We start from the raw sequence: 288,358 nt of genomic DNA, 5'->3' as shown, positions 1-288,358 counted from the left end.
CTTTCACAAATAGAGCTCCAAGAATGAAGGAAGTAGTGACAAATCAAGAAAGTCTCAACCCGTGACAATAGAATGTCATGATATCCTCTAGCCAAGCTTTCTTTAAGGTCAAGGGCATTCGTGCCTTTTTTTTTTTCTCCTTTCCCCCCCACCTAAATGTTCTCTGGTACCAGGAATACAAACTCTGTTTCTGCCCGCACAGGGAACCCTGCCTTGTTTAGCTTTGATTACCTCTCAGGCTGGCTGCCTGACTTGGCCTGAGTGTGGCTCTGATTCGACTGTCTCTCATGCCTGCTGCCCACTCTGGCTGTGTGTGCCCTTGGATCACCAGCTTGGAGTTCTGGCCTGACTCAGAATAATCACTTGGGCATGAGGACAACCTGGATGTGACATCTGTCAGCCCAATGATGGCCAAGATAATCTGGCAACACCTACTTTGTCTGATTCCCAAAAGGTTCCAAAATCTATTTAGCAATCTCACATGACTAGTGGCCATAGAAAGTTTTCTTTCTATAACCTAAGTGCATATGCTGTTTTAGGGAGAAGTAAACAAAGGGCAAGAGGTTTTCCCCTATATTGGAGCCAGAAAGATATAATGGATGAGAATGTCCTAAAGTAATGCCACCCCACTATAACTATTTTAAAGAACAAAATTCCCTTCCTAGATAGTACTGAGCCTGGAGATGTCATTGTTCTGGGAGTGAACCAATAGCTCTTCAAATTCCCTCTTTTCTCCAAAGTTCAATAAAGAGTAGACCTAGGAACTCACATCGCTTCCTAGGAGCTGGAAGGGCAGACTGATATTAACAAGAGTTTTGGTGGATCCTGGAGGTGTGGGCTGCAAGCCAGCTGGCTCCCTCAGTTAGAACACCACAGCAAGCAGACCAAGTTCACATGGCCAGATGGCCGAGCCAGCATCCTTCCCATCTGTGGCTACACTCGTCACCCCTAGTTTTATGTATGGTCACAGTGGGATGATGAGCGTGTGTTTATGTCATTCCTCCTTTAATTCAATAAGTCTGCACTGAGCACAATGCCCCGTATTCTTCAAGATATAAAAGCGTAAGTTTACAAACTAGCTGAGGATTGCCTCAGATTTATCTTTTCCTTTTCATTGTCAGGCTCTCTCAGCTGATTTATCCTTAACCTGGAAACTCAGCTCCAAGTTTCTCAGCCAGATATTAGCAATTATACACTCTCCGTCTTCATGATTGTGCTATTATTACCTTTGTTTTTTAATTTACACCCGGGGTTCCCTGCTGAGTGTGAAATTTTTCTTTAAATATGAAGCCACTTCTCTGAGGTTTGGAGACATCACCTCACTTTTGCCGGAGCCTATTCTTGAGGGAAGAACATCATCTCTTAGTAGTCACCATTGCTGAGTGGAGTCCTGTCCCACATTTGGGACTTGGGCATGGTCACCCCTTGACTTGCCTACTCTCTGCTGCCTTATGCCACTTAGCACATCAGGAGCCCTTGGCTACAGATGCCATTTGGTCAAGACTGAGAGCACCATTGGTCGTTTGGACGACTGGCCAACAGTCCTTCTTGTCCACCCGTGGTTCTCTCATGCCCTGGCCTCCTGTCTCTGCCTGGCTCATATTGAGATTCCTACATGAATAGAACTGAAACTTCTGAGATATAAAAATCTATGATAGACAAACTCTACCATCCTTTTTATGCTAGTTTTTTCCCCATATGGATGGCACCCAGTATCACAGTCTCTCAAAGCACCTCCTAAATCATTTCACTCTCTAACTTGTTTTCCCCCAGCTCTTTTAAACCTAACCATCCTATCTGTTTCAAGAAAAGAATTTTAAACTCCTAATTTCCATACAACTTTGTCCTCCTCAATTATATACCTCTAGGTTGAAAATCCAGAAGTTTAGAAAAGAAGTTGAGTGAGAAGCCTATGTAAACAGTATGTGTTAGCTGTACTACAGCTTACTTAGTGGTAAAACATACTTAGCTGTAAAGTAGTAAGAGTCACAGTGTGAGATCTGGAAAGCATGCAGAGATGTTGAAAGTAACACAGTACTTGTCCTTCCTATTTTTCAAGTTCTCAAATCACCCTGCGGTAGATGCCTGTTGTCTTTTCTTGCTAAGTATGTTCTTTTATGGTGATTAAATCCCTCTTCTTTATTTCATTCACTTTTCATGCTCTGCACATGCAGTAGCCCTGGTGGCAAGGCTGGCACGTGGGCCGGGCCTTGCTAATCAGAACACTCCGCTCCTCTAGACATGGGGTTAGTTCGGGGGTGAGTCCGTGTCTTAAGACAGACAAATCAAAAGCAACCCATCTGGGGGCAGTAAATGCTAACATGAAAGACTATGGAAACCTTTAATTTTTGCAGAGAACCATTTTGTCCACCATGCAGACAAATCCTGTTACTGCAGAGGAGAGCACAGCCTTAAAATGTAATGAAACAGATTTCTGATGATACCACTGACCCAGCCTGAAGCCAAGCAGATCTTCTGTCCATGGACTATTCAGTGGCATAGACAAGTCAGTGATGCCTTAGTTAAATTAAATTAAGTTTCTCTCTCATTTTAAATCAAAACATTTTTGACAAATATCTGCATTATCTTTAGGATAATGAGGGTTTAGCCTGGGATGCAGAGAAAATCATGAGAACATCAGTTATAGGTTTCAATAGCCAATAAATGGAGAGAACATGGTTGTAGTTAAGATACACATATGGCGATCTCACAGCAACAAATAGAGTCCAGTTTTTAAAAGTATTTCTTCTCTTTCATAGGGAGTTTGAGATTTGAAAATAGATTTATTTTAGTGCCCTGACTGGTGTGGCTTGGTTGGTTGGGTGTTGTTCTGCAAAGTCAAAGGTCACCAGTTCAATTCCTGGTCTGGGCACATTCCTGGGTTGTAAGCTTGGTCCCTTGTTGGGGCTTGTACCAGAGGCAACTGATTGATGTTTCTCTCCCTCTTTTTCTCCCTCCCTTCCCCTCTCTCTAAAAATAAGTAAATAAAATCTTTTTTTTCTTAAAAAAGATTTATTTAATTATAGAGGTCTAGATAGTTATGACATGAAAACCACAGGTTTCAAACATGCTGGCTAAAGTCATTGGAAATCACTGCATGATAAAGTAAACTTGAGGGAAACTAACTGTTTTTCAAGCATTTGAAACTAGGGTGGAATGAATCAAATGACAAATCTCTCTGCCCTTCTATTTTGTCATGAAAATACGAATTGCTGAGCTTTATCGTAAAAATGAACGGGCCGTGATACATAATTTATTTTAGCAATGGAATAATTTGCAGGCTATAAATTGGTTACACCAAAAGGAGCAGTGGTTTGAACAGGACAGGTTGTGTGTGTCTCAGATGAAAGAAGCCTGAAAGCCATCAGATGAGATCGGCTCCGGGGGTTCTATTGAGCCCTCAGGGGCCCGGAGCACTCCCAGCTCTCCGCATGTCCTCCCTCGTGCTCTGAGATAGCTTCTAGAGCTCCAGCCATCATATATCCTTGCTTCAGGGAGCTAGATGGACATAGGGACAAAGAGCATACCCCTCCCTTTAAGAGGATTGTGCAAAAGTCACATGAAAATCTATGGCCAAAACTTGGTCACATGGTCTCTCTTCACTCATTTTTATGGCCTGGCGAAAAGTCTTTCAATTTCATTGGGTGGCAATATGCCCCGCTGAAGATCAGGGATTATATTACTAAGAAAAGGGAGAGAATGAATATTTGGGGGGAATGTGACTGAGTAGGGCAGGAATTCAGGGATCCTGCCACTTTGAAGGCTGCAAAATATCAGTGCTTCTTAAACTCAATGTGTCTGAAAGGAAGCTATTGAATTGTTTATGACGATGAATACTTGGGCTCTTCTTTCAGCTTCTCTGCCTTGTCTCTCATAACAATCAAGTCCCCAGAATGCACACACACGAAATAGGCATTCCCATCACCTATGGTTTTTTATTCATTGCATAAGCTAGGCTATTCATATGTTTGCTGCTAATGGGGATAAGTCAAGATTTTAATGATAAAAATAAAATGTGAATATGTTACTTCCTCTCTTACTATGCATATTTTCTAGTTCATCCCTCTCTGCCAAGTGAAAATAAGACAATCATAGCTCTTAGATTTAATGAAATTTCATTTGGTTTAAGTAGTTGGATGATGGTGGAAAAAGGACAAATGCCATTTGGAGGAATTAGATGTAAGGTTCTTCAACCATTCATTGTTTATCAGCCTCTCACCACGACCTCCCTCCCTCTCTGTTGCTTTCCAAAATACACTTCAGTGGGGGAAAAGTCTCTTCGTGGACTCATGTGTGGATTCTGATATTAAATGTTTGACTGGCTGCCTGAGTGGTGAAGGAAAGCAGGATCAAGGAGTCAATAAAAATCTCAGTCAAGATGTCACAAGAGATGCATGCTTTAATGTACCATGTGTGAAACCTACCAAGAATGGATCTATGAAGATGAACCATATAAAACTGCCAATATTTGGTAACTTTTGCCAACAAACTGTCAATTTCATATAGCGCAGTGTAATGATGGTGTGAGAGAGAGTGGGAGAGATCCAAAATGATACACCTGGGATCAGAAATAAGAGAAACACAGCTTAAGACAGATTTGGAAAACCACTGGACTATACAGGCTCTTGGGCTCAGACGGTGACATGTAGGAATCTGGCTCTTGTGAAGTGGCGAGGACTCAGAGTGCTGCATGCGTGACTCCTAAAACTCACGGCTTAAATTAGCAGAGCTACCCTGACCCTGGAAGGAGTCTGAAAAAAGCTGCTTTTGGCTGCTGCTGGCAGCAGTATCTCTTGATAAGCTGCTGGTCTAGGAAGATAGGAAGACTCAGAGACAGTCTCCTAACCTGGAGCCAGACTAAGCTACTGGCTCTCTAGGTAAACGGGCATATTGCTGTTATCACATCAGGCCAGAAAAACTGAATTGTTATTATATGACCAGATCTGGGAGCTGAGGAATAACATCCACAAAACTACTGCACAAGGAAAATTGAGCACAGAAGGAGAAAGAAAGTCACTGAAAATTGACCTGCAAGGCTAAATTTCAAAATACATGAAGAACTTTAATGCTAACAAAGGTAGCCAACTATTAAAACTTTAACATGGATTTATTCTAGAGAAAATAACTTTTTAATAAAAGTTTGACCAGAGACTTTAAACCGTGAAACAAAACCAAGGATAAATTAAACAAAAATGGGAAAGTAAATAATTTGAAATTTTCAAAATCAAAAAATAGTCATGGAGGTAAAAATTTAATAGGTGATGTTCACTCTAGAATGGAATGAATGAACAGACAATAAATTGGTAATTCATCCAGATCACAACACAGAAAGAGAGAGCTTAAAATTGTGAACAAATAGTTAAAGGATGTCAACCTCTCTGAGCTCCCTTTTCATCTGTAAGTTAGGGATAATAGTAAAACTTACCACATAGGGCTGTTGTGAGGATTGAAAAAGTTAACGCATATAAAGTGCACAAACCTGTCTCAAATATAGTAAATTTCTCCTTATTTAAGCAAAGCATTAAATAAGTAAGTAAACAGAATAGGAAAAAAAAAGTTTTGCTATCATGTAGTCCCCGAATGTATTTATTCCTTTGAGCTATTTGCCTCATAAATAAATGAATGAATGTAAAAAAAAAAAAAATCACATGATGATCTATTATCCAAAATTATTTTTAATGATATATCAGGCCACAGTTTCTCATTCATTTCTATTAAAAGCAAAGAATGGAAACCACTTGACTAGAGGAAGGAATTTGTACCCAGTCATTAGAATCACTTACTTTTTCAGTGCCCCACTAATGTCTCTAACTTTCCTTAGCTCGTGACCCCAAGATTTTTATACCCCTGGAGCATCATAGTAAAATGGTAAATAGAAGAGTGATAAGGTCTTTCTTTTTTATAGTGGCAAAAGCAGACTGTAAAATGAATCATTTGTTGAAGACAAGATTACAAGAAAGTCAGTTATAGGTAAGAGTGCACCTGAAAGCTGAACGGCTTCACACGGGCTTCCCCAGGCCTGCCTGTGGCAGCACGCCTTGGGCAGGCTGCTGGCTTCCCAGTGGCACGCTGCCCTTTGGAGGTCTACTGAGAGGCAGACCTGGGAGCGGCAGCGGCAGCCTGGGGCCCAGGCTACCCCAAGGAGAGCGCTAGGAAAAACCCAGTTTCTCAGTGGCCTGGAGAGTTAAGATGTCAACAGGCTGACCTACAGTTTGGAGCAGGAGGAACCAAAACAAGAAGCCACTAGGGAGATGAGTGTACAAAGAGATCCAAAAGCAGGGACTTGATTCCCAAGTTAGGTACAGTCAAAGGCCCTCACCAGTGCCTCTTACGGGGATTGTTTTCATGACTCCTCCTCTTACCTGCAGGAAATCGGCTTTTGTTTCTTAGCAAAAACTCTGTTTACTGTAGGACTGGGGGTTGGGCCAAATCCTAGGCTCATAGAATAGAGGGCCTGGTAGTCAGCAAACTTGGGAACGCAGGGAGAACAAAGAGGGGAACCTGACCTTGGCCTGTGCTCTCCTGCTGGAGCAGTGGGGTTCCCGTGTCGCCTCCCAGCACCGCATGGCCCGGAAGGAAAATTCCCATTGTGGTGGGGCATTCGTTGGTTTTTAACGGATCGGTGGGTTTGCATCAGAGACATGGCTTTCCCCCATTTATCTATTGATAAAAAATTCTCAGATACATGAAGCTCCTTCTTGTATTGCTTGGAAATAGGATTTTTAGCTGTATCTCTATTCCTGGTTTTTACACCTACAAGTGAGTGCGGTCAAATTGCCAGTTATTTTTAAAATTACAGGTTATTTAAACAGTTTCAGATAATAGTTGGCTAGGAAATGTCATATGCTTTGATGAGGTGGGGGTGGTGGGTGGTATGTGGGCACACACAACCCTTGCAGTGAGATACTTGCGTGAGGATTTATTGCCCCAATAACATATCTAACCTCAACACCACCAGCCCACACCTAACCCCAATTATATGTCACCTGATTCCAGCTGCCCTTGGGTTATTAGTTATATTTTGTTGCACTGTTTTTAGGGGAGGTGGTAAAACAAGGAGTACAGAAAGATTCAAGAAATTTGTTAAAATTCCATGTGGTTGTGAGAGAATTTGCTAAGCACCTAATGCCTTATGCAATTTTATAAAGGCATCCTATAATCAAAAGCCACGATTTAGAGACAAGATAGAACATTTCCATAGAAAGAAGAATGAGAAAAACCCTAGCTGAGTAGCTCAGTTGGATAGAGCATTGGCCTGATAAGCCAGGGTTGTGGGTTTGATCCCCAGTCAGGGCACATACAAGAAGCAACAATGAATGCAGAAATAAGTGGAACAACGAATTGATGCTTGTCTTTCTCTCTCTCTCTCTCCCTCTCCCTCCCTTCTTCCATCCTTCCTTTCCTTGCCTCTCTCTAAAATCAATAAATAAAGTTTAAAAAAAGAAAGAAGAATGAGAAAGAATTAAAAAAGAGATAAAAAGTTAGACTTCAAAAGGCCCTAGGAGATTATATATAGAAACAGTATCAGACAATGAGAAGTGACAAAATTATTTTCCAATGTTAGATGGCCTGGTATCACTGAGGGAACTTTCCATCTGATTAAAAATAATTATTGCTGGCATTAAATCCAGTTGGACTCGCCCAGCACAATTTATCTTCTAGTTCATGCTGCTACCATATGCCTGACATCGTGGAACAGAAACATTCTCTTTCATTCTGATAAATAGTACTTTGTAAATATTTAGAAATGAAAGCTCTGGATCGCTGAACAGTTCTGATGGGGAACATGTGCAAATGGGTCCGTTACTCATGTTCCTGACAGACTGTTTGAGGGGTAGGAACCAAAAGCATTCATGAAGCCAGGTAGGCCTCTTCCAGAAACCTTGTTCAGAATAAACAGCAATTGGAGGAGCGTAGCTGGGCTCTCCTGCCTGAGCTGTGCTGCATAAAAATGCACATATTCCTTGGAGTAAGACATTTTGCTGTCTTGCTAGTGCTGTGTAAGATGACAAACTGCCGTATTTATTAAGCTAGCTTTCTCTGGAACACCTGATTCAAGAAAGAAACCATAGTGAATGTGGTCTTATTTGGAGAGAGGGTCTCTTAGAGGTAATGGAGTTAAAATGAAGTAGTTGGTGTGGGCGCTAATCCAGTATGACTGCTGTCCTTATAACAAGGGGAAATTTGGGTACAGACACATGTATAGAGGGAAAGCAATGTGAAGAGACATAAGAGAAAACGATCATCTACAACCCAAAGAAAAGGCCTGGAATAGCTCCCTCCCTCACAGCCCCCTGCTGATACCTTGCTATGAGATTTCAGGTCTCCAGTGCTGTGAGATAAATTTCTGTTGTGTAAGCCAGCCAGTTTGTGACACTTTGCTACAGAAGCCGTGCGAAACTAATACAGAAAGAAACCATACTCAATGGTCTTCGGGAGCTTCTATTTGGGGAATTTGAGTCCCCTAAAAGAGAGGGACTTCTACCTCACTCTCCAGGCCAGAGCTGCTTAGAGGAGTCCCCATTCCTCTCTCCCCTCCCGTAAGGAGTGTCTCATCGGATCACTGACGTGCGGACCGGTAACCACGTGTGGCCTGGCCTATCGTGCCTTGCTCTCTCTGGGACTGCCAGGACTTCAACTCGTTCTCCTCTTTTCTCCAACTGCTTCCTTGTGGCAAACTGTTCAGTCAGACTGCACACTCTCTGTGGTGGGACGACCACCTTTCTCTGGGCCTCTTCTTGGGCTCCATTCAAAGAAAGGAATAAGTTCCGAGTGAGCCTTATGCTCAAGCTGGCTCTCTGTCCAGCATGTGCAGGGAAAGTTAGTAGTTTGGTATCTGTTGTCTCGGTTATTTATGAGAATACTCCATTTTCTGGGACTCTAGTACCCTGAATAAACCCCTTAGAGTTTATTTGACATAGATATTAGTTTGTGGTGGTCCCTGACTGTTATGGGAACTAGAATTGGGTTATAGAGCTCATCCTGGTTTTATAGATACGGGTATGCCTCTCCCATTGGAAATTTTAGAGGGATATAAATAGTAGTAATAGGAGCAGTCAGTTATTACTGGATTCAGGCTGGAATTTTCTATTCGTGTTGTTCATGGACATCTGACATCTTCCTCAAAAAGAGGAAACTTGCTAGATTATCATTGTCTTTGTAATTTTTGATGATGTTTCAAGAAGTCTAGAAAAGCATTCTCTAACTATTTCTAAATCATTTCCAATTCACTTATTTTTGTTAAGGAACATCTCATCTGTCCCTTGGATATTTTAAAGTCTGTAGCTTTAAACTTATCATCTGTCAGGAGCAAAGATGAATATCATAGGACACTAATTTATATCTTCCTGTTCATTGTTAAAAATCATTTGCCATCTTGAATATATATTCCAAAATATTTGCCATGTGTAATTTATCAGAGTGAAAGAGTTTTTTGACTCCGAAAAGTCAAGGACTGGTAGTTCTGTGATACAGAAAATGAATTACACAGAAAATAATGTAGATTGTCATTAGAAACAAAGAGCAAGATGAAGAAATAGGAAGAAAATGTAGGGCAAAGGAGCAAAGTCATTGTTATTAAAATACACGGAAAAGATGCTCTAAGGAATTAGAGATCCTGCTTTTCCTGTTCTCCTGAAACTATTGACCAGAGCCCAGCCAGGCACTCAGACAGAGGGAGGTAGAGTGAGGGAGAGGAAGGGAGAGATGAAGAGTGGATATTAGCAAAATTTGGAGACACAGAGAGAAAGAAGTAGAGGACATATGTCTGCATATATTTTCTCCTGATTGCATGTGCACAGATAAAATTAAATACCAGGGCTTATCTAAATAGTCACCAATGCCTACAGCTAAATACTAGAGTAAATGGTATTTTAAAATAGCATGTATATGGAATACAGATCTACGGTTCTTTATCCATTATCAAATAAAAGATACTTTACATGGAAACATTTGAGTTTTTCAGGTTATGTACCAAACTGATACAGGTTAACAGCTTGCTAATAGAAACAATGCTAAAAGAGACATTTCAGCATTTTTCACTAACTGGTGAGAAGGAAAAGTTGTTTGAGTAGCAAAAAAAAAAAAAAAAAAAAAAAAAAAAATGCACAAGGGCTGCTGTCCAGAGTTATTATTAAAGGATGGGTGCACAATTCACTTCAGACACAGTGTGCATTTTCTATTTTCAACCATATTGGACTCTGAGTGGGCCAGAGGAATTTTGGAGGTGCTGGGTTCACCCTGATTCCTTCTGGAGAATATGGCAAAGTAAGATGTGGAAATGGAGGAGGCGCAGCTACTCTTCCCATCACTGACGCCAGAGCAGGCATCTCAGGGGGATGCGGGGTTGATGCATGATGACAAATGAACCTGTGGCTCGAACTTAAGTAAGAAGCTAGTGTGTATTGAGAGGTGTTAGAGACTCTTTAGAAACAGATGTGGACAGTTCTTGCTTAGAGCTTCAGCACCATCTCAAAGATGTTGCTGTTAACATTGTGCCATTAGTAGTGCTTGAGAAGCATCTAAACTATACTGTCTCCTAGGAAGAGTACATCCCATCTTTATGTTTTCACACATGCCATTGGAATGTTGCCCACTGCCTCCTTCACTCTTCTCAATTTTATTCACTCCTCAAGGGTTCTATTATATCTCAATTTTTTCCCTTGTAATTTCTTGACATGCTCAGGCAGTGGTGATTTTGATGTAATCCCATAAGACTTAATGCTTATATTGCCCATAGCTGGTATGAATTTTGCTGAACTACAATACTCGGTTGACCCCCCCCCCAAAAAAAAAGAAGGACTGAGTAATGAATTCATTCTAGTACCAGGTTGCCTGCCATCATTGTATTTTTTAATATTAAATTAAATTACTTGGAATTCCATTGGCCAGAATGACCAAAAAAAAAAAAAAATCATTCTTGGTTCTTATTGGGATTCACTACTCCACCCCTTCACTCAAAGCCCCCCGGGGTCTTAAACAATCTAGCATACTGTCTTTTATCCTCTTGGGCACTTCTGAGATACCCCTTAACCAAGCCCACCTGGTCTTTTGATAGCAGTCAATTCTGCCACTTGGGGCTTGGGGGTTTCTGAAAAGTCTGGGGGCTCTAGAGCACAGAACGTAGCCTGCCCTTAAGGATATCCCTCTGCCAATTCCCCATAGGTATGTTCACCTCCACAGGAAGCTATAAAGTTTAAGTCTTGAAAAACCTGGGGAGGAGATCCAAGATGGCAGAGGAATAAGTGGAAGCTGTACAAACCTCCTCCTGGGACCAAACTGGAATTACAACTAAATCGTAGAGAAATTATCCTGAATAACCAACTGAACAGTAGCTGGAGAGAAGCCGTATAACCAAGAACAGACAGGAGAAACCATTCCACCACAACATGACTGGTAGGGAGCAGAAGCAGTCTGAGAGGGCTGGCTGGGCTCCCGAGGGCGGCGGCTGAAGTCCTGGAGGGATATTTCAGCGGCTGGGGCATTCCCCCTGAGAAGTGTGGGGTCTAAATGCCGAGCTGAGCTCCCCAGCCTAGAGCACCAGAACTAGGAAAGGAACCCAAATAACATCTGGCTGGTGAAAAGCAGCAGGGTTTCTGTCCACCAGGGAGCGACAGCTAGAGATGCAGAGAGCCTCTTAAAGGGCCAAAGCACGCAATTTGATTTGCAGCCACTTAGCCTGGGCTTCAGCACAGGGAGGGCAGAGCGGACTAGAGACCCGCGAGGAGAGTCTGGGGCTGGTGGCTCTGGGCAGAGAGCTGAAGGGTCAGCTGCCAGGATCCCTGTGCTGAGTCGTCCCCCATACTGCAGACGCCGTCTTTCTCAGGCAGAGCACTCCTCTCCAAGTGGCATCAGCCTGAGGGGAAGCAATAGTCCCACCAGCAGGAATTATTCTGACCCATGTTGTGGAGCTTAAGCCAGGCTACTGAGCACAGCTTGAGGCTGTGTCAGTGATTAAGTTTAACAACTAAGGCAGATCTCTGGGAGCCCTGACACTTTAGCTGACCCTTCCCTGGCCTGGTGCTGCTAAAAGCCAGACTTGGTGCACAGTCTGGTTCTTTCAAGGAAGGAAATAATAAAGATCAGAGCAGAAATAAATGAAATAGAGCCTAGAAAATGATACAAAAGACTAATGAATTCCAGAGCTGGTTCTTTGAAAAGATAAACAAGATTGATAAACCTTTCACCAGACTCATCAAGAAAAAAAGACAGAGGACTCAAATAAATAAAGTTAGAAATCAAAGACAAGAAATAACAACTGACACCAAAGAAATACAAAGGATTGTAAGAAAATATTATAAATAAATATATTCCAAAAAATTGGACAAACTGGACAGAATGGATAAATTCCTAATGTACAATCTTGTAAAACTATATCAGGAAGAATCAGAGATTCTGAATAGACAGATTGCACCTAGTGTAACTAAAGCAGTAATCAAAAAACTCCCAACTAACAAAAGCCCTGGACTGGATGGCTTCACAGGTGGACTTTACCAAACATTCGAGGAAGAACTAAGACCTTTCCTCAAACTATTTCAAAAAATTCAAGAGGAGAGAAAGACGTCAAGCTCATTGTATGAGGCCAGCATTATCCTAATTCTAAAACCAGATAAAGACACTACAAAAAAAAGAATATTACAGGCCAATATCCCTGATGGACATAGATGCTAAAATCCTCAACAAAATATTAGCAAAATGAATACAGCAACACATCAAAAAGATCATATACTATGATCAAGTGGAATTTATTCCAGGAATGTAAGGTTGGTACAATATTCACAAATCAATAAATGTGATTCACCACATAAACAAATTGAAGGTTAAAAAACACATAATCATATCATAGATGCACAAAAAGCATTTGATAAAATCCAACACCCATTTATGATAAAAAAAAAAACTCTCAGCAAAGTGGGAGTAGAGGGAACATGCCTAAACATAATAAAGGCTATATATGACATACCCACTGCCAACATCATCCTCAATGGGCAAAAACTTCAAGCGTTCCCCTTAAGATTCGGAATAAGACAGGGATGTTCTCTTTCACCTATCATTCAGCATAATACTGGAAGTCCTAGTCATAGAAATCAAACAAGAAGAAATAAAAGACATCCAAATTGGAAAGGAGGAAGTAAAACTGTCTTTATTTGCAGATGATATGATACTGTACACAGAGAACCCCAAAGGTTCCACCAAGAAACTACTGGAACTGATAAATGACCAGCGAAGTAGCAGGATATAAAATTAATATCCAGGAATCAGTTGCATTTTTATATGCCAATAATGAACTAACAGGGAAATTAAGAAAACAATCCCAAAATTCACAATTGCTTCAAAAAGAAAAAAATCCCTAGGAATAACTAACAAGGGCATAAAAGACCTGTACTCAGAAAATTATAAGACACTGAAGAAAGAAAGTGAAGAAGATACAACTAAGTGGAAGCACATGCTGTGTCTACGGATAGGAAGAAATAACATCGTTAAATATCCATGCTATCTATAGCCAATCTATAGATTCAATGCAATTCTTATCAAGATTCTAATGTCGTATTTCACAGAACTAGGACAAATATTTCGAAAATTTATATGGAACCACAAAATGCCCTGCATAGCAACAGCAATCCTGAGAAAGAAGAACTAAGTTGGAAGAATCATGCTACCTAACATCAAACTATCCCATAAGGCAAGAATAATCAAAACAGCATGGTACTGGCATAAAAACAGACACATAGATCAATGAAACAAAAAGGGAGCCCAGAAAAAAAATCCACACCTTTATAGTCAATTAATATTTGACAGAGGAAGCAAGCACATACAATAGGCTAAGATCATTTATTCAATAAATGGTGTTGGAAAAAATGGACAGATGTGCAGAAAAATGAAACTAGACCACCTTTTATACTGTACACAAGAATAAATTCGAAATGCATCAAAGACTTAAATGTTAGACCCAAAATCATAAAAACCATAGAAGAAAACATAGGTACCAAAATCTTGGACATTGCTTGTAGCAATATTTTATTGGATGTATCTCCCCAGGCAAGGGAAACAAAAGAAAAAAAAATACACAAATGGGGCTACATCAAACTAAAAAGTTTTTGCTGAGCAAAAGAAATCATCAACAAAATAAAAAAGACAACTTACAGAATGGGAGAACATATTTGCCAATACATCTGGTAAGGGGTTAATAGCCAAAATTTATAAAGTACTTACAAAACTCAACACCGAAAAAACAAACAACCCAATTAAAAAATGGGCAAAGGACCTGAATAGACACTTCCCCAAAGAGGACATACACATGGCCAATAGACATATGAAAAGATAATGTTACTAGTTATCAGAGATATACAAATTAAAACCACAATGAGATATCACCTCACACCTGTCAGAATGGCTATCATCAATAAATCAACAAACAAATGCTGGTGAGGACGTGGGGAAAGGGGAACACTTTTGCATTGTTGGTGGGACTGCAGACTGATGCAACCACTGTGGAAAGCAATATGGAGATACCTCAAAAAATTAAAAATGGATCTGTCTTTTGACCCAACAATACCACTTCTAGAAATATATCTGAAGAAACCCAACACTAATGCAAAAGAACGTAAGTGCCCCTTTGTTCATTGCAGTGTTATTTACAATTGCCAAGATATGGAAGCAGCCCAAGTGTCCATCAGTAGATGAGTTGGATATTTACACAACAAACTATCAGATATTTACACAATGGAATACTACTTGGCAGTAAAAAAGAAGAGAATCTTACCCTTTTTGACAGTATGGATGGACCTGGATAATATTATGCTAAGTGAAATAAGCCAGTCAGAGAAAGATAAATACCATATGATTTCACTTATACATGGAATCTAATGAGCAAACTGAACTAACAAGGAAAATAGAGACAGACTCAGAGAGAGCAGGATGACAGCTATTGGCGGGGGGGGGGGGGGGGGGTGTTAAGGGGTGGAGGGACCGAGCAAAAAAGAAAAGGAGTCATGGACATGGACAATAGTGTGGTGATTGCAGGGAAGAGGGGAGCACAAGGGGGCTACACTGTACAAATCAAACAGGCTCCCAAGCCCTTGTGATTTTTTTCCTTTAGGGCCAAAAGAACAACTCATCCATCCCTCGCCTATTGAGTTCACCTTGATCCTCATGGGCAAGAAAGGGGGAGAGGTGTCAATTTGACTATTATGTGAACAATGAAATCCATAGGATAGTCTTTCTCACCATCAGATCTATACTGAAAATGAGAGAATGGAAGGATTCTGCCTTTGTTCTGGGAAGTTGTGCACATCCTATTCCCTCAAGGTGTCATAATACATCACATTTGTTTTGAATCTGATTAAAATCTAGGAGTACACAATGCATATTAATTGATCCATGCGTGTTGGTGAACAATATATTTGAGTCCCTGTATTGATTTTTCTGAGCTAGCCAATAAAATGAGTAAACCTTGCATTATTTATTACTGGCCATCCAATGTAATGTTTAAGTCAACAGAACTGGTGTGTTTTCTGTGTCTCCTCAGGAGAAGTAGCAGGCTGATTTGGAAGAGATCAAGATACAGCATCAGATTTTCCCTCTGAACCTTTCAGAACTCAACAGAAGGGACATCCACAGCTTTCTGTCTTCTTTCTCATCAGGTGAGTACACATGTGTACGAGGAAAGATAGTACATCTGTAACCTTTGAAAAGAGACAATAGACCAAAATGAAATCAAGTGTATTTTTACCAGTCGGATGAGTCATTTCCCCCATGAGGTTAATTATCATTAATGGCTTTAATTAAGGAGTCACACGAGGTATTTATCTTGGAAAATGTGGATCCATGTGGTTTGCACTATTGGATTTTAGCTCTCTGCTGTGATTGCACTCTTTCAAAACACCCTATTAATGTTAAATTTCTTTGGTGCTATGTGCTAATGTTGTGATGCCTAAGGGCATATATTACAGTGACATTGGCCAGGTTTAGCCTGACACTTAACTAACTGTAGAGCTAGAATTATTCTTGTGCATTTGAGGCTTACAAGTTGGAATTTCTAAGATAAATGAGTCAGTTGCATCTATTCTCTAGCAATTAACTGGTAATTGGGGTATTTAATCAAAATACTGACTTGAAGGACTTAAGTCTGATTAGATGCCGTTGGCATGAAAAAAAGATTCAACTCCTAGTTCATCTCATTCATTTGTTATGTTCCCACCCTACGTCTCACCCTAAGTCAAACACAAATCTAGCTTGTTGCTGAATATTTTACAAATAAATGTATACAAATAAATGAATAAAAATACTTTATGGCAATTTAATGTATTTAGAAGCCAATCTTCTATAGAATACTTAGGTCAACAATATTCATTCTACAATTATTTATTATACATCTATGTGGTGCAAGAAAGTTGCTCATTATTATATAACCATGGGTAAAAGAGCTGTTGAATTCCAGGAAGCCTCTGTTGGTCTAAGTTTACTTCAATCAGAGTATAAATCAAGGTAAATAACTGTACTTCAATTTCTTCTCTGTAAACCAGATAACCACCGCACTTCATGATCCATGCACAAAAATGCAACAGACAAATTTTTATGGTTTGCACAAAATAATCAAGATTAAACACATATCAACAGAAGTCAGTAGTTTAAGTTTAAGTAGCCACATATTAGAATCACCTGGAATGTTTTCAAATACACAATGATTTGTGAACTACATCCTAGACTTGTTAGATTAGAATATATGGGCCTAAGACCTTAGTATCCATTTCTCAAGTAGCTTGGTGACCAATAAGGAATGTTACCATAGGCCAATAAAAAAAATTTTAAATTTAACTTAAAGGATATGGATACAGAGTTGTAGCAAGAAGATGGAGGATCCTAACAGTCTATGACGCCGGAGGAAAAACAGGTGTGGGTATGAAGGGGTGGGGCGGAGATTGGGACACAGGAACCACCCCCTGGCCATCAGAGTTTGGCCCTGTAGTTGCCTCTCCACTCATGAGTATGTGACCCTGCTCCCAACAGGAAGAACTCAAAGAGAATGGCCCCTCCTTCACATCTGCCTCTAAAGCTCAGAAAAATGTCATGTGAGGCCTTTTCACTTTTGCAGACTAGGAAGACACTGTAAAAGAAAGGAGAAATGTGGGATGAGTTAGACAACCTCAGTATTCCTCACAGCCATTAGTAGGAGACCAATCACATCCATTCTCTTGGTTTCAATGACTGTATTTTGCCATGTAAAATGCATGCCTTTTGCCCAAATTTTTGAGAGAAAAATAGGGATGCACACTATATGTGGGTAGTGCTAATTCAGTATCTAATTTTTTTTATTCCTTTATTTATGCTTAAGCGTTAAAAGTGTAACTCTAGAAAGCAATGACAATATCTGTATGCAAAATAATATGGTACCCTGGAATATGGTAATCAGTTTTGTTTCTAAATATAAATATATTAAAAATTGAATTAAAAAATTAAAATGAAAAAATTTTTTCCCCAAGTTTGGGCCAAAAACATGGGTGTGTATGATACACAGCAAAAGGATGTACTATATAAATGATGATGCCACTCAAATTAGTATCTGTAGCTAACACTTCTTCCCTGAGCTTCAGGTTTATACATCCTCCCCAGTCCAAGTAATGCAACGTCAACATATTGTCAAATGAACTCATTTCACTTATTACAACTTACCTCTTTTTTTATGCCTCTAATAATGTCACCATTATTCACCCTGGCACCTATATAGCTCTGCAACTATACGCTGGGTTCCTTCCTTTGCATCATCTCCCATATCCAAGCTCCTAGAACTATCTGTTTGTCTTCTGAAACTTTATCAATTACCCTGTCCTCTCCAGCCCTGCTCTCACTGTTCTACTTTACACCACCATCGTTTCTCAGCTGGATTTCTGCAACAAATTCCTAACCGATTTTTCCTAGGGCCAGTCTTCAACCCCTGAAATCTATCCTTCATACCGTTGACAAAAATTGTATTTAACACAGACGTGATCATATCAGCTCCCTGCTTAAACCTGGTCCATGGTTTTTCATTACATATTACAGTGGCCTTAAACTCTGCAGCACATTAAACTCTATATAGAGCCTATTATAAAACATATCTTGGGGGCTTTTAAAACTATCAATACCCGAGCCCCATGTTAGACCAAGTAAATCAGAATCTCTGGGAATAGGGTTTGGCAATCAATATTTTTAGAAAGCTCCCCAATTGATTTTAATATACAGCCAGTGCATATTAGACCAAATTCTGTTATGGTTAACTCTTTGCTCCACAACACAACTTAGCTGCTCAAAAACTCAGTGGCTTAAAACAACCACCATTTTATTATATCTGACAGTTTCATGGATTGTGAATTCGGAGAGGGCTTTCTTGGGCAATCTCCGGTTTCACATCAACTCGGGTCACTTGTTGGTATTTAGATGACAGGTGGGCTGATCTGAAGGGTTCAAGATGGCTGGCTGAAGTTGCAAGGGTGGGCCTCCACTGGCACCGTCAACTGGAATGCCTCCAGGTGGCCTCTTCAGCACACACATCCCAGATTAATCGGTCTTGCTTCATGATGGACTACTTATGTGGCCCTGCTGCCCAAAATACGGTCCACAGGCCAGCAGTAGAGGCATCATCCCCTGGAAACTTGTTAGAGAATGCAGTCATGAGGAACATTATCCCTTGACAAAAGGCAGCTCTGAGCCTGACCATGTCTTGGGAAGATAAAACTGTTTCCAATTAACTGTGTCCCAGAACAAGTTCAAAAATAGTTATAAGAATACGAAAATGTGGCACTCGAAGTAAAATTCATGATGCTTTAGGACCCAATAAAAAAATTATCAGGCATGCAAAGAAACACAAAAAAATGACCTATAATGTGAAGAAAAATCACCCAATCAAAACTGACCCAGAAATGACACAGATAACTAGAAGTAGTAGGTAAGAACATTAAAATAGTTATTTTTAACTATATACGTATGATAGAGAATGTTGAGGAAAGAGGGAGATTTCTTTTAGAAAAAGACCTAAATAGAACTTCTAGAGATTACAACTGTAATGTTTAAGATGAAAACTACATGGAGTAAAATAATTGCAGATTAGACACTAACAAAGAAAAATTAGTAAATTTAAAGATGTAGCAATTAAAACCAACTGAAACAGAAAAAAACCTAAAAAATAAAAAAATACAGCATCGGTGAACTGTCACCTAATATACATGCTAAGTACAAGGAGTGAATTAAAAAATGCATCTATATTTAAAGAAAAGGACCAAAATTTTTCCAAATTTGGTACAAATTATAATCCTACAGTTTCAAGAAGCCCAATAAAGCCCAAACACAAACACATAAAAATGAAGAAAGCTACACAGAGAGCATCATAATCAACTTGTTTAAAAATAGTTATAAAGAGAAAATCTTAAAGCAGCAAGAGCAAAAAGACCCACTATTTTCAGAAAACCAGACACAAAAAATTACAGCAGATTGAATCACCAGAAACAGTGAAAGCCAGGGAACAGCAGAGCAACATTGTTAAAGTTCTAAAGGTAAAAACACACAATCTAGAATTCTATAGCCAGCACAAATATTTATCCAAACAATGGTTAAGATAGACACTTTCAAACATGGTAAAGCTGAGGCTGCCTTACCAGCAAGCCAGCGTTTCTGGGGACTTTAAAGGAAGTTCTGGCAGAAGAAAACCAACACCAGACAGAAATCTGAATCTGTACAAAAGTATGAGGTACACCTGTAAATACAACAATTATTTTCCTTTTTTAAAATCAAGCAATGTGCTGTGAGGTACATAATGTATGTAGAAATACAATGTATGAAAGTAAGAAATATGCAAAGGCCTGGAGGAAAGCAGTGCAAGTATTTTGGTATAAGGTTCTTATGCTACATGTGGAGAGGTATAATGTCACTCAGCACTAGACCGGGGTATGGAGAGCAGCAGGAGAGAGGCTTGGGGAAGACACGAGAAAATTTGGGCAGGGGCGGTGACAGACACGTTCATTATCTTGACTATGGTGATAGTCTTATGGGAGTATAAATGCTGAAACATCAGATTATATCCTTTATGCACAACTTGATGTATGTCAATTATACAGCTGTAAAAAAAAAAAGAAGAAAACATGAGATACAGAGCTGGGCAAAAGTAGGTTTACTTTTGTATGTGGAACACAGAGCTTATTCTTGTATTATTATTTATTAATTATTGTATTATTTTTGCATGTGAACAACTGTAACCCTACTTTTGCCCACCCCTGCCTAATTTCACCATCATCAGACTTGCAGAATTTAAAGTTCTTAACAATATCGAGTGTTGTCAAGAATATGATTGTACACTGTGAAAGAAAGTATAAAATTTGTACAACTTCATTGGAAAGAAATTTAGCAATATAAAGTCGGTGATGAACAGATCAACATGCCTTCGACTTTGTATTTCTACTTTCAGGTAATTACCCTAAAAAACTCTTCCATGTGTGCATTTTCTTCAAACATGTATAAAATATATTAATTGCAGTATTGTTTCTAGTAGCAAAAAATTAGAAACAACTTGCATGCCCATCAATAGAAGAACAATAAATATATTTACATGCTCCTTATAATGGATCTGTGTATTACAGAGCACAGGTTAATTGTGATGTCATGATATAATGAAATGCAGCACAGCATTTTCTTTCTGACTTTCACATGAAAAGGAACCACCTGTGGATCTGGGATGGGGCTTGAGGTTCTGCCTTTTAAAGAAACCCCTGGTGATGCTGGTACTTCTGGTCTATGGCAATTTTGAATAGCAAAACAATACTGCATGAGTGAAGAACTGGATATATATGTATTAACATGGACGGGTCTAAAAAATAGAGGAAAAAAGCAAGTTGCAAAAAGATTCGTACAGTATGACGGCTTTGGTGTCAAAGTTTAAAAATACAAAACACTACCATATCTTGTCCATGGATATGAACGGAAATCAGGTTTTTTTATAGAGGTTAAAAACATGGTCATGGAGAAGGCGATTTTAGGCAGGGAGGAAAGGGGACAGTGCTGCAGAGGGAAACAAAATCCTCCGCTTTAACCAAAATATTTTATTTTGTTTATATTTAAGAAAATTGTAAGTAAAATCTAAATAGTTTTTCCTTGCTGGATGTATGCACAAGTGCTTTATAGGAGTCTTAGAACTTTGACATTTTAAGCTTATAAAAACAAATATAAAAGATTCATACCCAAATATAATCTATTATACAGTTTGACTTCCATAATAATAATAGTGCTGGGAATCTACACACCTAATGCTGAAATGGCTATGTTGCCACTGGATTCTGAACCCAGGGAGCCTCGCTAAAGTCTCACAAAATGAGGCAGAGCCTCCTTCGGTTATGCGGAACGTCTTGGTAGAGACCCTAGCACCCCCCTCTTCCTTTTTTGTGAACTTAGTCTCCCTAAGCAAATGTTACTTCGTAATGAGATTTTCTTTTTTGGGCATCAGATTTTACCTTCATGCAGTTGAAGTTTGTGGGATTGTTGTATATGGCTGATGCAACTTGATGATAATATAATATTCTGAATGTCGGTGGTAATGCTGTGCTTAAAGTGTAAACGTGGGTGTGGCGGCAGCCATGGTTTCTCAGGGTGAGTTATTTTCCTCTGGTTGCCAACGATGTGACAAGACAGCTCAGCCTTCATGACTGGCCACTGTCTTTCAGAGACAGGTCCACCCTAGCTGGTCTCTGAAAGGAAGGGCCCCAGGGCAGTGTGAGGACTTAGGACAGTCACCTACTCTATGCTACTGCTATTGCAGCTGCCGAGACCTTAAAACACTCTGGTTATTTCTCTCCAAGTGAACGAAGAAGAGCCCAGCTTCCCAGGAACCCACAGACCATCAGAACAACCCCTTCTTTACTGTCAGATTGCACCAAGCCCTGCCTGAATCGATGAGAAACTTTAGCCCTTTTATTTTGTATGAATCCACCCCTTTTCTCCTCACTCGGTCAAGGGAGGACAGCAGGTCGCATGAAAGTGTGCTTGTGTTTGGTGTGTGCTTGGAAGCTCTGCTTTTGTGTAGGGGAAAACGATGATACTTCGTTTCCAGGACTAAAGCACAGACCTCACCCATCCCAAGAGATCCAGATGGGAGCAGGGGCCCGGCAGCAATGACAAGTGAGCCTCCAGATGTGATCCAGCCTGTCACTCACTCACAGGGCCGCTGTGCTCAGTGTCAGGCGGAGCCAAAAATCTGCCATCTAGGGCCCTTGGCAGGTCCACAGAGTCGCCCCTTTAGGGGTGGAACTTGGCTCCTGTCCCTCTGGCCACCTGCGGAGGTGGGCATCCACTGCACCCATTGTTTAGGGAATTGGAATAATGCCACTGTACCTGGAGGCCAGAGATCTTGTCACCATTTTGGCAAAGAGAGAAGAATGCTCTTCTGTATTTAGCCCAGGTCGGGGGTGGGAAAGAGAAGGAAGGCTGTCGGTAAGGTTTACTGAGCCCCAAAGTGCTTTGGTGCTTAATATACAGTTCATTCCTTTTCACACAACTAAGCCCTTTTTCTACAATGGCAAATGCTGTCTACCTGGACTAGGTCAGGAAGATTCTGGTATCAGCTGTTAGGTCATTCCTGCAATCACCTCCCTATTCCGGCTCCCGGGGCCAGGCTCCTCCTCTGCTGTGCTAACTTCTCTCTAAAGACTCTGTTGTGCTCTGGCTCCTGTTGGGGCCAACCCAGTCCAACAGGCGTGGCTGTGTGGTGTGATTTCTGGTAGCGTTCAGCATGCAAGTCCTTTGTTTTCCCCAGGAGGCTTTCAGTCCCTGTGCAAATGAGCGGCTATAAAAGGAAATGTTAAGGGGAAGGGGCAGAGTCCAAACTGCTTACCAGGGGCTTCAAAGGCTCAGTTCCTGTCTAGTAGAGACTTTGTATTGTAAGCATATTTACTTTGTTTGTCATGTGTTTCCACTTGATTTTCACATGACCTCCGTGACCTGGATGATATTATCCAGATACGTCAAATTAGACTAGTGAATTATAAGTGAAGCAGTAGCTTAGGGAAGAGAGGATTTAGTTGGAGAACGGAAGATGAGCTAAGTTTGGAAACTGAAGGATTTAGAAAGTGGTTGTGAAAAGTGGCATTTTAGGTTGTAAGTCTTTGGAGGGGGTCAATAGGTCAAGTGAAGGACTCCAAGATGAATGAGCTCGGTACACTTGGGACAGAGCTCCTGGACGGAAATAACTCAGGTAGAGTGAGTCTCCAGGAGCCTTCAAAGTCAGGTAGGGGGGTGGGCCAGAGAAATCCAGTGTAGATTATTGAGCAAATACAGACAAATCTGCCTAGTATAAAAATAAGGTGGGGTCAAAGACAGGGTCAAAGGAGCAGGAGGAGAAATAGAACGTAGGGAAAATAGAAACTGCTGCACGAACTCTCTGGTCGAAGGTTGAAATGCCTAAGATATGCCTCCTGTCTCTCTCACTCCTCTGCCCACCCCGTCTTTTCCTTTCCTTTTCATCTTCCTCTTATTTTCCACTCATTAATAACTTTTCTATCTTCATATATGTAAAGCATTTCTCCCCTTGGTAAAAGGGCCATTAACTATGCAAGAATAAAACTTAATTAAGACTGCTTTTACAACATTAAGTATTTTTAGGTAATTCAAAGGAATAGCTCATAGGAACAGACAGAAGATAATAAGACCGTAAGAGTCCAATGTGATTTGAACCCTGCTATGGATGGGACAGTTGAAAGGGAGAGCCATTTTGGAGGGAAAGACAAATGCTCTTAAGGACATGTTGAACTTGAGGTGACAGAACAGATTGAACTTCAACAAAAGATAAATTGTTAAAGAATCTATCAATTATACATGTGAACTTCAACTCCTGAGAAAAACAATTTAAGATTGAGTCCCTATATTATTAAGTAACCCTGCAGTGCTTAGGAATTTCCATAGGTAGACATGGGTGAAATGGCCTCAGGAATTAGAGATAAGAGAACAGTCAGCCAGATAACAGTCTGGACTGTGAGATAATCCTGTTGAACGCCATTAAGACCAGAAGACAAAGTTGTTATCTTGGCAAGAGGTGGCTTATTCATTTCTCCTTCAGCTACATCACATCAGACTCAGAAGTATGCACACAGTGGGTAAAGGAGGGCAAGTGTCTGATGATGTCTCCACGTGTTGAGGGCTTTGCCTATTATTTCAGTAAAAGACAAAGCTTAGCTAAAGATCCCAAAATTTCGATGGGAAACTTGGGCCAAAAGTTGAGCTGATTCAATAATGTAAAGAGGAAAATTGCTATGATAGTTACAATTGTGTTCTGGAAAACCATTTTAACTTGCTGGCCAGTGTATAAGTTTTCGTATTGCAAAGCTAATCCTGGAGCTTCAGAAGTTTGAATGGCTCTGTATTAGAAGGAGAATTTGGTATTTGGGGCTTGGAGTGGGGACCATCTAGGGTGTGTGGAAGGGAGAGGCCAGAGGTGGTGTTTGGAACTTCTCTGCATGGAGTTGTCAGTGTTAAGTCTTAATGGAGGGGGGCCAGCCAGGATGTCTTACGTTCAATTTTAAATTGCTTGAAATTTCATACTATTAAAAACATCTCTTCTTTGGAGTAGACAAAGATTTGTCAGATAGGACTTAAAATGTATGAACCACACACACACACACACACATACACACACACACACACACACACACACACACACACACAACTGATAAATTTGACTTTAAAATGAAAAACTCCTGCTTATCAAAAGCAGTATTAAGAAAATGACTAGAAGAGCCACAGAATGGGTCCAGAGATGTGGACCTTCAGGAGCTATCAAATACGAGTTCAAGCCATACTTGTCTAGATCTTGAGGAGCAGAGATATCCCAACTACCATGTGGGTTATATTATGAATAACCTTCACCCAGGCCACTCTGATATGGCTTGCTGGGTTTGGATAAGCATTTAAAAACTCTGTATTAGAGCTTGAAAGTTTGTTTTGTATTAACTCCCACTGTCAGTGATGCTGTACTCAATAATGAGATCCAGTTATGACATAAGTTCAGCCATTAAATTCCTTTCCCCCCTGCTCTTTGTAAAGGCTCACACAATCAATATCCCCCCTCACTCTCTCTCCTTCCTCTGCCAACCTCTCTTCCCCTTTCTTTTTTATCTTCCTCCTAGTTTCCTCTTATTTGTTACTTTTCTACCTTTACTGACTTCAGTATTATTTTAGGAAAAGTATTTCTCTCTGTAAAAGGGCCACTAACTGTGCAAGAATAAAAACTTAATGAAGACTGCTTTTACAACATTAGGCATTTTTTACCTCCTAAGAAGTGAAATTCAAACTTCAAACAATTGGTTTAAATGGTAGCACTAATCAGACTGGATTGAATCCAGGCTTTACTGAGTTATCACCTAAAAAAATAAAAGAAACAACCAACCAAAGATCTAGCTAATTTATGAATGAGAGCCTTGATTCTATTCATACAAGAAACACAGCTGTCCTCATAGTGTCCTCCTGTTGTTACTTTTAAGTTTGTAGTGTTTTGTAGTAAATACTAAAAGTGATGTTACTCCAAGCAGGCACAAGTGCTGCGCAAACTCGCTGACATGTGCAGAAAAAGATGTGTTATTTTTGTGTTTCTTTTGTTCGAATTTTTCTGAAGTCTGAACTTGGTAAAACTAAAAACACATAATCAATTTTGAGACAGACATAAAAATCTTCTGAAATGCTCTCCCTAGGGAGAACAAAAATAGGCAGTTTCCAATGTAAGAAATTACTGTGGTTACATGGAAACCTTTGACTCTCAGATTTTTTCCTCTCCATCCACTCTAGGGCTCCAAGAGCAGCTTACAATCATGGAGAGAAAACCTCTGAGAACTTGTTCTAAAGGGGGTTATTTTGGGGAAAGTGTAATTGAAAAAAAAAAAAATCATGGCTGGCTGGTTTAGAATTTGCCTTCCACAATGCACAAAGAATCCCTGTTATAAACCTCCCTTATACCAGGGAGGAGAACTGGCCTACTGGCAAATTTATCGAGGGATTTCTCAGCTTAAGTACTATTTGTCTGTGAAATCTTTTGCAGATGGTGAAATTATTTTAGTCTACTCTGATATCCTCCAGATTTGTTTAAAAAAGAAGACAAAAATTGGACCGATGAGTTGTTAATAATGCCAGGATCTAATTAGATACACTATCTAGATATTTTGCAAGAATCCATACTATTCAGATGATGTCAACAACTCTTATTTAAAAATAAAAACAAAGATGTCCCAAATAATCTAATGGTTTCTGGCAGTAAAAATGAAGAGAGAAGAGAAGGAAAGAGGGAGGGAGGAAGGAAGGGAGGAAGGGAGGAAGGAAGGAAAGGAATGGAACTTCCACTCAGTTTGAAAAGAGGAATTTTACTGGAGAATGAAATTCATCCAGCTGCTACCAGAAGCATCAGTTTTCAGCACACGGGTCACTGCTTCTGAGCAGGGTGCCAGCTGTGTGCCATACATGCTGTTGACAAGGAAAGATTCTGCTTTGAAACCTCTAGTTGGTGTCTTATCACCAAAATCAACCAACCTGGAAGCCCAAGGGTGTCATTTGTCTTTTGAAACCAGATGAACCAAGGAGCGAAAGGTGAGCTCCTTAACCCACAATGCTAATCATGTTAAGGAAAGCACTTGACCCACTATCTCACATTCTCACCGGGGGCTTGATGGCCATGGCATCCACAGTTGCTAAAACGCTGGGGTAACAGTGATGTAGAACATGTGGCTTGAAACTCACTGCATTTTACTGCAAGCTCCTACAGGCTGGAGCACATACCTTTGCTCCCGCAGGGGAACAACACAGTAGTAACTAGAGTACAACCAAGGATATTTGGGAGGTTAAGTAATGTGTTTTGATCTGATAAGTAGATAGAAGTGGAGCAGGACTTAAACCCAAGTCATCTGACTACAGGTTATTAACTCCTATTCTACATTGCTTCCCACTGGATGAGGGGAGGGCAGCATTATGGATACTTATTATTGACTATTTCCAATTTTCAAAGTTTTTTGCCACGACCCATTAGTCAACTTCTCTTTACCCCCATCCTCAAACGGTAGTGCAGGGAAAGGCAAAGATGTCCCTGTGAATTAAACAAAGAAAAAAATAAATAAATGTCAACCTCCCTAATACCAGCAGCTTTTCACTTCAACAAAAGTCCGAAGGCATGAAAAACCATGTGAGGATGGAGTGGGAGCAATAGGTGGAAGGAGCGGAAATGGGGTCACCAAGATGCAGGCTTCAGGATGCATTTTTCTGTTTACCGAGGCGCTTCTGGTTTGGTTTTATTCTGCAGCTCTTCCATACTCTTTTAATGTGGAGAAAGGAAGCCGTGAAGCAAAGAGCTGCAGAAAACTCCAAAGTGATCAGAAATAACCATAAGCCTAAGAGCTTTTGGCCAATAGGAGGAAGGGAGAGAAAGTCATTATTAGTGTTCTTCCGAGCTCTTGGGAGAGACTCCGGTCTGTGTAACTGAATCTGTATGGCTAGCTCTTTAGGCTACAGAGGTGGATGAATACAACGATGTGTTGGAATACGAATCACTGTGGAATTAACTGTGAAAAAAAAATTTTCTTCCTTATATCAGTATGTCATTCTAACCTCAAGGAAGCATATCTACTATCTATTAAATATTCATAGAGGTAAACAGATTGTTATAATGATTGCAAAGCACAAAGGGTGCAGGCCAACACATCAAAACTTGGTGGGAGGGAGTGGTGAGCTGGGAAAGGGCCGCAGCTGGTGAGAGGATGCCCCTGGGGCAGGAGCTTGGATGTGCCACTAGCAGCCCTGAGCCATAATCCTTTGTCAGTTTCCACCTAACTCTCTTTCTAGACTCCAACCTCCATCCTGAGTCCCATTCTCATCTCTCTAATCAACGTTTGGATTTCGATAAAGAGCTATTTGCAGTTTTCACAGCTCTGTTCAAACACTTCGTGCCCTTGTAGCCTTGACTTTTTCTAATCCTTCTACTAATCTTAATCTACCTCATTCATTTGAAAAACAACATCAGCAATAATTTGTTACACACCTATTTGGTTAGAGTTTCTGTAGAGAAATATTCTGCATCATAGTAGGGGAGCCAGTACCCTAAACTTTGAACCAAAGCAGGACTTTTTTTCCAAGAGACCAACTCTGGGGAAAAAAAGGCTATGTTAGTGTAGGAATCAAGCTGTTCTTCCACAGTAATATGAAAAATCAAAAGTTTAGAAAGGAAAAATTTTTGGTAATTGATTTAAATATGTGTTCAAATATTATTCAGTAGTCCTGAGAATTACAGTGTATGTTTCATAGAGCTTCTTCTTCATGATGTCATTTTTGTATATTTTTTTTTGGCAAGATTTGTATAAATATAAGAAACCTTAATAGGAAAAATGGGATTAACTGAAGGTTTTGAGTTAATTCGTTTATAGACTTCCTGCCCATGTCCTGTACTGGTGACAGTGTGGGTGGCTGAAAAGCACAAGTAGAGGCTAGATCTGTGTTTTATGAATCAATTTGATGAGTGTCAACCAGCAATTTTTAAAACTGAAGAAAAAGGAGAAAGATTGAAATAGAAAATATCAGAATTTATCACATACAGTATTTTTTTTTAATAAAGTGATTGCTTAAGTTGTGTGTGTGTATTGGTTCTTAATTTTACTTCACTAAAAAAATAACTTGAAAACTGTCAGCTAGACAGACAGCAGAGATAAGGGCAGTTTCCTTTATAGTGAGAGAGGCTGGATTACTCAGAATGCTGAAAATCAAGCTTAGGACCTTGATTTCATGTAGAATCCACCATACCTTCTTAAGCACATATTTAAAAATGATTTGATAAAAGAAAAGTTTTCATAAGAGTTTGGCAGTGGTATGGGTAATAGCTTAGGGGCAGGGGCAGATATAGAGATTAGACTATTATTGAAAATTCTCAGGGCTGAAACCAATTCTTGCTATCTTAAGCATGAAAGGAATTTTTCAAATGGATTATTGTACAACTCGCAGAAGTGCTGGGAAGTTTAGAGAGCCAGACTGAGGAAATGAGCAGAACTGAAGGGGGCTGCACAGCTAAAGCCACAGTTGAAATCACACTGCCAGCAGGGTGGCTGAGCCCTGGGCACTGTAGCTGTAGCTATAGCTGACCCTGCGTGCTAAGGTCACCATGCAGCACTGACAACAGCCACTGAAATTGCCGCCCCTGCCACTGCAGTAAAAGAATTCTTAACTGTTTCCACCCCCCACATCATAGCACCAGGCACAGTCTCTGGGATGGGTGCTTCTGATTGGACAAGCCCTGGTGCAGGTGCCTGAGCTACAGCTGCAAGAGAGGCTGAGAGACAAGTCATCTGCTGTTTTGGCTTCTACAGAAGGAAGCAGTCTCTAACTCTAATGAGTGAACCCAATTCCAACAGATAGTGCTGGGGGATGAGTTCTCATACACCACCAAGCAGTGCTCTAATACAACGTGGGTATGCTACAATTCAACTAATTCTGAAACTATCTACTCAGAGTTAGCATCAGATTCCATAGGTTAAGGACTCAGTACCACAAGTCTGCCCTCCATTTCAGATACCAATGGAAAATTCAGGTTATCCCTCTACTTCTGACCAACTGACTATAAATCAGAGGTTTCCAGGAACCCCTTCTTCCTTGAATCAGATTAATTTGCCACAGCAGCTCATAGAACTAAAAAAAAAAAAAGTTTGCTTACTAAATTACTAGTTTATCATAAAAGGATACAGCTCAAGAATAGCCAGATGGAAGGGAGACAGGGGACAAATCCCAGGCAAAGGGTGTGGAGTTTCCATGCCCTCTCTGAGCACGCCTCTCTCACCAAATCTCCATGTGTTCACCAAATCAGCAGCTCTTCGAACACGCATCCGTGTGTGTGTGTGTGTGTGTGTGTGTGTGTGTGTGTGTTTAATGGAGGCTTCATTCCATAGGCATGATTGATTAGATCATTAACCACTGGCAATTCATTCAACTTCCAACCCCTCTCCCCTCCTTGGAGGTTGATGGTATAGCAGAGGGTGGGGGGCTTGGGGTGATTGAATGGCTTAATTCTCTAAATCGCTCGTGGTTGGGTTCTCTGGCAACCAACTCCCATCTTTTGGTTACCCAAGGGGCTTTCCAAAAGTTACTTCATTAACATAAAAAAGACACCCTTATTGCTTTCAATCATCATATATCACAGCCTCCCAGCCAGATTCACACCATGGAGAGTTTTTTAAACATAGGAATTGGTTAATCATGGACTAGCTAGATTGCAGAATTTCAGCTGAGGTGGCATGGAGTGATGGTGGCAAAGAAAAAGAATCTCAAAGAACTAACCCAAGAGATCAGTGAAGGAAGAATCAGCCATGGTGGTGATGGATTGTGTGCAGACAATTGACAGTGGGGAATGGAAAAAGCTAACCTCAGGCTTCTGCCCTGGAGTAGATGAGAAGTTGGTGCTGCTGACAGATAAGAACTGAGAAAGGAGGAAACTGACGAATGATTATGAAGCCATATTAAGGGTCTTACAGCTTAATAATTCTTGAAGTTAGTGGTCATAATGAAAAAAACTGCTTCGGCTATACCTGTTGTTTGAAGTATGTGAAAAGACAAATTACCCAATTGTATTATTATCTTGTGTGGTTCTTTTATATATTGTCACTGGTAGTTTAACATTTTTTGTGAGTTCAGAACTTCCTAGGCCAATGTTCCCATGTAGACTTGTGGCCTGAATCCCACGTCTTCTCAATAATTATTGTTATGTGCGTTTGGAAGACGCAAGCTAGAAACTTAAAGAATGCTTTATTTCTCTTAAAACTGTAACACTTAACACCCATGTGAATTATAGGTTCCCATGAGATTTAGCATGTTAACTCAAGAGCATATACATACAATGCAAACACAGAAGCACAAACACTAGATAATAAATCTACATGGTTACTGACTGTTCGTGGTCCCCATCCCTAGCCTCCAGCTACTGACTGTTCATGGTCCCCATCTCTAGCCTCCATACCCCCACCCACAGATGAGTGGTGTTCGCTATCTTTCACAGATCCAATGCCCTTATTCTCTCTATTTGAGATCAGGGCAAAAATTCCATATCTATGCAGACTTGCTCATTTGCATCTTGTGTCTCATCACAACTTTTAACTACTCTAGACCTTGCAATTTAGAAAGTGTGGAGGGTTGGGTTGTTAAGAAAAGATAAAAAGACCACACAAGAGAGGTGCTCAAACCAATTTGTAGTAGTTCACATCTAGAAGAGTGGACTGAAAAAACCACTAAAAGCCCTACTGCATTACTTACGCTGTGGTGTCTCCTTTCCTAATTACTCTTCTTTCACCTCCTTCTATAAGCTGAGCTCACTTATGTGTTTCAAATTTCCTTGCTTTTAAGATGAAAGCAAGATATTGAAGTCTCCCTCGTAATTCTAAATCTCTTATTTTCCATCTAGCATCATGATCTCTGTGGTTCTGAACTTAGGCACATTTCCTTGTATTTTAAGAAAAGTGGGAAAAATATGAATGGGATTGAGTTTAATGGGAATTAGGTGAAAATCAAGATACTTGTGTTGAGGCAAATCTTTTCCAGTCCTGGAATAATATGAAAGGTGAAAAACCAATGCTTTGATGAATCTACAATGAGTTCCAATCAATTCTTTATTTTCATAATTTTTAACATCACACCAAAGATGTCATTGGTTTTTACCTTCCTCCTAAGCACAGCCAGCGCTTGCCGAGTCATGCCACCAACAGGACTGGCGACTGCACATTACATCCTTCAATTTCACCGACCTAAGTCAAAGGAAAGATAAAAACAAGGTGGCTGGAAAAAACTGCATTTTGTGTGATTCAACAGTCAAGAGTAGTGAAATATACTGGAAAGCACGTAGGATCTTGGCACATGTGGCCCCCTTCAATCTGGAATCTTCTCCTGTTTCCCCAGGCCACACCCCTTCATCTGGGTAACTACCCATCCATCTAGCAGTTTTCAGCTCAAATGCCAGGTCATCAGAGAAATTGTTCCCTTACCCCCCAGATCAGGCCAAATCTGTTTCTTCTCATAATATTTGAGTTTGTACTTGTGGATCTGGTTTCCCATTACACATGAGGGCAGGAGTGTGTCTTTTTTATTTTTTTGTTCTAGTATCTTGCACAGGGTTTGGCATGTAGTAATTGCTCAATAACTATTGCATGTATATATGAATATATAACAGTTATTGCATGTATATATGTATGTATGCATTTATAATCAATCATGAGGTCCTGGTTTTTAATTCTAACCCTGGTTCTAACCTTGGAAGAATTTTCTTGTGACCTTAAAATGATTGTCTTCATGTTGTTGATCTTGATTTCTTCATCTCTAAAGTGGAGACTTTGGACTGGCTCACAGCTTAGGAACTTCTGCTCCAAATTTCATGGTCCTGAAATGTTATGTGCAAATATTTTTCTTGGTAAACTAAATAACGTTAAAGTTTGCCTCTAAGAAAAATTCTGTAGTAAATTATTAATGATAGGTCAAGGTAAGATACCATCTAACCAGTTCCAGCATATACGATCAGGATAGGTAAATTGATTATTCAGAGTAAGAGAGGATGCTTATTTTGAGATGTTTGTAGATTGCCTGACTTCCTTAGGTTAGCAGATTTGGGGATATTCAAACTTGGATAAATAACTGAGAACAGGGGCAGGATGGGGTCATCTATTAAGGAGTATTGAAAAGACTGTTACAAAGCCAACTGGTGAGGAAAGTAAGAAAAGAAAATATTTATATATACACGATAGTGAATCCTTTTTAAAAGTGAATCATTGTATCCTTAATTACTTTGGAAATTCATGCTTTCAACTAATAAGATTCTGAAAGCTTTGTCCAATCACATTTTGATCTCTCTATATGCATCTTTGTACCAACTTCCTCATTTTATAACCTTAAAGCCAGTTTCAGACAGATGCTCTAGTGGAGGGAAAGGCTGAGATCCACAGAGGGCCTAAGTGGGAATGGATGTCTGCTCCTGCTAGTGGCCAGAAGGAAATGTCCTGTGCTGATATTTGAAACTCAGACGGGGGCTTTTGACACTTTTGTCAATGTTTTTCATAAAATATTTGTTTAAAAGACCAACTGCATCCCAACCATCTCTGAACTGTATCTCATTTTGCTTTAGGACATTTATCATCCTCTGTCCCTCCCTCAGCTGTGCTGTAATCTCATGGGAGTTTTCATTAAAAACTGGTCTGCAGAGCAGAGGGCATGTCGGTGTTCGGAACAAGGACAGGTTTCTGATGGCATCTCTTCTGGGTGTGGGAGGAGTCATGTGTTACGCTGGGACGCCGCTGGGTGAGAAACTAACGAGTGTGAGAAGCGAACGAGTGTGAGACAGCCCTGGGTAGAGCAGGAGTTAGTAAATGGTGGCTGAGCTGCTGTTGAACCATCATTTCTCAGGTCTGGCAGCTCTGTCCTGTGGACCAGAGCCCAGTTAGAGGGTCAAGAGAGAACAGGAGGATGAATGGGGCTTTTGCCCCCCGAGAATCAATGCCTACTGTGCAGCATGGTGACTATAATTAATAGGGCTGTATTGTATATTTAAAAGTGGCTATGAAAGTATATTTTAAAAGTTTTCATTTCAAGAAAAAATATAACTGTGCAGTGATGGATGTGATGATGAATCACTTTCCAATATATATAAAATAAAATTACTAAGTTGCATATCCAAAACTAATATGATGTTATATGTCAATTATATCAATTAAAAGAAAAGTAATACAGATAATACTACTGTTCCCGAAAGGTTTTCTATAGATCACATTTTTACAAGCTGACATTTTTTTTAATGATCAACTATGCTAGAATTATGTCTTTTTTTAAAAAAAGTAATTTAGTGCTAATGAAATAATTCCTTTAAAAAAAAACAACATGTAAAGAATCGATGACATTTGCTGAGGGAAGGAGAAAAGGAGTGCCCAGAGTCCATTGCTCCAGGCCTTGTTTTGCGTGTTGCCCTTGGAAGTGCAGTGTACCTTCCTCTTAGCTACCAGTGACCCTCAAGGCCAAGCAGAGATTCCAGTTCAAGATGTTCCAAGGCTGCTACTTCCTGGCCCCTAGCACTCTTCAATCACTCTTCTCCTAGCAGGATTCAAGCTCGGAGACAGATAGGCTGATCCGACAATACAGTAATACCTTGTATTTGTTGAGTGGTTCTAGACCAGGCAATGTTGCTAAATGCTCTATATACATTACCTCTTTAATCCACATGGCAACTTTAAGAATGCTCTAGTTCTTTTAAACTGAACCACAGAGTCAAAATAATGGTAATCTCTGGGTGGGTGAGCGAGGGTGGGGTTGACTGGGTAGAATTATGAACACCTCCTGCGATTTGGGAAATGTTCTATTTCTCTATCTGGTGTATACATATGCAACAATTCATCAAGCTGTGTATAAGCTATACCACAATTTTCAAAAGATTAGAAAAAGAACATACGCTCCACGGGGTGGGGTTTCATATGTTTTGTTCATCACAGTGTCCCTATTACCTGCAGTACCTAATTAGGAGCTCAACAGATATTTGCTGAATGAGCACAGGCATGAAATCTGGGTTTGTATCCTATTTACTCATATTTATTTCTATTCATGTTTTGCTTAAAGCTCTTGGTTAGGAGTATGTGAAAATAGGCTGAGAAGTTAAGTATCTGTCTCAAGATAACCCAGCTAATTAGGGGAGGGAAGCTTCCAAGGTCTGTGCTCTTAAACCACTGCTTTAATGCTCCACATAATGCTTTGTTAAGAGACAGGTGAGAAATATGGGAATGAGGGTGTGACTGGGGAAGAGGAAGACTGTATTCCTGACCCTGTACACATGCAATGAGGGGCTCTTTCCTGAGGGCCCAGAGCTTAGTATCTAAGCATTCCTTGGAAATCAAACAAACTGGTTATTATAATAGTAGAGGTCAGCCTAGCATACAATTCACTTTGTGCCAAGTGGGGCTGTAATGCAGATGACGAAAAGCAGACAGGTTCCAAGAAAGCGAGAGGAATTCAGATCCCTATTGACTGGGCTCTTCTTTCTCTTCCCTTTGCCCAGTTTCTTTTTCCAGTACAACTTGAGTAAAATGAAGATATCTATGTTTGGTAAAATAAAGCAAAGGCTGTTGGGACCTTTGGGTCTTGTGGCCCCAGAGACATGTGATTGGTGGTCCTAAGGGTGGGGTCTTATGCCCCTGCAGTGTTTTTCCTCACTAGTAGGAAAGAGAAAATGGATGCACAAACAACTACAACAAAAGAAAAAGTAACATGTAGCAATTTCACTTTTGCGTATTTAGATGAAGGAAACAAATCACTATCTTAAAGAGATACCTGCACTCGCATGTTCAACGAAGCATTATTTACAATAGCCAAGACATGGAAACAACCTAAGTATCCATAAACAGATGAAGGGATTTTAATATGTTCTGTATATACACAATGGAATATTACTCAGCTGTGAAAATGAAAATCTGCCATTTATGAAACATGGGTGGACCTTGAAGATCTTATGCTAAATGACATAAATCAGACAGAGAAAGATAAATACTGTATGATGTCACTTGTATGTGGAATCTAAAAAATCTGAACTCATAGAAACAGAGAACAGATTAGTGGTTGCCAGAGTCAGGGAATGGGGGGAGAGGGGTGGAGGGGAAATGGGTAAAAGTGATCAAAAGGTACATACATCCAGTTATAAGATAGATAAATTCTTGGAATGTAATGTATGGCATGGGACTATAGTTAGCAATACTATATTGTATGTTAGAAAGTTGTGAAGGGAGTAGATCTTAAAAGTTCTTGTCATACGAAAATACATTTGTAACTATGTGAAGTGATAAATGCTAACTAAATTTATGATTGTTTCACAAAATATGCATATACCAAATTATTATGCTGTACCCCTTAAGTGAATACAACATTATATGTCAGCAATTATCAACCTTTTTCATCTGATAGCACACATAAACTAATTACTAAAATTCTACAGCACACCAAAAAGTAGGCATAATTTTGATTCATTCCTACCAGACAGCCATTGTTGTGTTGGCTGTTGTCATGTTTTTTTAATTTGACAATCTAAGCGGAAAGAGGCCAGTGACCCTGAATAGTCAGGTATTGCATATTTCAGACATTCTTGTGGCACCAGTGTGCTGCAGCACGCAGGTTGAGAGTGGCTGTTATATGGCAATTCTCTCTCAAAAGTAGGAAAAAGAGAAAGTAAAAAATTGTAAGAGAGGTCTTGGTAAACATTTCAGGGGGTGGATGAGAGAGATGTTAAGAGATCAAGTGGCTAATATCTCACCTAAACAGCACACACTCACACATACACACTCACCAGATTAGCTGATTCTCTGGCCAGGAGCAGAATACAGCTTGGCTGAATGGCTGCATCTTTTCTCCTTCATGTCTTTACCACAGTCTGAAAGCTAATTCTCCAAACGCTACTCAGAAACAGAAAGCTTCATTTGTGACCCCCGCCATCCTAGCGTGGGCTCTGGCAATCCCAAAGCAACCTGATCTGCAGCAAACTCTCCAGTTCAGAGCTGTGCCTGCTTCGCTAATCCAAGTGTGGTGCATGGGCGGGAAGACTGGGGCAGAGGCAAGTGGAAGGAGCAGAGGGAGGTGGAGTGGAGGAAGAAAAACAAGAGAAGTCCCGAGAAGAGGGCATCAGGTGCTCCTGCTCGGTCTCGAGCCTGCAGAAGAGGCATCTGTTTTGCCTATGTCTTGTGCTCTCATAGAATAAAGAGGTCAGAAAATGCAGGCAGTGACTCCCTTCTTGGTCTCTTCATCCATTCTGCTTCTGAGAACAGAGGTGAGGTAACCGTCACTCTTGTCCCAACTTAGACCGCAAGGATGAGGCCACACACTCGAGAGGGAGGGGTTGCAGGGAAACAGCACTGCCAAATTAGCCCTGAACTGTCCTCCTCCAAAGAGATACAGTCCTCACCTTTCTGAGACACAGTTATTTTGTGTATCTGCTACTCACAAATAGACCTCATCCCACCTGAGACAGATGGTTTTCAGATACAGCATGGTTTTCTTAACAAATTAAAATTTGAAAATCGATGACCAGATGATTGCCAGCACACTTGATGAGAGCTGATGTGATCTTTCTTTCAATTATATTTTAAACCTCAAAAGCAATTTTGTAGTTCAAACTATATGGAGATGTTTTATTAAAGAGTAAACATTTTTCTTTGAAACTCTTATCTTCCTCCTCCCCTAAATTCCACCCTCAGCCTCCAAAATAGGACTACTAATCTTTTAGAATTTCACATGAACTCTTTTTAAAAAATTCTGAATTTTTTTCACTTACCAATGTAGTATGAATAACTGTATACCAGTATAGACATACTGGTATGTCCTGCTCAATCACTTCGATGAACCATAACTAATTAACCAGTTGCTCCTTGGTAGACTTTTAGGTTGTTTCCAATGTTCAGCATCATAAACAACATTCAGTCAACACCTTATGCACGTGAGTGGTATTTTGATAGGACAGATTTGTAGAAGTGAATTTTTTACGATTTTGATCTTCTAAAATGGACTTTTATGTTTTCGAAGGGTTGAAAGTCAATAGCAGCTTTCCTTGTTTTGCCTTCCAGCAGCAGCTACAAGATACAGAGCTAAAGGAAAGAGAGAGGGTTAGTGTGAAGGCAGGGCCCATTTCAACTACTTGTCCTTTCCAGCCTTAGCAGGCTGGAAAAGAGAAAGCTCCAGTAACAGAGAGCGGGCCTGTGACTCCAGGGAAAGGACAAAGCCTGCGGTCACATTGCCTTGGGGCCAGCTGAGTTGATCATCCCCAAATACTTTCTGTACCCGACTGTACATATTGTTCTTTATGGCTTCTTGAACATTAGGATCGGGATTCAGGAAAGGAAAAGACCTTCCCAGGGACAATTACGCAGTTCTGTCATTTGCTTTACATTCTTCTCATCAGAACTGATTTTTACAAACAGTTCAAACTTGCTGTTGAGTGATGTTCATTTTCAGAGAGCCCAGGGATCTGTCGACACCATCACCTTGGCTCATGGTTCTCATCTGCACCATTTCCCCAAGAGCGATAAATGAAACCAGCCCAGAGCACATTTTGACTGAGAGACTGGATCTATAAAGGCCAACTATTTTGGGAAGGAGGCCAGAGGCTTCCTAACCAAACAAGTACAAACCTCGTTTTCTTTTGCAGTCAAGCATTTCCTTTCGGTCCCAGTCTATTTATGGAGATCCCCGGAATAGGTCACATCCTTCTCAGCATATTGTTGCTCAGCAGACCAGTCCTGAAACCTTCAGATGCTGGACCAGATATTCTTGACCTTTCTTTGGTCCATGGATATCATTTGGCAGCCTGCTGAAGCCCTTGAACTCCTTCCTTAAAGTTTTTGAATCCTTATAAAATGAAGGGGATTACAGATAAAACAAGCTGTGTTGAAATACAATTGTTTAAATATTAAAAAGTGTATTATATAATGTGTATGCTATTTTGTTACTGTTAAATAATAATAATTAGCAGCAGGTCTAATAACTAGTATCATTTTGAGGAAGTGATAACCATAAACAATATTTAAAGATATCTTCAGTAACTAAAAAAATGATATGAATAAATCTGTTATTCTACTAGCGACAAAGTCAGAGGTACTGCTAATACCATTGTGTCTGCTGCCGACACACATAAAGGAAATACCAAATTTTAGTTAGAGGTTAGTGAAAACAAAGATGCATTTTTTCCCCCACCCACGTTCACAGACTCTAAACTCTTTCATTTAAAAACCTCTGCTCTAAACCCATAATCCTCTTTCCTGCTGGGCCTCTCACCCTGATGCCCCACAGGCAACCCCCAGTCCTTCGCCACTCCCCGCTCACTCCCTGTCTCCATGGACACACCACCCATCACCCAAGTTCAAAATTCTCTTCACCCTCTCAGTCACTCTCCTCCTTGGTGTTCCTCCGCTGAGTCTGCCCTTATCCCCCTCCATTCCTTTCGTCTTAGTGGAGTGTCCCCTGGACAGACCCTTGAAATAATCTGCCTGCTCTTTTGCCTGACTCAGCTTCCTGCCCTCCAGCCTGTCCATCTATTCTCCACCCCGTGGCAGGAGTGGCTGGTTCAGAACACTGCTACGTTCCCAGTCTTACAATGCTTAAACCCTTCTGTGGCTACAGGATAGAATCCCACCTTCCCAAAGTAGCAGAGGAGGCCTTCTGAAATCTGACCCCAACAGTTGTTTGGCCCCTATCGTTTAATTTCCTCCACGCTTCAAGTCCCTATTGTAAGGAAAGGCTCACACTCCTCTGTCACATTCCAGGATGTTTCGCCTGTCCAGGGACTCCTCCCTGAAATGCCCTTCTCCAACCAGGTCTCCTGGTTGGTGCTAACGCAGGTTGACTCATCAGCTTACACCTCAGCCCCTGCCTGTGTGTGTGCGTGCACACGCACCCACACACACAGTTGATTCACCATTTTCTCCCTAGTTTTTTTTTACCACATCCATCAATAGCGACTGTAAGGTTCTACTTGGCTTATTATGTATATTTTTATCTATCTTTTTTTTGCCACTAGGAATAATCTGAGGGCAGGTCCCATGTTTTTGTTTTTATTTTCTCTTTGATTTGTTAACATCTAGCACAGTATCTAGCATGTAGACTAGCTTAATAAATTTATGGGCTTTTTACAAAAGATAAATAACTAGAGAATAAGTGAATTAATAGAAGAAAAAAATGCACCTATAATTTCTTGCATTTAAACAAAGTGTCAATTGTAGCACTGACTCATAGTAAAGACTGTTGTAAAGCTAAAAACAGAACCTCTGTAGTCTCATTTATTTTACTTCCATGATCTCATTTATTTTTCAGCCATTCTATTGAGTGTGTGCCCCAGAGATGAAGGGACTAAGGGCCGGAGGGTCCTGCTTTGTATCTGAAGTTTGAGAGACAGACTCCAGGACGCCATCTTTGGTCTAGCTGCGTACTTGTTATGAAATATGTTCTGAGAAGTATAGGCATTGCTGGCCTCAGAAACTCATGTTTTCCTGCCAGTGAGTGGAAATTCCAACTCCTATTGGAAATAAATTCCAGGTTTGGAGGTCACTGAGTAAAAGCTTCATAATGTCTAACAGAACAAAACCAGAATTTTGGCTTTCCAATTTACTAGGTCTATGTTTTCTATCTTCTGATATCAAATACCTGACATTGTTCCTATATGACCTAGTCCCTCACTCTTGAAATCTATATTTTTTCTTAAAATTGTGTTATTATTCTCATTCACTCCATTACTTTGCAAAGAGGCACTAAACAAGTACTAATGTAGCCATGTAATTATCTACTTGTTCTGCACAATTTTTCCCCAAATGTATGTGACAGTTGGTTTGGAGTGGGAGCAATTTCAATTTTGTAGCATTCTTTCAAATGAGGGGGCAAATTTGACCCTTTTGCACTGTTCAGCTCTATGGTCAGTATTGTATTATTCTACAGGTTGATAAAGAATATAAGATGTTTGTATGTTTTTATGATCACTATTTAGGGATTGCTATCTTTGGAAACATTATTACATTCATAGTCTATTACTGTGTGTCACTGGCCAGTAGGATTCTCCTCAGGTTGTAAACTGGATAGGTGGACAGAAGCAGTGGCCTTCAACAAATTCACTGGAGCATTTGACTTCCTTCTTAGGAAGACCCTCATTATCACTAACTTGAGAATTGCTGCCAGTTACAAGACAAATGTGGTGGTGCCACAGTCATTCATCAAAGGGAGGGAGAGAGCAACCTTTGCCACCCATTAGAATGAGAGGAAAAGCTTCCGTGTTAGCTCAGTTAAAATGGTATAGGGGCCCATGTCTACCCTTTCAAAGTGAGAGCCAGAGCATTGCTCTGCGTCATTTGAGCTTTCTGCTCCTGCACAGAGGAATATTTTACATAACCTAGTCTCCAGTTCCAAAAGTCCGAAGCCCTCCATTGTCACCTGCCTTGTGAGACACTTCTCATTCAGTGCCTTCCATACTTTTAAGGAGAGGAGATAGCTTTGCTAAATGTTGTTGGAATGCACAGGCAGTTCGTTGCAGCTTCTTAAATTAAAGAAAAAAAAAATCTCCCACCAGAGTGAGCTATCTTTAGCAAGGTCTCCTCTCTTCTCTTTTTTCTTTTGGCAATACAAAGCACCTATTTCTTTGGTTGGTTTGTACTTCAAAAGCAAGCTCAGAGACAAGGCAAGGAATCTAAAATGTTTTTAATTTGTAGAAATTTTTTTTTAAATATATAGCTGAGGCAGTTTAAACACATACTTTACTGGAAGGAGGCTGGGAAATGGATCTGTGGTCTTAGGAATTCTTGAGCAGGAGCCATCAGAGGGCATAGAACGCCTGGTATGGGCATGGTCCATTGGGCTAAGGATGCAGTTTCAGCGAGGGAGTGGGCCCTGTCAGCTGCACTGCCCAGACCTCCACCTTCACACATTTATCTACTTTGCTCCCCTTTGCCAACCTCCCCGCACTCAACCCCACCACAGGGGCTGGTTGCCTTAGAGACAAAACTAAAGCAAGAGGCAGGAAAAGAGACATTGGCCTGGAGTGTTGTATGCTCCAAAGGAAGGAGAAAAAGGTGTTGGGCCATTGGCTGAGGCTCCATGGAGCAAAGTCACTGCTACAACCTTATGCCAGGGAGAAAGTCAGGGAGCACCAGGTTTCCGGGGCCAGAGCCCAGCACACAGAGCTGTGTCCAGAAGTGCCAGGCTGCAGGAAAAAAAGAGAGGATATCCCAGTCACTAATGCCAAAGCTCAGGGAGGCAAAGCCAAGAGAGACCCAGAGCATACCATATGGGTATGCTCTAAGATAAAAATTGGGTAGCTTGCTGTTTTTGAGCTGCACCTTGTATGTATTAAAGTAGCAAGGGCTTTCATGAGTAGGCACCAATCCTCTTTTCTGTATCAGAAAGAGGCCTTTCTCCATTCTCTATTCCAAAGCTAAGGCCTCCATGGATATGCTGGGTTCCACGTCCCTCCACTGTCTCTTCAAGCATGCAAATCATCCTATCTCTGGTTCCTCATTCTTTCTCCAGTGGCTCTTTCCTATCAACTTATAAACCAATTCCAATTTTCCCCACATCAGAAAAACAATGCTTTCCTAAATTCTGGCTTTGCCCTAAGTGATACAGTAAGAAAGAATGAAAGAAGGAATAAAAGAAGGGAAGGAAGGAAGACAGTTTTGTGTTTAAGAATGTGTACATACATCATAAAACTTTTGCAAAGTTAAGAAATGATTATTATAAAGGTCAAGATAGAGGGGAAGGAGATACCATACAGTAACCTTCTGGGGGAATTGATAATATTCTATGTGTTTATTGAGATGTTCATTTTCCTATTATTTGTTAACTGAACCCATATATTATATGGAATTTTCTACAAGAGTATTACATCTTAACATTTTGAGAAATTTTTTAAATTGAAAAAATAAAACAGCAACAAATTCTGAGCTTGGGGTCTATCTCTTTTTCATCTCTTGTCCTTCCCTCCAGTTTCTGCACACAGTAAGAAGGTTTGGCATCACCTCACAGTTTGTGATCCAGGATTAAAAAGAACACCTTTCCTCTGGGACCTGTAAATCAAATCTCAGGGGCGATGTTTGTTGTTCTGTGTTGGGTTCCCGCTCATGTCAAGCAGCGTGCTGGTAAGCTGACTTTTGGTGGAGGGTGGGGCAGGGGCTGCTTGATAGTGTCTGCTAACTTCTGCGGTGTAAATACCTTCATCATTGCTGATTTTAACCTACCAACACGATGCCACTGGTGAGCTGGAAGGAGCCAGCCCTAGCACATCGCTGCCACATTGCTGATAACGTCAGTGTGACCAGGATGATGAGGTGCTCACACTTCCCTTCCTGGGGCAGAGGGCAAGCGGAGTTTTAATAGGACTCCATGAAGATTTTCTTTACCAGAATTGCACAAAGTGGGGAGGGTAAATGAAGAAAGGATAAATGAAGAAAGAGAACCAGAAAAAAGGAATGAATGCTGCACAGTTGAAAACAAAACATGCCCATTAGACTCCGTTTTTTATATCCTTTTCCCTTCTCCTTTTCCTCTTCACATTCTGTGTATGCTCTGTGTGATCTCATCCATCCCTATCGCATTGATGTTGATGAAACAATGATTTCCAAAATCTACATCTTCCACCCAGACTTGGCTTCTGAGTTCTAGCCTCATATTTCATCTGTCAACTGACTATCTCCATCTGGATGGCTCCAGCAACCACAAACAGTGCATATCCATAATTGAATTCATTCTCTCTCCCACAAGCATATTCCTCTGGTTCACTAGTTATAAACTTCAAAATCATCTCTGACTCATTTCACTCTCCCTCCCTCCCCACGCCCCAGCCCCCACAATCTGGTCAGCAAGACCAAGTTTTATTGATTTGTGCGTCTGTGAGATGCATCCATTGTCTTTCCCGTCCAGTCCCATTGCCCTAATTCAAACCCACATTATCTTTTGCCTTGACTCTTATAGTGATCTCCTACCTGGTTTCCAAGTGTCCTCCAATCCATTCACATTTCAAATAATATGACCTTTCAAAAAAATACAGATGTGGCCCTGGTCAGTATGGCTCAGCTGATTGGAGCATTGTGCTGTACACTGAAAGGTTGCATGATCGATTTCCGGTCAAGGGACATACATAGGTTGTGGGTTTGATCCCTGGTCAGGGTGCTTAGAGGAGGCAATCAATTGATGTTTCTCCCTCTTTCCCTCCCTTCCCCTCTCTCTCTAAAAGCAGTGGGGGAAAAAATGTCCTTGGGTGAAGACTAAAAAAAAACACACAAAAACCAAAAAACCAAATGTGATTATGGTCTTTCCCTGGGTCAAACTCATTTAAAGGCCCTGTGACAGTCCAGACTCCTTAGCATGGTGCACGGGACCTTTGACTGTCCGCCCAGTCCTCATTCCCCGGTCACATCAGGCACCTCATACTCCTGGGCTTCACACGTGCTGTTCTTTCTGCCTAGAATTCCTTCTTCACCCACGTGTCTGACTGGTGAGCTGTCTAAGATAAGTGTGAGTCTGCCCCACTACCCACCCCCCAGTTCTAGAACTAACTGCTGCATTATCTGTGCTCCCACAACTTGCACAAACCTTAATAATAATTCTTAAACTGCATTATAGTTAGATGTATGTTAATAAGTGTTTTTGAATGAATGAATTCTAGATGTTTAGTGAATGGGAAAGGCATATGGATCGTATCCACCAAGCTCTACAGTCCTGGTGTTTATTTCAGTGATCCAAACACTTATTCTGCCTTAGAGACAATAAAAGTTCTGTTTCAGTGTTAAAAATAATAATAAGAAGAATAAATCATTTGGGCCGAGCCTTGACAGTTCATCAAACTGTCTTATCAAACCATAAGCTCATCAAACAATTGGCTGAAAGATGCTGACAGTTCAAGAACACATTACCTTTTATTAAAAAAAAAATCTGTATTTACATCTCATGTCCAGATGAATACATTTCCTCTTATTTCACTTATAGTCAGGTTTATTTTAATACTAAAGAATCATTTTTGTGACGATCTTCTGTCTGTTAGAAGGCACAGTGCTATCCGATGCAACGAAATCTTTTTGTAGGGAATCCAGCACAATGATGAACCCTGAGGCACTGTGAGCTTTCATATGACTCAGTCTATTAAAGTGCAGCGGCATTAACTCTCATTATCTCTCATTTTGCCAAAAGAGAAATTTAGGCACACAAAAGAAAAATGTAGGGTCAAGTTTGACTTAAAGGAAAATAATTTGATCAGCGTGATTCTGTTCCTTGCTCCAGCTTCTAAGACATTCTTCTTGCTTTCTTAAGGATGCTAAATAACTTCAAGTGGGAAATTAAGAGAACTGATTACTAGAGATATAAGGACCTTGTTATAGAAATGGGAAGACTTAAAGAGAAAAAGTAAAAGAGAACCAAGAATAGACTATGGAACAAAAATGAAGTCAAACTGGAGTGTTTTCCCAAAATCTCATCTGTCCATTGTAAATTCTATAGAACAATATAGTTTTAGAGTTTAAAATGTCATCCTCGTTATAAATAATCCCCTTTCTTGATATTGGCATTAACATCTGAATAACTGCAATATGAAAATGAAAACCATCCGCAAGCCTCAACTAAAGTATAAGATCAAAGACTTGACTCTAGGATGAAGTTGCTTATGGCTCAGTCTTTACCCACTATGATAAAGATCTAAGACAGGCGTAAGCAATATATGGAATTCTTGCTGTTTTCTCCCCTTGCTCCCATGCCCAAGGTCAACACCAGCAGAGAATTACAGCACTGGTTATTGTGATCTGTTTGCCAGTCTTCAAATCTTCAGTACAACATTATTGGGGGAGCCACTAATAATCCATCATGGTTGGCCCACATTTCAGTCAGGGATGTAACAGGAAGCAGATGGTACACTCAATGTGGTAACTTTAGGGGTGTTTACTGCAAGGACTCTTGCTAACCCTTGCCACTCCTAGGCCTGAAGGGACCAGAGATTTGGAGAATTCAGAAGGAAAGGCTGTGTAAAGAGAGTATTTGGCAGGAGCTTGGTTTTTGATGGTAAAGCAGCCAACCCATTGGCAGGGAGTGAGCTGGGGAAACAAATACCCAAGCTCTTCTCTTACCCTTCAGTCTCCTGCCAGTAAGTTCTACTAATCAGGCCCAGTTTGTACAATCTGTATCTGTCAGCCCTCTGTTTCATGGAGTGGAATGGAGCAGGTTAGAGAGTAGATCTGGATAGGTAATAGAATATATCTATTTATATATCTTTTGCAACCAGATTGAAGGCATGTTTCCATGCAGAGCTACCTTATCATACCGTCTTCTGCATGTGTGTGCAAAGACAAAAGACAGGCTGGGCTGCTGATGCTAGGATGTCATTGAACTTTTATGTCTTCATTTCCCACTAGTTAGGCAGGAGTGAGCCTGTATCCTGTGAGATGGATGATGCAATTCTCCAAGTTTAACATAGTTCTAAACCAATTGAATTGTTGGCAGGAGAACAGCAGCCGACGTTGTTAGAAAGATGTGATAGACTATCTTGTTTCTAACACGACTCAAGCAAAGCACCCAAAGAAAATTTCCTCCTTCTTTTCATCTGTCTGCAGATGGGATCCTTATTTCTCTGGAATCATCTGCAAGTGTTACTGATCCCCCATCTGAATCCCCAGCCAGTAGAGAAGTGTGAGCTTTGGGGAGGGTTTATTCATATCCAGTCTATATATTTTTGTTTGAAACCCGACACCTTGACTTTAGAGCCAAATGTCTTGTGATCTACCATCACCCAAATGTGTTTTTAAGGCGTCATCCCAATGGTGTTCTCTTCTGCTGGAAATAGGATGTTGTTGATATTTTTCTGTTGTAGAAAATGTTTTGTATGCCAGTTTTCAAAAATAAAAATTCTAAAACTGTCCATGGAACATTCTAGGAGGGCTCCCAAGGGTGGAGAAAGTCTTGTCCAAGCAGGGTGTGCTTTGCATCGGGCCTGTGTTTACATGATCACATTAGGAGAGCAGCCTGAGGGATTTCAGCTTAATTGAAATATATACTGTTAATGCAAAGAAGAATGGGGGGAAAAGAGAAAAACTGATATTAAAAATGAATTTAATGTATTGCTTTTCCCTTCCCTTTGGGTACAAGGATAAGTAAAACAAAGAGGTGTAAACATGAATTCTATATATAATTTACCACTATTTCTCATTTGGTCATTTAAAAATTTATTCATTTTTTTAATGAATATTCCACTCACTGCGGGAGTGAGTGGAAACTCTAAGGGAAAGAACGCAGAGGTAAAAAGGAAAAAGCAGAAGGCAGAAGCTTGGAGACTGCCTAAATTTAAGGAAGAGAGGAGGAAGAGAGATCAGTGAACCACTCTCATGGTTTTATGATCCCTCTGTCCCCCCAACATAGTTCCTCCTTTGAGTTTTTTTAACACTCACATTTCCTGCCTTTCCTGAGCCATCCCATCTCTTGAAGTCTAGTTTGAGAGGTGCTGAGGTATCTGAATACTCAGCCTACTTGCCCTTCCTATCACTTCCCATGGGTGCAGCCTACCATGAGAAATACCCGATACTCAGCATGTAGGAGTAAAAGGGTGATTAAAATATGGTTCCTGACCTACTGAGTTTACAATCTAATGAGGAAGTTAGAAATACACATGCCCAGTAATAGTTCAAAGTAGTAATACACATAATAATAAGTGCAGAAATGGGAATCTTTATAAAGCAAGGCCTCCTAAGATAGAGCTGAATTCTAACTAAAGATGGATGAGACTAGAAGGCTTCCTGAAGGGGGTCGTACTGAGGACCGGTCTCTGCCAGAGGAGAGGAGCACAAAAACCTCCAACCAATCAGAGCAGTCATTGCAGGGGGTGGGGCTAGAGATGTCTCTGCTCACACTGGGGAGAGGGAGGGCTGCAGGCGTGAGTGGAAGCTCTAAGGGAAAGAACGCAGAGGTAAAAAGGAAAAAGCAGAAGGCAGAAGCTTGGAGAATGCCTAAATTTAAGGAAGAGAGGAGGAAGAGAGATCAGTGAAGGGGCTTAGAGAAAGCCTTGGAGATTGGAGGAGAAGAAAGAGCTAAGTGGTACGGATGTGAAGGGAGGAAAGAATTTCCAAAAGAGGGGATGGCTAATAATAGTTATGAGGAGAATAACAACTAACATTTGTGGACTACTTAGTCTGTGCCAGGCTCCTAACAAAGTTAAGAAGGGACGAAGTTAAGACTTCTATGCAGGCCTGGATGCTGCCAACACTCTTAACTCTGCCAATGCTAAACAGGACAAGGACCCAGCCACACCATTGACCACTGCCGACACCCCAAGTGAGAGATTTCAGGAGAATGGCCAGCACAGCTTGCAATAAAAGGAAGTTCAGCGAGTTTGGAATCTCTTCAAATAGTTTAGCCGTGAAACTGAAGAAATGGGGCAGTAGCTTAAGGAAACAGGAAGATTTTTTTTTTTTTTTAAAGGGGAGCTACTTAGACATTTGGTTGAACAGGAGCTCCAAGATGTAAGAGGAGATTCCTAAGGCCAGGGGAGGAAGTAGGATCAAGGACACACAGAAAAAGATTATCTCGAGAATGCTGCGGGACACTGCTTCCTGCCTCTAAGCTAAGAGAGAGGAGGACAGAATGAGCAAGAAGCAAATCTGCTACAAAGATGGAAGAGTTGAGAAGTTCATCTAGGATGGCCTCCATCTCCTCACTGAAGATTGCTACTGAAAGGGGCTGGGAATGCTGAAAATAGTAAATGGAGTGGCCGCTGCAGAGCATGTGCTTGGAAAAGCTGATCTGTACAAAGTGGTAAATGTCTCCTTGGAATGCTTAAGAAGCCTATTTGGGATGCAGAATGCAGAGCATGAAAACAACACCACCGTAGGGCAAGATGAAAGTTGTTTTTGAAAGTAAGGAATCCCAAAGACAAAAAAAAAGAAAGAAAGAAAGAAAAAAAAAAAAAAAAAAAGAAAGAAAGAAAGAAAGAAAAAAGAAAAGCAGATCCACATTCTAGCTGAGTGCCTCTTCCCTTCCTGGGTTTTTGGCTAAGAAAACAGTAACCAAATAGTTTGGGCATCTATCTACCAGAAAGACCTCTGCTACATTAAAAGTCACCTTGGCAGAAAGCAACGTTCCCAATGCCCGTGGTGTAACAAAAGGTTCTTTGTAGCATAAACCCCATAGAACAAGGGCTTGAAGGAAGAGTTTCTGAAGTACCTGGAGAGCCAGCTTAGGGACAGGGCAGGAAAATCTTTTATCACCTGTTGACATAGCATTTGCCTTTCTGAATTGATCACAGGGCAAAGAACATGACCCTGAGCTCTGAGAGTTCAGAGTTCAAGTCTGGGTCCTCTACTTCCCAGTGTGGAGCTTTGGGCAAGTTACTCTCTCTGAACCTCACCTATAAAATGGAGATAATAATACTTTCCACCCGGAGATGTCAGAACTAAATGAGGTACACATTCTGATTCCTATGCTTTCCCTACCTGCCTGGACATGGGAAATCTCAAATTCTAAGTTGTGGAAGCATGTATTTATTACATCCATCATCGTTCTCTACAGTCCCCTCTCAGAGATTTAAGCAGATTTTTTTTAATGACAGAAATTATTTTATATTTCTTAAGCAGAGAAAGAAATGAGCAAGGACAAGTCCAGTGTAAATATGGAAAAACCACCAAGATTCAGGCACCTGTGTAGAATTCCCCTGGGGTGTCTTTTGGCCCACTGTTCACTGCTACTGTCCATAGTATACTTTCCTGAACATCTGAAAAAAAGACAATGGAGAAGGGGAACGTTGTGGAAGAGAGGAAAGGCCGGCACTTGTGAAGCTGAGATAATGGAAGGTTTGGTGTCCCTTCCTCATGAGTGACAGAATTGGGTATGTGAGACTTCCCCCAGAACCACCTAATCTGGGTGTCAGGAATTTGTTTCTTGAAAGACAGGCCTCAGGCTGGTAGAGTCGAGTCCTGTACTCTTCAGATTATGATAAATTAGGTGTAAAACTAAGAATAGCAGCACAACTCTTAGGTTTCCCAGTTACAAATTTCTTGACATTGGCATTCCTTAGCTTTGCAAAAATCTTGGGAAGTAACCTCTGTGAGAAGTGCGTACTGCTTCAGCAAGAAAATGGGAGTGATCCAAGAACTCTCACAGGTTCTACCTTATCTCTGCTGGTCCACCCGCTTCTCTGGTCTAGTCTCTGCCTTTGCTCCTGTCATGATGATGACTTGACTTTGCTCCTGCCCATGACCAATGTCTCCCCCTGGGCACTATCCCATCCCTCGATCCTACTCCAGAACATTTGGTCTAGCAATTGTCTCCCTTCTCCTGCATCTCCAAGTTCTCCCTCTCTACAGGATCATTCTCATCACTATACAAACATACTGTTTTTCCTGTCATCTTAAAAATAACCCTCTCTGACCCACTTCCTCTTCTAGTTATTCCCCATATTTCTTCTTCTCTTTAGAGAAAAGCCCCTTGAAAGAGGTGTGCAACCTCAAGCTGCTTCTCTCTCCCTTTTTCCTGAACCCACTCAAGGCAGGTTTGGGCCCCCACCCCACCGCTGACATTGCTCAAGGTCACCAAATGAGTTACTGTATTGCTAAATCAACTGTAACTTCTCAAGCCTCATCTTACTTGACCTACAAGCAGCATTTAACCAGGTCAGTGACCCTTTCCTCTTTGAAATACTTTCTTTTCTTGGTCTTCAGGTTCTCCTGGTTTTCTTCTTACTTCACAGGACAGGATCTTCTTCATCTCTTCAAACCATAAATGTTGGGCTTCCCCAGAGCTCAGCCCTTGGGTGTTTTACTTTTCTAATTACATTTACTCTCTTGGTCAGTGTTGCAACCTTGTAACTTTAAGTGCCACCTCTGTGATGATGACTCTCATAATTGTACCTTTACTCTAGACCTTTCTTTAAACTCATAAAACCACCTGTCCTCTTCACATCTCCAATTGGATGTCCACTTAGCACCTCAAACTTAACAGGCCCAAAACTGAGCTCCTAGAGTTCTCCCTGAAATCAGCTTCTCCTGTCATCTCCAGTTACTAGAGTAGAAGGGCTGTTCCATTCTACCAGCCCTTTCAGCTAAAAGATCTTAAGGGCATCTTTGATTCTGTCCTCCCACTCATACCCAACAGATCTCGCAGCAAATGCAACAGCATTCACAGTCTTCACTTCACCTTCCTGTCATCGTCCTAGCCCAACTCTCCATCATCTCTTCCTACTGCTGTCCTCTCCTTGCTTCCACACTTGCCCCCTTCGTTTCTTCTCAAACCAGCAGCCAGAGATATCCTGTTAATACAAAATCCAGTCATGACACTCCTTACTCAAAACTTTTTGAGGACTTTTTTCCATCTCATTCAGCATAAAAGCCAAAGGCACACAATGATGCCCTGTTATCTCTTGACTCCATTTCCTACTCATCTCCCTCTCAAGTACCTTAATGAAGCCACACTGGCCTCCTTGCTGTTTCTCAAATACACCTGAGGCATGCTTCTGCCCCAGGGCATTTGCATTTGCCGTCCTTCCACCTGGATCACTCCTCTCCCAGATATACATACGGCCACATCCCTGACTTCCCTTATTTACTCAAATAAAATCACCTCAGGAAAGCCTATTCTATTCTATTTTTAAAAGCCTATTCTGCTTCGGTTTTTTTTCTCCTTAACACTTATTTCTACCTAACTATATATTTTACTTACCTTGATTACTGTATTCCTCTCTAGAATGTCTATCCCACAGGATTAGAGATATTTTTTTCTCTAGTTTGTTCACAACTTTATTCCAGCACCTGGAACAGTGCCTGGCACATAGTATCTACTGAAAGATTGAATGAATGGATTTTATTAATTTAGTCTATTTGAATAGCCAAAGAGATCGTCATCAAATTTTTAGAAAGGTATTTGGGAGGAGGTGGCAAAAACCTAGTGATCTGGAGTATTTAAATTCATGCCAGAGATATCAGCCAGGAGTAACCTTACCCGTGGTAATCAAGGGTGAGATTATCAGGGATAGCATGTTCTTAGTTGCACACGGATGGCAGGCCTCCAGCCAGAAAGCTTCCTGCTGCCAGTGAAGAAACCACTTTGTGGCTTAACATTGAGAATAAAACTCTGATGGTCACATATCCCAAGTGTGGAATCCTGGGCAGAGTGGAATCGCTCCTTAATGATTTATAACATGAAAGTGATAGGATGACACCTCAGAGCTGTAAGGAAAGGCACAGTGTTATGGTCTTGGTCATGGTTATGGATATGGATGGGAAAGTTTGTTCTGTCAAGTCTGTGACCCAGTCACATTTCCAGGGCTCAGAAACATGAACTGAATTAGATTTAATGTTTCTTGTGTAGGAGTGAAATATGGTCTCTTCTTTTGAGGAAGGAAGCTTTGCTTTAAGCACCCATGTATAATAGATTTATGGATAATAAATACAATGTAGCAGCTGAACTCACAAAGGAATTCAAAAAAGTTTGTCCCCCCCCCAAAATATTTATGAAACAATTACCTGTGTGATGTTAGGTAAGTCTCTTAGCTTTTTGAAACTAGAGTTTGCACCTACAGTATGATAGGGTAGGCTATATGACCACCAAGGTCAATTTTCTACTCATATTCTTTTAACATGACATCATCTCACCCCTTTTCCTATAAAACAGATAATAAAATTTGTCCTGTGTAGCTCATATTTTGCTTGTGGGAGTCAAATGAGATAATGTTTTTGCAAGCTCTTGGTAAACTAAAACACTTTGCCCACACAAAACATTTATTATTACCATTCTGTATTAGTTTGATGAGACGTGTTTATAATGTTATTGTCCCCAAAATATTTTTAGGAAAAGATACAGCTCTAGTGAAGGGCAAATTTGATTATGTTAATACATAAAATACTTGAGAGATTATCTTTTGAATTTTTTTATAGTGAAGTAATTTTTAAAGCAGTATCAGTTATGATTGTCTTGGTGGTATGTGACAGATAGTGCAAGTCATCTACTATAAAAACCTGAATAAAAACTGGGGCGCCCAAGGAAAATCACTTTCAGGTGTGGGCTGATTGAGCTTAAGTGATAGCAACATAAACTGATTACTCTCCTTTTTTTCACACCAGCTTTCTTCATAGCAGGTCTAATCTCAGGCCTTATGTAATCATGAAGTGTCTTCCAGTAGTTCCTGGGGCTACATCCTTCCAAGTTTGAAAACAACAGGAAATAGAAAAGCCTTTGTACATTTAGCATGAGTAAACATCCGGCAATTCACATACAAACCTCCTGAACCAATTTATGTGACCAGGAGAAATACAGTATGCTGTTTGGTTTAGGGCTGGATGTAAATTCTCTTCTTAGGCCAGGAGTGAAGCCCTGTGCAGCTCTCTTGGATTAGCAGTGAGTAAGAACATCCCCCAACCAAAATTGGTCTGTTGACCCAAGACAACAGAACCATTGCTGAGGAAGCAGGCCACGTGTGCACATTTCATAAGAAAAACATAGGCCTGTACTCTTGCCATCTCTGCTGTACATGCTCTCCAGTTGCCAAGGAAGTAGCATGTGCTCTTACTTGATGAACGAGTATGCTGTTGGGAGACCTTACTAACTTTTGTTAATAGAAAGCTCTGCGTCTGCAGAGTAGAGCCACATCTCCCTGTGAGCCTGTGCAGTCAGCTGTGTTTTTCCTGCCCTTGCTTTCAGGTAGAGCTGCCTGGAGCAGATCAGCCATGCCACTAACGTCCCTGGAAAGTGCTGTGTCCTTCACAGCATTGGGACGAATGCTTTCCCGGCGCCGCAGTGAAGCATCGCTCTCACGCAGTTCAGCGGGGAGAACTCGGTCTATCCTCCAAGAGCAAATCAAACACAACTTTGTGGGTTTGGTGGTTCGCTGCCAACAAGAAGACTGATCTCTGAATTAATAGGTCATGACAGGATGACTTTGGAGCTCTTGGCAGAAAGCAGTATTTCCAATACTAATGCTCCTTATGGCAAGAAAAGGCTAAGTGTGCTAAGTGGCCCGTATTCCCTGGTAGCCTTTGCATAAAGGATCAACTCTATTATTTCATTTAATGCCAAGATTTCCTAATATGAAGGAGATGGTGGCTACTCAGCACAAGGATGGTAATGTAGCTGAGCCACTACTAACACCGTAAACAGTTTAACTATGGAGGACGTACCATCAACATGACAGGTTTTCACATGAAATTACACTCTCTATGAATATTAATTTCCCTCTGTGGCATCTGAGAACGGAATCTTATCATGGGAGCCTTGCTACAGGGAGATTTGGTTAAGCTGTCAGACTGTTAAATAAATGGTCTTTTACAATTTGTTTATACTTCTACTGAGCACAACATTTCAATAAAGAAGGAAAATTTTAACTGCCTGAAGGGAGATGGAAAACAGATTACACCATCTACTTTGGTGGCTGACCTTTATCTCATTTCAGGGACTTTATTTTCCTGAGCACAGAGGAGAAAACAGTAAAAAGGTTACTTCTAAAAATTCCAGGGGAGACCCTGAATGCATTAAAATACGCGAGCACTTTGGAGCAAGGCAGGGTCTTTCTCATCATAATTTGTATTGGAATAGAAATCAAAATCTGTAGTTCAAAGCAATATTGTCTTTTTCCTACCTTCATTATGATGCATCTTAATTTAATATGACAGTATTATCCCTCCTATGAAGGCAAGATTAAAAAGCAGGAAAGAATAAAAACCTCCTAAGTTTCAAGGTTCATGTTATTTTCCTTGCAAACTGTTTATGTGCCTTTTTTTTTTAAATTTGTGTGATTGCTAAATTTTGTCCCTGGATATTTGTCACTAGAACCATGAGACAGTTTGGCTAACAAGTCTCAAAAGCAACTGCTCCAGCTAATTTCAATGTTTCTAACAGCCAGAACCAGCTGCTCTCCGCAAGAGACTCGTCTCTGGCCATGTCTGTGCTCCTGTATGCAAAACATGTGGGATGGATGGGCTGGAGCACGCCAGTGAAGCCGTATTCATAATGGGATTGGCAAACACAGCCAGACAAGCTTTTCCTCACACATTTCTAGGGAGATAATCATTTGCCATTTGTCAAGTGCAGGCAGGTGAATGTTGTGGTTAAGTGTTCACATGCCGGGATCAGGTAGACCTACTGGCTGCATAACGTCTGCTAGTCTCTCTAGTCTCCAGTTTTATCATTTCTAACATGAGAATAATATTAGTACCTGAGGCAGTATTGTCTCAAGAATTAATATAATCAGCATGAAGTTCTTAGCACAGTTTCACACTCATTTTAAGTACTTGCTAAGTTAACACTAAGTTAAGCACTATTATCATTAACTGATTTATCTTACATGCTTGCGTTTGCTCCTATGAGTTAAAAACTATGGAGACAGGAAAAAGTATAGTAATGTTGAAAGATGCTCATTTCCATGTTTTCAGAAATGAAGATAGCCAACCTATTCTTCTTCAAAATATAAAATATTAGAGAGTCAAGGCGTTAATCTCAGGAGCCAATTAGAGGCAGTGAGGGATTTTAACTTGGGAGATAACATTATGCCTGTTCCAGGATTGCCTTAATGAAACACCTAGTTATTTACTTTTACCTTTAATATACTGTTGCAGAAAAAACTTCCACAAAGTGCTGGGCACTGCTGTAAAGGTACGTGTCAGTGTAAATTTTTCCCATTGTGCACACACACACACACACACACACACACACACTCTGAAGGGAATAGATTTTTCTCTTCAACCAGAACAGCCACCTCTTGATGCTACTTCTGGATTTGATGAAATGTTTCTCTTAACAGTGGTACATCTGAAAAAGGAATTTAAAAACAAAAGTTTTGTCTTCCTGGGCTTGACAGGCCCAGTAATATCCTGGGGACACAGGGAGTGGCTGGGGGCTGAAACGAAACCCTGAAAGCCCATGTTCCTATTGACCCATCAGTCAGTGCCAGCAGCCAGCACAGACGGCAAGGCAAGCAGCAGTAAGTGCCAGGCAGCTGGCGCTGGCCGTGCACGCTCGGTTGGCCTGGCAGAGGGTTAACCAGTTAGCCTCTTGCTTTAATGATGTGAGATAAATTACGAATAATACATATACGCACTCTTGAAAATTATCATGTGGGCACAGAAGGAAAATAAAAGGTTTTTCTTGCCCTTATTTTAAAAGAAAAACATTTTTCACATTGACTTTCTGTGAAGAAGAGGCATAAGGAATATTAAATAGGGAAAATAGGTGGCAAGACAAAAAATATTTTTATTTCCTTGGCCAATGACCTTTGATAAACTGGAATTTTCTTTGGAGGTGTCAAAATAGAAAAATAATAAGTAAAAACTAAAGCCTCGCCTGACTCTCTTTGTTACTCACACATTCACAGCAAATGAGTGGCCACTGGAGGACGATTTATAGATGGTGATGGTTGAACCACGGTCTCAGGTGGTGACTTGCAGGTCACCGAGGCTTTGGCCTGTAAATGGAAGGAGAAGGTCATTTACCAGAGTGGCACGTTAATTAGTGGCAAATGTGGCTGGCGTCTGTGCATGAGGAAGCTTGAGGTGACTCTGGCCCCATCTGCTGCAAAAATAATGATGACCAACATTTTTTATGCCAAGGCTTTTCTTTCATACGGAACTCCTATTGGGTCTTTCCCAGGAAAACGAACTACAGAGATTTTTATTCTTGTCACAGTTTTTTTTGCTGCTGTTGTTGTTGACTGCACAAGGGTTGCTCTTCCATGATGTTTCCGCCGTGGGGGCAGTTAAAGAGCTCCCGGATTTGAGGCGCTCTCTGTTTCCTTTGTTAAGTTGATTCTCCTCCAACCCTGAACCCTGCAGGTAGTCCTTTAGAAAATGAGATCTAAACTTAGCTCCACAGGGTAAAGAATCTTCTCCTTAGTCCCTCCACTTCTGTCCTTTTCCTGCTGTACTGGAGCTGGGCCTCCAAAAGCTGATTTATTGGGGTTTGACTTTTCTTAGAGAAACTGTCAGGAGACCCTCCCTGTCCTCGTCATGGTTTCCGAACTGGGAACTTATTTCCTCTTGTTTCTACGTGTGTTTTGTTTATGTTTTTATTCAGGCAGCATTGCTCATGTTGAATCATATGCACCTGAGATTAAAAGCTGGAAGAAAGGAATAAACAAAAAACATATACAAGAAAACAAAAGCCGTGTGTGGCTTTGCTCAGAAATCATGTATGGATTTCAAAAATAAGTGAGTCAGCAAAGGTATGGGCCTGTCCGACTGTTTTCATTTTCTGTCCCTTTTCCCAGTGACTGAGCAGGGAAGCTGCCACTCCTTTTTTGTTGTTATTATTGTTTCATCCCCTAGTCTATTCCTGGCTTTTCTTGGAGCTTTCATGCATAACCCCCATTAGCTGGATGCTTCTAACCCCTCCCAGCAACTCATTTTCAACAACATTTATTTAAAAAGTCCAGTAAGAATGCAAGAGTCCTGTACAGCTTGCAGCAGATAACCATTTCTCTGTTAATTAAGTCATTTTGACCTTATTTCTAGAAGAATAAGAATTTTGCCTCTATGTCCATCTCATCTGTAGCCCCAAATAATGAAAACTCTGCAAGAACGTTTGCTGATGGGTGCGCCTTTGAGTTTACAAAGATTAATGATTTTAAAATTGACTCTACAGACCACTAGTAATGAAATTGACCATATCCAATTTTGAAAGCCCTAAGACCGGAGAGAAACTGCAAATTAGCAGTGAAAAGGTAGTGTGTTCCTGGTGATGTGAAGCCCACGCTGATATCGGTCCAGTGAAGTGTTGCAGAAAGCAGCAGCGCTAGTTTACATGAAGCAACCCGGACACGAAATGTGTGGACTGGTTGAGGAGACATTCCCTTGGAATTCCTGAAGAACTTGAAGGAGGAACAGGCCAGTGACCATATGAGTATACTAGTGATAGTTATTAGTTATTATATCCTCCAGCCGTGAGATATGAATGAAAAGAAGGAAGTAGTTTAGACTATTGTCTTGCTGCTGTTGAAATAGTAATGATGGTAGCAATAATACCAGCTAATATTTTTTGAACATTTGCTATGTTCCAGATGCAAGGCTTAGCATTTTACGGCACGTCACTTCACTTAGTTCTCCCGAGAGCCCTCAACGGTATGCAGTAGTATTATTGTCCCTCTTTTACAATTGAAGAAACTACAGCTTAGCAAGGTCAAATAACTTGCTCAGCTCAATCAGTTATTAAGCAGTAGATATGAGTTGAACCTCCATCTATTTGATTTCAGAGTAAAAGTGTTTAGTCACTATCTTTCACTGCCTCTGTGAAGAATACTGTTGGTCTATTTTTATGAATCTCATGGTTAGAAAGAGATAGCTAAGTTGGACACTATGGCCAAGACTGTAGTCAGTCATTTGAAGGTCTTTTAAATAACATCTCTAGCTTCCTATGAGAAACATTCTCTTTTGTTTAGTAATCAACTGAAATTATTCATACTGTCCTTGCAAACTCTTAGCTGTTGCATACATCCCCCTGTGCAATTAGAAGCTCAATCAATGTGATCCTCTTCCTCCTTCAAAGAAATAAAAGCAAAGGTAAGTGTTATGGCCTCTATACTCCTTAGTTAACATCTCCAAGTTCCTATCCAATTCTCAAAGAGACTTCATATTCAGGCACCTTCATAAGATAAGGAATGTGACCTGTCGTACTCAAGAGCCTGGACCCATCAACCAAGTGACTTCAAATGCTGACAAGTGACATTCACTGAGGATGAGGAGTAATGTGTGTAAGCCCTCTCTTACTGTTCTTATGTAAATCAATTTTCCTTTCAAATATTGTAACATAGGATTTGTAATTCAACTGACGAAGGGTTTATTCAAGTGAGTGTTTTTTCAAGTATAGGTTTTCCTAGCGATCGTGGATTAAAGGGAGAATACTATTTTAAAGGCTTATTTCCATCACATCGAAAGCATTTCATGCTCTCCTGTTTCTCTTCCCTTTTCTCCATCCCATTTAGCGCTTCTCAATGGCTTTATTCTCCACAATACAACTTTTAAATTAAACACATGCTTTACAGTAACAAAGGCTAAAGAATGGTGTGTGTACCAGATTGATTTTCAATTTCTTTTCAAGAAAAACTAAGAAAGCTTGGCTCAAAAAGAAGGGCAATCAGTCATGGGGCATTCTGCCTATTTCTCAACACTCAGTGCTTGGTTTTTGTCCTTATTTTATTTTTGAATCTTAGTACACATTTTGGACTACAACCTCACCTGTACTACCACTTAGGCCTAGCAGTCAGTCTTGGCCAGTTTCCTAGTGAATTCTATTTCTGTGATATAATACTTGAAAAACAAAAGTAGTTTCTTTCTCAAGCACTAGTAAAGTATGCCATATCATTCTGCTGTAATCCTCTCTCTTTGATATTCCTCCCCTATTCCATTAAGTTTCAGGGTGGTTAGAATACCCAAGTCTAAATTTTCACTATCAATGAAGCTAGCCGAAGCCTAAAGAAAATAAAATGGAACAGATAAATGATTTATTCTGTCTTTACATCATGGCTTTATTAATTTAAAGGGCCAAATGAAACAGCAAGTTTGCATTTCTATCTCATGGAAGATAGCATTTTTTTTGTAACCACGTCACAGTTCATCTAAATTTGAATATGTGAAACATAAGAATCCAGAGTTAGATTTTCTAGCTTATTTCTATAGCAACTGGAGTACAGAATTATATACGAGGAACCATTTGATAAATATATGCCAGCTTCAGCACCCTTCTGCTTCATAAAGATGCTGGCACGTTTGAACAGCTCCAAGGAGAGGTAGATGAAAATGATGAGCACAAGAAGGCAAAAGTGATGGGCTGGTTGTTGTTGATATCCAAGCTGCCTGCTTCCTCTGTTAAGTTATGAGGTTATAGGCTGATACCGGCTACTGATTGCTATGGAAAACTTAAGGGGGATTCCAGTGACTCCACCAGAAAGAAAACATTTCTGAAGCATATTGAAAGGTATAACTAGAAACATAATTGCTATTGAAAATTAGAGAGTGGGGATTTGTTACCCAAGTTTGATAATATCATTCAACTCAAAATCATGCTTAAGCGCAGATGACAATGATAGAATTAACCGCACCTTTAAAGTGTTCATTCACAAATTAGAGGGAGGCTAGGTTTGTGGTATTGGTTGAACCTGGACAAAGGAGCCTAGAAAGAGAAATTTACAAACTGCAAAACATTATGTTTTTATATTTAATGGCACATCAGGCAGCCTCGCCCCTTTCTCTTCCCTCTCTGAGTCAGCCATGGTGTGAGAATGGGGACTGAGGGGACCTGAGTGCTGGAGACAAAGTGCAGAATGGGGAGCAAGGAGGAACTAGGGAACAGTTTTTACCAATCAAATATGCATTTGGAACCATGCACTTCTCTTTAAAACTCAAACCAACAGCCATCATTCCTTAGGGAAACTGGCAGAATGGAAAGGCCCCAAACTGTCTGAGTCCTAACTTTGTAACAGGAGCAAGCTACGGAAGCTTCCTAAACTTCAGGTGCTCAGTAGGCCCCTGGGATTGCAGTGCCTGGGTTCCTGAATGCATTCACCTCCTGGGGCTGCTGTAAGAGATGAGCACAAACGAGGTGGCTTCAAACAACAGAAATTTATTCTTTCTCAGTTTCGGAGGCCAGAAGTCCCAAATCTAGAGGGTAACAGGCCGCAGTCCATCCAAAGGCGCTAAGCAGAGAATCCTTCCTGCCTCTTCCAGCTTCTGGTGGCTTCGGGCATTTTTTGGCTTGTGGTCCGCTTTGCTCCAATCTCTGCCTCTGCCTTCACGGGTCTTTTTCTGCTGTGTCCCTAGGGGGCTTTACCTCATCTTTTAAGGACACTTATGATTAAATTTAGGGCCCACTCAGTTAATCCAGGATGATCCCATCTTAAGATCCCTTACTTAATTACATCTGTAAAGACCCTTTGTCCGAATAAGGTCACATGCACAACTGCAGGTGGTTAAATGACATACATTTTGGGGGGTCATTATTCAACCTACTGCACTGGATTTCCAAGTCCCAAAATTTGGTGGTCATTCATAGCTCACTGTGAATAGTCTAACCAGATAACATGTGTATGTAAAGATTAATGAGAGAGTTGCTCCACTGAGAACTGAAGAGGAGCCACCTTGGAGCTTGGGATATTTTGTGGGAGGGAAGATGAGAGTAAGTACCACGGGTGATATGTCGGGGATCCTGGCAGAGGCTGGGACTCCCTGTCCTGGCATTGAGAGGAGGGTGCCTGGAGAGGAAAGGGGAACGGGGAGTTAAAGGCAAATGTTACCTTCCTCACGTTCATTCCTGGGGCCCTGGTGATTGCTGCTACGTGTGGCACAGAAAATCACTTCGGTCAGTGCTCCTTTGGCACCCGTGCCACCTGGATCTTAGGTCTAACCTGTTACATGGGCATGAAGTGAGGTACACTGGTCTCCCTAAAGAACAAGTGTACATTTGAATTAAGTAGCCAGCCCCTGGGGCAGGCAGGAGTATATGTGCATGTACACAATACACTGTTCCTCACTGTGATGAACAGAAAGCAAGGCCGGACCTGGGGTCTCAAGCCTGGAGGAGGATGCTCTCTCGTGGCCCCTCTCTTTGTGTCTAATCCTGCCAGAATCTGCAGCTAACACACAGCACTTTTGAAACCAGTTAATGCATGACCTCATTAGGAGCCTCTTCTTGGCAAAGTCCATCAGCAGGGCTATAGGTGATCTCTGGGGGCATTTTTATTGACTTCAACAGCTCTGCCTATTCCTAGCGCTCCTGGAATAGCTTTGAAAGTTAAAGCGCATCTTAGGAAGAAGGATCTGGATTCTAAAGCTCTTTCTTGCTAATATCTGCTATATACATTGATTTATTCTTAAGAATAACTAATATGCAGTGAACATTCAGTTATAGGGTAAGCACTGTTCTAGATGGTTATAATGCATTATTTCTTTCATTCTCACAACAGCCTTGCAAGTTAGGCATATTATTGTCTCTGCTCTTAAGATTAAGAAACTAATGACCAGAGAATTTAAGTAACTTGCCCAAAGTCACACAGCTAGTAGGTAGAGGAGCGGATTCAGAAATCAAATCCAGGTGTCTGTAACTGCAAAGCCCTTACCATGAACCACAGCTGCTCCCAGCAGGGATGGGGAGGTTTACTGGGGCAAACAGTTTGCACAGTGGAAGGAATTAGGGAGGGATCCACTCAAAAAGAAGCTTCTTACAAGGAACAAGGACTGAGAGACATAACAAGGGCGCCCAGGGTATTTTTCAGACCTCGTGACAGGTACAGCCTGGGGAAAACAAAACAAAACAAAACAAAACAAAAACACACAACAAAACCCCCAAACAGGACAGATGGTTGTTCTCAGGAAAGCTTCCTTTAAGAAATGGGATTCCACGTGCTTATTTAACACAGAGCAAACTCTATCTTCAGGTGTCTTGCACCTCCACCTAGCTAAAAGTATTCCAACTTTTTAAATGAAAGACTGGCCTCTCCACAGTGTTGCTATGCAGAGAATGGCACAGCTGGCTAACAGGAGTTCAAACACACATATAAACACTAGTTGATAGAGACCCTTTCACCATTTTAACAAGTTGCTGTGAATAATTCTGAATCTGAGACTACTAACTATTTAAAATGCTCAATGATAATTAAGTACAGCTGTTGGAATACTTTTAAATGATTTCTATTTCAGAGTTAGGAAACACCAGAGAGACTTTCGTTGCTCCAGTTATAAAAAATAAAAATTATTCTTGGGAACTCTAGTTCTAGAAAAATAATTGTGCACGTGTTGGAGGAGGAAAACCATGCAGACCTTTTTGACATGTAATATATAAACACCAGTTCCAGGCCCTGCCCATCAACTCGTAAAAGAAAAATATGATTTAAAATGTCTATTTTTCAAGTTACTCCCATGAATTATTATGAAGAGAGCCATATTTTCTGTTCAGCAAAAAATAATTTTTTTCACATGTTAACCCCAGGAAAGTTTAAAATAATGGAACTTTCTCCCTGAAAGAAAGTGTTCCAGTTACTGTTGGTGCAAAACAAACTACCTCAAAATATAGCAGCTTAAAACAACAACCATTTTAAAGAGGCTCATGGAGTCTATGGGTCAGGAGTCTGGGTCTGCATAAGGCACAAAAGGGAAGCATTGATTTTGCTCCATGACACCTGAGATCTTGGCTGGGCGGGCTTGCTTAAACGCTAAGGGGGATTCAATGACTGCGGCTGCAATCCTGTCCAGGCTGCTTAACTCCCCTTTCTGGCACCTGGGCTAAGATGTAGACCTGGTGATCAGAGCACCTACAAGCGGCCGCTTCATGTAGTTTGGCTTCCTTGTAGCATGGCACTCTCAGGTTCAAAATGCAAGGGTTCCAGAGAACAAGGCAGGGACCGACTCACTTGTTGTGGCCCACAGCATCACTCTCACCATACTCTATGGGTCAAAGCAGTAAAAAACCCACCCAGATTCAAGGGGACATGCCACCTGCCTATAGAGAAACAACAGGTCACTTGGCAGAAGGGCATGTGAGGTGGGAATTATTGTTGTAGTTATCTCTGGAAAAAGACAATCTGCCATAAAAATTAAAAGTGCCAAAGTGGTTCAAGATGCACATTAGCCAAGACATGAGTTGACAACTAGAGGGAAAAACTTAATTGGAATAAGTTCCTTAAAGGGATATATATATTTTATTCAGGATACAGTTAAAAGTAATAATAATAATAATTAATAATAATAATAATAATAATAGTAACTAAATCTTATAGTGTTCACTATGTGCCAGACACTGTTCCAAGTGTTTGTATTAGTTCATCCTCAGTGGAAACCAAGTTGCAGAGAGATTATATAGCAAGCCCAAAATTACACAACCAGAAATCAATAAAATCAGGCTTTGAGCCCGGGTAATTCAACTCCATTTGCTGTGTGCTTTAATCATTCTGCTATATTGTTTCTCCAATCCAATGGGAGAAATAGGTAAAGTATAATGAAAAGCAAACTATAAACTGACATTTATTATTCTAGGCCATGCTAGGGAATGGGGGCTGATCTTTCTTGATTGCCTACCACATGCCAGGTATTATGATCCTCATGTTACAATAACCTTATGAGGTAGGTACTATTACTGCCATTTACTGAAGAGAGAGTTGAGGTTCAGTGTTGGTAAGTAACTTCCCCAAAGTCACAGGGCCGGCAAGTGATGGCCCTGGGATTCAAAACCAGATTTACTTAGATATTCATTTAACTTATCTGCTCATCTTCCCATAGCTACAGTCTACCTACTTTCCAGGGTTTTGGTCAGGGTCCATTTGAAATCAGTCACTCCGGCATCTTTTGCTTCTTTTTTTTTTTAAAGGATGTTCATTTTAATAATGTTCATAAGGTTTAAAACTACAAAGAACACGATCTTCATCAATAGGAGAGTTGCTAAATAAAATATATGTCCATACAGTGAAATAATATGCAGTAATAAAATACAACTATAATACTGTCACGAAAGGAGCTACAAGATGTAGTGAGTGACTTGCACAAGACATATGCACACCTAGAATTCCATTTATATGTTTATAAAGCACCCACAAAATAATACTGCATACGGTTGGTTCTGCTATCATATTTGTTTTTAAAACAACTTGTTATGGCACAACTGATAATTAGGAAATTATTTGGCCATAACACAAATGTCATGATTGTTTTAATGCAATTTCACCCATGAGAGACTAGGTGAAAACAGCAACCCCGCCACATGGGAATCCACAAATCACACACACAGGCACGTCTCAGACTCACCAAGCTACCTTATCCCTTGTGTGTGCCAGCAGCCACGACTTTCTGTTCCCCTTCAGACAAGCCTCCTTCAGCCCATGTACATAAGCCAACATCAGGGCTTTTTCAAGGTAAATGCTCTATTTATTCCAGAATTTACATATTTCTTAACAGTTTAATGTGTTTAAAACTGTGCCACAACTTCTATTAAGTTGCTGTACATCTTTTACTTAACAGCACTGACAAGGTTTTGGAGTGTGATGCGGCCTTCATTCTACTTTTTGTCAGGCGTCCTATGGTTTTCACTCTGATTTCAGCACAGTGAATTTTTGGGGAACACAAATATTCTGTTTTAGCAGAACTAACTGTATTTCAATAGATACACATATAAGTAACTTGTTTCATTAAAATTGTTGGCACAGTGGTTAGTTCAGTTTCTCATCATGCAAAGCAACAGAACATGTCCTGCAAGGAAAATGGGACTAAGACTTAGGAGACCTCGTCCTAGCTTTGCTGTAAACTTGCTATGGCTAGTAAACTTGGGACAAGTGATTTGACTTTGCTGAGTTTCCCACCATTGAAAGTGGGATAACAATTTTCCACTAACCAAATACAGGTCTGCCGATAAATGAGATAATTGGCTTTCAAGGCACTGTCCTGAATATGCATGGCATTCAAATGAAGTGTGCTGGCATTACTGTTGAGAGAAAAGAGTAATCGAGTGCCCATGCTTCTTGAAAGAGCATCTGACAATTGAATAGCATTCCTTTCTTCATGGTAAGTGTCCTCAAGCTCCCTGTCATATATCCAGCGATAAAGGAAGCTCAGGACAGGACACCACACTGAGCTGAGAATGTGCTGCCCCAAGGACCTCATGTACGGGTCTCCTGTTTTCCTGCAGACGTGGACGGCTGAGGCCAGCTCCTCTCCTTTCCTTCCTTGGCAGTGGTCCACTACAGCTGCAAGAGTCTTTGGTCGTATCCTGAGATGATATGTCCAAACCAGGAGGTGCCAGAGTTAAACTAATCTCAAGGCCCAAATTCACACCCTGATTATCCTCTAACTAGGTAGAGGGAATGTGAAATAGAGAGTAATCCATAGTTTTCTTTGAGTTCTTGGTGCAAGGCAGCACAAAAGCTCTGACCTGCAAGTCCAATGAATAGTCCAGACTCCCCTGGTCTATTTTCTGATTTTATTGGGTAACTATTCCAGTTCAGCAAGTCATCTTGAGCAGTTTGAGCATGCCCCTCAAAGATTTATTTAGATGTGCCTTTCCCTCCTCTTTGTAACAATTTTCAGTGTTGCTCATCTTGATGACTTCGCCATCTATGCCCTGGAATACGTACAAGATGTCTCTGACAAAGGCGTCCTCACTTATTGCCACATCTCTCCTTGGCCTTGACATGTTGAGAGAAACAGTGTTGGGGATACCTTTTGAGGTAGGATACCATTTTGTGAAGAAGGCTGTTTGCAGGTAAATTCCACACAAGACGTGACCCGAACTGCTGTAAGGAGACAGTGTCCTGCTCCTGGAGCTCACTGGGACTGTCTGCTCACACTGCTGAAGCCGCTGCTGCCCACGCTGCTCCAGCTCTGACGACTGAGCGCTGTGACCCTGGGCGCTCAACGGGAGAGTCTGAGGCCTGGCATCCTCCTAGTAGGGAGCTGAGTGGGTATCTCTTGGTAAACTTGGGCAGATAACAGGGCGTAGCTAGAAGCCTTGTTCGGCTGCTGTCATGGATCTTCACTGAGGCTTAGCGAGAGGTAGAGAATTTTCCATTTATTTTTCAAAACTCCCTGTAAATGACGTTTTCTATGGAGTTCTGAAAACAATGTACCATCTGCTTCTCTTCTTTGTCAAGTAAGTTCTTTCTCGAATTTTTTCAGCTTCTAGAAGAGTCATCTCTTTAACATTTGGGGAAAAGCAGCTGCCAGTAACTCGCACAGCATACTGGAACTGTTAGGCTACATCCACTTCGCTCTTGCCCTGAATCCAGCAGCACAGGTTCTGCAGCAAGGTGTTCAGTGGCTTCTGGTCAGTGGTCGCCATCCTCGCATCCTCCCCAGAGATGGGGAACCGCGGAGCTGCCTGCCTCAGCTGCTTACGCCCCGAGCCTGGTGAGCTCAGGAGGCCCAGCCCTGTGCCCCGGGAGCTCCAGCTCCTGGCGTCCCCAAAAGTCTAGGGTCTCTCTGGGGACTTTTGCTTCTAGACAGCATGGCATTTGGGATACATAGCTGAATAAGTCAGAGCAGCTAAAACCCCGTGGTTTGATAATGGAGCTCTGGGGACTGACTAATGTTGCAATATTTGTGTTTGTCTTTGCAAGTTCCTGCTGGACATGACCCATCACTTTTATCTTAGGTAATGAGCCTGAATTCTGGAGGATTTTTTCCTTTCTTTCTAAGAATATGACTTATTGGATACCTGACATTTTCAAGAATTTATCCTTTGCCCTATCAGACCATTAAGTGAGCAGTAACTGCTCTGAAAATGACTGTGTTTTGCTTGATCTTCAGCTGTAATTTGACAGGCACTCAACCATAACATTATGATTATGAAGCACTTAGGGAGGACGGTATCTACAAGATGCTTTCTAAATATTTTCTTATTTTGTGCTTTTCCCTCTAAGTCTCTAATTCCAACTGTGATGTGGCCCTTCGCTGATTCTAAGAGAGTTCCGTGAACTGTCATGGAAGAAAGAGGCAATTAGATTTTGGAATTCAAAGATGCTTTTATACTCTTTTTAATTCCATTAATGTGCCAGACAGCTTCAGCTCTTGTGCCAGATTGCTCTCTTTCGGCTTGCTCTCTGCGCTGACAACTGATGTGTTAACTCACTCATGATCTGTGGATTCAGAGGGTTATACTGTTTGCCCTTTTCTTTGAGAGCAAAAATGACACAAAATATATCATTGCTTAAAGACCAGCATTATGTTTTCCACGGCTAGGACTTAGTGGACTTTATCCACAAAGCAAGTAGAGGGTTTTCAATGGTCAGTGCTCTTACCTTGTTATAATAACATTATTTGGGATCCTATCTGTTTTTAATGGGGTAGAATTTAAACTAATGACAGGAGATCAAGAAGAAGTCACAGAGATTTAGACAGTTACAGAATTTACCAACACACCATTCAGGCATCAATACAGACAGGAATCTAGTGAGTTAAGTGATATTTCGTGTCAGGATATAATAGCCATTTGGACGTGTCTTTTTTAGTTTGTCTTCTAGTCCATAAAGCTCCTTGTCAAGGAGCCGGGCTGTTTTCACATTAGAGTACATTTAGTACATTTAGTACATAGTACCTTTTTAATAGATGTTCATTGTTCAGAATTATCTCAGAAATTTGCTCACAGGGCTGTGTTTAAACATGGAATCCCTTGTCAGAGAAACTGAAGCAAGAAAGGGCTGAATTTTTTACATGTGGCTTAAACCTCCCAACTCTCCAGCCCAGTGCTCTCCATTTGAAATCATCGTAGCATTCAGTGGTCTAAGGCACATTATATAATAACTGCGATGTACTCGTAGTCCCACTGGAAATTTTACTTATAACTTGCCTAATCTCCTTAAGGGCTCCAGAGCTGTTCACAGGACTTAGCACATGTAGTGGATACTCAATATAATTTGCTGAATGATTGCAATGACTGAATGACCCATCACATTAGGAAAAGCTTTTCTAAAGTTCCATCTCAGTCACAGGAGTTACTTATCAAATCCCTTTCTGAATAAAACTGCTGTTCTTTGCAAGTATTTAAGATATGCACGCTTTGGTTTTTGCCTTCAATTTTCTTCAGGGAGCACCCAAGGAGTGGAGCCACCCCCTTCTGGCTTCTGAGGCAAACTAAGTTCAGTCTTCATCCAGACTAAAAATATGGACATAAAATACATACTTATCTTAATCTCATTACAGAAAAAAACTCCCCACACTCAAGCTAGTCGAAATAAGGAGGAATTAGTGTAAGGGTCTGAAGGAATCCTATGACTAATGATACAGCCAGGACCCTGTGGGAACTCATCTGCAGGCAGACCATTTCTCTTGGTCTTTCTCAGAATATTCTCTTTATTTTTCCTTGCATGTTGGCTCCATCTTTCCTGGGGAAGTCAGCGTCTTCCACAGGCTTTTTAGGGTCTGCTTTCCCACAACTTCAGCTGCATTTAACTACATTTTAAAATTTAGCCATGAAGCCAATTCTGTTTACTATTCAATTAGATATGACCTTATGGCTCTGGAGTCTAAAATGTTGATTGATTCAGTCTCTATGTTTCAATTCCCCAATCTTCTAGCAGATTTTGAATGGCTTAGCTTGACTCTCATGCCTATTCTTGGTCCAGTTACCAAGGGGCTGAGTCATACCCCTTCAGGGATGTTAGCAGGAAAAGTTTTCCAAAGATGGGTGCGGGCAAGAGGAAATGATGGATGGATCTAGAACAAGAAGCTTCAAAAAATTACCATGGAACTATGTTTTTGGAAGAAGGAGATACTTTTGATTAGATTGTGGCAAGAACATTTAAAATAACAATGAAAATTCATTCTCATTCTTTGTAGTTAATGTTACTTCACTTTTTCTGGCTAAAATGCACCTTCATCTCTTAATTTTCTATTTCTGTCCCACAAATTATCCTTAGAGTATAGTGTTTTTGAACCCTGGCCTTGCAGGCCCTAAGTTAGAAGCCAAATAACAAGGATAAATCCTTCGAACATTTTTTTTGTTGCTTCTGGCAGTGTTATTTTATAATGATCACTTGGACTAAATTAAAGTGAAGTTTATAGTGGAACTCAAACTCCAGGGAAAAGATTGAAAAGGCTGGGGATACTTTTGAAGCTTAAGAAGATGAAAGAGATTGTAAGTAGTCTTGAACTTTTCTTTGATAATTTACTCATTTAAAAATCTGCTTTCTTCAAAAATAGTACATGATTTTATTGAATAATTAACTTTGGAAAATATGGATAATCTTACATTTTAAATATTAAAAAAAAGCTGACTAGAAATGACTGTAAATTTGAACATTAAACTTAAAAAAATGGTATAATTTTAATTTAATTGTAGAAAATTTATAATGTTAATACCCTGTTACCAAAGGCTGGCTCAATTCAGCCTCAAATATCCCATCTACATCAGGCATGTTTAGCATACCTGCCAGACCATAGTCGCTTCTAGTGAGGCCATCTCTATGAGAGAGAGAGAATGAACCAGAACCAGGAGACATGACCCTGCCTAAGATTGACATGTAACCTTTGATGTTCACAAGATGTATATCCCATCTCTCTGAAATGTGAGGTAAGAAATGCCAAGAGAAAGAACTCAGGAAGTATTATTGGGAGCAGAAGCAACCCATTATGACTCAGATAGATTTGATTTCCAATGTGCTCTGCAAAAGTCAAAGAGGAAAGAAAATGATAGAAAAAGAAACCCTCCTAGAGATAGAAAGAGAAAAGCAGCAACACGTTAGAAATCAGGCATCTTCTGAGGGATTGACAGCCCACTGGTCCCTAGTTCGTTTTGAATCTGTGTGAAGAAATAGAGCAAAACCTTCCTTTTCTTAAAGGATCATGAGTGGCTCGCTGGTTCTTGAAACTGAAAAGGCCTAACTTCAACACCGCTTTATCCAGGGTTCATGTAAAAAGGCCAAACGCTGCCAACTTAGATTAGATGATGAAACTTGATACTTTGATAGTCACAATACTGATATTGATCCTTTGGAAACTGAAATTTGAAGAAATTTGGGGTTTGCAGAGAGGCAAAGCGTTTGCAGGATGGACTGCTTTCCCAGAGCCATGAGCTTGGACCTTCCCCCCCGGCCCGTGCTGTTGTAAGCAAACTTAGCACCTGGCTAAGGACTCAGCTACCGCAGCCCCAGCACCAACAAAGGCCTGACAGAACTCGTGTTGCTCGGAGGTGAGTGGGCCACTCCAGTCCAGGGTTGAGATGCCTTCCCGGTTCCTGAACAAGCAGGTGGTTCCTTGGCAAAGCCGTGAACTCCTGTCCTCAGTGTGAGGAGCTGAAGTAGAAGGAAGTCTTCGTCACCCTCTGAACTGCTGTCACTCTGGTAGCTGGGGCAGAAGTGGTCTGGGGGAGAGCTGGATGTGCCGGTCCCGCTGTAACAATGACGAGGCTGACGAGCCTGGCTTACCTTGAATGGGGGCGGGGGCGTGTGTGTGTGTGTGTGTGTGTGTGTGTGTGTGTGTTGCCAAGGCAGAGATGAGCCTGGCATCCTCTGAGAGTGAAAAGGCTGTCCTGCATCTCAGGGAGGGAGTAGGATCCCTTAAATGGCCTCAAGAGCTTTGAGCTCTTATTGAAGGATCAACCAGGACAGGGTGTGATGTCACCCGCATAACGTATTGAGAACAGGAATCTTGGGCCCTGTGCTTTTAGTCCCTTTGGGAGAGGGAGGTACATCCAGTTATTTAAGTGGTCCTACATGCTGGAAGTGCTGACAATGACAGACATATAAAAAGACAGTGAGCCAACATTGCCAATAGGTGTAAATTAAAAATTTAAGAAGCAATTAAGAGGCACTGTAACGTACTGCATGGATTCTGGAGTCAAATATTCTGGGTCTAAAGCTCAGTTCCACTGACTACTGCCTGTATGACCTTGGTCAAGGCACTTAAATTCTCTGTGCCTCAATATTTTTCCATCCACATAATGGGGATGATGATCACAGTATGTACCTCATATGGTTACTGTGAGGATTAAATGTGTGAATTTGTGTAAGGCCTGTACAACAGTGCCAGGCACATAAATAAACATTCCATCAGTGTTTTTGATTATTATTTTCTACTGCACTTGATTTAGAAGGCATAGAGAGGTAGAGGCTAATTGGAGGCCATGTGATGATCAAGTACAAAGTTTCTGTTTGACACTGGTTCTCTCTTAACATTCTAAAATAAAACTAAACTTTGCATTTCTCATTCCTCTATGAAGGAAGAAAAATGTTACCTCTATTTTATCCTTAATTGTAAATGGAGAAAACTAAAGAACGAAGAGTAAAATTTTACCCTAAGGGTGACGTCATTCTCTAGTTTGCCTTTTTTTTTCTTTTTTTTTTTTTTATGGTCACTGAGCTGTTCTGACTTTGCTGTCATTCTCCCTGCACTAACATGCAGGAGTAGCATCCCTGGCCGCCCTCCAGGCAGCGCATGCCCTTCAGAAGCCCTAGGACCGCACCGTTAAATCAATCCCAGGGCTCAGCACAGAGTCTGGCACAGAGTGAACACTCACTGTCCGTTCACTTATTCTCAGTGATTGAATGTGAGTTTCTCTCCTGCTATTTTGACCTCATCACCTCCTGTCTCAAAATCTTCAACAAGACCTGTCTTTTTCAAGTTTAAATTATTTATCCTATATTTCAAATCTTTCAGTGATCTCACCTGGGATGAACTTTCTTATCTCCTTATATCTAGTTGATTCCTTTCCTGTTCTTCACTTACTTCAGTTAGTGTATCTTTGGCTGTGCTCTTCTTACTCATTTTTATCCCACTCACAGTATACTAAATATAACTCCTTCTATACTTTAACATTTTGTTTACACTCAGATTTTCCTGCTTTCTCTCCATTGAAATTATAGTTGTAGTAGACAATTTAGAAGGGTTTCAGAGCCCATATTCCATCTCATCCAAAATTTGCTCCAAAGCAGCTGTGCTTGAACTTCGTGACCCTGACCCTTAACACAAGCTGATGAGACCCAGGGTGTTTTTGTTTTGTTTTGTTTTGTTTTAAGCCACTAGTTTTGAGATGTTTTCTTTTGCAGAAATAGGTGATTTTATCATTATCCTAAAAAAATGCTTAATAAAATCTCTAATTGTGCATGAAAAAATATACTTAGAGCTAGAGACATTTCAACTCTACATATCATTGTATTACAAAAAATAAAGGAATGCAAGAGACTTCCCTATTGACTATGATGTGTAATACCTAACATATGGTAAGCCTATGGTAAATGCCAGGAGAGTATGAATTTTAAAATGCCTAAAGGAGGAGGGAGAGGACAAGTGATTTGATTTTTTAAAGATTTTTTTTACTAGGTTTTAGCATCTGCTGGTCTGAACATAGAAGAAGACACAGTTAATAAAATGCTTAACATTGAATAAAATGTTCATAATTTCACAGAAGAAGTAAATTTGGCTCATTCAGTTAAGATCCTTTACTTCCCTGGTGTATTTGTGGCTTGTTTTTTGTCAACTGCAAGTTCTTTCTGGCATACTGACTTTAGCCAATCACATCATAAGGACTGAACACAAGAAGGGAAAGACTCTAATATAATTCATCAGTCACCAGCAAAGAGAAAGGTTAGTAAGAATATAATTTACCAGGCAGGTGAACATTTTGTGCATTAACAGTTTTGACTTTTGTGGGCCTTCATGTGTTTCATCCTCGCATTACTGTGATGAAGCTACAACCTTGGTTTAAGGTCTTTCCAAAGGAATGAAAAATGTCATTTTGTCTTATTATTTCACTTAGGGGAGTAGTTATAATTCCTACCTATCTGGCATTTGTTCCTACTTTAATTGTTGACCAGGGTGGTGGTGGAGGGTCAATTCCATCTATACTGAGCTGTGAGTATCAGGGCGCCCTTGAATCTTATGTGAACTGGCATGTAGTAATGGAGATTAGGTCACTCTGCAGCATGTGTTGATTTTGCAGCTAAACACATCCAATCACTTCACATGTGTAGTTGCAATGACTGAATATAAAAGATTATGAAAAAGCAAGAATAAAACAAGTGCATTCAGCATCATTTAAGTCAAATGGACACTCATAAGCAAGTTGGAGATGGATGAAACATTAGATCAAAATTTGAGACCTAGCTTTCTGATATCAGCTCATCTTCTAGTACTCCCCTCATAGAACCATGCTATTTTATAGCACTTGACAGTTTTTTAGAAAGCACTTTCATTTGGGTTCGCTTCTTATTTAGATTCTAAGGTCCCTTTAGCTATAACTGGAACATTTCACCACTAGCAGGAAAGCTACAGATTGCGCAGGCTCTGCAGCCGAGTCCCACACCCTCCCTCCCTCTCCCTCATTCTCCGATCAGGATTTTACCTCCCCAGTGGGAGCCTCTGGGACTCCTGGTCTCCTGCTGCCTTACTTGCAGCTGTGCCACTTGCTATATCTATCACCGTGCCTTAACATAATAGGTCCTAAATAAATATTTATCAAGTTGACGTATTATCACAGGGCTGCACAAAACAAGTACAGGAAGTTTTCAACACATTTATTAATTCATTATTATTTGATATTTGCATCTATTCCCTTCCATGATATTATTCCTGTTGTTTTATTCCAAAATAATACTACTATATGTGTTTTAGTACTTCATAGTATACAAGTTACTGTCACATGGATTATCTCATTTAATTTTCTCAAAAACCTTGTGGAATATATGAGCAGGGAATCATTCCTGTTTCACAGATGGGATAACTGAGGCAGGCATAAAGAGACTGCAATGTAGAACTGAGGCCTCTTTCTCCTGAACTAGCCTTTTCTCCGCTCCTTTCATGCCATTCTCCGGCCTGTTTGACCTCTCCCCAGCAGTCGCTGTCTCAGTGTGAATGGGAGGACGGAGACCCTCTCCAGGACGGTCTCAGTGCTACAGGTTCCCTTCACGGTGTGCAGTAACTCTGCCCTTGGGCTAAGAATGTAAAAATATATTCTTTTATTCAAAAGTCATTTATCATGTAGCTTCTAAAATGTGTATCTTGATTTTAGCAAAGCATTCAATGATCTCATGATATCTATGCAGGTTAAATTGCTAGACGATTTTAAGTTTTTATTGTTTCAACAACTATGCCTCCACTCTCCAGTGACTTCCAATGTCAAAGAGAAGAAAATCAAATGTTTGCATCATTACCCTGATGCTCTGTATGATGTCGCTCCTACCTACCTCTCCAACTTTATCTTATCCCCCTTTCCTGCTCATTCCATAAGCTCTAGCAACACAGAGTTCTCTTGATTCCTAACATATGCTAAGTTTTTTGCTACCTTAGGGCATTTGTTCTTGTTATACCCTCGGTGGGGAATATCATCAAATCTCTCAAATCTTGCATAGGTGATTTTGTTTTGTCATTCAGTCACCTGATGAAGGGCCTTCTTGAAGTGGTTTTTCCTGGGCTCCTTATTAAGAGAAAAAAAAAGCAAAGTGTAGTGTGTTGCCATCTCTCTTAAAGATTATTAAGACAAAGAAAATATACATACAGAATGGTACTGAAAAAATACACAAAAAATTGATAACAGTGGTTTCCACTAGGGAGAACTGCAGGATGAATGTTGGATTAAGAGAACTATCATTCTTTTGTATTATTTGAATTGCTTACCATTTGTATTAATAACTATTAAAATAATTACAGCCTCTTTAAAAAATGGAAAAATAATGAGGAAAAAGAACTCATTGAATTGTTCAAACTTTACAAATTGAAAATGTAACAAATAAATATTTAATATTTTATTAGATTCAATAATTCAATTGTACAGATCCTGGTGAAATGGACCCTACTTAAAAGCAGTTCATCTGAGAAAAATCTAAGATTTTATTGACCACAAACTCAATATGATTCAACCATGTGGGTGTTAAAAAAAGTAAATGCATCCACCCAACAGCATCAGAATACACACCCTCCTCAAGTGCACAGGTAACATTCTCTGGGATAGATCACATGTTTGGTCATAAAGCAAGTCTTAACAAATGTAAGAAGATTAAAATCATACCAAGTGCCTTTTCTGATCACAATTAAATGAAACTAGAAATCAATAGCAAAGAATATTAGAAACTTGAAAAAGGCTGTATGCAGAAATTACACTTACACTCTTGAACAATCATGGGTCAAAGAAGAAATCAAAATGGAAATTGGAAGCTATCTGGAGACCAATGAAACTATAATATACCAAAACTTATGGGATGTGGCAAAAGCAGGGCTAAGAGGGAACTTTGCAGTGGTTAAGTGCCTACATTAAAGAAAAAGTAGGATCTCAACTAAATAACCTAACTCTACACCTCAAGGAACTAGAAAAAGAACAACAAAGAACACCCAAAGTTAGCAGAAGGAAGGAAATAAAGATTAGAGCAAAAATAAACAAAATAGAAAAATAGAAAGAGACTAGAAAAAAATCAACAAAACAGGGTTGGATAAAAGATGTGGCATATACATGCAGTGAAACGTTAGTGAAAAGAACAAAATCCTGTCATGTCCTACAATCTGGAAGATCCTTGAGAGCAATTTGCTAAAGAAGACAGAAGGACAAATACTGCATGATTCCACTTATATGAGGTATGGAAAGCAGTCAACCCATGGCAGTAGAGTTGGCAATGGTAGTTGCTAGGGGCTGGGGAAAGGGAGAAATGGGGAGTTACTGTTCAACGGGTATAAAGTTTCAGTCACGCAGGATGGAACAGCGCTAGAGATCTGCTGTACAATAGTACGCTTAGAGTTAACAGTACTGTGTTGTGCTCTTAAAACTTTGTTGAGGGTTGATTTCATGTTATGTGTTCTTTTTTTCTACAATTAAAAAAAAGTGAGTGAACCTCACAATAACAATCAAAGAAATGGCAATAAAAAATTACCACCTGTCAAATTAGTAAAGATTTAAAGATGCTAGTGAGAGTTCCCTGAGGCAGGCTTTCCCATCTCCTGCTACAGTATAAACTGGCAGGCACAACCACTTTAAAAAATGCTTTGGAAATATGCATCAAAGTGCCTTAAAAATGTTGGTACTCTTTGATGTAATAATGTCGCTTGTAGGAGTCCATTCTCATGCAGTAATAACAAGTGTAAATATGTTTATTTATAAGAGCAAAAAATAGATATCTTCCAAACATTCTGTAAGCAGGGAATGGTTAATAAACATTCATACATATGATAAAATAACAAAAATGTTTAGGAAGTTTTAGTGACAAGAGAAAGCTGCTCACAATATAATATCAAGTGAAAAAAGGCAAGATTTAACAAACTGTAAAGTGTGATTATAGACAGTATTATTACTACTATGTCAAAAAATTAAAAGTAAAAACGATGAAGAAAATACACAAAAATGTTACATGGGGTTACTTCTGGGTAGTGAGACTGTGAATATTTAAAATAAGATTTTTAAAAATCCTTTTTTTTTCATGTGTTCCAAACTTCTGACAAAGAGCTCCTACTCCTTTTTCAATCAGGAAAAATAGGTATAATGTAAAAATGAAATATGATCTAGGTTTCATGAAAAAAGGTGATCAGTTTTTCTAAACATGTATTTTTAAATATACTGCAAGACTAAATTACTCTTTAGTCTTTGCAAACACAAACCTGTAAGGTAGAATCCAGAGTAACCAAAAATTAGGCTTTTTATCCTAGAAATACTGGAAGATATTTGGTTGCTTTTATTTAAGGTATGTTTAAGACAAACATAAACTTTTTCACAATGTCTTAATTCTAATTTAATAATGGTAGACATAACAAGGAGAGAAGTGAAGAGAAAACCTTACATTATTTATTCGTGTGGTAAACATACGGCCTCTCGTTGTCCCAGTAACAGCGTCCACTCCCTCTGGGGCGCTGTGGGTGGGTCATCCCCTTCAGGAGGGTGGTTTAGGGGAGACAGAAATGGAATGGCAAGCAGGGAGGGAAAGGGAGGGTTTGTCCTGGCAGCCAGGTCGGCCAAACCCACTCTGGCTTTCAGTGGGCTGGCAGATGGCACAGCCAGATTGTCCCACCAGCCTGGAGCTACTAACTAAAACAATTACATTCAAGAAGAGATAAATTCATGCTACAATCAGATTCCAAATATTAGCTGGGGATAGGAGCGTGATATTCTAATTGGCTTAAGTTGTGAGCAGAAAACTCTAAATAAGGGATGGGCAGAGAAAGGTACAAGCTGGCTTCCATAGGGACACAAACAGGGACTCTTTGAGAAAATCATGTTTACGTCTCACTGCTCAGCTTCCCTTCCTGCCTTGCCATTTATTCTCACGTGAGATGTGTTCTATTTTTTAAATCATTTTTAATTGTTATTGTATTACAGATTGTCCCAATTTTTTCCCCTTTGCCCTCCTCCACCCATCCCACGCCCCCCACAGTCAATCCCCCTACTGTTGTCCACGTCTACGGGTCATTCATACATGTTCTTTGTCTAGTCTCTTCCCTTTCTTTGCACCATTATCCCCTCCCCCCTCCCCTCTGGTCACTTTCAGCCTGTTCCATGTTTCCATGCCTGTGGTTCTATTTTGTACGCTAGTTAATTTGTGTTCTATTAACTTCACTTACATATGTTTCCTTGAAATCCGAGAAAGCAAATTTGGTGATCTTGGGCTAGAAAATAGACATGATTTTGGTGGGCCATGCTGTGTTAAAAAAAAAACCCCAAAAAACCCCAAAAAGCTTGAATGAGTTGATGATAGTTAAATATTGAGAGATTTGGCACAAAAATCAGGATTTGGGGCTTAAAAAAATTAAATTTAGCAACAGTGAGCTGATATTGTCAAATGGCAATAATCAGCTGGAGATGAGTGACAGATGCCATTTTAGGTGGCATAGGCTCACCAATTTGCCACAGTCCTCACTCAGTCCATTTGTCCATTTGCATTTCCATTCCTGGCCCCTGCACACATTCCTGAGGTTTTCACATCTCAGAGCGATTTACAAAACTGGTGTGTCAGCCCTGAGCTGTATAGGATAAAAAGCCTCCATTGATACAAAACTCATTCAAAGCAACACTTCCTGTAAGCAATTCTGATAAAGACAGTCCTCATTAAGCACTACAAACATGCTCAAAAGCATGCTGGGGAAGTAGGAAGAGATCCCTCCCCTCCCCTGGAAGTCAGGGGTGCCATGGGCAGATAGAACAGAGGGCCTTAAAAGGGACGTCTTAAGGGAAACTCACAGCCTAGTGTTTGGAACTTAGTAGGAGGTTAATAAATATTTGTTTCCATCCTCCTAAGAGCAGATGCAGAGCACAGTGAGGAAGAAATGGAGCCAGAACAGTGTAATGCAATGCACAAAAGCACAGCATGCCAAGAGAGGAGGAGGAGGAAGTAATTGTAGCCTGGAGAGCAGTAGCAGCAACAGACCAAGGGTAGAGAAGTTAGAATGACAGAGCCAGGTACTACCACAGTGGGGACTGCAGAATTGTGACATGATTCTGACAGATGTTTGCTAGCCACACATCTGTATGGTAAGCAGAAGCGTAAGCAGATAGAAGAAGACAACATTAATCAAGCAGAAATTCAGACAGAAATTCACCCCAGCATACTAGTCATGGGAAAGAATTTGACCCTTTAATGAAGTATTGTTGATTAAAACTATAACAGAATATATATATGTATTAATATATACATATATATGGAATAGGTAAAGTTTGCAGAATAGCTGTATTCAGTTGAAGGATAGAATTTCTATCCTTAGCTGAAATAAGTTAATTGTTTAAAATTATGTTTTGCTTTGTTTTGGGCTTACCATCAGTGTAGTTTTAGTTACTTTGAAATAATTTATCTCTAAAGCCTCAATTTTCCTGAGGCATCATGTCACTACAGTAATAACCTGTCAGAGAAGGTTAGACAAAGGCTGTCGATCGTGGCATGGAAGGTTACAGATGCAATTGTTTTCTTCCCAGCCCTTTCTTAGGGTCATAGCCAACCAGCCACTGTTTATACATAGGGCAGCTTTTGCAGTATTTATTTCTTTAAATATTTAATAGTCTTGAGAGGCAGTGACTGGCAATAATATGTAGAGTTTCTAGCATGTTGTGAATGCTTAATAAATGGTAACAATAAAATCCTGCATGATGAAAACAGCAGTCAGTAAACCTATTATACGCTAAAATATTTTGAAGCAGTAGCAGTAACTATTTAGAAAAGTATAAAAAGCAAACATAGTGCATTGACTAAATTATGGTGATGATAATGGAACATTTATATTCACTAAAAAGTTCACCCAGGTAATTTCCTCTTAAATTCCTTAAGGAATTGAGAAAAAGTATGGGAAAAGTGGATAGAGCATGGATTAAAAAACAACAACAAAAACTTTTGCTTTAAAAAAAAAAATCATGTAGAAACCTGCTGACGACGAACCCGGTAGCTACATCCTGTAGGGTGGCGGGGTGCTCCAAGTACCTTCAAAACTCCCTCTAACCCAGAACCAATTTCTAGACGTGTTCAAGCTTTGAAGGACTTGGTTTTGTTAGAGGAGACATGCAGGTGCGGGTGTGCGACACCTTCAGATGTATGCCGCGACATAGCGACACCGGGAAAACAAATGCCTTTATACTCGCGAAAGAAAGTTCTTTATTTACATTTAAACCTGGGAAATTGGCTACCTAAGAACCTGGACGATCGCGCTTTGGGGATTCTGCGCAGCCCTCAGGGATTGGAAAACTCGGGAGCGAGGGCTGAGGACGCAGTGCTGTAAGTTTAGGAAAGGAAGCGAGGGGGGGAAAAATAGAGCTGCTCCTTTAAGAACTTCCTTTCCCTTTACTCTATGTTTACATAACATGGGGGCTGATCCACCGCGGGGCCCGGCGGGGGAAGGCGGGGAGTGGGCGCGGGAGGCCCCACGCACAGTGGGAGGGAGTACCGCGGGTCCGGGGCTGCGGGCTCTCTGCTGGGGGCGGGGCTGCTCCCACCTGCCTGCGCGCGGCGGGGCGGCTCCACGGTCCTGCCCCCGCCCCTCCCCCGCGCGCTGCCCCCGCTCCTCCTTCCTTATCCTGTTCCTTTCCTCCCTCCCGCGGGGCGTCAGCAGCGGCGGCGGCGGCGGCGGCGCTCGGCGCGGGCAGGTCCCCCGCTGCCCAGTCCCATTTGTTGTCTAGTCTGGCTCGGGGCGGCCGCGGCTCGCGGAGCTCCGGGGAGCCCGGCGGGGCAGCCGCGCAGCCACGACGGAGCAGCCTCGGGACTGGCCGCCCCGCGCCCCTTTCGCCGCCGTGCCCTTTCCCGGCGCACTCACCCCCTTCTCGGGATGGGATTGTAGCGGCGGCGCGGACTCAGCGGGGATCGCAGCGGAGGCGGCGGCGGCGGCGGCGGCGGCGGCCGAGCGGGGCTCCATGTTTTCCCCCGACCAGGAGGAACACTGCGCCCCCAATAAGGAGCCGGTGAAATACGGGGAGCTGGTGGTATTGGGGTGAGTCCGGGCATCCCCGACCTCGGGGAGCTTGGGGCGGGCGGCGTTCACTCCGGACTGGTAGTCGCCGCGCGCCCGCATCCCGAAGCGGTGCCAGCGGGGTGGCTCGGGCGCCCTTTGGGGACCACCAGGGCGCTGGGAACAGCTGGAGCGGCTCGGAAGGCTGGGACGGCGGGCGCTGAGGCGGGAGCTGGGATGCGCTATCCGCACGGAGGACGGCGGCGGAGGAGGAAGTGGAGGAGCGGGCCCGGCCCCCGGGAGGCGGCGGCGGGGACTGGGGCGACCCCACGCCCCGCGGCGTTCAGTGCTCGGGGACAAAGTCCGTGATAGTACCGTAGGGACAGGGGCTCTACTTCCCCAAGCGCGCCGGTCCCCGGAGGGTCGGTAGGGGCCGGGGCTGAGGCGTCACCGTTGCAGACACTTCGCTGTGTCGCAGGAGACCCCCCGATTGGAGGAGCTGAGAGGCTCCCGAGGCCCGGCGCCGGGGCGCCCTCTCTCCCCGCGCACTGTGGGCCCGGGGCCGCGAACTCCGAGCGAGGAGCAGCCGGCTCGGCCGCGGAGGCGGGCTGAGGGAGCTGCGCGGTGGGCGTCCGCGGGCAGCCCTTAGCATATTGTTACGGTGACCGCGGCGGGCAGCCGCTGCCCGCGGGCCGTGAACTGTCTCTGACCCGGGCGGGCTAGCAGGCCCTCGGCTCTCGGCGCCCGGCGCCGTGAGCGTCCTGGAGGGACAGGGACGCGGCCGCTGCTGGCCGCACCCCCTCGGTCCTTCCACCCCGGGCTGCGGCCTCGCAGATGTCCTCCCGGCGGCGGGGAGCTCGCTAGCCTCGCCTGCCTCGCTCCCTCTCCGCTTGTGAAAACCACATTTTGAAGCTAGTAATTATCCACGATCGTTAAACAGAAGCAGTTAGAGACTTCATCTACTTCCCGAGTTTCCTTGTGACATTTCTATTGTTTCCCCTTAATAAGCCGGGAGGGGTGCTTCGCCGGATGAAAGCTGGAAAGTGGGCAGCGAAAGGGGAGAGGAGTGGGGAGGGGGAAGCGCAGGAAACTCAGGAGAAAGCAGCTTGGGTTTAGTACTGGAGGAGAAAGGATTATTTTTTTTCCTTAGTACGTGTCACTCCCGGGGACCCGCGCTTTTGTCCTCCCTGTACTCACAACATCATGGGTGCTGATAAGTGGGCTTAGCACACAGGTGGGGCATCATGAGAATGGGAACACTCACAGCTCCGAAGAAAGTGTTTTGATAACTGAATACCTTGAAGTGTCTGGCGACTTAAAAATAGTTTTAGAGAAAAGATTTTTTAAGAGAAACTTCCAGACACAGGACAGCTCAAAGTTGTCTAGTCCTCCTCACTTTGTTGCTACAGGGTTAAGTGCAGTGTTACTGGAAATCTCATTGCCTAGTTTGAAGCTATGTGCAAATAAGCGTTTTTTCTCACCTGCATCTAATTGCACTTAAAAGACAGATGTTAAGGTTCACTGGAAGGAGGGAGAGATGACAGGAAAAAAGCCAGAGTTTAGCTTCTCTTCTGTAACCTCAGCCCAACCTGATTTTGTGGAGTTTGGTTTTGTTTGTGTGGCTACCTTCAAGGTAGGTTTAACATGGTGAACCTGACAGGAAAGATTAACTTACGCCAGAACTTTATTTCATTATTTCCTTTAGAGGAAATCATCGTTGAGATGTTTTAGAAAAGCAATGTGTGAGTGGCCTGAGAGGTTTTGGGTTCATAGCTGGAAGTGCAGGGCGCTCAACGCCCTGGAAAGGATTTATGCCCTGGATTGTCCTGGTGTCATAGGCTTACTCTAAAGTCGGCTCCGTCGGTGCACGGCCAATGGCATGTTCCCTAATGCTTTTCCAGGAGAGCCCGAGTATGACACTCAGCAACTCCATGTGCACCTGCTATGTGCCAGCACTGTGTAGGCACTGAGGATCAGCAGGGAACAAGGAGCTTTCATTATAGTGTGGGGTGGCAGGCATAAACAGAAAGAAACATGTAAACAAATGAATAGTAAATGAGTTTCAGGTGTTCCAAGTATTCAGCAACAGAAGTGGGTTAACCTAGGGAATGTCTGCTCTAGGCAGGTATTTTCTTTAGGAGGTCAGGGCAAGTCTCTGAGGAAGTGAAATGTGAGTTGAGACCAGAATGCTAAGGAGATGCTAGTTTGGTTTTTGAATACTTGAGAAGAATTGTAGTCTTTTTCTTTTCTTTTTTGAGAGTAGGTTTCTGACTCTCTAGCAATATTGAATACATCAAAGAATGCCGGGGGAATAGTGAGAAGATAGGTAAACTTTAAAAAGACCCTTAATTCATATCCTACCCTTAGGACTTGAGACTGTGTCCTCCTTCTTAAGACAGCAATAACAGTCAAATAAAAAATAATATCAACTTTGCATGCCTCGTCATCTAGGACATAAAGAGAATTTGTGTTTGATTTTCTTATTGATGAAATTAATCTTGAGATCTAAAAATGCTCAATATTGAGCAAAAAGGAAAAAGGACTCATGGATGTGGACAACAGTGTGGTGATTGCTGGGGGAGGTGGGTACAAGAGGACTAAGTGATAATGGAAAAAATACAATAAAAATTAAAAAAAAGCCTCGGTATTGACAAGATTTTATAAAGTACAAGGAAGGCTCTCTTCTTTTTTGAAACTGTCATCTGACTGTTCTTACTGGTTCTCTTTTAAATTTTATAGTAAAATGTCACTGAGAAATCCTGGAGCACAGACAGGAACAGTGTGTGTAAATGTATATGTCCGTGTGTGTGTGTCTATATATGTATGTGTATGTGTCCATATAGAAATGCTTATGCATCTTTTCATGTGTTACATAATATTAAGGGAATTTCCAGGTATTTAGGATTTTAGTAGGGTCATCACTTTCTTGGCAGGTAAGTGGAATTTAATTATTTCATGACTCTAACCAGTGAACGTATCACAGCTGCAACTTTTTGTTTTGCCCATGATGTAATTGAAGGTAGGGAAAATGATTGGTCTGTTAGGTCTTTTTCACTGTCTATTTTAAATCTGGCTACACTGTTGAAGTTGGGGAAGTGTGTCAGGGTTTGAGAGGCAGTCCAGTGTAGCGGGGAGAACCTGAAGACAGTCAGGAGACCTTGATTTTATTCCTGCTTTCTTGTAGGCTGGCTTTGTGATTTTGGCTTAGTCCCACACTCCGTCTCTGTTTTTTTCGCAGGAATGACATGTGATGGGATTAAGTTGTCATCAAGGGCCTCCCTGGTCTGTATGTACCCTATAATGCTGTTCATTGGCTGAAGAGTGGAAAACACATAATTAGTGTATTCTAGGTACCTTGGATTTTGTTGATTTTGTATATTCTTGAGCTGATGGTGCTAGAATTTGAATGGGAACTTCATTTAAATTGCAGAAAAGACCAACGTTGTGATTACTTTTTATGAATTAGATGGTGCAAAACAGGCTGTTTTTTTTAAAAAAGTTATAGTAGCATAAGCATATATGTATTTGGCTCATTGGTGTTAGTCTGTACATGAGGGCATTTAAATTTGCTAAAACCTTCTGTTCCAAGTTTAAGAAAGGCAGTGATGTTTCTAAATTAAGCTGAGTCAGTTGAAATAGCTAGCATAAGGAATAGATAATCTGATAGAATTTTAGAACTGAAGGAGCCTAAAAAGTCCTGGTACACATTCAGCCCTTTTATTTTACTAATGGAGAAACAGGCTGCAGGAAGGGAGGAGACTGTTTTGACCTGTGGCTGAGCGGGAGCCCTGCACTGCCAGGTCACTGCTTTCCCCCTTCAGTGCTGTCAGTTCCTCAGAGCGTCAGGGGTTGGGTTTTTTGTTTTGTTTTGTTTTGTATTTTTGTGACTTGCATGAGGGGGAGCTGAATACCTTTCTGGATTTTGTTTGAGGCATGCTGCTCTCTTGCTGACTAATGGCCTATCGTGGTTTTTGGGAAAAGACTGCTTATACTCTTTGTTTCTCTAACCTTGCAGTTGAATGGATAGTATATTTTGCAAGGCTCTACTTTTCATTTGATGTTTCACAAAGGTATTTTTATTGGCTCTTTCAACCAAAGGTTTTTAACTTAGGGTCCACAGATGCAATCTAGGGAGTCCTTGAACTTGGGGGAAAAGTTGCATTTCAGTTTTCACTATAACTCAAACTGAGATTTAGCACTTCATTCAATCATGAGAATAGGCGACAAACAAACTTGCTGCTAGAATTGTTATTTACTGCATTAATACAGACTATACATGCTATTGTATCACAATTTAAAACTATCTTGATAACTAAGTATAACTGACTTCACCTGTAATCCTTTGGACTTGACGTTATGCACTTAAAAACACTTTTCTTAGGAGGGCTCAGCAGGCTTTACCAGACTGCTAATGGGACCCTTGGGACAAAAATGACTTAAAAACCTTGAAAATGAAGGCTTATAAATATGACCGAAAATGAAATATTTTAGCGGAAACGGACCAAGGTCTGCATAAAGGTCAAGGAATACCTGTGTTTTCCCCTTTGGATGGTGTAGGATCTATCAAATAAGACAATGAGGACTGTTGCTTAAAGACTTTATGGTCTTTATTTTTTAAACAAGCAGCTCCTTATTTCTAGATGCTCTTTTTGTTTTAACCTTGACACTTTGCCTTGACACCCGCTCCCCTTGATAGTAATAAGAAACCTTAAAATATACTCTGTCAGTTCCGGTTTTCTCATCCTCCTCTCTAATTTGGGCCCAGAGACATCAAACACTAGTATCCTTTATAGACTAAGAGGCTTTTGAATTTCTTCTTCTTTTTTTTTTTTTAATATAATCTTTACTGTCATTCAGAGTCACATTGGTGTGTGGGATGATTTCAAGAGCTCAGATCTGTTGGTGTGGATGGAGTGTCTAATTGTGTAGGCTATTAAGGGTCATGATGTTACTGGCTTTGGGTTGCTATATATTCCTTTGCTAACTTTAGCCTTGTTTGGGGTATGTGGCTGTCTGTATGGTTTTTCGTCTGGCTTGCTCAGATTTATTTGTTTCTCTCTTTAACACACCAGCACTGAAACCTTCATTAGGACTATTTGTTTTGGGTTGTATTTCCTTATGTGATTGATATTTGGGGATGTCTTATGTAAACAAAAATAAAACCAGGTCCATTTGGGTCCCAGCAACTTTCCCAAACATGTTTTATGCAAAAGATAAAGCACATGCACAGAAAGCCCCCCAAACCCTTAACACATACTAGTTGGCTATATTTGAGGGAAACTCAGGTTGCCACATTTGGACCGTGGTTTTGTACGTGCCGTGCAGGGACCAGCAGTGGCCTCCGTGAAGTGAGTATGCAAGGCTGTAGGCTGGCTTTTGATGGAGACCACAGCTACTTTGTGGACTTCATTGGTAAGGGGGAAAAAGGTATTTTTAACTTCTTTCCATTTAATTAAAGGTTTTTCCTGGGGTATGCAGAATCTTTTATAAAAAGAAAAGTGAGAGTAAGAATGATTTGTTATGAGTTCTTACTGGACTTACTGTCACCTTCATCTTTTGGAAAATAATGAGAGCAAAACTGCTTCATATTTCTTAGTTTTGTCTAAATTAGCTATTTTCAACCACTATCTCCACTACCTCATATGATCAATATTGAGGTATGTGGCCAGCAATTTATGACAAGTAATAATGTGTGGTTTTTTCAAATGTTTCAGAGATGCCCCTTTAATACTGTTATTTTTTACCCACTTGCATTCTGATATGTTTTCTCAAGTGGAAGAAAAAGGTGTGGTGTTCCACTAGGCAAGCCAGGAATTTATTCATTCAACAAATGTTTATTGGGTGTCTCCTCTTCCACACATGGGGGATACAGCCAGACAAGGCAGACACGTTCCCTGCCCTCGTGAATTGCTGTCTTATTCTCGTCACAGCCCCTTAGTGAACGGTCATTACCGATACACAGTTCATTCATTTATTCCACAAATCTTTGAGCATCTGCTTGTTCTGCTCAGATGCAATGGTGAGGAAAGCAGGCCTGGTCCTGTCTGCGGAGCCTACAGTTCAGTTAGGGAGATGGAAAGCAATTTAGAGCATAAGCTGCGATGGGGGACACATTAGCAGGCCATCTCGCCCCGTGCCAGGCAGAGGAGGGGTGGCCCGTGCAGGGGAGAGGGAAACAGTGCTCTAGGAAGAGGAGGCCCTGTGTTCCAAGACCCAGAGGCGAGTGCTCCCATCGCTCCTCGGAGGACCGGAGAGAAGAGCGGTGGAATGAAATAGAGAGTTGAGGATGGGAGGACAGGTTATGAAGGGCTTGCAAGTTGTCCCAAGGATTTTGGATTTTATCCTAAGGGCGAGGGAGACTGCAGCTGGTTTCCAGCTCTGAAACAGGAATGAGGAAAGCAAAGAGGGATGCAGCAGGAAGTGGAGGGGGACACTGAGGCTGGGCCCCAGAGACAGGCAAAGAGGGAACAGAGTGTGAGCGAGCAGGCAGCTGTCCCGGCTCCAATTTCTGGTTCTAGTCCCTCGTGAGATCTCATTGCATGCCCTGCCCAGAGTTCTGTGTGACCGGCCATTCCTTCATTCGATGACTCAAAGATACTGACCGAGGACCAGCACTGACTTAAGGACTTGGCCCCTTACAGCAGCGAATGACGTAGACTACGACCCTGCCTGCGTGGATGGAGGCAATTGAGCCAGCAAAGAGGTGGAGAAAACATTTGACCTCAGAGAGTGCTATGAGGACAGTAAAGCAGGGCAAGCGGGGGGCAGGAGTGGGGACTAGGGGGTAAAGTGCTAGGGATAAGGTAGTGGGGGGATTCTTGTAGACAGAAAACATATCGGGAAAAGCTTTTCTGAGAAAATAGCCCTGTGTCCTCTGAGAGTGTCCACCTTTTTCAGTCTTTATTTACTTCTGTTTAAGCCACCCTGCATGTGCTCCTACAGCCAAGGGATTCCTAGTTTTCTATTAGTTAAGGTGGGGAAGTATATGTACAGTTTACCAAAGGGAAAATAGAAGTGTGAACAAATATAAGGACAATTCTTTAACATCCCTAGGCACAAACAGGGTTCACTCCACTGTGCTGCTCATGGTGTGCCCAGAGCGGTGATCGCCTTCCACTAGAGTTCATCGAAGCTCTCTGGGCTTTCCTTTGAGGGCAGGGACTCCGACTTCCACCCCACTTAAAGTGTGGGGCACACCTTTTCAGGTGTGGGGTGGATACTCACCGACTGTCTTGAAGGGATGGATTTCTGTGGCGCACTCCAGCACGCCCTGCTCAGCACTGAGGTGTCTCTGGGGCTCAGTGAATGTTTCTCGATTTGAAAGGAACACAGATTCTGTAGCACAGCTGCAGCTTTCTAAACAATCCTCCCAACCTTCAGGGCCCAAGTGAAAGGCTCCCTGTAGTACTAACCACCTACTTTACTGACATCAGATACTTTAGTTTCAACCTTTGTTTGTTTTTCTTTTTGTCAGTCACCTAACAGTCATTTTGTCACCTGCGGAAAGTTCTGCCTTGAAGGGAAGCCGGCCATCTGTTCTGACTCCGCCAGCTGCTCTGAGCTGCACTGCAGTGCACGACGGTGGCGCGGCGTTGAAAGGCTGTGGTCATTAGTGCCTGTTAATGATGGCTGGAAATACTGTGGAATACAAGCCTCTTGGATGACAAACCTAATAAATATGCATCAGGGGTATTTTCAGTAGCAGGTTTTAAGACTATTGCAAGTCATTCTTTATTAAGGTTTTATTTTCAGCCATCCATATAATACTTCTCACTCTCAGACACTTAACTCTGTTTGTTTCCCGCTTTTCTGCTTGTGCATAATCTGTTTTCAGGGTAAGAATCGCTATTTCAAGCTTTGTACTTCCATTTTCATTTATGCTGGTTTAACAGACTCCAACCAAAGCAGGCAGTTGCGTGTTTGGATTCCAGGCTTTTGGTATAAAACAGTTCTTTCTTACTACCAAGCTCCTCCAAGGAGCCTCAGAAGCCCCTCCTCCTTCCCTGTCCATGCCTGGCCTTCTTGCGCTTCCTTCTACACATAGAACATGGAACTTGTGATGGGTGAGCAACTAGAGTTTTCTGGAGCACTTGACTGATTACCTTAAAGAAAGACCCTTTCTGCACAAGGATTTTAGACACAAAGTAGTGTGCTTCACACTAGATCCCAGAAAATTAGGCAGACTGGACCCTTGCTATAGTACAGGAGATTGGGTTCAGGATAGAATCTGTATTTTTTCTCAATGTGTTTGTCAGTAGTTTATGCCTCTCAACATGGCTTTTCACATATTTGAATTATTTTAACTTAATAAGCAATTGTATTAACCTTTCAATTGTCTAATGAAAGGATTGTACATAATTGGCCATGTTATTGACGTGGACATTACCCAACTTTCCCAGTTGGTCTGGCAGCCAGTTGGAGATAAAATAAGAAAACTCAGGGTTTTGACTTGATCCAATGTTCTTCCCGTGTTGTCTTCAAATAATGGTCAGCAGTATGTCCTTGTATGTACATGCTGGACCTCCCATGAGAAGGTGAATCCCCTTCTCTTGAATATGGGCTGCTTTTGTGATTTGCTTTGACCAGTCTGTACAAAGGAAGCAAAGCTCTGTGACTTTTGGGGTGCCTTGAGGGATGTTGGCTTAAGGGCTGTGTAGCTTCTGTTTTTGCTCTCTGTATTAGTTTACTACCACTGCCATAACAAAATTCCACAGACCTGGTGGCTTAAAGAACAGAAATTAATTTTCTTACAGTTTTTGAGGCTGCACATCCAAGATTAAGGTGTCGGCAGGTTTAGTTTCTCTTGAGGCCTCTGCTTGGCTTGCAGATCACTGTTCTTGCTGTGTTTTCATGTATGTTTTTCTCTATGTGTGCCCATCCCTGGGGGCCCTTCTTCTTATTGTGACGCTAGTCATATTAGATTAGGGCCCACCCATGGGACAGAAGTTAACTTTAATTACCTTTTTAAAGACCCTATCTCTAAATATAGTCACATTCTGAGGTATACTGGGGATTAGGACTTAAATATATAAATTCAGGTCATAACACCCTCTTAGAAGGCAGTTACCATAAAAAGAAGGCTGACTATCCTGCTGGAGAGAGTGGCTCTCACGGGTGAGGGATGAAAAAAGCAGAGGAGTCCCGGCCAACCCCTAGCCCGTCCAGCTGAGGCAGCAGACCTGTGAGTGAGGTCATCCTGGAGCCTTGAGCCCAGGGAGCTGCCCCAGTCCACTCTGCCTGGAACAGAGGTGAGCTGTTTCTACCAAGCTCTGACAAATCAAAGAACTAAGTGTAGGTTGTTTCAAGCTGCTGAGTTGGGATGGTTTGTTACACAGCAATAGACAACTCAGATACCACAGTATTGTATCAGCTGTAGTTCAGTTGTCAGAGCAGACAGACTAATACAAAGGAGTTCACTGAGTTTTTGTTGAGTGGTTTTTTGTTTCCTTCAAGTTATTATTTTAATAAGTACTTTAACAATTTTAGCCTTTTAGATGAGTTATTCCAAATATTAAATACTATATGGCCTGAAAATTTTAGCTAACAAAGCATTTGTGGAATAACTTTATCACATGTAAGGAAGGCATCTATGAGTCCCTTTGCATTAGTTAATCTCCATAATCAATATTACCTCATGCAGTTCATTGAGAGCACGGCAGTTGAAAAATGGCCTAGCTTAGCTGAGAACCGTGCTTCCGGTAGACTCGAACACAGGCAGCTCTCATCTAGGACGGCTAGTGTGTGACACAGGTTTTCAGGTCTTTAAAATTCATCTGGCATGAAATAATGCAACTAACAGACTTGAGTACGGGAGGTTCTCTAGACCAGCATCTTGCAGGTCCAGGGCAGTGAATGGGCCAGAAGGATGTTTCAGCACTGCAGCTGGGAGGTGCAAAGACAGGATGAAAAGCTCACTTCTATCAGTTATTCCATATACAGGGAGCAGGCACAGGTTCAGCTTTCTGAGAAGGTGAGTTACCTAATTTTCAGGATAGAACTTACTTGAAATCTCGAAGGGGTCTGTGTTTTCTCTTCTGTCATTCGTTTCCTCCTACCTTTGTCTCCCTTCCTCTGCGTGGAGGTAGCTCATACTCCCCTAGCCTTCCCCTGAGAAATGGTGATGGTAGGACAAAGCCATCAATCTCTCACTCAGTAGTGTGGTTGGAAAGCTTGTGCTGGAACCTGTGAATGTTTTGGGGTCGAGCTGCACCCTGCAGAGTAATCAAGGATCAAAGAACTGTTATGCTCTTAGCCAGCTGCCCTCTGGCACCTTGCTTTCCCGATAGCCCAAGCGATGGTGTCCCATGTGCATTGCCCACCCACGGAGAGGATCTGTAGCCCCACGGCGCCCCTTCCCCAGTGTCTGCGGAGGCTGTGTGCAAACCATCCATGAATCGCCCTTGGGGAGGAATAACTGGGTGCTCCTCCTCCAGGCCATTACTGCAGCCCAGGGTCTTGACAGTCCCTGGCTCAGCGGTCCCCAGCAGCAGAAGTCTGGGGACCTGTGGGACAGTATTGCCCAGAACAGCCCCTGTGGTGGAGTATTGATTCTGTTGCCAGGAGAGCAGAGCAGATTCATACTTTGTGAGCAGCAGGGACAGGGTCTCTGCTCACTGTCCTGTTTGCTGTCCGTGTTTGCCCATTTCTCCCATGTTAACCTCTGCCTTCAGGGCTGTAAGCTCCCTTTGAATTGAAGTGCAGGTCTTGCTCAGAAGCCTGCAAATAGGGGTGTCCAACCTTTTGGTGTCTGGGCCACACTGGAAGAAGAGGAATTGTCTTGGGCCACACATTAAATATACAAACGCTAATGAAAACTGATGAGCGAAAAAGTTTTTAAGTAAACATATGATTTTGTGTTGAGCCACATTCACAGCCATCCTGGCCTGCATGTGGCCTGCAGGTTGGACGACCCTGGTAAAAATCATCTTTAAAGAGGGAACATCAGGATCTGAGCTTTTTCTCTCATTTTTCCTGCAAGAAGGAGGAAATTCTAGCTCGGCTGTTGCTACTTAGTGACCTGCTCCTTTCTCTCTTTGGGGAGGTGCACAGAGATGATGTCTTAGTATCCCGTATTGAGTGCTTACTCTTAGCAAGGTCCTGTGCGAAGTGCTGTTCACACGTGGCTTCCTTCTGTTCTGACCAAGGAAGGTGGGTGCCATCACTCATGCATGGCTATTGAGAAACTGGTCTGGGATTGCTGGACTGTCTGTTACGCATACTGTTATGCGCTGGAGCTCTGATTTGAACTCAGGCCTTTCTGACTCCAACACCCTTGTTCATAAATCCTCCCTTTACTGTGTATGTGATTTTGCACCTTACTTGTTTTTTAACCAACTCTTTTTCCATACTGGGTATTCTTACTAAGCACAGTGACAAACCTTCACTCATTTAATGAAGTTGCCAGTAAGATTATTATTTTTTTTTAATGTTTACAACTTAAATGAACTCTTGGGGAATTGCCTACATATGTACTTTGCCCACTTATGTTCCTGGCGTGTATGTTCAAAAACAATCAAATACATTGAATTTTCAAAAAAAAAATCAACTATATAATCTCCAGGGAATAAAAATATGAATTCTCCTCATATATGCCTTCTTAAGTACCTGAATATGTTACAATTAAATTAATGCCTCAAGAGAGACTTGATTTTATAATCCAAAATGATTTGGATTGTAAAAGCAGGTTTGAAGCCGTGCATTGAGGTACTCTTCCTGTAGGACAGCTCTCTAATCTCGTTAGTTGCAGGATGCACCCTGATAATCTTTCTTTTCTCATCTTCTATTGCTGGTGATTACTTAGGTCAGCATTTGTATTTTGTTTGTTGCTTGGGAAAGGGGCTCCAAGCAGTATCTCCTCAAGTAAAGATCTGTCCCTGCCTGGATACTAATGTATGTTGATTTTTGCTTTCCTGTCTCTTGATCTTCCTGTTAGTATTGATTAAGAGAAAAAACCTTCCTGGTTCCTCTTCATCTCCTCACTCACAGTACTTAATACAACTTGTTCCGGCAGTGGCACTAGTTCAGCTAATCCGAAAAGCATAGGCCAGGAAAAGTGCCTTTTATTTGTTTATTTAAGTGTTAACTTAAACCAGATGCCAACTTAAAGGCTTTGATGGAGCTGCTGACTTAGACCCTTCTGAAAGTTGGCGCAGCTTCGTGCTGCACAGTTTCACCTTCCTGCGAAGGCAGCGCAGCCTTTTTTGTTACAGATGTGTTGAGGCACATTGGACCCGGAATTTCTGGGGGGAAAAAAAGTTCTCAATAAACAGGCGTCCTAAGATATTGGATGGCAGAATACCAAAGGACAAATATAGTATCTTGATAAGCAATATTAGATGTTATATTGAGAAAAAGCAGAGACTTGGAAGCACTACAGGGAAGTAATTCAATCAGGAGGTTCTGATAATGTAATAAACTGCACAAGGGTGAAACTTGAGTCGTTTACACACCCTAGAATGTCCTTCAATTGAATTATTGTTTTATAATGGCCCTCTGCTCCTCTACTACTGTTTTAAATATTTAAAAAAAAAACAAACCTCACCTTTTTCCCAGATGGGAGAAAAAAGACACAAATCTTCATCAGCATAATAATCTGTGTGTCCATCTCCCCATCCCCACCGCGTCCCATGACTGTCAAAGCTCATGCTTTGGGTTTATTAATTGGAAGTAGTTCTGAGTAATTGCACAGATAGACTCCGTGTTGTAGAAGAAATCAAACTGCTCCTTGATGGTGTTGAGAGCAGCGTAGCCACGGTGGCAAGGCGGCAGGCTTCTTAGCTTCTGGGGGAGGCCGCCCACACCCCGCATTCCGCCCTGGAAGAGAACACGGCTCTCCTTTCCCCTAGAGGTCATTCTCCTGGCAGTTCGCTGACTGAAGGAGGCAGGGAGAACTTCGGGTCCTTCGCCCGGTGGGAGAGGCTTGCACGGGGGCGAGAGCGGCCGCCATGCGCTAGTTGCCCCATAGCAACAGACCTCAAGGGGATGTGATGTCCTCCCGTTGGAGAAATGGGGAAGCAGAGGTGCTGGAAATTTGAGCTACTCCAGTGAGCCGGCACCGTTAGGAAAGTATTTTGAAGTTGAGGAATTTGAATCCAGGTCTCAGATTCTCAGAATCTCAGGTCTAAGAAAACTTAACATGTATTCTATTTCTCAAAGCCTATAAATCTTACATCACTGTCAGTAATAACTTTTAATAATGATCTTAATGTTTGGCAGTAGGTTCTGAAGTTGTGTTTGTAACAATAGAAATGCTGGCGATTTCCCCACTGGGCCACCTGTGATGGGTGGACAGTGGTGTCGGGGACAGCCCTGCGGGGAGCCGGCCGCTCCTCCTTGTTTGGTGGCCTTGCCTGCTAACTTCTTTGTATGTTGCTCTCCTTCAGGCCCACGGAGGGCGTCAGAGGGTGCCTGCCCCTGTTTTTCCTGTTACCTCCATTCAGATCAAATGTGGACAGTAGCACTCTGCTCCCTCAGGAGAAGGGCTCTGCGGGGCTCCTTAAACGCAGCTGAAGAGAATTTTTCTGCGATCTACTTGTTTTTTTATCTCCTTGAAGGCTCGTCATGTTAGTTACCATACATCACGTGCTCTTTGATTTTGCTTCTGTAGTAATTTCACCCCAATTTCGGCTAGGGTTAAACCACTTTTAAGTGATATGTCATAGATTCTTACAAGTTTTAGATGTCAGGACTAATCATTAACACTAATCATTTAGCTTTTCTCTGCTGACAAATTTGCAAATGGAAATTTTTTAAGGCAAACCATTTATATTCAGCTAGTATGGAATTAATTTAAAAGTTCTATGCCAAGACAATGATATATAAAGAATGTTAATGAAATTTTGGAAGAAGGAAAAAAAAATCACCCACAATGTTAATACTATTTTTATTTTTCTGTGCATACACTTTGTTATTGTCGAAGTACAAAAGTATTTTATATCCTTTATTTTATACATAGCGTATGTCCTGTATTTTAAAGTGTTAACTAACTGACCCTCATTTTAAGAAATTGGTTAATGCTAGGGAAGCCAAAGATATTTTTTCTTGATCAGAACAGATGTGCTTTAATAGGCTATCTAACACAATTTCTGCTTTTTGGGGGGTTGGGGTGAAGTCTTGGGAATTGCCATGTGAGGTCTAAGGTACTTATCTGTACAGACAGGATCTGTGAGAGGAGAAATGCAGGTTTATTATATCCACTGAGATCTTTAAAAGATCTCTGAAAGACTAGCATGTGTGGTAAGGACATGGCTTCTGAAAATAAGTTTCTTAGGTATTTAGAGGAAAGGACACTTTGAAAGACATGTCTCCTCCAGTTAAGCCCAAGATAACTTCCTTTTTTGCCCTTGGGGCCTATCTCCCTATTCCCATTAGGTGTTCATAGAACTTCCAGTTTTCTTCATTTTTTGTGCTTTTGCTACATCCTGCTCACCTAGGATTTAGGTCAGGTGACAGTTCATAATGATGCCCTTCCTGACTCCTTCTCCCTTTTCCTCCAGCCTGGGGCAATTATTTTTATGGGCTCTCTGTCTTCTAAATGTCCTGTTCTTCAGGAGCCCCTTCAGGCCAGTGCCAGGTTTCACTCACTGGCTCTCCGTCCCAGCACCTTGGGTAGGATCAAGCCCTCGGGGGATGGATGGGTGGATGGAAGCTTAAGGATATTTTCTGAGTGGATGAAGAAATGCTGCCCTGGAAATAATAAGCATCCTAATGTGGTGGCTTCTTACTCCTTTCCTTGCTGCCTGCTCTGGTTTTAAAGAATGGATTATGAACTTTTAAATAGACATTTCATTTATTTATATTACTTTAATTAGCTTCCTAAAAACATTGTCCTTTTTGCATCTTTTAAGTTGCAAGGTTCTTCAGCACGTAAACATGATGAGTGCGTATTGACAGTTGTCTGTTTGGCCCTGAAATGAGATGGTAAATTTTCAGTTTTCTTTTTAAACTTTAAGAAAGAGAAGGGATTAAAGTGGGTAAGTGCAGGGATGTGACCTGAAGCTGACTGTAATTTCAGTTTTAAATGATCTTAATGGGTAGTATTAAAAACCTTTCTAGAAAAATAAAAGAATCCAAACATGTTTTGACAGTGATAAATCTTTATTTTTACTCAAAATTAGTTGCTGTGGTATCTTATCTTTCTACTCTGAAGTCACAGATAAATATTCTTTCCATTATTTTTTCCTGATGCTTATCACAGTGGGCTTTTGTGCTGGTATGCTGGCTGGGTCAGTGCTTTTTCACTGTGCATCTTCGACTTTCAAAGCTCTTTTCTTAGATTTTTAGATCGCTTTGTGCTTATAATGTATAGATGATGTTTGCTGTTTAGCCAATTTCAGTGTGTTCTTTTTGCATGTCCTTACAAACATACTTGTTGTTTGTTGACTTTTCCCTCCCATCAGACCTGTTGAGTACAGCCTGTTATATACTTGAAACAAGACAGTTGGGATACTCTGGAAGCCAACTTGAGTTTTTTTTTTGTTTTTTTTTCATTTCTTTTTAAAAATTATTATCATAAGGAACCAGAGCTCTTGCCATTAAACTCTGATTCTGTTGCTGGAGAGAGCTGTGTGCAAGAGAGGAACATAAGCCATTTTTCTTCCCTGCTTTTCTTTTTATTCTGCCTCCCTCCTACTCCCCATTCAGTTTCCCATCCTGCCTTCAGTTTGTAGAATTCACCAAAGAATGTTTGTCTCCTTTCTTTATTCCCACTTCAGTTCTTATAGGGACCATAAGAGATAATGAAATGTCTAAAATGCAGGTTATTCACAGGATTTATAACAGATGAAAGGAAAATGTGATAGTAAAAAATGACGTAAACATCGGAGAGCAGTGTGGTGATATAAATTATTCTGAATTAAGGCCCTTGTCCTTCATGATGTCTCTGCAACCCCAAAGCTGTATTCTAAGTATCAAACCCACACAGATCTGGCTCTGTGAGCACATGTGACTTGACAAGAAGTAGGAGGGAAAAAATGGCCTGTCCTCAGTGTGTGCACCCATCTTTGGGCATGAGCTGTAGGCCATTTGATTTGTGAATTGTGGTTTTGTAAAGCGGTTTGATGAATTTGTTCATTTAGTTTTGATTGGATCATAGTAAGAGACTGTCTTATGGTGAGTATTGGGCTCATTATTTTGCCTTGTAGATTTTTCTTTCTGGTGCATTATGGATACCTGCTCTCAATAATAAAAAAAAATGATACAGAAATTGCAGATATTTTCTCAAAATGAGAAATAATGTTCAGGGATAGTAGCCCAGAGATTTTGGTACAGGGTTGGTGGTTGATGAGTCAGTTTATTACTGAAGATCTGTCTAAAGTGAGATTGCTCCAAGAGCTGACATTTTTGGCCTTCTGTTATAAATGTATTAGCCACACCTGGTGAGTATTATTAAATTAAAAACAGCCTTTTTTTTTTTTTTTTTTTTTCCTGATAGAAAACGTTCCACAAGCTGGGACTCTTGTCTCGTTTAGGCCGGAAGTAATTGGGTAAAAAAAGACTAATGATTTGATGAATTTTCTGCTTATTAAAAAATAGAGCAAAGCTTGATATAGTAAGGATTTCAGTTACCCAGAATGTTTCAGGCATGGCATACTTATGGATCATGGAAGTTTTGGATTAACTGATAATTAAGTAGAAATCTCTATAGAGGATTTTTTCTCCTGTGATATAATTGACATGTAACTATGTAAGGTTCAGGTGTACAACATAATGATTTGATATTTGTATGTGTTATGAAACAACCCGCTGTAGTAAGTCTAGTTAACATCATCATCATACATAATCACAATCTTTTCCCTTGTGATGAGAACTTTTATGATCTGTGGAGGATTTTGACAAAATGCAATAAATATGTGTAGCCTACTGAGACTGACTTTGATGGCTTAGGCTTGCCTTGTTGATCTTTGTGAACATTAGCGATCATTGAATGACACTGAATTTGAAAGCTAGAAAACTAGGACCCACAGAAATCCTATGAAAATCTTCTTAAAAATTTATTTCTATAAATAAAATTTTGAAAATAAAAATTATATATTAAAGGCAACTGTCCATTAGTGAGGTTCCACTGTTCACTTACATTCTGCATATTTGGGTTTTGCGGTGTCTCTCTGTCAGTGTGGTGGAGTGTGCAATCCATAGCTTCTTTGGTTGTACCCAGAGGCTCTGGATTTAGGTAGTGTGGCAGCAAAATAAACACATTTGCTTCTGTGGAGCATATAATTTAGAAGCATCAGTGTTAACTGCCAGATTATATTTTTAACCTTTTAACTGGTGGTTTCTCTTAATGCACTGAGCTGTTGAAAATGAGATTAAATCAGGGTTTCAGCTGAGGAGAATTGGTACCAGAAAGCAAAGCAAGAGCTTGTCATATATATGTGAGATATCATTCTCCAGGGCTGTTCATTTGGAGGGATGCCTTTGTTTAAATAAGAATAAAAATAACAATGGACTCCTTCAGCCCCCTGACCTTGGTAACTGTGGCATCCTCTGATGTAATTTATTGAATGCCAAGTGTATTTAATTGATGTATAAAGTGTGGAGTTTATATGGGACGCCTGCCAGTGGTCTCGCTTTAAAGTTGAATGGGTGTCTTTCTTCTCCTTTTTCTCCTTCATTCCTGTTTTCTCTTCCTCCTCCTTCTCTTCTTGTTGTAGGTGAACACTCTGAGATCATTCCTTTTTAGGAGACTTTGGCAGTTTGCCTTTGGCAACTTCTGGTAGGATTTTCACATGGCGTAGAATTAGTCTGTTTTCCAGCTCTCCTGAGAAGCTGCTTCCTTCTTTGTTGCCTTCTTGGGTAGAGGTGACTGTTAATTAGGGTTGGTGTCTGGTCCTACAGAGCTGGGAAAGTTTGGCTGGGTGTTGGCTTAACCAAGTGAATTTCACCCACCCAGTAAAAACTTTGTTTTCATCTGCTATTGCATTGTGAAGGTATCAGGTTTATAGGGAGGAGCTCAAGATAGGGTCTGTAACCTCTTTGAGAAAGTGATTTATGGCTTCTCATTAACATAAGAATCCCAAAGTAACTTTTCTTTCCTTGGGAGATGCCTAATGAGATGATTTTCTCAAGTGAAATTGGAGAATTTCTTTTCAGCCTTTGGAGTGGGTAATGAGAGAAAAAAGGGCTTTTGGGGCCACATTAACAAGTAATTGCTTCGTATCTGCATTAAAGTGGAGGAAAAGAATGAAAACCCAAGCCATCCAGAGTTCAGTGGGCCTTTAGATCCTGTTCTGTGGCTAGGACAGCACAGTTCTCCCAGCCTCCCTCCCCCTTCCCCCCGGCACCCCCCCCCCCCCCCGCCGCCGCCGCCGCCGCAAGGAGCCTGGTCCTTTGTTTCCTCCAGAATGTTGCTTATTTGAGTGTCTAGGTTTGATTCTTCTGCAGACGGTGAGGCACATGTGTAGGCAAGGTGGTTTTATACAAGCTCCCCTTTTTTAGGATACCAGGGAACATAGTTACTGTATGAAAAATGACTATTCACATTAATGTGTGGTCTCTCAACCTTTTCATCATTTAAAAAAACAAGATTGTGTGATCAAAGTGAGGCTGGTGGTTAGGTTTTAAGATCTTAAACCATGCTGAGTTAAACTTACGCGCTTTATTTAGAGAGTCAGACATGGATTCATCTTTGCAGAAGAGTTCAGAAACCTGTAAGAGTGATGCTTGGGTCGCTCTCATAGAAATGTTATTTGATTCCAGACATTTCTATTTGAAGTGGGGACAGTGAGCCATCGATTGGCTCTGGGTGGCAGGTCCCTGACCGTCGCTTCTTTCTTGTACAGTTCTGGGAGGCTCCAGGAGGCCTTTCCCCCTGCTCCCTTGCTGCAGACATCCCTGGGGAAGGCTGCCCTGCGCGCTGTCATGTGTTTTGTGTGGGGCAGCCAGGCCACGTGTCCTGCCTGTTGCCCGCCCACTCTCTGCACCAGCTTGCCAGGGCAGCCTGTGTCTGCTGTATGCTCACCAGAGCATTACAATGCTCAGAAAATTGCTTTCTCCAAGGACTGGCTGTTTTTGTTTAGGGAAGTCATTTTTCATGAGGAGGTAAAAGTAACTTCAGGAGCAGTCTTTGAAAATTGTATGTGTAGTTAGTAAAAAGTGCTGAGTCCAAAAACAGAGAGAGTGTGTTTTTACATGGGTTTTGACACAAAGCACCTTACATTTGGAGTTTTAATCCTACTGTGGAATTAGAAAAGGCATTTTCCAGGATTTGAGCATTTCCTGTCTTTGGAATCCCCTGAAACTTTTTAATCAAGTGAAAATGCAGGTGGTTCTGTGGTTCTTTTTGTCTTTCGAAAACTAAAAAACTATTCATGAGTTAACTATTTTTTTTTTTTAATAATAGCTGTACAGGAAAATACTGTGAAATGCAACTTCCTAAGAGGAACATCATCTAATAGGGTATTTGCCAAATTGAAATTTCTATAGCTGTGACCCAAAAAACTTTGTAAAATGATCTACTTGGCACATTTAAGAAAAAGTCAGGTCTTACTGTTGGAGACGAATGAATGATGATGGAATATTAAAATTTTAAAGATTTAATCCACCAGGTTAATAACAGCATTTATTTCTGACTGTAGTTGATTTTTGACACAACTAAAAGAGTGAGCAAATTGTTTTCAATATTATATTGTCAGTCTAGTAATGTCTATTGTTCATTCAGTCAACTCGTTTGAAGTCTCAATAGCATGATTATGGGAACAGTTAGTTCATGTTGAAACAATTATTTCTCCTGTGCTGTTGGTGTGTTTGTTTTCTCAGGTGCCTTTTCCCAGCTTGGCTTTTGCTTGCTTCCTGCTGACAAAGTTGATGAACATGTGGGGAGACGGTGGGAAAAAGTGGGGGTTACAAGTGATTCAAGCTGGTCCAGCCACAGAGAGCTGGAGGGATTTTCAGAGTGTAGGTGACACAGTTGCTGGGACAGCTGGGTGGCAGTGGGCTCACTGGATAAACCGCAAAATCCTTAATTACCTAACTGTGTGCCTTGCTTCTTGGACACCGTAAATGATAGGGCATTACGTTCCTAGTCGTTTTCCTTGGTTTGGTGTCAGCAGGCGGAGGAGGAAGAGGGATGGAGGGAGGAAAAGGAATCAGACAGGCCAGGGAAGGTGGACTGTTAGGAGAGAGGCAGAGATAAGAGAGACTGTGGGGCTGCCAGCAGAATGGGATTGAAAACTTTTGGGTTTTCTTTGTCTTAGGTAGTTTTAAAGTTATTGTCTTAGACCGAGTATTAAATTGTACTGAAAATTGGTGTATCTATTTTGTATCCAGTTGCATGTTTTCTAAGCAGAATACCATATAGGTGTTTGTTTAGTGCTTTTAAAGTTCATTGCTTATTAACCTGACTCCTTTTCCCCCTATCTATCTGTTCCTCCTTTTACCATTGTTTACCTTTCCTTCCCTATTCTTTGGGTATATTTATATTTCAGTTCATTTTTTAAATCTTAGATTTACTTCCGATAAAGTGCCTTAGGTCCTCTCTAAAAATGCTTGCTGCCTTTTATATTTCAGCTTCCTTTTTTGTTACTGCTCTTGTCCCATGTTGTAAAAAAATTTTTTCACGTTAATTTTCTAAAAATATATTTCTGGTAACCAATGAGACTCCCACCAGCACAGATGAAGAACAGAAAAACTAGGTCCAGGAGAAGTCCTGACAAGAATGCAATCACATACCTTCCCCATTGACAAGCTCCTTTCTTTACCAAGGGCGGTGCAAACCCACTTCATTATTAAAAGGGAGCGGTGGGATTTTAGTGTTTTAGGCTTTTTATTGGTAGGGCATTTCATTGTTATTTACATTGGCTTGCATCAGCAATTAATAACTAATTGAAAATGGGCATTTCTCCCCCCCCTCTTTGGTTTCCTCCCTTGTTAACACCTTAGTGCATGTATCAGTGAAATTAAAATTCAGTCTCATGGGATTATGGCTAAATTATGCATCATGCCCCAAACATGTATAATTCAGACATGAGTATCTCAGTTGAGTATACTTACATATGAAAAGTTTGTAATTTTACAATACTGATATATTTTTCCCGTTAATGTCTTTAGGAGTTGTAAAGAATAGTTAATAACAACCCAGACCCAAAACACAAACAGACAGACTCTTTCCCCTAATTCCATATACCCATTTAAAATGATTTAAAACAGTACCAATGAACTGTTGTTTTAAATGAACCATTTGGATATATTCTTGTTAGGTCCAAATTAATCTAATTTTTCCCCAAAGTAGTAACAATAGCAGCAAATACAACAGCAATGAATTCTTAATTTTTATTTTACCTTTGCAATGAGGTCTAAAAAGAAAGGGACATAAATTTAAGTAAATCTTTGAAAATGACTACTTTTTTGAAAAGAAGTTACTTTTGAAAGTTCCTAAGTAATGATTTACAATAGAGGGTCTTGCATACATAGCGCAGCCTTCAGCAAGTTCACTAACACCTTTAAGAAGATCTTTTTCAACGTCTCCTTATGGAATGACAGCAGGAAGAGAGAATGCTCAAAGCTTAAGATTAGTTTTAAATTTGATGCCAAGGACTTCGTTTTGTTTTTAGTTCGAAATCAACAATGAAGATGTTGAACACTTTTTGAGTATTATTCAGTCTACCATGTGTATAGACCTGGGAAATTAAATGCAGGCATAAATGTTGGACCAGAATCTTGCCTGTGCCTCCAGCGCTCTTGCTTCAGGGAACATATGTAGAGGACTGGGTGGCCTGTGAATGGTCAGTTAGGCAAATATACACCTGCTCTTTTGTCTGCGATTTTTCTGAGTGGAATTAGCCTCACAGTTTTTAGGAGGTAATTTGTTTCATGGACCACGTTCATGGATTTGAAGTATTTTATTATAAGGAAAATGCTTTGTAGCATTGTACAAAGGCATTGGCAAAACTTAAGGAAATGCAGATGCATTGCACATGGTCATTCAGTATAGTATCAATTTAGTTCTCACTTTTTTCCATTCTAGAGAGTTCTTCCATGAGCAGTGATCACCAATTTACTGTGACTTGAACTTGCTTATCCCTTTTGAGTGGCCTTTGAAATAAGAGGTAGCTCTGGGCTTGCAGATACTGACAGTGGTCTCTGTTCTATTTTTAAAATATTTGCTCCCCCTTTAAAGTTAAAACAACCTCAAGTTTTCTTCAAGTAAATAAGCGATACATATATTATCCATTTATAAATCTGTGGGGCAAAATTGGGACATGATATGTCGTCAGTGTTGTTCTCCCTAATGGGGTTTTGTCCTACCCACATGGCACTGTCTGAGAATATGTGGGGCTCACACCAGGGATTTGCTCCCATTTATCAGTGATTGTCCTCAGATGTCTTATAGTCAGCAGGTTTTCAGAGTTGGGAATTTAATGCTTAGAGCTGGTAACTTCTCCACTAACTGAGCTTCTTTGCCAAGAGAGACTGGATTTCAGAAACTTTTTTCATTTCATGCAGAGAGAGCTGTGTATTCCCAAATATGAAAATGAAATCATTTTCTGTTCTGTCATTTCCCTGAACACTATTATTAGAAGAAAAGGTTACAGTAGGAAATCTCAGGGTTACCAGAAGTCTGAAGATATAGCAGTGGTAAATAGAAAGACCTCCCAGTTTCTTTTTACAAATACTTTACTTTTCTTAAATAAGCTTCAATGTGTTCAGAGGGTAATAAGATACCTCACAGGTCCCACCACATGGAGGAGACAGTTGCCACCTGTGCAGTGTTTCCCTGACAATCCCTGTGTCCATCCCTGCTCCTCTGTGGGCCAGACACGCAGTAGCTGGAGGGCCAGCATGGATCAGGTCCTGTGACAGGCCTTCAACTGTCCTGTGCCTGCTAGGGCGTGTGCTTGTGTGTTTTCCTCTCCCCACCCCTTAGTCTCTCGCATAGCAGCCTGTGTCTGATAGGCTGTTTCCCAGTGTGAATTCTGTGTTTGTTTGGCTTTTGTGTCTCTCACATTGCAATGTGTGCTCCTTGAGCCTGAGGACCATCTCACAGTTGTATGTGTAAAGCCTGGCAGGTGCCTGCAATATCATAGGGACTTAATAGAAATTTACTAAGCAGCGAATGAGTGGATGAATCTTTCAGGCCCTTCTCTTTGCATTCTTATGCATAATTGCATACACATTTGTCCTTAACAAAATTCTTTACAAAATTCTCAGTTTGATTTCTTTTTTCCAGAGAGTACAGTTCCTTTTCATTTTAAACACAGGGGATATGATTATAATGATGCCTTTTTAAAAAAAGCACTAAAGATTGATATTTATAATACTTATTTTTAGTAAAAATAGGAGTACACAGTTTTCCTATTTTAAATTAGAAAGATCCAGCCTATTGTACTCTATTTAAAACTTTTTTAAAAATGCAGGGCCAGATTTAGATTTTTTTTTTAAGCTTAGCTTTTTTTTCTTTTTATAATGTATAATTTTAATCTTATATAAAAATTGTAAAAATAGTACCGAGAGTTCATGTACACGTTTTACCCTGCTTTCTCTAGTGTTTTCAACTTGCATAACCATAGAACCATGACCCAAACCAGGAACACTGATAAAATACTAGTACCTAAACCACAGATCTTATTTGTATTTCACCAGGCTATCTTCTGACGTCCTTTTTTCTGTTGTAGGATCCCATCCAAGATCTCATTGCATTGGCCATCATGTCTCCTTAGTCTTCTCCAGTCTCTGACAGTTCCTCAATCTTTGATGACCATGACACTTTTCATAAACAGTGGCCAGTCATTTGGTAGATGGTCACTCATTTGGGGTTGGGCTCACGTGTTCTCTGTGCAGTCTTAAGTCCACAGAAGTAACATGCTCTTCTTGGTGTATCATGAAGAGTACATGAAGATGAATGTCTTAGCTGGTGATGTCTTAAGGTGATGTCTGCTTAATTTCTCCTCTGTAAAGGTGGTATTTTTTTCCTTTGTAATTTGCTACATATCTTGGGGGAGACACTTTTTGGCTAATTTTTGTGTTTCTTCTTAAACTTTTCTTAATTTGCCATAGTTTAGCATTCATCAATGGATCTTGCCTGCATTAGTTATTAATATAATGTTTGCCTAATGGTGATTTTGTATTGGTTTGGCCAAAAAGTCTGTAAAATAAAAGACATTTTTCATTTTCACCAGTAATTTTATTGATTTGGATATTTTGAGTGTGTTGGCTATCTCCTGCTATTGGCTTCTTGTGGGGAGAGCCCAGGCATACTGCTAAACATCTTCCAGTGCATAAGACAGCCCCACAGCAAAGAGTTATTTGGCCAAGATGTCAATAGTACCAAGAAACTTCGCAAACCTCTTTTGACACATTTGATGAGTCTCAGCACCATCTCCATATACTGCACAAATCTTTTATGCTTCAGTTGTGTTTTTATCTTTCTTGAAATAATAAAGCATAATACACTGAAAATGTTGGGTATCTTCTTCCATCTTCAATATTAAAGTGGCTTCACAAAAATTCCCTGATTTTGGCAACTTTTTAAAAATGCACGCTGATATGACATCTGTCACAATACAATCTAACAAAATTATTTTGAATGAAGTTAAAGACAACTAAGTGCTAGTAGAGCCATCATACAGTAAAAACATAACGGACTTTTTGGCCAACCCATTTCCTTCATTTTTCTGACATTTATTAATTGAAATTATTCTGTAAAGAAAGCTGTCTCTTCTGTCTCATATGTACTTACTATTTATATCAAAATGAAGTTCTGGATATTTTACAGATTACAATCCAAAAGTGTTACTGTTTATTTTTTTGTTCATATCTTTCCAGCTCTGGTCAGTTGGAGAGCCCTGCAGACTGGTTCCTTTTGCTGTTGTTGAGCACTCCTTGTTTTCTGGAACCACAAGATGTTCAGACGCATCTTGTATTTTTCCTTCCCCAGCTCTTGAGTCAACCATTTTCCCAAGAAGCCTTGGTTTCTTTTACTGGAGAAAGATATTCAGGAACCCGGATCTGTGTATTAAGGGAGCTCATTGCCTCTAGACCCTGTCAGTGGACAGAGCTGGGAGAAACTCAGATATATCCTAACCTATGCTTGCATGCACATCTGTATTTATTACTCTATTTATTCTAGCCTTTCCCTTTGTCCTTATTTACACCTTCATTTTTAGACAATGAGAAACACAGTTTTCATTTTCTACAGTATACTTAGGTATGTGTTCAATCATGTTGCATCATTGAGGGTTCAACCAGAGAAATGGAGCTGGAAGGAGATAACATTAAAACAGCAGTCAGCAACCTTTATGGCGCCAGAACCGGTTTTGTGGAAGACAGTTTTTCCGCAGACTGCGGGGACAGGAGGTGGAGCTGAAGTGGTAACGCGGCTCCTCCGCTGGCTCACCTCCTGATGTGCCACCCAGTTCCTAACAGGACACCTACTTGTCCTGTACCAGGTCTGTGGCCCAGGGGTTGGAGACACCTGCATTAAAAGATTAATTGCAAGGAATTGTTTCATGTGATTGTGGGGGCTGGCGAGGCAAGTCAGAAATCCTTAGAGTATGCTGGCAGGCAGGGCAGGCTGCAGCTCCCAGGCGTGGGGTGGAGCTTCCGTCCACAGGTGGAATTTCTTCTACAGGGAAGCCTTAGCTTTGCTTTTCCGGCCTTTCAGTGGATTGAATCAGACCCACGTAGATGATCCAGGATATCGTATTTTACTGTGTATAATGTGCACTTTTTTGCCCAGATTTTTGAGGGAAAAATAAGGGTGTGCATTATACACAGGTATAATGATTATATATCATGGGTGTAATAATGATACGTAATAATCCCATGTATAACATGCACAAAAGTAGGGGTGTGCATTATACAGGGGGCACATTATATTCGGCAAAATATAGTAATTTCCCTTACTTAAAATGACGTGAGTGTGGACTTCAATTACATCTAAAAAATATCTTCCCAGAAACATGAAGATTTGTGTTTTATTTAGTAACTGGGGAGCATAATCTAGCCAAATTGACTGATGAAACTGATGATCATGCTTCAAACTGCATGAAATAGCTACAGAACTGCTACCATGTACTTCTGTGAGAAAGGGAGATGGTATTCCAGTTTAGTTTTTAAGTACTGTTTTCTAAGTAAAATTTATAGATTTGGCAGTGAATATAGAATAACACTTGTTAGAATCTCCAGTTATCCCTGCTATTTATAAGCTTCTTTATTGTTCCTCTCCTTCACTCGGACCCCTGTTCAGTCTTGCCCTGTGTCCCTAAGACTTTGCGTGGTGTCTGGTACAGTGAATAGCTGTTGAAATAACAAAATGAACAAGATCATTCATCCTATTATTTCTTTTTTACCAGCTTTCCTCTCTGTCACTGTTTGCATCAAGAGAGTGGCGAAGTGGAAGATCCCATTTGGAAGGGATAGAAAGAGACCAAACGATGGGTGTTAGGTTAAATCCTGGATTCGAAGGAAATGTTTTGTTCTCTTTACTTTGGGTTAGTACCAAAATACTCCAGTAAAAGATGGAAACCTATCCTTTTCACAGAATGCCTGCTGGCCCGCCCCTCTCCTCCCACTCTTCCCCCCCATCCCCCACTCCTTCAATAAGTTCCCCTTGGTTTTTCTGCCTTTGAGAAAGAGATAACTTCCCATAGTGTAAGGCTTCAGAATAGATTAGTTTGAGGGCATTGCCAGACAGAAGCAATGCACGTTTTTGCTGTTTTGGAGGAGTAGCAGCATAATGCAAATTGTCATTTATTCAGCCACGTTTTATGAGTGTTATCCTATGCCATGCGTGCGTTTGGACTAATAGAGGAAAGGAGATGGACCCTGCTATTAAAGCATATGTATTCCAATGCACTGTTTTTCTGACTTCTGTAATACATGGTTCTGTTTCAGAGGAAAAGTAAATGATCTGGCATCCCTACTGTTGATGTACACTACTTTTATAATAATGTTACTTAGGGATATACAAATACATAACTAGGAATAAACACCGTATGCTTATATCTGTTTTATATCTATAAGCCTAAGCCAATTTGCAATGAAATATAAAACTACAAAGTCACTGGATTAACTATGAAATTTAACGTGACAGATGATATTGTTTTGCTAAAACAAAGTACCATTTGTGATACAGAATGTTGCATTGATTTATAAGGGCCAAGGTGTTCGAGGTTGGCATTCTTCTACTGCTGTGGGGTGACTCAGTCTTCCCACCTGCAGTTGCCCTTTGAAACTGCTGGAGTCTTTGTTCTTATACAGTGCAGTGTGATTTATTTGGCCTTCTGTTGATCCCCATGCACCGTCTGCATAGTAGGTATGCTCCTGTTGGTTTCTTGTTAATACCAGACAGTTGAAGTGGTGATAGTTAACCCCATCCTGATTCTGAATGCAGTGCACACTGGGACACTGAAAAGGAAGGTAGAAGATATGCTTCTTGATATATTGTGGAACCCCAAGAAAATGTCCATGGCTCCCCATTGGAGAAACATTGATTCTGTAAAGAAGATGTGGAAACACACAGTTACCATACGATGACTGAGTGCAACACTGGAGGTGTGTGCACAGGTGTACTGGGACGGTGGGAGAAGGTGTCAGCACTTAGGGTGAAACTTGAAGTGTGAGAAGGACTTTAGAGAACTATCAGCCCGTAGAGGGTTGGGGGACCCAGTGGGGTGGGTCATTTGGTACTGTTGGAATAGACTGCAAGGGAGAGCTTTGAAAGTCGATGGTAGCATTCTGACACAGTCCTTCTTACGGAATTCTGGTGTTTACAAGTTGAGAGAGAAACTTTGCTTGTGTTACATAACACTGTAAGATTAAAAGCCTTCATTTTTCTGTTGATGAGTAGTCTGTTTTTCTTTTTTACAGCTTTATTGAGGTATAATTTATGTGTCATACCATTTACCTATTTCAGTATACAGTTGAATGGTTTTGTAAATTTTTATGTTCAATTATAAATCCGTCACCACAATGCTGTTTAGAATACTTTCATCACCCCAGGATGTTCCCTTATGCCAGTTTGTAATGAATTCCTGCTCCTACCCTCCAGCTCGAGGCAGCCACTGACCTGCTTTCTGACCCTGTAATTTTGCCTTTTCTAGAAATCTCATATAAATAGGATCATAGAGTATGTAGTCTTTTGTGTCTGGCTTATTTTATTTAAAATAATATTTTCAAGCTTCATCCACATTGTAGCACGTATCAGGACTTCATTCCCTTTATGACCAAATGAAAGTCTGTCTTATCCATTCACCAGTTGACGGACACTTGGATTGTTTCCAGTTTTTGGATTTTATGAGCAATGTTGGTTTGGATATATGCTTGCATGTCTTTGTGTAGACATGTTTTCTTTGGTAGATACTTAGTAGCAGGATTACTTGGTGTTACAATGTGTTTATTAAACTTTTTAAGAAACTGCCAGGCTGCCTCCAAAGATGCTGTACCATCTCACTGAATGTATGGTCTTCTTGGCAAGAATGTTGTCGTTTGCGGTTACGGGGGCAGCAGGGCACACACAAGGGCAGGGGGAGGGAAGGAGAAGATGGGGCAGTGACTGTGGTGGAACGGGTGGTTTTGTCTCCCACGTGCTGTTTTGAATTCTTCCACCAGCACCAAAGTGCGTAGGATGACATTCTACGGATACTGCTTTCTTTTTGTATAATGGTAATATAATTCTTTTCTCTCTTTAAGAACTCTGGTTTTATGTGAGCTATTTATCAGACACTGGGATGGTGAAGAATGCCTTGGTAGTGATCTCCATCTGGGTAAAGCAACACCCTCGTAACTGTGTGTCCTGCGGTGATATCCTTTGGCCCAGCTTTTAGAAAGTGAGGGAAAAGTGAGAAATGTGGAGGATGACTGGATATTTTTAAGTGTGTGGTTAGGGTGTATGTTGAGAAGGAAAACCAGAGTATTGTTATGTTGTCATTAGCCAGACAGCATTTTGACCACAACTTACTAGTGTGACAAGTTGTCTTGGAATCAGATTTGTATGAGACTGAATGTTCTATGTGTAAAGAGCCCAGGGACAGACAGGTTGAGATTTAGTATTTTAATAGCAGTAGATGGGAAGGACAGGAATTTCATGTTTTTTGGTCACAACGTGAGGTTTAGCAACAATATCTCTCTTCCCTCTTCACTCTGATTTTGCCTCTGGGTATTGGCATCATAAGCCCCACAAACCAGAACCACCAGGGAGTCAGCCCAGATCCTTCCCTCCCTCCCACATTGTATGGGTAACTAAGTTTTTAAAAACTTTTTTCCTTAGTTTCAATGTGACTTCTCTTTCTTTTCTCCACCATATCTGTCAACTCCTAGTTCCTTTTCTCCATTCCAGTGTATCCTCCTTTGTGCTACTGGAGATACGTTAACAATGAAAGGTAATGTATATGACCCTCTTAGGATTTATATAAAAAAGTGCATGTGTGCTGTCTGTAGGGTAAAGTGTAAACTTTCCGTCTCCCTTGGTTCCCTGCAGGCTTGTGGAAGTGCTTGTGGGCCGCTCAGGTGTCCCTGGCTCCCTGGAGCTCGCGGTCTCTGCGAATCCTGCTCTGCCTGTCTCAAACCCTATCCTTGATCACCTCTGTCCACTCTGAACACGTCAGTGCATCCTTCCAAGATTTAGTGGTGACGCCCAGCCTACCCAACACCTTTGCAGATGCCTTTCCCTCCTCTCCCCTCTCTTCCTGTTGCCTCACAGCACTTTTACACACCTCTGACTCTGTTCCAGAGCACTGTGACCGTGTGCTGGCTCCTCTGTCCCCTTGCTGGACTGTGCGCTCCTTTTCTTACATGTTTGTAACTCTGACATCTAGGACGGTGCATGGCATCAAGCGCGCATCAGTAAGGATTTGCAGATGAGAGAGCTGAGGAATCTGGGATAAAGGTGTGGTTGAGCGGCAGGTGCTTGTGGGACACAAGAGGCTGTCTGTGAGCATCAGCAGGGGCATGTAGGGTCACTCTGCGCCTTTCAGGATTAGACCCCACCCACTGCTGATTGATAGAGCTTCAGTAGATACCGCCTCCTTATGTGACTTGTTTCAGTAATCAAAAACCCTCATGCTCAGAAAATGTAGACTTATATTTTACATAAACCCTTTATCCTAGGGTTGTAATGAAATTATAACAAGATTGTGAACTTAGATGCCAAAGTGTGAAAACCTATTAGATAAGCCTTAAACGAGATACATTCCCAGGATCATGGAAAAGTGAGGGCTTTGCATAGTGTCTTTTTTCCTGTTTTACTTTCCCTTTATGTATAGCTCTGCTTTACTATAGATATTCTGGGTGCAGCAGCTCATTCTTTGCCCTTTTTTATTTCTTCAACTTCCCAAGTGTGATTACATGTGGAATTGTGCTTTATAAAAGAACGCCTGCCTGAGGAGCCGGGAGGAGCCATAAAGGCAGTGCTAGGACGGAAGAAATCTAAGGTTATATCCTATCACCAAGTAGTTCTCTGCTTGGTTCCAGTAGTTCCAGTTTCCTGGGAGATTGGAGCCCACCAATCACTTTTTTTGTAAAATGTACATCACAGTTGTGAAGAATCTTTTTGTTATTGTGCCAGATTAATTTTTACCTGAACTTCAGGAGTTGTGTTGTCTCAATTCATTTCCAGATTATATCACTTCTTATACCTTTGAAGCATCTGTGAATAAGGTGTTAAGATCTCTCTTTAAAATATCGCATACCTTATATTTTGGTACTTGGCCTGAGAGTGCAGGTGTCTGTCAGGGGATAATGCAAATATGTTTTGTCTTTTTCTTTTATATTTAAAGGACATTTAATGTCTTTCCTAGCATGTACGGGGGCACATTTTTCCTGCCCTCTTCCTTTTTTTGGTGGTGGTGGATGACTTTAGAAGGTCTTGCCTCCCTGTAACTTTCTGTGCTGGTGCTAACTACTTTGTGGGCAGGATTGATGGCTTTTCAAGCTCTCTATGGGATAGTCATTGCCAATATTATTACTAGGAGGAAACATTAAAACTTAGACCTGTATAATTATGCTTGCTATCTTCCTTCTCAGGGCAGGTGTAAGGATAAATAAAGTGCTTTGATCTCCTTGAAAGCAAAAGAGTTTAAGGAGGAAATATTATGGGGATTATGTCCCTGGCAAAAAGCACTATGTAACTGTCAAGTGTGTCTGGTGGTTAACATTAAGATTCATTGTTAAGTGCCAAAATGCCAACCTGAAGGAAACCATTTCCCCACATATAGCCAAAGTAAAGATTTCATTTAAACAGTTTAAATGTGGGAAGGTGGATTTTAATGAGTGTCATGTGTATTGATCTGATATAATCTTATAATTAACCCCATTTATTATCTCTTACCCTTTTGTTTAGTTTTTTTTTTTTTTACCATTTTAAAATTGTTTTTAGTTTTTTCAGATTTGTCTACATCTGATATAATACTGTGCAGTGGAGTATGTATTAATGAATTTTGGGAGTAGGTACTTTACATTAATAAGAATGTTTAAATACACGTTTAAATATAGTTTGAGGTATTTATAGGATTTGGAAAGTATCTTACAACCTTTTATTTCTATGATTCTTAATGTTTGAAGGGTTGTCAGATAGAAAAGGCTGGGTTTAACTTCATATAAGGAAGACTTTTAGCAGGGCTGGCCTTCCTGGTGGCCCTGTCTCAGGAGTGGGCGGCTGGGTTGGCCTCTGACTCAGAGAGAGCACCGGTCTCTTCGTGGCAGTGGGGAGGCTGGACCAGGTGACGCCCACGGTTCCTTGAACCCAAGACCCTGAGAAATCCGATAGAACTTTACATATAAGAAGACTGAAGTGTAAAAGAAGATGAAATCATTTTACCTCTTTGATGTTAAGAGCTTAAGGAAATAAGAGGGTCAAGCACCTTTGTCATGTTTACACCTGGAGCTTAGAAAGAAAAAATGAAAATGAGATTGAGGGTAAACTGGGTGTTGCTTGACCAGTTTTCTGACTGTGCTGTCTGCCCCCACCTACTTAGCGCACCCTGCGGGGCCTCTTTGAAGCATCTTTGTCCACCTTAAGAGCAGTTGCAGGGGTTTAATGTCACATGGCCTTTGCATACAGTTTCTTCTGTTCCTCCCTGCCCCGCCCCCCCCATGTCTACCTGGTGAATTGTACTTCCTTTCCAGTGCATTGCTCTATGTTTTTCTCTGTGAACTCTCTTTTGACCCTTGTCTACCCCATACTTAACTGGCCCCAGGTGCTCCATCCCTGGTGCTTTGTTACTTCCATGGACCTGCCTTAGGACAACACCCTGTATGCAAGTGTTACTCATTTCTCAAGGGACTGAACTTGTTAAACATGTTACATGAACTTGCTTGTACCTCAATTTTTGGGACATACTGTTTAGCTAAGAGTTTGCATCTCAGCTTTGTGATGGTGGATAGGTTGCTTAACCAATGCTTCAGTTTCTCATCTATTGAATAAGGATATTAACAGGGCCTCCCCCATAGGGTTGTTAAGAAGATCAAATGAGTTAGTACATGTTAAGTGTTTAGAATAGTGTCAAGTAAGCATTTACTGAGTTACAGTTATTATCTGGACCAAAGCTAAGAACCGAGTTTTTAAGAAATTATTAGCAGAGTTTACTTAAGAAGACAAAGCAAGTTTGGGGCTTAAAGAAAATGAGGTTAAGTTCCTCTTCACAAAGACAACCCCCAAATCACCTATATAATATGGCCAAAATGTAATAAACATTTCCTCTTTCATGAAATAGCCCAACATTGAACAGTCAGTCCACTGTTGCTGTGGTCCACAGGGTCATCGAGAAACCCAGGTTTCTTTCCCGTAGTTACTCTGAGGAAGCCGGTGTCACTTATATAGCCTGAGCTGTCCTAGCTCTGGGCTGTGTTCCAGCCCTCAGGGAAGAGCAAGGGCAGGGAAGGTAGTTTCATTTTTAAGGAGAGGAGCCAGAAGTTTTATGCGTCACTCTTGGTCCTATTCCATTGTCCCACGCAGTCACATGACCATATCTAGCTGCAAGGGAAACTTAGGGAACTTCCCTTTTACGACTGGTTAGTATCCCAGCTCTGCCACTGAATGCTGCGAGATGTTGGAAAAATTGCTTAACCTCTCTGTGCCTATTTTCTTATCTTTAAAATGGTGTAATAAGCATGTGTACCTCATATGGTTTTGGCGAGGATTAAATTACGGTAGTATGCATAAAGCATTCAGGGCAGTGCCTGGCATAGAGGAAGTATTATTTAAATGTCAGTGGTTGTGACTATTATATTACTAAAAGGAATAGGGAAGAATGAGTGTTGGGGGGACAATGAACAGTTTTCCACTGGAGGAAAACCAGACACTGGGGCTCCCTAGCCTGCCTCCTTCCCTAAGGTTTCTGAGTGGCCCCAGCTTTATTGTAATTACTGTGGGTCCCAGGAACTCGGGCTCCTGTCTTGCACAGGTCTTGTTCAGACCTTCTTGGGTCAGTGTAAGAAAGGTTCCTGAGCTGTGTTGAGGGTTTTGACCTCTGAATTTTTCATTTTTAGCTGTTCCTTCACTGTAGCTTGTCATATATAGTCTAAGGAAGTAAATTAAAGGAAACATTTTATTTAAAACTATATTAATTTATCATTATAATATTCATTCTTCCTTATAGTATGTATAGCAGTGAAAAGATGGCTGTAAAGTGAAATTTCATTTACTGAAATCCATTTCCAGTCGATATCAGTTAGAAAATGTGTATTCATGGGAAAGGCAGTATGCAGTCCAGTTATTTCTAACTCCTCCTGCTTTTTCTTCAAGACATTACTATCCCATATCTTCTAGTAACACAGTGGGCTACATAGTATACATACACACCAACCTTGGCAGGTCTCAAACTTTGCTGCTTAGGCCACTGTTCTAGGAAATGGTTCTGCATGTACTATCATAGTAGAATGTTAGGTCAAATAAATTTGGGAAGTGTACCGCATGTTATATCTGACACTTGGAGATTTATAGGACACATTAGCATATTTAAATTGTAAGAAGGGTGATAGTAGAAAAATCTATTTAATTTTCTTTAGCTCACCCAACAAACACTTTTGAAAATCAACTTTTTTGATTTATTGGTTTATTTTTGAGTACCACTGCTCTAACTTTTCTGGGAAACAGGGTTCTGGATATTTTGGTTTGGACAGTATGCAGAGTCCTGATCCACCTCCATGTTTAATACCTGTCAGGCTGCTAATTTGATGAGTTGGCTGAGATTCCTGCTCTTGTCGTCAGAGTTGAGGTGTAAATATAAAGCCTTGTACTCAATTCATCCGTAAAGAAAGCATCAGAAAGATGGTCCCATGTGAGGGAAACGGAAGTTTGACATTGCCTGATTCGTGGTGTTGAGAATTCTCTACTAGGAATTAATCCAGAAATAAATTTTTTAGATTTGAACTTTCTAGAGGTCTGTTTGTACTCCAATGATAAATTACATGAGTTAAAAATTTGACTAAGGTTCTATATAAAAGAATTAAGTATATTCATGTCAAGAATATCTGTGGTAGGAGTAGACAGCTGGGGATTTTTTTTTTTAATTTAAAAAGTAGAAAAATGATAGATGCAAAGAGATTTTTGTAGAATGACAGCTTTCCCAGCTGTGAAGAGCTTAGTTCTAGTGGTCTGCCAGAGATAATCCATGCATAGATGCTGCTTGTGAATGTAGCCATTTAACAATTTAGACACATTGTGGTCTTCTATTGAGTATAAATTTGTATTTTCTTCCCATACTAAGGGCTGACTTTATTTCTGTGTCTTATTGCAGACCCAAAGTGGGCACTATACCATTAGAAATGAAAACATTGAGACAACCTCATTTAATGAAATACGTGCTTTTCTGAATGTTTCATTCTAATTTTAAAAAATACTCAGTACAGTCCTGACAGGTGTATGGCTCAACTGGTTGGATGTTGTCTGGCAAAGTGAAAGGTCGGTGGTTCAGTTCTCAGTCAGGGCACATGCCTGGGTTGTGGGGGTTCAGTCCCCAGATGTGGCACGTATGAGAAGCAACTGATCAATGTCTCTCTCACATCAATGTTTCTCTCCCTCTCTTTTTCCCTCCTTTGTCCTCTCTCTGAAAATAAATAAATAAAATCTTTAAAAAAATGTAGATATTAGAAGATACAGAAACATATAAATAAGAATTAAATCACATAATTATACTGCCTCAATAACCATTGCTAATATTTTTGTGCATTTATTTCAGTTTTTCCTATGAATATTTAATATTTTGAATGCATTAGTGATATCGTATGTACATTTTGTTCTGTTATTTTTTCTAATCCTTTTTCTTTGCTAGTAAGAATTTGTGATAAATATAATTTCATCATGTAGAATTACATTATCTACTTAATCTATTATTATTAAACATTTAGGTTATTTGCAGTTTTTCACCATTACATGTAATGATATAATTTAACATCTTTGTGCATAAAACTTGAATTGCATTTCAGTACTAGGCACTGACAATAGACCCCTCAAATTATAATTACTAGGTCAAAGAACATGAGTACCTTTATAAGGGTGTTGATATATGTTGCTAAATTATTTTTCAGGGAGATTATACCAATTAAGACTCTCATCAGTGGTGTGTTACTGTTTCAGCAGCTCAATAATTTTATTGGCAAATAATAAAATCTTATTTTCATTTTTTTAATTCATAAGGAGATTAAAACATTTAAAAATATTTTTAGTTATTGTTATTTTTTTCTCGGATTTTCTGTTTATGTTTTTTCCTATTTTTCTATTGTATATTTATGGGAATGTCCGTTTTTCTCTTTCATTTTTGAAAAACATTTACCTATTAAAGATATCAAGCTTTTGTCATATTGTTGCCAATATTTTTTCTAGTTTTGTTCGATTTGTAATTTCATAATTTTTGATGTGAAGACGTTTCAGATTTTTATGTATTTGAGATCTTTTTCTTGTAATTTTTTCCCTTTTATGTTTTTAACATTATTTCTGATTCTGGGTTAGTATAAACATTGACTTTTTTTTAGTTTTATGACTGTTGTTCATATTTACCTTTTGAGTATTTTAGATTTTGTTTTGTGGTAAAATGTAAAATGAAGCTCTAAACAGTTTTTTTTCCTTTCAAAGTAGCTAGTCAGTTTCTGCATACAACTAATTCAATAATCCAATTTCTCTCTCATTGACTGGTGGTCCTTTATCTTCTATTACCTTTTTATAGGGTTAAGGATCTATTTCTGGAGAGAAGTATTTTCTGTTCCAGTGATTTGTGGTTCTTGTTCTCAAGTACAATATTAATTATTATAGCAAAAACACTAGTTTCATATGTTCCTTTCCTATAGTTTATACTCCTTATTTCTGATTCAGTGTCTTGGTTAGGCTAGACCAATGTTTAATACAAAAGGTAGCATCCTTGGTTTGTTCCTGATTTTTAATGTCAGTGTTTTGCTTTAAATAATTTATGGGAAGGAAGTCATTTTTTATTCTTGGTTCTTAAAAACATCAGTAAGGAATGGATAAAAATTTTTATCAAATCCCTTTTAAGCATCTATATTAGGACTGAATTTTGAAGTTGTTTATAAAGGGAATTTTTTTAAGCGAATCCCACTTTACCAGAACTTACACTGTGAATTCTAAAATGTGCCCCTAGAGAAAATACTTTGGCCTTGAGCAAAATATATTTTTTGATGCCAGCATGTTTTCTTTCCCTCAAAAGGCAGAACAGTTTCTTAATTACTAGATAGAGAGAAAAACATCTTCAACCAAGAGATGGAGTTTGCGAATGTCTCCTAGTCCTTGACATTATTCATAGGGTCCAAAAACTATCGAATTCTAGAAATCTTGAGGGAAGAATTGCTCTAGAATTCAGGATCCTCCTACTGGTCAGCTGTGTGACATTGAAGGTGCCACTTCATTGGACTTGCTTGAACATCTGCACCAGCCCTGTCCAGTAGAAATATTGTGATGGTAGAAATGTTGTGTCGCTCTGCCATGCAGCATGGTAGCCACTGTCCAGAAGTGACAGTTGAGCCCTTGAAATGTAGCGTATATGAAGAACTGAATTTTAAATTTTACTAAAATTTAACCTTGTGTGGCTATTATATTGGACAATGTATCTCAAACTATGCTTCTCTGAATAGGGCTAGAAATTTCCTAAGAATCTTCTTATCTCTAAGAATTTATAAATTGGGCTTCCAGCCAAGGTGGAGGTGTTAGGTAGAGACACCATGCCTCCCTGCACAACCAAAAGAAGGACAACAAATTTAAAAGCCAAAAAATAACCAGAACTGCCAGAAAATTGAATGGTATGGAAGTCCAACAACCAAGGAGTTAAAAAAGAAACACTCATCCAGACTGGTAGGAGGGGTGGAGACAAGCAGCAGGGCGGAGAGGCTGCATGGCAAGGTGGCAGCTGGAGGTCCGGGTGGTCCCATATTTGCGTGTGGATAAACTGTGAGGAACAGCTAGGGAGTGAGACAGACTGCACAATCCAGGGTTCCAGCGCGGAAAAAGAAAGCCTCAAAACCTCTGAAGGTAAAAACCTGTGGGGGTTGCGGTGGCAAGAGAAACTCCCAACCTCACAGGAGAGTCCATTGGAGAAGCCCATGGAGTCCTTGAATGTACATAAACCCACCCACCTGGGGATCAGCACTAGAGGGACACACTTTGCTTGTAGGTAGAGGGGGAAGTGACTGAAAGCCCAGGAGAGCAGAGCAAGCGGCGGTGTTTCCTCTCATACCCCTCCCCCACACAACTGGGTTGCCCCGTCCTGGTGATTACCTAAGGCTCTGCACCTTCCAACATAACAGGTGCGCTGAGACAAAGAAATACGGCCCAAATGAAAGAACGGATCAAAGCTCCAAAAACAGAACTAAGTGATGAACAGATGGGCAACCTACTAGATGCACCGTTCAAAACACTGGTAATCTGGATGCTCACTGAATTGGTTGACTATGGTCACAAAATAAAGGAAAAAGTAAAGGCTATACAAAGTGAAATAAAAATATACAGGGAACCAACAGTAAAGGGAAGGAAGTTGGACTCAAATTAATGTTTGGAAGCAGAAGGAACAGGAGGAACAGATAAACATTCAACCAGGTCAGAATGAAGAAACAAGAATTCAAAAAAATGTGGAGAGGCTTAGGAACCTCTGGGCAACATTAAACCTTCCAACATCCAAATCATAGGGGTGCCAGAAGGAGAAGAGGAAGAGCAAAAAATTTAAGAAAATAGACTTCCAGGAGATCCAGGAAGCTCAGAGTCCCCAAGAAGTTGGACCCAAAGAAACGCACACCAAGGAACATCATAATTACATTGCACAAGATTAAAGATAAGGAGATAATCTTAAAAGCAGCAAGAGAAAAAGAGACAGTTACCTACAAAGGAGTTCCCATAAGACTATCAGCTGATTTTTCCAAAGAAACCTTGCAGTCAAGAAGGGGCTGGCAAGAAGTATTCAAAGTCATGAAAGACAAGGACCTACATCCAAGATGACTCTATCCAACAAAGCTGTCATTTAGAATGGAAGGGCAAATAAAGTGCTTCCCAGATAAGGTAAAACTAAAGGAGTTCATCATCACCAAGCCCCTATTATATGAAACTTTAAAGGGACTTATCTAAGACAAAGAAGAAGATTAAAAACTATGAACAGTAAGGTGACAACGAACTCACAACTATCAACAACTGAACCTAAAAACAAACTAAGCAAACAACTATAACAGGAACAGAGTCATAGAAATGGAATCAGAGGGGAGGGAGGGGGAAAGAATGGGGGAAAAGGTACAGGGAATGAGCAGCATAAATAGTAGGTACAAAATAGACAAGGGGAGGTTAATAATAGTATAGGAAATGGAGAAGCCGAAGGACTTACATGTACCACCCATGGCCATGAACTGAGCCGGAGCGGGGAGGGCAGGGAGAATGCTGGGGGGAGTGGCCGTGCAGGGTTGAGGGGAATAAAGAGGGGAGAAAAAAAATGGGATAACTGTAATAGCATAATCAATAAAATATATATATATTTAAAAAAATTAAAAATAAAATGAAAAGAAGCCAAGGAACTTACATGTGCAACCCATGGACGTGAGATAAGGGGAGGGGGATGGCTGGAGGGAAGGAGAGGAGATGGGCGAGGAGGGCAACGGGGGAAAAACTGGGACAACTGTAAGCGCATAATCAATAAAATATATTTAAAAAATTTGTAAATTGGGAGATGGGGGTGGGGCTCTGATGTGTTCTGATTCTTAAGTTATTGATAATATACTCTATTGACATCATGTACATGGCTGACTCATATATCCACATAAAAATAATGCGTTATTTGTGCTAATTAAATTAATGTATTTTCATGGTGAAGATGAAGGGTTTTTTTGTTTTTTGTTTTCCTTTGTGCAGCTGGTGGCTTAACGCTTCAAACCAAAATTAACTCCTTGATAATAGTATACATTGTAGCACTGAAGGGTTGGTTGTTAACAAAAATCATTTACTACAGAGAGGCTCAGAAAGCCCTTTTGTGTAATTGGTCTGATTCACCTACTTTGCTGCTATAAAATGAGGTTTCAGGGAGTGCTTTCCTTTCTTGAATTAAGCTTGACTTTTGAGTACATTTTTATGTCTAACTTTTTTTGATCTTGCGTTTTAGCGCTTGTGTTTTAGTTATATATAGGTGTCTTAGAGAAAAATCTTTAGAAAAATTACGTGAAAGGGAGTGAATCCATGTAACATCATTAGACATGACATAGAGCCACAAATGTCTTCATGCTTTGTAGCTAATTAAAAAGTATTTATATTTGGTATAAAATTACTCCACCGTCCCCAAAATTCTGTCATGGGTAATTGAATAAAGCTAATATATTTTATAACAAATCGTCCTGAGGACCTAATTGTTGTATACACTATATACACTATATATCTTTTAATAAGAATTTGTCGGGGGCCTGTCCAGTCATGTTCAAAATTTGGGTATCCTTGCTCTGGCATGTCTGTATTTCTAGGAATTCCTAAAAATTCTCTGCATACTCTAAAAACTGAAAGTAAATAAACATTAGTAAAGTAGCACATATATTAGTGTGATTATTTTTAGGAGTAGTAAAGGAGGCATGCCATGAAATTTTAAGGAAAGGAGCCCTGACTCTGTGGCTCAGTTGGTTGGGCATTGTCCTGCAAAGCGAAAGGTCTCTGGTTCAATTCCCAGGCAGGGCACATGTCTGGGTTGGACGTTGGGTCCTTGGTTGGGGCACGTGCAAGAGGCAGCTAATCGACCTTTCTCACATCTATGTTTCTCTCTCTCAAAAAGTAAAAATGAAAAAAGGATAGGAGATTGGAAGTAATTATTTTTGTAGTTAGGAATAGTTATAATTTATGTTACAGAACAGATTCTAATGCTAGTTTTAATGTCTGGCGTTAATGCTTATTCAGACTTTGAGCCAATAATTAAATTTCTTCGTATGATCAAGTTCTTTTTTTGAAATGCCCATAGCTTAATACACATTTGATGATGCACTTGATGTTAGTTTAAGATGCTCCCCTTTTAGACAGCCTCTGTGATGCTCACTTTTTAGAGGACTCTATAGTAGAAGTTGTATATTAACAGATTTAAAAGAATCAATGCTTTGCCAAACAATTACTCATTTTATCCTAATTCTTTTATGTCTAAATTTGGGTTTTAGAGATTAAGACTTTTGTATACACATTTAGGTTATTTGAGGGATGGTAAATTTTAACTGACATGATGATTTACTGGAAAGAAAAAAAGGTGTACAATTATATTTCATCTGCCTCTTTGAAGAAGTATGCATTAAAAAATTTCCATTTTCTTTTTTTAAAATTATTTTTTTGTTCAGTTACAGTTGTCCCCATTTGCCCCCCCATCGCTCTCCCCTGCCCGCCTACCCCACCACATTCAGTCCTCCCCTCTGTTGTCCATGCCCGCGGGCCCTTTATACATGTTCCTTGGCCTGACCCTGCCCCTTCTTTCCCCCGTTATCCCCCTCCTCCCTCCCCTCTGGTCACTGTTGGTTTGTTCTTTATTTCCGTGTCTGTGGTTCTCATTTGCTTGTTTTTTGCTCATTTGCTTGTTTTGTTGATTAGGTTCCACGCATAGGTGAGATCACGTGGTATTTGTCTTTCACCGCCTGACTGACTTCACTAAAAAGGAACTCCTACCCTTTGTGACAGCATGGATGAAACGAAAGCAATTTCCATTTTCTTATAGACAGTTTAGAAAGGGACACATTTGAAATTATCTCTAATTTTAGACTTCTTCAGAATGAAATAGTATTCTTTTAAATGTTTTTTTTTATGGGAATATATTTGATATGGTGTGTATGTCTCTTTAACCCCAAGTCTTTAGGTACTGAGGAAGTTTCTTGAGTTAATTTGCTTTTGAAATGCAGGGCTTTATTTAATTTTTGCCATATGATGCTATGTAACAAATCATCTCCAAACTTAGTGACTTAAAACAATAATCATTTATTCTCATGAATCTGTGAGTTGGTGGAGGTATCTGCTTTAGGCTGTGATGGAGTGGCTTTTCTTTCCGCTTCATTTAAGTGCTTTAGGTCTCCTCCACGTGTCTCTTATCCTCCCTGGCAGGCCAGCTGTGGCTGTGGCACAGGTGCCAGAGGATAATCCGAGCTGCCAAACACATTTCAAACCCCTGCTTGAATCACATTTGTTAATATCCCATTGGCCAAAGCAAGTCATGTGGCCCCTCCCAAAGTCCAGGGCAAGGAAATTAACTGCAACAATAAAGTCATGGTGAAGGGCATGTCTTTAGGGAGGAGTGGAGAGTTGGGACCAATAGTTCAGTCAAACAAATAACAGTATATAAACCTGACCATCTAAATGTAGGTGATGAGAGGCTAAAATAAGCACATGTTAAAATGATAGGAAAAGAATATGTAGGATTTAATCTGTTTTTGAAAATTATCATTGGTAAAATGAATAAAGAAGTATGGAATAAGATAGTACTAATTTAAGAATAAAATCTGATAAATCTTTACCTGGTTGTGAGTTGTATAAATCTTGTACTGTATCAAATCCATTTCTTGTGTTTTTCCCTTTATGTGATTTTTTTTCGTCTTTTAGGAATTAAAATTTAGTGCAGAGTAATACTTAAAAAATAATTTTCACCTATAGGGTAAAAAAATAGATTCTTTGACATAAAGCTCTGATATGTTATTAATACATATTTATTCAGAAGTCTTACATGTTTTAAAAGTAACACAAATAGCCTTCCGTATTCCTGAGTCAGTGCTTACTTTCATGTATTCAGTGAAATAAAGCTCTGCAGTTGGCCCTCTAGCAAAGCTGAAAAATCAGGTTCAGTACAATAAAAAACTTCATCTTGTGTGATTCCATGACATTACCAGTTTCAAATGGAAAAGACTTCAAAGGAGCAAATGGATAAGTATTAGATAACAAGTAATTCTTTTCATAAACAGTTTATTTTTCAAGTAGACCAGATTTGCTTTGTACATTCTTGTGTTTTGTTGGCCAGGTTGGAGGAAGAACAGGTAGGGAGGTGTGACCCTCCATAGATACTGAATGAATGCAGGAAAGAACAGTGATTGCCCGGGGCTCGGGGTAGGTGTGGCACTCTGGTCGCTGGGGCCACCCCTCCAGGCCTCTACTGAGCTAGAGAGCTTTGCCCTCATCTCCCAGCACTGCGCCAGAATCCAAACAATAGAATGCCACGCTCCCTACTTTATGGGGAAGGAAAGTGAGGTTCTGAAAAGTTCAGGGACCTGTGCAAAGTCACATACGGGGTTGGATGCAGAGCCAGGATATGGCCTCCTCTTGCCTTCATACCCTACCTTTTGCGACAGGGGGCTGGATGAGCATGTGCACACACATGTGGGTGTGGGGGGGAGACGGTGTGTGTGTGTGTGTGTGTGTGTTAAACCCTGGAAGAACAGCGTAAACTCTGAGCATGGGGAGGTAGTGTGTTTCTGATATTTAAAAAAACAAACAAACAAATTTACTTTTTAATGTTTCACCTTGGGAAATATTCTGTATGGAGAAGCTAGAACACCTTGAGATAAGAGAAAGGCAACCTGGAAGTATACTGGCCACATAACAACTGCTGCAAGGATGTGGAAGTCTTTTGGAACTGTAGCCAGTGTTTAAAATAACAGCCAGTACTTTCACCTTTACCATTCTTGGACAGGTTGCAGATAGTTGGATGAAATGCCTTCTGTGTCCATATTGAATAGAAATGTTTGAAAGGGATTTGGGAATCTCTTTTTAAAACTGAATCCGTAACTTTGTGTTGTTTTCTTTGTAGCTGAGGAAACTGAGGCCCATCCTGGGTAAGCTTGGAGCACTAGCCAGGAAAAGATTTGGAGCTAGAATTCCTGTCTTGATTCCTATAACACTATCACTATTTCCTTACTAACATCATGACTGTTTTATTGAGCCCCTCCTTAGTTTTAAGGTACCCGTGCAGAGTGAAGTGGTGTATACAGAGAAACAAGAAAATTCTCAAAGAGCATCCGGTCCAAAGGGTGTAAGTGGAAGATTAACTTGAGTTGTCACACAGGTCTGGTACAGAAGACTGTCATTAAGTTTCCATGACTTGAATTATATGTAGGAAATGTCAAGACACCAGGGTAGTGTCTTAATTCAAAGATTACTGTTCTAATTTATGTTTTTGCCATTGTGTTTTGTAATTCACTTTCATTAGATTTCATCAGTGCTGTTTTATAGTTTTGTTACCTTGCCTGTCTTCTCTACCTCACTGAGTCATCAAGAGACAAGGCGTCTTTTTGTGTCCTTTGCCCCTTACCACCCAGCACTGGGACCTGACGACTTACCTGAGGCACTTCATTTGATGCAATCTGGATGAATATATAGATTTTCACATTCAACAGATCTTAAGTAGCTACTTGGAGCAAACACCATTTCAGCCAGAAATGGGACACTGAATATTTTCATCTTAAGGCCAAGCCTAGGAAAATTTTCTGAATGAATTTATGTTTAAAAAGCTGTAGTGGCATATCACCAGAGTGGGTAGACTCTCAGGGTGCTGCTATCATTAGTTCTCTGGCTATCAGTGAAAGTACTGTCTATTTTATGAGACCCTACAATATGCAGTATTTGCCAGGCACAGTGAAATAAATGTTGCGTCCCTGGGCTTCATATGTAAAGTTCATTCGGGCAGAGCAAGTCCAGATGTGGACGCTAGGTTAACTAATAAGGAATTGGGACCATAATGACGTAAAGCTGGTGTCAGGCACTCACTGGTTTCTGTCCATTTCCTTACACACTGTTGCAATTGTGCATTCACTATTGTGGTAAGTTAGTTTTGCTCCCTCAAGACAGGTGCCACATTGCAGGGGTTTATCAGACTGTGCCCTGCCTTCATGTCTCTGGTCTCTAGTGTCACTTATCTATTTATCTGCAGTGCACAGTCTACTCTGGTTACAGTAGTTGCTTGTGATTTATCTGTGACAGAGACGTTGCTTTCGAGGGAGGGCAGAGCCTTCAGTCTGTAATGAGGAGCAGGCAGCCTGTGGAATGTGATCATTTGATGCTGGTGATGGCTCCGTTCTGTAGCCCACTTTCTCTTTCCCAATTCCACGTGGATGCTGCTCTGTGTGTTCAGGCTAGTTAACATCAAATGTGATGCCTGCAGATTGTGACTGGGACCCTCTCCCACCTCCCGCCCCTGCACCCTCTCTTGCTGCCGTTTCCTGTAGAAAATTCTTAGGGATCAAGCAAAAAGGAAAGTACTCATGGACATGGACAACAGTGTGGTGATTGTGGGTGGTAGGGGAGTATAAGGGGGCTAAATGGTAATGGAAAAAATACAGTAAAAAATTTAAATTAGAAAAAATTCTTTTTGCCAAATGCGTTTTTAGATGGTAGGCATCCTCTCAAGACTTTTTGTGTTGTATTCCAAGAGATGCCTTGAATTTACAAATTGTCATAGTTGCCTACGGGGAAGAGTATGACATTTGGAGTCAGAGAAAACCAGGTGTGGATTTGGGCCTCGTCTGCCGTGTCCTGGTCATGCAAATGTTGTGTGTACAGCCATTCAAGCCTTTTATCTATCCACTGGGAGTAATAACACCTTCCTGTCAGGGTTTCTTGGTACGTAGTAAGTGCATAGCAAATGCTATTAAAAAAAACATTAATACATGAACTCTGAATTTTCAATCAAGGAAAACCCTTTATTACTCCAGGAGGTTTCTTACACAGGTTTTTCATTATCCTTTACAGCCTCCAAATACCTTTACTATGAAGACTAACTATTTTCTCTGCCTATGTGAACAGTTAAGTTTTCATCACACATTTACTAAATAAGTGGATGTTTTTGAGGATCCAGATTTTTTGTTTTTAATGTGAAGCTTGAAAGGCAACCTGTGGGTTTGAATTCAAGTGCCCCTGTTCAGTAGCTAGAACTGGTTTGTCAGCAGCACTGGGAAATCTCATTTCTACAAACTTACTGACTGAACAGCTTGCCAGCCCAGGAAACAGTTTGACCTTTTGTGGAACAATAACTTTTTGCCTTTGTAAACAGAATTTTATCTCTATGTCTGGGCTCCACTCCACACTACAAAAGATGGTCCTTCTCTCCCCTCATGTAGTTGATTTAGAGGGTTTCAGTGTCTACAGTGGCCCCATGCAGCGGGCCGGGTGCTGGAGGTGAACTCCCTATTCCCAAGGGGGAAGAGGGGCCAGATGGGGAGAGGCAGATCTGGTGGTAGTGTTCAGGAGGAGGTGACAGCATTAACTTGAATCAGATCAGAGGACCGTGAAGCAGGGAGAGAGAGACTGTGCTGCAGGGTTGGGCCTTTTGCAGGCATCTATTACTGTGTAACCAGCTCCACCAAACTTAGTAGCTTGCAGCAACCACCGTTTTACTGCATGATTCTGTGGGTCAGGAATTTGGACAGTGCTCAGTTGGGCAATTCTTCTGCCCCACATGGTATCAGCTGAGGTCCCTTGGTGGAATTCCACTGATGGAATGGCTGGTCTGGAGAGTCCAAGATGGCTTCCCCCTCAACAGCTGGCACCTTATCAGGGTGGTTAGAAGGCTGGGCTCTGTTGGGACTTGCAGCTGGAGCGCCTGTGTGTCGTCCTCAACATGGTGGTCCCAGTTTTCTTACCTGGCAGCCCAGAGCTCCCAGGAGACCCAGGCAGAAACTGTAAGGCTTTTTTCAGACCTGGCTTTGGACATCTGACTGCCACGTAACTCTCCACCCTGGTGGTAAGCAAGTCACTCTGGCCAGCTCAGGTTTAGGGAGAGGGACTTAGATTCACGTCTCAATGGGGTAAGTAATGGGAATTTTGGCCGTCTTTGATTTACCACACTGTGTTCCTTGATAGGAGAGCCATTGGTGGACTTTCAGGGGAGACAGCTGGATGGAGTGGTAGGTGCATGATACATGACCAAACGTCCTTTAAGATTTGGAGGCAAAGATCAAATAGTGGGTTGAAGATTCAATGAGTGTCAGAAGTAAGATGGTAGATGTGGGGCACTCTTGGCTGTGAAGAGAAGGTAGAAGTGGGAGTGGAGATCAGAGGAAAACTGATGATGGGAGGGATTTTGCTTATTTTTAACTTCGCGTGTTTGCCTTGGAAACAGGTGAGACCAACAACCTGATCTTTTCCAAATCGTATTCATGGGTTTTTGTACTACCAGTTGATTAACACTGTTGAAGTTCTCTCTTGTGTTTGGTGATTCTGTCTTTGGTCCTCATCTTTCTGCCTGTGGCTAAGAAGGGGTTCTTCCTATAAATGGTTGTATTTCTCAGGATCTGGCCTTGCCTTCTTTACTTCATTCTGTATCCCTTTCTTCAGTAATCTCATCTACTCTCATGACTTTAACTGCCACTTTTGAGGTGAAAGCACCCAAATCTGTAACTTTTGTTGCCGCCTACAGGCCTTCCCCTGGGTGTCCCTGTAATTTTTTTTTTTACCTCTTTTTAATAATGCTGCCCCCCTGCTGGTCTAGCCCAGAAGCCTATATAACATTCTCTTTCTCTGTCCCTTGCTCTGTGTAGCTAAACAGGTCACCAAGTACTACTGATTTTTGCCATTAAAACCAAGGTTCACAACCTTGACTCCAAGTAAACATTGCCCGTGGACCTTTTAAAATGTGTACACCTGAAGCCCAGTCCCAGAATTACTGAATTGGGGTCTCCTGAGACTTTAGGCATGCCTAGTTTATGAAGCCTCCCAGGGGATTCTGGTGTTCACGTAACATTGAAAACAACTCTCTAAAATCTTTCTCAAATCCTCCAACTAATTTCCATCATTGCTGCTTTGGTTTAGGGTTAAAGAGTTTCCTGTAGCTACCATAACAAATGACTACCAATATCTCCAAAAATAATTTTTTTCCAGAAAGGTCACATTCACAGATCTGGGATATGCACATATATTTTTAGAGGCTATTATTCAATTTACTGTATTATTCCTATGGTTATGATAGTTCTTCCCCCACCTGATCATCTTGACTCTAATCTGGATGTCCATCGTGTATTGTGCTGCAATTGCTTTATACAGCAGGCCTTCGAATACTGTCATTTTTTGCAGCATCGTCATTTCATTATAGTGATGATGAGATACCATAGGAACTTAACTCTCATTTATACTAAGTAGTCTATGGTAAAATTGATTTTGTTATGTGCATTTTGCTTAGAATCACAGAACCTATTTAACAACATTACTTTAGAACTTACTGTATATACTGTATATGTTAGTCCTTTGCTTAAATCTTACCAGATTCCCCATTTCCCGGAGGGTAAAAAGCCATACCCCTTATCATGGAGTACCAGGCTTTTATAACCTAGTCCTTGACTCCCTTTTACCCTTTCCCAGTATTTCCTCTCCTTTTGAACTTTATACTCAGGCAGTGCTAAATTACCTACAGTCCTTTTTGCCTTTGTATATATTATTGCCCTGTGTTCCATGTTTAGTTTTATTGTTCAGAGTTCAAGGCAATTCAAGCAGTATCTCCTCCATGAAACCTTCCTTAATGCTTGGTGCTGTTAGTGCATAAAATGACTAGTGCATTCACCTAAGTGTTTTATCACACTTGGTTTTGTGCTTTTCTTTGAATCAGAGAGCTCTGTAAAGACAGGGAAGCTGATGATTCATTATTGGAGCCCTAATACTTTGTATTATAAATGTTGAGTGAATGACCATGTAGCTTAACCTAATTAGAAATTTGTCTCATTTTAACAACTGGTTTTCCACTGCTACCTTAGTTATTTCCAATAGGATTTTTTACTAGTAATCATTTAAATGTATTATGTAAGTAGTCAATGTCAATAGATTGATATATTATTTGCTTAACCTGCAATATCTGCATCTCTGAGCAGGCAATTTAAATTAAAATGTTTCCGCATATGTTAAGGTTGGCATTTTTGGTTTTTGTATTTTTCCCTTTATTTTAGATAAGTCTTGTAAGCAGCAGAAACCAACTTGAGTTGGCTGACACTAAAAAAGAGTTTCATGAACAAGAATCCGAATATAGCTGGGCCAAGGGAAACCCTTAAGGATCCACTCTTCGTCTCTGTTTGCTACTTGCCTCTGTTCATCTGCCTCATTCCAGACTGCGACATCCCCACAGCTTGCGTTTTACAGCTCTTGCCATTCAGAGAGACTGGCTGGTTGTCTCTCTGTCCCGTTTTTGTATTTTCCGGGATAAGAATGTCTTTGGCCAGCTTGGGCCAGATGTCCACCTCCAGCCAGGGAGGTGCAGACGGTGCCGGCCTGGCCAGTTCATTCACACAGGGTGCTGGGGCTCTCTGAAGCAGTGAAGGGGTAGGTTCCAAAGAAGGGAGTGTTGTTGAGAGCAGATCCCTAAAGAGTGTCTGCCATACTCTTCCTAGGTAAGATCCTGTTGACTAGCAGCAGAAAATTGAGAGGAAGATGATCAGAGAGGGAGTCAGGGAACGTGAGGGGTCCAGGAAACCTTGCCAGGTTTTGTACCAGTTCTCTGTGGGCCGCAGTGGTGAAAATGGTCTTCTCAGTTTTGTAGAGTCCTGGCTTTAATTGATTCACATTCCTCTTAGTACAAGATGTTCATCTTGATTTAAGGGATATGGAAAGATATTAAAACAAAATGTGTTACTAGCGGTTGCTTACTCATGGGTATGTTCATTATACTAATAATCACAAGTATGTTTTAAAGACAGAGTACATTATTCTGATCTTGCCTCAGAAAAAGATGAATACTTGAAATAAGTTATCTCTGTATTCTAGAAACATTTTTATGTAGCTGACATTCCTTTGTGATGGAAATGGTAACAGATTAAAAACACAGCAGAAATAACTTCTGGTGATAATTTAAATCCATTGTCATACTGTAGCTACCCAGTTGTAAAACACAAAAACAACATGGTTTCAGCTTTTACTGTTCCCAGTGGGCTGATGCCCTCTCTCCACCATGCTGACCACCATGCACTTCTTGACAAAGGCAAGAGTGTTAGGACAGGGACAAGCCCCCAGACATGCCGCCCCTGACCTTCGTGTTCTGAAGGAGCCTTGGAGCTGTCACACTTACCCATGTAAATATGACCTTCCTTCAGTTCTCTTCCTGAAAAGAATTGTCAAGGGAGAGGTGGAGAGTGGTCGTGTCAGTGAGCAGCTTGAGACAGCGGTGAGAACATACACGAGCCAATTAACCCTGAGTTAGTAAATGCAGTTGAAGACAGAAACGCTACCTGCAATCCTGCATTTATTTTAAACACTGGTGTTAGCCTAAGGTGTTAATACAGGGTCTCTGCTGTGGACATTAGCTGTTTTCCAGGGGACTTTTTAAGTTGACAGTTTGTGTACTAAAATTCATCTCTTTTACGTTTGGGCCATTTTATGGGCAGCCTTCTGATAGAGTCATATTTTATTTTTCATTTTTACAAGGTATTTTTTGGCTAACCTGACAGTGTGGGGTTAAAGTAGAAATGAGAATAAGTGTAGAGAATTCAGAACTTCTAAGAATGCAAGTAACTAAATTTGGTCTTCTTACAAATAAAGATCCTACAGACATTAACATGATTTGGGAGTGAGAGATGAGGTTTAATTAGTATCTATTTTCTAACTAGTTCATTTAAAAATATTTCTTGGGTGTTTCTCTGGGGTCCATTAGAACAGCGCCTGCTGAATTGAGCTAGCACTGAGACAGCCTCTATAGAATTCTCATTTGCTTATTTATACTCTGTCTCTTTGCAAAAAAGATTTGAAGAGTCTGACTTTATAGGATAGGAAACCTATAATTACATTGTGCATCACTCCTAAATTAAGTGTCTGGAAGTGATTTGAATTTCATTACGGCTGACGTCTGTTTTGCAGCCCTTTCCTTTTGTGAGGTGTTTAGTGGGCAATTCTTTATGACCACTCCTGTATTTTCCCTGTTCCATGTAACTTTTCTTCTTAAAACTTTTAAAACATCCTTGAATAAGTGAACTCTTTCATCTTTGTTTATAGGTACAATGGTGCTTTACCTAATGGAGACAGAGGCCGGAGGAAAAGCAGATTTGCTCTCTATAAACGACCCAAGGCTAATGGAGTCAAACCGAGCACGGTCCACGTGATATCCACGCCACAAGCATCCAAGGTAGGTGGCTCCTGCGCCGCTGGAGGGCTCGGCAGACAGGGACTCACCGTGATTCCTTGCTATTCTTTATCTTTTCAGTCTTATTTCTCTGTGGGACAGAGTTTCTCAGCCATTTCAAGCTGGATAAATCTTGGTTGTGAAGTGCTGTCCTGTGCATTGTAGGACACGTAGCAGCATCCCTTCAGTCCTTAGATGCTCGCAGCATATCAGTCCCACCCCACTGCCAACTGCCACCAACATTGTGACAACCAAAAATGGCTCCACACTTTGCCAAATGTCCCGTGGGGGGTGGAGTGAGCAAATCCCTCTTACCCGCCTCATAAACCACTGCTTTAGGTTATAGTGAAACTAGCGTATATCAATTAAGAATAGTTGTGGTGGAAAGATAAATGATGTTCTTTATTCTAAAGACTGTTTTTTATTAAATCTTGGTATGAACTTCATTGAGATTTATTTTTCTTCTGCTAATTGAGTAGTGGGTGTTTTCACATAATTTTCACCTACATGGAATTGGATTTGTGTAATTATTAGAAGGATTGGAAGTAAACAGAGCTAAATGCTGTAAGAATCCTGTACACATTTCCTCTCATAAATTTCAAGTGACTAAAATGTTAATTTTTAGAACTATTTCATATGTTCTTTGATATAAAAGTGGGGACAGGAATCTCTGTTTCCGTTTTGGTTGATATATTATTGCTGTTAGTTTTATGACAATTTTCCTTTTTAATTAAATACATTCTTTATAATATAGTTTCCTTTTCTATAAAACAATTAGATTTACCTGAAGTATTTCATATGGGGCACTGGCTGTACATGTTTATCATCATGGGTTAGACCATCTGGAATAAATAAGAGACTTGATTCTCATTTTTACTGAAAAATCCATGTTCAAAGAGAAATGAATGGCTTCACAGAAGCACATGTGGTATTTATACTCAGTCTTAGAAATGGATCACTTTTGCTAATGTTTTTATTTAAAAAGCTCCTGTGGTGGTTTCTGAAGCAGTGTCTGGGAAAAGTTTGCTAGATTGTACCAATTAAAATTGTTTTATAGTAATGAGGGAATGGGTAGACAAGGAAATATCAAACTCCAAGGAAACAGGAAAGGAGAGATTAATATTGAGTGGCACAGTTTTTTGGCTAGAGAAGGGGGGATAAAGTAAAAGTTTTAGGAAAGGAAGGACACTTTGTAGGGAAAATAAAGAAAACCAGGCTTACAAAGATCTCGAGAACTGGAGGAAGTGAAATAGCAACAGAATCTGAGAACATCAAGGAAATACAAAAAACATTCTATAGTCCAGAAATATTTGGTGAGAAAGTACACTGAAGACAAATATTTTTTAAGCATGGGATATCATGTTGTAGATCTGGCCCTTATAATTTTGTCTGTATGTTGACATTGATCTTTCTTTCCTCTGGCTCTGTACCTTTTTTATTACATTAACTTTTTTAAAAAATCTCAGATTTTATGTTAATACAATAGCTTTAGATACTTTAAAAAATTTTTATAGAAATCTTTGATTACTCAGGCTTCATGTTACGATAGAACATGAAAGTTGGTACTATCAGCAGATCGGTGGCTCTTACTCATTACCCATATCTAGCTGCTCCAGCTGTAGCTTTTTATGCACTATACTTATACCTACATTTTCCCTGAAGTTTTCTTTTTTTATTATAGATCTTTTCATAGTTGTCTTTCTAAATCCATGTTTATAAATATCAGCCACAGTACTAGTAGCAAGGCAAATTGGGTTTTGGCCTTGACCCTCTCACTTGTAACCTAGGGAGAAAAATATCCTCATTTACACAATGAAAGAGTTGGCTATAGGCAGGAGCCATGTTGAATCTGATGAGTTACTTCGGCGATGAGGAACACAAATGATTCTGGCTTTAAAAAAAAAAAAAAGCAAAAATGGAGAAATTATTAAAGGATAGGGTGAGAACAGCTTTCAGAAATGGGCGAAAGTTTGAGTAAGTAGGTTTTGTGAGATCCAGAGTATCAGTAGGAGTTAACATGGATATTCTTTCCAGGGTGTTATAAAGTGACTTGGCTCCAACTACCTTCTATCTCTTTTAAAGGTTTTAAATTCTCAGGAAAGAGAATCTGATAGGCCTTGTCTGGGTCAGTCAGCCATGACCAAGGGAGATGAGCAGACCAGACATATTTATTGCGAGCTAATCAAATACCCCATATGGCATTTCCCCCATGCATCGTATTCATCTGTGTACCTGGAGGTTGAGGGCCTCGCAGCTAGCATTTCATCCCACCTGAACCTAGCACCTTAGTCACAAATCCCCCTCTCCTGTTCCCTCCTAAGACCCCTTCCCTGATCAGTTTTGCCTTTCCACCCTCCTCTGTCACCTCCTTTGTTGGCACGCTTGTCAAAATCTCTTATGTATTTAACTTTTCTTAGATGGTCCTCCTACTGCCCCAGTTTAACTGAATCCTGGTTTTTATCAATATACTCTTTTTTCCATCTCTTCCTGTTCATGGAACTAGAAATGTTTTTATGTTTCTATTTCAGCCTTCTTTTTAACCCTGCGTTATTAATTAAGCTGCACTAGCCTTACTCCTGACCTCACTGACCTACAGTTTACTCTGCATCTTTCAGCGATTCAGTACTTAGGCAGGCTGATCTCTGTTTCTCCCCAGCGCCTGTTAAAACGTGAATTAGCATCCATGGTTTATACAGCGCTGTAACTCAGTTTCAGAGACTGCCACTTCCTATCCACTTTTCCCTCTGTCATTTGAAAGTAACCATAATCTCCAGTTCATTCTACTTGTGTTTACATTTAGCTTCTTATCTCATCAAGACATCTGGCCCTTTTGCCTGTCCTTATTTGCCCCAGTTGTTAGCCTGCTTGGCTTTTCCATCTGTGTTGCTGACTTTACCCCAGATTCCCTTTCTCTGGTACCTTTTGGCACCTGTTCTTTGTGAGTTCGTGGCCTGGGGCCCTTCCGAGCCCTACTGGATTGTTTTTCTTGCTCGCCCTGTTTCCCATCAGAGTGCCAGGGTGTGTGGTGGTACTTGGCAAAAGTTGTTGGACCCCAGTCAGCAGTGGTTTCCCTGCTCTGAAAGTTCTGATTCTGCAGTATTGATAGTGAAAAGGCCATCTTTAATTGGAGTTGTAAAAGTGAAAGCTAGAAGGGTGGGTGTGGCTACCATTATTAAATTTGAGCCCTTGGCCTTTAGACTGTGTTGTTTCTTCCCTTTGCCATAATCATTTCCTCTGCCCCACAGTCTAGGGGCAAAACAGGGATTACATCTTTGATGATGATAGTGGCAGCTGGGAAATGGAACCTCTTAGTCTTCCATGCATGCCAGTATCCAAGCTAAGTCAGTGGCAGATGGCAAGCTGTGCTACTGTTGTGTAGTCTTTATTTGTGTAATCTTTAGTTCGGTACATATTTGCTCTTGGAATACTAATACTCAAAAATATTTCTCCTATTATATAATTTTTTTAAAACCCTTACATCCTATTTTACTTTAGGCATTTCTGTTACACAGACATAGGGTATTTAGCAATTTATTCATCCATTCATTTACTCACCAAATATTTAGCTAGCTAGCTCTTTCAATGGCGGGGCAAGGCATCATGCTAGCTATTAGATACACTACAGTCAACAGAACATGCCTGCATGGAGCTGTTGTCTACCATTTGGCAAACAGTAAGTCATCATGTGAATACATACTTAACTGCACATTGTGAAAAAGTATCGTGGCGGAAAAGAACAAGGGGCGAGGAAAGGGGATGCAGAGTTGAGAGTGGTAGATGGGAAGACCCTGGGGGAGCGGCGTGTGAGCTGTGAGCAGGAGTCAGCCACGGGAGCAGGCGCAGCTGATGATGGCAGACCGGGGTCTGCTCGGAGAATGTGACATTTTTTTCTTGGGCAACATGGAAGGGACTAGCATGACATGACTGAGAGCTTTCAGTTGATTTATGTTTGTTCACTTACTTTTTAATGAAGCAGGGCAACTGATTTGCTTTTACGTAATTGGTAAATAGTATGATGATGGTGGTGGTGCCGCCTGAGAGGTGAATGTTTTGGTAGCAACTGGTTTAAATTTAGCGACATTACTGTGGAAAGCTCTTCATCCTGATTTTCCCTCCTTAGATTGTGCTGTACGGAAATCTCCTTTTTTGGTTATTTTTACTTTTAAAAAGTGACTGAATATCACTTGGTTCCAGTTGGCATATTTCAGGATGGAAAATATCAGCGGTCTTAAAATGACAGTTTCCAGAAAATATTAGGGCTATTTAATGTGATTGCTACAACCAGGATTGCTCTTTAGCTGTTTACATTGGAGTGGCTTTCCTGTTTGATAAGATAATGAAACTCTTCTGTATCAGTTAGTGAGTAATGTAATAGTAACTGTGTGAACTGGTAGAATTAATACATAAATTTCAATGTGAACTCATTAGTTCAAACTAACTATGTAGGTTGCAGTCAGCTTTTGTAGACTTACTTCTGAAGCATTCGCTGTCTGTCTTTCCAGCCTGGATCTTAGGGGCAATGGAAAGTTTTATCCCTTTAGATATCATAAACATGGATATTCTGAACCTGTCCAAGAAGAAGGAAAAAAAAAAAAGAAATATTAGTAATAAATTGCACCCCAGAATATCTTTTGATAATATACAAGAATATAAACCTAAAACAAATAATTTGTATTTCTAGAATGAAGCACAACTATTTCAATGAAAAAATAAAAATAACCTAACTTTATACCTTAAAGAAGGAGAAATAAAGAAAAAAGGAAGCCCAAAGTTAGTAGAAGGAAATAGCAAAGATCAGAGCAGAAATAAATAAAGTCCAAAAAAAAAAAAAAAAAAAAAGAAAAGCAATGAAACTAAGAGCATTTTTTTCATTCATCAAGAGAAAATGAGAGGATGCAAAGCAAATTAGAAATGAAAAAGGAGATAACTGATAGCACAAAATACAAAGAATCATAAGAGAATTCTGCAAACAATTATATGCCAGCAAAAATTCCTAGAAACATACAGACTACCAAGACTGAATCATAAAGAAATAGAAAAACTGAACAGACCAATAAGGCAGTTATTTAAATTTAAATTTAAAATAATCTTCTGAGTTTAAGTATTTATTAGGACTTTAAAAATAGTTTTTATGTGAATGTATCATGGCAGTTTAGAGTTCTGGTCCTGGTGGTTGCAAAACATGTCTGTTGAGATCAGAAAACAGCTTTTAGAAAACATAAACCAAACGTGTGAAATTTCTGTCATTATTGACAAAGCTCCAACCATTTCACAAGTAAATGGTTTAATAATTTACTTAACATGTAATATTTAAGACTTTGAAGATAGATACTAGTTTTTGTTGGTTTTTCTGGAGCTGGAAGGAACAACATCTGAGATATATTAAGCTTTATTGTCATAATCAAGAAAAATCATCTCAGTGAGTAATATTTACATGAAAGTTTTATGAATTTTATACAGATGGTGAAAGTTTAGTGTTAGAAAAAAGTCTTCCCTGCTAAAATTGTAGAAAAACTTCGAGATATTTTAATTTGATGCTGTCTTACTATGTTTAGTTATCTCTGTATGGTGTCATAGAAAGATAAAAATCAGGTAAGCTATTTAACATTTTTCTTGATATTTTTATATTTATCTTATATCAAATCTATGCCATTAAGTTAAATAACCTATCTGAGAGCTTAGTATTGAAATAATGAAGTATTTGCCTTTGGATGGGCAGCCTATGGTATTATTGATGCAAACTCCGTTTAGAAATCATATAAAGGCTTTAATATTTACTTTAATAGAAATGAGATAGAATTTTAAATAATTTTTTTGAGATTTGGATTGATTACATGCTATTCTAACCATTCTTGTTTCTTTGATTTTAGAAGAAGGAAATTTTCAATTGTTAAAACAGGTAGATTTATTCGACAACTAACAGTTGATGGAGCATGTAAAACCAAATACAGGAAACTGTGATAGAGAAGCAGAGAATTTGAAATAAAACACATTATTCCAAGAAAAACTATTAAATTATCCAACAAATTACATGAGAATACACTCGATGACAAATTGGAAGAATATAATTAACTTATAATAATACCATTTTATTATATTGATTCTTGGAATTTAGCCAGATGATGTTTTCAAGTCACCATAGATTGAAGGTAAACAAAATTTTGTAAAATTAATGTAGATAATTAATTATGACAATCCAATAAGTGACTTCCATGGTATTAGGTGATAATAGAAATAGTGAATATAAAAATATCATTAGAGATAGAAAAAAACAGAATTTAACTGTCATTAGTTCAGTGGAAAGTAATACGAGATTTACCTTGAACAATATTATGTTTTGGGAAAATATATATCAAGAGTCAATTCACCATTGTCTTACCTTTCAATTAAATGGGGGAAACTATCGCAAGAGTTTGGTTTGTTATTTTAAGAAAGCTCAGACATTGCGTAAAGGTGACAGATATAGCAAGTAAAGGATTATACCAATAACTTCTAACTCTCAGCAGATGACTTGGAAATTGTTAGGATGCTTTGATGAACGATTGGTGCCCTAACTTGCATCATTTGGGTACAGTTTTATACTGTGTGTTGTTCATAGTATTTAGAGAATAAATGGAAATGTATTAAATTTTTTGATTTATATACGTAACATCTTTTATTAGCTGAGTATTAAATATTATCACTCTTGACATGTATAATTTTCATAAATATATCTGATTGGGCTATAATTTCATTTTGGGTTTTACATAGCATGAGTTTTAACATCAAAAATTAATTATTATTAACTACTGCATTTATGCAAATTGTGGCTAAGCACTACTTTTATGTTTTTATAAAGCTTTTTTCTTTCTTTTTTGACAGTTTTGCCATTGCAGATAGTATAAGTTTAGTAATTTGGAGCTGTTATTTTCCTTTCCTACTTTTTTAGTTTATTTTTTTACATTTGTTGCTCACAAAATAATGAGAGTAAGCTTTCTTGTTTAAGTACATTTTCCTTCAAATCTCCTAAATAAAATATTGAGATTTTTACTGCTCTGTTTAAGTTAGGCAGCTTGACTTGCACTGAAGCAGCATAATTATTTATCACCATTTTCCCTTCAGATTTGTGTGAGAGTCTTTAAGGTAGGTTGTAAGATGTTTTAGTGTATTTTTAAAGTTAAAATCTGAAGTGTGATTCATAGCTCCTACTGTGAATAATTCCAGAGAGTTGAAGAATTGATTCAGAATATTACATTTTTCTTAGTTTTGGTAGTTAATATAGTTTGACACTAACATTTTTATTTTTCTGACCCTTCTTCTAGCATATATAGTTTCATTGTTGCAAGCACTAACAACTAACGGGATTTTTTTTGTATGCAGAATAATCACAAGGTCATTACTGCCTTCTTCATTTCTGTTCATTGATATTTAGCATAAATCTCTGCTCTGCTGTGTGGTGTGGATAGAAGAATTATTCATTGTTTTCTAGTAAAAGAGACACCTATGTCTTTTTTGTATTTATGATGTGGTTGGCAGAGTGATGGCCCCCAAAGATGCCTACCCCTTAAATTCTGGGACCTGGGTATGTCACCTCACAGCCAAAGGGACTTTGCAGATGGAATTAAGGGCAGAAAACTTAAAATAGGGAGGTTGTCTTGGGTTATCGGGGTGAGCTGTGTAATCACAGGAATAGTTAAACTTGAAAGAGGGAGGGAGAAGACTCACAGAGAGGTGAGGGAAGAAGGGGCAGGAAAGGTTGGATTATGAGCAGGACTCAGCCTGCTGTCCCTGGTTTTGAAGATGGAGGAAGCGCATGATGAACGAAGGTATGCAGCACCCTCTAACAGGGGGGTCCGACCTGCGGCCCGCGGGCCACATGCAGCCCAGGAGGGCTGTGAATGCGGCCCAACACAAAATCATAAACTTACTTAAGACATTATGAGGGTTTTTTGTGATTACATGTCACAATGTATTTAATGTGTGGTCCAAGACAACTTTCTTCTTCAGTGTGGCCCAGAGACACCAAAGGGTTGGACACTCCTGCTAGAAGCTGAGAATAACTCTGGCAGACAGACGTTAAGGAAACAGACTTTATTCCTATGTTACATAGACTCAGTTCTTCCAACAACCTGAATGTGCCTGGAAACAGATTCTTCCCCAGAGCATCAATGAAGGAACGCAGCCCTTGATTTTGGCCTTGTGAGACTTGGGCAGAGACACCATCAGAACTGTGAGATAATAAATTTGTATTGTGTGTAGCTGCCAGGTTTTGTTGTAATTTGTTACGGCAGCAAGAGAAAACAGACGCGCGCACGCACACACACATACACGCATACACGCATGCACGCACCTTTAAGGGAAATTAAATACAAACTACCTTGTATTACTGAGCAGCTCCTAACCTTGCATTGGGGTAAAGGACTGGATGGGGCAGCTGTGAAGGAACTGGGGGATAGGGAAAGGGATTTGTGTTGTTTTTCTTTTTAAAATTCTTTTGGATCCAGAGTATTGGATCTGGAAAGCTTGGCTCTAGCACTCAATAACTTACTTAATAGTGTAATTTTCTGTATTACTGATATATAATAATTATACTATTGATTTGATGCATGTGTTAGTTGGAAAAATGACATTTGATTTGTGTCCTTAAAGCACAATTTTATTAAAAGACTTGTTTTTAACATGACACTGTGAAAGAATACTTGTATTTATACTTATAATTCTGCCTTTACTAAAACATACCTGAATTATGACCCTGATTCAGGCACTGACACCCATCTTGTGTTTGTTTTTGCTCTGTGTATGTGTGTGTGTGTTTAGGAAAAGACTCTTTTCTTGTAACTTGCCTTTGTGAAAAACATTGAACATGAAAGTTGGAAGGAACTTATTTAGACTGACTCCTCGTTTTACAAATGAGGGACTTCAAGAAGTTTGGAGAAACCCAGTGAGGAGTCTCAGGTCCCTGAGCCAGGTGTATTACCCAGGACCCCGCAGTAGTGGGCTGTGGTTGCAGGTGGTCGGGGAAAGTGCTGTGAAGGATGGGAACCAGGCTGGGTTCTGCTCCTGATCCTCCCGCCTCCCAGGACTCTGACTTGGAAAATCCATTTATTTCCGAACTAGGGCTGCTGTAACTATACAACAAATTAATATAATTGTTACTAAAAAATGGAAGTTGCTCTGGAAACTTATGGTTAGTAGACCTATTAGGGTAAGCTGTCCAGTCTTAAATCAGATTCTGTTCAGAAAGAGCCTTTGTATAACAAAAGGAACAGTGATGGAGACTTGAGTTCAAGTAGCTGGTTTGCTTGCAGTGGTAGTTATGACTCTAAGTGGTAAAAGATACATCAAAATAAATTCTGTGCAGCTCAAAAGAAGTCATAGTCTGTAAGGGAGGATCACAGAAGTATCATTGACTGACTTGAATTGTCTGTGGGTTGGTTTGTTACACTTTCGCCTTTGCAATAAAGTACAAGATTGACCTTCTGTCTGTGACAAAGTACTTCAGCCCCTTTGGAGCTCTGCTGCTGACTGAGTCACAGGGATACCTCCTTACAAGCTCTCCATTCATCACACTCAGGTCACTAGTGAGGAGTGAATGAGTGGCTCCAGGAACCTTTAGTTTTGTTCTACAAAGTTAGAGCTGATGGGAGCTTACTGGAGCCTGAGTGCTCCGGTACGTCAACTAGGGAAATAACTGATTCCTGCTTTGCTGCTTATCCTTATTCCGCTGCCAGCGGAGCTTTGCAGGATCGGCTCTCTTTTCTCTGTGGTCCAGGCTGACCAGTCAAGTGCAACTCCCCGGTGCCATGTTTCCCCTCGCCTCCACACCTTTGATGTTCCTTCCCATTTCTTGGAAACTGCTCCAGCCTTCTATACTAACCTGTGCTCCCGCTATTCTTCATATGTGACCCAGTTGTCATTTCCTTCTAGAAACTCCCCTGACACTCTTTTCTTTCCCAGCCTCCATGAGAAGTCCTTTTGTGAACTGAAGTTCCAAAAAACCTGTATATCCCGCTGTGTTCGAGTTGCTCTCTGTCTTGTTGTGCTGGGCAGCAAGCTTCTTGAAGGCAGAGGCTGTCCTTCCTGTCTGTATTCCCATTGCCCAGCACAGTTTCTCGAATGTGTAAACCAAATAGGGTGACCTGCCTTGGGCATGTGCTAGAAACAGCTGGTTTTCAGATGGGTCTGTAACTTATATGTTGGTATTCTGCAAACCCACAAGCACATGCACAGATCAGTTTATAATTCAGACACACTTGGTAATTAAAATTATCCTTTTCCTGTTGTTTCCAAATTTTCTCTATGGTAGACACCATTATGATAACCAGCTTTATACAAAAACTTGTGTGCATCTCTGATCTTTTTTCCTTATGATCTCAGGAATCACATATTTGTTATTGACAGTTTTAAGAAGAAATATTTAAGTTTTATAAATTATGAAAACAAGAATTGAATGAAAGCGTAGGTTTTGGATTTTATACTTTCTGAATGCTTAGCTTCCCTTTTTTACTAACTGTATACTCTGGGGCAAAATGCCTTTCTGTGACTCACTTTGCATTTTTAGAAAACAGATTTGTGTCAGTCAAGATAGACCAGGTTATTCTGCAGTAACAAACAACCACCAAGTCTCAATGGATTTACAACACAGAATACTTATTACTTTTCATGTGCATTGTGGATTAGCATGGGGGCTGTGTTCATCGTGGAAATTCAGGGACCCAGGGACCCCTATCTTAACTTAAAAGATCACAGAAGAGGTAAGAGAAAGAATTAGCTCTTAAAGCCTCTGTGTGGAAGGGACATGCTTGCATTTCACTGGCTAAAGCAAGTCTCATGGTGAACTGACTGCGTAATCCTGCAGAGAGAGGCATCAAATACTTGCAAATAGTAGTCTCTGCCTGCAGGTAATGACTCAGGAGGGGAAACACTTGGAATATACCATATGACTAGTACAGTGTTGGGTTAACCAAAAAGTTCATTTATTTTTTTCCATAAAATAACAGACACATTTTTTATTTTCACCAATTACTTTATTGATTTGGATATTATGAATATGTCAGCTATCTCCCACATGGTTTAACATTGATTGTTCTCAGTTAATGTCTCAATTTGATCGCCATCAACTTCAGCTGGTCTACCCAACTGGGGAGCATCATCCAGCAAAAAAAAATCTCCAGCACAAAACTTTGCAAACCACTTTTGACACGTTTGATCAGTCATAGCACCTTCTCCATATATTGCACAAACCTTTCTTTGCATTTCAGTTGCATTTTTACCTGTCTTGAAGTAATATAGCATAATATGCCAAAAATGTTGCATATTTTCTTCCATCTTCAGTATTAAAATGGCTACACAAAAATTCACCAATTTTGATAAGATTTTTTTAAATGCACGCTGATAATGATAGCTGTCACAATACAATCTAACAAAATTGTTTCGAATGAAGTTAAAGACAACTGAGTGCTAGTAGAGCCATATTGGGGGAAATGAACTTTTTGGCCAACCCAGTACATGGTAGTGATTAATGTTTGGTAATATTAATGATTGGTTTCTCTGAAAAACATTAATTATCTGTTGTAAGAAATTATAAATAGGCCCAGGGTTTGATGAAACCTTGTATTTATACTTAATTATTGATAATTTGATTATATAAAAACTTTTATTTAAAATGCACTGATGGATTAAAAATTAAAACCTATAGCTTCATGATTTGAATATGTTTCTTTTGTAAACTTTATAATTTAAATTTATCATTTGCTTTAGGATCACAGCTTTGGAGTTTGAATAATGAGTAGTTTCTGAATTATTCAACCCACTAACTTTGAAAATCAGTGTGTTTCATCTCTGGATAATGCACTTATGAATTAGAACATTTGATAAGGCATTCTGATGTGAAAAATGCATCTAGCCCAAATCAGTTTTGGTTTTGCATGCATTCTTCAGACTGCCAACATTAGCTTCATTCTTTGCTTTTTGAACAAAGGAATAGTACTGTGTTTTCTAATGTGGAATTAAACCTTGGTTTCACAACAGTAGTTTGATAAAAAAATCTTTTTTGGTCTTTTCTATAGTGCCTGCTTCAGGTTGTTAGTATCAGTATCAGTGATTTCCCCCTAGCATTAAAAGAAATTATTTTATTATTTTCTGTAATCTAATATCATAAATCCAAGACTTTTATACTTCTAAATCCATACTTTTAAACTTCTAAATACCATTGATATTTAAATTTTATAAACTAGGTAGAACTAACATTGTTATAACTGGTTCCCCTAAAAGGCAAGAGAAAGAGTTCTGGTAAACAGAGCTTATCTAGCATTTTTCACTTTACGGAGACTTTCTTTATAGTATATAAATCATAAATGTGGAATTTGATGGATTTTCATAGTTTACACACCCTTTTAAGCAGCAGCCAGATCAAGAAACAGCGTTACCAGTACCCCAAGGACCCCTTTGCTCCCTGACAGTCACCCCCTACCCACAGTAACCAGTTAACTGTCATCGCGACCCAACACTGTAAGTTAGTTTTGATGCTTTATATAAATTGGATCTATAGTATAGGTTGTTCATTGCTATATAGTGTCTTATTGTGTGATTTATCTTGTTATCCAGTATGCTTTACAGTTTCAATCACACTACACCCTCCGTTTTTTAAGGTGTTAAAAAGGTATTAAGCTTTTTAAGGTATTAAGTAAATTATTTAAGGTAATTTTTTAAAAGTTCGCTACTTTAGTGTAGGATATGAAGAATAAACAGAAGTCAGTAATGGCTACCAGCATTCACGTTTATAGCTTACAGCAGTTTAAAATCTAGTAACCTCACGTAGAAAACTGATTTGCCTATTAAAACAGTAAGTATAGAATTGAGTGAACTTTGAGTTTTATGGTGTGTTGTATTCCTCTCCTTAAAGACATTTACCTGTGTTAACAGCTAGGGGCCTGCATTCCACATTTTTCACTGTTTTCACGTTTGTGAGATAGGGAGGCGCCCTGATATGGGAGGCGGAAAGAACCTCTGACAGCAGATAAACCTAACTGGAGTGAGTCTTAGACCTTCCCTTTATAGTCCTGTGACCAGGACAAGCCACAGAGCCCCTCTGGGTGTAATAGCCGCTTTAAACTGTGAGGATTATACAGAATGAAAAGTGCACATACCACATGCCTTCTGGCCAGGGTGGGCTCTTGGGAATTAGTAACCATTCTTTTGGTGGGAGTTGTAAGAATGAGATGGAATCTTGTGGTCTTTTGAAAGCCACTCTGTACCCTTATAGTATAGCAATTGTCGCTCAGCGTAAACGTAATCAGTGTATTGAGAAGAGTTTAGAATGATTCCCTTTGCAAGTGCCACAGGTGTTCATTCTTAATGGCTGTGTAGTTGGATTTCAGTGTTTAAAAATGTAAGCATGTCATTAACATTTAAATCTTTATTTAACTGCACATCAAAAAAATAGCATCCTTAAAACCTCTGAACAGTGAGTGTCTGTTCACTCACCTATGAAATCTCTGTATTGCAGTGCCCCTCCCTGGCCTTGTCCCTCCCCATTAGCCTTGTCCCCCCGCCATTAGCCTTGTCCCCAGGAGTCTGTTCCCAGTGGACTCAGGCTTCTGGAGAGCAGGCCACGCCCTGCAGGCAGGGGCCCGAGGGAGAGTGTTCAGTGACAGATGGAATGACCAATAGCTGTCCATGATTTTAGAATTCCTTACTTCCCAGTTAATTTACATAATTTCCTGAAAATACAAAGGAAATTAATAACTTTTGCTGAGAGACATATGAAAGCTTTTCTCCGAAATGCTTATTTTTAGCATTCCCCATAGTTGAACTGGTTGAAATGTTTTTTTCTTATTTGTGAACATTAATCTTTACCTGACACTTGAATGGAATCATCAGGTGGGAAAATGAAGTGTGACTGCTTGGTTGGTAGTGATGAGCCGCAGTGGGTGGGGGTTAGGGGGTGAGGGGATTGGGTGTTGGGCTTCCAGCAGCAAGGGCTGTAACTCTGCTGTGGAAATGCCCACTCAGTGGGCATGCAGTAAAGGAGAGGGCAGGAGAGGTCCTTAAATGCTAAGATCAGATTGCCTGCACCCAGCTGGTCGACGGGTGCCTACCGGAAGGGTGTTGCTAGTAGCCGTGAGGGACCCCGCCCTGTCTGTGCTGCCCTTCGGGGAGGAGAGGCGAGACAGAGCCTGCACGTGCCCCTGCTGGGGCCACTGCCTCACGACCGGCTTCAGACTCTGGCAACCCAAGCTGTGATTTTGAAAACTTTTCTACTTGAGGTGGGATATAAAAATCATTTTTTTAAAAAAACAAGTTTTGACTCCTTTGAAAAAATCTTTGTTTTGTTTTGGAATACAACCTTTTTTTTTCTATTCAAAGGGAAGTTATTTTTTTTTTTGAAAAATTGAATAAAAAATTTAGCACTGATTTACTGAATTTTCTTCCACTTGATCTTTTATTGCACTGATGTATTTCTAGTGTTGTATGTTTCTTGTTCTTCATTACTGCCTAAACCAAGTCATATTGAACAGCAGTAAAGGAGAGAGAAATTATCAAGAGGTTTAAGAATATCATTGTAGGTCAGGGTTTCTCAACCTCGGCACTGCTGCTTGGCTGGATCATTCTTTGTTGTGAAACGATTAGCAGTTACCCTGGTCTCTGCCTGCTTGGTGCCAGTGGCACCTCCTGCTCCCAGTTGTGGCAATCAAAAACATCTGCAGACATTGCTAAGTGTCACATCCTGAGGGGCAGAATCACTCTAGCCAAGGGCCACTGGTTTAGACCCTAAGCTCCAGGCATATGGAATCCAGTTCAGAGTGCAGGCTCTTGGCTCAGATTCCCCTCATTGAAATCCCAACACTTTCTTGGCCAGTGACAACCACTCTGTCCCTCAGTTTTCTCATCTCTCAAGTGATGGAAAATATTACTACTCAACTCATAAATTGGAGTAAAGGAATTAATATGTGCAAAGTTTTTAGCTTTAAGGATGGTGCCCAGCACATTGTAAATGCTCATTGCTAAAACCATGATTATTATTACTGCTTATAAGAATATTGGGTATCCTATTACATCTTTACTTTCCTCCTTCCTTCCATTGCTGCTTATTTTTTTATTGTGTTACAGAATGGAGACGAGGGGAAGTCATAGTTGAGAAAGTTTTTAGCAAATTAACCTTTATTCTTAAAAGCTGCATTGCCTCGTGCTCAGGCAGGCAGTAAGTGCGGCAGAGGGAATTGATAGAAGACTCTGACGCGTTTCCTCTCCTTCAGTGGTTGCGTGCTGCTGAGCAGAAGCCACTGCTTGTAATTGGGCTTTGTAGAGGTAGAGAGGGATGCCTTACAGCTTGACTTTAAATATAGGGTTAATTTGTTTTTGGCTTGGATTAAGAAGAGCGGGTCTCAGCTCTGGTCTGAGTTCTCAGAGTCCCTCTTTTCTGGGGTTGGAGGCACATTGAAGCCCTTCTGTCCCTGACCCAAGACAGAGGTCAAAAGGCTTCCGGATGGGGGTGTGGCCTGGAAAGAATGCTGATCTTCTCTGTTACCCCAGTCGAGTGAAGCTCCCTCCTCCTTGAATTTAACCCATTATCTAATCTAGCAAGGAGGAATTCATTTTGCCAAAGCCTTGATTTTGGCAGCGGTTCCTAATTTCATCTAATAAAAAAACAATGTTGGGAGCGGGGGACAGGAGCTTGGGTGGGGGAGAAGGAGAACGAACAACAAAGGCTTTGTGGAAGAAAAAAATTTCTCTAAAATCTAAGAATGGAAAAAAAGAGAGAAGAAGGATTTGCAAACAAATCTGTAATCATACATACCAAAACAAATGAGATAATTTAAATCAGCAAAATATTTCCTGTGATGATATATGCAATTGAATAATACTCAGTTTATAGGTTAAAAATGCAGGTGAATTAATTCCAAACAGGTTAATGATGAGTATCCTTCGAACACTGTATTTGAGTTTGACTTTTAAAACACACTTATGATAAGGAATGGAAATTTTCAGTTTAGAAATATATTTCAAATGAATATGAGATTTTAAAAGGTAAGTCCACTTCCCTTTTTGTCCAAATGAAGGAGCATATAATTTCTCCCAGAATATGACACCCTCTTTCTATGTTACATTAGAAAGATTTTCGTTCTACCTGGTTACTTTCCCCAGTATGAAAACTGAGGCCCCATGACCACCCGGGAGCTACCGATCTGTATTTCTTGATCCCTTCACCATTTTCCCCCACCCCTCCAACCCCCCTGCCGTCTGGCAGCACCCACATGTTCTCTGTGGGTCTGTTTCTGTTCTGCCTGTTTATTATTTTGCTTTTTAGATTCAGTTGTTGATATATATGTATTTATTGCCATTTTATTATTCATATTTTTTATCTTTTTTTGTAATTGAAAAATAAAAAAGTATTAAAAAAAAACCAAACTAACCAAATCCAAACCTGAGGCCTGGAGTTACAGAATCTTTCTAGGATTCTTGAGCCAAAGGCTGTTAATTCTGTTTGTATTGTTGTTGATTCTTACTTGGTTTGAGTTGTTGGTAAAAGTCTTTATCCCCTTGTGTCTTTTTTTCCAAGTAGTCACTGTGTCTGAACTTTGTGGACTCTTACGTGGTAAAAAGAACCTATGAAAACATAGCCGAGTATAAGGTATTTTTATTGCCTAAAATGCAGAGCACTGACCATGAGCATTTCCACTGCAGTGGTGGCATTTTCCAGTGTGTCCCTGTCTCTCTCCTACAGAAGAGTATTTCTGTTTCTTTTCTCAGCACCTGCTTCTCTCCATATGACTGTCTTCTGTACTTCCCACCTTCTGTTATAGTGCCACCGCCACCTGCCTTGTAGTCTCACTAAGAGCCTTAACGCGTCCCCTTCAGATCCTGTAGAATCTACATTTGCACTGACCCCGTGTTCCAACTCCATTGCCAATCTCTAGTGAGACATTTGCAGTGGTCCTTGAATAGATGGATGGATGAGCCGTCCATAGTTTTCCCATAACAGTTCAGGCTACAGTCTCTTCATGCCTATTAGATATAACTCAAGTGTTAAATATGCTTTTAAGGTAACGTGAAACTATGTCTCCTCCGTACTCCCGCGTCTGCTCAGTGACATCACTTTACCCAATTGAAAGCTTGAATCTTCTCCATCATTTACAAGATATGGCCCCAAGTCCAGAGACTTGACATTTTCTGCATAGTGGCCCCCATACCATTCCAGCCTCTCTTTCTCCACTAGTGCCCTCTTTCTGGCATTCAAAATTCAGCCAGTGGGGAATTGCAGGGGATTAGTATGTTTAAGATTTTGTTCTTCCCATATGTGAAAATAAGGAGTTACTGTTGGTTCTGATACTAGAGACAGGGACCAGCTGTGTGAAAATCAGATATCCGTGCCCCCACTGTGTGGAATGATGGTCCTAATGAATGCAGGAGATTTTACTTCCCAGATGAAAATTAAATCTAAAGGCTGTAAACTGGATGCTCATTAACTTAATGTTTGTCCTTGACACATGTTTCTATAGCTTTCAATAAAAATGTTTTAGTTGTCCATGCAGGTGGAAGGATGCATGCAAGCCCAGAGGTAAATAAGTCTAGAGAATGAACATAATTCCTTTTTGGTATTCTTTGTAGCAATTCCTGTCCAAGGGACCAGGTACCTAGAAAATAGGCATGTTTCTAAAAAAAATCTCTTGGGGCTCAGTCTTTTCACTGTTCACTTGTAATGTTGTGTCTTTGTGTTTGCTCCTTACCATTTCATCATTCCCTCATTCTCCAGTTAGGGACTCGAGTGTAGAGGCACAAACACGGAAGTAGAGAGAGAGAGCTCTGCTTCACCTTCCCACATACAGTGCGCTCGTGAGGGCCCCATTTCCCTTTTTTGTCTTTGGTGCTCCTGTGGCATCATCCATCCTCACCTCACAGCTGGTTTGGAGCTGAAGCAGATTTCAGTAGCATCTGTTTTCTGAGGCAGTTATGAAGCTACTTGGGCATTTTAGTAGCCATAAAACAGAATTACAGTGTGAAAGGCCTTTCAGCAATTTAAAGGCTTTAGTGGCAGTGGAGATATTTTCATGTATGAAAATTGGCACTAATGAAATGTGCGTATACCTTTCCTCTAAATGCTACCACCTGCTATATTAAAATACTATAGGCCACTCATCAGAAGAAACTTCACCACCTTTAGTGTTTTAGTTTATATTCAACCATTTCTTAGATTTTGGAGTGGTTCCACAGGGATCTTTTTGGTTGTTTAAATGTGAATCAGACCCAAAAGTGATCTACAGATTTAGTGCAATCCCTATCAAAATTCCGAAGGGATTTTTTGAAGAAATAAAAAAAGCAATCCTAAAATTCACATGGAACCACAAAAGACTTTGAATAGCTAAAGCAGTTTTGAGAAAGGAGAACAAAACTGAAGATATTACTCATCCTGACTTCAAACTGTATCCCAAAGCTACAGTAATCAAAACAGACGGCACTAACATAAAAACAGACACATAGATCAATTGAACAGGATAGGAAGCCCGAATCAGAAGTAAATTTGTGCATATTTGATTAATTTACAGCAAAGAAGCCAAGAATACTTGGGAAAGGATATCCCTAACATCATTCAGTAATGATGTTAGGAAAATTGGACAGATGCATGCAACAGAATGAAACTGGTTTCCTCTCCCACACCATACACAAAAATCAACTCAAAGTGAATTAAATACTTGACTGTAAGACCTGAAACCATACAATTTTTAGAGGGAAACTTATCAACAAGTGAAGAGCCAGCCTGTGGAATGGGAGAAAATATTTGCAAATCATAGATCTGGTAAAGGGTTTCTATCCAAAATATGTAAGGAACTCATATAATGGAACAGTAACAAGAAGAAAACAAAACAGAACAACCTGATTTTAAAATAGGCATAGGAATTAATAGACATTTTTCCAAAGAAAATATCCAAATGGCCAACAGGTACGTGAAAATTGGTAATCAGCATCCCTAATCATCAGAGAAATACAAACAAAAACTACAATGAGATATCACCTCACACTTGTTAAAATGACTGTTATCAAAAAGATAAGAGGCAAGGCTGTGGAGAACAGGACCCTTGTGCACTGTTGGTGGGATTGTCAATTGGTGAAGCCACTATGGAAAACCATATGGAATTTTCTTCAAAATTTCAAATAAAACTACCATATGATGCAGAAATCCCACTTTTAGGTGTATATTCGTAGGATCTCTGAGATATATCTGCACTTCTGTGTTCATTGCAGCATTATTTACAGTAGTCAAGGTACGGAAACAACCTCTTTGTCAATAGGTGAATGGATAAAGATGAGTTCCATATGTTTATATGATGCAATATCATTCAGTCATGAGGGCAAAGGACATCCTGCCATTTGCAACAATATAGATGGACCTTAAGGGCATTGTGCTAAGTGAAATAAGTCAGAAAGAGAAAGACATATACTGGATATTATTTATATGGGGAATCCAAAAGAGCCAAACTCATAGAAACAGACTAGAATAGTGGTTTCGTGGGGATGGAGGGTAGGGGAAATGGGGAGAAGCTGGTCAAAAGTATAAACTTTCAGTTATAAGTTCGAGGGATCTAGTGTATAGCATGGTGATTGTAGAAAATTATTAAGAGAGTAGATCTTAAACGTTCTCACCACAAAAAGAAATGGCTATTATGTGACATGATAGAAGTGTTAGCTAATGGCATGGCAGTAATCATTTTGCAATATGTAAGTATATCAAACCAACATGTTGTACACCGTAAACTCATACAACTTATATGTCAGTAATATCGCAATAAAGCTGGGGGGAGGAGTGTGAATCACATGTTTAAAAGCCTGACATGTCCAGTTTTGGACACCCTTATTGGACGCTGAGGACCAGTATGAGCTGTGCTTCGTCAGGCAGAATGTGAATGGTGCTCCCAACAGGAGAGGGTCATTTCTATGAATATATTTTCCGTTGGTGGAATGTGTCTTTTATTTGACTTCAAGATGTCAATTTATGATTACTGAGTGGGGGGAATGGGCTGTGCTAGAATGAGGTATTTACGCATGTTAATAGATGAGTAAAATAGAATACATAAGTGCGTACAATATTGACTGTGATTTTTAAGTACAGTTTCCAGGATTGTAGAGGTTATAGCCTACAAAAAGAATTAATACAAAGTGATTTTTAAAATATAGAGAGAAGAAAGAGATTACTTAGGAGTAATTTCCTTCCGTAAAATAATTGTATCTGTTTATTCTGAAGTATTTTGAAGAAAGGGGGGTTGCCGATTGTGACTCCTGAAACTCATGTGTTTGGCATTTATTTCTGAAGAAGGTACTTCTGATTGTGTGTTTACTGAGAAATTTGAGCCTTAGGAAAATTTTAGTCCTTGATAACTTGCTATCTGGTGAGGAAACTGTAATTATGTCACTGTCTCTGGGTTGGTAATCTTTGCTTTGGAAAAATGTATAATCCTGTACTTCAGACAAACTAGATTCATTGCAGATGTGGCTGTTAGGAAAAAACCTTCTTAAACCCCTTGCTTTCCTACATTCCTTTCTCTTGCTGAAACTCTCTGGCCTACTGCACTGTGATTACACTACTGCTCAAGTGAACCATTCTTAAATCATTATTTTAAATGTTTTAAAAATATTTTTCATTTGTATTTGAAAATGTTTAAGTTCTGTTAATGTGATGGGTTAATACTGGAATTTCTGTTGATTTCCTGGTATTTAATAAATGTCGAATGTTTAAAATCGTTGCCTATTTTTGAATTGTATTTAACTTTTAAAAAATTTTTAAAAGTTAAACGTGTTGTTAAACATGTTGTGTATATTTTCTTTTTGTGTTTTAACTTTTTTCATGGTGTCTAATCCCACAATTGAGGATTTTTAAAATCGTAATGTAATTATATATGGGGTTTTTTTCCACTTATGATTTGTAAGTTTCCTTTTTTGCTTAAGAAATACTTATTATTCCAAGATTTATATCTCCTCCTGTTGTCTTATATTTAGCTGTTTCTTCCATTTAGTTTCTTGTTGTTTTCAAATTAATATTGATTGAGCATCTCCTATTCGCCAGGCCCTGGGCCGTAGACTAGGATGAGTAAGACAGACATAGTTCATGCACTAATGAAGATTATAGAAGCAGAGTCAGGCAATAAATAAGTAACCAAACAAATAAATATTTAATTTTCGTATGTGCTCATTAAACAAATAGCGATGAGGAATACTCTGCAGGCCAGGGGCACAAGCTTAAATTATGCTGAGTTATGAGGGATATATAGAATTTAGCCATGCAAAGAGAGAGGGAGAAAAATGTAACCAGTAGCAGACTTCAGGGTTGGTTTGCACAGAGGTAGATCTGGGATGAAATGAGTGTATGGAAGTAACATACCCTTTAAGACTTGGTAAGAGACCTTGGTTTCAGTACTGGTGCAGCAGTGGGGGGTTTAGCAAGAGATTTATGACTGAAGAGACTTTTCTGCTGTTCAGATGGAGGGTATGGATGGGAGCAGAGAGACTAGTTTGGAGGCTACTACAGTAGGTTTGACCAAAGACAGGGTGACTTAGACAAGCATGATGGTTAATTTTATGTGTCAGTTTGGCTGGGCAATGGGGCCCAAATATGTAGTCAGACATTATTCTGGATATTCCTTTGAGGGTACTTTTTGAATGAGAATAACATTTTAATCAGTAGCCTCTGAGTAAAGCAGATTGGTTTATAATGCTGGTGGGCCTCATCCAATCAGCTAAAGGTGTGAATAGAGTGAAAGACTGACCGCCCCTGAGGAAGGGGGGATTCGGCAGATGGGTTAAGGCTTGAATTGCAGCTTCAGCTCTTTCCTGGTCTCCAGCCTGCTGGCCTGCCCTACAAATTTCAGACATTCCAGCCTCTATAATCACATAAGCCAGCTCCTAAAAAGAAGGGAGGAAAAGTCATTCTCTCTCTCTCTTTCTCCCTCCCTTCCCTTCTCTCTAAAAATTAATAAATAAAATCCTAAAAAAAAAAAAAAAGCACGACTGTTAGATTTGACAGCTTGCAAGTGAGTAGTTACATTTGCTGAAGCAAAGTTGACACACTAGCCGAAGCAAAGTCGAGAATGGAGTGGGCAAAGGAGTGAATGGGAGACGTGGAAGTGAAGAGCCCACCTGTAGCAACTCTTTGTCCAAGACGTGCAGTGACAAGGAACAGCAAAACTAGGGGTGGGTAGCTGAGGGTTTGATGGTCAAGAGTGGTATTTCTTTTTTGCTTTTAAGATAGATGATAGGAGGGCATGTTCATATGCTGATGGAGATGACCCAGTGAGGTGGAAAATTGATTAGGAGGAGAAAGAGGGTGTAACTGAAGGAACAGGCCCTTGGGAAAATGAAACAGCACTGTGTCTTAGAGAACATATAACTGTTTTTGTAGATGGGAGTCACAAGTTAGGAGGGGAGGGATAGAAAATGACACTGTTGCAGGCAGATGTGCACATTTGCTTCTGAGGCTGAAGGAGTTCCCATCCGATGGGTTTTGTTCTCACCATGATGAAAGGGAATGGAGCACTAGGAAGGAAGTTTGAAGAGAGAGGTAGGAGGTAGAGTTGGAAAGAAAGTTAACTCAAGAACCAAAATTGCTAGGGTTGTGTTGAGAGCCCAGTTGAGGGTTGAAACTGATATAAAGTGACTCTAGTCTATTTCTGTTTTCCTAGTATAAATATTTTTCTGCATGGCTGCAGCTGTGGAGAAAGAAGAAAATTGGGTTAAAGTCTGACAAGCAGGACAAAGAGGGAGAAATTTTAACAGGAGTGGTTCAAGCGATAGATGGTATTTCCGTTTGTTGAAAAGGGTACTCGTGGATAATGAGAGACACCCAAGAACTGAGGTGAAGAGATTTGAGCAAGTAGTCTGTATGGATAAGCGGTCATGTGTATGTGGTGTGAGGTAAGGGATCCAACTGCATTATTTTCAGGAAAAGCAGTTGTGCCCCCCTTTCCTGTTGTGCAACCCTTTGTCGAACAGTCCATCTCTTCTTCACTGACTTTACTTGCCCCTCTTCCCATATATTAAATTTCCGTGTAATCCTTGGAGCCCTCTTTGGCTCTGTGTTCTGTTTCCCAGACCTCTTTGCCTTCTACTTTGTGGGTACACACTGTTTTACTTTGGAGCAGAGCAGTATCCTTCAGGCACATGAGCCGTAGTTTCTCCAGACCTACCGCCTAGAATGGAGTTGCTTGGTAAGACATGATGTGTTCATCCTTAATTTCATTTAGCTATTGCCAAATTGTTCTCCAAGGTGCTTATAACCTTTTAAATTCCTACCAGCAACATATGAATTTGTTTCTTCACATTTATGCAGATACTTGAGGTTTTTAAATTTGATCATTGAATTTTGGGAGAGGATTTAGTTGACCTCTTCACTTTATCATGCAGGAATTCAGAAGTCTCAAGGTTTTAATTTTAATGCAGTCAGATAAATCTGTCTTCCTGTCCCCACAATCCCTACTTCGTGGCTTTTTCTATTGTGTCTCTAAATTATCTTTCCCTACCCTGATGTCACAGGCATTGTTTCCAATACTGTCTTTTAATAAGTTTTAAAGTTTTGCACTTTATAGTGAGGTCTTTAAATCAGGTAGAATTTATCTTATGTAGGTTGTAAGCTAAGCAAAGATCCAATTTTGCTTTTCCATGGTTATAACCAATTTTCTCTGCATTTTCCCCTGTTAGCTTTCTCATTATACTAAAGTCCTGTATAAACATGTGGGCCCACATGTATAGCTCTTCGTTCTCTCTCACTAGTCTGTTTATCCCTGTACCAATACCGCACTATTTTTATTACTACAACTTTATGATAAATCCTACTGTTTGGTCAGATAAGTTCCACCAACCTTGTTTTTGTAGGAGTGTCGTGACTATATTTGGTCTTTTTCTTTCCATGTGAATTCTAGGATCAAATTGCCAGGTTTTATCAAAAGGCATGTTAGAGTTTTGATGGGAATTGCATGTAATTTATAGATTAATTTGGGGTAAAAGTTGTACATTATTGAATCTTCCTAGCCATTAGCACGTTTCTATTTATTTAGGTTACTTTTTATGATTTTTAAATTTTATCTCCATAAAGATCTTCACTATCTCTTTAAAAATTTGGCTCTAGGTAACTTACTGTTATCATTGCTATTATAAACTACATCTATTTTTAAAGTTCTCTTTTAAAGTTTTTCATTGTTTGTAAAATAGAGTGCTGTTGATTTCTACATACACATGTGTATCGTAGTGGGTTCTTGTTTTCTACCTAGTCTTTGATCAAGTCTAATAATATTTTTTGGAATGTTTTCCCTTTGCTCTGGATTTACAAAGTTATACATAACATACACATTTCTTTTAATCATTCACATCTATAATTATATCCCATTTTTCTCTTCGTAATATTGTATAATTTTGTTTCTCTTTTTGTCCCTGCTTAGATATTATCTCTTACTTGTATTTTCAAAGAACCAGCTTTTGACTTCGCTTATTTTTTTTCTACTGTCACTTATTTTCTTAAATGTCGTTAATTTTAACTCTTAAATTTCTCTTCTCTTTATACAGTAATTTTCTAAATAAAAACAGTTTTATTACTGTCAAGTGTTATCCAGAGTTTCTATCTTGCTGCTCCAGGCCTTTCTCATGAGAGCAGTCACATGCTGTTCTGAATCATCTTTAGTGGCTGTCCTGAATGTCTCCACATATCCATGTTTGGAAATTGAATGTCTCAGTTCTGTTTGGGCTCTAATAGAAGCCATTCACTTCTATTCCATTTTTGTGTTTATACAAGACACGGTTTAGTCTGGGTCATTTTTCATCTTCACATGTTGCTGCTGCGGCGGAATCCAGTTAAAGGGCTGTGAGAATGAAAGGGGCCAACTAGTCACAGATGGCAGGTTTCCAGACTTCATTAAAAACTATTCTTTATTATCAGGAACATTACAATGGAAGATTATATTTCAATTATCTAATTAAATTCACCTAATGCTTTATGGTTCTTCCTGTTGAATTCTCAGGATGTGGTTAGCAAAGAACCAAGGTTTATAACTGATAAGTCTCAGTGAAAAACCCTTATAAACAAAGAAGTCTACCTGTCAGTTTGAACTTTCTGATGACATTCAAACCCTGTTGATTACATAGACATGTAAAAGTTGTTTTGGTAAATTAAAATATTTGAACATACACAATACATCAATCTCTCAGCTATGTCTCCAGTCTTTATGTATAACTCAAACTCAGTTTACTGGGATCCAGGGATTTAATCCTGCTGTATTGCAGGTTCTGCTTATGGTTGTGTCATATATTTCTTGACGTAGCGGCCGAGAAACCTTTCCTGACTTAATGTTGATCAAATGTCCCAGCCGTTTACCTTTGCTGGAGAGACCTCCAGCACGTGGTGTGTTCCTTCACCTGGTAGACAGACAGCTCTGCATCAAGCCTGGCCGTCGGGTGGTTGAGCAATTAATAAAGAGTTTGTACAAAACGGGGGACAACGATTGAAAGTCAGAATTCAAGGCCTCACTATAACTGTTTATATCCTTTGTAATCTAGCCCATAATTTGTTCTCAAAATATTTGTAGTTGTTATTTGAGGAAAACAGGATGGATTTCTAACTCCTTTTTTTGCTACTATCACCTCACGCTACCATGAGAACTCAAATACAGAGTGCTTGCTGTCTCCCAGCTACTGTGCTAAGATACATTCATATGTTTCCTTATTTTTCTTCTCAAAAGTCTTGTGAGGTAGGACTTTTATCATCCCCATTTTTCGGATAAGGAATATGAGGCACAGAGTGATTAAGTCACCTCCCCAAGATGACACAGCTGGTGGCAGTGGCCTGGAGACTCAGACCTGATCTGTCTGATGCCCAAGCCTGTTTTGTCACAACCACACCTCTGTATTTGTACCCTAGAGGGTATAATCTGGAACTGGAAGTGATGACTGAGAAATCTTACTAAAAGATGGTGAAATAATCAGTAAAACCATCATTCCACCAAAAATACGTTCCTCTGTGTTGAAATGTTGAATTTTAGATTTATAAGTGAACAGCCTACAGGTCAGGCCACGATGATTCTTAAAAAGAAAAAAAGTAACTGAATTCCTGACTCAGGTCTCTCCTTGTTAAAATTCCTGTTAGACTAGTTTTTACTTTCCTAGCAGGCTTTAGTAGAAGAATTATTGGCATGTTCTTTAATTATCTTATATTTGCATTTCAGACATTTGATTGTTTGGCTCGCAGATTTTGCCTGCTAGAGGCCATTAGTGGTCTTTATTAAATAAAACTCTCTAAAGATTTCACAATTATGTTTGAATTTAACAGGCTTTAAAAAAACAAACAAACAAACATCAAAAATGCACACAGTTGTTTTAATACCAAAATACTGACCTAGGCATAAAACACCAAAAAAAAAAAAAAATAATAACATAGAGTCTCAGTCTTTAAATGTAAACTTAAGGCAGAGCACTGGCCTGTGAATTTGGAGGTCTGGAACTTGCTCCTTGCTTGGGACTCCAGATAAATGATTGACTTTCTCTGAGCCTCAGTGAGGAAGCTGTAAAATGAAACTGTCTTAAGTCTTGTTTCCATGCAGCTCTTCACATTTCCTATTCCATCAAAAGATGATTCCGGATTTGCTGGTGGTTTTCCATTAAGAGTGTTATGTAGGAGAACTATAGGAGATAAAGCGAAAGATAAGCTGGAACCTCTGACAGGTTTTTCTGTGTATTTATTTTTTTAAAGTAGTCTCTCAGGCATCTTCTACTTTATGTAAGGGAGTCGTTCACCCTGAAGTCTTGCACCACGATGCATCTGGTGGTGATATTTATCCAGGAAAGTTCTAGGTATTTTAAAAAGTATAGCAGTGTGGCGCCCTCCTTTTAATTTCATGTCCCTGTGTACAGCAAATTTTGCATGCACTCAACCAACATTTATTAAGAGCCTACCATCTAGATGTTATTTTTGTAACGTTCTTTTTCCAACAAATTATTCTTTTTCATTCTGTTTAAATTGTCCCAATTTTCCCCCCTTTGCCCTCCTCCATCCAGCCCACCTCCTGCTCCTGCAGTCCATCCCCACACCTTTTCCATGCCTGTGGGTCATTCGTACATGTTCTTTGATTCCCCTTCTTTCCACCATTCCTCCTCTCCCCTTTCCTAGATGTTATTTTTTAAGAAAAAAGAAAAAAAACCCTTTTCCCTGTCTAATTTGGTTGAATTGTATTGTCCAGCTCCACCAGAAACCATATGGTGAGGTGAAGTGATGCTTTTGAGCTGCTAAATACCTCTTTGCTATGTTAGTGGGTGGCTTGGTTTCACTGTGGTTGATCGAGGTACAGTTAGGAATGTTTAACCAAGAATTCCACTAGTTAATTATCTACAATAATACCATGAACCTATGTTCAATTGGTACATATTATTTTTCTACAAACACTGAGTTCTTATTGCTGAGTCATTTTAAAGTTAAAATGACCTTCTTAACCAAAGGCTTCCAACGTTACCAATAATATTCACTGTGAGTACAAAAATGTATTGAACATTTACTGTGTGCTAGGATTGTTCTAAGCAGTTGACATGTCCTAACTTATTCTCAAAAACCAATGAGGTAAGTTCTATTACCTCTGTTTTTTAAAATAATATTTTATTTATTTATTTTTAGAGAGAGAGGAAGGGAGGAAGAGAGGGAGAGAAACATCAGTGTGAAGCTTCTCTCATGTGCTCCCTACTGAGGACCTGGCCCGCAACCCAGGCACATGCCCTGACTGGGAATCAAACTGGTGACCCTTTGGTTCACAGACTGGCACTCAATCCACTGAGCCACACCAGCCAGGGCTATTACCCCTATTTTATATATGAAAAAACTGAGGACCAGAGATGCACGAGGTAACCTGCTGATGTCACATAGCTAGTGAAATTTTACCTGAAATATAAAAATAATCTTGCAGTTAATAATTGCTTCCTTTTTTTTTTTTTTTGGCCTAGTCTTCAGTTTTTCTCTAATGGCTTCGTATCTCCACTCTTCCTCTCTTCAAATCTCGCCTTGGTACCACCTTACTCATCAGCTCTCTGTCACTTATGTTTTTCTGAGTGGAGACGGCCCTCCTGGGACGTCCTTTTGTTTACTTCACCTAGAGCGTGTCGCCATTCAGGCCTGCTCTCAGCCTGCTTGCTTTGTGTCTCTGTCTCTGTCTGTTTCTCTCTCTAAGAGACGATGATGGCGATTCCTATGGCGGGAGGAGTTAGATTTGGAGACCTGAGCCGTAGGCAGGGCCAAGCCCCCAAAAGGAGACGTCAGCCCTGGCTGTCGGGCAGGCATCAAGTCCGCTTCAGCAGGGCGCTCGTGGGATCACACTGCCATTGAGAACGGTCACACTGGTGACATTTTGGCTTTGTGGAAACGATCAAAGATTTCAGCGGTTGGTGACTGCCTGGAGGTCAGTTAGGAGCTGTTACAGCAGTCTGGGCAAGAGGACGTGATGTTTAGATTGAGTAGTGGTAATGGAAGCATAGAGGAGTAGACAGAGAGGCACTTAGTAGATTAATGGAAGCTTGGCTCAGTCCTTAGACTGGTCGGCTGCGGCGAGTGAGAACGAGGAGGCTAGGATTATTCCTGAGCTTCTGACTTGAGGACATGGATAGATGGTGTGATCCTGGCCAAGGACCAGAGTCTTTATGTTTTTCTTGGGGGAGGAGGATAGGAAAAGACTTCAGTTTTGGATATGCTGAATTTAAGGCGCTTGTGAGACCTATCAGGGCGGGTGTTCAGAAGGCTGTGAAATGTGTGGGTCTGGGGCTCAGAAGTGAGGTCTGGGCAAGACTAGGGGGTTGTTGGCATGAAGATGGTGTTTAAAGAAAAGGTACAGCTCACCCCTGGGGAGAGCTGTTAGACTGCTAAGAAGACTGGGTGTACTTAAAGGGCCTTGTAGAGAGGGAGGCTCTAGCAGGGGTGGCCAACCTTTTGGCGTCTCGGGGCCACTCTGGAAGAAGAAGAGTTGTCTTGGGCTACACATTAAATACATTGTGCCACATAATCACAAAAAAATCTTATGTTTTAAGTAAATTTACAATTTTGTGTTGAGCCACATTCATAGCCATCCTGGGCTGCATGTGGCCCATGGGCCACGGGCTGGACACCCCTGCCTCTAGAGGGTGGGAAAATAATCAGGGAGGGAGGACCTCAGGAACAGGAGAATGGGCGGCAGGCTCTGAGGCTGTGAAGAGGTCAAGCAAAGAGAAGACTGAAAACACCCCATGGGATATCTTTGTGTGAGGATCATGGGGACATTAATGGATGCTATTTCACAGGACACGAGGAGATGGGATGGTGTTGGGACAGACTTGATCAAATGGACTGTGAGATGGTGGGGAGGTGACAACACAGAGCAAGCACAGAAAACATGTCATGAGTTTGAACAGGAAATGAGAGTGTGATATTGGTGGGGAAATGGAGTCGAGGAAGTGTGTATTCATTTTTAAATGTAAAAGTCTTGAACATGCTTAAATGCTGAGTCAGGAGCCTGTGAGGAAGGGGAGAGTGCAAATAAGTGGGAGTGGAGGCAGATAATTGATCGGCCAGGATCTAGAGAGGGCAGGAGGACTGACCTGAGGTAGCATGACCTTCTCTTCCATTGTAACAGGGACGAAGGAGGAGAGCTTGGAAGCATAGATGAAGGTAAAAACTCAGTGGGAGTTTAAAGTGGATACTTAAAAAGCAAAACATTCAGTGGTTTCAAAAGCAACTACAGTTTTGTATCTTGGAATCATATTCCTATGGAGCTGAAGACTGGCACCGTGGCAGGGAAGTGCCCCAGGACCGCCGATGGCTGTTGGCAGGCACCTGTGCTCGGGGACATCCCAGTGCTGGGCGCCGGCTCTTGGGGTTAGGAAGTAGTTGGGAGAGGGAGGGGAGTCGTTAATTAAATGCAGTTGAAATAAAAGGCTGTTTTAAGTATCATGGTTGTTTAAGGGGGTAATTGGAGAATTGGATTTTTATTTCCTGTGGACTAATTGGTAACCATTATTTTGATGCATGAAAAAACCACAGATAACCTACCAAATAGTGGTTAGCTTGCAAGCGTGTTCCCCAGCAGGAAGCATGGCAACTGTTGTGCCACAGTTGAGTACTGAAGTGACACACCTCATTTTCTAGGGTAGCAGCAGTAGGAAGTGACCTAATTAGAATGAATGGTGACTACAGGAGCTTTCTAGTCTTCTGATTTACCGGGTCAGTGCCTCAGATTGCTTCTCTTTACTTGATTGAAATGGATTAGTTGTGACTTGTTACCAGAGTTAATCAGAGAAAAGCAAAAACTGTATTAGCATGTGGATTTCCATATCACTGTTCTGTTTCCTTTTCAAGGAAATTTTTAAGTTATTCTTTTTAAAAAATCTCTCTGCTTATCCTCATCTTTAGCATTCTCCTCCGCAAGTGAATTATACTTTGTCGAACTTTTTAAGCGGTTCCTTCCCGTGTAATGTCACTGTCCTGGTCATACCAAGTGCTCCAGTGCATTGTCATTTCAGAGTTTAGTAAATGACTCTTTTCATATGCTAAGCTGGGTGTGCTATTTCTATTTCCAGTATTCCACTAAAGGCCACTTTGTTTCTCTAGTGGTTCTACATTTCTAGAATACACAGAGTGGTTCCCCATCAAATGTTTTAAAATAACACAAAAATCTTGGAATCTGTCACTAGCCCGTGCAGCATTCTATGAGTTTTCTCTTTCTTCCTTGCACATTTTTTTGGTAACCTGCCGTTCAGTGTTATATCAATCTATTATGAATTTCCCTCTCAGTTTATGGCTCTCCTACACTGCCTGTTAACCTTTGATATGGAACTCTGTCAGATGTTTTCTGAAATTCCACGACCGCTGCCACTCCTTTTATTAAACTTGCTGCTACTATCCTCAGAGGGATTTGCTGCATGTTATGTGAGAATGACTTGCAGGGCTGGGAAGCTTGTTGGCTGTGCCTAATCAAAATGTGCTCAACAAGTGATCAAATAAGGGCTCTTAGTTTTCAGTGATTACATGGCTATTGAATTGTGAGTCTGTAGTGAAATCCTGGGAAGACAGTGGAAATTAATAACAAAAAAATTACATCCGAGAGCAGAGCGAACACAGGGTTTTAGGATTCATGAACTACATCATTTCTTATTGCCCTTAGACACATGCTAAGATTATTAGATCCTAATAAATAATATTCTTTGCACATTGCCAATGAGGGCAGTAGAGCAAAAACTTACTGTATAAGCTCTGTGTGAACCCCGAATATTTTTGACATTGTCGTTTCAAAATCAGAGTAGCTTCCACTGTTATCTCCAGTCACTGTGCTAAGAGCTTTATATACATGATCTCGTTTAAGTGTTTCAACATATTTGTGAGCACCTACTATATTCCAGGTACTGTGGTAAGTACTGGGGACATTATGCTCACTACTGTTCAGGAATTTATAGTTTAGTGGGAGATCCTAGCAAGAAAATCCGAAGTCCCATTAGACCGCGTTAATGCTGGGGCGCGTTTGGAATGGAGAATGATTTTCTAGCAGGTTCATTTTCCTTCAGCAGATTGTTTTTCCATAGAAACACAGTCTCACACACTGTGGATAAAGCACATTAAGCTGTAATGTCACCTAGACCTGCTGGCAGTATAGGGCTGTCAGAGCCTCAGTGCCATCACTCTGGTGGGCACTCCAGCACGAGTTGATGGGTGAAAGAGGGGCCGCTGTCAAGGCACCTGAGCCCTTTCTTGTCTAGCTCCAGGAGAGAGGGTGCCTGCCTCGGCAGCGTCCAGTAGTACAGAGCGGGGGCCCCGACCAGGAGTCGACCCGGCCGCCTTAGGCTGTGCTGGGGAGATGGCCATCATGCCTTATCTCTGGAGGGAGTCTGGGCCCTTGTCTAGAAGCCAGGCATATTGGGGACTGTCAGAAATTCAGGACTAGGCCTCACAAGGCAAATGTAAAATTCTCATCTTTTTCAGACATGTAGGCAATAAAAGCCAGACACCTCTTGCATGTCAGGCACGGCCTTGGTGCCTACATTCAGAGTGCTGTGTTATCAGGTTGTATCAACCAGCTTTATAAAGAGAGCTTAAACAGTTTAGGAATCAGTCTGCTGAGACCAGAAAGGGCCATTCTTGAGTGCCTGCGAGCATGGGGGGCAGGCGCCGGTGGGAAAGCGGTTCTCAGGCGCTCCTCACTTGCCACAGCGTACAGGGGTGTGGAGGTGCCGAGCCGGGCAGCCTAGCCCAGTTTCAGGGAGTCGGAGACGGCTTTCAAGAGGAGATGACGGACAGGCTGTGAAAAATAAATTGGAGGTGGGGAGGGGATGACTGTGGAGACAGGCGCAGCAGAATTTTCTAGAATTAGAAATATTTCCATTTGACAGGGAGGTGTAGAAGAGAGGAAGGCTATTAGGAAACTGTTGCTTTTGCCTTTTCCTCTATGTTGACACTTGCACTTTTAGTGCAAAAGCAAAGGTGGGTAAAACTGCTGGCACCTTAGCATGAATCAAGGCAGTGGCTCCAAACTGTAGTTGCTCTGTTCTGCAGTGCCACAAAGCGCCTGCAGTTAAAAAAAAAAATGTGGTTTCATTTGCTGAGGCAGTAAACATTTTTAAAAATTAAATCTCAACCCTGAGTACATACCCCTTTTTATTATGCATGATGAAATGGGGAGCACATATAAAGAATGTCTGTCACGTACCATAGTATGTTAGTTGCATAGTTAGTTGCTGACTGGCTGGCTCTGTCCACCAGGAAGGTCATCATGGGGTCATGCTGTGATTGGGTGTTTTGATTGGTAGGTGGGCCTGAGTTGAGATGTCACTGCATTGTTGTGGCCTGTTGGTCCCCTCCTGTGAGGTCTGCCTTCAAGTTGCTACGTCTTTTTCCCTGACATCCACAGGCTGGATCAAATGCTCACATAGTACTTAGCATGTGTCTCGTATGGAACATCTTGCACTTTGTACAATATACATTTTCAGGTTTGTGTTCCAGCTTTGTCAGGGTAGGGAACGTATTCTATTGATGTCTGTATCTTCAGCTCCAATCGTAGTACTTGGCATGCAGTGAGAAAAGCATATTTTGGGTGTGGATGGGTGGGTGAATATAAATAAGATAGGCATTTAACATCAAAATTTTAGAGAAATTTCATTGTTAAAGTATTAAACAAATGTTATTTTTGTAGTTGTGATTTCTAGCTGGTAATGTTGCTAGATTGCTGAATTCCAAGTCAGAGGTGGCATGGGGATACTATTAAAAAGGCTCTGTAATTTTTTTTTAATTTGTAGATCTAGCTAAGTCACCTCTTTTCTTCTTTGTAAGAGAAACAAATTATGCTACCAAAAGTTAGAATTCATACAAATGCATGCATGCTGGATTTCCTTTCCCCAGGAGAAGTGTAGTTCTGTGGAGCATTGAAATCAAAAACTGTAAGTCAAATGGTTGACTAGGATCTTCATCTACTCAGCAATAAAGTATTAAGAAGAGCCTGTTAGCTGCTAGGAATAGCTCTGGTGTCACTGTTTGGGGCAAAAAAACAAAAAGTAAGAACAGAGAAATAGTTGTAGATGTCACCAAAGAAGAGCAAGGCAATAAAATAGATCTTTATAAGTTTTGTATTAAAACTCAACAAGTGTTCTCATCCTCAGAAGTATATATACTCAGTAGGAAATAATTCTTTAGGGATAGACCCTAATGTGTCTTACAGGCTAAGCACATGAGATTTGGGAAAGGGTGTTTGAGGATAGATGCCCTCCCATACTACTGCTGTAACCAAACAACCCACAGAAAAACCAGCCAAAGAGAAAGGTTGTTGTTGCATTGTTAGGGAATATGCTTTGGTATTCTTTTCATGTGCTTTTGGGTTTCCTCCAATAGGGGCATAGAAGAAAACAATACTTGTTTTCTAGATTTGACTAATTTATAGCTTTTTATAAAATCATTCATTCATGAACCAAAACTAAAAGAATTGATTAGAAATAAAATAAGTTAAATCAGTTGTTGAGAAGTTCATGTTTGGTGTTCAGCTGGAGTCATATTTTAACTGAAGCCTGCATTTTGGTAGCAAAACACATGGGTTATGGAGCATTTCATTTTCAAAATTAACTGGGTCTTAAGAACCAGAGTCTTGAAATGTAGCCCAGTTTTGCAAATAAAAACTTTAACTCTTGGTTGTTTAATTATACCCATCAGCTCTTGTCACTTTCACCACTGCTGTGGAAATTCAGGTACCTAAGGCATGTGAGTATCCATCGGTGGCTTAAAACGTACCGAATGTGACTGCGCAGTGGCTTATAGAAACCACACAGTTTTATTTTGTAGTCACAGGGCACACTGCTATGATACTGTGGAATATATTTCCCGTTTGTGCTAATGTGAAAATTTTATTTTTATATGGGAAATACACGTCAGCATTACTCAAGACCTTGCTTAGTCTGGCTTATATTTTACAAAGATGTCAACTCTGAACTTGCAAGGTGGCATTTAATTTTGCTTCACTATTTAATCAGCATTATGAGAAAATAAACTATGTGCAGTTGCTGATGCATTTTCTTTTGATGTACTTACGAAATAATTTATCTTTTATTTGGTTTGGATTTAATGTGTGCGTGTGGATTCTTTCCTGGAGGATCGGGTGGGGGCTGTTGATGGTATGGGGGTCACGCTGAGTTGGGCTTGTTCAGTTGTAGTGTTATTTGTTAGGGTTTCTTTCTGTTTTGTTTTCTACCTTCTAAACCAGTTGTGAAGTTACCCTCTGTTTAATCTTATTCTCTAGATCCACTTCCAAGTTTATTACAACAGTATTTTAACTACTTGTTCAGCAGAGTATGTATGAGGTAGTATTGTTGGATATTCAAGTAGGACTATTATTTTGTAAAATGTACATATTCATACCTGACAAGGCATAGCCCTTTCCTGCTGTAAACAGTTAACTCCTAAAAGCAGATATTTAACATAGTTTGTACCGTTTTTGTCAGATGTATAAATCTTTGTTGTATCTGAGTTTTCACACATTTGATGATAGTTTTACAGTGAACACTGCTAAGCATTTATAAGCCAATTGTAATTACATTCATTTTAATCTAATTCAGAAAGAAAAAAGGATCAGAATTCTGCAGGCAGGGGCCGCGTTGTGTGCCGAGCTCCCTTGCTATCAGGATTCATGTCATCATGGCTCAGTTTTCTGGCTTCTCTGAAAAAGCTAATTCAGTTTCTCTGGGCATTTACTTACCCAGCAGACAGTTGGCTCCTTGCCATGAGCTGTTTGTTGACAGTTCTTGCTGTTCCTGATGCTGATTAGCATGCAGTGTTACAATGTCCCTAAGAATAATTTTGCTTATCTATATAATAATTTAAGAATTTAATAATTTCCAAACATGTCCTAAGTTATCCAGTTCTTTCAGCATCTTAATTCAGTTCTAGAAGTTTTTTTTAAGCATTTGCTGTGTGCTTAGTAGTGTGTTAAATACATTAAGCAAAGTGTTTCTAAATAGGTTGTTTCTAATAATAGAATTCCTTATATTCTTATGTTGCTTTATAATGTTACACACATCTCATGTGACAGTAATGGTCCTGTGAGGCAGAACAATAAGCAGCATGTCTCCCCTTTTCCCAGCTGAGGAAACTGAGGCCTTGACGGGCCACTAGGTTTGCCCAGCTCCACACAGTGTGTCGGTGCTGCAGGCGGTTCTGCACCCAGCTAGCCCCTCTGCTCCTGTGAACTCTACAGATGAGGTTAGTGTTGTGTTGTTAAGGGTGGGAGGAGGACTCCTGGCTCTGAAGGGGCCAGCGCTCCACCAGCAGCCACTTCATGAATGACATCCGAGCCCAGGACCATTCTTTCCCTTCCCTCGCTGCACCGGGGAGCCTTTCACTGGTGCCATTTTTGACATTTAGATTAAACAAAACATTTGATACCCTTCTTTTTCTGCTCCATACTGAAAGCTAGACACATATTTCATTACAGGAAGAACAAAAAACAAAAACACATGTACTAGAAAAAGGCAGTTCATTTATTTGATCACTGTCTAACCTTTGAGATTTTAACAGTGCAACAAGCATCTCTCTGTTGTCTTTTGTTGAGGCTGTTTTGGTCCAACGTGGTGTTATTTCTCCTTGGTAGCTTTGCCTGTCCCTTCTGCCTGCCCTTTACCGATGGCGATCACCCACATCTCACATAGCTTTTAGCCAACACTTATTTGTGTCCTCAAGTTCATGTTCAGTTAGCTAATAAAGAGCTCCTATTTCTTAAGGCTCATTTGTTAGGCAAGTACTTTGCTAAGCATGTTTCACATAGTGTCTCATATAATTTCCTCCCAGCTACTCTATTTTATAGACGAAAAAGGTAAGTGTAGTGAAGAAACCTGCCCAATATTACACAGCTGAGGAGTGAGAGAGCTGAGATTTGAGCTCTGTTTTGTGTGATTCCATAGCCAGTGGTCTCATAAATGAGCAGACTAATTCCATGCCAGCTTTTGACAGTTTCAGTTGCGATGCTCTCTCATTATTTTCTGAGACAGCTCCTTTCAGAGAATGTAAACTGGTGTTTTTGCTTTTTAATAGCTAGCTGCTTTTACACTTAGAGATTTTTTTTTTCCTATTCTGATGTTCAGTCAAGCAGAGTAAGTCTAGTGTTTAAAATCTAAGCCAAAAATTTCATCATCATCTTATTTATATCTTTATGGTTGTAAAGCAGAGAAGTTATTTCAGGTAGATCTTTCAATAATAAAAATGATTGGTGTTATAACCAGCATTACTACTTCTTTAATCATTGCCAATTTGGGCATATTTGAAGACTGTGTAGAAGCCTTCTGTTATATAGAAGTTAATGTTTTGTGCCAAATTTTAAGGCTAATTTATTTCTGCCTCCTTTTTTTATCTCCCAGAAGTTTTCCTTTTCACAGATGAATGTTATCTGGGTTCCTTTCTAGCTCTGGCTCTATGAACTGGGAGCCCAGCTTGGAGTTTAGACCCCACACTTCTCAGGGAAATCCCTGAAATATCCCTCTGGATCATCAGCTGCCACCTATGGGAACCCAGCCAGCCCTCTCACCTCTGCACTCCCTACCACTCACGTTATGGTGAAGTGGTTTCTTCTATCTCTCTGTGGTTGTAAGGCTTCTTTCCAGTTAGTGTTTAGTTGGTTATTCAGGAAACTTCCTCTGCAATTTAGTAGTAATTCCAAATTGGTACTGGAAAGAGATTAGTGTAGCTCCCACTTGCTTCTCCACCATCTTGGATCTTCCCAGAAGTTTTCCTTTATTTTTCCCATGAGGTAGAACTGTTATTCTGCCTTAACCTTTGTGGGTAATACGTTTAGAAAATCAGATCCAAGACTGTGTGTGTGTATGTATGTGTGTGCGTGTGTGTAAAAGAGAGAATGAGAGGAAAAATAAGAGGTAGGAGGAGGAAGAGGAAGAAAAAGAGAAGGGAAGAAGAGGGGATGAGGGAGGAGTAGAAGGGAAAGGAGAGAGGAAGAGAGAGGATTTGGTTTGCCAAGAATATTGCAGTCTAAGCTATAAGAAGCTGTTTGCCTGAAACTGTGGTGTGTCTGTAGCATGTACTATGGTTTATAGACACAAAAAATTTGGTCAAGCCCTGGCTGGTGTAGCTCGATGGAGTGAGTGCCGGCCTGCAAACCAAAGGGTTGCCAGTTCGATTCCCAGTCAGGGCACATGCCTGGGTTGCGGGCCAGGTCCCTGGTTGGGGGCCAGGTCCCTGGTTGGGGGCATGTGAGAGGCAATCACACGTTGATGTTTCTCTCCTTCCCTTTCTCTCTCCTTTCCCCTCTCAAAAAAAAAATTGGTCAAAATTATATGTGATGAGAGTTTAGTCCTCAAAGATGATAAATATGAAGGGGGTGGTCACATGATGCATATTAAGGCAGTAGATGGCATTCTTGTGCTGCTTTGGCCTGGACTTTATAAAATGCCTGATCCTTACACTTTTCTTGGGCATGACTAGGTTGAATTTCTTACTCTTTCACTTCAGCTTTTCTAATTATAAACAGATTCTTAAGAAATGAAGGTAACTTTAAATACAAGCCATTTGGGGTATTGTGTCTCTTCAAATCTTAATAGATTAAAAAAAATTAATATTGACTTACCTAAAGTTAAAAACTGTTTCAGTTTTTAACATTCTACTTGTTTTTAATGTTCAGATTCCTAGTCTTTTATCTTCCTTCCCTCTCTCAGTAACTACAGGATGATTTGTTTTCCCCCTTAGCACTCAGCTATTACAGTCATAGCTCACCTTCTGCAGTAAACCCTCCATCAATCTTGAACAGGCTAGAACAGTCAGGTTCAGCAAAGAAGTCCATCAAGGGTGTCTGAGCTGCCAAATGCTCATAAGAGGTTCCTTCGCCCTCCTCCCAGGACTCGTTGGTTGTTACAGGCAATTCTTAACTGACCAATTATCCCATTGCCATTTCTGTGACTTAAAAGCAGAAAATTAAATGGGGAAAGTCATACTTAGGTTGACAACCTAAAAAGTTACAGGGCATTCATTTATTTTATTCAGTTAGACTTATTTGTTTATTTCAACATATTCTACCTTGCTCCATTCCACAGCACATTTGAGGCCATTGACATCCTTATAGAAAGAGTCCCTTGTTGTGTCTTTAATGGAGACAGCTCTTTCAAGGAACTCCAGACTGAAAAAACCCAGGCCACAGAACAGATCGCTTAAGTGTTCTGCTAACACTTTTTATTGCTTAACAGTGCTTGCCTTGGGAATCCTATCACAAGCAGTCCAGGTAAACAGTAAGCTAACAACAGACACTGAGAACTTTACATTTTCACTAAATGTTTCTTGTCTGGAGGCTGTAGCTTGTTCCTTGCCTCTGCTATCTTTATAAGGCACTGCACACAACGCACACCAGAGATGTGTCCCAGCCACTGTGTCGCTGTGGCAGAGCATGGTCACCAGCCAGGACGACTGCAGGGGCCTGCGCCAGGGAATAATGATCTAACTCTGCAGCTTTAAAAATCAGAATAATTTCATTTGTGCAAAGGCACACAGGCATGGGAGTGTTTTACTGTTTGACATGCAGATGACAATCTGGCTGGAAGCTAGTGTTTGAGGAAAAATAACTGAAAACTGAAATAATTGTTTTGAAGAAACAGCTATAAGACACAGCATGAATCTATAGCTTTCTTCCGAAAAAAGTCAACATTTTCACCCCAGAAAAACACCCGGAAACCAAGCCATACCATTCCTGTATTTTGGCATTTATATAACAGTTTGTATAAAAGGACCACACTGTTTAAAGTGATTCCAGTACTGCTTGTACATTTTGCCAAAGCCATAAGATAGAACAATCAGTTTTTGGCTCTTTTGGATGGAAAATTTTAAGAGTACGACAATAGGTAGGAAAAAGGAGGGAGGGAAGTAGAAATCTGCCCTGTGCTTGAAGAGGACAGGGTGGGAGCACAGCTTTAGAATCCAGGTCTCTACATACTAATTGGTAGCCAGCCACTGCCCAGGCGAGAGGCGCTAAAGGAGGCATGCATGGAAACAGGGAATAGGAAGAGTAAAAGGTCACCCAGTGGTGCCAGCCTTGGAGACTAAAATCCCACGTCCTGTAAGGATTTCTGGAAAGTACATACAGCTGCATAGTTCAAGTTGTATAGATACTACATTTATTCAGTTTTCAGAAACCCATGATCCTGTCCTTATACCATGCTGTGAAGCAGAAGAGGCATATGTCACCTAGTTTATAAATTGGACAGACAGGCCCAGTATGATTCTGTGACATGAACCACAGAAACAGACCTGAAACAAAGTCATGCTTTCTAGGAAGCTGAAGTTGCATTTCATAGACTACACCAGAAACTTCTAACATCTGAGCCCAAAGAGAACAAACACCATGTGAAACACTTCATTTATGCAACTGAGGAGAAGAAAGGCCTACTTAGGGAGAATCTGGGTCCCAGAAAGTGTCGCTCAGTCCCTGAGACATTAAAAGGAGCAGCTCAAGTCATTAGGTAGAGTATGGAGCAGGGTCAGCTGAGGTGACCAGAGGAAGTCACAAGGAGAATGCGGAGAAATAGGTTCCCAGTCTCAGCTTGCCCAGGACCTGCGGTGTTGGCAACAGATCCTAAGGCTTTGCCTACTAACTTTTGAAGCAGAAGTCTGGAAATAGACACACGTTGTTCAATGCCCCAATCTCTACCCACAGTGCTCAGGTATAATCATTTCATTTGATAAAACAAATTACAGAAGACTTCTGTTTGCCACACCCCAAATTGGGATTGAGTATCTTCTCTACAGTGTCCCTAGCTGCCAAGATAACAAGATCTTTAATGACTAGAGGGCGAGACTGAAACAAAAAGCCAGATACACTATTTTTAAGAGTTCTCCCTTTTTTTAATTTTATTTAAAAAATTTTTCTTTTATTGTATTTTTTCCATTACCATTTATCCCCCTCATACCCTCTTTTAGCTCCACGCACGCCCTCCAACTTCCCCCAGAGCTGTCAGCCTGCTCTCTATCTATCAGTCTGTCTCTGTTTTGCTTCTTCGTTCAGTTTGTTCATTAGATTACACATATGAGTGAAATCCTATGGTATTTGTGATGCTCCAAGTCTATCTATGCTGTCGCAAAAAGTAAAATCTTCTTTTTAGGTCCGAGTAATTTTCCATTGTATAAATGTCCCGTAGTTGTTTTATCCATTCATCTATTGATGGACACTTGAACTGCTTCCAGTTCTTGGCAATTGTAAATAATTCTGCAATGAACATAGGAGTGCTATTGTTTTTCTGAATTAGTGTTTTGGGTTTCTTCAGATAAATTCCCAGAAGTGGAATCTCTGGGTCATAAGGCAGCTCCATTTTTAATTTTCTGAGGTAACTCCATACTGCTTTCCACACCAATCTGCATTTCTACCATCAGTGCAAAAGAGTTCCCCTTTATCCACATCCTTGCCAGCACTTGTTGTTTGCTGATTTTTTTGATGATAGCCATTCTGACAGGTGTGAGATGGTATCTCATTGTGGTTTTAATTTGAATTTCTCTGATAATTAGTGACATTGAACATTTATTCATGTGTCTATTGGCCATCCGTTTGTCCTTTTGAGAAGTGTCTGTTCAGGTCCTTTGCCCATTTTTTTAATTGGATTGTTTGTTTTTTTGGTGTTGAGTTTTGTAAGTTCTTTATAAATTTTAGATATTATCCCTTATCAGATGTATTTGTGAATATGTTCTTCCATTCTGTGGGTTGTCTTTTTATTTTGTTGATGTTTCTCTCTCTTTTGTACTTGTGTAGATGAGCAAAGGAAAACTTTACTAAAATAGTTGATGGTATAAACATTCAAATTTTATTTTAATTTTGTTTTGGGTGGTTATGTCCTCCATTGGCATCAATTGTTCTTATTTCCCTCTTTTATAAAAGAGAGGTAGCAGTGCTCAACTAATAGAATTGTGAAGAGCTCAACGTACATGTCTGATAAGATACGGCACCCTGGAAGCAACTCAGTGAAGGTTAGCTCCCATCTCTTCCCTCCCACAAAAGAGAATACAGAGCAAGAAGTCATTGACTGGAATAACAATTATTTTGTATTGGGGTAGATTTCCTTTATGCATAATGGCCCTAGGTTGCTATTCCTTTTTAGTTTTGGACTGCTTTTGAATTTTTCTGCCTCCTTTCCTTAACTTTTTAAAAAAGTTAACTGAGCTCCTGGTGTATTATGTTCAAAGCTTTTATCTCTTTCATCTCATTTAATTTTCATAGCAAGATGTTCTTTTCATTGGTGGTATGGCTTAATTAAATATATTTTGCAGCTATGATTTTTTTTTCCATTCCAATGCTGGATACGAATCAGAATTCATTCACCTAATTAGTCTTAAGAACAATTTCCCTCATATCACTATTAAAAGCATTTGAGTTGCTAGGTAAAGGCAGCATTGAATGACACTTTCAAATGCAAATGTAACATCTTATAGTTAGGGGGAAGTGGCCATGTGACTGTGTACCAGGCACTCCTCAAAGCCCTTCCTTCCTTCCTTTCTTCATTCATTCATATTATTTCAGTTAATACAACTCTGTTGGAATTAACTAGAAACTCTTTTTCCATGGGGAAGGACATACTAATGTAATAGCATGCCTTAAATGAAAAACACTATTATCAGAGATAACTCAGAATGAATTTGTTTGGATGGAAGAACTGTCTTTTTAATTCACAATGATAGATGGCTAAGGGGGCAGGGGCAGAGCTCTTCCTAGTCCATACAAATGAGAAATTGGTGCCCACTCTAGGCAGATCCTGCCCCTGAGGCACAAGGCTTGGTGAATGGATGGTGCTTTTGTGAAAGGTAGAGAAAAGCCCCCTTCTCTGGGGGACACCACCTGTCACCAGGGCTCAGGGAGCTGCGTGCAGGCTGGCTTTCAGCCCCTTCTACTCCCTGTGTATTGCAAAATTTGGTCTGACTCTGCACAGCAGCCCAGATGTGTGTGGGGGGTGGGGAGGTGGGGGAGGTTGTGGAGGAGGCAACTAAGATGTTGATGGAGAAAGGGCAGAGAATGAATGTGGGAGAGGAGCACAGGTAAAGGGCAGAATGATAGTTTGGGAACTGGTAAACAATCAAAGAAATCAAAGAATGGGAGGTGGGGAAGTGGAGGGAGAATGGCTACAGCCTGCCTCTGCTAAAGGCTAGTAAGGCAGTTTGGTCCTCAAAGTGACTCTTGATGCTCTAGACTCTAGAGTCAAGACTCAGCCTGTGGTCAAAATCCAAAGGAGGGGGCTGTGCAAAATCCAGTGAAGTCACCACCAGCGGGCTGCTCTTACCACCACCCTGCCACGAGGGGAGTCTTTCCATAACTCCCTGCACTGGTCTTAACTTCTCTAACTGCAGCATTTATCCACAGAACTTATTTTTAGGGGCAAGGGCTTATTCTTAGGTTCCCAAGGCTTTCAGGGCAAAGGAATTAGAGACTCTGGAGGGATGGTGTGAATTGCTTTGGAGCTCTGGCATTCTCCCCTTTGCTGGTTCCCTGCTACTGAGTTTTCTTCAGCCCAGAGGTGGTGAGAGCTAGCCCTTGGTCTTTGAAGAACAGCCTGGTCTCTACTCCCATCTTATTCTCTTTCCCCATGGATTGCAGATGTGCAGAGAAAGGCCAATGTTGTGGGCTGGATGCAGTCCCAATAATGAGAATACAAAATGTGGAAGCAAATGTGGGTTGGATGTGGAGGAAGGAAAATCTAGTTGTAAAAGAGCCTATTTATAGTTGGATACACATCTTGATTATTTTCCTTCTTTTCTTACTAGAAAATATCTTACTAACTTCACTGAGGGCCAGGCAGATTTTAAAACCATGTGTAGTAACTTCCTAAAGCTGCAGAAGGGTGAAAGAAATCACAGTTGAGTTTTCAGTCTTTTTTCATGTTTGGAAATCATTTATTCTGATTTCACAAGAAATGGATGCTGTTTGCTAAAATTCCAGAAGGAGATTAATTTACCAGTTTGTTTCATATAATACCCGTTTTCCTACACTCAGCCTCATTTTTGGCAAATGTAAATATATTAGGATATGAGATCAATTTATTTTAGTGTATTTCTGAGGAAAAAAAAATGACTTCGTAGCCTGCAGAATAACAGGGCGGTATAAATTGGCCTTATGTGGGTATATGGATGAACATGACTTTTGAAAGGAGAGAAGAAGGGGGATTGAGGAATGTGTACATGCACTTTAAAACTTCAGGTTTAGAACTCACAGTGGACTCAGAACTATCCAGAGCAATACCCTGGACAATGTAGGTGTTCATTTGAATGGATTGGTGTCATGCAAAATGCCATATTCAGAATACTTGCTTCAGCAAAGTGATTTAAAATTGCTTTCAAATGTAGAGGACTGAGATTTAGACTCTGAGAAGAGGAGATTCTCTGCGCTGGCATTCATTTACTTTTATCTGTCCCAAATCTCATATTCCACCAGGTAATAGTTATGACTTGATACACTTTTGCACAGTTTTTGTTAAGTTGGAATCTCCTAACTTGGAAAGTCCACCATATCTTACCTTCTGTTGGATTTTTAAAGACTCCGTAATAATTCACTTTGAAACTTAGCTGATAAAATTGTTGTTTTTGAGAAAATGGTCATCTGTTTAAAGATCAGTGGGGATAGAATTCCTACAACATAATATGATATGCTTTATATATTTCCTTTTAGAAACTGAGATCATAAACAAGTTTTACCTTCTATAGTTTGTCAAAAATTTGTTTTCATTATTAATCTACAAAACAACTCAATATATTTTATGTGTAATAGTTTAAATTCTGTGTGTGTGTGTGTGTGTGTGTGTGTGTGTAATGAGGTTTTGCTACACTTGTGTAGGGCTAGTATTATTGCATTTAAAAAGGTGATCTTTCCGTCATGAGACTTTGCAGACTCATGTCCATAAAGGATAGGGGAATGGAGAGGTAAAGACCCACACCCGCCCTTTAGCCGCCTTCCCTGGGTCCCCTTGCACTCTGTACATAATTCTGCCATAATTCTCTCGGTGCTCTTCCTAATTTGAAGGTCTTAGTTTGTGCAGATATCTGTGTATCTTTGGTAAGTGTAGGATGCTGCGTGTGTGGAGAGTGAATAAATACATGAACACATGCTCATGTAATCATGTTTGCTGAAGATGACCAAGAGAATGGGGTCTGACCCTGGCAAACAGGGTAAGGATAAGGCCCATCCAAGAATCAAGAGTAGCAGCCACATGAACTTGTGGACGCCAGAGATACAGGCTGGGCATGAAGCTGCTGTTAGGAGAACAGTTCTGAAGTAAGGCCAAGAGGCTGGCTTTCCCAGAAATTTGGGTATTTGAGAAACTCAAACTGAGTGCAGAGTGTAGAAGGATGTAAAACTATAAGAAGTGACAGTAACAGCAAGGCTCGAAGGGCTAGAGGAGGACCCAGTAAAGAAAGAGGCCCTGGCTGCTGCTCGCCACGCACTGGCCGCTCCTGGAACTCCCTGAACGGCATGAGGTGAGGTCCATCGTTGGCCTAAACGGAACATGCTTTTGAGCGGGGCCGTGTGCTCGTTGTGAGCAATGCAGAGCGTGGGTTGTCCTCTGGCCGGCAGACAGGAACGCTATGTGGAGGAGAAGGAAAAGCGCTGTGGTCACAGCTCTGGCAGTATTACCTTCTCAGGAGAGATTTTGCCTGCTTTGCTTATTCTCCATACTTTTTTGTTTGTTTGTCCTAGAGGAGGTAAAGGCTACCCAAGAGGACCCCTGGGGGAAACCCGTCCAGAGAAGCCTTCTGACTTGGGGAAGTCTGAAAACCACTAGGCAACAGCTGCTTGCCCATGGGCTCCCACTTCTTCAGGGTGGAGAAGGAGATCCTTGATTCACTAGCCCCCATTCAGGTGTTTAGGATCCAGATGTCATGTGGAACTGAGGCATAGAGAGGTTGTGAACCTTGCCCAAGGTCATTCAGCTAATACACTGTGAAGCCTGAATTTGAACTCAGTCTGGTTTCAGGATCTATGCTTATAACATTAGTCTACACTCCTTTGGCCAGCGTAGTAACTAACTAACTGCCCTGGACAGGGTTGCCAGGGGAAGGATCAGCATACAGATTTAAAAAGCTGTCTCTGGCTGCAAAAGTCAGGTTAGGGAGTTGAATTAACTCCCAACTCCAGTCTCCCCAAATGAACTATCCTATCTTTGCTGAAAGATAATATGACTATTTGCTTTTCTCCCTGCCCCCAGCAGTTGATAACTTCCTGCCTTCACTGAATGAAATATTAATGAGTCCTTACAAATGTTTATTCTGATCTGTCTCTCTCCTCTGTGAATAGAAGCCTTTGTATATCATCAGTATATCAGTTGATGATGATCTTGGCCTTTGTGATGGCTACAAAGCAGTTCGAGATTCCAGGGATGGTTGCTGTGTTGTGGTTAGGATTCTTTTGATGCCAGAAGAAACTCACTAGAGCTAGGTCACCTAGGGTTGGCAGAGGACAGGGGGTTGTAAAGTGATCACTGAGGTCTTGGGAGAATTCAGATGCAGCTGGGCCTCTCTCTAGTTCTTGCTGATTCTCTTTGGGAATCTGTTCAGGTCTCCTTTCTCCCCGTCTCCCTCCTTATGTAGTTCTCCACTCATGTGCCATCAGCCTAGATGTGCCCCACCTGGGCTTCCGAAACCCCAGGTCACTTGCCAGTTTTCATCTCCTCTCTATACTTAGGGGTAGCATGTCTGCATGTCACTTAGGTGACTTTTTAGAGCCAAACCTTGAGCCACTGGGCAGCTTGTGGACTGACTGCCCTAAGCAGAGGCTGCCAGCCCTGCTGTGGTCTCCTGTGTGCCCGAGCCTGGCTCTGCCAGAGTCCAAGCTTGGCCACGCAGGTAGTAGTGGTGAGGCAGTACTTGTTCATGGAGCATCATGCTCATGGCAGATCCAAGTCTTGAAATCTCAGGAAAGGCTGGGTGACGAATGTTTCATTTCCTTATTGTATTTTTAATACATAAGCATCTCCCTGGCACAGTGTCTGCGTAGTTTTCTTGTTGGTTCATGCTGTGCCCGCCTTTATACTGGGGGCGGGGGGGCCACAAGGAAGAGAGGGGCATTTTTGCACACCTTCAGGTGCGAAGGAGCGCCCTGTCTCTGGATGGTGGAGTTAGGTCTCAACTGTGTGTTTTTTGATTCAGTTTCATTAGCTTTAGGATTACAAGGAATCAAATTCAGGAAGTAGTTTAACTCTTAGTCCTTGGAATTTGCTTTTGCTTCTGTTTTGGTGCTAGTGGGACTCCACCCTGTCACATCTTTTTTTCTGTATCTTTCTATATATTTAGTGGTTGCAGTAGGAGCTGTGGCTGGATAATGTTTAAACTTGACTGAACATTTGACAGGTTTGAAGCTCTGGTTTAACATTTGTTACTATGTGTGTGGCATCAAACAGATAGTATAATAAACCTACTTTTGTTCATCCCTCTGATTCACCACCATCAACTTTGAGACTAGTAGTAGTGTTAGTTCTGGACCATGACCAATCAGTCTAGAGAAGGAAACAGATGAGGCACTCCAGGGTCTTGAATTTCTATCAGCATCTGATACCTCTTTATTAGGTCATAGAAACCCAGTAGGATGAGAGCGATGCTGCCCTTGGATGATTTCCCTGACACGTGTTATATAAATTTGCATTAGTCCCACATTCAATTATCTGAAGACTCTTTGGAATAAAAGGTGCAGACTTCCAGTTATAAAATAAAGTAAGTCACAGGGATGCAATATAAGCATATGGAATATAGTCAATAATATCATCATAACTTTGCACAGTAACAGATGATTACTAGGTTAATTGCAGTGATCACTTGGCAAGTTATACAGGGCCAAAAATAGGCTTGCAGTTGTTAGTTTGGAAAAAGACATGCAGAGTATGATTATTACAATAGCTTTATTAACTCTGTGTGTCACGGATTCACAACTAAAAACCTACTTATGCCCCATCCTGTATAAATGTTGAATAATTATGTTGTACACCTGACACTCATATGATATTGTATGTAAGCTGTACTTTAATTTTTAAAAAGAATGAAAAAGAAATAAGTGCACATTAGCACTCAAGTGTAAAGCAAAGGAAAGAGCATTGGATAGTGGAGCATCAAAGAGAAAGAATACAGACACTTGTTTATTATTTTAAACTTTGGTTAACCTCTCCATTTTGTAGTGAAATTTCCCAATGTTAATTTTGCATTAGTCCCACATTCAATTATCTGAAGACTCTTTGACTTGGAGCCCATACTAATAGGACTGTTTGGAACCTTTTCCCTCAGTTGTTTTTTGCAGTGAAAGTTACACATGGGTTGAAAGTGGAACATTATAGTTTCTAAGTGCCACCATATCTGCTGGGAGTTTGTGCATCACTTTAATTTGTGTTCATTGTGATTGTTTTTAGACAACTCTGTTGTGAGGTTGATAGAATCAAATTTTTAGAGTTAATAAACCTGACTACTTTAGCTATGCTAGTATGTTTCAGAATAAGCCTATTTGATGTCTTACAACATACGTGCATTGGCATTTACATACAAGTACTGACATAGCATTATTTTAACTACAGCTCTTTGTACAGATAAGCTATCTGTGATGAATACCAGGAGGAGACTTATTCTTAGGTTTTAATTACACTTTGTGTATTAACTTCTACAACAGCTCTCATAGTAAGTGGCTTTTGAGGAATGAGTGCGATTTCAGCATATCCAGAGTCCTAGCCAGCTTTGGGGGGGTGGGAGGGGAGAGGGGGGAGAGCGAGAGAGAGAGAAAGAGAGATGTGTGATATGTGCTTATGATTGCCCTTCATCTCAATTCTGTTTTTGATAAAGGCAGTAGTTGCTTTTATAGTTCTGACTCTACTCTGTTGCTTTTGCTTACTCATGGTGCCTTGCTTTTGTGTGTCATTTTTCAGTTCTTTTTGTGAGTTCATATTTCTTAGAATTTTACCTGTGGCGATTCTGAGGCCAGGGCTAAGGGTGGGCTCCCTGAAGAGGAATTACCTGTGCTTCTGCCTGGTGACTGGAGACACTCCTGGCGCCCCCGCCCCGGCCCCTCTCCCCGGGATAACTGGAGACTGAGCTCTCTACTCGAGGTTCTTTGGACCTTGGGCTATTTTGGGCTACAAACTTATATAAGGTCTGGTTTGTGATTATGAATTCTTGTAGGTGCAAGGATCTCCTGACTTCATTTAGAGCCAGGATTGAGACCGGCGATTGTGTTCATAGTCCTAAGGTGTCAGTTTAATTCTAATTCTCCCAAACATTGATCCTTTGGTGTGTCTTGTTAGACACTGCACTTGGGCAGGCCCCAGGCTTTTTGTTTGTTTTTTGTCTCTGTCTCTAGCACTGCTATGGGACTGAAAACACAGGCTTAAGTCTACCTGGCCCAGCAGATACGCCTATGGCAAAACCACTTTTAGTCCCCTGCTTACTTCTTAGGATTCCCACCTTCACTTAATCTTTGGCTTCTAATATTCGTTACTAACCAGACAGGTCATATCTAGCTATCCTTTTTTAGCATTTTATCTAATCATTTTAATTTTCAATGTCTAGATCAGTCAGAGTACCTAATTGGACAGGCCCCCCTTTACCCCCAAAGTGGAAGTCCTCAAATTTTTCTTTTTTTTTAAGATTTTACTTATTTATTTTTAGAGGGAGGGGGAAAGAGAGGGAGAGGAACATTGCTGTGAGAGAGAAACACCTGTTACCTCTCATATGCACCCCGACAGGGAATGGAACCTACAACTCAGGCATGTGTCCTGACAAGGAACCAACTGGTGGACTTTCGTTTTGAAGGATGACGCCCAACCAGCTGCGCCACACCAGTCATGGCCTCAGTTAATTCTTGAGATAACTTTGGACCTTTCTGTATTGAGCCTACTGCAGGCCTGGCAGTCCCTTTATCGGAATTCATGTCCGAGACGCATCCAGACCCCACTGTAATACTCAGTGCTCGCTACTTGTTCAGAATCCCATTCTAGTCAGACACCTCTGATTGCTAGATCCTTTTTTTCTACATAGAACTAAATTCTAGTTCCCTGTAATTTCTCCCAGTTGTTGAATACTCAGCTCCTTGAAGCAGCACAAGGTCCATCTGTCTCTTCCGCCTGGCAGCTCTTCAGGTGTTTCCTTCCTCATTCTTCTCCTGCCCCACTAAGCTTTTTGGATTAAGGGCCCTCAATGTCTGTCACTTCTCAAGCAACGTGACTTAAGATCTCCATTCGCAAACATCAGGATCACTGGTAGTCTCCCTCTATTTGATAACTAGTTGTCAGCTCCTCAGGCATTACATACTCAGAACTGTATCAACTCTTCCAGATATGGCCCGACTGTGTCAGGGCGTGTGGGCTGCCCAGCTGCTGCTTTCAGTGCTCTTTGTGGCTTTTTGTAAGTAGCTCTTACAGTTCATTACAGTTCACTGAGCTAACCTCACTTCTTCCCTCCCCACTCCCTGTTCTCCCTGCCCTACAACCCTGATCTTTTTCATGTGAACTGTCTTAAGGAAGCTCCTACTCATCCTGAAATTATGAATAATAAACTTTGTAAAAAGGTAAATGAAGTGCTGTTGTCTGATTCTTTTTGGAATGGGCATAGTAGGCCCCTGATATGACTCTGTCTTTGCTTAAGAATAATTTACTTGAATAGAAAATAATCTAGAATCTCAAAAACTCCCTAATTGTTGGTTTCAAAACCTAACACTTTGACTTGATATTTTTATCAATCAGTTCTGTCTGCAGAAGTTGATAGTTATTCAGTTATAATTAAAAATAACTAAATCTGTTGAATTAATCTCTTGCAGTTATAGTGGCTTTTAGATATTTTACAGAGGAATTTCATTTACTATCCTTTAATTTAAGGGATAAGATTAAAGTTCTTAAAAACGTCATTTTATCCAACATTTCATGTCAATTGCTATTCTATATTGACTGCATCAATTAGATTTCCTGCTGATTGCAGTCTTCCAGTATATAATATGTAAAAAAAATTATAATTTAGATTCTTGTCATAAATATTTTAGAAGACTTTCTAGCAGTGGTAGTAATAGTTAAAGGTGTTTGATTTTCTTAATCCATCTCCAGTTATTCTGCTCTTCTCAAAATAAAATCTTGGTTTCTCATTTTCCTGTTGTGATTTTTGTGACTTTTGATTGTGGGCTCACTAGTTTTGTGTAAACTTATTATCGTTACATTTATGACAAGACTTGTTCTAAATTTCAGGCTATGAATTTGGTGTGTGTTTAATACGTTACTAAGATCATTCATGAAACTAATTGTGCAAGGACATAAAGCATGTGTCCAAAGGCCAGCTGAGCGACAGTTTCAGTGTCTGTGAACATATTTGCCAAAGGTGTTAACCAGGAGGATCTGAGGGTAAAGTTATTTAAGGTCCGTGCTCTCCCTCCCGCGAGCGTGCTCGTACCTTTTCCCTTCCCCCAGTTCTTCCCCCACAGGCATGCATTTCCTAAACTCGAAGGATCCCCACAAAACTTGTAACCAGGGGAGCAATGGGCAGTGGCAGCTTGTTTGGGACTCACTGAGCCTGTCTCCAAGGCCCCCTTTCCCCTGACCCTCCAGTGAGCTGGCCGCAGGCCTGCCATGGCTCAGTTCTGTCCTGTAGCGTTTCGAGAGTCAGAGCCGCCCCGCCTAGGTTCTCTCATGGTGCTTTTTCTGTCCTGGGCCCTTCCTTGTTTCACTGTCCCCATTAATAAATGCACTCTCAAAAAAAAATAAAGGTTACCTTCGGGTTCACATGAATAGATTTGTTCAGAGAAGGAGGAAAAAAAATCCTTAACTAGAGATAAAAGAGGTTAGAAGAGTAACAAGAGAGGAAGGTAGCAGAAAACTTCCTTGAAATGATTAAAGCAACTCAAGCAGTGAATTAAGCATGCTTTATTAATGGTGAAAAATGTTTTTTTCATTGATTTTGATTGGAAGCATGAATGAACTCTAAATTGTATCACATTTTTAGAGTGGACTTTTAATGCTAATATCAGTTGGTGACCTAAGATACTATTTTAAAGTGTAAATTCATCTTAATAAAAGGACTAAAATAATGGAAAACATTAGTTATTAAACCACAAATGATATTTATTATCTGCTTTGGTCTGTATATTTTCAGAATTGCAAAATACTTGCCTTTATTAGTTTTAGGTAATCTAGAAATATGAAGAATATCTGTGTTCTTTCATTGAGATTGAGAATAGGGAAATAATCCTCAGGACGAGAATATTTTAGAGTATCTCCTTTTAAAAACCCTGGAGGAGGATGCCTGACTTTGTCTAACTTGATCTGAGTTCAGACTGGTAGCTCTGTCTGACAGATGAGAACTGGTTTTATTAATGAGCAAACAGAAACACTCTAATACACCTTTTGGTTAAACATCCTCTGATGGTGGTGGGATGGCTTTATTGCTGTGGTCCGTGAAGGAGCCTTCCTAGGACAAGCATGTTTTAACTTACACCTTCTGAGAAATACCCTAGGATTTCGGGGACAGCCTCAGTGCATTCATTTTACCTAACAGGATCTGACCTCTGAAGTATGTTTCCTCTTAGTGTAGAGGGAACAGCGTGGGAAGAGTACAGGCTCTTGAGCTGGACTGCTCGATCCCAAATCCTATTCTTTGTGACCTGAGGCAACTGAAGTCACACCTCAGTTTCCATTTATAATATGGGATAATAATACTACCTCCTTTTTCAGGTGGTTTTGAAGAGTAAATCTTTCAACTAGTGCATAGCACATAATAAATATACAGTTGTACATTACTTTAACTTTTGTTAACCTTTTAATTTTTTGCTGTTACTGTTATTGTGTTTTCTTTATTCAGTCCACAAAAATGGATCAGTAATTCAGAAGCGGTTCATTGAAGTAAAAAATGAATGACAAACATAGGAATAAAACACTACAGCTCAAAGTAGCATAAACATAGTGAACAGAAATTTGGTGTAATCATAGAATGTGAAGCTTAATGTCCAGGGACCAGTGGATCTACAGATAGATGATGTCACTCATGTAATAGAAAAATAAAAATTGTGAATAGAAAGTAATAGTGACTCTGAAAATTGAATTTTACTTGGAAGGTGATTTATTTGTCCATAGTCTCCAGTGCTTTCTCCATTATGAAGCTTTGTCAAATCATGGCATGAAACCCTCAGCATTTTTGAGTCATTTTCAGGCAAAAGTACAGTGGCCTTTCCAGTGAACCAGATGTCTTCCCAGATCAAATACACAATAATGTTTTCCAGGGTGAGACTGATGAATTTTTTTGCAAGGGGCCCAGAATAGAACAAAACCTCCGAGGCATCAAAGTTGCATTCATCATAGCAAAAGCAGATTTGCTGAGACGTTTGCAACATCAGCCTTAAAGCTGATGGCAAACATACTTGAAGGGAAAGAGGAACAAACTTACAGAAAAAAAATCCTTTATCAAATGCTACCCTTGCTTGTCACATAACATCAGTGGTATTGTAGTATGGAAGTACAGTCATGTGTGTGTGTGAAGGAGTATTTTATGTTATAGTTTATTGAAATCACTGGTATGAATCAGCCCTAGGCACATGTCTGATAACACATACCAAGAATAAATGTTCAGTGATTCTTCATTGAAAAACTTTGCTTCAGAAGGAGAGAGATTTTAGTTGCTGCTTTGTGGGCTCTGATGTTGACCTGAGGTTCCTTGACAATTCCTAACGACAGAGCACCAGTAAGCAAGCAGCCAGCAAGATGCCGCTCTGCAAATAACTGCCTGTGCTCCACCTTTTCCACCGAGAGGGTGATGAAAGCTCCATCATTAAATGTGTATTTTCCGCTGGGCTCTATGAAGATGTATTCAGCAAGTAAATATCTTAGCCTTTGTATGTTGAATTTTGCTAGTTGTCAAGATATTTTTGAAATAAGATATGAAATAAAGTATTTGTTCATAGTCCTGTTGTGAGTAAAAACCATTTTGGTGATTATCACTTGGTTTAGTCAGGTGTTATGTCACATAAGCATTTTTACCTTTTCTCATTTAATTTTTCTCTTCCTAGTCAATGACAGAAATCAGATACTGAGCATTTTTAAAAACAGGATGATGATGCTGACAACTTGATGACCAAGAATTTGGCTCTTTTCTAGCATGTGCTGAATTTCATCCCCCAAAAGGAATGATATGTTGAGCATATGTAAAAATTTGAGGCGAGTGCACACAAAACAATGAAGAGGACATTCACCATTTCCTCCTAGGTTGAAACATTCCATTTTCCAACTTTAAAAGATGACATAGGTTTCTAATGGATACTAAAAGAAACCTTTAAGAAGTTTCTCCATGATACCTGGGTTTATTTTTAATGCCAATATCTGTACTACCTACTGGAACAAATCATTGATTGCACCCATTGGCAGCTATCTATATCACAATAAGTTATGATTTTCTAATTTATTTAAATTAAAATATGTTAATTGGCTTAGATTTAGATCCAGACTACTGCTCAAGCTAAATACATCATTGAACCTGGATGTAAGAATGTGCTGATACGGAATACCTATGATTAATTTTTAAATATTGTGCTTTATTGATATTCAGATGATATAATGAACATACACAATTTTTTGAGGACCATCAGTCTTCTGCATGTACCACATGCCCACTGAGTGAGCTCATAGCTGGCAAAATTTGAGATATACTGCCTTAGACATTGGAGAGTTATTATTCTAGTCTGGTGTTCAGTCTGTATTATTCAGTCTGTACAGGCAAATCATCTTCCTTTGGGAGCTATTTATTCATCTATAAAAATGAGAATAGCCAGACAGTTTCACTCATTAAAATATTATTACTTACTAAACTGATAGACTTTTTAAACTGAATAGCTCCTTTGAATGTCATAGATCCTATAAATCTGGAAGTAACAGGAGACTTTTGGAGTATCTTGTCCGTCCTTCCTCAGCAGGCACAAATCTCCCCTGTAGCACGCCTGGCACATTCTCTCTGAACCTTCCCTAGTGGGTGAGCACAGCAATGAAGCTTCTGTGACTTGGGAAGGAGGGCAGATCCAGTGCTAGGCAACTTGGTTCTATTTCCTACAGTTCAAACTCTTATAAGGTTTACATATTTGTAGTTGAATCTGATAACTTCTCTTTCTTGTAACCTTTATATATTGGTTTCTTTCTAGCAATCAAAGCCAAACAGGAACAATATTTTAAAAATTTAATTAATAAACCTTTAATTATTTAAAGTCAGCTACTAATCCTCCTCTAAGATATCACTGCCAGGGCAGAATTGCTCCAGTTCCGTCAACCCTTCTTACTGTCTGTTTCGTATCTCCTACGCTGTTCTCTTGTCCTGTGGCCTCGGCATTTGACTGCTCTTCAGAACAGCTGTGGTCTACCTATATTGACATAAATGACTCTTTTTTTGTTATGTAAGAAGTAGTGTTTACTAAGACAGATAGACTGTGTGCCAGGAAGTGTGGGCTTGGCTCAGTTCTGTGTTACTTAATCCATACAACTTTGCAAGTAAGCTTGATTATTGACAGTGCACTGATAAGGTAACTAAGACTCATATTAAGTAAATTGCTCCAGGTAACTTACCCAGAAAGTAGCAGAGCCGAGTCTCCTATTTCCTTTTATTATTTCATTGTACCATTGACTCATTTGCACAACCTTTCTAATACTTACTGCCTCAGCCACATCTTTTTTTTTTTAATTAAAAAAAGTATTTCATGGATTCTGAAAACCTTTAAATTATACAGAAATGTATGAAGAAAACTCTGCTCCACCCCAGTAACTCTGCTGGTAGTGTGAAATGTGATTGCTTTTGACATTCTTGCTCCACCACTTAATTTCTGTGCCTAAATGAAATGCAGATACGAATATGCACCTGTTTCATTGTAAGGCTTGAACAAGTTAATATATATATAAAGGACATATAGAATAATGCCAGGAACATAGTAAGAAGTGAAATATTTATTTGTACAAACACATGGATATTCATGAATTTGAAAATAAATACTGCCAACTAATATTTGACAAATAAGCCAAATATACTTAATAGGGAAAGGATAGCCTTTGAAATAAATGGTGTTGGAAAAACTGGACAGCTACATGCAAAAGAATGGAATTGATCCCTGTCATACACCAGTCATAGAACTTAGCTCAAAATGGGTTAAAGACTTAAATGTAAGACCTGAAACCATAAAACTCCTACAGGAAAATGTAGGAAAGAAGCTCCTTGACAGTGGTCTTGGCAATGATTTTTTGGATATGACACCAAAAACACAAGCCACAGAAGCTAACAGGACTACATCAAACTAAAAACCTTCTGTGTAGCAAAAGAAACAACAAAATGAAGAGGCAGTGTACAGAATAGGAGAAATATTTGCAAACCGTATATCAGGTAAGGGGTTAATCTCCAAAATATATTGGGTTGGCCAGAAAGTCCATTTAGTTTTATCCATATAATAAAAGACACATTTTTAATTTTCACAAATAACTTTATTGATTTGTTTATTTTGAATATGTCAGCTATATCCTGTTTGTCGTAACATTGATTGTTCTCAACGTCTCAGTTTGATTGCTATCACCTTAAACTGGTTTGCCCAACTTTGGAGTATCTAGCAAGAAATCTCTAGCATGAAACTTCACAAACCACTTTTGACACATTTGATCATTCACAGCACCTTTTCCATACACTGCACAAATCTTTTTTTTGTGTTTCAGTTGTGTGTTTACCTTTCTTGAAATAATAAAGCATAATATGCCAAAAATGTTGCATGTTTTCTTTCATCTTCAGTATTAAAATGGCTACACAAAAATTCACCAATTTTGATGGTTTTTTTAAATGCATGCTGATATGACAGCTGTCACAATACAGTCACAAATTAGAGACAACTAAGTGTTACTAGAGCCATTTTAAAAGGAGAAGGGGAAGGGTCATCAAGGAACATGTATTAAGGACCCATGGACAAAGACAATGGGGTGGGGGGAGGATTGAACGTGAGAGGTTGGGGGGGGGGGGGTCGGGAAGGGGGAGTAACCAGGCGGAAATGGGGACAACTGTAATTGAACAACAGTAAAAAAATAAAGAAAAAACCAAACCAACTTTTTGGCCAGCCCAATATAAGGAACTCATACAGCTCAGATGCAAAAAGACTAATAATCCATTTTACAAAGAGGCAGAGAACCTGAATAGACTTCCTTTCAAAGAAGACATACAAAAGGCCAGCAGATACATGGAAAGATGCTCAACGCAACTAATCATCAGGAAAAAGTAAATCAAAACTACGATGAGATGTATAGCTATCATCACACTTGTTATCAAAAAGACAAGAGGTAAGTGTTGGTGAGGATGTGGAGAAAAGAATCCATATACACTGTTTGTGGAAATGTAAATTTTCACTATAGGAAACAATATGGAGGTTTCTCAAAAATTAAAAATAGAACTGCCATGCAATCCAGCAACGCAACTTCTGGGTATTTATTCAAAGGAAGTGAAATCATAATCGTGAAGAGATACCTGTACCTGTATGTTCACTGTAGCATTATTTACAACAGCCAAGACATAAAAACAACCTAAGCGTCCATCAGTGGATGAGTGGATAAAGATGTGAGCTATTATTCAGCCATAAAAAAAGGAAATTCTGCAATATGAAAGAACATGAATGAACCTTGAGGGTGTTACGCAAAGTGAAGGAAGTCAGACAGAAAGACAAATACTGTATGGTATCACATCTATGTGCAATCTAAAAAAAAGCTGAAGTCATAGACACAGCAGAATGGTGGTTTCTGAGATGTGAGAAACAGGGAAATGTTGGTCTGCTAAACAGCATGTGACGATAGTTAACAATGTTATATACTTCAGAGTGGCTAAGAAAGGTCATAAATGTTCTCGCTATAAAAAAATAGTTATGTGAGGTGGTGAATATGTTAACTAACATTATTGTGGTAGTCATTTTGTAATATATACGTGTTTCAGATCAACACATATACCTTAAATTTACATAATGTTATGTGTCAATTATATCTCATTTAAAATGGAGGGGGGGAAAAATAGAAAAGGCTTCCCCATATCAGGCTAATAAAACTTTTCCTTAAAAAAAAAAAACCCTCAATGAATGAGCTTAACAAGAGTTTCATGACGTATAAGAATCAGTATGATAAGAAAATATCCAGAATAAAACTGTCATAGAATAATTTAAAAAACTGCTTATTCAATCCAAAATAAAGCTTAAAAAGTTATTTAAACAGGAATGTACCACAGGTAGGACAAATAGAAAGCAAGGAGTAAGAAGGTAAATACAACACAGCTATATCTAAGTAAGTATAATGAATTAAACACAATGGTATAGATGTTCCAAAATTTTTTTTTTTACAAAGGAAAAGATACATATATGTGGAATTCTTGTTTAAAAATTTTTTTATTGTATTTTTTTCATATCCATTTAGTCCCCTTATACCGCCCCTCGGCAACCACAGTCTCTACACTATTGTCCAAGTCTGTGAGTCCTTTTTCCTTTTTGCTCAATCCGTCCCCCTCCTAACCCCCCCACCAGCTGTCATCCTGCTCTCTATGAGTCTGTCTTTATTTTCCTTGTTAGTTGAGTCTGTTCATTAGATAAGCACCTCTATCTTCATTGCAACATTATTTACAATTGCCAAGATACGGATGTAGCCCAAGCATCCATCAGTAGGTGAGTGGGTAAGACAACTACGGGGCATTTACCTAATGGAATACTACTTGGCCATAAAAAAGAAGAAAAATTTTACCCTTTGCGATAGTATGGGTGAACCTGGAGAACATTATGCTAAGTGAAATAAGCCAGTCAGAGAAAGACAAACACCATATGGAATTCTTTAAAAACAAAACAAGAATGGGCATTCTGTATTTAATATCCTTAACCTGGTTTGATCACCCAAAATTTATCATAGGTATTCTTCCATATCATTATAAGTCAATGTACTGTAGTTTTCTTCTTTTTGTAGCTGCAAAGTATACTATATTTAGCTAATTTATTTAGCTGTTCCCTTGTTGATGGATATTTAGGTTGTCCTTGTGCTATTACAAATAATAATACAGGGACCAGTCTGTACATAATATCTTTATGAGACTTGATTGTCTGAACCCAGACATAGAAATTTACATTTGTCTCTTAAAAATATTTTATCTTGGTTGATTTGGCCTGTTTTTATAATGCATTGTCATTGGATAGATTTTTGCCTCTGTGATCCACTGGTTTCACTGTCTTTGGTATTACATCTTTATGATCAACCTACGCTCCCTGATGTCTTGAAAATTATAGATTAAAAAAGGTTGAATTCAGCAGAGTTTAGGTTAGAATGTTATAGTCACCATCGGAGGACTCTTGTTAGGCTGAAACTGATCTTTTAGGCATAATCATTCACCCAGGTGAAAATTATTTTCTAACCGTATTTCTCCATTCTGTGTACAGAAATCTCATGGTAGACCTCATTAGATGCCTTCATCAAATATTGTTAAGGAAGTAGTCATTTATTGGGTAGACTTTGCTACCCCGTCTGGAAGAATGATAAATCACTCTGCATTTGGGGAAACTTGAAATACAAACAACAGATGTCTATAGTTGGGGAAATGTCTGAAAAATGTTTTAAAATGCCCACAGTTCTTTTGCACAAACTCATGCGCAAACACAGTATGAGTGTTATTTTGATTCTGTTAGGCTAGCTTCCACATAACTGGCATAGGCATTTCCAGATTTCCATTTGGAAATTTTTTTCTCAAGATCAAATGTAATGTAATCAATTAAAATATATTTTCAGAATATTGGGTTGATTTAAACCATTAAAAGTGGTTGCATAAAGTGAAATAAAGTAACAAAAATAGTTTTCAGAATAGTCTGCTATGCTATTAGTATGCAGTGAACATGTTATAGGACCCAACTAAACATATGGCTTTATTGAACATAGTAAACAGTGAGAACATTAAGTTTTGTGCACATTTTTATTCATTCTTCACCTTTTAAAGATTTTAGAGATTAGAAACTACATATATCCCTTTATTTGAACCTTTCAAGAACTTGAAAGTGACAGAATACAGATTATTGTTCTCGTTTTCTTAGTTGAAGAAAGTGAAGAACAGAAATAAAATAACAGCCCAGAAAAAGGAGTGATTCATTCTGATCCTCTGGAGCGTCACGGAAACCTTCACACAAGAGGTTGCCTTTCACCAGGGCTTTCTATTTTGTTAAGGGCTGATTGTGAAGAGGGGCATGAGCCTGAGCAGAGAGCCAAGGCAGAGGGGCAGGGGAGAACCAGGAGGGTTTGGAAAACAGAGTGGCTGGCACGTATTGGGACACTGGGCCAAAAGGGTAATATGAGGCCAACGCCTAGGGAGTCCTGAATGCCAAGGGCAGGAATTTGGGCTCGCATCTGTAACGGGGGGAAACTGGCTGAGAGGATTTGAGGATGGAGAATGACTCTCGTGCGGCCAGGAATAGAGTAGAGGCCTGCTGCTGTTTATTATTCTGAGACTTAGTTGTTTGAAACCCACAAACGTTTCAGTGCCCATAGGAAGGACAGACATGTCCTAGTTGTTTGTGTTCACCATACCATTTTGTAAGGGGGTCTTCCTCTGAGTGAATACCTCATGAACACAGATACTTGCCAGTTCAGAAATAAAGTGGACAGTCCTCTTTCCCAGTTGTTGCGTCACCTACTGTGCATGCTTCTGAAGGCGCGAGTGCTTTTATCAGTTTACCCCGTAGTAGTCGTTCTGTGACTTGGCTGTGGGAAATGGAGTTTTTGATCCTCAGACATGTTAATTGTAAAAGATTGATATGGGTGTCTTTTAGTTTCCAGAAATTCACAGATGAGAATTCTAATCTTAAGGAATTAATGTCTACTAAAATTCAAGTAATACTGCACATTTACTCTGTTCCAGGCACATGTCAAGGTGAGAGGAAAGAAGAGTAAGGTTAAGGCCCCAGGCAGGTTTTGTTTAGCATCATTTACTTCTGTTACTTACTTGTCTGTCAGCACTTCTCACAGTGCTTGGCTGTTCTTATTTGCACGCCTTGCGTTGCCACCGTGAATGCCTTCCCCTCCCTGCAGATACCCTCTTCCCTCATTCTGTCTAAATCCTGCTACCTTAGCACCCGCTTCAAAAAATACTTCTTCCCAGAATTCTTATCCAACTCTTTCAAGCCATTGTCAGTTTAATTCAATAAATCCTTGTGGAGTGTTCTGTTAGGTACACGGTCCTGTGTGAGTAACCTAGGGACAAGAACCATGCCTGACCTCATCTTTATAACCTGAGGACTAAGCATGGTAGGGGCTCCAAGTACATCCTGTAAGGAAGTAAGGAGTTTACGTTCTTTTGAGGAGGCAAAGACTTAAACAACATTTAGGGCAGCATGTGTGACCTGTGTGTTTGTTTTTATGGGAATTAGGGCGCATTGAGACTGGAAACAGTGGCAGGGAGTGTGTCCCTGCCGCTCCGTCCCATTAGAATGTGTGCATTGACTCATTCAGTCAAAGGTCACTGAGTGCCTACCATGGTCAACAGCTGTCTGGGTCCTATGCATATGTGAATATTGATGTCATTTAAATGCTTTTGAAGCAGGGAAAGCCTTTCAGGGAGATTTGTTTGACTTGTGTGTTTCACACAGAGAGTGTGGTGGGTGTTCTCCACTACTCACTAAGGGACAGAAGCCCCCTTCGCCTGTTGGTTTTGGAAAATGCTGAATTCCTTTCCGAGAATGCTCTGAACTGGTGTATCCTATCCCACCTGTAATGCCATGGACTCTACCCAGACTTTGGCTTCTGACTTACCTCCAGTAGCCACCAGCACGGTGGCTCACTGTCTGGACGGACTGTGGGACTTGACGAAAGCCTGGGCCACCCCATGGAAGCCTTTCCATTTGCTGATAGTTGTCAGACTATAACCAGATAAATCAATAGTAGAAGACACTCATGGTTTCTCAGATTGGGTTCTTCAGTGGCAAAGCCTGTGTAAGTGGTTTATTGAGGAATTGCCGTCAGAAGAAGACAGTAGGGAAGTGAGGGAAGCAGGGGAGTGCCAGAGAAGCAGCTGAGAAAATGCGCTTCTAGCCGAAGTCCAGCCTTCGCCCGATCCCCATCAGACAACACAGTTGCCCACTTTGTGGCAGGGGCTCAGCCTTTTTTCCTTACGAGTGGGCGTTATCTTTCGGTCAGCTCTGAACTAGGCGGTCCAAGGGACCTTCCCCAGAAGAGGGCTCTGTTGTGAAGCCTCTGTAGCCAACGTTCGCTGCCCTGTGAAGCTTCACTGATGCAGGCAGTCTTTATAAACAGAAGTTGACGCTTATACTTGTTCACATTAGTGTATCTCCATTCACAAATGGAGTTACCTACCTAGGAAGATAGTGGTATAATATTTACATAGTGCTTTGAACTTAAAAAAATCAAGTTTATTTTCTTAGTTTGCAGTCTCCCTGCAAAAACCATGTTAGGTAAGTAGGAGAGTTATTCATGTTTTACTGTTGGAAGCACGGTAATAGAGTTAAGTAACTTCAGGTCAAGTAGCAGTAGTCTCCACTAGGTACTCTGTTTAACTTGCAACAGTCCTATGAGGTGGTAGTGTTATCCCCAGAAGTTGAGATGCAGGAAGGGTAAGTGATATATCTGTGTCCCTGGAGCTGGTGTGCAGTGGAGACTGACTCCACATCTGCTTTAGCCCCAATGTTCCCTGCAACCACTGGGTATGGTAGGCGAAACCAAGTCCAAAACCCAAGCTTTGACACCTGCAGCTCTTACAAAAAAAGGCCTGTAAGCAAAATGAAGGGGCCATTGGTATGAAATTTGAAATTTCTCAACTGTTTAAAGCTAGCGCAGCATATCCAGCTGAGTTGTTGAAGCTCAGGGGGTTGCTCCAACAGGAGTAGCCACGTTTGTGATATTTTAGTGCAATTTATATTCATCTGGTATTCCTGTCCAGATTGACATGACAGCTTGAGACTCCAGACACTATGTTCCGTAATTCTTTCAGTTTTTTCATAGTGAGGTATAAATAGATTATGAGGTAGAACTTTGAGAATTTTTAATTAATTTAAGTTGAGAATAACACAGGGTAATACTATCTCAGGGATCTAGAATACTTGAGAGGATAGGGTACCCTGGATCAATAATTTATTTGTTTGGCAAACACTTACTTACTCAGTGCTCTGTGCCAGACATTGTGCTAGCTCGACAGTAAAGAGCTAACAATTTAAGGACAAGGACATAAAGTGCTGTAACAGTAGCCAAACTTTGAGAAAGGGTATTTAGGCCTGTAAAATTATGTTCTTAGCGAATGGTAGCATAGCCCTGTTTTAAAGTAAGAGTGACCAAAGCAAAAATGTTCTTATGCTGTGTTCGTTAACACGGCGGTCTTTATTGGAGCCCCGGTGTATGAGGTGCCATAACCCAGTCCTGTCATTTGCCAAGTCAACAAGCTTTGAAAGAAGTCTTAGGAAATACATTCGTAACGTTTTTATGTCAAAACACATCTACCCCGTAACATATTAGAAGATGTGTGTTGGTGGCCACGACGGTGCAGGGGCCAGCTCGGGTTAGCTAGAAGAAAAATTACCGTTCAGTTCAGAGTAAAAATGAACTAGAAATGTCAGAAGCCGGGCGTGATTCTGGAGAAAGGGGCTATCTAGGAAACATTTATTAAAATCTTACTGAAAATAAAAATGAACTTCAATTGTCCCCTGAATGTTTTAGCAAAGGTTTTATGTTGGGGCTGGGTCTTAAAGTTTGGCTTTTATTATTTAACATACAATGTACATAGTTAGAAACTTCAAAACTTCTTGAGAATAAACTAAGACATAAAATAAATGAACTCACTAGTTAGCCTTGCCTATAACTTAAATAACGAAAGATTTTATTCCAGGTAGATAAATATCAGACAAGTCTTCCCTCCTTCATCCCATATGCACTGATTAATATAAATCATACCTTTTAAAGTGACAGGTTTTAAGAACATATATTCCATCTTCTGTCCATTTATCTTCCGATTTATGCTGGTGGATGCTGTTAAAAGGTACCAGATGCCAGAGTAGTTCCATAGGGTAGTCTGTATTATTACATGTTACTTACTTTGAAAAACCTCAAAGTACGTGGTGTTATTTATCCTTTCAAAATACAAGTTTCAGTGTTTGTGTTTTTCTTAATATTTACCTGCATATGTGGGACCCTATTTTACTAGTATATAGTGGGCAATCAAGGGCAAATAAGATATATGATTTAACCAAAATTAGCTTTATAGCAAATAAGTATGTTTTCTACTGTAGATCTACACAATTGTCGTATAAAGTGGTGTATACTATGTGTGTATGTGTGCCAAGAACTGCTCTAGGTACTTGAGGTAAAAGTCGTGAACTTCGTAGAAGTTCTTACCCTGTCAGAACTCAGTGTCTAAAATGAGCTGGGAAAAAGACAGTAAACAAGTACAATAAATATCCAGTATTAAGTGCCCAGAAGAAGCGAAAATAGTATTAGAGAGAACTAGATTACTACTAGACTAATACTAATATATAATGTTACTATGAGTGTTTTAATTCAAGAAGTTGAATTGCTTAAGTTTAAAGTTGTCATCACTTCAAGTGTCCTAGTTTCTGCCCCTCCCTCAACATTTCCTGAATATATGTGAAACAGAGTTCCGTTATTACACATGGAGAATTAACTGCTGCAGAAAGTCTCTCCCACTCCTCCCCTCCCCCACTGTAAACAACTGGAACACTGGACAAAGTATATTAAAAACCTGCTTGCAGGCATTGGACAACAGGCCACTCAGGGCTGTGATCCCTCAGAGAAGGGAAGTAGAACAGGCAAGCATCCTCCCACATCTTACTGCATGAAGACAGTTTCTAGGGGCTCTTACAGGGATGAGGAGCCAAACAGCCCTGTGACCTCACTGGGTTGAAGAGCCAGAGATTGCAGTTGAGGCAACTAGGGTCTGTGAGGGAGAGTCCCAGAGGTGAGGAGCCTGCAGAGGAGGGGGAGTCCCGGACGGCTGCGGAGAAGGCCCTTGGCAAAGCACTGCTTTGTTCACGTGTAGGACAAAACTCCACAGGGTGGGAAAAGAACCACTGGAAAGCAGTAGGTCCAGTCACTTTTGTAGCTCACAGCAGGCTGGGGATTAGTTCATGTTCCCACCCACAGGGTGGAAAGACCTCATAATACAATGGAAATAGGATAGTCTGCAGAAGAGTATCACCTAAGTAATGAGGCTGAATTATCCCTTGATCAAAGCCTGCTCTGGACTTGCCCTAACAATTCTTAAAAGCAAGCCTTGAGAGAGAAAACTCATCTGAAGTAACTTAACTGCCTGCCAGAACAAGTCCACCTGTAACAAAATCCAGCATCCAAAAACATAAAACTTACTTACTAACAATGCAAAAAAGTGATAAAATATGACCTATTGTGTGTGTGCAGGAGGGGAATCAAGTAATAGAAACAAATCCAGATAGTACAATTGGAATTAATAGGCAAGATGGTTAGAACAACTGCTGCAGTTCTATTTCTTATGATCAAGAATGTAGAGGAAAATGTAAATGTGTTGAGATCAATGAAAGTACAAAAAAAAGACTCAACTAAGACCCTAAAAAGATGAAAAGTGAAATGTCTGAAGTATAAAACGCACTGGTTGAGGTAACAGCACATTGGAAACTGAATAATGAAAGATCGGTGAACTTAAAAAGGAGCAATAGAAAGTATCCAGTATAAGGCAGAGAGGAAAATGACTGAAAGAAATGAAGAGAGCCACTGTGAACTATGGAAGAGTATGAGGTGGTCTCAGATATGTGTAATTGGTGTCTTACAAAAATGTGGGAGGGGTGGTAAAAGAGGGAAAAAAAGCCATAATTCTTTTCAAATTTGATGAAAGTGATAAATCCAAGATCTGACATGGTCAGTGAACCCCAAAGAAAAGAAACATAAAGAATACCAGAGGAAGGCACATCACAATCAGATTGCCGAAAACAAAAATGAAAATTTTAGAAAAGACGTAACTGTAGTGACAGAAAGCAAATCAGTGGTTGTTGAGAATGAGGAAAGGACGGGGGATTGGCTGCCAGGAGTCTGGGGGGGACCAGGGTCATGGAACCTTTCTGTGTCTTGATTGAAGAAATAGTTGCATGAAGATATTCATTTGTCAAAACTCATCAAACTGTGCACTTAAAATTGGTGAACTTTCGTAAATATAAATTACATTTAATAAAGCTGATTTTTAACGTATGCAAAACAGGTTTTTATAAACAGTTGAGGGTTTGATGACAGTCCTCCGGGGAGCACACAGTGTGACGAGTAGCTCAGCTGATCTGCCGAGGTGAAACAGCAGCACTGTTTGGCTGTTCCATCTGCCTGTAGACCGGGATGCTCTGCTGTGGAGTCTTCAAAATGAATGTAGACGGGCAGCTCTGTGTTCAGAGTAGGGTAATCAGTAGAGTAAAGAGATTGGGAGTCATGTGTTTTGAAGAAAATCAAGAATGAGAGATGTTACAGTAAGAGAATGACATGCTGTAGGTGAGGTGCAAACCAGCATTCTAGATACTTGTGTGGGGCTTGGATTTTTTTCCCCCTTGAATGTTCTGGCTACAGGAAAATAGGTTTCTATCCACTACAGAGTTTTTCAGTTCAAGTCTGGCAACTTTTTGGACTGGATGGTATTTGGCAAAGATGGTTATGCTGTCAAGGAGATTATAGAAACTTCTGAATAGTATGGCCCAATTTCAACTTGTGTTAATGCTTAAACTGTGTAGTGTGTGCTGAGATTGCAGAAATGACTTAAATTCATTGGCCTCTCTGATATCTCCTACTTTAATCTCTCTACCCCAGCTGACAGGTTTGACTACTGCTTGTGTTTGTAACTTGTTCTTACAAATTCTACTTGCATGTGATGCCATATTTTCCTGGTTCTTCTCTCACTTCTGTTGTGGTTCTTCATGTATGATGATGGAAATTAAGTTTGATAGGTGACTGGACTACATTGCTTTCAAAGTGATTCCCAAAATATCTCATAAATTAGATTATGAAAGTTTATATAAAGCCCCTCCCCAAAACTTGGAAATTCTTTTCTAAAAACAACAATGAAGTACAATGATAGAATATGCAATGCAGTGTACACTTGCCCATTCACTAAGGAAATCACTTGTCCTCTCCAAATCAGTTTCCTTATTTTACAAAATGGGGATAATTATAGCTATATAATGGTTGTTGTGTGCACCAAATGATTAAGTGAAATAATATACTTGAAACTGCTCTACCTTGAAAATGCACTCTATGTACAGAGATGATTACTAATTTGGTTATAGAGGTGCAGATGCTTATCTTATTTTATAAATCTGTTTCAGGTTTCTTATTTTTGCAGTTGTATCCAAGCATAGGACTTTATACATGTAGATTACTAATCTAGTTAAATTTAACATGTAAGTACATCACTGAAGGGTGTTGGTTTTTCATGTATCCTAAATGAGACTTACTTACTCTGGTTACTTTGATAGGTGGTATCTTTAGAGTTTACCATTCAGCACAGGCTTTATCCACTAGATGGCAACACATTTTTTGGGGGGAAAAATTCATTTATACTCTTGTCTCTTCCCAAAAAATTAGAGGCAGGGCTGGCTTATTTTAAGCAGCAATCTAAAAGCAGAGTCCTCAGGCAAATCTGTCCATTCATTTGTCTTCCTTTAGCTAGATAGCAAATATAAATAATACAGCATTGACCCTGGTCATTTTTAGCTGCAGGTCTAGAAGTTTTGTTTCACAGGAATAAACATTGTGTTATTTACCTCATGGATAGACCTTCTAATCAATAGTAATAATCTTATTGACTTGATAACCAAATCAGATCTGAATCCCACTGTACTCAGTCAAGCCGTTTTACTTTCCCAGTGGTACTTTGATTATGTATAAATGGATTATCTACAGATTTTGCACATCGGACACTTTGCCCTGAGATGTCCCTTACCCCATATTCTTGTCTTTCAGTCCTTACTTTGTCAAGGAACATAAATTAATTTTATTAATAGCTGAGGTTGAATAGGGGATGACAACAATTCTTCACCATACATAACATATATTTTTTAACTTTTATGTATTTATTTTTAGAGAGAGAGGAAGGGAGCTAAAAAGAAAGGGAGAGCATCCATGTGTGAGAGAAACATCGATCGGCTGCCTTTTGCACGCCCCCAACTGGGAACCTGGCCTGCGACCCAGGCATATGCCCTGACTAGGAATTGAACTAGTGACTTTTCATTCTGCAGCACAATGCAGCAACCAACTGAGCCACGCCAGTCAGGGCAAAATGTATTCTTACAATGGAAGATGGCATTTAAAATCTTTTCCACTGCTTTCCTCTTTTACCAGATGGGTAAAGTTTTAGTAACATGCCTAAGGACTTGGTTAGTTGGTGTTGGTACTGACCCTCAAATTAAATGTCTTGCTCTGGACCTAACAACCTTTCCACTCTCACATTATGCCCTAGTGCTGCTGTCTTCCTTGCTGGGTTCTTGTGTTCTGTGATACCCCACTTTCTTTGAGTACATTCGGATTCTCATCAGACATGCTCCAAATGTAATTTTAAGTTAGAATATGCACAGGAAAGAGCAGTTTTGAGTATAATAACTTTTATTCACTTTCGTTAGTGACTTGTTCCATCCAAGGATTGTTCAGGTTATTGCACAATGCTAGATGCTTTGATTCATTCCCTCAAGGATTTAATAATATAGTGACCCAAACTTTCTTTAGTTACCCCAAATTTCTTTTAAATATACAGTCAACAGACAAATATTGGTCAACATGTAAGAACTCAGGATGTAGAATTTTTTGAGCCCTTACTGAAGAAATTACCAGAAAACAAATTCCAGCCAAATAGGAGGTGAACAGAGACTCCCTGGCATCGCGACTAGCATCTCACCATTAAATTCAGCGTGCTCTGTGGAACAGTGATTGCCACAGAGAAGAATGTAAATGTTATAAAGTCTGACAATGTAGAAATAATCAGTAATAAAATAAAAGATGGGGTAGGAAGTGGAGGGAAGGTCAGAGGTAGTGTATGCATGCTAATATCCTCAGATTTTATAGCTGGGAGACAAAAACTGTGATTTAAAACGAAGATATAAGAGTATTCAACGGTTAAAAGCAAACAGCAAGAAACATTATAAAATCAATTAAAAGTGTATGGAGGAGGATAGTAGAGAGGAAATGAAAACATTCTCATTTATCATTGCACTTACTAGTTAGTGAGTGCAACAGTGTTTACGTAGTTATATATATAAAAGTAACCACAAAAATTGAAATACAACTCTTCTGAGTAACAATATAAAATACAGAGCATAAGGCAAAGAAAGCATAGACCATTATGTAATTTTTTAAAAGACACTACAGAAGCTCAGAAATTGAATTAAAAAAAACAACACTTAGAGTAAGTAGCATCAAACATGCAGTGATACTTATTATTTGCAGAGTCCATATTTGCAAATTTACCTACACACCAAAACTTATTTGTAACCCTCAAATCAATACTCGTGGCGCTTTACCAGTCATTTGCAAGCATGAGCAGCATAGTGAAGAATTTGAGTTGCCAGCTGAGGTAGAACAAGACAACACTCTGCCTTTTGTTTCAACTCTCATATCATAAACAGTTATTTGTAAGAAATGTGTATGAACAAGGTGTCTTTAAAACAGAAAACACACATGAAACAAGGTTACATATTGATCAGTAGACCAAAATGTGACCAGAGGCTCACAGGAACCTAACCCCATATTTTCCCTTGGTCAGCAATTTTTAACCATTTTCGCCTTACGGCACACAGAAACTAATTACTTAAATTCTGTGGGCACACCAAAAAAAAATATTGTTTGCAGATCTGACAAAAAATAGCATATAATTTTGATTCATTCACACTGAACGGCTATTGTTCTCTTGTTGTCATACAAGACAATCTAATGGAAAATCTAATGGAAAAGATTTTCCATTTATTTGACAATCTAATGGAAAAGAGGTCAGCGCCCCTGACTAAATAGTCAGGTATGGCATGTTGTAAAAATTCTGGTGTCTTGTGGTTTGAAAATTGCTGTCCTAGGTATTCATTAATTCAGGGCTTGTAATAACTTTATAAAATATAACTATGGCGTATAAGAATTGACTGTATTTCGGGTTGACTTTAACAAAAGATGTACAAGACTTGTACACTGAAAACTATAAAACATTGCTAAGAGACAGAACATATCTCTAAATGTGTGAAGAGATATGCCATTTGCATGGATCAGAAAGTTCAATATTGGTGTCAGGTCTTATCAAATGATTTGTAAATTCAACACACTCCCAGTCAAAATTCCAGTAGGTTTTTTAAAAATTGACATTCCTTTGAAAATGCAAAAACCTAAAAACACCAAAACAGTTTTGAAAAAGAAGACCAGAATTGGAATGCTTGTACTAAATGACTTCAAGACTTTTTTAAAACTACAATAATCAAGATAATGTGGTATTGATGAAAAGATATATAAATACGTCAACAGAATAAAGTCCAAAAATGGACAACTGATTTTTATTAAAAGTGCAAAGGTGATTCAGTTGAAAATGAACAGCCTTTTAAACAGATGGTGTGACACCATTTGGATATCCATGTGCAGAAATACCAACTTTGATTCATACCTTTTAAATTTACCATGTATAAAAATTAGCTCAAAATGGATGGTAGACCTAAATATAAAATTTCTAAAAGGAAATATAGGAGAAATATTTTTGTGATTTTGGATATAAACAGATTTCTTAGATAGAAAATCAAAAGCATGATTCATAAAGGACAAATTGATAAATTAGACATAAAAATTAAGAGTATTTTTGCTCTTTGAAAAAGATTTGCTCAGAGAGTGGAAAGATAAGATACAGACTGGGAGAAAAATATTTGCAAATCACCTCTCTGACAACACCTTGTTTTCAGAATATATAAAGAATTCCCAAAACTCAATATAAAGAAAATACCTAAACTTTAAAAATGAGCAAAAGATATGAGCACTTTACCAAAAAAGATATACAGATGTCAAGTTAGCACATGAACATTTTCTTAGTGTCATTAGGCATTAAGAAAACACAAGCTAAAACCCCAGTGAGATAATCACTCCATACTCATGGAGATGGCTAAAATTAAAAGATGATTATACCAAGGGTTGACAGGATGTGGAGCAAGTGGAACTCATATTCATTGGTTATGGAAACGCCAAGTGGTATAACCAATTTGGAAAGTAATTTGGCAGTTTCTTAAAAAGTTAAACATGTAGCTACCATATGTCCAGCTATTTTACTCCTAGATATTTACTCAAGAGAATGGAAAGCATATGTTCATACAAACACTTGTATATAAATATTTATAACAACCTTATTTGCAGTTGCCAAAAACAAGAGCTAACCTGATGTCCATCAACAAATGAATGGATGAAGAGATTTTGGTTTACCCTTACGAGGAATACTCCTTAGCAGTAAAAGTAATAACTATTGATACATGCAATAACATGGATAAATCTCAAAATGATGTTAAGAAGCCAAACTAAAAATAAGTAGTACATAGTATAAGATTTTATTTCTATAAAGTGCTAGAAAATGCATTCTAGTCTGTGGTGACAGAAAACAAATCATTGGCTGCCTAGGCATGAAGAAGTGGTCGGGAGGGAGGGATGAATTCAGAGGGGCCTGGTGAGGAAACTACTGTGGGTTATAGATACGCACATAATTTTTATCATGGTGATGAGTTTCATAGATATATGAACATGTCAAAACTTATCAAATTATAAATAGATGCAGCTCATTTCTCAATTATAACTCAGTAAAGTTGTTTTTAATAAAAAAACAGTAATAGCAGTATAAGCTGGAAATACAGCATAAATCTTATACCTATCAATAAATGTAAATGTTCTGAAGTTACATATTGAAAAAATTGCATCACATAAAAATATAATTACAAGGTATATATAGGACATATCAAAAGTTCTTTAAATTGAGGGTAAAATTATGGAGCATACCAATGAAATGCAAGCAAACAAAAAAAGCAGAAGTCACAATCTTAATATTAAAGAAGATTTAATTCAGGGTAAAAAACTAGTAAGCAAGTCAAAAAAGTGTTCTGTATAATAAAAAGGGATGCAACCCAATGAATGTCTAAGAGTCATGATTGTTATGTATCCTATAACAGCATCACTTTCCTTAAACAAAATGTACAGACAATATAAGGAAAAAGAGAAATTTTGCATTGTATGGATGTAGTATGACCTTTATACACTGAAAATAGAAACGGTTTCTTCTTTACAAGCACTCACAACTGTTCATACAAGTGTTCAAGTAATATTTTAAACATAAGTAAAATCATAAGTATATTTTAAAGAAGAATGGAAAATTCTTAGCCTTATCTGGGAGTGAAGAAAGGCTTGCTAATTATGAGGTAAAATCTGGAAACCATTAAAAATACTGACATTGCATTGTATAAACTTGTAAAAAATCTGCATGGCTAAAAACCCACCTTAATCAAAACCAAAATCCAAATGAGTGGGGAAATTTGCAACAGACAATGGGGGTCATTTCTTTAATGTGTGGGAATACCCACAAGTCAGTAAGAAAAAGATCAATAACTCAAAAAAGTCATGGACAGAATATAGAAAAAGTTGATATTAAAGAAAAAGAGATGACTTTAAAGCATTTTAAAACACACTCAGCTTCAGCCGTGACAGAAGAATTGCTAATTAAAAGCACACTGAGGGCCCGGGCTGGGTGGCCGAGCAGGTCGGAGCAACGTGCCGCGCAGCAGAAGGGCTGCCTGGTGCCCGCGGCGGGAGGACACGTACCTGGGTTGCAGGCTTGATCGGTCAGGGCGCATACTGGGGGCCATCCATTCATGTTTCTCTCTCACGTTGATGTCTTTCTTTCTCCTCTCTCTCTGTCTCTCTCTCTCTCTTCTTCTTCGTCTCTCTCTCAAATCAATAAACTTATCCTTGGGTGAGGGAAAAAAACAGCTGTCCTTGTTTTATAAAAAAAGCAAGAGGATGTCATTTTCACATACCAGCACTACAGACCGTAACACTTAACTTCCTGTGAGTGCGGGGGAACCTCACTCTTGAATACATCTGTTGAGAATTTAAGTTGGTATAATTTCTATGAAAAGTAGTGTGATAATAACTTTCAGTATTAAGAAATGCACATACCATTTGATCCAGCAATTTTATTTCTAGGAATTTATCCCATAGATATATTTTTCCATGTGCAAAAGGAATACATGGGTGCCCTTTGTAGCGTTGCTTGTAAAATTTAAAAAAATAATAACAACTTTTTAATTAAATAAATTAAAAGATTTATTTGATAAGTCTATGTCTGTGCATCATCAAAAATGAGACAGCACTAATAGCTAGGGATGTAGACCACTCTACAAGTTGCACTGCTAAGTGAAAGAAGCAGGAACAGCATGTACGGTGTGCTGTCATTTCTTAGGTATATTCTGTGCTGGTACAGACAGAGATTTTCCCTGAAAGGGTCCACATGAAACTAGAAATAGTGGTGCTATCTGATTTAGGTCTGGATTGGAAAGATCATACTATTCACTTGTAACATTTGGTACTTTATGCACATACTACTACCTAATTTAAAATATTCTTTGCCTTAGAAATCAGTCAAGAACTTGGAAGACTACAAAATTAAGTGCTAACTTATCCAATAGAGATTATGAATGTATTATTAATAAAAATAGCTGAATATAATAGTACTTACTGTGTGTTGAGCACTGTACTCTGGGTCCTTTACAAACATCATCTCAGTTTTTCCAATAGCCCTTCAAGATAGTTGAGTACTTTACAGATTAAGAAATAGATTAATAGTATCAGCCAAGGGCACACAGATAAAAGGACCCTTTTAAGAAATTCAGTTGAATGAAGTTCAGTTGAATGAGGCTTGATGAGTAACATCCAAATATATATATCCAAGTTTCTGCCAAAATCATGTCTGAATGGCATGTGTGGTGGCAGACCATATAAGTTAGTTACATGTATGTTCCCTGTACTTCCAAGGAAAGACAGCTACTGTCTTACTTAAACTTTTTTGTATTAGGATTGGAACTTGCATGATTCCAGCAGGCTCAACATCTTGAAAATACCAACTGCCAAAATAAATGTTGTCTTTAGAAAGTAAATATTTTCATGTTTCTATATAACTATGATCTGGCCTCGTTGAACTGGTTTTAGTCCATAAAGAAAATGAGATTCTTCAGCAGATGGACAAATATTCAGTTTAGGCCAATCTTTAAAAATAAAGTCGAAGTAAAATGAAGGAAAAAAATTGAAAACATCCCCTCTTTTGAATGATGACTTTTGCTTCTATCACTATAAATAATCAGCAGGGTTATGTATTTTGTTGTATTTCGAGCAAGGGTAAGTTTCAGTCTTCTTATTATTCACTACTCAAGGGATCACTCTGACAGCCGATAAACTGGCCTATGTATTAAATAATTATATGGCAGGTCTTTGTGTATCGTAGTATAAAATCGACTATGTCAGATTCAGTTTAGAGTGTCTGGACGTTTTCCTGCTCATGGCCACAAATTAGGGCTTGCATTACTATTGATTCACTGTGACACACAGTTTATGGTGGATACTGATGTATTTTTTACCCAATATTCTTTAGAAACAGGTATACCTTGTTTATCCAGTAAGTACATTATTAAAAAAGAACTATGTAAATGAATTATTGAACAATGAATTTTACTTTTTCAACTTAGTCATTTTGCAAAATGCTCTATTCTTATTTATAGTTCTTATTTATTAGGGTCCATTGATTCAGTCAGCTTTATTTCCTATGGCAAGTAGCTCATATGTATGCAAATTTTTGTTCAGATTAGATGTTAGATGTTGTAGCAGACAGATTCATATGCATCCTTTAAAGCATTGTCCATTGACCAATTAAGTATCTCCCCATGAAGTTTACCAGCTCCTGTTCTTAACGTGACATTGCAGTTACGTTTCTTTCCCTTAGTCTTAAGGTATACAACTAAAAGAAATCTCAACATTGTTTTAATTTTTACTGAAATAGTTGTCATTTTACAAATATATCTCATCATCTTCATTTCTTCCCGTACCCTCCTTGCTCATGTCTAGAACCACAAAGTGTTCAAAAGCAAATGCATGGCTGTTTAAAGAATGAATTTATTGGAGGTTACTTTCTCTACCTCTTGCCAGACAAGTGTGGTCCCTCCCCTTTGCCAGATGACGATAGGGTGGTCCTTGTTGCAAGATTAGACCCTTGGGCGGTCAGCAGCTCTGATGTCTGCTTTGTGCACAGAGATGGGTGAAGTTCCAGAGCACTGCCTTGAATTTTCAGGGCTGTGCCCCTTCCTTATCCTTTCCTGCTCTGTGGGATTTGCCACTCAAAGTCAGGATGTCTTTGTGGGGAGACGTCTGCAGGGTTTGCGTTAAAGCATGCACTTTTAAAGTCACCATTAGAAATACTGAAACACCAATTCAAAAGAACCTATGCACCCCAATGTTCATAGCAGCACCATTTACAATCGCCAAGTGCTGGAAGCAGCCTAAGTGCCCATCAGTAAGTGAGTGGATCAGAAAACTGGGGTACATTTACACAGTGGAACACAGCAGAAAGAAAGAAGGAACTCCCACTATTCTTCACAACAGCATGGATGGTGCTGGAGAGCATGATGCTAAGTGAAATAAGCCAGGGGGTGGAAGACAAATACCATATGATCTCACCTATAAGTGGAACCTAATCAACAAAACAAACAAGCAAGCAAAATATAGCCAGAGACATTGAAATAAAGAACAGACTGACCGTAACCAGAAGAGAAGGGGGAAGGAGGGTAATGAGGAAAAGAAAGGGAAGGGTCAAATCAAATAACATGTATAGAGGACCCATGGACAAAGCCAAAGCAGGATTGAGGGCGGGAGGTGGGGATGGGCGGGAAAGGGAAGAGTGGAGGGGGGAAATGGAGACAACTGTACTTGAACAACAAGAAAAAGAAAGAAAAAAGTAGGCTATCATTTTTGATGACTAGAGCACACTCTATGATTGGCAATGTATCATGTTTATGTATATAGACGTGTATTCCCATGTGGGAAAACTGCACTTCACCCCTCCTTCCAATAGAGATGAGACAAGGTAACTGTAGGAAGAAAATGCACAGTCGGTTAGCTGGAAAGTTTTTAAAATTGCTATGAAATAATCTATACAAACTTGAATCTGAACCTTTCTCTTATTCAGAACTTTGTAATAAACTGGGTGCATGTAGAAATAGCTGAAGCACCTTGGCCCTTAGACAGCAGTGACTTTCCTGGAGCCAGGACCAGCGCTTGTAAGATGACACAACTGAGGCACGGAGCGCTTAGGTGACGTGCCCAGAGCCCCACAGCCAGTCACTGGTGGAGTGGGGGCTCAGCCTGATCTGTGCTGTTCCCGATGCAACGTAGTGCCTGAACTGAAGGCTAATTTAAAAAGACAGGAGTTCCTGCCCACTCTCTATGCAGTGAAAGTGGGAGAGTTTCTGGGACAGATCTCCACAAGGCACACGAATGTGTTCTTGCCCACCTCGTCAGCTGCAGTGCTCAGAGTGTCCTGTTTTCTGAACTATATCTAAGGCAAGTCATCTCTTCTGAACTGGTACCACCGACCAAATCCATCTTCAGTGAACTTAGGAAGGACTCCAAATTAGAAACAGGGTCTCCCTCAAACATTCTTACCCTCTCAGTCACCTGTGTGTACTGAATTGACCACCTCTGTCCTAGCCCCTGTTGAGCACTGTGCATGTAGTAGGTTCTCTGCCAAGGTTTATCAAATGGCTCAGTAAGCTGATCCCAGACAGACATGGGAATGGCCCAGTGCCAATTTCAAAGCCATTGCCTCTAACAAATAGACTTATTTTGATTTATTTATTGAACAAAAACACTGTTGATTTTGATGCAATCCAAGTTAGCATTTTGTGACTTTCTAATCATACCTATGATTTGGGCACTCGTTTGAAATATGGACTATTGAAAGGATACAGTGTTTTAAAGAGTATATTCATGCAAAAATAAATTATGAATTCCTTTAGCCGCTTCCTCTGTTTAGAAATAGCACTCATACATATTTTATACATAAATTGACAAGGATGGCATAGACCTCATCTTTCCTGTAGCACTTTTAACCAGACTGATTGAGGATTTATTGCCCAATTATACTTGTCAGCCTGACATAAAAGTCATTAGTTCTGGAAAAACATGTTTGTCTACCAGGAGTAGCTCTAATTAATATAGTCAATATCTAACATATATTTAAAGCTGGACAGAATAGTAATAATCTCTGAAGCATATGTTACAGACTATGAGGAACTGATGCTAAACCCCTTTGGGTCATGAAGCAGTGTTCTCAGTGCACGTTTATATTTGCAGAGAAATGATTCCAGGTTATACCTTGTTCCTCTACTTTGAATACAATGAAATTGGTGCTGCAGATACTGACTCTATTTGTTGATGGAATAAAAAGTAACAACTAAAAACTCAAGAGAGGTTATGTGATTTGTTTGAAGTTGGTGAGTGACTTGATTAGGGTTCAAACCTGGAGCCTAGTGTTTTGTTTTCTCAGCATCAGAATCCACTGATCAAGTATATTTCTGCAGTGTCCACACACGGTCTTACTCTCATTTCCTAAAGTGCATGTGAACTTGGATCTCAGCAGGACAAACCAGGCGGTCATATTGAGACAACTGTCTGGCATGAATGTTTTCCTTTGCCCGATGTTCAGCCATGTGCTGGGGTATCAGTGGCTAATGTGGTGAAGCGCTGCAGTGCTAGTGATCTCACAGGCAGCCGTCCCATCACCGTATATTCTGCTACCCTCCAGTCCCTCCCCCACCCCCACTGCCCAGCACCGCAGAGTACACAGGGCTGCTCAGTAAAGGCATTCAGCAATGATTTCCAAGCTGCTGCACAGTTCACAGCAAACTCATTCATTTGCTCATAAATGTGCACATTTCTGCCATAAACATCAGCATCAGAAGTTGTTTTTGAACAGAAAAGTTTCAATTCATTGGCCTCATTCAGTCCTACGCCCAAACAGATTCCATTATTATGTTCTCCCAACCAATTGACATGTTTCTGTAGCAGTGCACCCTGTCATCGAATGCCTGTGTTTAGTAACCAGAACGGCTGCAAGAGGCCAATGTAGTTGTTTTTCCATTTTATCAGGTCCTTTCTGCGGCAGTAGTTCTGCAGTTATTTATTTAAATTGTATAATGGGCTGGAGTATTAACTTAAAAATTAGAACTAACAGTTAAAGTGACTGCAATAAACCTGCCTAAAACGTGCAGAATAATTGGCTGGGAAACCTGTACTTACTCTACCATGCCTTGTTTAAGACTGTGAGTTGTGGGCATCATTTCAAAGGCTGTTGAGAACACCAGCTCATATCGTGTTTCGTGGTAGAACCCAAAGACAAAGAGGTCACTGGCTCCCTAGGACTCCCTAGGTCTGTCCTGAGCAGGTGGGCTATTAGAACATCTCTGACTTCTTTCTAAGGTGTCTGTTGGAAACCGAAGGATGGGATTCAGTGAATAGCATCACAGAATACCACCATATTCAGGCACATGATGCAGAGCTCTGCAGAGCAGCTCTGTAAAAACTTGAGATTCATCCGGAAAAGGTTCCTTCAATGCATAAGCCATACCGGGTGTCTGACCCTCTCTTTTGAGAGGCAAAAACAACACTAATGATGTCCACTCACAAGGAGAGAAACTGCACAGACTGCTGCTGTTTGCAGTAACACATTCATTCGGTGCGGTCAGACACTCGGTAACCCTGGGACCGTGACCGCAGGCCTGCAGTGATCCGCATCCAGGGCAGCGAGGCAAGAGGAACTGTTGAGCCCTTGCGCCATTTGCTTCATTTGTTTCTAAGACATGGTACTAGAAAATTGGATGTGGATTTGAAGAAAAAGAATTTCATTTCACTTGAAACTCAGAGTCGCACACAGACACTGCATTCCCTTAAATGAGGTCGAGTCTAGTTTGGTAAGAAATGCCCCATGGTTATACACAGTGTGTGTGGTTTGGCTTCGTACCTTCTAACCTAACTAGTTATTTTCTTCTCCTCTCTTCCTAGTATCCCTTCTATTCCTGCTCCAAATATGTAAAGACTAAAAATTGTCCATGTGACATGTTTAGTGGCTTTTGCCTCCTCTGAAAATGCTTTGGATGCTGTCCAGATTCTTTTATATATTAATCTATAAATATTTTATACTATATATTACTGATACAAAATTTTCTTCAGCTCTCAATCATTCAACAACTGAAGATTATCTCAATAAAAATATCTATTTGCTCTAACCACAGACAGCCTCTTAACATGCATTCAGGAGTGCTTGAAACTTCCTGCTCTTGCCAAAAAGCACTCTGCTCCCTGCACCTATCCCGTGCCCTTGGGCGTGGGGAAGGCGGATGCACACATCACCGTCATGTCTCACCGTGGAACTCAGTGTAAACATTAACAAGTCAGAAACAATGCCCTGGCACCAATAGACCTTGAAAACTGATTGGTTCCATTGTTCTGTTGTATAGCTAAGTACTGCAGAACTTACTGGTTTAGCAAAAACTATTTGAGTTGGCGCACAATTTTGTGAGGGTCTTGCATTTGGGAAAGGTACACATGGCAAATGCTGGGGCAGCTGAAACCAAAGGATTGATTTCCAAGTGGCTTCTTCACTCACGTGTCATTTCTGTCTCCAAGGACTCTCCTCCTCACTTGGGTTTCTTCTGTGATGGCTCAGGACTCCAAGAACAAGTGTTCAAGGGTGGCCGTGGGAAGCTGCAAGGCTTCTTCTGACCTAGCCTTGAGTCTCGCATGTCACTTACACTCCATTCTGTTGTTACTAAGGGCAGCCTGGATTCGAGGGGAGATGAATTCCATTACACCTAATCTCCGAAGCAGAAAGTTAGGGGCTATCAAGGAGCTGATTGTAAAGTTCCTTTGGGGAATAAGTCAGTTTTGTAATTACTGGTTGCCCAACAACTACCTTGTATTTGAGGAGAAAAAGTAGTGTTGCATGTGATTTCTTCTACTTTGTATTTGATTTTTGCCTTAATGAGGTGAAATTAGTGAGCCTGGCTTTGACACTCCATTAGATCAGATGTGATGGTGACGGTACTAATTGCACGTGGACAACAGAGGCAAGAGAGGGCTCCGAGGTGGTAAGGAGCTTTTAAGTCGGAGCGGCTGGGAGAACGGTTGTTCCATTGCCTGCAATAGGAAACCCGGGGGAGGAAAATATATTTGGGCCAAACAACGTAATGATACTTTCAACTGCAGGTAACAAAATACCCAACCAAAGGCAACCTAAACTCCTCGTTTTTCTCATAGACGTGTGGAGCAGGTAGTTTCAGATTTGGTTCATCTGAAAGATGTCAGGGCCCAGGCTGCTTCTCTGAGAGTCTTTGACCTTCCTCTCATGTTGCAAGATAACCACCTCCGCTCCAAGTACCCCATTAATTTTTTATTGACAGAGAAAAGAGAGAATCTCTCTTTTGATGCCTCCCATCCCCGAGAGCTCCTTCATGGGAGCATCAGGCCTCTTCATGGGCAGCCAGCTCTGCGAACAGGGAGAAAGGCATTACGTAGGTAACCAATGTCTGCTGCAGTGATGAATTCCATTTTCTCCCCCTTCACCATGGCTAAAGGCTCACTTGGCAGTCTTATAGAGCTGGAATTAAATGGGCTAAATCATAACTATGATAAATTAGTGTGGTCTAGAAACCAGTTTCTCAGTGGGTTTTTTCCCTTTTACTTTGTGATTGAGGGCTACCACTGCTGTTTCTTAACAAATAAAAGATTTGATTATTTCCCTTGTACTTTTAAAGTATGAATGAAAGCTCTTTGGCTGCCATGAAGACATGTATCTACCCCATTATGCACCTTGCAGGATTACCTTTCTGGTATTACTTTACATTATACACCTTTGTAAGTGCCTTTGTGTATGTGTGTGACATACGAATTTATAAGAGGAAGACAATTCTATAGACATTATGAACCATGTTTGTTTTAGAATCAGGAGGCTCAGAGAGCTCTCTGGCATTTAAGGTTGAGCCAGGACAGCCAGTCTTGGCTGTTCCCCAGAACGGCAGAAGGTGGCTGAGCTGAGCCCAGCCCGTGGCACAAGCATGGCAGAGCCCAGGAAACTTGGATCTTCAGCTAGAGAGAAAAAGTGTCTGGGCGTCGGTGATTGCGGAGTAGTGCTTCAATTTCTGAGCTGGATAAAGTTAGAATCCTCTGTTCTGTGGATCTGTAATTGTAATTGTCTAATCTGTAATTGTCCAATTGTGATATTTTTAACCGGATAAAATTCACATGTAATAAATTGGGGCTGAGAGTGTCACAAATGGTACCTTTGCTGGTGAAAAGTGGGAGGAGGAGGGGAAGAACTGAGGAAAGAAGCTCTAAATCTCATCTTGTACCTGTAGCAGTGTATGCATTATCTGTTGTACACTGAATGCTCATGTGCCCTGGGTGCTGGGGGTGGAAGAATAGACAAGACCAGGTCTGCCTTCGAGGCACTAACAGTGTTGTGAGAGGGGGTTAGTAACCCTGCCTTCTTTCTCATCACAGTAGAAAAGTGAATATGGAAAATCACTGTTGTCTACAGGCAAGCTGGTTGGGCTGATTTTCCTTATAATTTTAGAGTGTTTCATTTCCAAATTTGAGTTAGTATAGTAAAATCATATTATGTTACAGTAATTGTATTTGAACTAAATTATAGTGAGTGCCAAGAGAAGGCCTTACCCATTCTCTGATATTTCAGAAATAGATTTCAAAGCCACTTGGTGCCTTGGGGGAATTTTTATTTCCATAACACCTGAAATGATTGACTCAAGTCAGGGAATCTCTAATTTACTGAAAGCTGTATTTTTGAAAGTCCTGTTTTAAATGTTAAGAAGTATTGTTGAAAAATTGATACTTAAAACCAAAATTAAAAAGCCGGATGCCTTATATACTTCCACAAGAAAGCAACAACTGACGTCAAGCTTAAACTCTCCCCTTAGCTTTTCCTAACCAGGCAAATCTGGCCCCACTTTAGACTTCAATGTGCAAACAAGATTATGTGAACCCTGATGCACATCACAGGAATTTTGCCCTGCGGTGGCCTTTGGGTGTCCTGGTTTTGACTGCCACCTTTTGTTCCAGCTCTCAGTCCTGGCTTAAATCCCAGGCTTCCTGGGCCCTCTCATCACCAAGCTTCTCCTTCCTGCGGGTGCAGCCTGTGCGGGCCCAGGGCACAAGTGCACAGGCAGCCTCCACCCTGGCCCAGCAGCGATTCCCTGCCGCAGGGGAGGGCGCTGCCTGCCGGCCCGGGGCCGCTCACCACCTCCTGGGACGTGTTTCTCCCTGCAGAACCTCTTTGCCCCACCTCCCCGGCTTCCCCAAATCTAGAGGCTTCTGGAATGTTGCCCTTGGCTGGGACTTTCTTAATCAAAAGTCTCAGAAAAAGTGTTTTTCTAACTCCAAAGCATCCACCTTTCCTAACCCTGTGGATACGGGTGTGGCCACATTAAAAAAAAAAAGAAGAAACGGGCAGAAGTTTGAAACTGTCATTTTTCTTTAATGGGTTTAATAGTCATCGTGTCCTGGGTCAGGTGATCAAAGCCTCTGAGTCCCTGCACTTTGTTCCTGGTTTGGGGTCGGCTGGGCAGGGTCCACCACGTCTTTGTGCTTCTCTTCACTGGGGGCAGTTCCCAAGTATGGCACCACTTTCCCTGTAAATAGACTTTTTATATGTTTCATAGGCTTATAATAGTTTGAGTCAGAAGAATAATTTTAGAATAAAACACCTTAGAAGAATTGGGTCCAGTAACGACTCAGGGCCTATAAAAGGCCTATTTCCAGTGCCCGCGACAGTGGCACGGAGTGGGGGGAGCGTGTCCAGGGCTGAGCGAGGTCATGGGGTGAACAGAGCGGTCTTCCTGCGACACCAGGGTCCCAGCCATTTGGAAGACCTGTTTAAATGTTAAAACTGCACGCGTGCTGTGGAGCAGAATACAGAGTTTATAAGAACTTTAAGGTAAGATGTTTTACACATGAGAAACTTCACTTTGGGGCTGTTATCCCAGACGTCACAGGGGTCTAGTTAAGGCAACTTTGGTAGAAGTTTGAGAAACATTGTACTTAAGAAAGTACCATCATACAAAACTGTATGACTGTTCACAAGTTGTTGTGTTATGACATTGGCTACTCCTTATTCTGCAGACATTCTTATTTTATGTAATATGTGTGCCAAAAAAGTTGTGTTTGAGTTGATGTATTTGTAAACTGAATACTAGTAAATGCAGTAAACACTTTTTAAGAAACCCTAAATTATTATAAAAATAATTACTTCCTGGTTATTCTGTAAGTTTGATTTTAATAGAATTATTTTTTGAAAGTGGTTTTCTTACACTCAACTATAAACATCCACTCATCTTAAATTGGAAATAGTTCTATATTTGTCTTTCAGAAAATGCTGTTTTATCAATACCATTGAATTTATCTCATAGCAATAAAAATCGAAGATTGTTGCTAAAGTGGAGTAGTATAAGAAGTATTTTTTTAGATTCCTGACCACATTAAATATATAAAATATTATTTCTTATAGTTGTTTCATCTTAATGTAGCACACACAACAAAACATCAGTTTGATTATGCAGTTTCTCAGGACAGATGATTAAATAACCATGAAATGAACCATGCTAATTTCAAACTTGATTTGCAGTGTTGCACTATTTATTACTCTAAGCAATTATATTAACCAAATATAAATGTTCATATATCTTCATTAACATGCTATGTGTGTCCATCTATTTCCAAATATTTTCTTGCTCTTCGTATATTATAATCTTCAGTAAGTATTTTAATAGGTAGGCTTATTAAAGTTTTATTATACTTAATGTAAAAGAGTAGAAATGAAAATAAGTTAAAGTAGAATGGATAAAATATAATTGAAATAATTTGTAGTATAATTTAAGTACACTTCATTGTTAATTTGGAAATTTAAAAGTATGTGACCACATTATTTTGGAGAAAGTAAGAGCAATATTGTATTATTGGTTTCTAGGGTTTTTGTTTTTTTTTAAGGCTATGAATTTTAGTCCAAAAATAAAAAGGATAAAACTAACTTAGCTACCTTATTTATCAAGTCAATAAATATCTGGGTTAAACAAATGCTTATAGAGTAAGATGTAGAACAGACTATACAAGGGGTTCCCCCCTAAAAACGGAAGTATCTTCTGGAGGGCAGGCCTCTTGTAGAACGGGCTTCCCCTGCTAGGTGAGTGTTCTGGAACCCGTCTGTGTAGTGTTGCAGCTGTTGGTGGTGTGAGAGTCTGTGCTTGGCTTCAGAAAAAGTTTTTTAAAACCCTTTCAACACATTTACCTATTTCATGAAGGGTGATTTACGAGCACACCTGCCCACACCGCGCTGAGCATTCAGCAGTTTTTGACCAAGAACAGCATGACCCCCATGCCCCACCCTCCCTATTCACCCGATCTCACTCCCAGCGAATTTTTTGTTTTTTTGTTTCCCTGGATGAAAGAAGTCCTCAAAGGGACACGTTGCCCATGTGGAAGAGGTGAAACAAAAAACAATGGAAGCACTAAAAGGCATCAAAATCCATGAGTTCAAAAACTGTTTTGAGCAGAGGAAAAAATGTCTCAATAGGTGTATTGCATCATGTGGAGAGCACTTTAAAGATGATAGAAGTTTAAACACGTAAGAATAAATACACAATTTTTTATAAATGAATTCCATTTTTTGAGGGGCCTTCCTTTGTAATTTTGATTTTAGCTAGAAAAGTACATTATTATATAGAAATTCTTACAGAACATTTGCAGTTTTTACAATGATTCTTTTACTATAATTATAATCTCTCTCACACAGGAAAAATACTATAACAAAATGTTATTGACTTATCTGTTATAGTGTGAAATAAGTTTTAAAATTTTAAATAAATCATGTTAGCCTAAAAATACTATCAGGGAGTTAAGGTAACATAGAAGAAGTTTTGTTTTGTTTTGTTTTTTTCTGGAATAAGATTAAATCAAGTCTTGCAAACTAGTAAATTAGCTTTGAATTGAAAGAAGTAAAATACTATTCAGATATAGGTAGAATATTTGGTAAAAGCAGAATTGTGACTGTTGGCTACTCGGTTACTCAGGATGTAGGCACAGGGATGGCTCTGAGTGTTAGGGAAATGCTGGCTTGTGTTGGATTTTGCTGGAAGAATAATGTCTCTCAACTATAAACAGAACTATGGTTAAGTTGTTGAAACAAAAAAATTAATGAGTTTTTGTATATTTTTATTTCATTATTAGGCTATCAGCTGCAAAGGTCAACACAGCATATCATATACTCTGTCAAGGAATCAGACTGTGGTGGTGGAGTACACACATGATAAAGATACGGATATGTTTCAGGTAACATTTTTCTTTTTTTTAATGGAAATTTTAGGATATTATTCCTTCAGTTCTGTATTTTGATATGTAGTCAGAACTTCTAGCACATTAGCTTTCAGTGATGCCCAAAGGGAAAGAGCTGAGGATAATATAAAATTATTTCTATTTGACTTTTTTTAAACTGCAAAAAAAATGATAAAGATTACATTCTCAGATTGCAATGCAGTAAAAATAGACTTGAATAACAAGAATAAAAACTTTTATAGGGAGCTACATTTAAAAGCCAACATGTTTAAAATACTTCCTAAATAACACTTGAATCAAAGATGACATCAAAATACAATTATAGGCCTTTTTAAAAATAACTGGAAATACTATATAGCAAAAATCATGAGATATGACTGACAGCATAGTCAACAGAAATGCAAAAACTTAAGTGTTTTTACTTGGAGGGAGGGAAGGAAGAAAGGGAGGGAAGGATGGGGGGTCAAGGAACTAAACATTTATCTCAAAAGTTCTGTTTCAAAAATGACAGAAAGCAGAGAACAGATATAGGAATCATTTTAGTGGTAAATAATAGAAAGTCCAGAAATACATCAAAAGAAAGTAGGAAGAAGGAAGTAATAAAGGAAAAATAACCATCATTAATTTAAAAAGAGAATTACTATATCTAAGATTTGGTACTTTAAAACAGCAGAAAATTAAAATTAAGCCTAATAAAATAAAAAAGCAAACACAAATTGGAAACCATGAGGCTTTGCATTTCTGTATAGAGAGTTAAATTATTAATTAAATGGTGAAATGTCAAAAATATATCATAGAAGCTAACATCAAAAAGAGATATAAATAGCTCTTACAAATAAGAAAATGTGCTCAGCCTCACTTATGAAAACAGAAATGTGAATTCACATCACACAGGTACCATTTTTTTAACTTAACCACGCCGGCAAAAATCCAAAAGGTTTTGTCAGAGATGTGAGGAGACGCTCTCCTACATGCTATAGATTGGTACAGCCTCTTTGGGGCAATGAATGTAAATACCTATGAAAAATACAAAATACACTCAGACTCAGCTCTTCTCTTTCTACAGCTCTTCTCTTCCTAGAGATTTACCTCAGAGACACCCCTACATACATGCAAAATGATATTCTTAAGTTATTGCTTGAAACATGGTTGAATAATAAAAATTTACAAACAACCTAAATTTCCTTCAGTAAGGGACCAGTTTCATGAATTTGGGGACAGCCATACAGTTGGGGCCTTCAAGGCTATAAAACAATAAAAACAAAGCCTTATGTGCAGGCACAAAGAGTTGCAAACATAATTTAATGAATTAAATATTAATACTGTTAAATACATTGAGCCATTGATAGTATCATATTCAATTAAGATTGCTTAATGTTGAATGTTAATAAAGTAAATAATATTATTAAATTTTAAATAGTATATTAATCATTAAATATTAAATTATTATAATTGTTTGAATAATGCCTATATGTGTTAAGTAAAGGAGCTGCCTTTGTGGGGAAGAGGACTAGGCAGGGAGTCTACAGGAAGGTATTAAACACTTTTTGATTTTTTTGAACTTTGTAAATGTTAGCTGTTTGAAAAACTAAACAATTATTTACATATAGATAGAGCCATCATCATAGTCATAGGTATAGACATAGTTATTTAAGTACCAGTTTGAACGCAAAAGCAAGATTTATTGTATTTAGACAAAATAGTAAGTGATTTTATTCTTTGTGCCATTTCATTTTATAATATTCCAAATGGTTTTTCTTCTCATTCTATAGAATAAAATATCTTCCTAAATAAGTATATGTATGTACTTCCCTGTTGATATCTTGATGGGACTTCATAATAATTTTTTTAATGCTTTACAAAATCATGTAACTTCCCTTTGTAAGATTTTTTTTTTTACTGTTTTACAGAGAGAAGATACTCAATACTAAAAAAGTGAATTAAGAAAAGCTTTAAAATGTAGTAAATGTACTTTTTAATTAAGTGTGTTAAATGTGTACATTAAATATATGGGAGTGAGCAAAAGTAAGTTTACACCTGTAATACAATAAATAATAAATAATAATATAAGAATAAACTGTTTCATGTACTCACAACTGTAAAGCTACTTTTGCTCACCTCTGTATTAAAATATTTTTTAAAAAAGATTTACATTTGTTGGTGGCACATTTTTTGGCGCTTGAAATCAAGTTACTGTGATAGTACATGTAATTTCATTACTATTCCTTAAGTGACATGTTGTGACATAAATTGTGTATTCTTTGCTGTTGTACAATCACATTCTTCTTAATTTTTTTACTTTTTTCCTTCTCATCTCTGCAAATGCAGAAAGAATTAAAGACTCAGCTGGATTTTTTCAGCTTCTGTTACTAACTTTTTTTATTGTGGAAAGAGCATTTAATATGATGTCTGACCTCTTGAAAAAATTGTAAGTGCATATAATACAGGATTTTTAACTACAAACACAATATTGTTCAGCAGATCTCTAGGACTTATGTATCTTGTGTATACTTGTTGAACAGGGATAAATAAAAAAAGGAAAAAGTAAAGTAAAATATAGAGAAAAGAATAGTTTATGAAAGCAATCAAAGGACATGGTGAACTGTCTCAGAACCGTATAATATAACGCCCAATACATTCTGATCAGGAGGGTCAGGAAAGTGGCCAGGTCCCAAAGCCAATGTGAGAGGTCTTTCCTCTCTGATTTCTTAGTTTCATAGGTTTTCTCCTGGGTGCTACAGTGACTTATGTTTTTAGTTTTTGTTTGATTCGTATTCAGTTTAGTTGGCTTATAGTAGTTTTAGATGGTAACATTAACATCTATATAGTTGAGAAAAATGTTTAAGAATATCAACATTTTTTCAATAGTAATTTCTTAAAATGTTTGCGTGCATGTGTGTTTCTCACAGTGTTCATGCTCAGTCTCTTGACCCTCCATTCACCAGTCTCATTTCTCGAGTGCCTACTCTTCATTCCTGTCCACAGACAGCTAAGGCTTCCTTCTTGTAGGGCCTGTGTTGTAGAGGAGGCAGATAGACCACAACAAAAAAGCAAGCATTCCAGGCAGTGCCAAGGCCCCAAGGCAGGAGCAGAGTGAAGGCTGAAGCCGGGGGGTCGGGGGGCGGATGAAATGAGATGGCCTTGGGAAGGCAGTCAGAGGCCGGGAGAGGTAGGGCCTTTAGGCCAAGTAAAGAACTTGAGTTTTATTCTAGGAGTTTGGAAGAAACTGTTGGAGGATTTTAAGCAAGAAAGAGGTATAATCTGATTTATGTTTCTAAAAGATGTCTCCAACTACTATAAAGAAGGTAGAAGGCCAGTGAGAAACCAGAAGACCAGTTTGGAGGCTACGGTAATGCACTCCAAGTGAGAGCTGATGCTAACTGGAACTAAGGTGGGGAAAGATGTGTTTTGGAGGTAGAGTTGACAGGAGCTACACAAAGTTAAATGTGAGTGTGGATGAAAGAATCAAGGATAATTCTTGGGTATTGATTTTTAGCTTGAGCAAATTGGATGTCAGTCACTGACATATGGAATCTAGGAGTTGAAGGGGATCCAGGTTCTATTTGGAACATGTTGAAATGCTCATTAGACATCCAAGTGGAGATTGGATGTGTTAGTCTGGAGGTCAGGGGAGAGATCAGGGCTTTGTGGCTAACAAATTGGATTTAATGAGATTACCTAGGGAGAGGACAGGAAGAGAGGGGGGAAGGTAGCTATTTCCTAACCAGCCTGGAAAGGTTTCATTATTCAAATACCAGGTACAGATGTGCCAGGATATGCTGGCTGATTATACGGCCTAGAGACCTCAGCAAGAGTGGTTTCAGTAGAACCGTGGGGAAGAGTTGGTTGAGGAGGGATGTTAAGGGGATGAGTAAGGAAATGACAGTAGTAACTAGTGTCAGGCTTTTCAAGACCTATTGTTGTTAAGTGAGAGAAATGAGGCAGTAGCTCGAGGGTTGCTTGTAGGCAAAGGGAAGGGTTTTTTAAAGATTAGAGACTAGTCTAGAATAGTGCTATGCAAACTGTATTCAGCAGAGCAGTGGCATGTCTGTTAACAGTACACAGAGAGAGATGAGTAGGAAATTGTAAACTGTTAATAGCACTTCGGTATTACTGACCGTTGAAGCAGGTGATCATTTTTCTAAAGCTCGTTTCTATTGCATTTTTAAAAAGGTATCAGTGGCAGATAGAAATTTAAAAAAAAACAACAAAAATTAGTTCTTTACTCCTCAGAGGCACAGTTTGAGAAGCTCCAGAATATTTGATAGCTGATGGCATGATCCAGTCTCAAGAGAGAAATGGATGGTTCAGGATAGGGGGCGGGGGCAGGAGCAAATACCAGGAGCAACATCCTTAGGAAGTGGAGAATATTGGGATCTCAGGCATCCATGGAGAGATTGGTCCTGAATAGCAGTGGCAATATTTCATCCTTGTCATAAGGAAAGACAGACAGTGTTACTGGCGCAGGGACATGGGAAGGATTGGGCTGGGCAGCGTGATGGAGGCCCTTTCAGGTGCCCCCGTGCCATCTTACCTGTACAGACTTGAACTGACAACCAAGCAAACACAAAGGCTTCTCACATATATTACAACAAAGTGCTGAATGATGCTGTGTTTGTGACTGTCAAACACAGCATCATTCTCCCTGTGGCTCCTGTATGAATGTCCGCACTATATGAGTATCAGATGAAATTCAGAAACATGTTGGCTTATCTACATGACTGCCCTTAAAATAATGTAGAGTTGATCCAGTTAACAAAAGAAAAGACAGGATCCAAGTTTTCTACAGTGGGTGGTGAGTTTTCAGTAGGAAAGTAGCTCAATTTTTTCTTGGCAAAAGCACCATGAAGTTTGTGGCCTGCAGTATAAAATTATACTAACACTCTGCAGGTTAAGGTGGAAGTGAATTGACAAACAAATCCTATATGACCAATCAGATAAATATCCTGACTTGAAATAATTGATCCTAGCAGTTTGTTCCAGTTGGAATAAAATGTCATGTTTTACATCAATTTCAGTTAATTTATCAAGACATTAATTTGATACATGGGGATGAAATCAGGATGGCCTTTCTTGAAGAGGATAATCTTTGTAGACAGGAGCAGTTGTGTGACATTCTGCTGGAGCGTGATTTTAGCTTTGAGCTTTTGACAGGGCTTCAGAAGGCGCTACCCTCTTCCACTGAGGTGACAGAACTTAGGTCAGAGACTGTGTTGTGAGAACTCTGGATTTTGTGTGGTGACCAGGCAGTTTTAGAATTTCGCATTGTGTTCCTAATCTTCACTTGAATAGAAGTTCAGGATGGATTTGTTTCTGAGTTTGGAGTAGCCTTTAATTTCTCCTTATACCTGTCTATATTTGTGAAACATTTTGCATAAGTATTTGTTACTTCTTTAATTGCATAAAAGCTTTTTAAGTGAAATACGTCAGAGAAAGACAAATACTGTACCATATCACTTATATGTAGAATCTTTTAAAAACCAAAATCATGGGAACAGACACTAGAACAGCAGTTACCAGGGGCTGCAGGGCTGGAGGCGCAAGGAACAGGGAATTGTTGGTCAAACAGTACACACTTCTAGGTGTAAGATGAGTAAGTTCTGGGGATTTAATGTACAGCATGGTGATTAGAGTTAATAATGCTGATTATATGCTTGAAAGGAGCTAAGAGAATAGCTTTTAAAAAAAGACTTAAAAAAAATCACAGCGGTCTGAATCAGAGCTTCTGAGGTACACGCCCAGCTTTTAAATGAACCCAGCAGAGAGAAGATTCTGCAACTGTAGAAAGATGAATTGTATGATGATTTGACTTTGTAATATCTCTAATTTACATTTTATGTTGCATTTTTTTAAACAAGTTATAGGTTTCTAAACCTGACATGCATACATTCAGGCAATATGTATCTACTTAAGTTGATGAGTTTCAGTGAACCCCGTGGTTTAGTTTATTCCAGGCACATTTCATTAGGATAAGAAATTAAGGTTTGTAAAAAATGAGAAAATAGATGTCTGTTGTTGGTTGGTTTGAGATAGTCTATGCATGAGAATGTGTATGTGAGATTTACAAAAGAAATTTAATGTTCCAGGAAGCCAGCAGAGCTAAATTATGCAAGATATATTAATAGTTTCCCCTTTTACACATTTTGATTAAAAGTATATTAACATTGCTTATATTTTAGATAGAATTTTGAGATCAGGATAAAGATACCTGGCAAATTGACTTTTGGAGACTTTACATGTACATATCTGTATTCCTCCCATTGGCAGCTTTGGAATCAAAGTCACTATTGTTGGAACATTACTCTGTTCAGGGAGAAATGATTCATATACATATACATAACTGATTTTAAGTAAGGGGGTCTCTTTGGCATATATAACATTTATCATCATTTTCTTGTTAGAGATTCATAGAACATGATTACATAAACATTTTACTATTTTGTCTTGAGATTTCCTTATTTGCAAGCGGATTCTTAACTTCTCCCACTTCGCGAGACAGAGCAGTACCTGTCTTAACTTGGATTTATTGAATATGGAAAGCTTTGCCAGAACTGTCAGATCTGACCAAGGAAATACGTGCTTTCTGGCAGCATTTTAACTTATCAAGGAAAATAAGCCAATATACTATTATTGGCAACTTTTTAGACTTTCCCAGGGGAGTTTTTTAAAAATTCAAAGTTGAAATGTTAAGACCAGCTTTCTAAATATTTCATTTGACTGCATCCAAACTTTGGGCTGACTCAAACAGCCCTTTCCAGCCTGTGACACTGAGGAATGGTGAAGGTGTTTGATCTTAATGCCTGGGTTAGGGCTGTTCAGGCTGCACTGTGAGTCACTGGCGGACTGACACAGTGGGCAAAACCAGTTCCTGGAGCTGGACAGGGACGGGGGCAAGGGTTCCTTTGTTTGCTGGCTTCCTTTAAAATCTTGCTTTTTACCACCTGGAAACACACATACACGCATGCGCACACATGAACAAATGATATACCATGAAAGTAATTCTTCCTGATCCAACAGATACAGTCTGTTTGGGGTGAGATCTCTTTGTCCTCCAGAATAGAAAATTATGCTTTTCTTGTAATGTTTAAAATCTGATGGTTGGTTATACCATAACATCTGCCTTAGTTAAACAAAAAAAGGAGAACTGAACTTTTTCATTAAATTCTGGCCTTCAATGCAGAGATAATGAATGTTAAATGGATCCTGAACACTCATTCTATTTGAGCAAAGTGTGGTGACTTGATGTTTTTCAAGTGAGTGATGAGTATTTTGATTTACTTAGGTGGGCAGATCAACTGAAAGCCCAATCGACTTCGTCGTCACAGACACAGTCTCTGGCGGTCAGAACAGTGACGAAGCCCAGATTACACAAAGCACCATATCCAGGTTTGCCTGCAGGATTGTCTGCGACAGGAATGAACCTTACACAGCACGGATATTCGCAGCCGGATTTGACTCTTCCAAAAACATATTTCTTGGAGTAAGTACTATTAATATGTGTGTTGTCTCAAGGAAAACACCCATTATCATCATATATAACATTTAATTATGACCCCAAGTTTGCTTTATGTGATGCTTCGAGTTCAGTTTTGAGACTTTAGTTTTCAGGTAGCCAATTTGAAAAGCTGTTACTAAAAATCTGAAAATGATTGTCATTACTTGTTTTGCTATAGTAATTATAGTATGTACAATAATTACTCTTTTAAAGCATATCTCAACATCATGCATAATGTATTTATGGTAGATTAAAGGGGAGTTATTTCATAGGGAAAAAGTAATGGTCAAATCTAGATAATTAGGGTTCAAAAGAAAATGTGGAAAATGCTCCATACTGAGTTATAAATGTGATATCACAGGGAACAAAACATTAAAAATCTCAGCTGTTGTAGTGTTTCCCTGTAAATTAAACCCAAGAATTCTAATAAATATCTAGTTTTCATATAGTTCCTTTTTGAATCAGGATATTTTTGTAGGGGGAAAAAATACACTCAAAATGGCCTAAACCATAATAAAAAGGTAGTATTCCCACATTACAAGAAATGCCAAAGAAGGCCAGCTTGAGGTTTGGTCACTCAGCGGTTCTGTGACCTCCCAGGAAGCAGGCTCCGCCAGGCCCTCTGCCTCTCTGGCACATTAGCCTCCTGGAGTGAGGCCTTCTCTGGGTGAGAGGTGGCTCCCGCACCACCGCACTCCCCCTGCAGCCTGGCAGCTTCCCTCTGAAGAAGAGGCGGTGGAAGCACTGCTGATCCCATGTCTCTGTCGAACCAAGAAACCTTTCCAGGAGGCCTCCCAGAAGACTCACTTGGGGGCCATTGGCCTGAATCAGCCATATGCCCACCCCTAAACCAGTCGGTGGCAAGGGGCTGGGACCATCACAACTGGCTTGTCGTAATCAGGATTTACCTGCGTCTTGGGAACAATATCTGACTGTCCCTGAGAGAGAAGAGCAAAATCACTGCAGCGCAGTCATCCAAGCGTCCGTCCCGCCATTGTAGCAGGCTGCTTTCCACCTGTGAGGGCATCAGCCCCGATTCACATAAACATAGTGGCCACAAACTGTGGGCTTCACAGCTTGTTAACATTTTGTATGTTTAATGGAAATGTTTCCCTTCCTCTGCACATTTCCCTGATAATGAGTTCATGTAAAGTATCTTTAGGTAGTAAGATCAAAGTGCTACACAAATAAACTGAAGAATACACACCAGGTTCTGGAATCACCTGGGGTGGGGGACGTAAAAAAACATCTCTGAGGGAGAAGCCCAGGCGTCAGGTTATTTTTTAAAGCTCCGAAGACAAATATAATGTGTCTCTGAAAAAAACCTATCCATTTTACCACTTCTTTCATATCGTTGGACTACTGTATTTTGCCACGTATAATGCGCACCCATGTTTTTGGCCCAAACTTTCAGGGGAAAAAATCTTTTATTTTAATTTTTAATTCAATTTTGTATTTATATTTAGAAACAAAGCCGATTATCGTATTCCAGGGTATTATTTTGCATACAGGTATCGTTATTACTTTCTAGAGATAAACTTTTAGTGTGTAAGCATAAATGAAATAATTAGAAACATTTATATAGATTTGGAATTAGTACTAATTCCAAATTCCAAATGTGTATAATGCATGTCCTTATTTTTCCCTCAGAAATTTGGGGGGGAGGGGAAGTGCACATTATACACAGCAAAATATTATTGTTCTGACTATTAGTTTTAAATAGAAAATGAAAATTTACCACTTTACTCCCCTCTACTCCTACCCAATATTTTAAAGAGATTCTAGAACCCCTTCTTTTTTTAACATGATCTTAATGCTTTTTCTGCTCTCCAGGAAAAGGCAGCAAAATGGAAAAACCCCGATGGCCACATGGATGGGCTCACCACAAACGGGGTCCTGGTGATGCATCCCAGAGGGGGTTTCACTGAGGAGTCTCAGCCCGGGGTCTGGCGTGAGATCTCTGTCTGCGGAGATGTGTACACCTTGCGAGAAACCAGGTCGGCCCAGCAGAGGGGAAAGCTGGTGAGTAGGCTTCAGTCTGAGAAATGCAACAAACTCCAGAAACCTAACTCAAGGATTGCCCTCTCCTTCCGTGGAATTCAGACCCTGTACAGGCACAAGCGCTGGGCACTGCCGACCCAGGAGGAGGAGAGTTGGGCACGCCCCTGCAAGTGAGAGGGAAATGGCCTCGTTTCCTTTCAGGATTAAGCTTTTCTCATAGCGGAAGAAATTTTTTTTGTTCCTTACAACTTTAAGAGCATAATCTTTTATTATATCATTCATCACAAAATTCCACTTACATTCACTGTAAGAATAAATGTAATTTTAGTGTAAAACTTTACTAATTTGGAAGAATCCTAAGCAGTTTAAGACTAATTAGTGAAAACTGTGTTTTACAGAATTATTTACTAGACTTTCCCGAACTAGAAGACAATTAAGTATTACCTTTTTCAAAAAATTTATAGTAAGAAATTAATACATAATTCCCTATATAACTCACCAAAATTGTAGGTGCAGCTTTTTACTTTGAAATAATTTATATAGTACATTGACTTGGCATGCTGATATTTTCCTAGAACTATTACCACTTATCCCAAATACCCTAAGGCAGTTGGTTTCTTAACCTTTTCTTTTATGGAGAATAATTATAATACCTTAAATGAGAAACTTTGGGTTTCTGATCTTGCCGTAGTACTGGGGCACAGTGCAACAAATGTTCTTAATAAATTTTCCACTCCAGTACTTTTAATTAATTGTTAGGTAGAAGCTAGAACAAGAGGGAACAAATGTTTTCTTCAGAACTCCCATAGAAAAAATACAGGGAAATAGAGGATTGATCTAGCATTTTTCAGAGAGAAAGACAATAACCAAATATTGTTAAGGTGGAAAAAGAGGATAGGGGACTATTTTACTATCCTGGTTTGCTCTTCTCTACTGGCTGTTTCTTTTTAGGGAATTGCTTAAATTTCTATTTTATACCATCATTCAGCTACAGGTACAGCTTCTTTGTTTGACAGTAAAGCCCAGCCTTGGAGCATGATGGCTGAATAAATATGAGAAGCGTTTTCTAAGAAAGGTCAAGTGAATTCAGTATACTTTGTCTAAATATTTTTAAAGAGATTTTAAATAGGGAAGAGAATGTGAAAGCAGTTTTTCCAAATAACTTTGTCTCTGATCACCAGATGATGTTATACAACACTGACCTAGGTTGGCCAGATTGGTTGTTAATCATTCTAATGGGACCAGTGGGAAGTCAGTGAAAGGTTGCTGGGTGCTGGCACTGCATTGATATTTCAGAGATACCAGCTCTGAATTTCATCTGCACAGTATCCTTGTCAGGGGAGTGGATTTGTCCCCATTATATGGATGAGGAAAGCGTGGTATGGAGAGGGTAAACATTGCCTAATGTCACAAAGTTAGAAGGTGACACCAGACTGGATTGAAACTTAGGTCCCCCCGATAGAGAGTCTACACTCCTGGCCGCTACTCCAAACCATCTTGTGGGGAGTCATACCTGGCTGCTACCTGAGATCATTCCCACCAGAGCATTTGCTTCCTGGGCAAATGTAAAGTGTACGCAGCAATCATGAAGGGCTCATTTGTCCAGGAGGGCGCACCCCAGGATGCCCGTCTTGCCCACTCTGGTAGTTGTGGGGTGACCCGGCTCGCACTTCCGTAGAGTGCTGGGGAAGTTTTCAGTGCTACGGAAACAGCTCCAAAAATAGCTTGCATGAATGGATTGTATTAAATATAGACTAATTAATTTAAAGTTTTTCCTAAAGTGACCCTTAGACCTACAGAAAGCCGTGCTATACTATTCGATGATAGTATACGATTGACCCAGCCAACAGTAAAGATTTCCAGGTTTCTGTCAGTCGGATCTCAGGCTTGTGGCTGGTAGCGTGCGGGTGAAGGGACCCATCCTCCCTGCGGTCCACTCTTGTTAAGTTGGGGGAGGTTGTCTCTGTCCAGGATAGAAACCTACTGATTCTTTGCACTTCTGTCCCAGTGTATAAGTCTTTGGTTCTGTACATGTTGCTGGTAGTAGTTGATACAAATTATGTCTATCTGGAGATATCATCTGTAATTTAAGGTGAGATAGGGAGACTAAAGTGATGAACTAGAAGTCCGGAGTATTTGTCACGATGATAATCGATGCCTTCTGGTAGAGTGGTTTGTTTAACACCAAACTCAGCATTTAGTGTGAATCAGTGTCCTCTTTGTTTTTAACAACAAGTCATCACGTTTTCTCATTATTACAGCAAATGATGAACCCCTGGTACTTTGTACTTGATGAGCATAATTAAATGTGGGGGAAATACTGTTTTCAGAAGCTTAACCCCTTGAGTAAATAAATAGGTGAATGAACTATGAATTGTGTTCTACTCATTTACCTGGTTAATAACATGGTAACACTTATCATATTGCTCTAGTAGACTCGTGAGTATTTTATAAAATTATATTTCAGGTATTTTATTTAACTATATTGGCTTTCTGTAAAATTAAGTATTTCAATTGATTTACTTACCTAATTTTAAGTGAAAATACAAAAATAACCATAGTGTTACTACATGTAGGCTGTACCAAGTGCTTTGTGTTAATTTTCTCTCAGACATTACTCAAAACAAAGCTATGAGGTCAGTGTTGTTACTGTTAACCATTTGCAGGTGAAGAAACCAGGCTTTAAAAGGTTGTCACCTGCTCATAAGGGGTAGTTTGGGATTGGAAGTCCCTTCTCTAAGCTCAGCCGTCTGATATGTTGGGGCCATAAGGTTTTAGCTGTCTCTCACTTCCACAGCCCTGTCTACTCCTTGTGCCTTCTCCTTGCTCTTTCTTTTTTTTTTCTGGTAGAATTTGAAAAAGAAAATCCAAACCCTTGCCTCTGCACAGTGGTATCTTCACCATTCTGCCCCCCACTACACTGCATTCTGGAGAAAAACTACACATTTTGTTCATAGTTAGAGGAAGCACATGAGAAATAACAAATAAGAGGAGAAACAGGGTACTGGTTGGGCAGCCACTATCCGTTAACAGTTCCCAAGGCAGGCCATCGTTTCCAGTCCTGGTTCTTCCACGTAGTACACTCTGCATTCTTCAGTCAGTGACATCCCAGTGAGACCTGAGCGATGAGTGGAACTTCGCCAAGCTGCGGGGTAGCCATGGGGTGGGTGTGATGGAGAATCCTGTTCAAAGGGCACTCGTGCGCGCGCCTGTGGGCCGGCCGGCTTCATGCGTTCATAGACTCGAACTCTGCGCGCTCAGCGTGGGGCAGCCCTGTGCCACACGTAGTGACAGCTGCGGAAGCCGGAAGGCCCCATTGTGGATGATGAGAAGTTCGGCCTTCATCCTGACAGCAGTGGAGAGCCAGCGCAGTCCTTTGAGCCAGAGGGTGACAGTTCCTGGCCTTCCCGTGCCTCTTTTCCCCTTACATGGATGGCTCTTTCTCTGCACCCCAGCCTTAGTAGGGGGTGCCCTGGCTCTGTCCTTGTCCTCCCTCCCAGGGACCCTGCTGGGCAATGCCATCTACTCCAGGACTTGAGCTGGATGCCCACAAATCCCAGGTGTGCTTCTCTGAGCCACATGCATCTCAGAGGCTGCAGTCCTACGTGCCTGTTGTGCATTCAGTATAGACACTGCGCAGCCCACAGATCCTACACACCCAAAACCGACCTTACTGTCTTTTTCCCCCCCAACTCTGCCATTTCTGCTAGATATCTTGACCACAGGAAACCCCATTCTAGGTAGACAGTGAGTGAAGCCAGATATGTAAAAATCTTTCTTCCTAAATCAAGAACTAAGGGCTTTGAGTCTAATTCCTCCACATTTGATACCTGTGCCTCTTGTCTTTTGCCACCGGTCACCCTCTTTGCTGCGCTGTACCCATCTTCTTGGCCTGGAGAGAGAATTCCCCGTTTCCCACCTCTTGTCTGCACCCATCCAGTCCATCCTCCGCACCTCTGGAAGGGACCTTTGGGAAAGGGAAATCTGTTTTTTCATAGCTCCCTAAAAGCCCTTTCGACTCCCTGTGGGTACCAAAGCCAGAGACCTCCTCCAGCCTGGGCCTCTTGCCCTGCTCCCAGGCCCCGCCCCCCATCCAGCCGCGTCCAGCCCCCTGTGGAACCCTGCTGGGCTCCTTTTTCCTGTCAATTCGAGTGGCATTTGGCCTTTTCATGTCTCCTCCTGGTGTGCCTCCTGTCCTATCCATTGACTCTTGACAGTATCTTTTTCAAATGTCTGTTCAAGGAGAACCCTTTAAAACCATTTCTGACTTTGCCATTATCAAAGTCACAGTAGCAAACATTTACGCAGTGCGTATTGCATGCCAGACACTTTATTTGTTCCAAGCACTTTATTTGTATTAACATTTTTAACCCTTAGAATCCCCTCATCTGCATTTTACAGAAGAGGAAACTGACATATCGGGACGTGAAGTAACTGCCCCAGGTCTCAGAGCAGGAAGCAACAGCACTGGGGTTCGGACCCAGGCAGTGGGCTCCAGAGTCCCCACTTGTGGCCACTGTGGTGGTGTGGCTGCGCATAGCACTGGCAACACCTGCTGACCTTCAGCCGGGACCTGTCTGGCTCCCACTACTAAGGAATGAGGCTCTTCAGGATGTGGGGGAGGTTTTATTGGTCTCACACCCCAGGGCTCAGAGCACATGCCGCACATGGAGGCAGCAGCCAGATCCCTGCTGACCTAACTGTGCTCCTTGTCAGCTGTTCCTCAGTCTGTGAGCACCTGGTGCTTAGCGCAGCCGTCCTCTCAAAAATGGAGGCTCCCTCCGAGCACTTCTGCTCCAAGCCCTATGAATGCAGGACAGAAGACATTGTCGATGTAGGATAAAAGACATTGTGGGAAGCTGGGGGTCAGCAGGAGCCGTGGGGAGCACTGCAGTCATGACCGCAGGGCCCCATGGCGTCTTCTGGATTGACTGTGGGAAATGAGTGCGGTCTTCACTGGATGGACTGGTAGAACATCTCCAGTCCAGATGAGATCAGGGAGTGATCATGTAACGGACTGAAGGAGGAAAAATAAAAACCTGAGATGTGGGCTCACTGAAATTGCCACTACAGTAGTTGACACACCCAGCTAGGTAGCTTGTGCTTAGGGCTTTGCACCTATCGCGTATATGGTATATGGATCGTATCCAATGTTCATTTGAGGAAACCGAGGCTCAGGGAGACAAAGGTCCTCCCCCAGATCCGTCTTTGGTGCGATAAACTGCCTCCGTGAGCTTACTTCAAAGATGACTTGTTCATTTTGAGAGGAAAGAATGTTAGTGATTGGCTCGATTTTGCTTTTTAAATGCATGTCTGCCAAACTTGTTCCAGGTGGAAACTGAGACCAACGTCTTGCAGGATGGCTCCCTCATCGACCTGTGCGGGGCCACCCTTCTCTGGAGAACCGCGGACGGCCTTTTCCACACTCCAACTCAGAAGCACATAGAAGCCCTGCGGCAGGAGATCAACGCGGCCCGGCCACAGTGCCCCGTCGGGCTCAACACGCTGGCCTTCCCCAGCATCAACAGGAAGGAAGTGGTGGAGGAGAAGCAGCCCTGGGCCTACCTCAGCTGCGGCCACGTGCACGGGTACCACAACTGGGGCCACCGGAGCGACACGGAGGCCAACGAGAGGGAGTGTCCCATGTGCAGGACTGTGGGCCCCTACGTGCCTCTGTGGCTCGGCTGCGAGGCCGGTTTTTATGTAGACGCAGGACCGCCCACGCACGCTTTCACCCCGTGTGGACACGTGTGCTCGGAGAAGTCTGCAAAATACTGGTCTCAGATCCCGCTGCCTCACGGAACTCACGCGTTTCATGCCGCCTGCCCTTTCTGTGCCACGCAGCTGGTGGGGGAGCAGAACTGCATCAAATTAATTTTCCAAGGTCCAGTTGACTGATACCCTTGACAGCCATCTACGACTTTATTAACAAGTTACTGTGAAGATTTTTGCCACTAACTCTCGATTTTACCTTTTTATAATGCTGTTTATTAAGGGGTGGGGGGCGAAGCTGGGAGGAAAGAGGGAACATAGTGATGAAACATGCTAGGAATTTAACAGATATCAGTGGTGTGTTGCATGCCCAAAACAGCAGCATCGTCATTGAAGTCTGCTTGATTAAACCACATTATCTTTGTAATAATTGGATTTAAAATGCCATGCTTTTATTTTAACCCTGGATTTATAAACTTTTTTTTTCTTTTGTAGCTTTGGATAACACTTTAAATCATATTTTACAAATGAAGAATTGTATTCAAAACTGTTGGCTCATAATATGCCGCTTCCCATTCTGCAGGGTGTAGGTATTACCTGAAAGACATGTGATATCTAGAAATACCTAATACAAGCTAGTATCTGACCAGGTACCAAAAGAATGGCTCTATAAAACACTGTCGGGCAGAAGACCGTAGGTACAGGTGGTGGTTTTGAAATCTGGGGCTTTTTTTAAAATTTATTTTTCTTAACATTTAGGGGGAAAGAATATTCGTATGTTGTCCTGTTTTGCTTTGTTTTTTTAATTAACTTTGGTGGAATTTGATTATTTTATACACACATTCACCAAATACCTTGGCATTTCAAACAAAGAATTTTCCGTAGCTTTTTAGTCTGCCTTTTGTTATTTCTGTCTAATATATTTTGTCCCTGATACTCATCGTGCATGGCCATAACTGTTTGGTCAATTAAAATGTAGCAACTTCTAAAAATTCTTTCACTAAGGGTGATTATTGCAGCAGTAAACATGGCCTGCCTAGGAATTCTAATAGCAAGTTTATTTACTTACCAAGTTATTTAAGATTTAAGAGCGATTAAAAATGAGATTTTACTTTTTAAAACCACTTGTTGGGGTTTCATAATTTTTTTTTTTTTTTTTGTTCCTTAAGAAAGCCAAGAAGATTCTGTGAGCCTAAAAGCAACATGTCACAATGACACAGGCGTTTCGTTCATTCCCTCTCCGCCATCTGTCACCTTTCCTCGCAGCCTGTAAGCTGAAAGTTTTGAAAATGTTTGCAAATCAAACTACATTTAAATGTGATCATTAGATATACACAACACCAAGGGGTACATCTGCAGAGATAATTTGAAATCCCTGATTTAAAGAGAGCAAATGAGTGTTTACTGAGGATTAATTAAATCAAAATTTCAGATGAGCACCTCCATCCCTCTGTTATTTTCATTTCATTTGGAATAATAACTCTTGGGTGCTCAGTCTGTGTGGTACCAGTATATCACTGCTCCCAGAATGGAGAGATCCTTTAAGACAAAGCTGGCTGAGATGAAGTAGATCCCTGCCACATGGAGCAAGTATTTATTTAAACTAACATCCTCTTAAATTGACCATTGCACATTCGTGCTACATTTTTTTACTTTTGTAAAGATATCTAATTTATATGGTTCTAATATACTATATCCATACTTGAATTGGTTTTTCCATGTTTTGCCTACTGGCAAATATTTTGTCTATTTTCAATTGTTCTAATCCATTTTTGAATGTCCTTTTCCTTAGAGTGGTAAGATATATTATGCTTGATTGCTGCTGCTTAATTTGACTTAATATATAACAAGTTAAGCCTCTCAGTTATAAAATAGCTTTACTTTTTAATGGAGATTATTGTTTAGGATGAGATTTTTTGTTTCGGTAGGTTTTAAGTGGTGTGAAAATCCAACGACAGTCTCCTTATTGATGGCTTACTCTGTTCGGTATACCTGTAGACAGAACAGGAAACAATGGAAATGCCTAAATAGTACATCAAATGCTTTTTGATTTAGCCAGACAGTCTCCAGTGTTTAGCTTTCATTGGCAGAGTGTGTCCTTTCAACCTGGATTCTCTGGGCTCCACCAAAGGATAAAGGAGGCACATGGCCCCTTACCTTGCTATAGAAGGTGGCCAGCAGACTCTGGATACCCTAAAAGCATCCTTTACGGTAAATGGTGTCTTGCATCTAGAAAGGCTGGATTTTACATGTCAGAAAAAATGTGTTTTGTTTTTTTTTTTCCCCAGAAAGTTACGGTCTGATTTAATATTCCATTTCAAGAATTGTAAAGTCTAGCAGTTCTGTGTACAACATATGTCCCAAAATAAAATATCTTCCAACCTGAAAATTTTCTGACTTTTAGCAAAGTCAGAGAGCTAAAAAGTTGAAGTTTGGGTAATCAGTTCTAAACTCTTAGAAGGGGTAACAGTGAACCGCCCTCTGTCAGCGCTGCATCTTGTCCTTTGACCTCTACTTGAGGTTCCCTCCCACCCTGCCTAAGAAGCCACAGAGAGGGGACAAGTCTGCAAAAAGGAAACCATGTTCATTTTGGCCACATCTAGTCAGATCCCCCTATAATTTTGGCTATTAAGATTTCTTTTTCAGAGTTAAGAGCAAGTTAGTCTGTAAGAATAAAGAGCTCTATCTAGCTCACCAAAGTGGAGTAAGAGTTCAGAAAGGGTAACTTCTCAAAGATCACTTGTTTTTTTGTCTTGCTTACCATCACATCAAAGGGTGAGTCTCCCTCCCCCATGTATATTCATAGGAAATTACTAACCAATTATCCTGAGCTCGGCCTGACCAAAATGCCTTTTGTGAATAGGTTTCTAGAAGTTCAGCCCCAGTGATGTATTCCTGTAGATATTTTTTTTTCAGTTGTTTACTACAAAAAAAGAGAAGAAAAAGATTGACAGTGAATGGGATACAACTCAATATTTTTCTAGTCTGGAATTTTTTTAATTAATAATCGGTGCTGCCAGGTCATGCATGCTGCAACTCTTAACATTTCCCTTATTTGGTTATGCTTTTTGCAAAAAGGGCTACAGTTCACACTGCAGAGTAAATACTAAGCTTTCTGGGGGTTTTTTGTTTCCCACTGTGGCCCAAAAGAATTAAAATCTTTTAATATAAATAGAGAGCATATTTATCATTCCTCGATAGTTAATTATAGAGTTTGGTACCTTTGTGCCTCAGGGAAGCCACGTGATATAACTGGTTATAGAATTTCAGGGTTAGGGTTTAGGGAAAGGAGAAAGCCATTGGAAAAATGATGGGCTCCATTAAGGAGACTAATGAATCTGGATGCAGAAATATGCCAGGAACCGGCATACATATGATTGTAGTAGAATTTATTTCCAGTATCAATAGGGAAACTATTTTAAGTTATTACATATACTGATCAGGAAAGTTAAAAACTTTCTTCATAAAGTTTCGATGCTTTATTTTTGCTTACATAGAAAAGCTCAAACCCCTTTTATGTGGGAGCTCAGTATTGTGGTTTGGGCACTTTTGAGAGTTTAAGGAAAATGTTTCCCCTTTTGTTAAGTGTAACATAGGTTACGGAATTGTTACCTGCCCTTCTATGATTCTGACTTTTCTTTTTTAAAGCCATTCTGTCCTCTGGATTTGCATGAAAGGTTGTGATCACACCTTTGGTAAAGCTGGTTAAAACCTAGTTATCTTCGTGCAGCCCTGCCTAGTGACCGTGGAATTTCTGATAGACAAACCACAGAACCTCGATTTTAGGCCAGGTCCAGCTCCAATCAGGTCCTTGCCTGTCAGTCTTACATGCCCATAGTGCAGCCTTCATAGGCTGAAGGTATGCAGTTCCCCCTTCGTTGCTGGAGACGGAGCACAGCCCTGGGACCCTTTCTTGATGACCCGGTCAAAGGCTAATGAGAACACTTGAGGATCTTTTGAAAAGAATGTAAGAATTATTGAAGTAGTAAAACAGAAGTTTCAGTATTTCTTTTGTATGAAACTCATAATCCTCTCAAGTAAATTTTAGCCCTCACGAGCAATCCCTAGAGGAAGATAGGGAAAAGCAAATATTTTTCCAGTTCTGTTTAATTGTTTCTAAACAAAATAATGAAAGGGAAGTTGTTTTTTTCTTTTAAAGCTGAGGTGACAGATTACTTCTCTGTATTAAGTAGTCTAGAAGTTAAGGGGTGGTCATATTTACCATGTATAGTGTTATGAGCAGTTAAATTTTATGGCTATATTTGTAAAACTGTTCTTTTATATTTCATGTCAAATTGAAAAATTATTTCTTCACTATTGTACCTGTGGAAATACAAGCCATTTTACAGGAAAAATCTTCAAAACCTATTAAACAGATCTCAGTGTGTTTATGAGTGGTTGTCTTCAGACTCTGTGGCTATCATGAGTGCACCAGGACATTCAATAGAAGTTAGTACAAAAGTAGACTTGATTTTTGCATTTCTCAAACTTCCAAGTTGATCTGAAACAATTAAGCTTATTCTTGTTTTATATTCCACACAATGCATGCATACATACTAAAATCTGGATACTGAGAATCCCCTTAATTTTCTTACTGGAAAAAAACTTAATCGGTGCTTATATTACTATTTCTTGTGACATTACATCACTGTCAAATCTAACTTCCCAAAGAGCTTAACCTTATTTGTAGAATTAATGGATTTCCTATCTGATCATTAAACTCCTGTTGCTACTTTCGTGACAATCTTCTTTCACATTTAACAACATAAAGATTATGTATAAACCTTCAAGCCAAATTAATGTCTTTCATAAGAAAATACATACATTTATGATGAGTTTTTTCCATCACATTGATATTTAAAGAATCTTAGTATTGTTCAGGCAAATTTTTCACTTGAGAGCAAAGAAAATGTACATTTATATGGGCTTTTCTTTCAGAAGTTAAGTGTTTCCTACTTTATCAAATTAACATGCCATTAGTTGTGAGATGTGTTGTTAAGAATAAACATAGTTACAATTGTAATATAGGTCACCTGTGGCCAAGGGTACAGTATTCATAGGGAAATAATAGTGTTCAACAAATTCTGGGACAACGAGATAGCCGTGTGCAAAACAATGAAGTTGGAGCCTTACATAGTATACAAAAATTAACTCACAGTGTATTAAAGAGCTAAAACTATAGAATTCTTAAAAGAGCAAATCTTTGTGACCTTGAGTTAGTCAATGATTTCTTAAATACATCACCAAAAATAAGCAACAAAAGATAAATTGGGACTTTATCGAAATTACGTACTTTGATGCACAAAACATTTTAGTCCAAGTAAAAAGCCCACAAAATGGGAGAAGATACTTGTAAATCATCTATGTGGTAAGGGAGTTGTATTCAAAATATGCAAAGAACTCATAACTCATCAATAAAAAGACATCCAAGTTTAAAAAATGGTCAAAGTATTTGAGTAGATATTTTTGCCAAGAAAATACACAAATGACCAATAAGCACATAGAAAGATTCTCAATATCATTAGCCATCAGGGAACTACAAATGATGAGTTAGCACTTTTTAGCCACTATGATGGCTAAAATAAAGTGTTGACAATTTGTTGAAAACTTGGAACCTCATACACTGTTGTTGGTGCAACTGCTCTAGAACAAGCAATTTTTGGCAGTTCCTCAAAAGGTAAAATATACAGTCACCATGTGACAGCATTTTTTACTACTCAGTATACACCTAAAGTATTAAAAATAATGTGTCCACACAACTTACACACGAATGTACATAACAGCATTATTCATAGTAACCAAAAAATAGACAACCCAGAAGTCCCATCAGTTGAATGAATAAACAAAAGGTAATTTATTTATACAATGGAATATTATTTGCCTATGAAGATTAATAAAGGACTCATATAATGTTAATGAACCTGGAAACATGCTAAATAAAAAGCCAGACACAAAAGATCACATGTCAGAAATACAGATCTTTACCTGATTAAACAAACCCTTGGTACATTTTAAGATACTCCCATAATCACAACCAATAGCACTGAAGAATAATAAGCAATGAGAAAAATATACTCTCAAAATTGAAGTGGAAGTAAAAAGTTGGGAAGAGGAAAACCTTTGAAAAACTATGTTAACATGATTTATTATTCATTTTCTTTATTTGTGTTTGGACAAGAAGTTACTTAAATCTAAGCAGATACATATTGGAACTGTGGAATTCTGTAGGAATAAATATCCAGTGATCTTGGATACTTACCAGAGCTTGAACAAAATTATGGACAGCATTAAGAGTAATAGAAATAGTCTTCAAAATAATCTTTAGCAATTTATTAATTTAATGTCATCAGAACATATTCAGACTTGGATCAGTCTATATATATATATATATTTTGCATTTTCTTCTTTTACTTTCAAGAACCATTTAAGTGGTTTCTCTTGTTTTTACTACCAAATTTGAAAACCTCAAGCCCTTGGGTCAGATGTAACATGGCCAGGTGGAAAAAGCAGCATCAGAAGAAAAGCCAAATTGTAACAGATTTGGGGAGTCAAAAATGAAGAGGGCAGGCGTGGCGAGGAAAAGGGTAGACACGTAAGTAACTGCAGTGCTCACGCACAGGTGAGCCGTGTCCACAGTGACCATCCCAGGGACAAAATGGAAAACACAGCTGCCCAAGCACATTCTGCATGGAGAGGCTGTGAGCTGAAGGGAGTGGGGAATGATTTATGGCCAAGAAAGACCAGGACAAAAGCATCCATTTCTGGAGGAATCATTTGTACTGAAGCAGTGCACACTTTCTAGAGAGCTATTTGAGGAGGCAGATGTTTAGATAATATATTGCTGCTTTGCGTTTCTATAACGCCTTCTGCCTGAGAGCTGCAGAATGTAATACAAACATTAACTAATAAATTAAGCCTCGTGGCACTTCTGCATGATCAACAGACATAATAGCTATTTTTATAGTGCAGGGAAGGCAGCACCCTGCTCAAAGGTGCTGAAGTCATTTGCCCAAGGTCATGAAAAGGGAAGAATGGCAAACTCTTTCAAAATGGAGCATCAGTTCTCCCCATGCTTGCACAATGTGCTTTTTCTCACTTGGCAAGTCAGCAGCTTCAACAGCATGGTTCCTTCTGTGGGACACTTAGCAATGATGAAGGGGATGCAATGTTTCCAGTGATTCGTTCCAGGAGATCCGTCTTTAATTTAACTGGGAGGTGGTTTGACAATAATAAGCCTTTGATCAAAGCCTTAACTCCTTTCTCTCTGGTTTACCCAGGAATTAATTTGTTTGCTAATTCTGGTCTCTTTCCTGGTATGACAGTGGCCTTTAGCTCTGGAGTTACGTGTTCATGTTGCTTGATCCGATTATGCCAAGGACTTAAAATACTACAGGAACATCAAACAACCCCAGCACGTCTGTGTAGGCATTAATGTAACTATTTGCTTTGCTATTCTAATATCTGAAAACTCATAAAACTGTCTTTGAAAGAAGTGTGTGACATCTTGGCAAAAGGCAGCACCACATCCTTCACGGAACCCGACTGGCTTGGTCGAACATCATTGCGCGCCCACCTGCTGCTGCTCCCCGTCCTCGCCACCTGCCCCATGGTGGTACTGTCCTTGTCCCCGTTCTCTTCAATAACCCACAGGATTTCTCCCGTAGAATGAGGGGTCAGAAGGAAACAATGCAAGGAAATATTGGATTGGCCAGAACGTTCATTTAGTTTATTCCATATGATGGCTCTAGTAGTGTCTATTTGTCTTTAACTTCATTCAAAACAATTTTGTTAGGTTGTATTGTGACACCTGTCATATCAGCATGCATTTTTAAAAATACATCAAAACTGGTGAATATTTGTGCAGCCATTTTAATACTGAAGATGGAAGAAAATATATATTTGCAGCGTATTATGCTTTATTACTTCTAGAAAGGTAAGGCAACTGAAGTGCCCAAAAAAAGATTTGTGCAGTGTATAGAGAAGCTGCTGTGACTGCCTGAATGTGTCAAAGGTGGTTTGCAAAGTTTCTTGGTTCTCCTGGATTATTGGCATTTTGGCCAAATAGTTTTCTGCTGTGGAGCTGTCTTATGCATTGGAAAATGTTTAGCAGCACCCCTGACCTCTGCCCACTAGAGTCCAATAGCGGGAGACAGCCAACATGCTCAAAATATCCAAATCAATACAGTTATTGGTGAGAATGGAAAATGGGTCTTTTATTTTACAGAAAAAACAACAGACTTTTTGGCCAACCCAATAGAAAATCCGGGTGCTCGCAGTTCATTTTGGCTACCACTCTATCACAAAGTTGCTGTGATTTTATCTCCATACGTGTTTTTAAACTTCTCAGAGTAACGAGCTTACGTTCAACTCACTCATGTCCTTAAATTTCCATTTGTTCTCTCTTTAGCAAGAAAAAGGAGCTTTTTTTGGTTTCTCATAAAGCAGGGCATCATTTACTTGTCACTGACATTCAGCCTCCTTCCACCTCCAGACCTTGTTCTGTGCCCGCCTTAGCACTCAGGGTAGATGAGACTACCACTCGTAACGCTACCAAACTGCATTCAGCGCTTTGCATTCTCAACCCACCTGCCCCCCACCATCCCCGTTGCCTCCCTGGCCTTCCTAACACCCCAAATACCGGCACTGCCTGAGGTGCAGTGGGGTGACCTGGCCCTGACGTGGCAGAGCGGGGACCGACCCCTCCTCCTGGTTTCCACCGTGAGCGGGGAGCCCTGGGAACGACGCGGCCGTGGCGGGAGGCACGCGGGGTGCAGGAGCTGGGCCTCCCACAGGAGCCCTGCCACGCGCGCCGCAGTCCGCTCACCAAGGAGCAGGCGCTTTTCCCCAGCGGGGCCTGTGCACGGTCGGAGGAGGGGGCGGCGACTGTCCATAGTTGATGAGAAAAAACAACACCGCCCACCCCCCCGCACTGCGCCCCCGCCCCCCGTGATTCTGATGCAGCCTCCTGGGAGGCCGGTTAGAATCCTCTCCGCAGACTATGGAGCTTTCTAAAAGCACGCTTGGCCTTCGAGTCCGAACATAAGCAAGCGTTGACTGTGGGCACATCGCCAGGGCCCAAGAGGAGGCGAAGGACGAGGCCGGGGCAGCAGCGCCTGGCCCAGCAGCCACCCGAGCCTCCCGCCGCGGCACAGGCTTGGCGCGTGGCCTCCGCGCCTTCCTCCGCGCTCGCTCGTGCGCGGAGACTGAGAAACTTAAAGGAGAACTAGAAATCCTGTGAGAGAGAACCCACCCTGAAATGCTCTGGGGTGGAGGTGCGGCGGCTTCTCGGCCTCGAGCTCCGCGGTTTGGTCTCCGGAGCCTGGGTTCTCCGCCCTCCGAGGCTCACGCATCTCACTTGAAGAATAAGCCCTGCGTCGGCTGAATGACGTCCCTGCTGCTCACACCCTTATTATTAAGGTTTTGAGGGGGAAAAAATACGGCCTTTCCTTCGGGAGTTTGTATTGCAACCTTTGAAGCAGACGTAACAAAAAAAAAAAAAGAAGAAGAAGAAGAAGAACAGGGCATGTGAAATCATTCCTTGTGAGGTTTCAGAGATTTCGTGTTTGTGACAGAAAAGTAAACTCTTTCTTAATCATTTGAGCCCCTGCTACACTAAAAATTGGCATGGTTGAATGGCTTTGCGACGACAGAGGAAATTTTACAGCTACAAATTTAGTTAGGATTGTCACTTGAAACTATCAACAAAATGAAAAAAAAAAATCTGTGAAATGGGAGAAAATATTTGCAAATCATATATCTAATCAGGGGTTAATATTCAAAATATATCAATAACTCATACAACAGCCAAAAAAAAAAATCAAAAAGGAGGCAGAGGAAATAAATAAGCATTTTTTTTCCAAAGAAGACATACAAATGACATATATATATAATCTCGTGTGTGTGTGTGCATCACTTTTTAATGCATCACTCCTATATATTCTATATATCACTTTTTTAAAAAAGTATCTTGGTAAGTACATTTTTACTGAGTTAAAATATATATGACGTGAAGTTTGCCATTTTAGTCATGTCTAAGTGTACAATCCAATGGCATTAAGAACATTCACAATGTTGTGCAACCATCACAGTAATTTCAGCTAAGTTTTTCCCCTCTGGCGAATGTGGTCAGAGGAACCGGAGGTAACCCTGTGGAATGCAGGATGGAAAGAGATCCATCACAAGCAAGGGTGCCTGCTGCACCTTTTCACGCTCCGTTGTAACCTCTGACACACACCATTTATACAATAGCACAGCTTTCATTACCACTGTGGCTCAGGACCAAGGAGCGGCTGGTTTGTGTTGCCAAGCAGACGGTCCCAAACCCTTCGGCTCCAGCGTGGCCAGATACCTTCATATTGAGGCCTCTTCCCAGGTCCCGTTAGTTGCTTCATAAATAACTCCCCAGTGAAAAGTTAGGAAGTTGAATAAATGCCCCTTGTGAATCAAGTCCTACTAAATGAAATCATCTCCAGTGTAACTCCAATAAAAACTGCAATTGTCTTGGGAATTAAGAAATTATTCGCTCTATTTGCCAATGTGTTGTCTGCAACTGCATTGCAGACACATTCATCACACTTACCATCTTCTAAGAAGAAAAGCTTTCTCGGGCCCCTCTTGTCACAATTCTAATGTCACTGACTTTGGAAAGGAGCTGCATCCTCCCATGTTCCCAGGCCAGGGAGAAGTGGTCTCCACTGCAAACAGCAGAACACGAGAGCATCACTATTGGTGATAGCCACGCAACTGATTCCCTTGTTGGGAAGCTTTTGGATTCTAAAAGGTAAGTGATTTAGATCCTTGCAGTTAATAACATCCTTTAGATTACATTGTTCACATTTCTTGACCACATTAGGCAAGTTGTCTGCCAAGTAAATAGATTTGAGGATCCTTCCATTTTCATAGAAGTATTTTAAACAGAGAAATTGGGACTGGTGTACAGGTGGGGAAGGCTGTCTCAGAGAACCCCGATTCAATGAGGCTTGAACAATGTGAGGGAGGGAGTGAAGAATTACAACAAAAGGAGAAGAAGTTTTCATTGGTTGTGCCTGACTTAACCACAGCAGGCGAGTGAGAGCGGATGGTCAGCTATGTGATCTCCATGACGTGATCAGCAGCCCTGGCAGGCATGAGTCCTCTGTGTTGGATGAGCTCCAATCCCAAATTCAGAGAGGTGCTGGGAGAGTGGACAGTGCAGGTCGTGGGTCGGGTTCTGGCTCCTGCATTGCTCCGGGCTGGTAACTGTCCTGAGCCACTGAACTGAGGGCGAGTTCTAATCTAAGGACAAGGCAGAATCCTTGCCCCGGGAAGCACCTGCTTCCTGCCATTCAGAAGCAAGGATTCTACTCTCTCCTTAGAGCTCATTGTTGTCTGGCAGCAGCATCTCCCTGCATTCTCTTCCATTTCCTACTCTGCTGAGAACTGGCGATAGAGTGGGGCTGGCAATTTTAGGGAGCTTTGAAATGAAACTTTTTATGCCTCCTGACTCTGGTTTCCCTTCATGTGGTGAGCAGCTAGCACACAAAATCACAGAGGACTTAAGTCACAGATGAGCTTGATTTCTGGTGCTCCTCTCTCCCCAAATTGCTTGTCTTCTCCTTTCTAGGCTCTTGCCCAGGAAGGTACAGAATTCTAACTTGATGAGTTATAACCATGACAACCACTATACATTATCTTTTAAAGGTCCTAGACTGCATAGGTTACACATCCATGAAGCCGGTGCTGGCTGGGTAGTTACCTAAACAAGATCAGGGGCCTGTTAGAAGGGAGGTGGTGAAGACAATTCCCACTTGACACTGTCCACCTCTGTGTCCACGAGGAATGAGGCTCCCCAAGATGTCATCTGTATAGCTGCTGCAAAGCTTATATTCACACCTAGTTCAATCTGAAAAACCAGTACACTTCTACTATGCCACTCCCATTCTTGTATTGATTACCTGTGACTGGGAATTGCTTTCTGCCCCCTGGTTCTCATGTTCTAGTGTGTTGTCCCTGACCAAAAATCTGTGCTCCTGGATCTTCCCCAGAAAGTCATTGGAAGTCTGTATAAACAGACACTTCCCTAATGATTTCTGGGGAGAAGCATTTAGTGTGGATTTTTAATTCAATTTGTTATCCCTGCTCCTATTGCTAGGAGGCAGGCATAAGAGGAAGACGGACTCAAATATTCCATTAGGGAAGGTGCTGTGAGCCCCACCAAAGGGGAGTCAGATACCAACTGTTGGGATTGCTTAGTCTCGTTTTTGAAACACTCTCACTTTTTAAATGCCTGGGTCTTAAATCTGGAGACTCTGCTTTCCCTTCTCTGTGCTCATGAGTTTCATGGGGCTCTGCTGTAGGGATGTATTTCTGAGAAAGACACTGGGGTATCAGGAAGTCAGTGATGAATGGACAGACATTACTCGGGCAATGCGGTTTTCAGACAGCGACTGCATGAGAATATATTTTCAGGTGCTTCTGTTGGTATTTAACTTGGAGACTGTATATACAGTAAATCAGGGAGGCTGATAATACAGTGCATAGGGGCATGTTTTATGTATGGTCCTGACAGCATACCACGGCTGCATTGCCAAGAGGGGCATGGATTTATGGTCCCATTCTCGCAGGTGGTGGCAGCTAATATGTTGTAGCTCTCTGTCTGTACCTGGGAGTATTTATTTTTTGGTTCATCCTGAGGTAAAGGGAAAGTGTAAGGCCAACTATGAACATTTTGACATAAGAAATGCAGCCTGTGCCGTGATTGCATAGCTTTTAAAGGATGGAGAAGTAGTTGAGATACAACACACTTGTTCATAGATCTTTCCAAGACTCGGCTTCTTGGTGGCAAAAATCACACAGCGGAGGTAGGATTTTTGACTCCCCAGTGGTTTTCTCATTTCATCTGTGGGCCAGGGACAACTGATCCAATAGGAAGAGTAGGTGCAGTGTCTGGAACCCACAACACTTTCAGGATCCCACAAAAACGTTTTCATTTTCATTTCTCTTACAATAAGCAGATAAAAATGAATATAGTAGTAATGAATGCACGGGTGGGGCAAAAGTAGGTTTACAGTTGTGAGTATGCACAAATAGTTTATTCTTGTATTATTATTTATTGTATTATTTTTCCATATGGACAACTGTAAACCTACCTTTGCCCACCCCTGTACATAATGACGGACCCAGCATAGCTTACACTTGTTTTTACACTAATGAAGTTGTCAAATAAATTTAATGTTATTTTTAAATGGAAGGAGGAGCCCACAAAAATAAAATGCCCAAGGCCCATCAAAGTGACCATATGTCCCTACAATGAAGCTAACACTAGGTTTAAAATCTAACTTCTTCTGTTTCTCCCGGCGGGCACCAGAGACTGCCATGGCATCAGGCGTTCGGTGAGGGTGAGCTGTTCCCGGTCTAGAGCTGCCTGCAAAGGCCCTCAGGGAGGGGTTGGGGCTCTCTGTGAACCAGGGCCCTTAGCCCATCCAGAACACACTCCCACAGCTTTGATTCTATCTGCACCCACCTTAGTCATCTCAGTGAGCTTTCAGATCATTCTTTTGGGCATCTCTCCAGCTTAGCTGTCTCCTGAGGCTGCCATAACAAAGTACCACAGACCGGGGAGCTTACACAACCAAAATTTGTTTTCCCATAGTTTGGGGGCAAGAAGTTTGAATCAAGGTGAGGCGGGTTTGGCTCCTTCCGGAGCTGTGAGGAGCAACCTCTTCCTCTCCCGCCTCCCAGCCACTGGTGGGTTGCCGGCTGTCTTCATGCCGATCTTCCATGGCACCTCCCTCACCTCTGCCGGCATCTTCACATGGCGTTCTCTCTGCGACCACAACTGTGTCAAAATTTCTCCTTTTATATGGATGCCAGTTATTCAATTAGGGGCCCCTCCAGTAAGACCTCGTCTTAACTAATTATATCTCCAATGACCCTGTTACCCAATAAGGTCACATTCTGAGGTACTGGAAGTTGGGATTTCAACATATGAATATTTGGGGGGAGGGGGACACAAGTCAGCCCCAAAACAGCAGTTTGCACTAAACCCATGATCTAAGTATGGGTTGTGGGTGAGGGCCCCTTACACCCAAAGTTCTAGAAAGCAGTTCAGCATGCGTCACCTGCTCATCCCTCACTTTACTTCTTCCCAACCTCCCGCACCAAGTTGGTGTGTGCACTCTCACTTCCACAAGTTGATCAGGGGACCTTGTGCCCAACGCTAGCTGGGGACTACAGGGCCAGCGAGGCGGGGCCTTCGTCTTGTGCCTTCACAAACCCCAAAGCCTGCTTTTCAGCAAGAAGAAGAAAGTTAAGAGTGGGCTGAGGCCCTGATCACTGTGGCTGAGTTAGTTGAGTGTCACCCCTGCAAAATGAAACATCGCCAGTTCAATTCCAGGTCAGGGCACATGCCTGGGTTGTGGGTTCAGTCCCCAGTCGGAGTGCATCAACGGATCGATGTTTCTCTCTCACTGACATCAATGTTTCTCTCCTCTTCTTTCTCCCTCTTTTCTCCTCTCTCTAAAAATAAATAAAATCCTTTTTAAAAAGTGTGCTGAGGAGGAGATAAGGTGAGACAGAAGGTCACCAGATGTAAGAGCTGGGGGCAGGGGTGGTGTACACAGGTAGGATCAGAGCCAGAAGGCTTTATCTGATGGTTTCTATGTCAATAATGCATGACTGTTCATTAGCAAGGTGGAGGGTTCCTTGCAGGCCAGGGTCAGGAGCATAGATGCCGAGTCTAAAATGCAGGTGTGGGCGTGGGGAGGTAGAGGGGTGTTAGGGCTGGCGTTGAGCCCAGGATACGTGGGAAGCACTGCACAGTTCAGCAAAGCATCCGTGGGCATTAGCCAGCTTCCTTAATCAGCAGTGTAAGCTGCCAAGGCTCAAGTCATCTTTGTACAAATGTCACAATGTACCGGAGTGGGTACAGTGGAAAAAGAATAGACTTGGGAGTTATACAGAACTGGATTTCAATTCCAAGGTTCTGAGTCCACTTGACTTTAGGCAAGTCACTATCTTTCTCGTCCCAAGTTCCAACGACTTTAAAATGGGAAGGATACTACTACTACTCCTACTGCTAATAATAATACCTATTCCATGGTATTTTTGTTGGGAACACCGTATGTAATTATATGAAGGGTCTGATAGAGTCCTGGCGTGTGTCAGGTGATGAATAAATGGTAGGTAGTAATGGCGATGACAGACTCTTGTACTAACCAAAGGCTAGCCTCATTCAGACAGGTTAGGTGCATGAAGTTGGAACCATGGCTTAAAACTTCAGGAGTCGTTCTGAGCTTAAAATGCACACACAGAATCTCAGGTATTGTTCCTGGATTAAAATTCTTATAAAAACAAGTGGACACAGGTAAAAGGGGCCAGAATTGCGCTGGAAATTTTACCCTTCACTATTATTGATTGTGTAGCTACCCAGTCAGTTTCTTGGCATTTAAAAAAAATTTTTTTTTAATTTATTGATTTTAGAGAGAGGGGAGGAGGGGAGAGAGAAACATCTATTTGTTGTTCCACCTAATTGTGCATTGATTGGTTGATTCTCATATGTGTCCTGGCTGGGGATCGAACCCGCAAACTTGGCATATTGGAACAATGCTCCAACTAACTGAACTACCAGGCCAGGATCTAGTTTCCTGGCATTTGACCTCTGCTCTGATCTGTGAGGGGGAAAGTAATGATAATAATAAATGCTTATATGGTGCCTACCATGTGCCAAGTCCTGTTACTTATATTTCTGTATGTTAGTTTTTGTAATCCCTGCAAAGTGGAGATTGGAGTGAATGCTATTATAATATCCCCAGTTTTATAAATGAAAACAGCTAGGGTACAAAAACACAAGGGGCAAATTCTTGTGCCAGAGTCCTTGCCCTTTGCCACTACACTCTTCTGCTTCATGTCCTGGATTCCGTCTACACTGTGACTCTACTGAAGTAGGGAGTGTGTGTGTGTTGGGGTGCATGCAGGCACCCAGCCCTTACCTCCCACCTGCGGAAGGCAGGGGTGAATCGTTTCATTTTAGTTATTCTGTTTGATTTCCTTGCAGAACTTCTTGTCCCTCAAGGGATACAGGAAATGAATAAGGAGGGGTTTCAAAACAAAATCAAGACCAAGACCACGTTCATTGTATGCATATCTGATAGATAAACCTTCCCAGTCACAAGCTCCCTGGTACCTGGCCTCTTCCTCTGGACTATTAAGGCACACTGTAGGTAACAGTGGCGTCCTTTGCTTCATGAACTGTGTCCTGGCCACTGGTCAAATATCTCCCTTCCTCTTCCTGTGTTGCATCACCTCTGTGGACTAGTATGTAGCCATTGAAAATTGGTAACTTTTAAAGTTAAACTCTGTGACAATGTGGAAAATTATTTACAATGTAATGTTCCATGACACAGTTGCACATGAGATGTGCGTGTGTGTAAAGATCTGGATGCATAAGGACAAGGCTCTGAAAGACTTGGGAAAGGAAACTTGTTTCCAAAATCACATATTTCTTTAAGTTTTGCAGTTAACTTCTTAAAAAATGAACATAAAGCAGGATGTTTACCTGTGCCATCAATTACAAACATAATACATACACACAAACTCAGTTTTTTGGAGTTCGAAGGCCTCTGAGATTGATAAAAATAGCTATTAAAATGACAGAGATTTTACTGGATGTTGGGAAACGTATTATAGGATAAGTAATGTGCTTTACTTATCCTGTTTGAAATTCCTAAGTGGTTGGAGAACTTGAGAGGAGGGAGGAGAAGAAGATGGAGAGATGATCTTTTCCTTTAAAATGTTATCTCACACTAGGTAAAGAGAATAAATGGGAAGCCTCCAATCCTTTGAGGAAGGAAACAGCACATAAATAACAAAATAAAATATGGACTAAATGAAATGTTACTTAAGCAATCTCCCTAGACACATTTTTCAATGAAATCTATTAGATATTTTTTAGTTCTTCATTTTCTTTGCCAACTTAAAGTCTCATTTGCCCTTGTTGCTTTGCTCTACCTTTAGTTTACTCACTGAATCATTTGTCATCAGCTTTGGGCACTTAAGGTTTGCTGGAGTGACATGAATTTTTTTATAATTCAGCTCTGCTTCTTAAGACATCCTTTTAGATTTTGCACATAAAAGGTATTCTTTTGAAAAAGTGCAATGCTGTTGTGCATCTGTAGTTCATGTGCTCAGTTGGTCTGAGTCAGCTCCGATTTCAATGCCTCCTTAGTATGGATGCATCAAAGGACTTAGAGAAATTAATCAACCGCATTCCAGAATGGAGCCTTCATTCCACAGGATGTGTGGGTCATTAACAAAAGCTAATTTTCCCCCATTTCAAAATTGTTATAACATAGAAAAGAAAATGAATATGACTTGGAATAAGTCCAGTCTAAGGGTAATTTCCATTCAAGGTAAACCCTTAGGTTAAAACTAGACAAATTGTTTTCCAATCCTTGGAGGTCAAATCCATACATATTCTGGCTCATTCTGTTGCCAAAGTCCCTGGAACAGGTGATGTACTTTCTCAACCTCGTTAAAGACTTTGATATTAAGGCGATCCCTTGAGAAATCAATACAAATGATGTGGAAAGCAACAAACTTGGAGCAAATGAACTTGCTGAGAGGTTCAAAATGAACCCATTTTTCCCAAGTAAAAAGATCCTAAAATTTTATGGCCAAAAGAATAGGCCCCAGTGCAGAAGAAGAAGGACCTGAGTTTGGGAATGTGTCAGAGTTGCCCTCATTGTGACCATTAGTGTGGTGGAGACTAGACTTGTTGCTAGTTGCCATGTCCTCCAGAGGCTCTAAGTGTTCCACGTATATCACCCTGAGGCCTGTTACAAATTCAGACAGACCATGAGTGCATTTTGATCTGTTTCTGTACTTGCGTTCACTTAGTATCTTCAACAATGTCCAGCACACATAACTACTGAGTGAATTAATTTCATGAGCTCAACCCAAACCGTTGGATTAAAGTCTCTGGAGGCAGGCCCCAAGAGTCTGCATTTTAACAGCAGGCTCCCCACGTGGTTCTCAGACACAGCTAACTGTGAGAGCCATTGTTCTGCTGGGCATCATGCTCACCGGTGCACTGTTAGGCTTGAGTCCACCACAAAATCCAGAAGCCTGAAGATAAAGGAACAGCTGTACCTTGGTTTCTGCGACAGCAGCAGAGACTATTTCCTGACATTGTATAAAACATTTACACCCATTATCTCTGGGTCTTAGGTCAGGTGGTTTTTCTTATCCCCATTTTATAGGTGGAGAAATGTGGACATAGGCAAGGTCAAATAATTAGCAAAATAGGAAACAAAGCCTACCCCAGCAGGCAAAGGTTAAAAGATACAAGATGCTTTCAGCTCCTTGGGCAAAGGCACTGCGTAAACCCCAGCATTGTTATTCTCAACGCTTCCCCATAATCACTCCATTCTCTTTTATGAGACTTGAGGTTCAATTGGGGGGTTCCAATAAGAGGTTTTATGTGTTGAATGGATTTTGGTTTAATAATCAGAGTCTGAAATGCAGAGTCAGAAGGTCAGCTGACTTCTAATGAAGCTGCACTTGGGAGAGATTTTTAAAAAGGCATTACAAGTTTATACTACAGAAATAGACATGCAAATATTTAGGGGCAAAAACAAAGAAGGCGTCTGATTCCTTCTAAAACTGTGGGTACTGACAGACATGTGCTTTCCAATGCCTACTATTAGAATAGTGTAACTTGTCACAGAAATTTAAATTGTGGAACTGCCAGCACAATTTTAGGAAGAATCCTGTGGGGGTAGCAATGGCAGGCTTGGTTAGTTCCTCCCGTTAGTCACTCCTGGGGGCCCCGGGGAACTGGGCGCACGTTCCTTGGCCTGGCCCTCCCTCCCTCACCCCTCCCTCCTGACTCCTTGTACCAGTTGGTCTTCCTCCCACATGCCACCGCCACCCCCCACAGAGGGCACACTGACTTCCCAGCTTCCCATTGCTGGCACCCCTCTTTGCTGTCTCCACAATGTGCACTCACTCACTTCTTTTTAAATGCTTAATGAATTGCTCAACTGGGCACCAGGAGGAAATGGGATTAACAAAAAGAACAAGAAATGAGGAAATTAAAAATATAGGAAAACTCATACTTAAGAGCTATATCAGAGCAATTCCCCCCAGGAAATTTATGGCATATTTCTAGCTAGGCACTTTCTTACATTCCCACCACTCTTGGGAATACTTTAAATACCAGACAGGCTCTCTTACCACGGAGATATTGTAGGTTTAAAGAACTCAGAATACTATGTATACATATCTCCTAACTTAGGTGCTTTGCCTACACATGGAAACCAGCAATTCGTAAGTGAACTCCCCCACAGCCAATGACCCTTCACCTTTCCCAAGGTGGGAATGCAAAACATGGATTCTCTTCATATTTCTATTCAGGTGACACAGCTTCTGGCCCTGAAACCGCACTGATTCCATATGTTTTTTTTTTTACAAAAATGTAAAGGATGCTAGCCAGTCTTTGTACGAACTCAGTGACCACTGGTTTTCAAACTTTAATGTGCATGAGAGACACTAAACGTACTCATTAGAATTTAGATTATGCCCTGCCCAGTTCCATTTCTGCCCCCTCAACAGAGCTACAAAGGCATTAGTTGGTAAGGTTTATTTTTTATAGGTTGTTTCATGGGAGATGGAGAAGAAATTCGATCATATACTGCAGAGCAAAATATCAAACTCTCCACCTTAGTTGTCTCCCTCTCTCCTCTTCCCTCCCTATCTCTCCTCCCCCCATTTTTTTCTTTGTCTCTTCCTCCTGATCATATAGAATTCAGGTGCCCTCTCCAACCAATTTAATTTGCATTCTTTGACCTGAAGCAATCCAATACCATATTTGAATGAAATCATATGATTCTTAGCTTTTTCTGACTTATTTCACTTAGTATAACATTCTCAAGGCCCATCCATGTCGCAAATGGCAGTATTTCATCTTTTCTCATGGCTGAGTAGTATTCCACTGTATATATGTGCCATATCTTCCGTATCCAATCATCAACTATCGAGAGACACTTTGGTTGTTTCCATGTCTTGGCCACTGTGAATAATGCTGCAATGATCATAGGGGTGAACATATCTTTGTGAATAAATGTTTTCAAGTTTTTTGAGTAGATACCCAGAAGAGGGATTGCTGGGTCATATGGTTACTGTATTCCTAATTTTTTGAGGAACCACTGTACTGTTTTCCATAGTGACTATACCAGTTTACATTCCCACCAGCAGTGAATGAGGGCTCCTTTTTCTCCACAACCTCTCCAATCCTTGTTATTACTGGTCCCTTTGTACGAGTTATTCTCTGAGCCCCAAGCATGACCAGGATCTCTAAGATCATTGGAAAGTGAATATAGGAGGCTGTGCGTGGAGGCGGTCTCCCTGTCCTTGTGAAACCTTTTTCTGTCCTTGAGGAACTTTATTATCTAAAACTCAGAAGGATCTAAAAGTGTTCAAAAGTATTGAAGGTGGTGAAAGAAAATAAATAAAATATATTAGACCTAGAAGCTATAGTATGTCCTTTTGATTTTTTGCGTGTACTTAAAATTGTTTTAAGCTACCACAAAATGATCATCAACCAAAATACTAAGGTGATTGTGTGAATGGCCACTGTCCTTGTCTTGTGCCTCTACTTGTTAAAGACATCTGGCTGCAGTCCAGCTCTTCAGTGGACCAGCAGAACTATGGCCTTGGAATTATATCTCCTCTCTTTGCTCTGCCCCGTGTTTATAGACATAAATCCATTTTAAACTTGCTAATGAAGAGAGAGTCATGCTTTGGTGAGATTACCATTGCTGGCTGCTTATTTACCAGTGTGTTTTCACCGGGGTCAATTCCAGGGTCATAAAGGAAGCAAAATTACAGAGATATATTAGGCATTTGCTCTTAAATTCGAATACTTCTGATTTTATTGCTATGTGTGTTTCTCTGCTGGGTGAGTGAAATGGTTTTCTGTGGGCACTAAGGTTAACTCTCTTCTTTCTCATCTCCTAGAGGTGTTAACCAGCTGGACCTCGGTGGAGCACTGTGCCCTGACAACTTGCTTGATGGATGGAGCTGTCAAGCATATCCTCAGACCCGAGACGAGAAGGACATTGCCTCACCTATCAACTCTATAAATCAGACGAATAAAAATTAGTAACAGGCTAGCCTGGGAATTCTTTCTCAATTTACTATTCTTCATAGATCATAATCTTTGGAATGTGCTCCAGGAAAAAAAAAAAAAACAGAGACTTTACTCTTCCTTTCCTTTAAAGAATTAACATTGATTTACTCTGAAAGAACTTGCGATGAAGACATCTGGAAAAATCTGTACTCTATGGACAAATCTGTTCTTTGTGGCCTGGGACAGTATCTTTCAGGGGGGCCAGAGGTCTGATCTGACGTGCAGTGAGGGAGACGTGAGAGGAAATATCAACACCAAAGGGGAACGAGGCAAAGTGGACAGGGCAGCAGTGAGAGGCCCGAGGGAGACCACTGAGAATGCCCCTGTAAGAGGGAAGCCTTTCCTTGCCTGTCGGGGGGGTCACTTCCACAGGCCCTAGAATATTTCCTTATAAATCTACCTGCTTATTTCCATGTCAGTTTTGCCTGGTGGACCTTGAACTCGTTCATAGCAGGAACAGAGACTCATTCATCTTTGTGTCGCCAGAGTCCCAGCTCTATGCCCACAGCAGGGACTCAGTAATGAGGTCAATAAATGAATGAATGGGTTCCGGCACTTTAGCAAAATAATTGGGGTAAGTCTTGCTGAAGAAAGAACTGCATAGCCTGGCAGAAACATGTCGGAAACATCACCCAGATTATGAATGTATAAAAGGAAATGGTGGGGGATAGACTGCACCAATAAACACAGGCTCTCTTACTTTATTCTCAGCTGAGAAAACAAAACTCCTACCTTGCAAACAGATGATGCTGTGAGTATTCTGTATCCAGTTCTTGGGGAAGAAAACATCAGTTAGGCTCCACTTTTCTCTAGGTCACATTTACCAGTGTGCCCTGCTCCAAGTTGACATTCATGGACTTGGTGTTCTTTCCCATCTCCCTCGTGGTCAGTGTCCATCCCTTGGGACTTGGGGTAGTTTTGAGCCAAAAGTGATGGGGCTTCTAGCTCTGACTGGCCCTATTATGTTCATGTTACTTAAATGTCAGGGTCTCAGCTTCTCCGTCTGTAAAATGTAAAGACTTGCACCTTGGTCACTAAGCAAGATGTAAGTAAAAAATAAGATGTCAGGGAAGACTAGAGGACGTTTGCATGGCACAAGGATAAAAATAGCCAAGAGACAGATAAATGCAGTCAAATATTTTGGAAAGATGTCCTTTCGCAGGGTGACAGCTGCTGTTGGTTGTGGGAAGCTACTGCCTGCTAGTGACAAACAAATGGCAGCTTCCCCTGAATGGGTCCATACGTGGCCGCAAGCAGATTTGCGATTAATTTTTTGCTGGCTTTTTAAAAAATTTTGTTTGTTTGTTTTGACCACTAAAAAGATTTGGCTGGACTGGGTATATTTCCCGCTTGACCAAATCCTTTTGGTGTTTTGAAAACTTTCCAAGTGAAAAAATAAACCCTTTTTACCCCGTTTGACTCTGACGCTAAAAACACGCAATAAAAATAGCTGCTCGGGAAGCTGCTCTGCTTTAAGGCTCCACCCCAGCATGGTCAGCCCCTCCCACGGCCCTACCGCGCGACGAGCATCACCCTTGGTTTTTGCTAGAGTTGGTCCGTCTCGCTTTTCATTTGGGATGTCCTTTTTATGACCCATACAAAGTCGCCGTGATTATGGAAAGTTGGGTGAGATCCAAATGACACAGTGCTCTTTCCAAACCATCTGCGTTGAGGTGCTTTCTCCATTGAAGGGATCAATGTTTGGATTTAACTCTCCCTATTTCTAAGGAGCTTATGCATTCACTCTCTCTCCTGAGCAATTTAATAAATCTGATTAATCAGTAGGTCAATTGTAATAACAGCAAAAATAACATTGTGGATATTAAAAGCTAACATTCAATGAATCTACGCCAGCCACTTTGTATGCGTCTATAAACATTATTCCACTTACTTCTCATAACGAATTCATGAAATCGGTGCTATTAATAGTCTCCATTTTACAGATGGGGAAAATGAGGCTCAGAGAAGCCCAAAATCTCATAGTTCAAAAAACAGCAGGCAAGAGTTCAAACTCAGTCCCGCCTGCCCAGACTCTAAGCCCCGTAGCCAGGTGTCATGCCAAGCAGGTGGTGTTGGGCATGGCATCCGTGGGCCATCAGCTCTGCACTCCTGGATCCCAGTCTCTCCCAAGGTAACCCTTTATCCTTCTATTCCAAACACGTCATTCAAAGCAGAGACTTGAATGAATGTGAGGTCTTAACTGCAGGTTGCAGTAAGTATGAGGTTCAGGTGCCAAAAGTCTAGCACCCAGGCTCCTTTAAGTGCCAAGACTCCTTAGTGGCCTTGAAAAGTGACAGTTGTTAGAAAGAGCATGGCCCGGGAGTCAGCATTGCAGAGTTGGCTTTATTCTTATTTGTTTGGAAATTTGCTATGCATTTTGGATACTCATCCAACATCTCTGGGGCTTAATTTATTCTTTTGGAAGTTGGGGGTGGGAAGTAAGTGAAGGTCAATTAAGCCACCTCGTTGGCTGGAAATGCACACCTCAATAGGGGGCTTAATGAGTCTGAATCCTGGGATGGAACATGGGTTCATAACCAACAGGGGCTCAGGGTGCTTTTTCTCAAACATCCCTGTTTTATCCCTGCAGTACTTGAGTGAGAGAAGACAGCAAAGCCAAAAGCACAGGGTTACCTCTGGAAGATCTAGGAGGACTGGGAATCATTGACAAGTCAGGCTCCCCAAGGATGAAGGCAAGAGCTAGTGGGAGCCTTTCAGGATCCAGGAACTCACTCCACTGAGCTCATCTAAACTGTCTTATTTAGGGTAAAGGTAAAACTATAACACAAGTATTTAGCTGGTTCTCATAGAAATAATAGCATTATAAAATAAATTACAACATGGCAGTCTGAGAACCTTTCATTTCATCTTGTCTCTTGTCTCTGTCTATTGATCCTGTGTTTCTGATGGTATAAAATTTTCAAAAACCTTCAACTCTGGGAAATGTTCTGGTGTTATATATTTTTTAATTATCCCTTCTAATTTTCTGTTACATCTTCCTTAAGACCTTATTTAGTGGAATGCTGATGTTCTTAAGAGTAATCTGCCATGTTTATTGTTTTTGCTCATATTTTACATCTTTGTGTATTTGCTGTGTACCAGCTGATAACCTTCCACATTTTTTAATATATTATTTTTATTTTAGTAACATTAATTTCTAAAAACATTTCTTGTTCTGTCATTGCCCCTTTTTCTATAGCAGCATATTCTTGATTTATGGATGCAAAATTCTCTCAACACTAAGACATAGTAATTTGAATTTTCAAACTGTTTTCTGTAATTGACAGTATCTCTGTTTTCTCCAGAACAGGTGTTATTCTTCTTTTTCTCCTTCTCTCCTTTCTTCTCCTCTTTCTTTTTATTCTTAATATTTCTTCTTAGTCCATACTATTTGTTTTTCTCCAATGTCCAACAACCTTTGAAGGGCTGTGCTAGTATGCAGGGTCCTCTCTGTGGCTTCTCTCTGGCTCCTCACCTGAGCAGGTGGGCTGACTTTGGTTTCCCTGAAAGTGGAGGAGTCCTGTCAACAAATGGCCTCCACTTAAGGAGCGAGGGTAAAGAACACTGCCACACCTGCCATAATAAAGCAGGCTTTCCACGGGGAATAAAAGTGTGGGAAGCTCTTTGGAGTGCTGTGGAGATCCGGAGATCTCTCAGGATCCCCCCAGCCATGGTCTCTTTCCAAGCGGAGCTGCTAGTCTGCTTACTGTGACTTCCTGCAGGTGTCTGTTTCAACCAGGTGGGAAGGAGGAAACACAGCCCCTTGCCTTGTCAGTCCAATTTGGAGCCTGGCTCTGCCAAGAAAGCTGCTCCCTTCTCTGCCAAAAGAACAGCTCTCTTCCTTGCCAAGCCTCCTTCCATTCATGTTCCAGATTTCTCCTCTGTTGCTTCCATTTATCCATCCATATAATCCCCATTTGCTTTCTCTTCGGGACATTCATTAATAATCTCTGACCTGCTTATAGTACCCTTACTGTTTTCAATACTGCCAGAGGGTTTTTTTTTTCCTGCTGAATTTTACCACCGTTTCAATCAAAATCTTGAGAGGACGAGAAGGAAATCATATGTGCTCAATTTAGCATCTGGAATTGGGAGATATTACCTGAACTCTTGATAATCTCAGGGCTTTACAATCTTGGGCCAGGAACATGGTTAAAATTCTGATTAAGAAACCTTAGAGATACTTGCCCATTGAGATTTGACTATAACTACTTGGCAGGATGTGACCTTTCAGTCTGCTTCAATACGCCTCAATAGGTAACTGTTTTATTTCTCTCCCTTTTCTTTCCTGCATTAGACAGATAGAAAGTAAATACTTCCAATACCCTGGGAACACTTGAAGGTTCATTCTTTTCTGTCTTGAAGAAATGGGATTCCTTTTTGTTTGTTTGGTTGGTTGGTTGCTAATAATTTGGATTTTATTGGTAAAGAACAAGAGAATACATTTGCCAGGTGAGGTGTGTTGAAGGAAAAAAGACAGGGTGAAACTGGGAATTGAGAAAAGCCTGGGGCAGGTCAGGGCCAAGGGAAGATGAAATGGCTTTGAGACAGGGCCCTGGACATTGAGGAACTGATGCTGGAAAAGGTCGCCAAGAAGAGAGAGATCCTGCTAGGAGGGAAGCACTGTGTAGTAAGGGGCATTTTATGCTCAGGAGTTGCCTCAACTTCTGTTAATACAACAAACACATAAATATAAACAGCCATGCAACTATTGAGTGTCTTCTATGTACCAGGCACTGTGGTAAGTGCTTTATCCAGATTGTCTCATGTAATCATCACGACAACTCAAGGAGGTAGATGTCGTGTGCTGGATATGGTCTATCATCATTTAACATCAATCACATCTGTTTCTATGTATCTTCCTATGTTGCTGGTGTGGGAAATATAAAAACTACATTTTCCAGATTACCTTAAAGCTAAGGTTCTGGATGCAAGAAAGTTCCACTTGTGAGAGACAATGGCCTGAGACTTGGAAGGTGGAAATGAGGTGGTGACTATTTGCTTGCTACTGTGGATGCTAGCCAGTAAGGTCAGGAATTTCATATTTCAACATCAGGTCACCAGCTTTGTGGCGGTGAGAAACAACAGTGGCAGCAGCACGGTGTCCTTGCAGCCTCTGGACTTCAGCGATGGGGGTGTGTCCGTGAAGTCAGTGGTCCACTGGTGACTCACCTGGCTTCCACTACTCCAGTCTACCCTCCAATTTTGTGAGCACCCTTCCCTGTATTAGGGCCATTTCTGCTGGAAATACGTGTAAGTTTTTCTATTTTAATTTCATGTATGCCATTATCATTTCCAAGATGAGGCCAATCAGGCTCAAAGAGGTTAAGCACCAGAACTAGGGCCACCCAGCTATTAAGGGGTGGAGCTGAGTTTGAACCCAGGCATATCAATCAGACTCCAAGGCCTAGGCACTTAACAACTGCACATTACTGATTCTTGTTCTCCGTCTCAAATCGGTTAATACTAATGTAGACTATTCAGTCATTCATATTTAAGGGTAGACCAAAGACTGGTCCGCCAGCAAGAGAACAGGTGCTGTCAGGATGAGTGTGTCAGGACCATGATTCCACTGAGGTTAGACTTTTGCCTTGATCTTCTTAACCAAGGTCCTCTGAATGAAGTACCTGGAATTCTTCAAATCACTCCACCAGCTCTGGGTTTTCTGTAGATCTCAAAAAGCAAATTCAGTAAACTTGGTGTAGTATATCAAGACAGGTAAGTGGGAGCCTGTAAATTCTTTTTGAAATTAAAATAGGGGGAAATACCATTGATCCTGAAAACAAAAATCTTAGCAATTTTCATATTCCCATCACCCACTGATACTTTATTAAACCGTGAGTAAAAGCAGAATGTCCCAGCAGTGAGCAATGGTGCAGAAGACATGTTTTGAGAATTTCTGTATCCCCAGAGTAAGACCAGTTTGTTGCTATAAAGATATTTGTCGTTTTAAGAGACAGAACTTATGAGTGGTGGTTATTTTACATTTGTTTGACTCAAATACTAATAAGAGATAGGTTATTCACCATAATTAAAAGGGATTTGAGTCTCATCAAATCAGCTCAGCTTCCTCCTGTGAGTTCCCAAGTCTTGTGGAGAGACTGCCATACAGATGTGCTAATGGACATCTCATTTCAGATGGAAATGCTTTGTTCCTACAGTAATGCACTCAGGATTCTGCATGCATTTGAGCTACTGAGCTCAGAAAAGCCTAGGAATTACCTATCTGGTGCTCTTAAGCCATGCATCCATTGCTCTGTGTACATGCTACAGTCACAGATGTTGCACTTCCGACAGCAAGGAGCCATGTAAGCCCATTGTAAATGGGATGAGTACTAAAGTCTGATGTAGCAGAAATCACTAGTGGATACTATGGAGAGGATCTGAAGAGTTCTGATTGTTATTTCAAGCACTTAACCTATTTTTCTAGTCTGGATGAACTGAGGGCACCCAACATCTAATTGAAAGTGGTTGAGATTGCGGACATTATGTGTGCATCGTTCGGGGGGCCTGCATTGATTCGTACAGTGGAGGAGGGACAGAGTGAGAGAGGGCAATTCACAGAGGGTGAGAGGGCTAGAATCACACTTCAACCAGGTACTTCATAAAAATCAGTCTCACAGGCCTACCCTAACTATATCTAAGTATCACTCCAATTGGGCCAAGAAAATTCTCTTTAATCAAAAAAACATTCAAGAGTATCAAATGCTCATATTACTGCCAGGTATTTGTATGTGAAGGAGACTTAAATATGTATACTCATTGTAAACTTGCATTTGTCAGAGGTCTGGTATGTACAGGGAACTCATACAAATAAGATCTAAGGAAGATATGAAGATATTAAATCTGTTTTCACTTTAAAAGGATAGTTTGTAATCTGAGTTTCGGGTCTCAGCATAATAGAGTTTCATTGTAAATTTAAGAAAAGCAATATTCACTTTTCCATGAGAGTAAGTCATAGTTTTCTTAAAGGAGTTAATGGAAGTCTCCAATTCAAGTACACTCCAAGGATATATTTTTATCTTGTGTTTCTGAACAATTTTTTTTTTTGTCTTGGCAGCCTCTTTCAGCTATGTGAAACATAGCTCAGAACTTGATAGGAAACAAAAAGGCCTCTTAGCAGCAAAGTGATGTTCACAAAATCCAGGCACTCAAGGTCATGCACTTTACCTACAAAAAAAAAAATCTCTTAGGCACTCAGCAGAACCTCTTCACCTGTATTTTACCCACAAACCAATGAGCTTGGTTTTCTGGTTATAAAACCGATTGGAAGTAGCAATCAGAAGGGAAGGCTGATAGCTACTACAGATGCAAGTTAAAACATAGGAGTAGAAATAAATGCTACAAAATGTAGAAATAAGAATTAAAAGAACATAATGGGCTGAGGTCATTTCATGTATTGGAAAAGAGCTAGCACCTCAAAGTCTTGAAGTAAATTTCAAGGGCATATTTCACATCCTAGTATAATCTTGTTCACAACGATCACCACAGGTATCAAGAAAGTGCTCGGAATTCTCTTTTTAAGATTCAAGGAAGAATAAAGCACAGTTTAGAAGGGTTTCCATCCATAAAGACAAAAACTAAAATTGGTGATTGAAGAAGCAAATCAACTAGATGAACTCATTTCCCATGAGTATCCCATAGCCAGTGTTTTACAATGTGAGATTTTACTTGAAAGAGAAAAAAAATTAAGTTTTATAATTTATTCATGGCTACAGGTACATGTGTATGCGAACATATGTTAGTAAATTTTGTCAACATATGTGTGTATATATATAAGCAGATAACATTTCCATACTGTTTGAAGTGAGCACATATGGGTGTGTATATGTGGTCATCCAAATTTTTCTGTGATTAGAAGGTTTTTAAAAAGCGTGTGAAGGTCTAGACTTCTGGCCAAGATGGAGGTGTAGATAGATACTTTGCCTCCTCGCACAACCAAAAGAAGGACAACAACAAATTTAAAAACAAAAAATAACCAGAACTGCCAGAAAATGGAACTGTATGAAAGTCTGACAACCAAGGAGTTTAAGAAGAAACATGTATCCAGACCAGTAGGCAGGACAGAGACGGGCAGCTGCTGCAGAGAGGATGTGCAGCAAGGTGGCGGCTGGAGGACCGGGCGGGCAAGCTGGCAGCTGGCAGACCAGGCAGTCCCGCATTAGCATGCGGGTAAACCAGAGGAACATCTGAGGAGCAAGACAGACTGCACAATCCAGGCTTCCAGTGCGGGAAAAGAAAGCCTCAAAACTCTTGGAGGTAAGAACCTGTGGGCGTTGTGGCGGTGGGAGAAACTCCCAGCCTCACAGGAGAATCTGTTGGAGAGACCCATGGGGTCCCAGAATGTACACAAACCCACCAACCCCAGAATCAGCACTGGAGGAGCCCAATTTGCTTGTGTGTAGTGGGGGAAGTGACTGAAAGCCAGCCCAGAGCCAAGCAAGTGGCATTGTTCCCTCTCAGACCCCTCCCCCACACACAGCGTCACAACTCAGTGACCCAGGTTGCCCAGCCCTAGTGAATACCTAAGGTTCCACCCCTTCCAACATAACAGGTGTGCTGAGACAAAGAAATATGGCCCAAATGAAAGAACAGATCAAATCTCCAAAAATAGAACTAAGTGATGAACAGATAGCTAACCTATCAGGTGCACAGTTCAAAACACTGGTAATCTGGATGCTCACTAAATTGATTGAGTATGGTCACAAAATGGAGGAAAAAGTGAAGGTTATGCAAAGTGAAATAAAGAAAAATATACAGGGAACCAACAGTAAAGAGAAGGAAACTGGGACTCAAATTAACAATTGGGATCAGAAGGAACAGATAAACATTCAACCAGACAGAATGAAGAAAGTAGAATTAAAAAAAAATGAGGAGAGGCTTAGGAACCTCTAGGACAACTTTAAACGTTCCAACATCTGAATCATAGGGATGCCAGAAGGAGAAGAGGAAGAGCAAGAAATTGAAAACCTATTTGAAAAAATAATGAAGGTGCACTTCCCCAGTCTGGCCAAGGAAATAGACTTCCAGGAAGCTGAGGAAGCTCAGTGAGTCCCAAGAAGTTGGACCCAAGGAAGCGCACACTAAGGCACATCATTATTACATTACCCAAGATTAAAGATAAGGAGGGAATCTTAAAAGCAGCAAGAGAAAAAGAAACAGTTACCTGCAAAGGAGTTCCCATAAGGCTGTCAGCTGATTTCTCAAAAGCAACCTCGCTGGCAAGCAGTATTCTAAGTCGTGAAAGGCAAGGACCCACATCCAAGATTACTCTATGCAACAAAGCTATCATTTAGAACAGAAGGGCAGATAAAGTGCTTCCCAGACAAGGTAAAATTAAAGGAGTTCATCATCACCAAGCCCTTATTATATGAAATGTTAAAGGGGCTTGTCTAAGAAAAAGAAGAAGATCAAAATCTATGAACAGTAAAATGACAACAAACTCACAACTATCAACACATGAACCTAAAAAACAAAAACAAAAACAAACTAAGTAAACAACTAGAACAGGAACAGAATCATAGAAATGGAGATCAGAGGGGTGGGGGAGGGGGAAGAATGGGGGAAAAGGTACAGGGAATAAGCAGCATAAATAGTAGGTACAAAATAGGTAGGGGGAGGTTAAAAGTAGTATAGGAAATGGAGAAACCAAAGACCTTACATGTATGACCCATGGACATGAACTAAGGGGGAGGGGGAATACTAAGGGGAGGGGCAGTGCAGGGGGGAGGGGAATAAAGGGGAGAAAAAATATGAGACAACTATAGTAGCATAATCAATAAAAATATATATTACTTTTTTAAAAAGCATGTGAAGGCCTAAATATTATGATCTGGTTAGATTTTCAGTTTTGCCATTGCTTAATGATTCAAGCTGGATATATTACATCATCTGTTTGTCATAGCTTCCCCTTGTGCATTAGGAAATTGTGTTTTCCTCATAAGTCTAAGGCTCTTCAAATATTCTAGACACAAGTTTTGAAAAATAAAGTGTACAGTTTTTTGAAGTTTATTTTAATGATGAATTTTTCCAATGGTGGGATCTGGAACTGAAACATAGGAGAACAGTCATAATAATGACACCTAATATTTAGTAACTTCACCATTTAAAGAGCATATTCACCTTATATGTCATTTGGTTGATATGGTCTTAAGTCTTTTAAAATCTGTAACAGTTAACCCTCTGTTTTTAGAAACTAGATCATGTCCTGGCTGGTGTGGCTCAGTGGATTGAGGACTGGCCTGAAAACCAGAGGGTTGCCTGTTCAATTCCCAGTCAGGGCACATGCTGGGTTGCAAGGTCAAGGCCCCAGTTGGGGGCATGCAAGAGGCAATCACACATTGATGTTTCATCTCCTCTTTTTCTTCCTCCCTTCCCCTCTCTCTAAAAATAAATAAAATCTTTAAAACAAAAAAAAAAAAAGAAAGTAGGTCCTTCACTTTGTGGTAGAATTTCAATCTAGATTTGGCTGATGAGTCCACATGAAGATACTTTACAAATTTATGGGGAAAGGAGAATATGTTAACTAGTATTTACATATAAAGACTTGATTAAATTCAGATTCTTTTTTTTTTAAGGATACCTCAATGGTAGGGCTATGACTTCCCTCTGAATCACATTGAAAGGATCCTCACGTCTGCCTGTCTTTCCATTAATGCCTTTAAGACTCACCAGTCAAATCAGATTTGATCCATCCATTTTAAAAATTACTCATCAAAATTTTACTTAATACTTTGAGCATTCATTGACCATTATCTAAAATAGACTCATTGTTAAATCTAGTGTTCCAAAACGATAATTTTTCAATTCTACTGTTCCTTATCCACTCATTAGCTGCAAATCTATAAAGCTTATCTGTGTCAACTAGTTGGAAGCCCTAAAATACATTTAACACAGGAAAGGCAGGAGAGCTGTAAAGCTCATGCGTTGCCCACTATGCTGTCCTAGAAACACACTGCTTTCCTCCAGGTGACCTGATCAATCAGGCCTGGAATCAGAAGGCTGTAGGCAGTGGAGGTCCTCGTCCTTTGTCCAAGAGAGTCTACCCAGATTGAAGCAGGATAGCTGTTAGAAAGATGAAGTGAGAAGATAGGACCCAGCTCTAGGCAGAGAAGGCTGCCAAAGTTTAGGCAGAGCTCCAGGTGCGTCCCCAGAGACTAAGGCAGACACAGAACGGGAGTGTGATGGGGCAGTAGGACAGAGACCCCTCATCCCCAAGAATAGGGACCAGGCACACTGCACATGATTGAAAGAGGGAGGAAGAAGAATGTCAGTGGACATGAGAGGGTCTAGGGTCTTGACCCAAGCGTAAAGGAAACTGTCAAAGTGTGGCTGGACTCCTTGGAGTGGATGGGGACTGTGGAGCAAACGTGCGGCTGAACCCAGGGGTGAGGGCCTTGAACGTGCCAGTGAAGGGCCTGCACTGGGGTGGTTGAAGGATTGTGCTGTCCCACTCGGGTCCCAGGACGGCTATGCCTCAGCTGGTTCGGCACCAGCCACTCTCCGTGTACCCTGATTGAAAACTACATTCCCTGCTGTGGCAGAACAAGAAGGACCTGATTTCCAAAGGGACATAACCAGAGAAAATGGGGCCACACTGACTTTACATGGCCCGCAGGCACCACAGTCACCACCTGTTCAAACAGAACTGCCTGGTCAATGAGGACTCCACCGTGCTTTGCCCATGCCTGACCCCACTGCCATCACAATCGCATAAATTCTTGGAGGAGGAGGAGGAGGGGGAGGGGAAAAGGGAGGGGGAGGGGGAGGAGAAGAAGGAGAAAGTGAAGTGTTTCAGGTCCCAGAGCTCGGCTCTCTGGGCCAGCATGACTGTGATTTGTAAATATGAAGAATTGCCAGGACCTTGGTCCGTCCCTGTAGCATCTGATCCTCTCCATTTAGGAGTTTTACAGAACCAGACCCACTATTCTATTTAGGAATTGAGGAATTGGCTGCTAAAACCCAAACCTCTTCAACCAATTAAATTAAATTTTCTTCCTGCTGCATTACTTACACACAAGAGTGTCAAGAATTATTTTTAGACTTAAAAAAAAAATAGCAGTTTGCTGGCACTTACCATCCAATTTGTAACAGATTTCCAGAGATTAACACTTGTGAGAAAGTAATTCTGTATTCCCTCACTAAGTTCTGCTTGGGGGATAAAAATAGCAATGCATTCTGGTTGGGTGAGTCTGGGCCACGGGGCTTTGCTCCCCAGTTGCTGTTTTAATGTTGTTATGAAATTGCTGTCCTTTTTTAAGGGCATGTGTTTGCAAAGCAGTAAATGAGGGTGGTACAGTCTCTGATGTGCTGTAAGCTCAGCAAGGCCCTCAGCATGCCAGAAATGAGATCTTTCCACGGAGCAAATGAAGAGAGTAATTGTGTCTGATTATCTTGCCAGATTTTACAACTGAGAAACTATATAGTACATGCCTTTTAGAAAAAATTACTTTTGATAACAAGGACGTGGGTAAGTAAAAACTACTCTGTAACCGCCATCAGTGACCTGGCTTAGCTTTTCTTGTGGATTGGCCTCTAGTTGACCCCTAAAAAAGGAAAGAACCTCCAGTAGGAAGTGCATAAAGCAGCATGTGTCCACTTCTGCCCTGATTTGTTTTTGTTTTCTTGTATAACTCGAGTTTTTTAGATCTGCCAGTATGAAGCCATGGTGTCCCACAGGAAATAAATGTCACCACAGCCCGTTTACATTGATCATCCTGTGAAGGTTTGATACTAGACTCCAGAAATTCCAATGTTCCTGCGTCTCCATATTCCTAAGCATGAAGAAAGTGCCCACACAAAGAGGTATGGAAATTCACCCCTTTTTTTTGAGAACCTTCACGCCTCTATGCTCCTTTTGCAGCATCTTAAATGATGTCTACTTCATTGTTCACTTTGTCTTATTATTATTATTTTTTTTAATCCTCACCTGAGTATGTTTTATTGATTTTAGAGAGAGAGGAAGGGAGGGAGAGGGGAACATCCACACGAGGGAGAGACATCCACTGGTTGCCTCCAAAAGGCGCCCTGACCCAGGTATGTGCCCTGACTGGGGACTCAAACACACAGCCTTTGGTGTGTGGGACAGGCTCTGGCCAACGGAGCCACCCGGCCAGGGCTCTTCGTGTTATTTTATAAATGAGGAATTGGTGGAATTCCTGAGAGCGCGAGATACAGTCCTCCCTTATGCTACAATGCGGACCTCGAGAAACAAGATGCTACTAAAAAGGGCTCCCAGTCACTAATTGGACTTAAATTTAAAAAGCAAAGAAACAAAAAACAAAACCGGAGCCCAGCAGCCATGAGGATTCTGGCAGCTCTGAAGGCGAGTGAACTCAGTGTCTCTGGGAGAATTGCTGGCTCCTGCCAGAGTCCTCGGTAGCCCTCCCTGCCTGCTGTGCCTTCCAGGCCCTCACCTTTGCCACACGCTTCATGAAACCTAACTAACAACTCAGGTGACCCCAGTCTCTAACTTTGATGACTTCTAGAAAAATACCGGGTCTGGCAGAAGTAACGCGTACCTGAGCGTGGTTGGTAGGGTAATGATATGGGTGTCATAATTTATAGTTTTAATTTAAACATTTCACCTAAAATGTCATATGGTGTCCTCAAGTGTGATATTGTTATGTTATGTAATTACATGCTTACGATTTTGTAATAAAAGATTTTGTAATAAAAAGGGGCATTATTTGTGCCAGACCCTGTGTATTTTCTTAATGATTATAGGATGTCTTACAGCAATTAACATGACTAAAATCATGGCATTTTAGAGCTGAAAAAGTTAAAGAACATCTAGTTCAGCATTTACTCAAAGTGTAATCCAAGAAACCCCCAAAGCAGGGACGTGATGGAGAAAAGATTTCACGACTGTGTTAGGTTTCTGGGGCTCCTGTCACAAAGTACCTCAGACTAGGTGGCTAAAACGATAAAAATTTATCTTCTCACAGTTCTGGAAATTAGAAGTCTAAGTCCGAGGTCTCAGCAAGGCTGGTTTCTCTGAGGCCGCTCTCCTTGGCTGGCCGATGTGGCTTTCTCACTGACCTTCACATCGGTCTCCCTTCTGTGTATGTGTTTGGTCCCAACTGCCTCTTCTTTTAAAAATGGCAGACTGATTGGAGGGGCCCGCCCTTGTGCCTTGACTTTACCTTAAAGCCTTTAAAGACCCTGTCTAAATACTGTCACATTGTGAGGTACTGGGTAGGATTTCAATGTACACATCTGGGGAGGAACACAATCCAGCCTATAACAACAATCAAACAAATGTGGGGAAGATTCATGTCAATTCCAAACTCTCATTGGCTAAATCTGATGGGCTGTCAGAAGCTGTTGAAGTGACAAGTTGGTCTAATTATGTTTCACCCATTGTTTCTAAGCTGTGTGTAGTTTAGGATCCTTCTTTTTCCCCCAGATAATTTTTAAGTTCCTACAGAACATAATTTAGAAACACCAATTCTGTCTATCCCCTCCACTGTCCAAACAAGAAACTGAGGCTCAGGGATTTGAGTGACGTGGCTCAGATCAGTTTGCCACAGCTGGAGCATGACAGGGTCTCATCGTTACAGATTCACAGCCTCATTGAAGCTACTACTCATGTGGTCAAGTCTCAGAGCCAGGGCACATTTAAAGAGGCCGTACCCCAGAAAGACTTTCATTGTTTACCTGAATCTCTTCAATGAAATCAAAGAGCCCCTAAGTGACCACCTCAGGCACCCCCTTCTTCATTTTCCCAATTTTGTAGAATACCAGACTCTCAGAAACATTTCAGTTACTGTAGACTTCACTGGCAAAACAGAATCAGAAACACCTCCTTCACTCCATTCCATGAAACTCCACTGTCTCTCCCCTTCCCCAATTTTCCAGCTCTTTATTGTGTGTAATTACTATACTTTTAAGAAGTCCTTAAGATCCTCCTTCTACCTCTCTGGGCTTTTCCCAGTTTCCACTGCATTAGAAATGCCAGAAATACTTGTCTAGAGAAGAAAAACTCTTCTTGAGGGCAAGAGTGGAGAGAGGGAAATTGGAGGAGCAACAATAAGCTTCTTTTGAGCAGACCGTGGAGGATGGGAAGCCAAGGACCACTCCTAAGGTGGCAAAGCCTGACGCAAGGCTTCCTTTCTCTGTGTTTGTCCTAGCCCTGCGTGTTGTCAAGGCAGCCGTTCTTGCTGAACTTCAACAGATACCACAGGGATAGAAACTGGGGGGAGGGGTCCCCCCCGTCTTCTGCCCTTTGAGGAATAGCCCTGGTTCTCAGATTCCATATCTGATAATTCCATTTGCCTCACAGCCAATGAGTCATTGGGAATGGCAGTCATGTATGGTGGCACACCTCTTTGAGGCAGAAATGTCAAAAATATTACTGATGGTGACAATTTACATTGGCAAGAGTTGACAGAATACTTAGCTCAGGCCCTAAACGTACTGCTCACTGCCATCTTCTGTCACCAAAGCCCCTTTACCTACCCTTTTTTATTGCAGAACAACTTCAAGGAGACTAAAAGCATAAGGACAAATTATGACAACTTCCAGATGACAGTAGCCATTTCATTCTTCTCTGGAACATTGTCTGTGTGAGCACCCAGCCCCTGGTCCTTTGTACGTGGTTTTAGAGGTCTCCTCCAAGAACATGGGGCCTTCAAGTCAGTAGGACTCACACTCCTTGTAGTTGGCAGAGGATAAAAAAAGAGCTTTGGAGAACCCGGCCCTGAACCTTCAAAATCCATTCCCACCTTTCTCCACCTCTGCTGCTCCACCTTTATGATTGCCCAGAGTCTCTTGATCTTTTAGGCTTATTTCCTGTTCCTGGCCCCAAATGTGCCCCTTGGATCTGCAGGCAGAGTGGCCCTCCCCTCCTCTCCTTTGACAAGTTTCTTAGAGCTGGTTTGCCCTTATTCTCTGACTCTACCGCCTTCCAGCTCCCCTGGGCACCACCACTTGCCTCAGCATGTCACTGGCCCTGACATAGTTCTTCTCAAGGGCAGAAGTGAGGGACATCTCTAGAGTTCGGAGCCCAAAAATAATCTCACTTTCCCAAGCTCCAAAGAATTTCCCTTTGGACTTGCAGGAGGGACCCCTAGGCTCTTGCCCTGCTTCTGCGATGTCTGGGTTGGTGACTGTGAAGGGCTTTGGAGGTGAAATGCCCCCTGGGAGATTTGCACAGACATCGCACATAAAGATGGCCATGAGGATGATTTTGCAACACACGGATTTCTGCTCTTCCTGTTTTTAATGCATTGCTAGATACGAAATATCAGACATAGTAAATACACCTGAGAATATTAAATGAAAGTGAAAACAGACTTTTAAAAACCTCAGCATTAAAAAAAACAACAACAAACCCACAAAGTATACATTGTTCCCTCCAGAAGAACTGATCTTTGTATGAGTCTTATCTCCAGTCATTTTTATGGAAGACATTTCTGATTTGTTACTGCAATAGGCTTTCTGAAATCAGGTGTGATGCTCATTATTCTTGCACGGTTGTTTTATTCTTGCATTTCTCAAACAAACAAGGGAACTGGGGGACCTGGGGCTGCTCATCATTCCACAACCCTCGCACCCTGACAGCAAGGCTTTTCACCTCCAACATGGAAACAGTAGCAAACGTGCAGCACTGCGGCCTGATGGAGGGTCCTCTAAGTCATCAGGGAAATACTAAAACAAGCTCGTCTCTATTTAGATGGAGTCTGCAGTAACGGATTTTGTCTTCGGCCAACGTGCCTAACAGGATTCCAAGTACATATGGGTTAGCAAAGACAGCTGTGACAAACATTAGATGTTCAAAGGATTGTCTTTCTTTTCTTTCTCCTTGAATCAGTAATTTGCATATATTAGTTGCTAGTCTACCCCCAGCTTGGGGCGGTAAATATTGTTCTAAGGGAAGTAACGTGTGATCTCTACTGTATTGGCTCTCCATCCCATCTTTTGCAGATTTTCAATTGCCACCTTTATCTCTGTAATCACACGTACACCGTCCCCTCCTACCATCGCTGGCCGTGGTAGGAGAGACTTCCGATAAACACATGAATTAGACCGGGATCCAACATCTAGAGAAGCATCCAGGGCCTGAACGGCTCTTAGTGAAGTAGTGAGGACCATTCACAACAGCAAGGACTGTGCACTGAATGAGGCACTTGGAGAACAGTCTCAGCTAAAAAGGAAGTCAAAGAATTCTCATTGCTTGGATGAATGGTCACTTCCTGATTCTCTGGGTAGTCCCCCCAGTGACCTTTCTGTTCTCCTTTTCTTGCTTTCCTATTTGTCTGTCCCCCACAATTTCCCGTTGTCCTTATTCAATTCCACTTCACTAAATACTTGTGTTTATTCATACTGTTGAAGTATGGTTCATTCACGCAGCTAAAGTCGTGAATGACTTACCCATCCATGGTGGAAAAGGAAGGACAGTAAAACGGGGAAAAAGGATTACTCCTAAATTGTGAGGCTGATGGTTCAAACAGCCAGAGAGACCTTGGCTTTCAATCTTTGTTCTGCCTTTTGCTAGCTGAGTGATTCTGGGAAACCTCCTGAACATCTGAGCATTGGTTGCCTAGATTGCAAAATGGGCATTTCAGAGTTGCTGCAAGGAATGTTCAAGTTCCTGGCTCATGGTAGATGCTGAGGAGAGGGTTGCTATTAATGTTTTATGTAGACAGAGTTATATTATATATACAATTTGACATCCTGCTTTCTCGGTTAACACTATAATATAAGCATCTTCCCATGTTCTCCAAACTCTTTGTAAACATCATTTTAAAATTCTAGAGAGTAGTCCATCAAAAGGATGTGCTGTAATTATGTACACGTTTCTTTATTTTGGGACCCTTAAGTTTTTGCTGGGGTTTTTTTTTCCTATTATAAAACATGCTGCATCTTTGAACATAAAACTTTTTCTGCACTTATATACACTTTCCGTGAACTTTACTCCTAGAAGTGGAATTACTATTGATACAGAAGGATCAGATCAGATCACTGGGGAGAAGTAAGGAGGGGCCGTAGGAGGAGTTCGCTGAGGCAAAGGTAAACACCCTGGGATAGGATTGGCTGAGGAGCTGGATGCCTCCAGAGCATGTGGAATTATGGGCTAGAAGATTTGAAGTAAAAGAAGTGCTCTTGGGCTCAGGCTTTCTTCCTCGAGGATGCCTGGATGATGGTGCTACAGCTGCCTGCATTTCCCCATGGATGGTATTTTGGGTGGGAAGAAGCTGTGGGCACTGCCTGGGTTCGGGCTGGCCTGGTACAGGGTGGCAGGGTCATCCTTCTTTGGGGGTTCTAGAGGGGATGGGCTCTGAGGAAGGAGCCTGGCACTCTTCCACAATTGTGTAGCTTTTTTTTTTTTTTAAAGATTTTATTTATTTATTTTTAGAGAGAAAGGAAGGGAGGGAGAAAGAGAGGAAGAGAAACATCAATGTGTGGTTGCCTCTCGCATGCCCCCCGCTGGGGACCTGGCCCGCAACTCATACATGTGCACTGACTGGGAATCGAACCCTCAACCTTTTGGTTCTCAGGCCAGCACTCAATCCACTGAGCCACACCAGTCAGGGCCTGGCTTTTGTATCTTATATTGTTTTAGTTTGTAAACTAACTCTATAGAAAAAAGATAATTAAAAACTAACAAGGGGGAAATGATAGAACTTAAGTGTTAAAGAGTTCAGCCTTAATTGATAGGATATTTTGCTTAGAGGGCAGCAGGATCCCAGTTGCTGTTCAGTAACACTACGTCAAAGTGTATCAATACTTCCATGCATCTCGATATATAGGTAGCCACGTTACTTTCCAAAACTCCCATAGCCATGGGTGTAGCCTGTCTCCTTATACCCTTAGCAGTCAGGGGAGACACCACGGGGTGTCTACCCAAGAGCCATTATTTCCCCTTTTTCCCTGTTGAGAGAGCCTTGATTTGTTCAGATGGCTATGCTTCCTCTGGGATTAACCTGGATTCATCTAAATGATTCTTGGTAATCTCATTTCTCTTGCCAGTGATTGGCTTAGAGGTGGCCATAGGACCCAGTCCTGGCTAATGAGATGAGATGAGGTTTACTGGGTAAATTTTTGTTTATTCTTAAAAAGAGACAAGAAAGAAACACTCCCTTCTTTCACTGGACATTATCGTGTCTGCATGTAACACCTTGAACCAGGCCAGCGTAGTGGCAATACCAGTGAGGGATGGAAGTTTAATTCAGCTCTTGAAATCCTGAATTAATGAACCCATGAACCACTGCATGGCACTTTTTTTGATAGGGCAACTCAAGAGTTAAAGGTTTTAGCTGCAGTTATAGTTGATATGCTTAAGTGATTAATGCCTGTGGAAAGCTGTTATTTCAGAGACTGGGATGCAGGACCTAGTGACTCCAGGGGGTCAGCAAGCAATTCAAGCTCTGCATCCCAGGGGGTCTGCAAGCCATGGAGACGGTAACTGGGCCATTGTGTCCTAGGGAGGGAATCTTCTCAGAGGCAGATAAAGAATTGCTGATCAGCAGATAAAGAAAAACTAGGAAAATCACTGCTAGACTGCAACTCTTACCTGATTAGCCTTTTCTCCAAACCCCTTATCTACCCTTTTCTTTTCCTTATAAAAAGGTCAGCTTGAGATGAGATGTTAAGACAGTTTTTAGGGTATATAACCCACCATCTTCTCAGATGGCCAGCATCTGAATAAAACACCCACAAAGATTCAATCCTTGTCTTTACTTACTGGTTCTGGTAGTGACAAGCAGCATAAACACCAACTTTTCCAGTTTCATTGTCACTTGAAATGATATATTTATACATGTTATTTAAGAAGTTTGATTTGATTGTTTCAGTACTGAAGCCTAAAAGCATTCTAACTGGAATACCAGCATTATAATTATTGAAAACCTTTTCCAAATCAATTCACACATGCAAAAAAGCATCTTAATTTTGTTTGAATTTGCTGTTCTTTAATTTCTGAAAAGATTACATGTTAATTATTCATCTGTTTATTAATGATTTGCATTGTCTTTTCCTAAATTATCTGGAAATATTCTTTTTCAAAGAGCAGTGGTCTATGGACAAGGGTCATTTGCCTGCTGGGCTGAGCAGTATGTAACATCAAGGGAACAGTTAAGGTCGTACTGGGAATGAGTATAAAGGTATCCAAGGATGCCTATTCCTCATTTTCATACAAATACTCCCTCAACTTGCCAAGTGTCTCCAGCCCAATGAGATGGCCTTCTACCCAAAATACAGTAATAATAAAAGTCAATCTTTCAGGACTGTTCATTTACAGAAAACTAGACCTCCACTCTCAACAAGGAAGCAGGAAGTCTGGTGGGTATGGTGGGTAAAAAAAAAATAAGACTTCACGAAAACGAAGGAAAGGCTGAGAGAAAACAAATGCTCGCTAAGGACCTGCCATAAAGGGGCGCGTATGGCGTTTCCCTTCACTTAGTCCTGACTTTCCCACTTTCACACCGGTGTGGTCCTCCTCCCCTGCCCCAGGAGACCTACTTATGTTTCTGCTCTGGCATAAGAACTTTTACATTTTCCATATAGAGAAATGTTTCCAATTACTCTAGTTTTGAAATAAACTTTGAACACAAGCATTGGAATATGAGTCTTTGATTCATTTCCCAGAAAAGGAAACACATGAAAATTATTCACACTTTCTTTTTATACGCACGTTAGAGAGTCATCAGTATTAAGATAATGCATAATGGTCAGATAATTAGAAACTTAAATGGCCTTAGTTTAATAGGAGGTTTTCAGTATTATGAATAGTCAGTGAATTCAAGCCTGCCTGAGAAATGCCCCAAATGAAGTCCTGCCAATGAGCGCATGGATAACACATGGCTAAGGTTGTTTTATAAAAGACATTGACTTTCCGGTCAAGGCTCTAGGAGCTTCCATCAAAGTCTTGTTCTAAACCATCATAAATGAACAGATCAATAGTTAGTGGTACTGATAGCCAAGTTTAAAGCCAAATAACTCAGATCCCAAGACAACTCAGTCTTACTCTTTTGTAATTCAGAGGCACTTTGGTAGACAAATTGATGTTTGTTTGGCCAATTTGTAGATCTCAAGGTCCTCGGCTTGAACCTCCTTTCATTAGGCCCACCAAGACCTCTGTGGAGGGTGGCTCGCTCATCTGCAGCCTGCTTCCCTTTTTCTTGTTGTTGAGACTTATTACCCAAGTTCCTTTATTAGTGGCATGTCATAGGAATAGATCTGATCATTTTTGGCAAGATCCTTAGAATCCTGACCAAATTAAAAAATGGTCTCACTACCAAAGCTGAGAGTGAGAGAATATGAGAACATGTGTGTGGCGGGGTGTGTTTTTAAAAGAAATATAGGGCAGTTTGAGGGTGCCATGTGTGGCCTGTGTATATGTTGGTGATGGGGTTTATGCCACTTCATGTTGCCCCTTAGTTGTGCCCACTACTTAGTGATTTAAAAAAGAATATTGCTTAGCTTTAATGAGAATTATATTGGAAAGAACATAATAAGAAAAAATAGATCATTTGTGTTTCTGGCTGCCTACTCTTTGTATGCAAAATTATAAAATAAACATGATCCCAAAATAGTACTTTTCTGCTTACTCAAAGAGATTGTCCACTTAGCCCTGAATTTCAAAAGCCTCTGGTTTAAAGACACTAGATAAAAAATTAGGCTCACAGAGAAAGGAAGAGGAGGAGGCAACATTAATGAAGGGCTCGGATTTGACTGAGTTTGTTGATGTTTGTCAGAGAGGGGTGATTTCTCATTTTCTGGAGTGAATGTCTGGAAATGCAGACCCCACATTTGTGGTCTGAGCTTTTCTTTTCCTTCCCTGATAGAGCTCTGGGTGGACAATACCACTGCTGCTGCCCATTTAGCTACAAAACCAATTAATCCTTTAAGACACAAGTGTTCCCTCAGCCCTGACAGATGCCCAGCCGGCTGGTTGGGGCAGAGCCATGGCAGTGTTGGTTGATAAGGCCTGAGTTTTCAACAGCCTCTTCTCTCTCAGCCCCAACCCATAGGAGTTGGCATTTGGCATCCAATCCCCACAGCCAGGATAGCACCTGTATTAGACCCAGATCCCTAGGAATCAGGCTTTCTGAAAGCATGGCCCAGGATTGCGCACTTTTGGCAAGGGCTCCCCACCATAATTCTTACACTCGCCCAGATTTTCTGCTCAGAGTTTAAGAACTACCATCTCAGTTTCTTTTTCTTTTTCTTTTTTTCTAGCTGGAATCATCTTTTGTGTTTTAAAAAATTCTCATAAAAAAGAAGAGTATTTTGTCCAGGTTTTGGAAGCATTGATTGTTTGGATGACGTATGGACTCCACTTGGCCATGTGACTATGACTCAGTTTGGGTGTTGGTAATCGAAACTGACTCGTCCCCAAGAGAGCCACACTGGTCACTTCTCAAAAATATTTGACCTGGCTATTCCACAGTGACTGCTGGTAGTGGGCTCTCACAGTACACATAGGGGGCTATGTGTACTGAGTGCTCTTTATTCTATTCTTCAAAAGATGTTTTACTGGGACAAGAGGAAATGGTGTCACAAGACAAAACAAACTCCCCCTATACTGATCGAGTCTCCTTTTAATATAACTATGAAACTTTCCTCAAGGGCTTTAATATTAGTAATTTCTTTGTGAAGTCTATGTTTATCCCTAAACCTAAAAGATTATAATATATAGCATATTCTTGATTATTCACTTTGTCAATTTTCTAAATTTTTTATTCCAAGCTCAAAGTCCCCGGTGCTCAGAACCCTGACAGGTTGACATCTCACAATTATTTTAAGTGAAACATGATTGAATATGTACATCTGCTACATAAATAAGGATTTCACATTTGCTGTAAGGATTTCAAACAGTTGCAGTTTGAATCGATGGTTTTCAATTAAGAGCTATCGATTGTAATCATTGTTCACAATCTTGGATGAAAGATACAGTTTTTTATACATATTTCTGTTTTTGTTCTAAATTTAGTGTACATGCTATGAAAGCAAGCACGTGTTTGTGTTGTTATTCTCCTTCTTTAATAAAGATAATGTTTAAGGTGATTAGAAAGTGGTTCTTCATCCAGAAATTATTTAAGCAATATCAAGCATTCTTGCTTTTGAGGAAGATAAAACTTCTTCAAACTTTACTTCTCAAAGTGCACCCAACACAGAAGAGGAAGCCCTTTAAGAGCAGGGCAGTTTGATTTAAATCTTTCTACACCATCAGCTGCAAAGACGCAGCTCCTTGGCCAGCATTTCTCTTCCCCTCTTGGTTTTTGCTCCAGCTTCGTCCCTGGGTGACCTGACATTTATCAAGTCTCCAGGCTGGAAGACATTCCAACATTCTCCTCCTTTCCTGCCCCCACCCCAGCTCCAATCCCCCAACACCCCCAGCTAGATCCACATGCCCAAGAGCAGGACTCCAAGGCCAAGTCTGTCAACACTTGACCCTCCCACTTCAGTGCCATAACCAAGTTTTCTCAGCTCTGACTTAACCCAGGTGTCTACTCCATCATCCCACTGTGGATTATTAGCTCTGTTGTGAAGCCTGAAGTATTTGGCATACCCTAAATAGTATATTTTATTTGTTTAAATCCTCATTGTGTTTAAACAGTTGTTCTTAGCTGAGGTCAAATATTTTTGAGAGTGAGCTGGTCTCTAATGACTGGACTGGTTACATAATTCCCCCTTCAAACCTGAGCACCATTGGAAGTGAAAGGAGGTGCAAACTGGATGCAAGATTCAAGCAGCATGTGCAATCATTTTACGGATGAGGCAAACAATAGTCTCCTGCAGGGGGCCTGGATTCCTGTCCTTTGCACTTGTATTTGGGGGAGGACAGAGCAGGATGGACTAAGAAAGGTGGAGACATTAGGGAGGAAAAGAGGGAAAGGAGAAGAGGCAAAGTGGGAGGAGACAAGGAAAGGACTAAACTTATTTTAGTGTAACCTCTAATTGATACAGTCACGGTCTCTAGAATACACTAACTGGGCCTCTGCAAGAAGAATGAATAAGAGAAAGGGCAAAGTTATCTAAAGTAAGATCACTGGAGTTGATCCCAGTTGCTAAATCCTTACACCATGGTGTTTGATCTCTTCTCAGGGTGCATTATGGGTTGTGACTAATCTTAGCAAGGTCTGGGCTGGGGAAAGGTACTATGTATGTGGCTGGAATATATAAGTAGTTTTTCACCTCTCCTTTAACCTTGTAATCCTCTTCCCAATGACTTAGCACCACTGCCTCAGGGAAGGGATGACTCCACAGAAAGCAAGTAACACCAAAGGACTCAATTATTAGCTTTTTGGTTTTTAATGTTTTGGCCTGGAGAGAACAGAAAGAACTGGAGTACGCATAACAGATGTGGGAGAAGTGATGAGTATTAACAAAGAAGCTTCCCCAATCCACACTGCTCCCCCTCCCCTAGGCATAAGTGCCCCACACCCCCCTCCAGCAGTCAGGAAAACAGGAAGCAAGGAGAAGAGAGGAGTGCTTAGATGGTGATGAGTCTTTGATGGAAAAGGTCTGTACCATGCTCCCTTCCTGGGATGAAGCAAAGAGAAGGTTCTACAACAGAAACTCCGGATACATTTGGGAATAGCACTACAGAGGACACCTGGTTTTACTTTCCCAGATAGGCTTTAGGAAGGAGGCAAGATGCCCAAGTAAGTATGGCTGCCTACTCTGTCCTGGCCGATGAGTTTGAAAAACTAGATTTCACAGTAGACCTGTGAATGGAAGTGGGGAAGGAGAGTGCTAGGAACAGGGAATGATTCTTTTTTATCCAAGAGTGTCACAGAAGTGACAAATGACTGAGGATGGACTTACCAAGTGCTCTCTATTCCCAGAATGGCATGGAATTAAGGGTTATCCTGTGTGCCCAAGACGGTCCTGAGAGTTAGCTGACCCAGAGCCAGATACAGTGGCTCATACAAGGGATGGCAGTCATGATGAGCAAGAGTCCACATCCCATCAAAGCAGGTGTGCTGGTGAAGTGATGCCCGCTCAAGGCAGATGCTCCCCACACCCCTAACCTTCATTCATGGGCATTTTGTAAGCCTCAAACTGAGAGGCAATCACAGAAAAGGCAGGGACCCAAAAATAACTAAAAGTTTCTACTGCTTGGAAGAAAGGGGTTTTAATGTAAGTATTAACTTCATTTATTAAAAAAAATTAATTTATTTGTCCACAACTGGGTTTGTGAACTGAGATTCATTATAACTTGGGTTCACTGAGATGTAGCTTGTACCAGCTGGTCTTCAAACATTGTACCACATGGCCTCTGATCATAGCCCAGTGTCTCCAGTTCCTCTCTGGTGTCAGATTATCCTGCCCGCACACTCTCTATATATGCTTCATTCCAACTGAGAGCCTCTTTCAAGTTCCCCCTTCTCCTTTAGTCACCCCTTTGACACACACAGGAACAAGGCAAACTTCCTCCCGTGAGTGTGCAAGAGTCCAAGGGCTAAAAGTTCTCTTTGTTTCCATCTTTCCTTCTGTATTGCTCCTGCCCATGCTTTCTGGACCGTCTTTGTACCATATTTTTTTTTAAATCTTCACCTGAAATATATATTTATTGATTTGAGAGAGAGAAACCTCAATGACATCGATGTAAGTGAGGAACATCCATCAGTTGCCTCTGGTATATGTCCTGACCAGGGACCAAACCCACAAACTAGGTATGTGCCCTGACCAGTGATGGAACCTGCATCCTTTTGGTGTATGGAATGATGCTCCAACCAACTGAGCCACCCAATCAGAGCTAAGTACCCTGTTCTTAAAAATTGGTTGTCAGTGCCAGGTAAGACCTAGGTTCTGGGTAAAACAGCAACATACACACCTCCACCCTGCCCCACGCCCTCCTTCCTCCAAGTACAGGCCGGAGGCCTCATTGGGGCACCAGATACCTCCTGTTTTCCCTAATGCTTTTCAACATTGCACCAACGCTATGAGTTAGTCACTTTGTGTTGATTTTATAGCCGTGATTGCCACAGAGAATTTCTCAAGTCTTTCTTTAAGTGTTTTATGTACCATTTCCCTCCAGAAAAGGGCCATCTGCTCTGGTCAATATAACTGCATCACCTCTATGTGATTTTCATTTGAGCCTTGACCTTTGAAGATGTGGACTTCTAATATCCACATGAGGCTAATGAAAATGTCCTTACCTAATGAGTTATGCCCCAGCAAATTACTTTAAATAAGGCTACCTGGGGTGAGGGGTAGGGGACATATACCTCTGAGTTAGCACAGCTGGAAAATGCAAAAAAACAAAACAAAAGCGTAAAAAAGAAGGTTCAACTGCCCTTCAATATAACTCTAATGCTTTTATGCTATTAGAAGTCTGAACTTTGGTGTATGGGACTCATCATCCCAGACACCAAAAAGGTGTGAATTCAACTTCCTAGTCAGGGTACATACCTAGGTTGCTATTTTGATCCCCAGTCGAGGTGCATATAGGAGGCAACTGACTGATGTTTATTACTCTCCTTCTTCCTCTTACTCTCTATCCTTCTTCCCCCTTTCTCTCTCTCTCTTTCTCTCTCTCAAAAAATCAATGGAAACACCTTCAAGTGAGACTTAATAAAAAGTCCAAGTTATTATGTGTGTTAAAACATAACACATTTTTCTTTTCCTGTAACTTTACAAACTTAGTGTATCTGGGTACCCTGCCCCCACTTTCCAGGGACATTCTAAGGGGGGCATGCTGATGCTTCTAAGCAGTGGGAAGAAGTGGCTGGCCTTCTGTATGATTTGGGGTTTGCTGAGATGTAGCTTGTACCATCTGGTCTTCAAACGTTGTACCACATGGCCTCTGGTCATAGCCCAGTGTCTCCAGTTCCTCTCTGGCATCAGGTTATCCTGCCCACACACTATGTACACTTACTTCATCCCAACTGAAAGCCTCGTTGGGTCCAGTGCCCTTCCTCCTCTCAGTCACCCCTTTAATAGCCCCGGGAACAAAGCAAAATTCCTTCTGTGTATGTGCAACAGAGTCTGAGGACAGTGAAAGTTCTCTTTTGTTTCCATCTTTCCTTCTGTATTGCTCCTGCACCGTGCCGCCTGGGCTGTCTTAAAAATCAATTGCTGGTGTCCTGGCTTGCATGGGTCAGTGGACTGAGCACCAGCTTGTGAACTGAGAGGTTGCCAGTTCCATTCCTAGTCAGGGCACATGCCTGAGTTGTGGGCCAGGTCCCCAGTGGGGTGTGCAAGAGGCAACCAATGGATGTTTCTCCTGCACATCAATGTTTCTCTCCCTCTCTTTCTCCCTCCCTTACCTCTCTCTGAAAATAAATACAACCTTTAAAAAAATCAGTTATTGGTGCCAGGACTTTGGCTCTAGGTAATGAAAGAGACTCTTTCCTCAGAGCTATTGTCTGTGTTATAAGTTTAGAACATATATTTAAAAGTTCAAAAGTAGGAAGTGGATTTTCTTGTTCTTTCCCATACTTTTCCTTCTTTGGGGACAATGAATGGTGCACCCCATCCATAACAAAGATGCGTCCAATCAAAATGAATGCAGCTGATGCAGGAGGCAGGGAAGAAAGGAAGTCATTGCAAAAGGGGGCAGGATGAAGAAACTTTGGTCAGTTCGACAAGATGTTACCCCCCCATCCCAATCTCTCTGGTGAGGTCCTTCATCGTGCATACTTGAGTCATCTGCTCTGTCCCCTACTCCCCATACTGCAGAGGTCTACTTTCTCCACAGGCCTTACTTCTGTAGCCTTTTCTTCTGGCATTTTCCTTGCTCTGCATTTCTGCCCTTCCTTTAGAGTCCTGCCTCTCTCCACCTGATTCTGTGCTGGCCAGTGGGTGCTGCCTGGTGGAAAGGAGAGAGTCAATGGCTGCGGCCTTTGGGTCCTTGCTCCCTCCCTCCTTTTTATCCTTTCCTCCTGACTCACGGTGCCAGAAGGAATGCTGCCAAATCCAGCAGGAGCCCAGGAAAGGAGGCTGGCAGAGGTGGTAGCCTTCATGTCATCTCCTTGTTCTCATTGACAGATATCACAGAATCCTATTTTCTGCAGACTAATTGCCTTATTGACGATCTTTTTTAAAATTTTGGAGTTGAAATTTGATGTTAAAATACTTTCTGTGCTTGAAGTGTAGCTTTAAGCCATACTTTGAGGGGAAATCTCTTTCTGTAAGAGCACAACTCTAAAGAGGATCCATTTCTGTTGAGACCCTTAGGAATACTCTCGTTCAGAAAGGGCAGGGATATGCACTGTGCTTTCAAAAGGCTTAGTGTGTCCTAAGAGACGTCTTCTAAATGGACTTTTCAAGACAGCTCTTGTCTCCTCCAAAAGGACAATCATTTTATTACAAAACTCTCTCAATGTTAAATATAGATCTGACTAGTGTTTATCTTAAGAACAGACTTACCCTATGGGCTCAAAAATTCAGCATGTGTGTATTTAATGCTCTTACTCTTGTGCTCTGAAACACTTGTGCTGCCTAACACATTAAACTAGAGTAAGTTGTCAGAAAGTGCGATTTTAACTGAAAATTGTATGTCTTCAAAGAAATTTGCATAGAGTTGCATTTTGTATTCATTTATCCAGCATCTCAGGGTGATATAAATGGTTCCTCTAACCAACTCAGTTCTGAGCTGAGTACCTCTCCTGTGTGAGAGGATAGGCACCGGGAAGAGTTAATGATGACTAAGGACGTCCCTGTCTACAAGAAGTTAGTAATCAGGTAGGTGAAACAAGCATTGAAAGAAAGCAGCAGCATACAGGGCAGAATGAAATACCTGCAGAGGGGAGGTACCAACCAACCTGGGCCAGGGACACATGGAGGAAGAAGGTTAAGTTCTGGGAGGGAGTCAGGAGAGACTCCTTGGAAAAGGAACCTTTGAGACATAAAAAGGATTTGGTCTGGAGGAGAACAGAAGAAAGCCCCTCCAGTATGATAGCAGAGAGCAGTCCCTAATTTAGACTTTTATTACTTTACTTCTAAATGCTTTATTGAATCAACTTCCTGTCTTCCTGCTTCTCTCTCCAAAACATGGCTTTAAGCATATTATGTATACTTCTATTCAAAACTCACCCATGCCCCATGTCCCATTGCTGGTTGCTTCAATTCTAAACTCTTCATTGGACTTTTAAGACTTTTCTCACCCTGACTTCAACCCATCTCTCCTACTTTGAGGTAACTGACCTCTAGCATCAGATGTCCCTAAGTGAAAGACTGTAGATCAAATATGCATCCACAGTGTTGTTCAGATGTTGGAATTTATTTTCTACATTTTATAGTCAAGATACTTATTCTCCAAGGAAAAGAACCAAAGCTCCTTGGGGAAGTGGCTGATGAGCCTGGAACATCGTGTAGTACCAGAAAATAAGGAAGTGCTCAAAAAAGATGGGGCAAGTCAAAAGGACCTATGCGCCAACCTGAAAAAAACCCTCCATGGCCAAATCTGGACAATTAGTACAACAAAATAAAAATGATGGTATTAGATTATAACCCACAAAAATAAGTATCTCTTAGTCCATACTAACATAATAATTGAATAAATAGGTAAATGGGGGGAAAGGGACAGCTTTTCCTTACAGAAGAATTCTAACTAATTAAATAAAATGAATGAGGGAAATACAAAATCCTTATTAGGCAACATCACAGTAATAATTGTTGTAGGCAAGATTTACTGATGGATAGTAAAAATCATCCATTAAAAAGTTTGAGAAGAAACAGGATGTCTGTGTAATCTCAGAGTATCTCCCCTAAATATGCATTACTTACAAAGTAAAACACAACAGATGCCACCTTAACCAAGTGATTAAAGTGGACATCACCAGTAAATAAGTCATATCGACATTATATGACACTCTGAGATGGGCACAACATCACTTCCATGGTATTTTGGCCAAAAATCCATAATCTCAACTTAACCATGAGAAAATATCAAATACAAATTGAGAGATACTCTACAAAATAACTGACCAGTTTTCACTCAAACTGTCAAGACCATGAAAGACAAAAAAGACTAAGGAACTGTCACAGAATAAAGGAGACCAAAGAAACAAACACTAATAGCAATGTGGGATCCTGGACTGGATCTTGGAACAGAAAAATCTATTAAAGAAAAAAAAACTGATGAAATATGAATAAACACTACAGTTTCTTTATAATTATCTTATAGCATTGTTAATTTTGTAGTTTCTATCATTATATGCTAGCTATATAAGTTACTAATTTTGGGGGAAGCTAGGTGAAAGTTATATTTTCAGTTTTTTTGTAAGTGTAAAATTATAACTAAAAAGTTAAAAAAAATACATCAGAATCACAACTAAATTATAGAACAACCATCATTCAGAACCGTCAGAAATCAAATTGAATGAAAGTCTGACGACTATTAAAGAAACTACGTCTATCCAGACTGGTAGAAGGGGTGAAAACGTTTAATGGGCTGGTCCCTCATCCACATGTGGTGGATAAAAACTTGGGAAGGATATCTTAAGAGCGAGGAGTCCCAGCCCCTACCAGGCCCCCCAGCCCAGGGTTCCAGTGTCAAGAAGATAAGTCCCCACAACTTCTGGCTGCAAAATCTAGCAGAGATTGAGTTGATTGAAGAAACTCCTGGAGTCCCAAGCAGTTCCTCTTAAAGAACCCACACAGAAACATACTCAGACTCAGTCCCATTGAGCTCCAGCACTGGGGTAGCAGCTTGAAAGGCACCAGTGGCCTACAGGGAGGAACTGAAGTGGCTGGTATCAAGGTGAGAGCTGGGGGACAGCTTTCTCCCAAACAGAAAGGTGAGCAGAGCCACAGAGCCAGAGGGCAGGTGCCATATCTAACTCCATCAACAATTGTTTGCCTCACCCTGGAATTCCCCCGAGGCTCCCTCTCACCCAATTTACAACTGTTAGCAGTAGCTTTTCCATATGAATGGATGATCCTAGCTGAAGCTTCACAACTTCCTAAATCCTTTGGAACAAGCATTGGCTGGCCTCAGTGAGCCCCAGCCCAGTACCACTTGCTAAGTGGCCCCAGGCACAGCACTAGCAGCAGCCAGACTAGATTCACAGCTTGGCTTCACCTGATTAACTTCAAACCCAGCACAATTAGCAGCCATCTCAGATTGCTTTATAGCTCCAGCAGGATGGCCCCTGGCAAAACACAGGTGGGGGCTGCCCTTAGGCCTGTACCACCCATGAAACTCCAGGGCCTGGGCAGCCAGTGGACAGCTACAGACCTGTCTGAGCACCAGCACCCTGACCCTGCACAGCTGATCATCCATAAAGGGTGGAGGTTGGAGGTCAGTGGTCACAGCCAATCCTGCAACTAGCAGGCCTGAGTAAATCATTCCCTTTGACCTGCCAACCATAATCAAGGTTCAACTATAAGAAAGGGTGTACTCAGCTCACATGAAGGACGCACCTCAAGTACCCAACTTGGGTGATAAGGAAGGCTGTGCCACTGAATGCTACAGGACACCTACTATATTAGGCATGATACCAAAACAGGGAGTCATAGGAGCTCTACCTAATATATAGAAACAAACACAGAGAGGCTGCCAAAATGAAGAGACAAAGAAACATGGCCAAATGAAAGAACAACAAAACTCCAAAAAAGGAACTAAACAAAATGGAGATAAACAACTTATGAGATGCAGAGTTCAAAACACTGTTCAAAAGGCTGCTCAAGGAACTTAGTGAAGACCTCAACAGCATAAAAAAGATCCAGTCAAAAAAGAAGGATACACTAATTGAAATAAAGGACAATTTACAAGGAAACAACAGTAGAGTGAATAAAACCAAGAATCAAATCAATGATTTGGAACATAAAGAAGCAAAAAACAACCAATCAGAACAACAAGAATAAAAAAGAATCCAGAAAAATGAGGATAATGTAAGCAGCCTCTGGGACAACAGCAAGAGGCCCAACATTCGCATCATAGGGGTGCCAGAAAGTGAAGAGAAAGAGCAAGAAATTGGAAATCTATTTGAAAAAAATAATGAAAGAAAAAGTTTCCTAATTTAAGGAAACAAACATATAGGTCCAGGAAGCACAGAAAATCCCAAACAAAAGGGATGCAAAGAGGCCACACCATAATTAAAATGCAAAAGTATAAAGATAAAGAGAATCTTAAAAGCAGCAAGAGAAAAGCAGCTTCCAAAGTAGAGTGTTACCTACAAAGGAGTTCCCATAACACTGTCAGCTGATTTCTCAGAAAAGAAACTATGCAGGCTAGAAGGGACTGGCAAGAGATATTCAAAGTCACGAAAAGCAAGGACCTACAGCCAAGACTGTTCTACCCAGCAAAGTTATCATTTAGAATCGATGGACAGATAAAGAGCTTCCCAGACAAGAAAAAACTGAAGAAGTTCATCATCACCAAACCATTATTATATGAAATGTTATAAGGACTCATTTAAGAAAAGAAGATCATTGCTTCTTGGCCTTTTGACTAAGATCAAATGTAGAAAAGAAGATCAAACCTATGAACAATAAATTGGCAATAAATACGTATTTATCAACAACTGAATCTAAAAAACAAACAAAGCAAACAAGAACAGAGAGAATCATGGATAGAGAGAGCATTTTGATAGTTGCCAGATGGGAGGGGGGTATAGGAATGGATGAAGAGGTGAGAGGATTAAGAAATACAAACAGATAATTACAGAGTAGCCATGGAGATGTACACTACAGTATAGGAAATTGAGTAGCCAAAGAACTTATATGCATGACCCATGGACATGAACAAAGGTGTGGGGATTGCCTGAGGGAGTGGGGGGTGCTGGTAAAGGGGGGTAAAAGGGGAAAAATTGGGACAATTGTAATAACATAATCAATATTTTAAAAGTTAAAAAATCAAGTTATTTCACACATACACACACAATTTGAAATACCATGTTATTTGGGAAATTGAACAGTCCCATTTGGCAGGGAGCAGTAGCTACCTCCATTTAAGTGGGGCATGTGTTTTATAGTTTTCCCCAGTCCCTCCCTCTCCCTATTGTACTATATGGGGACATGTTCTATTTATTTACTGTGCTATAAACCTGATTCCAAGAAACACTTGCGTTTCAAATTCATTTCTCAATAAAAATCCCAAGTTTCAGGCCAAATGGTCTACCTGCTGTTCTCTAAACAAGCTTTGTCTTAATCCTTCCCATATTCCCACAATTACTCAAGCTGTTCCTTCTGTCTGAAATGACTTCCTGGCTGTATCCCCAATGCAGTTTATATCAATCTTCCCTGTCCTTTAAGAGCTAGCATGCAGATCGCCTCCTCCATTAAAGCTCTGTCCTTCAGCTGAGTTCATTTCTCTCTCCTTTGAACAAATAGAGCACTGGGTGTTCATTGGAAAATAGCACCATTTTTTGCATCGGTCACTTCTTGAACAGCAGTTATATGTCAGGTATATTCTTCTAAGTGCCAGGGATACCCAGATGAGCAACATGTCATCTTCAATCACCGAAGATCTTTCTGGCTTGGGCTTCTGGTCAAAATGGCAGCCTGGGTAAATGCAGTACTTGCATCCTCCCACAACCACATCAGAAGTGTAACTACAGAACAACTATCATTCAGAACTGCCTGAAATCCAGCTAAACAGGAGTCCTATAAATTAGGATATAAAGAAGAAGCCACATTGAGACTGGTAGGTGGGGCAAAGACTCTGAAGAGGCTGGTCCCATACCCACATGTGGTAGATAAAAATTGGGAGGGATATCTCAACTGCAGAGGTCCCCCCTGAGGAGCAGTGGTCCCAGCCTCACACCAAGATCCCCATTCCAGGGTTCCAGTGCCAGGAAGATAAGTCCTCATGACTTTTGGCTATAAAAACCAGCAGGGACTGAGACTGAGTAAGACAGAGGGCTTCTGGAGTCCCAGACAGTCCTCTTAAAGGGCCCACCCACAGACTTACTCAGACTCATTCACTTGTTCTGAACTCCAGCACTGGAACAGCAGCTGAAAGGCAACAGTGACACACTGAGAGGAACCGAATTGTCTGGCATCAGGGCAAGAGCTGGACGGGCAGCTTTCTTCTAGACAGAAATGCTGACAGAGGCCATTGTTCCTTTTCTGAGCCCTGCCCACATAGAGCCAGCAGGCAGGCACCATATCTGAGTCTCCATCAACCTGGGTAGTACTGATTGCCCCCCCTGGAGATTTCCTGGGTCCCTGCCCCACCCAACTTCCAGGCTCATCAAAGTCGCTTCCAGTGGTTTTTCCATACAAATGGCCCATATTGGCTTGTGCTTCAGACTTTTCTAAAATTTCTCAAACAAGCAGCATCTGGCCTCAGCATTCCCTATACCTCTCACTAAGTGGCCCCAGTCCCAGCACTAGTGGCAGCTGGCCTCTCCTGAGCACCTCCAAACCCAGCACAAGTAGCAATCATTTCCAGATTGTTTTGTAGCTCATGCCAGGTGGCACCAGGAAGAACATAGGTGGTGGCTGACCTTGGCCTGTACCTCCCAGGAGGCCCCAAACCAGCACACCAAGTAGACAGCTTCAGACCATGTCAAAGCACCACCCAACCACTCCACAAGTGACATACTCAAGGGGCAGACTCAGAGGGCACTAGAGCTCCACTGAAGTAAGTCCTTTTCTATGGGGTGGGCCCCAGCATGGCTGATCCTCCACAATGGTTGCAGCCAGTCCTTGCAGCAGATTGGCCTGTGGGTAAATCCAGCCATTAGCATGCCAACAGCAATCAAGAGGAAGGTATATACAGTTCACACAAGGGTCACACCTGGAGTGCCCAGGTTTGGTGAATGGGGAGGCTGTGCCACTGGACTCTACTACCACACTACCCAGCCCAGGAGACATAGTAGCTCCACCTAATACATAAAAACAAACACAGGCTACCAAGATGAGGAGACAAAGAAACATGTCTCAAATGGAATAACAGAACAAAACTCCAGAAAAAGAACTAAACAAAATGGAAATAAGCTGTCTGCTAGGTACAGAGTTCAAAGCGCTTGTTATAAGGATGCTCAATGAACTTAGGGGAAGAGTAGATAACTTAGTGAGAACTTCAACAAAGAGATAGGAAACATAAATGGAACTAGCAGTCAGGAATGAAGAATACATTAACTGAAATGAAGAATATATTACAAAGAATTAACAGTGGAGCAGATGAAACAGAGGATCAAATCAAAGATTTGGAAAATAAGAAAGGAGAAAACACCCAATCAGAACAGCAAAAAGAAAAAAATACAAAAATATGAGGATAGTGTAAGGAGCCTCTGGGACAACTTCAAGCATACTAACATTCACATCATGGAGGTGCCAGAAGGAGAAGAGAAAGTAAGTAATTGTAAACCTATGTAAAAGGACAATGTTGGAAAAATTCCCTCACCTGGTAAAAGAGATAGATATGCAAGTCCAGGAAGTGCAGAGAATCCCAACCAAGACAAACCCAAAGAGGCCCACATCAAGATATATCATAATTAAAATGCCAAAGGTCAAAGACAAAGAAAGAAGCTTAAAAGCTGCAAGAGAAAAGTAGTTAGTTACCTACAAGGGAGGGTCAGCATAAGACTGTCAGCTGATTTCTCAACAGAAACTTTGTAGGCCGGAAGGGAGTGGCAAGAAATATTCAAAGTCATGAAAAGCCTGGACCTACAACCAAGATCACTCTACCCAGCGAAGCTATCATTTAGAGTAAAAGGACAAGAAAAAGCTAAAGGAGCTCATCACCACCAAATCAGTATTACATGAAATGTTTGAGTCTTCTTTAATAAAAATTGAATTTAAGAAACAGAATGAACAACCAGAACAGTAACACACTCATAGATACAGAGAATATTTTGATGGTTGCCAGATGGGAGGAGTTTGAGGGTGATGAGTGAAAAAGGTGAAGGGGAAAAGTACAAATTGGTAGTTACAGAAGAATCAAAGGTATATAAAGCACAGAGTAAGGAATATAGTCAATAATATTGTAGTAACTATATAAGGTGTCAGATGGGTATGAGATTTATTGGAATGAACACTTAGTAAGTTATATAATGTAAAATTAATTAATCACTAGGTTGTATACCTGAAACTAATATAATATTGTATGTCATCTGTACTTAAAAAATTAAAATTTATTTAAAGTACTAAAAAAATATCTCCCAGGCTTGAAGGAAGGCAGATAAGAAAAGCAGCAATTAGAATATATAGGCAAAATGCTATTGATACAGAAAGATCTGATCGGATTACTGCAGAGGTGTAGAGAGAGGCCATAGGAGGAGGCCATGGTAAATAGTCTAGATGGGATTGGCTGAGAAGCTGAATGCCTCCAGAGCACTGGAATTATGGGCTAGAAGATTTGAAGTAAAAGAAGTGTTCTTGGGCTCCTGGGCTCTCTTTCCCAAGGGTGCCTGGATGATTGTACTGCAGCTGCCTGCATCTCCCAGCATGCAGTATTTTGGATGGGAGGGAACTCGGAACACAGCCAAGGGTCAGGCTGGCTTGGCAGAGGAGGACGGGGTTATTCTTCTTTGGATGTTCTAGAGGGTACAGGTTCTGAGGCAGAAGCCTGCCATTATTCCAAAATTGTGTG

General features: G+C 40.6%; 1 protein-coding gene and 1 pseudogene across 1 annotated transcript; one reads left to right on the top strand and one right to left on the bottom strand.

Annotated features, from left to right (window-relative positions):
* Nucleotides 1-64,712: 64,712 nt before the first annotated feature.
* Nucleotides 64,713-66,258, bottom strand: LOC129065680 (gamma-tubulin complex component 3-like; annotated as a pseudogene).
* A 13,651-nt stretch (nt 66,259-79,909) lies between these two features.
* PELI2 (pellino E3 ubiquitin protein ligase family member 2) lies at nt 79,910-232,445 on the top strand. The gene is made up of 6 exons (XM_054567516.1): nt 79,910-80,291; nt 130,558-130,687; nt 215,441-215,542; nt 222,828-223,025; nt 224,874-225,062; nt 230,373-232,445. The coding sequence occupies exons 1-6, from the start codon at nt 80,215-80,217 to the stop codon at nt 230,937-230,939; spliced, it is 1,263 nt and encodes a 420-aa protein (XP_054423491.1). The 5' UTR covers nt 79,910-80,214; the 3' UTR covers nt 230,940-232,445.
* Nucleotides 232,446-288,358: the final 55,913 nt, after the last annotated feature.

This window comes from Pteronotus mesoamericanus, unplaced genomic scaffold, assembly GCF_021234165.1.
Source record: "Pteronotus mesoamericanus isolate MK-2021 breed Mesoamerican mustached bat unplaced genomic scaffold, CSHL_Meso_final contig_182, whole genome shotgun sequence".
Taxonomy (NCBI): Eukaryota; Metazoa; Chordata; class Mammalia; order Chiroptera; family Mormoopidae; genus Pteronotus; species Pteronotus mesoamericanus.
Note: the sequence above shows the minus strand (reverse complement) of the source record. Positions and strands in the feature narration are given on the sequence as shown.

Coding starts and splice junctions, on each gene's coding strand:
- PELI2 (XM_054567516.1), top strand. CDS start 80,215: ATGTTTTCCCCCGACCAGGAGGAACACTGCGCCCCCAATAAGGAGCCG. Junction 80,292..130,557: donor GGGGAGCTGGTGGTATTGGG/GTGAGTCCGGGC, acceptor CTTTGTTTATAG/GTACAATGGTGCTTTACCTA. Junction 130,688..215,440: donor CCACGCCACAAGCATCCAAG/GTAGGTGGCTCC, acceptor TTTCATTATTAG/GCTATCAGCTGCAAAGGTCA.